At 32.5% G+C, this 246,220-nt stretch overlaps 33 protein-coding genes, 7 long non-coding RNA genes and 1 other non-coding gene across 55 annotated transcripts; 3 read left to right on the top strand and 38 right to left on the bottom strand.

Moving 5' to 3' along the window:
* The first annotated feature begins 1,846 nt into the window (after positions 1–1,846).
* On the top strand, positions 1,847–12,614 carry LOC114253960 (zinc finger protein 37-like). 2 transcript variants are annotated; one of them, XM_036289760.1, is made up of 3 exons: positions 1,847–2,369; positions 2,464–2,953; positions 5,201–12,614. In XM_036289760.1, the coding sequence occupies exon 3, from the start codon at positions 7,885–7,887 to the stop codon at positions 10,183–10,185; it is 2,301 nt and encodes a 766-aa protein (XP_036145653.1). In that variant the 5' UTR covers positions 1,847–2,369; positions 2,464–2,953; positions 5,201–7,884; the 3' UTR covers positions 10,186–12,614. The 2 variants fall into 2 exon arrangements, with proteins under 2 accessions (XP_036145653.1, XP_012526685.1); XM_012671231.3 differs by lacking the exons at positions 1,847–2,369; positions 2,464–2,953 and adding an exon at positions 2,960–3,108.
* Positions 12,615–12,723: 109 nt separating this feature from the next.
* On the bottom strand, positions 12,724–18,490 carry LOC105831235 (lysosomal alpha-glucosidase). Of its 2 annotated transcripts, none has more exons than XM_028189215.2 (18): positions 18,116–18,490; positions 17,285–17,818; positions 16,857–17,168; positions 16,627–16,784; positions 16,032–16,206; positions 15,851–15,941; positions 15,606–15,774; positions 15,460–15,529; positions 15,275–15,379; positions 14,848–15,105; positions 14,567–14,769; positions 14,381–14,488; positions 14,134–14,311; positions 13,903–14,051; positions 13,745–13,829; positions 13,394–13,664; positions 13,109–13,308; positions 12,724–13,014 (listed from the first exon to the last, which is right to left on the bottom strand). In XM_028189215.2, the coding sequence occupies exons 2-18, from the start codon at positions 17,795–17,797 to the stop codon at positions 12,922–12,924; spliced, it is 3,138 nt and encodes a 1,045-aa protein (XP_028045016.1). In that variant the 5' UTR covers positions 17,798–17,818; positions 18,116–18,490; the 3' UTR covers positions 12,724–12,921. The 2 variants fall into 2 exon arrangements, with proteins under 2 accessions (XP_028045016.1, XP_012526684.1); XM_012671230.3 differs by having other exon boundaries at positions 16,857–17,171; positions 18,116–18,489.
* A 676-nt stretch (positions 18,491–19,166) lies between these two features.
* Positions 19,167–22,002, bottom strand: LOC114253959 (cytosolic Fe-S cluster assembly factor NUBP1 homolog). The gene is made up of 7 exons (XM_028189218.2): positions 21,635–22,002; positions 20,981–21,222; positions 20,301–20,402; positions 20,113–20,203; positions 19,755–20,020; positions 19,481–19,667; positions 19,167–19,408 (listed from the first exon to the last, which is right to left on the bottom strand). The coding sequence occupies exons 1-7, from the start codon at positions 21,663–21,665 to the stop codon at positions 19,353–19,355; spliced, it is 975 nt and encodes a 324-aa protein (XP_028045019.1). The 5' UTR covers positions 21,666–22,002; the 3' UTR covers positions 19,167–19,352.
* On the top strand, positions 20,423–24,650 carry LOC105831237 (tektin-3). Of its 2 annotated transcripts, none has more exons than XM_012671233.3 (9): positions 20,423–20,715; positions 22,173–22,318; positions 22,570–22,812; positions 22,888–23,120; positions 23,207–23,316; positions 23,393–23,541; positions 23,624–23,846; positions 23,908–24,062; positions 24,137–24,650. In XM_012671233.3, the coding sequence occupies exons 1-9, from the start codon at positions 20,671–20,673 to the stop codon at positions 24,345–24,347; spliced, it is 1,515 nt and encodes a 504-aa protein (XP_012526687.1). In that variant the 5' UTR covers positions 20,423–20,670; the 3' UTR covers positions 24,348–24,650. The 2 variants fall into 2 exon arrangements, with proteins under 2 accessions (XP_012526687.1, XP_028045018.1); XM_028189217.2 differs by lacking the exon at positions 20,423–20,715 and adding an exon at positions 21,169–21,257.
* LOC105831239 (cytochrome c oxidase assembly protein COX11, mitochondrial) lies at positions 24,513–25,865 on the bottom strand. The gene is made up of 3 exons (XM_012671235.3): positions 25,409–25,865; positions 24,917–25,240; positions 24,513–24,740 (listed from the first exon to the last, which is right to left on the bottom strand). Exons 1-3 carry the CDS (start codon positions 25,634–25,636, stop codon positions 24,582–24,584), a joined length of 711 nt encoding a protein of 236 aa, XP_012526689.1. The 5' UTR covers positions 25,637–25,865; the 3' UTR covers positions 24,513–24,581.
* Positions 25,866–26,118: 253 nt separating this feature from the next.
* LOC118646574 lies at positions 26,119–40,775 on the top strand. Its single transcript, XR_004964098.1, has 3 exons — positions 26,119–27,729; positions 37,720–38,429; positions 38,726–40,775. It is a non-coding gene; the product is annotated as an uncharacterized LOC118646574 (long non-coding RNA).
* A 5,047-nt stretch (positions 40,776–45,822) lies between these two features.
* On the bottom strand, positions 45,823–48,472 carry LOC105836280 (longitudinals lacking protein, isoforms A/B/D/L). Its single transcript, XM_012680214.3, has one exon. It carries the CDS (start codon positions 47,389–47,391, stop codon positions 46,924–46,926), a length of 468 nt encoding a protein of 155 aa, XP_012535668.1. The 5' UTR covers positions 47,392–48,472; the 3' UTR covers positions 45,823–46,923.
* A 1,784-nt stretch (positions 48,473–50,256) lies between these two features.
* On the bottom strand, positions 50,257–53,516 carry LOC114254045 (zinc finger and SCAN domain-containing protein 12). The gene is made up of 3 exons (XM_036289616.1): positions 53,483–53,516; positions 52,658–52,771; positions 50,257–50,672 (listed from the first exon to the last, which is right to left on the bottom strand). The coding sequence occupies exons 1-3, from the start codon at positions 53,514–53,516 to the stop codon at positions 50,257–50,259; spliced, it is 564 nt and encodes a 187-aa protein (XP_036145509.1).
* Positions 53,517–54,400: 884 nt separating this feature from the next.
* Positions 54,401–66,096, bottom strand: LOC105839173 (zinc finger protein 2). The gene is made up of 6 exons (XM_036289614.1): positions 63,853–66,096; positions 61,253–61,433; positions 61,056–61,060; positions 60,452–60,667; positions 58,197–58,402; positions 54,401–55,695 (listed from the first exon to the last, which is right to left on the bottom strand). Exons 1-6 carry the CDS (start codon positions 63,950–63,952, stop codon positions 55,435–55,437), a joined length of 969 nt encoding a protein of 322 aa, XP_036145507.1. The 5' UTR covers positions 63,953–66,096; the 3' UTR covers positions 54,401–55,434.
* LOC114255203 (zinc finger protein 275) lies at positions 57,781–59,197 on the bottom strand. The gene has a single exon (XM_028193291.2). It carries the CDS (start codon positions 58,386–58,388, stop codon positions 58,086–58,088), a length of 303 nt encoding a protein of 100 aa, XP_028049092.1. The 5' UTR covers positions 58,389–59,197; the 3' UTR covers positions 57,781–58,085.
* Positions 66,097–69,666: 3,570 nt separating the features above from the next.
* On the bottom strand, positions 69,667–70,170 carry LOC118646535 (zinc finger protein 728-like). The gene has a single exon (XM_036289612.1). The coding sequence runs from the start codon at positions 70,168–70,170 to the stop codon at positions 69,667–69,669; it is 504 nt and encodes a 167-aa protein (XP_036145505.1).
* A 658-nt stretch (positions 70,171–70,828) lies between these two features.
* LOC118646439 lies at positions 70,829–71,979 on the bottom strand. Its single transcript, XR_004964018.1, has 2 exons — positions 71,844–71,979; positions 70,829–71,073 (listed from the first exon to the last, which is right to left on the bottom strand). It is a non-coding gene; the product is annotated as an uncharacterized LOC118646439 (long non-coding RNA).
* A 2,783-nt stretch (positions 71,980–74,762) lies between these two features.
* Positions 74,763–78,933, bottom strand: LOC114255195. Its single transcript, XR_004964017.1, has 2 exons — positions 77,922–78,933; positions 74,763–77,462 (listed from the first exon to the last, which is right to left on the bottom strand). It is a non-coding gene; the product is annotated as an uncharacterized LOC114255195 (long non-coding RNA).
* Positions 78,934–79,337: 404 nt separating this feature from the next.
* Positions 79,338–85,365, bottom strand: LOC105839174 (zinc finger protein 11-like). Its single transcript, XM_036289611.1, has 2 exons — positions 85,218–85,365; positions 79,338–79,609 (listed from the first exon to the last, which is right to left on the bottom strand). Exons 1-2 carry the CDS (start codon positions 85,363–85,365, stop codon positions 79,338–79,340), a joined length of 420 nt encoding a protein of 139 aa, XP_036145504.1.
* Positions 85,366–95,150: 9,785 nt separating this feature from the next.
* LOC105840675 lies at positions 95,151–108,302 on the bottom strand. The gene is made up of 2 exons (XR_004964044.1): positions 102,567–108,302; positions 95,151–102,428 (listed from the first exon to the last, which is right to left on the bottom strand). It is a non-coding gene; the product is annotated as an uncharacterized LOC105840675 (long non-coding RNA).
* Positions 108,303–117,029: 8,727 nt separating this feature from the next.
* On the bottom strand, positions 117,030–125,055 carry LOC118646534 (zinc finger protein 99-like). Its single transcript, XM_036289610.1, has 4 exons — positions 124,959–125,055; positions 122,270–122,463; positions 120,215–120,608; positions 117,030–117,352 (listed from the first exon to the last, which is right to left on the bottom strand). Exons 1-4 carry the CDS (start codon positions 125,053–125,055, stop codon positions 117,030–117,032), a joined length of 1,008 nt encoding a protein of 335 aa, XP_036145503.1.
* LOC118646583 (longitudinals lacking protein, isoforms F/I/K/T-like) lies at positions 124,259–134,372 on the bottom strand. 2 transcript variants are annotated; one of them, XM_036289776.1, is made up of 2 exons: positions 134,312–134,372; positions 124,259–133,041 (listed from the first exon to the last, which is right to left on the bottom strand). In XM_036289776.1, the coding sequence occupies exon 2, from the start codon at positions 130,580–130,582 to the stop codon at positions 130,046–130,048; it is 537 nt and encodes a 178-aa protein (XP_036145669.1). In that variant the 5' UTR covers positions 130,583–133,041; positions 134,312–134,372; the 3' UTR covers positions 124,259–130,045. The 2 variants fall into 2 exon arrangements, with proteins under 2 accessions (XP_036145669.1, XP_036145668.1); XM_036289775.1 differs by having other exon boundaries at positions 134,015–134,366.
* Positions 134,373–135,066: 694 nt separating this feature from the next.
* Positions 135,067–136,241, bottom strand: LOC118646584 (transcription factor grauzone-like). The gene is made up of 2 exons (XM_036289777.1): positions 136,195–136,241; positions 135,067–136,046 (listed from the first exon to the last, which is right to left on the bottom strand). The coding sequence occupies exons 1-2, from the start codon at positions 136,199–136,201 to the stop codon at positions 135,877–135,879; spliced, it is 177 nt and encodes a 58-aa protein (XP_036145670.1). The 5' UTR covers positions 136,202–136,241; the 3' UTR covers positions 135,067–135,876.
* Positions 136,242–139,067: 2,826 nt separating this feature from the next.
* LOC118646533 (longitudinals lacking protein, isoforms F/I/K/T-like) lies at positions 139,068–140,152 on the bottom strand. The gene has a single exon (XM_036289609.1). It carries the CDS (start codon positions 140,150–140,152, stop codon positions 139,799–139,801), a length of 354 nt encoding a protein of 117 aa, XP_036145502.1. The 3' UTR covers positions 139,068–139,798.
* Positions 140,153–141,135: 983 nt separating this feature from the next.
* LOC118646581 (transcriptional repressor CTCF-like) lies at positions 141,136–143,700 on the bottom strand. The gene is made up of 2 exons (XM_036289773.1): positions 143,562–143,700; positions 141,136–143,229 (listed from the first exon to the last, which is right to left on the bottom strand). The coding sequence occupies exons 1-2, from the start codon at positions 143,677–143,679 to the stop codon at positions 142,883–142,885; spliced, it is 465 nt and encodes a 154-aa protein (XP_036145666.1). The 5' UTR covers positions 143,680–143,700; the 3' UTR covers positions 141,136–142,882.
* A 124-nt stretch (positions 143,701–143,824) lies between these two features.
* Positions 143,825–149,661, bottom strand: LOC118646532 (zinc finger protein 121-like). Its single transcript, XM_036289608.1, has 3 exons — positions 149,610–149,661; positions 145,878–146,126; positions 143,825–144,369 (listed from the first exon to the last, which is right to left on the bottom strand). Exons 1-3 carry the CDS (start codon positions 149,659–149,661, stop codon positions 144,137–144,139), a joined length of 534 nt encoding a protein of 177 aa, XP_036145501.1. The 3' UTR covers positions 143,825–144,136.
* Positions 146,840–151,003, bottom strand: LOC105840700 (MDS1 and EVI1 complex locus protein EVI1-A). The gene is made up of 2 exons (XM_036289774.1): positions 150,851–151,003; positions 146,840–150,293 (listed from the first exon to the last, which is right to left on the bottom strand). Exon 2 carries the CDS (start codon positions 150,157–150,159, stop codon positions 149,713–149,715), a length of 447 nt encoding a protein of 148 aa, XP_036145667.1. The 5' UTR covers positions 150,160–150,293; positions 150,851–151,003; the 3' UTR covers positions 146,840–149,712.
* A 150-nt stretch (positions 151,004–151,153) lies between these two features.
* On the bottom strand, positions 151,154–158,242 carry LOC118646531 (zinc finger protein 260-like). The gene is made up of 5 exons (XM_036289607.1): positions 157,945–158,242; positions 156,145–156,408; positions 154,812–154,973; positions 153,376–153,712; positions 151,154–151,918 (listed from the first exon to the last, which is right to left on the bottom strand). The coding sequence occupies exons 1-5, from the start codon at positions 158,240–158,242 to the stop codon at positions 151,600–151,602; spliced, it is 1,380 nt and encodes a 459-aa protein (XP_036145500.1). The 3' UTR covers positions 151,154–151,599.
* Positions 158,243–158,741: 499 nt separating this feature from the next.
* On the bottom strand, positions 158,742–160,461 carry LOC118646530 (transcriptional activator/repressor MOT3-like). Its single transcript, XM_036289605.1, has 2 exons — positions 160,452–160,461; positions 158,742–160,188 (listed from the first exon to the last, which is right to left on the bottom strand). The coding sequence occupies exons 1-2, from the start codon at positions 160,459–160,461 to the stop codon at positions 159,749–159,751; spliced, it is 450 nt and encodes a 149-aa protein (XP_036145498.1). The 3' UTR covers positions 158,742–159,748.
* A 61-nt stretch (positions 160,462–160,522) lies between these two features.
* On the bottom strand, positions 160,523–167,247 carry LOC118646582. Its single transcript, XR_004964111.1, has 2 exons — positions 162,651–167,247; positions 160,523–162,576 (listed from the first exon to the last, which is right to left on the bottom strand). It is a non-coding gene; the product is annotated as an uncharacterized LOC118646582 (long non-coding RNA).
* Positions 167,248–167,725: 478 nt separating this feature from the next.
* On the bottom strand, positions 167,726–172,405 carry LOC118646529 (zinc finger E-box-binding homeobox 1-like). Its single transcript, XM_036289604.1, has 2 exons — positions 172,254–172,405; positions 167,726–169,126 (listed from the first exon to the last, which is right to left on the bottom strand). The coding sequence occupies exons 1-2, from the start codon at positions 172,403–172,405 to the stop codon at positions 168,829–168,831; spliced, it is 450 nt and encodes a 149-aa protein (XP_036145497.1). The 3' UTR covers positions 167,726–168,828.
* A 778-nt stretch (positions 172,406–173,183) lies between these two features.
* On the bottom strand, positions 173,184–177,122 carry LOC118646528 (zinc finger protein 782-like). The gene is made up of 3 exons (XM_036289603.1): positions 176,873–177,122; positions 175,038–175,310; positions 173,184–173,368 (listed from the first exon to the last, which is right to left on the bottom strand). Exons 1-3 carry the CDS (start codon positions 177,120–177,122, stop codon positions 173,184–173,186), a joined length of 708 nt encoding a protein of 235 aa, XP_036145496.1.
* Positions 177,123–178,751: 1,629 nt separating this feature from the next.
* LOC118646526 (zinc finger protein 775-like) lies at positions 178,752–180,745 on the bottom strand. The gene is made up of 4 exons (XM_036289602.1): positions 180,742–180,745; positions 179,698–179,948; positions 179,220–179,343; positions 178,752–179,107 (listed from the first exon to the last, which is right to left on the bottom strand). Exons 1-4 carry the CDS (start codon positions 180,743–180,745, stop codon positions 178,752–178,754), a joined length of 735 nt encoding a protein of 244 aa, XP_036145495.1.
* Positions 180,746–183,249: 2,504 nt separating this feature from the next.
* On the bottom strand, positions 183,250–187,114 carry LOC118646525 (zinc finger protein 23-like). Its single transcript, XM_036289601.1, has 2 exons — positions 187,060–187,114; positions 183,250–186,343 (listed from the first exon to the last, which is right to left on the bottom strand). Exons 1-2 carry the CDS (start codon positions 187,112–187,114, stop codon positions 185,943–185,945), a joined length of 456 nt encoding a protein of 151 aa, XP_036145494.1. The 3' UTR covers positions 183,250–185,942.
* On the bottom strand, positions 186,893–192,047 carry LOC118646579. The gene is made up of 2 exons (XM_036289772.1): positions 188,604–192,047; positions 186,893–188,071 (listed from the first exon to the last, which is right to left on the bottom strand). Exons 1-2 carry the CDS (start codon positions 188,816–188,818, stop codon positions 187,867–187,869), a joined length of 420 nt encoding a protein of 139 aa, XP_036145665.1. The 5' UTR covers positions 188,819–192,047; the 3' UTR covers positions 186,893–187,866.
* LOC118646524 (longitudinals lacking protein, isoforms N/O/W/X/Y-like) lies at positions 190,625–192,279 on the bottom strand. The gene is made up of 2 exons (XM_036289600.1): positions 192,099–192,279; positions 190,625–190,926 (listed from the first exon to the last, which is right to left on the bottom strand). Exons 1-2 carry the CDS (start codon positions 192,277–192,279, stop codon positions 190,625–190,627), a joined length of 483 nt encoding a protein of 160 aa, XP_036145493.1.
* Positions 192,280–192,528: 249 nt separating this feature from the next.
* On the bottom strand, positions 192,529–196,825 carry LOC118646580. Its single transcript, XR_004964110.1, has 2 exons — positions 193,400–196,825; positions 192,529–193,239 (listed from the first exon to the last, which is right to left on the bottom strand). It is a non-coding gene; the product is annotated as an uncharacterized LOC118646580 (long non-coding RNA).
* A 151-nt stretch (positions 196,826–196,976) lies between these two features.
* LOC118646576 (longitudinals lacking protein-like) lies at positions 196,977–199,357 on the bottom strand. Its single transcript, XM_036289769.1, has 2 exons — positions 197,812–199,357; positions 196,977–197,420 (listed from the first exon to the last, which is right to left on the bottom strand). The coding sequence occupies exons 1-2, from the start codon at positions 197,819–197,821 to the stop codon at positions 197,047–197,049; spliced, it is 384 nt and encodes a 127-aa protein (XP_036145662.1). The 5' UTR covers positions 197,822–199,357; the 3' UTR covers positions 196,977–197,046.
* Positions 197,943–200,041, bottom strand: LOC118646523 (zinc finger protein 696-like). Its single transcript, XM_036289599.1, has 2 exons — positions 199,828–200,041; positions 197,943–198,178 (listed from the first exon to the last, which is right to left on the bottom strand). The coding sequence occupies exons 1-2, from the start codon at positions 200,039–200,041 to the stop codon at positions 197,943–197,945; spliced, it is 450 nt and encodes a 149-aa protein (XP_036145492.1).
* A 549-nt stretch (positions 200,042–200,590) lies between these two features.
* On the bottom strand, positions 200,591–204,395 carry LOC118646577 (zinc finger protein 551-like). Its single transcript, XM_036289770.1, has one exon. The coding sequence runs from the start codon at positions 203,768–203,770 to the stop codon at positions 203,402–203,404; it is 369 nt and encodes a 122-aa protein (XP_036145663.1). The 5' UTR covers positions 203,771–204,395; the 3' UTR covers positions 200,591–203,401.
* A 117-nt stretch (positions 204,396–204,512) lies between these two features.
* LOC118646578 (longitudinals lacking protein, isoforms A/B/D/L-like) lies at positions 204,513–206,939 on the bottom strand. Its single transcript, XM_036289771.1, has one exon. It carries the CDS (start codon positions 205,409–205,411, stop codon positions 205,100–205,102), a length of 312 nt encoding a protein of 103 aa, XP_036145664.1. The 5' UTR covers positions 205,412–206,939; the 3' UTR covers positions 204,513–205,099.
* Positions 206,940–207,068: 129 nt separating this feature from the next.
* Positions 207,069–220,492, bottom strand: LOC105840658. 11 transcript variants are annotated; one of them, XR_004964106.1, is made up of 5 exons: positions 216,290–220,492; positions 208,833–215,697; positions 208,242–208,459; positions 207,797–207,862; positions 207,069–207,203 (listed from the first exon to the last, which is right to left on the bottom strand). It is a non-coding gene; the product is annotated as an uncharacterized LOC105840658 (transcript). The 11 variants fall into 11 exon arrangements; XR_004964105.1 differs by having other exon boundaries at positions 208,833–218,045; positions 218,720–220,491; XR_004964104.1 differs by having other exon boundaries at positions 208,833–218,967; positions 219,674–220,491.
* A 2,172-nt stretch (positions 220,493–222,664) lies between these two features.
* LOC118646592 (zinc finger protein 429-like) lies at positions 222,665–225,320 on the bottom strand. Its single transcript, XM_036289791.1, has 2 exons — positions 224,927–225,320; positions 222,665–224,071 (listed from the first exon to the last, which is right to left on the bottom strand). Exons 1-2 carry the CDS (start codon positions 225,207–225,209, stop codon positions 223,818–223,820), a joined length of 537 nt encoding a protein of 178 aa, XP_036145684.1. The 5' UTR covers positions 225,210–225,320; the 3' UTR covers positions 222,665–223,817.
* A 3,735-nt stretch (positions 225,321–229,055) lies between these two features.
* Positions 229,056–233,425, bottom strand: LOC118646607. The gene is made up of 2 exons (XR_004964120.1): positions 232,393–233,425; positions 229,056–230,556 (listed from the first exon to the last, which is right to left on the bottom strand). It is a non-coding gene; the product is annotated as an uncharacterized LOC118646607 (long non-coding RNA).
* Positions 233,426–234,466: 1,041 nt separating this feature from the next.
* On the bottom strand, positions 234,467–241,170 carry LOC118646606 (zinc finger protein 568-like). Its single transcript, XM_036289845.1, has 2 exons — positions 238,075–241,170; positions 234,467–236,528 (listed from the first exon to the last, which is right to left on the bottom strand). The coding sequence occupies exons 1-2, from the start codon at positions 238,199–238,201 to the stop codon at positions 236,224–236,226; spliced, it is 432 nt and encodes a 143-aa protein (XP_036145738.1). The 5' UTR covers positions 238,202–241,170; the 3' UTR covers positions 234,467–236,223.
* On the bottom strand, positions 240,057–245,760 carry LOC118646522 (gastrula zinc finger protein XlCGF7.1-like). Its single transcript, XM_036289598.1, has 4 exons — positions 245,721–245,760; positions 243,729–244,004; positions 242,079–242,318; positions 240,057–240,370 (listed from the first exon to the last, which is right to left on the bottom strand). The coding sequence occupies exons 1-4, from the start codon at positions 245,758–245,760 to the stop codon at positions 240,057–240,059; spliced, it is 870 nt and encodes a 289-aa protein (XP_036145491.1).
* Positions 245,761–246,220: the final 460 nt, after the last annotated feature.

Genomic DNA, 246,220 nt, shown 5'->3' with positions numbered 1-246,220 from the left:
TCGAAAGACGCTTCTCTTTTATGTTTCTTTTATGCGCCAAGAATTAGGGATCCGCCGTGCAGACTTTTGCATAACGCATAGTGCATGACACATAAGAGAATTAATCAATCAGGGTCGCCTGTTTCCCTTCCCGGGATAGAAATAAAGACCTCTGATTGGTTAATTCTCTCTTATGCATTATGCATTTTGTATTATACTGAAGTCTATATGGGGGCTTTTATTCTTGTAACGAGACTTTTAATATTCGAGAACGATGATGTATATTTAAAAGTTATACGAATTTGTATACGATGCTCGTCTCGCGCGCGAAGAGAAGTCGCGAGAGCGCTGACGAGCGGGGACAATGCTGCCATCTCGAGAGGATCGCCGTTATTAATTCGCAATGCTTCCAGCCGATACGACGAAACGTCGATACGGCGACAGATTTCTCACCTTCGACTTATGGCGAACGTTGTAAATTCGCTCAAATCCTATTAATTTTACGAATAAACTTGTCCCGCATCCCGATCTCGTAGGAAAATGCAAATTCACTTCTTCGATGCGACGTAAAAAGCGAGTCTTGTTGAAATGTCGCACCGCAGTTTTCGATGTCGTCATTTTTATTTACCCGATATCGCTGCCTTCAAAAACTTTCAAATAACCTTGCGCAACGTTCAGCCTATTTATTTGTCGCACGTGTCGGACATGTTCGTCGATAGGCGATTCTTCCTTTTAGGCGAAGCCACGTTCGGCGTTTTCCCTCGATCGTCCGATATTCGATAACGCGAACCCGCGGACGATCGGACAATGGGAACGGGAGAACCTCCCGGGTCTCGGACATTTCGACAGGCTACGAAAATATCGGGCCCCTGGGCATTGAAATCACCATGTGCGCCGACCGACTCGGTGATATCGCCGAGCGAGCTTTCGGCGTGGATTTTTGGCGTTCAAGTCACTGATCGGTCGTGATCGCACGCGAGGCTCGCTTATCGCCCGGTGTCGCAACATAACGCCTTCGAGATGCACCGTGCCACATAAGAGACGCACGCAACGATTCTCTTAAACAATCTAATCATAGAACGATCGATCGTTTAACGATTTATCACTTCGAGAATCGGCGATCGTGTGCGTGTTACAAGTACACGTGGGGAAAAGTAATAATTTCGTAAAAAATAATTGAAATAATCGCTGTACACACATCTCTCTCTCTCTCTCTCTCTCTCTCTCTCTCTCTCTCTCTCTCTCTTCCTCCCTGCCTCCCATTTCTTCTTTCCGTTTCACGTTAAATATAGACGGAGTAACAAAACGCAATTTCAAAACAGCAAATGTGATAAAGACAGAGCAACGGTAATGATAAGATAAGAAGCTGAAAGCCTCGGGATTACTGCAGATCGCTCCGATACTCCAACTTCTATCCAGGAAAGTAGGTCGGTAAACTCGGAGCAGTAAATGACGCGGGGAGCGTTATTAGCGTTGATCACGAGGGGGAATGACACGGTCCCACACACATGTCCCACACGCAATAAAACTTGCGACATTCGTTTAAAAGAGAAAGAATGAATCATCGCGGGAACCAAGCGCCGTTAATGTGTCCCTCGATCGATTCACCTAAGCTCACACATGCCATTTTCTTGATTATGAACTATCCGCTTCTCAAAAGCGCAGTAGCATATGTTTCATTACAAAATTGTAGGCTTTCTTGCACTCCCGCCGAATCATCATGAAACACCATGAGCGATTTTGGCCAAACGATTGACTTCGTCGAATAGTACTTACGGTATTTCGTTAATGTGGACAGAATTATCAATGTCTTGTCGTTTGGCAGACAGAAAGAAAGATTAGATTAGGAAGAGCTTATTATTCTTTTAGCACTCTTGGTTAAATGTTAGTAAGCAATTCTATTGACTGAATTCGATCAAACTCCGATTAACTTAATTGGCAACTAATTCGACCGTAGATAGAATTACTCGCAATAATTGTTTCAAGATGTATAATTCGTTCCTAGTTCTCCCTTCTCTTTTCATTTATCAAACAACAAAGTTATCCTGAATTAATGGCCGATTAAGTTAATTGGAGCTTCGAAATCGCTTATATTCGTGAAGAAACGAGATATCAATACTGATAGGAATCTATTGTATCCACCAATGGTGTTTGTTTTCTCTATAAAAAAAGGCTATTACGTCCTAGCATTCCGATGATTAATTTAAATCGCAGTTTTACAAGAGATATGCGACACTCTGTTCGAGAAAGAGCTTCTACCTTTTTGTCCTTAGCGTTAATAAATGCGTCTGATTCTACATCGATTCTCCAAACACCGGAAGTGCACTAATCCTCCCTTATAATTCGTTTTTATTGGACTTGGTCTCAATCGATTAATTTTTAGGTGAGAGGTAAGGAATAATTTCAGTGAGATTTATGTTGACGAGAAAGTGAGGTTATATTTCTCTCTCAAAAAATTCGACTTATATTTCTCCTCTGTCAAAGCAATTTTCAATCAATTGCCGTAATGCGAAGAAGGGCTGTGGGTTTATTTCAAAAACATCTCTAGAGAACGTAGACTTTCGAAAAACGAATAAATCGCCGATTATCAAAAAATGAAGAAGAAATGGAGAGGAAAGGGCCATCGTCGGGAAGTCTCGGCGGCTTCCCGTCGCGAAAATGCCTCGTCGCGCCATCGGACGTCACGTGGGCGTACTATCGACCGTCAGCGTCGCGCAACTTCACCCCCCTTGAGCTCCGCCGGAGCACGTCTCGGTCGCTGCACGCGTTCGACTCGTCGTGGGCTCAGCTCTCAGCTCGCTCAGCTCGGCGGAGCTTGAGGCGCATCGCATCGAAGATGGCGACCGGAGGGTAGGATCGGGCCGAAGACGCGCACCGCGAGTCCAACCTCTTCCCCCATCCCTCCCCCCATCGCTACGGTGGAGACGGCCGTGGAGCATATCGGGGCGAGCCGCTCGCACGGGTCGAGTTCGGGGTGAGTACAGGCAGCACCGCGTAAACCGCGGAATTTCGTCGTTTCGATCAGAGTATCACGTGCGCGCCTCTCGCACCTGTCGTCGGGCGGCGGGCGGCGCGCGATCGACGAAATCTCGCGCGATCGCCCCTTCGAAGCGTGGGTTCGCTCTTTCGGTAAGTTCAATGCGCACAGATCCGTGCCACGGCGAGAGAGAAACGGGAGCGATGCGCACGTGTGAGTGTTGTTGACGCGACGCGACGGTGACGTGACATGTATAATGCACACTTGCAACAACGGGCGTGCGTGCGTGCGTGCGTGCGTGCGTGCGTGCGTGCGTGCGTGTGGACGAGTGCGTCGCACACACGTCTGAAAAGCCTAATCTATACGGGAAGAGAGGAGGAAGAGATCGGAAGGAGGTCGTCGCGTTACTGAATCACGTGAGCCGCGCCGGGGGAAGCGAGGGGAGGAAAAAACGTGCCGAGGATCGAACGCAAGAATAAAAATTGAAAAGCTCTCCGACAATGTTTCGCGAGGCATTCGGGATTTATCTCTTTTTTTCCTGGTCGCACGATTATCTCGCGTTAGTTTCCTTTTTTTTTTAAATAAACAGTGAAATGAATACTTTGAGAGCGGTCTTTAAACGTTTCTCGATTGCTGAAACTCACGAGAATATATCAGTTACTTAACTATTCATTTGTGGACCAAATGGTTGTTTCACGTTTAAGAAATTGCTACAGCAATTTAAAAAAAAAGACTCGTAATTTTTTCCAGTTTCGCGAACGTACATTTTCTGAGGCTTTCGTGATTATCGTTGCAATCGATCAATTTACTTTTCCTCGTTCCCTTTATATTTTAATAGAAATAGAATGTCTAACTTTATCGATAATATTATTGTTAAACAACGCAATGTGTCCCGCAATGTTAATCGTACGTAAGTTAAATATAATTCTTTATAATTCTTAATATAAGATATTAAACATAACGTAATTAAATATAATTCTTGATAGCTCGAGCTTTCGCGAAGGGCTCTAGTGTCTCCTCGAGCGCGGCGCGAATTTTGTTAACGAAGCATCGTCGGCGCTTTATATTTCTCGCGTTGACCGCTGCCCCGCCCCCCCTCTCTCTCTCTCTCTCTCTCTCTGTCGCTCTCTGCTCCTCAGGTTGCTCCACTTTTCTTGCCCGCGAGCGTCAACGCCGCCGTCGCGTCGCGCCGTGACAGCGATGGTGACAAAAATTGATCGGCGCGGTTAGCAGATCGGGTCACGTAAACGCGCGCGAGCTTTCAATCGCCCGCGATGTAAATGCCCTCGGCGATCAATGCCTCCGCGTGTACTCCTCGTATACAAGGTGTCCCCCGTCGTCAATCGCGTGAAATTTTAATGGACCTTTAACGCGTTCGCACGCTCCGCTTCCCCACGATGGGGGAAGACTTGGCGGTTAGAGAAGTTTGCCCCTCCGGGACGTTTAAGGTCCGATGAATTTCAATTCACGAACGTGAAAGAATCGTTGAATTAACTTTAAAGATCGTGAAAAAAAAAACGTTTTTCAGAGCTCACTGCAAGATATTTCCTTGTTCAAACTTGCTTCGTGTAATATCGACGACATACACTGAAATCGAATTAGTCGACAAAGTTATTTTTTAAATGACGGTATTAATTATAATTTTGTAATGCTTATTTGACATCCTGTATATGAATATCGAGAGACATCGCCATACATTTATTTTTACCACGCTCTTTTCTTTTTATTTTTAAGAGAATTCTTGCAAAAATACTCGGTGTATTATTCTTGATTTTATAATATTTCATGGGTCAAAATAAAATGAAGAAAAAAATATATAAATAATAAAATGTTTCTTAGCCTAATGTTATACTACTGGAAGCTTAATTAATTTTTGTGTCTATGCATACTGATACTCATTATTAGAAAAATATTGCTATTGGTCATAGTTTTTGAAATAATAATAATTTTAATATTTGCAAAAATGTCTTATTTAATTTTTAAAAAATTGATATCTTTCGTTACGTGTACAGTACTAACTGTTGAAAAAATTGCTCATAATAACGATAAATGATTAATCAGATGTGCGTCTGTGTTGTAACTTTTAATGCTTACTTCGTCCTAACATTTCTTCATTTATTGCCTAACATCTGTAAATATAAATGAGATTAGTGTTATCGACGGGCTACCTCAATCTAATAATACCAAATACTGCTGATTGGAATTAGCGAAGAATTGCCTCCGGTGTCTCTAATTTCTTTTCAGATCTGGTGGCGGGTTTCTCCGGTTTTCCGCTAATTCAGGATTCCGTCGGGGCGCGCAGTGGCTAAAAACGCACTAACCCACACATAATTCTCTCTTGTTCTTCGTTCATGCCTAAGTAGCGATTAACGCGCGCGTAACATACCCGCTCGCTCGTCAACGTCTAGTCAGAGAAATAGAGAGGAAGGACCAAAAAAAAAATGCGAAAGAAGAAAGAAGAAATGAATCGACGAAAAAGAAAACCGTAACGTTCCGATCGAGATAAGGGTCGACACACATGCGAGAAACCGTAGCGTAACCAAGCCAAAGCGTGTAAATATAGAAACAAGATAACTAGGCTGATTCAGAGGGATCTCTCAACGGTCATCCTCCTCGTCGATGGTGATATCATACCAAAAAAAGAATTCGATCCCTGGTACCAAGTTCCTCTATATTCCAGTGAAGTCGAACACGTTCGAAATAACAAAATACATAGCCGAAGCGACCAATCGATTTAGATTTTTGGAAACTGAATCATAAACTTTCATCACAATATTGAATATAATTAAACAATAAGATTAAATTAAGATAAGACTCGAGAGACTTAATCGAAGAGTAATCCAAGTTCCATTCGAGTATTAAAAATTATTTTAAGTGTGACAAATTAGACGAAAGAGCGCGCAGCGCAAATTGCGCGGCTGGATGGCTTTTTGAAAAAAGATCGACGGAAGTATCACGGAAATGTGAATCCGTGGGATATCGACGACGCGACGACGGCACGAAAATTGTGACGAGCTGGTCGAGTTCTCTGGTAACATCGATGCAGTGTTGGCCGGACGAGTCAGCGTTTCCAATTCAACGACCACAGAGAAAGAGAGAAGGAGAGTGACGTACATGAGAAGACTCCCTTTCGTTGAAAAACCCTTTCGCGATTTATCATAGCCTTTGCACAAATCGATAGCGTCGAAAGGAAAGGTTCTTACTTTCTACAGACCGAGAGATTGAAAAAAATGCTGTCGCGGCCGCGGGGATGAAGCCCTCAAAGAGTTTCGCCGATCTTCGATCTTTTTCTAACGTTTGTTAAACAAATTTCGTACGACGAATATAATTAATACAAAGCAAAAGTAATATCCTATTATCGGAAAAATTAATAATCAATTGATAAAGCTAACCACTTGCCATCGATAAATTGTACATAATTATACAGAGAGAAAGCGTATGCTGTGGAGATTCAAACGCCGTTTACATTTATTAAAATTAATGAGAACCAAAGGTAGAATAAGGAACCCTCGAAACGAATTAGCATCGGGATAAAACGAGCAACGGTAAGTGCTGCGTCCTAGGCAAACGACAGGCGAGTGAAAAAGGCGAGAGGTCGCACAGACAGGAAGGAAGGAAGGAAGGAAGGAAGGAAGGAAGAAAGAAAGAAAGAAAGAAAGGGTTGGTGATAGCAGAGCTGCCGAGGACTCGTCTGGAAGAACGCGGAAAGGGCGAAGGTATCGGTGGAAGCGACGGGGGTACAGCGAGAGAGCGGAGCAGCGGAGGGAGGACGAGAGGAAGAGGAGCCCCGGTCACCCTCGTCGTCGGGAGGGGTGTGCAGGCATCGGGTGTGCTGATATCGACCGAGGATTGCGCGTGCGTGGAAAAAGGTGCAATCGCGCGCCCTCCGCGTCGGAAGAGGAAGCGCTCACCTCCCGTTCTCCCGTCAGTCGATCGTCGCGTCGTCGACGAGAGGAACCGGGGCCGGCCGTCGTCGATCGTCGACCGGGGCGAGAGACACTTCCGGTGTTCCTCTGCGCGGCGCGGAGCCGGCAGAGGCCGTGTACAGACGACGACGGTGATTCCAACGCCCGCACTGGCCCGCACTTCCGGGCGCGAGCGAGCTGCCCGGGCCGCGACAGAGAGAGACTCGGCGCGGAGAGCTCGACACCGCGTCGCGTCGCGAGGATCGTCATCGTCGCCGTCGCCGGAGGACGGGGGAAAAAACCAGCGCGCGTGGACGGTCCGAGGCGGAGGGGGAGGGGGCCACGGGCGAGGTATATCGGACGATAAGAGCGCGATAAGCGCGACCGCGCTTTATAAACGCGCCTATGCGTGCGCGTACCTCTCTTCTCCCCTTCTCGCCTCTCCGCCTCTCCTGCTCTCTCGCGCTCTCCTGCTCTCTCCGACCTCGCCGTCGTCACGCTGATAAAAGAACGAATCTGGAGTTTTCCTCGTGAAAGACCGCGTCGCTACCAGTTCGAACCCGACGATGCCCCGTGGCGGTCATTAAGGAGACCGTTCGCGGAGACGAACGGCAGGCTTAATTCCCAGATCCGGTGGATCTCTGTCAAATCTTCATCCCTCGCCCCGCGATTGATAAACGATCGAGGTCACGGTCGCGTCCTGTGCGCCGCGAATGTAAAGTGACATCGATGCCTGGCGATTTCGTTTAATTTGATTTGGAGATGTGAATCGTATGAATGAATAAATTCACAGACTGAACGGTTACAAAGAGCCACGAATTATATGTTGCACCATGTCGAATGTCGTAACCGTCAACAGCGTGAGTTTTCGGGGTAGCGACGTATGCTCACAAGCTTGACCGGAGAAGCAAGCCATGATCGATGCGAGTTATTATCTCAAGGCGGGTGATCGACACGTCGTGCGGTATGCAGAGATAATCAAAGTCGAGCGTCGAAGTCTCTCGAAGCGTTATCGAATTCCGAATGGTACCTGGACGGACGCACGACGGCGCGATGATTAGCATGCAGCATCAGCAGCAGCAGCAACAGACTGTCTTGAACAACGTAACCGGCGGGCCGGAGCAGCCGCAGGAGGAAGTTCAGCTGACCGAATTGCTACCGGTGAAGCAATCACGTATCAGAGAAAATGTCTTCAAGGACGCCGACGCGACCGATGCTTTGAGGGCGCTCAGAAGCCTCTCGGGCGACTGCGGCGATGGCGAGAGCTTCGATTCCCTGCGGGAGTTCAACTTCTGCAAGAACGTCGAACAGTCGGAACGCCAGAGCGGTAAGCATCGACGAGTGGAGAGTCGTCAACGGAAAAGGCCAGCGGAAGAGACCAAGAGCCGTACTAAAGACGTGGATCTCGAGGAGGGAAATAGCGACGTAGGGGTGGAGAAGAAAGTGCGTAACGGCAGGAAGATCACTCGCCCGAAAACGCTGAAGAGGAAGCTGATGAGATCGAGCAGGAAGAAAGACGACGAGAATAATTACGGAACGAATGAGAAATCAATTGAGAAAGATATTGACGGATGCGACGAAGAGGACGACGACGAACAACTGTATTTGGACCTAGAAAAGAAAGACTGCTTTAAGGACGAGGTCTACGTATATAGACAGGAACCGCTGGATTCATATTCGAGTTCGGAGTCGGAAGAATCAGCAGTGACCAGCGACAAGGATCGTCGCGATAATTATCTCACCACGGATGGGGAATTGTTTGATAAAAAAAGAAACTTTGCTGGCAAGAGCTTTAATATAAACAACGAGAAAGAAAAGTCTAAGGCAGGTGATCTTATCGAGAAAGAGAATCCCGAAAAGGAGCTCAGACTGAGGATCGACGCCATTATTCAAGCGAATTATTTGTTGGAACAAGAGAACAACAACGTTGTCGGTTCTGACAAAATCTCGGAGCACATTGGCACTTCCTCCGCTACCGCCTCGATAAACGCGGAGAACAGCGATGATTCCTTATGTAATTCGGCAGAACCGCAGAAGAAGACGAAGAGGAAGCGGACTGATCAGGCCAGACAGTCGAAGGACCAGCAGAATCCCCAGAAGAAGTACTGTTGCGTCGTGTGTGACGCGCGTTTCAAGGGCAGCGGCGGTCTACGGAATCACTACAAGGTGGTGCACGGCGCCGGGCCGGTGTTCAAGTGTGACGAGTGCGGCAAGGAGTTCCCGCTGAAGGAACGATTGAAGCTGCACGTGCGCACGCACACCGGCTTCAAGCCGTACAAGTGCCCGGAATGCGACAAGAGCTTCGCGCGGGGAGGCCAGCTGGTGCAGCACCGTCGTACTCACAGCCAGGTCAGGCCGTTCCACTGCAAGCTGTGCTCTAACACCTTCACGTGCGCGGCCAATCTGTCGCTACACTTGAAGCGGCACAACGGCCAGAAGGATCACAAGTGCGACCTCTGCGGACGCGCCTTCGTGCGTCGCGACGCCCTCAAGAAGCATCTCGAGTGCCTGCACCGCGACGTCAAGTCGTTCCTCTGCGCGATCTGCAACAAAACCTTCAAGGGTCACCTACCGCAGCACATGAGGACACACGCGCGCGATCGTCCGCATGGATGCGCCACGTGCGGCCAACGATTCGCCCAGAAGTCCCAGCTGACCGTGCACCAAAGGACCCATTCCGGTCAGCGGCCGTTTCGCTGTCTGGTCTGCTGGCAAGCCTTCGCCCATTCGACCGCACTGAAGCTGCACACCCGACGTCACACCGGGGAACGGCCGTTCAAGTGTTCCGAATGTAATGCCGGCTTCACTCAACTGCCACACTGGAAGAAGCACATGAAGTGTATACACGGTAGAAACGATCCATACGGCTGCAAGCGTTGCAAGAGCTTTTTCAGAATTAAAAGCGACCTGGAGAGCCACGAGAAGACCTGTCACCCAGAGATGGAGGACGACGACGATAGCGTCTCCGGTAGACCGGCCGGCGGTTCCGAGATCGTCGAGAAGAACTCTGTCACCGCGAAGTATAAGCTGATGACGGTAGAGAAGATGCGACTACTACTCGCGGTGCTGCTGAAGAGAATTAGCAAGCAGGAACGTCTGGACGAGCTCGGCTTTGGCAAACGTCTCATCGACGACGTTCTTCAGGATTCTCTGGTGTCCGCTGGTAAGGAACCGGTCACGGGGAACGGCTTGTCCGAGCTTGAGGCTCTCACTAAGAATCTAGAAATCTTTCTCGAATGGACAGTGCCGAAGGAGCACTGGGAGAATTTTCGTAAAATGAAAAAGTCGCCCGAAGATATTCTGGAAACGCTCACAGCTACGTAAACGCGTTTTTTTCATTTAAAAAATAGCTTCATTATCTTCCTCTCGGCGTGAAGATTAGAAGGGAGTGAGATCAAATCGATAGTATAAAGTCATGATATGCACGTATTTGTATGAATAATAGTTTCTTTGCACTCGGTTTTAGCTATGCCATAATTTGCATCAAAATATTTTATCCAAGTATTAAATTATTATTAAATTATTATTATTTTATTCTTTTTTCTTAATATTTCAATTTTTCATTCAACATTATACGTGACTTTTTCTATAATTTTTTTCTTTATGATTTATGATTTATTGCAAAAATTTAGGTGAGTGAAATAGAATGTCGAACATTGCAACGTAGTCATGACGTGATCTCTGCATCCATTACTCTTAGTAATGATAAAGTAACAATTTTCAAGAAAATTTCAGACGACTATTAAGCCATTTCTAATCGAAGATGAAACGGTCGGAATTTTCCGTGTGATATCTAATATCTATGATAACTAACGTTAATTTCTCTGGTGCCATGTATCATAATATTTGCCATACTAAACCAGTGAGTATACACCATATGATTTAGGGAAGCTAAGTAAATTCTTTTATTTTATCGTAGTGTAAATCGCGTTGAGAGTAGGATATAATATTGTCGAATTAAATTAATGGAAGAGTCAGGCACGTTTCTCGATAGAAGCAAACTGCCATGCTTCTTCAGCGACTGAAGTAGAGATAGGACATTTTCTTGCCATATTTGTTGAAACACGCATGCACATTAGCGAGGAACACAAGGGATTGTTTTTAGCACATACATTTTAATCGTAGGCACGACTGTACGTCAATTGTATACCAAAAAGAAAAAGAAATGAGGCTAGCACGAGTCATTCGCCATTATGTTCTTTTACGTGCAATCGTTATATATTATCCTATATATTTACAAAGATATACGTCTATATACATATCTCTATTATATATATATATACACACACACACATTTATAAATTGAATATTATGAGATTTTGTTATATATAAATGTGTTCACGGGGGCGCGTTCCAAAAAGTGGAAATTTTAACAGTTTTGCGCGACGTTCCCGTTGTAGTTGATACTATTATATTCGTTATTTATCCTCACTTGTACGTGCACTCGCGCGCAACTAGGGGCTTGATTGGCCGTGGATGAGTAAACACGTCGGCGTGGCATTGCCATTATTTTAGGTAGTCATAAGTAAATGTGAGCAGACAATAATAAACGAAGGTTGCAAGTTTAGTATACATCAGTCATTGAGAAAAGAAAGATATATCCATATACACACATATATATAAACTTATATATATATATATATATTAACATTAGACGAATGTATGCTAATGGTGCCGAGTGGAAAGGAACGCAGCATCTTTTCTTGTAGATTCTAAAGATGTAAAATCAGAAAAATGATTGCAATTTATTTCCTTCTCGATAAATGAAAATAGAATTTTAGTAATATGAATTTACCGTTAAAATACAAGTAATACAAATAATTTTTTCTATATATAAAAATGCTCTCCTTTTACAAGCATGTAAAATCAAAATTAACTTGTTGAGCTCTACCTAAAGTTGAGCAATATAAGCTGTAACGCAAAGTTCCTTTCCTCGATGTACCATAAGGATATTTTTCAATCGTGCGTTCAAATAAAAATAGTCAAAAATACTATGGTCGGAGGTGCTATTTTGTGCGTTTGCAATATTTGAAGCTGTTGTTCGAAAAGAGATTCCGAGTTTTCCGAGCTTTCTTTTCGGCACGTAAAGATAATCGAGATGTTATCGAATCCAAAGACTTTGTTACTTTCATTGCCAAATATATTATGTATGTATACCGTTACGTTTTGTATGATTTCAATTTTATTATTAGCAGGCGTTCTCGAGATATATTGTATTTTGCGCCGCGCATTTGGGAGAGGAAAGGGAGCAGCGTGTATTCATGCGTGTGACGCGCCTTAATGTATTAACATGAGTTCGAATGTATGGCGCATGCAGTGACTTAGCGTTTTCAAATTTATTCAAAAGATCGGAATAGAAGATCGGCTTCGGTTTACGCGGATGCAAATGCGGGTCGCGGGGTGCACTTTGAATATAGATCGAGGTCGAGGAGAACCGTTTCGAATGATTGACCGGAAGTGTAGCTTCCCATATTTCCTCGATGAAGCCTATTAACTCTTTGGTGATTTTGATTTACAGTGCCAAAGCAAATAAATAGCGCTCGCGAGAATGATTGACTAGTATCTTTCGCGAATTTCATTTTTTTTTCGCGTGAGATCACGAATTTTATATTCTAATCACGTTTTTTTTCTTTTCAGCATCGACGAGATGCTATTTATTATTTTTAGTGCCATAAACTAAAATAGTCATATTTGTACATTAATATATTGTATGATGTGTGGGAGAAGACGATTTGAATAAACATGTTTCTTTATTTACGCGTTTTTTTCCTTGTAAACATCACTTTCCTGATTAATTCTCATGAATAGATTAATTATGTATAAGTACTTATATAAGAATAGTTATTTTTCTTTTACACATTATTATAAAGTTTCACACGTTTTATTAATCGAGTAAGAATATCACACGTTATGTATATATATAACTAAATAATAAAAAATATATGTCTAAACAACTTAAAGTAGAATATTTATATAAAAAACATGTATAACATACATTACATATATCACATTAGTTATTAGAGATTGTGAGATTTACATACCACGATAGATAATTCGTGTTCAATTAATAATGTTATCATCGGGATCTCCAAATATCCAGGAAAATACGAACGGTTGCCTCATGTCCACTCGCAAGCCAGTGATGTCAAGGCTCTAAAGTCATTAAAAGATGTTTAAAAATTTATTTTTATTTGCACTGCTTTACATTCATTTTCATATATTTATCGTTATCCAGTGAAATACTTACCGATGTAAAAACATCATATTTAAATCCTATTTCGTTTTCATTTAAAAATACTCTAGAGATTTGTTGGCGCAATCCCAAAATCTGTACTTTTCCGAGAATTACTTCTTCACTAAAAGAGGCTTTCTCTATTTCTTCATTTAGTAAATTGGTTCGGTTTGCGATGAAAGACAGCCATAAATATTCTTTCTTTTTTATAGCATCTTGAGATTTAAAAAATTAATAGTTAAAATGTGTTTTAAGATAATTTAATGTATATATAATTGTATGATGTAAAATATGTTTTACCTAAATTATCACCATCGTCCCAATACAGTTCTCCCTCAGCATTTCCAATTTCATCTAATGCTACTACTAATTCAAAATCATTCTTTCTGCTTTCCGTCGTTGTTGCACCCGGTTCTTGTGTCGGAAGTATCGAGCCTCCACGAAGCAGTAATGGTACTCTGTCAATCGGTGCAGGTAAGGTAAAATGTTTCCCGATGGAGAAGAAGGAATTAAGGGTATAGTAATCGTACCAAAAACCACGTGGTACGTAAGCAGCTACCTCAATTTTATTCTGTAAAATATAAATCACAGGAATGAATTAAATATTAAAGTGTCTTACATTATGTAAATAACAAAATGTATTAAACGTACTTCTTCGAGAACTGGAATGATCATAAGTGCACTTCCCCAAAGAAATTGTGTGCCAATGTCATAAGTTTGCCGGTCATAGGGAAATCTTTAACATTTGATATGCATATTACGTATGTATATTACGTTTTTGACATGGATATAAAGATATCGATACGTACTCAAAGAATAATGGCCGTGCTACCGTTGCTCCAAATTTATGTGCATGGAAGAACAAGGTATACAAATACGGTAAAAATCGATAACGTATTCTGAGAGAATTTTTGGATGATTGTACAACCAAGTCGCCCATAGCAACTGGATCTTGCTCCTATGTACACATATATTAATGCATTTGCATATTATATTGGAGAATATTTTAAATTTACTAATCACTTTATATTAGCACTCACAATTGTATCATCGGAATTATGATTTCGAGAAAACGGATAGAAGGCACCGAGTTGCATCCAGCGATTACACAACGCAGCAGTTGTGTTTCCATCAAAACCACAAATATCTGCACCCACCATTGGAATTTGATAGAAATTGAATAACAAAATAGCTGGAATACTCATCTTCAATTCATGCCTAATAAAATAATTCTTTAATTATTAATTAATTCAGGAAATACGATAATGTACATTAAATTCTAATTACCATGATGAATAAATGTCACCTGTCCAATGACCTGCGTAATGACCATGTCCCACCCATGTCGAACGCGATATTATAAATGGTCTTTTTAATCTAATTTTCCTAAGAGCACTGCAAATATAATTTGATAGAATAAATTCTTAAGTTTTCTATAAAAATTAAAAGATATTAGAGTATTCTTCTACTTACTAATTCGTAGCAATTGCCTGGCTTGTTCCATAAGTATTGTGAAGGTCATAGTGAGTACCCAAATAATGTTTTGCATTCATGCAAAGTGTCTTCGTAGCGAGCAAATCGCCGACGACGTTTGGAAGATAATCGGGATAATCTAGATTATTATGCGTACAGCCGTTCTTATGACCATTGTAGAAATTGGATGGTTCGTTCATATCCTTGATGGCCGATAGAATTTAAGGAATTAGAAACTAAATCCAAAGATATTAAAGTGATATTTTTAATTCAAGACTTACGATCCATGCACCATCATATGCAAAATTGTTGTGCATATCGCCCATCATATTTGCATAGTATATCATAGTTTTAGGATTCGTGAAATCAGGCCATACCGTGGAAACGAAATTCCAGACTTTGCCAACGAAAGGTTTATTGGATATACCGTCTTTTATGAATATATCTTGTTTTATTCCCTCATCGTAAGGTAAATAAGAACCATTACCTTCGGAAGCAGATATGCCGGCATCTATTAAAGGAATATAATGCATTCCTGCCTATAATTAGAAAATAATACAAAATAATAATAACTGCTGTAATTTATGCTGATCCTTGCTGATTAATAATCTTATTTGTAATATATATAAATTTTAATACTTGAGGAGTCCATTCCAGCGCTTTATAAATAAAGATTCTATTTTATATAATTCTAGAAATATATCATACCGCATGAATTTCTTCCACAAATTCAGGCAAATCTTTGAATTTCTCTTTATTGTATGTAAAATCGTTATTTTTGTCCATATAATCCAGATCGTTCCATTGAGTATCCTACAACGCAAGATTATTTAAGTATAGTTCACATATTATTTTGAAATGTTTTATACACATTATAATATAGCAAACATTACAAATGGAATTCCAGCTGCTCTAGTTCTGTTCCATACTGCTTTAGTATTTTCCAATGATCCATATCCAAACCTAATCAAAGTAATTATTCTATAATGTTACATATAAAACGTTAATATCCACATTAAAATTAATAAATACACAATACCTGCATAAATGGAAACCAAGCGACCAATAAGGTGGCATAAATGGTTTGCCTACAATTTCCGAATATTGTCTCACTACTTCAGCTGGAGTAGGCCCCAGGAAAAAATAAATATCAAAAATACCACCAATTGTCCTAAATGTTATAGCTGGTGTAGGCTGCAATATCACATCTGAAATAAATAAGATTATTTTGAACAAAATTATATATCGTACTTATATCCATTTTAGGAAAGGAAGGAAACGTACCCATAGCATTACTGTTTAAAAATAAAACTCCATGAGCCATTCCAGACTCCTCCATAACAATATAAAATGGATGAGATCCATATAAATTTGCCTAATTAAAGAGAAAAGATATTTTAGCACAATACAGCAATAAATTATTTATTTATGACTATTAGAATGCATTTAAAATTAAGCAACGTACGTTTTCTGTTGGTGGTTGATCTTTATTAAATAGAGTAAATATTTGCCAATTAGTATTTAATTTTAAGCTCGATTGATGCTCGCCAATGCCATAAATGTTACTCGATGGTAATATTGTACTTATTTGTAAAAACTGATCGGCAAATATAAAACCTCCAAACCCAATGGAATTAAATCTGCATACAAAATGTTAAAAAAATAATTTAAATGATAACTTTCATGATTTTGTATAGCATATAAAAATTACAAAATTTAATTTTTGCAAATTAATTAAAATCTTGAAGATCAGGTCTGTCAAACACTTTATTCATGAGCTAAGTGTCTTCATTTTTCGATTATCTTGTTGAACAAAACAGAGAGAAAAGAATGAAAGCTAGAGCTCTGTCCAGTAAATCATCGCATATCAATCAATGTCCTGTGTAACAGGGAGAGTTATTACATAATTCTTTTATTGCGTATTCTTTTCCATTGTTCTGTGTTTCGCTTAACGAAGTGATAGAGATACAATAGAAATGTTTAACTTGCGAGTGAAGTGTTGGAGTTACAGTCTCCCCTGTATCATAGATAATATTCTAAATATAACATAAAATACTTACAATGTTGTACCATCACTGATTCTATCAACCTTAAAGCCTGGTTTTACAACATCGCTATTAAATCGATACTTTTTATCAGCAACTTTGTACAAAAATGGCTTTGGATCCGGTCTAATTGGCCATGGTGGTTCATATCGTGGTTTTGAGGGATCATATATCTAAAAATTATATTATTTACTTACTACACAATGACATAAAATTAAAATATTTTATAAATATTAATATTATACCTTCACACGCAGAATTGAAGTGTCCACGCTTGTGGCTTCTACTTTCACAAGAGGTACATTATTCTTGTATATAGATTTCTTCTCTAGACTGAGAAAGCCTGAGAAACTACTATCATCCTGACTGGAGTTAACATATTTATACAAATTCCATCCATCAGGATAATAACAATAAGGAATATACAATGGCACATGCTTTTTATTTCTGTTCTGATCAATTGGATTCCAGCAACATCCTCTGTTCATACAGGAAAGTTGTGACGCTCCATCTTCAGGATGGCAATCAAAGCGTAATATTTCAGGAATGTTGCTGCACTGCTTTAAAAAAAGTAAAAACATTTATATATAATACAACTATGTGATAAACACAAATGTAAAATACACAATGTTATCTGTCTCTTTTGTAATTAAGGAATTTAGATTTTACTTACTTGTGCATTATTAAAAGTGGTTTCTCCAGATAAATTACTTTCTTGGTTTAAAGGCACTATTTTGACATCATACATTTCCTCTTCAATGTATATATCCTGAGTGTCCACAAATATATGCTGATACCTCGTCTCTTCAATGCTATCGTTATTTATACCAATCATAAATTCCACTTCAGCACTGTAACTACTCTTAGTAATATATAATGAATTTATAATCATGAGTAATAGTGGAATACCAAAATAAAGTAAGAAATAAAACATGATGAGGCCAAAGAATAATATTATTATCCATTTTGTTTTGTTATCAAGAATTAACTTCCTTTCATGTTTTTTCGTTGTTGGCGGCTTGTAAATTTCATCGTCTAATGTTTTAATCACAATGGCATTAAATCCTCTTGCAATATTATTTGGATGATCTTTGATTGCACTGTGTTCCGATTTTTCAGGAACATCCTGCCCACTTGCCTTCACACTGATCATGTCTTTTAAGTTATTGGTAAAAACTGTTGCCATGCGTAGCTTTTAACGTTACGTCTGAAAACGATAAGGATATTGGAGGTGTTTTATTTATGAACGTGTATGTGTACGGGGTCATGCCAGCCGAACGAATGTTTATGAAATAAATATCTGTTTAACAAGGTCTAAATTTAAAAAGACACAAACTATTTCTTAAGCAAAACTAATTGTTCTCATTTTGTCAGTGACTTTTTTCATCGTTTTAGATATTTTACGCATTTTTAGCCTTCAAAATTACTACGAGATATATTCTGTAAAAAGAGAGTTAAACACGCATCTTAATATAGTTTTTATAGATATTTTTTAGATCATAACCTGCAAATTAACGAAATTGCGACGTATTCGTCGAATAAATGGGCACTAGGATTCTAAAATAATGTTTCGCACTACATTTGACACCGTGCACGATCTAATTTAGATTAAAATATTATTTTTAAGTAGACAATCTCTGAACCGCTCGTCGTACTCTGCCGCTGCGCATTATGCACATCTGCATTGTACGTGCTGATCTTTGCATTGTGTATATATCAGTATATATACTCCGTATCTGTGTCCTTTACTGCGATTCCAAGCCCGAGCATATTCACGCAACAGCTCCGTATGCGTCATGCATGTGTCATCTCTGTTCGAATTTATATATTACTGATAATGAATACTTTATTCTTGCATTCTTATCCCTGATGAAAAATATTCTCATATTCCAATGTTTTTAAGAAATTTTTCATATTTCCCATTTACAAAAATTTTTGAAAAAGTACACATTTTATTAAATTTTATACATTTTTAAAAGAAATTATAAAATATTTCAGAAAATCACATATAAAAAGTTATGCCATAAATTTCAAGATTATTTACGTTTCATTTACACAAATATTTTTTATGTAGACAATATAAATACATTCTTTCAAATTATATAAAAGATCTAACAAATTATACACACAAAACTTTTGAAAAACTTTAAATATTTTCATGTAGAAATTTTGAAAAATTATGTATAAATTAGAAAAAAATTGTATCAAAGACATATTAAGAGAAAGCAAAATGACAGGTATTAAAGTTGTAAGCAAACGCTTTTTTGCTGTTAATCAGTATTTGTTTGAATCGTTCAGAAAAAATTATCGAAAAATTATTATTTTGTTTGAATCGTTCAGAAAAAATCATCCAAAAATTATTAATTTGTTTGAATCGTTTAAAAAATCATCGAAAAATTATTTTGCATCAGAATTAATTAAATATATAAATCAGTGTTTTGACCTAAAATTTGTCAATTCAGTTATCAACATTCTCTTATCGTTCTTTAATCCTAAAATTTGTCAATGCGATTAATTAAAATTATTTTTATCATTATATAAGCAAACGATTAAAATTTTTGTATTATTTATTATCGAACCTATCACATTAATCGGTAGCAAAGTAGCACAGTGTAATGTTTTAAAGTAGAAAACTGCATTAAAATAAAATAAACCTGTATTACAGATTTAATCAGCAAAACACACAATATATAATTTACATATAAATTTTACAATAGATTTATACAAAACATTTTGTATAATTACTGGGAATTATTGGAACAATTTTCTTTTTCTTCTTCGCATTTTTGAACAATACCTGAAAGCAGATTTTTTTTTATAATTCAGGAATAGTTTAGATATCTTATTAGAAATTATATTCGAATCTTACGCTTGCAAATTTCATTTAAAGCGTTAACGGTTGGCGAGTCTGGCATTTCCGTCAGAAAATTTTTACCCTCGTCGCAACATCTAGCCAGTAATGGATCTAATGGTATCGAACCTAGGAATTCTACATTTAGTTCGTTCGACATCGCCTGTGCGCCACCTGTTGAAGCTGGGAATATTTCTGTTGTATTCTGTGTGTACAAAGATATTTCGTTAATTATGTTCTTTGCAGACCCATTTCTTTCATATTATCGAATCGTTCGAACCATCATCCTTACCTTACATTTGGGACATACAAAGATGCTCATGTTCTCAACTACACCCAAAATCGGAATGTTCACCTTTCTACAGAAGTCTATTTCCTTCCTAACATCTAAGAGCGCAATTTCTGGTGGTGTCGTGACGATTATGGCACCTGTAACACCGGCACCCTTGAGATACGATGTAGCTGACAGATGTTCATCCGAAGTCCCAGGTGGTGTATCCAGAATGAGATAATCCAAGGTACCCCAATCGACTTCTGACAGGAACTGCTTGATCATACCTAAACATACGCAGATAAATTTGTATACATAAAAAAATTATATAGATTAATGTAATGAGAATGATGAAAGATGGAATTTTAAAAGTACATACCATTTTTCTTTGGTCCTCTCCATATAACTGCATCACTCGAACTGCTGAGCAAAAATCCAATTGACATCAGTGACAAGTTATCCTCGATATACTGGAGCAAAATAATAATACACAATGTAATAATTAATAAAAAATGTAAAAAACTTTTTTTATTGACACAATAATTTCACTTCAAAAAGTTTACTTACTACAGGAGACCATCCTGATCCACTTTGATGAACTTGTTCACCAAGTGCTCCCAATACCCTTGGCTGCGATGGTCCACAAATGTCAATGTCCAATACTCCCACCTAAACAAGATAGACCAGATTTAAATATAAATTATCCATTTTCAATAAATATGACAAAGATATTAATTAAATTATTCCATTTTTATTTATCCTTGTATATCTTTATTTATTTCGATTTGAAACTTAAAAAGAGAATGAGAACACTAAAAGTTTGGTAATCAATAAAGGACTGGCACTGGTTGATACGACATACATAGGCCATTAGTTGACTATAGATATTCTGAGGTTATTTTCTGCAAACTAGCTGCTGGGCATTCAATATGTCAACATGTACATTGAAAATCACATGGATGTACTTGGAATGGGCAGGAGGGTAAGTTAACATTAACTTATTTTTTAATGTTGTATAAGTTCAGTAAAATAGTATAAATAAAATATATGACAGCATTTATGTTAGCATGATATAAATATAGGACAGTAAATTTGTGTTAGTAGATATAAAATACACATAGAATGTAACTATAGTATAGAAAAAATAAGATAAAGGGCAAGAGGTAAAGAGATCAAGTATTTGTTCCACATAAAATTTGCATAAAACACACAATATTTTCTGTTTACTATCATTAGTAAATGCTTACATTTTTATCAGGATTGTTTGCTGCAAGACACCTGGATAGTAACGATGTCATTGTACTCTTGCCTACCCCTCCCTTGCCTGAAAGTACTAGCAGCTTATTTCGCACTGAGGATAATCTTTCCTTCACGAGCTCAATACCAGGATCCACCTGTCTGGTAGCTCCTGATGAGCACAGCGATTGATTTGGACATCCCGCACAGGCTGATGCTTTGCCAGCACTTTCACTTTGAGTCCCGGGACAGTCTAAAAATTTTTTAAGTCCCTCGATATTCCTTTGTGTATATATATATATATATATAATAAAAATGATTGGCAGAAAAAAAGAAATTATTTATATATAACATCAGTATAATAAAAATGACAACTTATTTTATTAGTATAACTAGAAAATGTTTAGCCAGCATTTCTTAAAGTCAAGATTATATATATCCTAAATAATTTCCTAAATTTAAAGAAAAAAATCAGAATTGAAATATACATAAGGCTGTTTCTAACCTAGCTTTCTATTTTGATAATAATTATAGAATAACCACGATGTAAATTAAATGATATATTAATGATTACGTAGTCTTAATGGATGTTAAGTTTACATATCTTTAATTAATTCAATTTATAGTTGGAAATTTAATTAAAATCAGATAGCTTATATACTCACGTTCAGGAACTTCGCTCGGTACATCTGCCATGTTGAATCATTAATTTGCATTAATTCTTTTCTGATACACACCAATCACATGATTCATAAAAATATAAAAACTTTACAAATTTTTTCAGAATTCTATATTACATTCCTGCTTATACTCTACTATTGTATTTTTTGTTTCAAAGGAATTTTTTGTATTGTAATGATTACAAAGATGATTTATTTTAACAAAATTTTTCATAAATCTTAACTATTTAAAAAAATGTATATATCTTGTATCTTGATATTTTTTCTCAGATAAGTATTTAATGAATGATAAATGTCTCCTTCATTTTTTATAATAAATATATTTTCATTATTTAAAGATTTATTTATATAACAAATAATCATGATATGCAATTATATAAACTTTTCGGGATTAAAAAAAGATTACTTTTCTATTGCAAAAATAATTTTAGGAACATTACATAAAATAAATTAAAAATGTAAGATGTATAAAAAACGTAAAAATTAAAACAAAAAAATTATTTCTGTATATTTTAATTTGTAGCAATTGCAGCCATGGAGTACAGCCGGAGGTTCAATATCTTACGTGGAACCAATACTCCCAATCCGTATAGGTGACTATACTCGTACACATCATTTACTGCCATGGAGACCGAATGTTGGATTCGAGAATACAGAAGTTATCCCCTTGTAAGAAGATTTTAACATTCTCTTTTAAAACTAGCTATAATTTACTTATTTTATATTGTCACCCCTATGACAACTGTAGAGATGTCGTTTCTTGAATCTTTTGTAGAATGATATTGATTTAACAAACTGATGTTGTTCCGTTATACCGTATTTCTGCCGGTTCTCGGTAAATTCTTATTATTTTCTTTCAAGTAAATATCCAATACACAGATCTAGGATATGTGAATATGAAGTATATAATTCTTTTACAGAACTACAAAGTCAATATCGAATTACGCGTTGGACGCGAGTAACAAAATGAGTACACGGCCGTTGAAATTTCCAAATCTAATTACCGGCTATCAACGTAATCCTGTTCACGCGTCACAAGCCGCTCTTTACACGAGATACACGCCGCACGAATGGTTTCAGAAACAAGTGAAATATTACAACGAGGCAGATTCGCAGAGGCATTACTCCGAGAGGATGCGAAACGATGCTGTGAGGATTATCAGGTACAACAGAGAATAATTTTTTAGAATTACAATATGTGTATACGTATAGAATTAACGGTCAAAATATTTTCTCAGAAATGCCGAGGAAAAGATACAACATGGTCAGTACGATACCAACCGAAGGCTTGGCGAGCGGATAAATGACATCACTTTCTGGCGTAACGAAGTGGTGGCGGAACTGGAGAGAATGCTTCATGAAATCGAGAGACTCCACGACTGCCGAAGTGTCTTGGAAAAGGCAATACGAGATATCGAAGGGCCTTTACACATCGTAGAGGAATGTCTGTATCACAGAGAAGCTAGAAAAGGTATGCAGAATATTATAAAATTATTTTGAACATGTGTTTTGCTTGCGCGGATAATGTGTAAAATTATAATTTATTTTTCTTTTTAGGCACAGAATTGGTGCACGATGAATCGGAAAAATGTTTACTACGAGAAGTAGAAAATTTGCGAACAAATCAAAAGAAACTGGAAGCCTGCCTGGACAAATGCAAGGATCAGGTAAAGTATACCTTAATTCGTATATTTAATAAAATTAAACTGACAAATTAAACAATTGATACTATTTTATTTGTAGTTACGGAACTGCAGAGCTTCGCAGAATCAACTAGAAATGGATTTAAAGAATAAGGAGAGTGCTCTAGGCATAGACACTATTTGTCACCAATTAAACAATGCCACTCACGGATTACAATATTATTCTGGGATTGAAAAATACGATCCATGGTATTTGTATAATCACAATATTTCTATAACTTTTAGTTATTCTATAAGTTTTAATTATTCTATTTAACCGTTATCTTGTTAGTGTTTCAGAGCAAGAATCCTGGGCAGACGCGGTGAACAGGATAGTGCAAAAATCACAAACAGAACGGAACAAGTCTTGTCAATTACGCACCACTGCCGAAAATCTTGTTAATAAAGTTGCTCAAGAAATGTGGAATACCTGGAGCAGTACCAACAATGCTTTAACACATAGATCTTCCGAGTTACTTGAGGCTAAAAACAAGCTCCAACAGCATTTACAAAAAGTAAAATCATTACAAAAGCATAATTTTTTTCATTAAACACAATTTGTAAAATATATTACAGGTGCAACAAGAAATATTTGACGTTGAAAAAAATTTGGAGTTAATGCGCAAAGCTATCGCGGACAAGAGTTACGCGACTAAAGTCGCGCATACGAGGATGGAAGCGAGGATGCATCGTCCCGATATGGAATTATGTCGTGATTACGCTTACGCGAGGTATACCAGCTTTGTGTAATTTACCAGCGAGCACAAATAAGCTGACATTAAAAACGCTATTCATTATTTTGCAGCCTTCAGAAAGAGATCGACGAGATAAATCATCAGCTTGAGCGAATGCACAAGTCATTGAAGGAACTCGAGAATCAACATCAGAAACTGCTGCGAACTCGAGCTGCGCTCGAGCACGATCTTGCCCTTAAAATTGACGCGATATATATTGATAAGGAGAAAGTTTGCGGTCTCAGGCGCGCGTATCCTGTTAACGCATTGTTTAGATTTTAAAGATATATGTATATTCTCTGTTAATGCCGTGCTCTATGTACGAATACTGCCATTTATGGGAATGTTCAGTCGCGTGTCATTCGGAATGCACTCCTAAAGAAATTTAGGCTACGTGATATCTCCGTAATTCGAAGAGCGTTTGCAGACATTTAATATATACATATATATATATATATTAAATATTTATTTATTTGTACAATTCTAATAATTCTAATAATTAGGAACAATTACGCTTTACTTTGTTGAATGACTTTTGGCGTAGCTCGGTACGGGTAAATTAAATCCTGGTTTAGCCTCGAAAAACGTATAAGAGAGAATTATCTCGTCAACACACTCCATCTTTGGATCCTCCACGAATTCTGGATCGATGTAGAAGAATACTGGCATGTCAACCTTGATACATAAGAATAATAATTTATTCTATACTGCCTAACTTGTTAGAGATTATACAAATGTTTAGATTTTTTGCCATTAGAATAAAAACTGATACAAAAAATATAACATAACTGTTGTTGCATATAAAAAAAATAGACCGACATTATTTTGTGTAAATGTATTGACGAACTCACTTGTTCATGCGGATTGAGCATCTGTTCTTCAAAACAGAAGCACTGTATTTTATTAAAATATTGTCCTACTTCAAAAGGTAAAACATTATATGTGGATATTCCTATGATCTGATGATCGGTCGGATTTGTGGCTGTGTAAAATGCTAAGGCCGTCTCTCCAGGAATAACCGTAATCTCCCTTTGCTGTGGCTTGAAATTCCATTGCATCGACGTTGCCACATCTGCATTAAACTTAATTTTGATCTTCCTATTCTTAACAGGTGACATCGTGGATACTTTGCTAGCATCATGACCAGCCGATATCGTTCCACCGTAACTGTACGACTACATAACAAAAGGAAAATCTAATAAATAAACACATGTACCAATATTAATGTTGTTATATAAATGATATTAAATTTATTAAAGAGTTTGAGATGAGACCAAGCTCGAGTTAAAATATACAATATAGATGAAATATGTAATATAGATCATAAAGAATTACAATTGTACCTGGCAGAACATTCTGTATAAAGGCACTGCGGAGTAACTCAATCCGACTACCAGAACACCGACTCCAGCCCAGTAGAGTGCGGTGGAGCGCAATTTCTTTTGAAAAGCGCTGTTAGAATGGTTTTTCATTAAATTTCTCGATACGCTGGTGTGTATCTGCTTCACGCAGGTGCATTTCAACAGCCGATAGACGTTAAGATACATTTCTTTCGAATTTCTAAATATCATATTGTCAAAGTTCAAAGGAAAGAACCACTTAACCTAAACGCAGCTAAACTAACTAGACTTCTGTTGTATTGTATCGGTTTAAAATTAAGCTCTCTTCCCATAATGATATTAAATAGCCGGGAACTGAGAACAATTTTTCCATTGATGCATGCGTATCTGATTGATATTACAAGGTTTTGATAAAACTTTCGATGTAACATAACCAACATGTGCCACGCGAAGCTCCATATTGCCTGTGAGCCTGCGACTCTGCTGCCAATCGATAGAACTCGATTTAATTCGAGATACTATAAAATTTAATTAAGATACAAACTAAATAAAAATATTCTAAATTTTATCATAATATAAAATGTGAGTGCAGATAATAGATAAAAAAAATTATTTTGCATAACAGTGTAAGATTTTTAAAAGAAGAATTTAAACGACTTCGTCGTTTCATTCTAAAGTCGTGATACAAACACAGTTGCTATTAACCAACAAGGGATCGAGATATCTTAATTGCAGGACTTGCGTTTGCAGCGACAACTTTTAAAAAGTGAAACGAACTCCGCATGTATTAATTTATTCAGCCTTTCCGTAATTGACGTATGTTACAACATACCCTTAATCTTGCTACTTATTTTAATGATGCAGCTAACTAGATCAGGCGAACAAGAAAATCGCATAAGGTGAGAACGTTAATTATGTTGACCGGTGCCAGGGCAAATGTCGCACCATATCTACTCGGTAAGTCAAATCTGCATCGTAACTTGGGCCAAGTTCCCTGTCTTAACATTGCGCTCATGCATTTTTCACACATTGGACAATACGCATTACATGCAATATCGGAGAAAAATAATCGTCGCATTATCGATTATTCGTGTGGGCAATCGGCATGTAAGGACGCGTACCCAGCAACGTCAATATCGAATCTTTTGCACCATCGTGCTGCACGGAGAGGATGGCTGGCAGCAAGGATGCTGCAAAAAGATTCGGCGTACCTACCGGGGTGCGTTCCAAAATTAACCTTGGGTAACCCCAGAGGTTACCCCATGTAGAAGCGATATGAATTATCTGAGGTTGGGTAACCATAATAACCTCTCAATTTTATGAGGTAAAGAAAGTTACCTTCGTGGTCAACTAACTATGACGTTTTGGAACGACATTATACTCCTACCATTGGTAATCAATTCTCCATATTAGTAATTTTGGAACGCGATATAGTAACCAAGGTTGAATTTTGGAACGCACCTCCGCGCGGCGTGGCGTTGCTTTCGGCGCGTGAAGTTGACCGCGCGACGCGGCGTCACTTTTGACGCGTGAAGTTGACCGCGCGAGAGTGACGAAGCCGTTTCACTCCACCTTTTCGTGTATCGCTGTTAGAACGTAACGGACGCAAGGTGGATCGGCTCCGGAACAAGTGGCATCGCGAATCTCTTAATTGGTAAATATAACACGTATCAACCTTGCGTTGTAATTCATTCGAACGTGTATCTGTCAAACACTTGTTCAAGCGGAGATCGCGACTCGTAACGACATGTCAATCGTGATACGCGAAGTCGATCGCGCGGGAAGGAATCTCTCCGCCATCGCCATATTAATCGCATTCCTTTCTCATTTGCAGATCACGGCAAGTCTGACATGGACTGGCTCCGCGGGGCAAATGTCGCGCCATATTTACGGGGTAAGTCAAATATCATAACTTGAATCGAATTCCCAATATTACTTAATACGTTTATGCATTTTCCATATATTGGACAATACGCGTTACTCGTAATATCGGAAAAAGACAGTCGTCGCATCATTGATTATTCGTATGGGCAATCATCGACATGTAGAGACGCGTACTTAGGGATGCCAGTATCGAATCTTTTTGTAACATAGTGCCGCTAGCTATTCTCTTTGCACGATGCTGCAAAAAGACTCGGCGTACCGCGGCGTTACTTTTGGCGTATGTAATCGTGCGATGCGACGTCACTTGCTTGAAGTTGATCGAGCAAAAGAGACGAAGCCGTTTCATGCCATTTTAATTAGCGTATTACTTTCAGAACGCGACAAACGCAGAATAAATCGACTTCGAAACGAGATGGCATCGCGAATCATTTAGTAAGTAGGTACGCAAAACATTTGGTAAGTGTAACATATATCTACTTTACATTATAATTTGTTCGAATGCCTTACACAATTACGTCCAATTATAAATTATATTACATGTAACTTAGCCCGCAAAAAATGTTTTTATCAAAACAGATCAAATTATATCATTTACAAATTAATTGATAAAATTAGATCAGCTCTGACATAATTTGATCTATAATTTGATTTTTAATATAAACATTTTTTCCTGGGTTATTACATCTGTCCATTTTTCTGTATTATCGTCGTAGCAAATACTTTCGTAACCAATATTTTCAATGCATAATTAAAATATTATATCGTTTATTACATTTTTAATATTCTTATAGCAATAACAATGTAAATACAAAATATTCTTATGATATGTTTTAAAAAATCCTGCATTAGAGAATAAAAATTAATTTGAGCAAAAAAATTTTTTTTATTAAAAAATTTTTTTTATTTTAAATCATTGCTTAGCAGACAAAATATCAATTACAAATTAAAATTAATATTACATAACAATAAAATTAATTGTAAATTTAAAAAATAAGATAAAAATAATATTTTTTATTTTTATAATTTCGTTGAAGTTTTCAACATTCTATCTTTAATTACAAATCTACATGAAATTTTATTTAGAAAAATATTAATGTATTACATAGTTAACCAATTGTGAATAATTCAGATATAAGTTATATGTAACATTTTTTGTATATAAATGAACTGTAACATAAACACCAAAAACTCGTTTGCTTAAAAAAAAAAAAAAATGCAATACAGATTAAATTTGTAATGACAACTGACTCCGTTTTTCTCAAAAAATGAATTAAAAAATAATTTTATATTATTAAAACGAGTAATACAGTTGTTTTGTACAGTTTAGTATGTGTGAATCTCTTTTATCCTATACTTATTCATAAAAATTTATTAATAAAAAATGGAACTTGTCATTAGTCAAGTTTTTAACAAACCAATAGATAAAAGATTAAAAAATTTAGAATAATTTATAATTACTTATGCATGTAAAAATTGTACGTATCAAGCAAATTGCAAAATTAAAAAATATAATTAAAGAATAACGATTATTATATTATATATTACACATGCGTTTTACAAATAAGAAAAATTATAATCGCGCGTTAGTATTGTAATAGGTAATTTCAATCTATAACATATAATTTATGAGATGCATTATAAAAAACTAACTATAAATATTTCTTGTTGGCTTTATATTATTTTTTGGAACTATAACATCGTACTATATGCATAACACAAATATCGTTTTCAATAAAAAAAGTATTTCAATTTCCGCATAAAAATATTGCCTTTCTATAATCAACTAAAGTTTCTTTAAGTGATCTTTTCTTGATTATTGGTAAACTAAATCGAGGTATATTGGCCATGTAGTCACACAAAGTATATAATTTAATTATTCAAAAATATTTAATTAAAAGCTAGATAGATCTCTAGAATTATTATAAACGCGTTACACATATATCGCGTATCTCACTTATTTTATTGAAAAACTATAATTCTCGAAATCTTAAACGTAAAGAAAAAGAGCGTATATTTGGCACGAGTCAAGAGGTATTTGCAATCTCTTTCTAATGTGCAACTTTCTGCATTGATTAATCTGGCTTAGAGTACAAAATTCATGGGAAAGAGTACGATTACATGTCCTTTACATGTAACAAAATGAAAGAAAATAGGTAAAGTATTTGTCGTTAAAAAATAATGGTAAAATAAAAATGCAAAAGTAATATTTAACAGAAAAAGTAATATTTATGAAACAAGAATTCTTAAAAAATTCTTAAAAAATAAATAATGTATCAAATTATAAACTATCAAATTTTTTTTTTAGATTAAATTCAAAGTTAGTAATAAATTCTGTGGCATAAATATATATATATGTATACACACACACACACGCATTTTTTTCAATTACGCGTGCGCGCGCGCGTGTGTGTGTGTACATACACGTATATGAAAGATAAAAGCAGATCATCTTACAATCGTTTGCATGAATTTTGTTACTCTCTATAATAACTTTATAATTGGACCAATTTCTTTACATTTGTTTATTACACGGAGTTTTTCTTTCAAAAGTAGAGACGGATTTAATTATGGCCATTGGTTTTTATGTACATTCAGTAAATGTCTTTATTATATGTATAATAAAGAGCGAGGCCAAAAACAGGCCAAAAATTGCCTCTTTCGCCCATTCTTGAATTCCGATTTGAATTTGATACTAAACAATAGTTATATATAAGCACAATCTGAAACTTCTAAGAGATTATTGTCTTATACATAACTATTGTTTATCGAATTCAAGTCGGAATTCAAAGGTGGTGAAAGAGGCGATTTTTGGTTTCGCTCTTTACGGATGTATCGTGATGCAGCTCGTTGTATCGGACATTTGTTTCTAAGTGTGGCTGTTATGATGAGCATTTGCATTTAAGTATCTGGACACTGTGTCGCACTGTTACAAAACTTGCTTTATAAATTACTATAGTTCTCCTTTGGCACGAGTTGGACAATCACACGTCACGAACATTGAAACAGTAATTTCGAAGCTATTCTTCATTTACATCTGTGTTATCGTTCCGCAGTACCCATAGCGTTTTCAAAAAGTGGTTCTGTTACTATAAACTAAATAATTATTATAAAATCTAATAGTAATATTTAAGTATGCATACCGTAAAGTTCTTAATGACGCTTTCTTCTTTGCACTATTGGTGTTTGGTATCTATGGTATTTCTCAAATCGGCTTAATTATATTTCTAGTATTAGCGTGAACCTCATAATAGAATTTAGGTACTTTGAATTCATTTAACATGTTGATGATTCATAGCTTGGTCATTAACGCTTTGCAAAATAATATTTAGAGATAATACAACAAAGTAATGTTGCAATTTGTTAATACTGCAAAATCTGGATTTAACATTAATTCGTTTATACTCATTTCTTTACATATTACTATATGTATAGTAAATATACATGCCCTTCCGTGTTTAAAGAGTCAAAAGCAATGTTTCTAAAATTGCATCATTTCGTTAAACAAGCTTACAGCGCAAAAGTAAATAATTGCTTTCAGTACCTTTTGGTACTTAAAGGATTGCAGATTGTACATTACCTTAACCGACTGGTAAATAATTAACTCGATAAACGCACGTACAACCAAACAAATAATTAAAGAAACCGCGGATAAGAAGTTGTTAGGTACGAGCAGTTTTTTTAATTAGGTGATTTTAGTTACGCGTCTCTTTAATTAGCCGTTGTTTAGGGAAATGAATTCTCAGGTGGTTCCGCAGATGGTGACGGTGCTTGAATCGCTTTCTGCAGTTCCCGCACTGAAATCTGGGTACGACGCCGCATTCGAGACGTAAATGCCTCTTCAGGGTGTACTTGTTTGAGTAAGTGCGGCCACATTGCCGACAAAGAAACGGCGGCCCCGCATCCTTCAATCGCTTAGAAACTGAAACATTCGTTGGAAAGAAAACAATAAGAATACATTATATATTCAACGTGCGATGGAAGTACGCAGCATAAATTTTTGTATACATCTCGCAATCAACAAAAAAGATTTCGTTTACTAATTTTTACTTATTCTGTTATCATTTTGTAAAACAGAAACTAAATTCGGGGATTTTATCTTAATAAAAATTCCATGTAAGCACTGTAACTTGGCAGTTGAGATTGAAACTATTTAATGGCATTTTCGGGCAAAAGTTGGGTTAATCCATCTCAGGTTCTTATTTTTCAAGAACCAGCCAATCACAGTTATTCCATTCTTCAGAAAAATGGCTATGATTGGCTTTATAACGTCATTAATCATACTTCCGGAGCGATTAATCCAAAACCGGTCGAAAACGCTATAAAACTAATCTACTTAATGTTCTTTTGATACGTCATACGTATTAAAATATGTTTATCTTATGTATTTTTATACAAGTACATTCTATTTTGCATATTCTTTGGGAGGCTTGTAATTATATATCAAAGTTTCAGCTAATTGTTTGCTCATTTATGACATAACAAGTTAGGTAACTTTACTATATACAAAGAAGTATATAGTAATACATTATGCTTAGTTGATAAAATATTTAATAATTAGATAATATAATTTTCCTTCTTTAATTAATAAAAATAATTTAATTAATTAAATATCAGTTTTGTGTGTTCGATTATAAAGTGTTTATAAGTATGATGAGATATAAATAAGATATATCGATATTAGATATACGAAGATGCTATAATAAAAATAATAAATAAGTTAAAATATGATATACTATAATATGCATAAACCTTGGAAAACATGATAAAGTTTTTAAAGTGTAATCTTCGTGAAAAATATTATAAGAAGTAAAAGAATATTTTTTTATATTCATAATTTTTATTTTTATTTATTTAGACCAACTTTTAATATATAATAATTAACAATTAACATATAATATCACTAACGTATATTAAACAATGTCAAAGTACGATGAAACAATTAATTGTTTTGCAATTTTTAGAAATAGAAATTAAACAGAATCTTATATTTTATCGTAAATAATAAATTTCTTAAAATTTAAAATAAATAATTTTCAATAATTATTTATACAGATGTATTTAATTATCTATTAATGCAATAGAAAGGGCAGAGATCAGTTGTTTTCGTAACATTGATAGATAATTAATTTCTAATATTTGTTTAGTGATACCTAATTTATAAATCAAAACTATTCTCGAGAGCAAATGCCATTGTTTGAAAAATCACTATCAACTTATTGCTGATAAATTTCGATTACAAATATTTTAAGTGGCATCGCCACCAGTCACAAAGTTTTAGATCACATTCTTTTATTCCTCTTTTAATTTTCAAAACCATATCTACGGGAAAAAAATCATCCGCCGTGATGTGCGGTGATATGGTTTCGTAATTCATATCGATACTTGAATTTTCGATCACAAACGTGACAAGCGAATTGTCTCTCCTTGTTGCCGCAGTCCACTCTCTGATGCCTCTTCAAGTTGTCTAGCCATTTGTATTTCTTGCCGCAATCAGTGCAAATATAGTGGGTTTGTATCATTGACATGTATGAGTCCCCGCCGTACGCCTGAACGTTCGGATCGCTATTGGCCCCTAAAGACTTATGCATCTTCGACGGCGGGTACAATTTACTCGGAAACGGACGGGACTCCTGGTTATCCTGACCGATGCTGCAAGCCTTCCGCTCTAGCATCCATAAGGCATCGTACTCCTCTGGTTGATCCACTCCTACGGCAAGAAAACAGAGCGCCGGAGATTAGATAACGTTCGAATCCGCTTAATATAGGGTCGAAGTTACAAGAAGATCGTATCGCGTCGCTGCTATTTAATTTGAGAGCGAGGCTAAGTACGAATAAACGGCATGCAAACGATATCAGGAACGGCATGCTTTAGCAACTTGGTCTGTAAAATTAGGATTCGAAATTGTGGAACAAGTTCCATATTAATTTTCTACGGTTGTAAGAAGAATCTGTTCAGAAGTTATATGAATGATATTTTTGATTTATTCAATTTAATCAATAGCATTTCACTTTGTAATCGAGCTTTTTATAATAGTTATTTTACGCTTGAGATCGAAGCACACAAAAAAAGCGGCGTTATGTGTCGTCTTGACATTCAAATAATCATTTATCTGTTACACAGTTTTTGTCGCGATTATTTCAAAAGAAACTAAATTCTACAATCTTTGTTTTCATGTGTACATATTCGTGATTTTTAGTGTTTTTGTAAAAAGAAACTTAACTAATTATGCGTACATAGAAATATAAAAGTAGAATACATAAAATAAAATACATCAAATACAGTATGTACGTATACGTAATTCACATCTGTATATGTAACTAACATTATTTTGATCTTACATCGATTGTATACAATAAAACATATAGAATTTCTCTCTCTCTCTCTCTCTCTCTCTCTCTCTCTCTCTTTCTCTCCCACTCACTCTGTTGAATTGTTTCACGTTTTTAATGAAGCGCGATATCAATTTCGCGCAATTAATGATCCGCTATAATTCGATTATGAAAACATCAGTCATTGGTATACTAGATCAGTGTAACTGTTTAAATTACCAGACATTTGTATTTTATAATTTTAGCAAATATCAATTCAAAGTTTCGTTCGCAAAATCGCATTATTTTATCTTATTACAACAGACGTTCTATTTTTTTATTCTCTAAAGTTGACCGATATCACAATCGGTTTTATGACTTATAAGCTCGTCTTATTTATTTTTGAAGAATTGTTGCTCTCTTTGTCGCCACATACTTGTCGCTGATGCCGACGTAAAGTATCTAGCCTTCTGTAGGATTTGCTGCACTGATTACAATAATATCCCTGCTGCTGAAGCCTCTCTAGTGTCTCCTGCCGATCTTGGAACGATGCTAGAAACTCATCGCACTTCTGCTGATGACGTTTCAGACTGTCAACTCGCGTGTATGATCTACCGCAGCCGTCGCAACGAAATTGTTGGCAGGACTTGGAATTTTTCTGAATCACGTTTGCTTCCACGCTGTTCAGGATTAGCGAATCGCAGAGCAGGTAGTTAAGTTGACCGTGAAAGGGCACCTCGCAGACTTCCGGTTCCTCATCGTTGCTTTTCTCCGCGGTGCACTGTCCATTCTCGTCTGTCAAGACATCGTCAGTCTGTTAAAAAGCGAGAATATATGGTAAGACGTGCAAAGCAACTGTCAAGCGAGCAGCGTAAAGCCAGCGGCATGCATAATTTAAATTACTTCTGATTTCAGTAATTATAATGTTGAAAGTTATAGAATCATAGAAATTAAAGAAAAGAAGGAAGGATATAAAAAGATAGAAAGAGGCAGGGATGAAGGGATGAGGGAGGAAAGAAGTAATACAACCGGACTCGCGTACTCAGAAACGGATGGCTGCACGATTCCGTCTTTCAGCCACTCGTCTATTTGCGCATTTACTTCAACTCTTTCGACAACCGATAATCTCCGCGCCTTCTGATAAACTGATTCGTCGTCTTTTAGAATAAGTTTCATTTTTACATCAACTTCGTGTGTTGGATCGGGTTTATATCGGTCTACAAGATATTGCAACGTTCGCCTGTGAGCATCGTTCTGCACGTGAGACAACTCAACGCCATCGACCTCGCGACTGACACCCACGTCCACGCGACAAACCCCCGCGAAAGCCGTCGTTAGCCAATAGCTTTATGACGGTCCTTCCACGCTTCATATTTCGTTCAACTTCATTGAGGAAATCTCTACCAATCAGCAATTTTCCCCTTAGGAGGCCCGAAACGACATTAATTAAAATCTCAAACGAATTTCAATCAACTGTAAGCTTTGCCCCGAAACATCCCAACGTCGCATTCTTCTCAGTGCCGACACCGCGGAACGGTGTTGCGATGCTCTCAAACCGTGGCGCGCCGATTCTTATGTATTCGTCCGCACGCATGATCGTGATGTCGCTACCCGTATCGATAATCGCGCTAACCGAAGTATCATTAATTAGTACATCTTTAGTTTTCTTTCGCCATTTCGGTGGATCTACCGCACAACTATTCGCTGACGTAAAATTTATTTTTGCGGAACAATCTCGCGCGATATGACCGTATTCGTTACACCGAAAACATTTTTGGCCCTGAGCTTTATCTGGGCACGCTTAGTCTTTCGTTCTCACGTTTCTTTCGACCCGCAATTGTAACAACGCTTAATAATATTACGCTCTCCCTATTCGCGGCTTTTTTCAGTTTTCACGCTCGCATCCGTTCTGATATACTTGCCACCTTTACGTTTGACACTGTCCCTCTTCTCGCCGACCTTCACGTTGTCAGTTGCACCGCCTCTATCACTCAGAGTAATCTCGCTGAAGGCCTGCAGAATCTCGTCCCTCGTCGAAAATCGCTGGATTCGAGCCATATTCCGAAGATCCAGGTCCGGTACATCGACAATGCTATCATCACATGCTAATGCGATTCGCCATTATTAATTTTTCGCGTACGTAATCGTGAAATGATTCGTTTTTCTTCCATACTCGTCTTTCAAATTGATGTCACAGCGCAATCCTGTCGGGTCGATGATAAAACATACTTCTCAGCTCGGTGAGAAGTTCGTCCGCTGTCATGCAGATGTACTCCGGTTTCGAGTGAAACCACTCCATAGCTCGCCCTTTGAGTCTCGAACCGATCAAAATCCTCGTCAAGTCGTCGTCCAACCTATACGTAGCTCTGAGAAACCTCACTTGTTTCTCCCATGTTTCGAAGGTTTCGTAGTCACCGGTAAAATAGTTCAGAAGATCAGCTGCAGCGGTTATACTAATTTTTTTCGACAGTGCGGGAGGTCGAGTCATTTCTAACATAGACACGCAACAACGTTTGCGATCAACCATTCGATTTCAATATACACAACGCACGTTCTTGTTCGACTTCGAAAATTCCAAACTGTTTGTTACGCGGCAAGATTACACAGGATTTTATAACGTGCTCTAACTTTTATAATTTTATCTTCTTTGTCTTCTTTGCTGTCTTTCACATAACTGTCTTCTTCGTCGTCGTCCTCAAAATTCCGATCACCTGCCTCGTTCGTTCTTTTCTCGTCGTCACTCGTTGTCTAATTAAAAGTATTCGCACATCTCACTCACTACCCGAACATTCTCGCCAGATCCCGGCTGAGCCCCCAATTTTACGTTATAGGAATGATGAAATGATGTGGGTTCATTGGAGAGAGAACAGCGCAAATGGAGTATAAAAAATAGCTTTATTCTAAAATGAACAGATTCAGTTATAATTTAGTATAACTACCGTCGTTACTGTCGCGTGTCGATCGCTTGACGGGCTTCCGATGACTGGCTCCGATATTCGAATCGGCGTTTCACATTTCACATGGTTCGTCGCGACCGAGGACACACACGAAAATATCAAAATAAACGTTAACGCTTTGCTCGCAAATTCGCTTCCTACAATAGATTCAACACCAGAATAATTAAATCAAATAAATCTGCTTAATTAATCATTCTGAAATCTTCTATGGTTAGAAATCTGCGGAACAAATCACAGATTTATTGTTTTAGATTTAGAAACTACTACTTTTAGTAACTTTAAAAACTGACTATTATATTTTCTAAATAATAATTAATACCCCCTACCTATTTAATTTTATTAAATGGCTAAAATGCAAGCATTGATTTTTTAAATCAATATATAATAGAATGCACCTATTTTTAATTACCAATAAAGAATTAGTTAATTACAATAACATTAAAATGTCGATTTAAAATAATATAACTCATTTATATATTCTTTTTTATTCCTCAAATAATATCTTCATTATGATTATCTATAACAATTTCATTAATTATTATATTACTCACACTAATCTCTTTTATTTATTACTTATATTGAATGGTTTTTCTCGCATTTTTGAGTAATTATATACTCGATTGTAATGTTCGCGTTACCCGGTAAAATTTTTTGTCATTTTTATTAAAACATGTATAAATGTATATAATTGTATATGAATTATGTTCATGTATGATTTTATTGATTACTTCCTTTGTAAAACTTCTGTTTGATGTAAAAAAATGACCATCATACTGAAATGACAAGAATTATTAACAAGATCATTTTTTCATTGTTTCTTTTACAAAAATAAAGAAATGAAAAAATGTGTCCATGTATAATTATATATACTTATGATTTAGAGAATGTATGTTTGTTTATTCATGGACAATTTTTCCTCATTTTTTACTTAATTTTGTAAAAGAAACAATGCAAAGATTATCATTCTATTAATTTTTGTCTTTTTAGAATGACTATTATTTTTTATATTAAACAGAAATTTTAGAAAAAGAGTAATTAATATAAACATATGTGTACATAATTACATATTTTTATGTAAAAAATTGTTTATTGGATAATTTTCTGGGTACAAGGTGACATAATACGGTAGTTTATATTTTTAACGTGTAACTCATTTTTTTCTAGATAAAGAGTCAATGATGCATCATAAATCGATATAATCTCGTCCGATTTAAATGAAAATAAACGAATCGCAGCCGGTTCGTCGCGTCGCGCGTTTGTTTCGGGAGTGCCGTTCAAACAATAGGACTAAAAGGACTTTTCGACATAATTCCCATTCGAATGAACTCTTAGTTCGAGTAAACCGCTCTTTCCGGGTCGCACTTTCGAAGTATCGACAGTATAGGACGCTCATAGAAGTGATCGACGACCGATGACGCACCTAAAAAACCTGGTAATGGGACGCAAAGGCGCTGTCACGGTTGTCGGTCTAATTGAGATACACGTTCTAATCATCGGCAAACGATCGACGGCAGTAAGAATTCTTGATTACGATCTTAATACGATTGTAATTTTGTGTCTTCTGCGCGGTGCTTGACGTTTGCTCGTGTTAGTTACCGTGTGTTCTGTACTCGTCGGCTCAAGGTGTTGATTCCACGGAGCATTCTCCGAACTGGAAATCATCGTGGGGTTATAAACGTGGAGTGACGCATTAGTATGTCGCGCGAAAGACTTTTGATTAGTCAGATTAGTTAATTAGTCCTCGCGCGTTTGTAACATATGTAATCGCGAGTGTTTTCCGCGAGTGTCTCGTGACGACGGAAGGAAGGACTGCGTGTTCTGAGAGGAGGAGGAGGTCCAGGAAGGGCATCGGGCATCAGCGGAGCAACCTCGGGGTAAAATTTTTATTTATACAAACGGTTTTTATTATTTATTCGGTTTTATCGAAACAAAGTTGAAAAATATTTTAAAAAAGAAAGAAAATGTATATAACATTTTATTTATTACACATTTATTTTTGTAATGATCTTTTTCAAAAAATAATATTACTAAATATATATGCTTACATGTGTGCATATGCATATGTGTTTCAAAGTCGAATTTTAAAAGTTTAATGTGCGCGTAAAATTTTCAAAAATATTTATTATTTTAAGCACTGTTTTAATTTGAATCTTATGTTTGTGTGTTACAGTATCATCGAAGCTTCGTGGCCGCATAACTCCGCTCGTTGCGCATCGGATCGGTGAGTGACGATTTTTTTTAACACAACTAGTAAGTGTGACATATGTTGACTTTGCGTCGTAATTCGTTCAAACGCGTGTCTTAATATTCGGTCGAGCGAATTACAATGTACATCTCAGGGCATAGCGCGATCGCGCGACACGCGACATGTTGATCGTGACGCGCCAAGTTGATCGCGCGAGAAGGAATCCTTTCTCGTTATCTTAAAGTTGCATTTCTCTTCCTCATTTACAGAATTATGAAAAATATTTAATCTTGAACTTGCATTTTATTATTCAAATTTTCATTTGCATTTTATTTCCAAATTTGGTGTAGTATTGTGCTTGAGATTATGCTGGCACAGGTACGTCATACAAAGAGAGAGAGAGAGAGAGAGAGAGAGAGAGAGAGAGAGAGAGAGAGAGAGAGAGAGAGAGAGAGAGAGAGAGAGAGAATTTAATAATTACTTATATATTTAAATCAATGTGCATAAAATGTTCATCTTGAAGGTAATCAATGTTCACAAAGGTCCGTAGATAATGTATGCAATTTCTGGATCGTTTTTGTGTTACGTCTACAATTTTTTAATTTTTTTTGGTAAAGTGTTATTGCATAAAACACGATTAATATGCGTAATAGAAGCAGGACTACTGTATAAAGCAACTGAATCAAACCACTTTTGCAAAAATGTTTAAAAGTTTCGAGAAAAGTATCCCTACGAATACTTTGGAGTAATCAGAGAGTTTTCCGACCTCAAACGTCAAACAAGTAAATTTTTTCCTACTGATATTAGTTTTACATTTCGGCACAAAACGCGGGAACGCTCATTAAAAATTTTTTATTTTACATAGTGCCCGCGAATACTTTTGAGTGAACGGATCGCTCTCAGGTCTCAATTGTTAAGAAATTATTTTTCTTCCATCGTCATTGATCTTAGGGATTGTTCTCGTCTTTGTATATTTTGGCATAAATCGTAAAGGCAGTCGTTTGGAATATTTTATCTTAATTCTATGAAAGATGAAAAGTGCTTCCAAAGCATTATCGAGTTAGAAAAAGACGTATGAATATTATAAATAAAATTTATATTTATATATAAATGTATTAAAAGTACGCAAATACCAACCTTAAATGATATACTCGAAGAGATCCAACTGGTATTGTCGTGGGAGGATTGGAGAGTAGTAAATTGACAAAAGTAATTAATTGTTCATAAAAAGTCAATTTATTTCGTACATATTTTTATGAAATTGATTTGTAATTTCTTTCTCATTTTATAGTAGATAGGTTGCGCGTTTCCCTAGGCTAGTGACTTCTGGTCAATCAGCATATTTTGTTGATGTATAAGAAAAATCGACAGTGCACGGAGACAATTTTCTTTTAAAAATTAGCCTGAAAATCGTGGCAATTGTGAGGCAACGTGAACTTCGAAGTATTTTACTATACCTTTAACAAAATTTACCAAAATTTTAGTAAATTTTACTATGCTTTTAACAAAATTTACTAAAACTTTCCCAAATTTTGTTAAAAGTATAGTAAAATTCTTCAAGATTTACGTTGTCTCACAATTACCACGATTTTCAAAATAATTTTTAAGAGAAAATTCTTTCCGTGTGGTTGTGCAAGAGATAATCAGTTCATTAGTTTTAAAAGTCTTGATTTTTTATATATGTATCCATAACTTATGAAAGAAGTTTCCTCTTACACAATTACGTCCAATTATAAATTCTATTACATGTAACTTATCCGGTAAAAAATCTTCTTATCAAAACAGATCAAATTATATCATTATATTACAAATTAATTGATAAAATTAGATCGGCTCTGATATAATTTGATCTATAATTTGATTCTTGATATAAACATTTTTTCCTAGATTATTTATTACATCTGTCCATTTTTCTGTATTTTTGTCGCAGCAAATACTTTTGTAACCAATATTTTCAATGCATAATTAAAATATTATATCGTTTGTTATATTTTTAATATTCTTATAGCAATAAAAATAGTCTTATGACATGTTTTAAAAAATCCTGCATTAGAGAAGAAAAATTAATTTAAGCAAAAACATTTTTTTTGTTATTTACCTGATGTGAGAGATATGTAAATATTAACTTCAAACCATTGCTTAACAAAAAAAATATCAACAAATTTAAATTAATATTATTGCATAACAATAAAATTAATTGTAAATTTAGAAAATAAAATAAAAATATTTTCAATTTTTATAATTTCGTTGAAGAATTAAACATTCTATCTTTAATTACAAATCTACATGAAATTTTATTTAGAAAAATATTAATGTATTACATAGTTAACCAATTATGAATAATTCAGATGTAAATTATATGTAACATTTTTTTGTATATAAATGAACTGTAATATAAACACCAAAAACTCGTTTGCTTCAACTAAATTCTAAAAAAAAAAAAACATTGCAATACAGATTAAATTTGCAATGACAATTGATTTTTGAATTCTTAAATAATATAACTGCATTTCTAAAAAAATAAATTAAAAAATAATTTTACATTATTAAAACGAGTAATACAATTGTTTCGTACAGTTTAGTATGTGTGTGTGTGAATCTCATTTATCCTATATTTATTTATAAAAATTTATTAATAAAAAATGGAACTTGTCATTAGTCAGGCTTTTAACAAATCAATAGATAAAAGATTAAGAAATTTAAAATAATTTAGAATTACTTATGCATGTAAAAATTGTACGTATCGAGCAAATTGCAAAATTAAAAAATATAATTAAGGAATAACGATTATTATATTACATATTACACGTTTTACAAATAAGAAGAATTATAATCGCGCGTCAGTATTGTAAAATAGGTAATTTCAATCTATAACATATAATTTATGAGATGCATCATAAAAAATAAATATTTCTGGTTGGCTTTATATTATTTCATGAAACAATCACATCGTACTATATGCATAGCACAAATATCGTTTTCAGTAAAAAAAGTATTTCAATTTCCGCATAAAAATATTGCCTTCCTATAATCAACTAAAGTTTCTTTAAGTGATCTTTTCTTGATTATTGGTAAACTAAACATCGAGGTATGTTGGCCATGTAGTCACACAAAGTATATAATTTAATTATTCAAAAATATTTAATTAAAAGCTAGATAGATCTCTAGAATTATTTTAAACGCGTTGCATATATATATCGCGTATCTCACTTATTTTATTGAAAAACTATAATACTCGAAATCTTAAACGTAAAGACTAGAGCATATATTTGGCACGATCAAGAGGTATTTGTAATCGCTTCTAATGTGTACTTTCTGCATTGATTAATCTGGATTAGAGTACAAAATTCATGAAGAAGAGTACGATTTCTATCCTTTGTAACAAAATAAAAGAAAATAAGTAAACTATTTGTCGTTTAAAAATAATGGTAAAATAAAATGCAAAAGTAATATTTAACAGAAAAAGTAATATTTATGAAACAAGAAAAGTCTTAAAAAATAAATAATGTATCAAATTATAAACTATTAAAAAAATTTTTTTTTAGATTAAATTCAAAGTTAGTAATAAATTCTGTGGCATAAATACATATATATGTATATATATACACACACACACACACACATTTTTTTTCAATTACGCGTGCGTGTGTGTGTGCGTACATACATATATATATGAAAGATAAAAGCAGATCATCTTACAATCGTTTGCATGAATTTTGTTACTCTCTATAATAACTTTATAATTGGACCAATCTCTTTACATTTGTTTATTACACGGAGTTTTTCTTTCAAAAGTAGAGACGGATTTAATTATGGCCATTGGTTTTTATGTACATTCAGTAAATGTCTTTATTATATGTATAATAAAGAGCGAGGCCAAAAACAGGCCAAAAATTGCCTCTTTCGCCATTTTTGAATTCCGATTTGAATTTGATGCTAAACAATAGTTATATATAAGCACAATCTGAAACTTCTAGGGGATTAATGTCTTATACATAACTATTGTTTATCGAATTCAAGTCGAAATTCAAAGGTGGTGAAAGAGGCGATTTTTGGTTTCACTCTTTACGGATGTATCGTGATGCAGCTCGTTGTGTCGGACATTTGTTTCTAAGTGTGACTGTTATGATGAGCATTTGCATCCATGTATCTGGACAATATATCGCACCGTTATAAAACATGCTATAAATTACTATAGTTCTCCTTTGGCACGAGTTGGACAATCACACGTCACGAACATTGAAACAGTAATTTCGAAACTATTCTTCATTTACATCTGTGTTAAATATTCCACAGTACCCATAGCGTTTTCAAAAAGTGATGTGGTTCTGTTACTACAAACTAAATAATTATTATAAAATCTAATAGTAATATTTAAGTATACATGCCGTGAAGTTTTCAATGACGCTTTCTTCTTTGCGCTATTGGTATTTGGTATCTACGATATTTCTCAAATCGGTGCAATTATATTTCTAGTATTAGCGTGAACCTCATAATAGAATTTAGGTACTTTGAATTCATTTAACATGTTGATGATTCATAGCTTGGTCATTAACGCTTTCCAAAATAATATTTAGAGATAACACAACAAAGTACTGTTGCAATTTGTTAATACTGCAAAATCTGGATTTAACATTAATTCGTTTATACTCATTTCTTTACATATTACTATATGTATAGTAAATATACATGCCCTTCCTTGTGTTTAAAGAGTCAAAAGCAATGTTTCTAAAATTGCATCATTCCGTTAAACAAGCTTACGGCGCAAAAGTAAATAACTGCTTTCAGTACTTTTTGGTACTTAAAGGATCACAGATTGTACATTATCTTAATCAACTGATAAATAATTAACTCGACAAACGTACGTACGACCGACAACAAATAATTAACGAAACCGCGGATAAGGAGCTGTTAGGTACGAGCAGTTTTTGTAATTAGGTGGTTTTAGTTACGCGTCTCTTCAGTTAGCCGCTGTTCGTATAGAAGTGAATTCTCTGGTGGTCCCGTAGGTGGTGACGGTGCTTGAATCGCTTTTTGCAATTCCCGCACTGAAATCTGGGCCCGACGCCGCATTCGAGACGTAAATGCCTCGTCAGGTTGCACTTGTGCGAGTAAGTGCGGCCGCATTTCGGACAAAGAAATGGCGGCTCCGCATCCTTCAATCGCTTCCAAACTGAAACATTCGTCGGAAAGAATATAAGAAATACAATAAGACATACACGCAGTCTCTTTTTTTCTTCCTTCGTGCTCTCGCGTGCGAGTATAAAGGAAAAATAGAAAAGCGTTAGCTGGCTAAATGAAAACACCGAGTATACGTATAGCGAATCATGCCGCAAGTCAGGGTGATCATTACACATTTCCTTTTGACAATAATAGATCTCACTGATATTGTTCTTGCGTACGCGCGCTTGATCCTGTGTCACGGCGTCTTGCAATAGTTCTTCTACAATAGTTCCTAAACTACATGCATTAGCAAGAAGCGAGCGTTTTTTTATGAATTGCCTTTGATAAATCTCATGTGATAAACTGCATTATGCATGTGATAAACGCATTGCATGGCATTTTCACAACAAAAACGTATCTCTTCAACAGACATGACAACTTTGATATGATTTACTACTACATGCATTTATCTACGTCCCGTTTTTATAATATGCATAATAATAATATCAAAACAATATTATAGTGACATGATTGGAATCAATCGAACTGTCGTAGTTACTCCAAAAATTTTGTAAAAAAAAATGACGCATTAACGACTGATTCATGAGAAAGTTAAAAGATTGATATGTAAACATTCATATGTAATACGTAAATTATCGAATAAATTAAAAATAGCAGGAAATTAGTCTGACGGGGTCTTGTCTAAATAAAATTCTAGATTACAAAATATACGCGTTTATTTTTACTGCACTGTTACATAATGTATGTAAAGACATGTATATATTCGCAGTTTATGTATACATAAATTTTAAGTCTTAGTGTGCATATATTTAACAAAAAGAGATCGTTATATACGAAGACGCGATTGTTATAGACTCTCTTTTATGAAAATTTATAGAATATATCTCTGTCGAATTATATATTACGTATTTACATATAAGTATATATATATATATATATATATATATATATATATATATGTGTATGTATGTATGTATATGTGTTATTCAGACTATTCGTTTCGTTGGCACTGCTCTCTTATGCTCTAGAAATATAGGCTCATTCTTATCATTATATACATTCAACGTGCGATAGAAGTACGCAGCATAAATTTTTGTATATATATCTCTCGCGTTTTCAGTTAATTCTTCATTTATGTACATTGAATACATCATAATTGCGTTAATAATTTTGCACGTTCACAATCACAGTTTATTTCTGATTATAGACGATGACTTTTAATTAGTTCAAGTAAATGTTTTCATTATCAGCAAACACAGACTGGAAATATATGTAAACAAATATACAAAACGCCTCGAAGAGAAGCATTCGCGTTTTATTTGTAATTAATTAAATTATATTCAACTTCTCTTGCGAATTTTACGCAGTTTTCGTAAACGTCTTATACATAACGGATTAAATTATTTATAGTATAGAACTATAATAAACTTAGTACTACGTTTAGTGACAGAAATGCAGTTCAAGTTTGAACATATATAATTCAGTCTGCCGCTGTTAGGATAATAAAAATTACCAACAAAAATTGCTTAGGCAGAAAATCAATATGGCAGTGAATCAGTCTGTAAACGTTAATCTAAAATCTGTTTTGACATTGCTAATAACAGATTCAACAAATACAAAAAATATATAATTAATTTGATGATACAAATTAATTAAAAATTTTATATAAATCTCATCTAATATGAATTATCTACAGAATATTTATAAATATATATATATATATATATATATATATATATATATAGTTATATATATATATTTTTTTTTTAACTAAAGTTCGAACACACATTACGTACATAATAAAAAATTACTGGCTTTAACAGTAACAATGTCGATAACCTTACTGATATTAAGTTTTACATTTATAAAATTATTTGTTATATTTTTAATACTTATAATTTTTTATTTATTTATTATATTTGTCAATTATATTAGCAATTTGATTGGATATTGTACTTCCAGTCACAAAATTATAAACCCGATTAATGAAAAACAATCAACAAAAAAGATTCCGTTTACTAATTTTTACTTATTCTGTTATTATTTTGTAAAATAAAAACTAAATTTGGGGATTTTGTCTTAATAAGAATTGCATGTAAGCACTTTTTATAACTTGGCAGTTGAGATTGAAACTAATGGCGTTTTCGGGCAAAACCGAGTTGGGTTAACCCATCTCAGATTCTTATTTTTCTAGAACTGGCCAATCACAGTTATTCCATTCTTCAGAAGAATGACTGTGATTGGCTTTATCACGTCATTAATCGCTCCCGGAGCGATTAATCCAAGACCGGTCGAAAACGCTATAAAACTAATCTACTTAATGTTCTTTTGATACGTCATACGTATCAAAATACGTTTATCTTATGTATTTTTATACAAGTACATTCTATTTTGCATATTCTTTGGAAGGCTTGTAATTATGTATCAAAAAGTTTCAGCTAATTGTTTGCTCATTTATGACATAACAAATTAGGTAACTTTACTATATACAAAGAAGTATATAGTAATACATTATGCTTAGTTGATAAAATATTTAATAATTAGATAATATAATTCTCTTTCTTTAATTAATAAAAATAATTTAATTAATTAAATACCAGTTGTGTGTGTTATCAAAATTAAACATATTATATATATTTTGTATTTGAACTTTTCGAATGCTTATTGTCTATGATTAATCACAAAGTGATGTTTACGCGTAAGAGAAAGAACAGCTTTCCTTCTAAAAATACAAAGAAATTAGTTTAAAAAATTAATAATTTACTTGAGACATTAGGATTCATAAATATCTTTGTGAGCTCAACAAAAAAATCAATCTAAAAGTCCCAAGTATCTTAAGTCTTGTAACTTATATACTTTTAATTAAATTAAACTTGTGTCAGTTGATTAAGTCTGACAAACCACAATTAAAATCGTGAAATGCATGTGATTTTTCAAGTTTCACAAAAAGTTTTTTGAGTGTGTTCTCCTCGCGTAACACTCAATGGCACCAAATGATCTCAAGGTTTCTGATGAGTTCTCATATGTAACAACAAATTATGTTTGTGTTTCGACTTCTTGTGACAGATGGGACATTCGAATTGTGGTTCTACGCCACACTCGAATCTCATGTGCCTATTCAACGAGTGCGGTCTCGTATAGGAATTACCGCAACGTGGACAATAGTAATCGCGATTACCCGCGGTTACCTGATTGCTGTTAACTTCCGTCAATTGGCCGTTTTGAAGTTTCTCGTTACTAACGTTACCGGGAGAAACGCTCGATAGATTTTCAATTGCTGCCGTTCTCGTTGCTGTCTCCTTAGTTAACTGATTCTCTGCCATCAATCGCAGATACATCGTCTGGTACTGATAGTATAAATCGATGGCGTCACCTGGCGAGTACTTCCGCTCTAGAAAACACACAAGAGAATCAGTACAGCGTCGGCAGAATTGTCGCGCCCTTTTGCCATAGGGATTGGCGACCATAAATTTAGCTTTTTAGAATTATTACGGAATCATGACAAAGACACGGACATATACAGCATGAGTTGAATTACACGTAGCCATTCACCATAAAAGCGACTGTAAACAAAATGCCCTTGATATCTGGGATTTTCATAGGATTAGAGGATCTTTCTTACGCAAAAGAAAGGAGAAAATTTGTTTTCTTTTCCTTAAAACATAATTTAAATACGTTTAATATATGTAGGCAGAATTACATTTTCTATACATTAAAAATATTTTCATTTATTGCATTAGTCGTATTAGAAAATGTCAATAACAACAATTTTATTGCGTCGATTGAAAATATATATAACAGAACATATAATTAAAATATAATTAATTTGATTTTAGTTTCGATTATAAAGTGTTTATAAGTACGGTGAGATATAAATAAGATATATCGATATTAGATATACGAAGATGCTATAATAAAAATAATAAATAAGTTAAAATATGATATATTATAATATATATAAACCTTGGAGAACATCATAAAGTTTCTAAAGTATAATCTTCGTAAAAAATATTATGGGAAGTAAAAGAATATTTTTTTATATTCATAATTTTTATTTTTATTTATTTAGACCAACTTTTAATATATAATAATTAACAATTAACATATAATATCACTAACGTATATTAAACAATGTCAAAGCACGATAAAACAATTAATTGTTTTGCAATTTTTAAAAATAAAAATTAAACAGAATCTTATATTTTATTGTAAATATTAAATTTCTTAAAATTTAAAATAAATAATTTACAATAATTATTTATAAACATGTATTTAATTATCTATTTATGCAATAGAAAGGGCAGAGATCAGTTGTTTTCGTAACATTGATAAATAATTGATTTCTAATATTTGTTTAGTGATACCTAATTTATAAATCAAAACTATTCTCGAGAGCAAATGCAATTGTTTGAAAATCACTATCAACTTATTGCTGATAAATTTCGATCACAAATATTTTAAGTGGCATCGCCATCAGTCACAAAGTTTTAGATCACACATTCTTTTATTCTTCTTTTAATTTTCGAAACCATATCTACGGGAAAAAAATCATCCGCCGTGATGTGCGGTGATATGGTTTCGTAATTCATATCGATACTTGAATTTTCGATCACAAACGTGACAAGCAAATTTTTTCTCCTTGTTGCCGCAGTCCACCCTCTGATGCCTCTTCAGGCTGTCCAGCCATTTGTATTTCTTGCCGCAATCAGTGCAAATGTAGTGGGTTTGTATCATTGACATGTATGAGTCCCCGCCGTATGCCTGAACGTTCGGATCGCTATTGGCCCCTAAAGACTCATGCATCTTCGACGGCGGGTACAATTTTCTCAGAAACGGACGGGACTCCTGGTTATCTTGACCGATACTGCGAGCCTTCCGCTCTAGCATCCATAAGGCATCGTACTCCTCTGGTTGATCCACTCCTGCGGCAAGAAAACAGAGCGCCGGAGATTAGATAACGTCCGAATCCGCTTAAACAGGGTCGAAGTTACAAGAAGATCGCGTATCGCGTCGCGTCGTGGCTATTCAGTTTGAGATCGAGGCTAAGTACGAATAAACGGCATGCAACGATATCAGAAACGGCACGCTTTAGCAACTTGGTCTATAAAATTGGGATTCGAAATTATGGAACAGGTTCCATATTAATTTTCTACGGTTGTAAGAAGAATCTGTTCAGAAGTTATATGAATGATATTTTTGATTTATTCAATTTAATCAATAGCATTTCACTTTGTAATCGAGCTTTTTATAATAGTTATTTTACGCTTGAGATCGAAGCACACAAAAAAAGCGGCGTTATGTGTCGTCTTGACATTCAAATAATCATTTATCTGTTACACAGTTATTATTGTCGCGATTATTTCAAAAGAAACTAAATTCTACAATCTTTGTTTTCATGTGTACATATTCGTGATTTTTAGTGCTTTTGTAAAAAGAAGCTTAATTAATTATGCGTATATAGAAATATAGAAGTAGAATGCATAAAATAAAATACATCAAATACAGTATGTATGTGTATACATAATTTACATCTGTATATATAACTAATATTATTTTGATCTTACATTGTGCAAAACTTATAATCACTGCTTAAACGGATCAATCTTATTTGATAATTTTTAACGTGAGATATATACAATCTATGTGAAATGAATAAAATTCTAATAATTTTTGTTAATTTGTATTGGCAGTGATTGCCAAAAAGTTGGACGAAACTTACATAAATATTTATATATAAACATTTATATAAATATATAATATAAATAATAGTTATATATTTATACTACAGAAATATAATATAAAGATATAAGTATTTATATATTAGCATATTTATATAATATTTATATATAAATTTTTAATATATAATTTTTTTAATCGCGCATGAACAATAAATTTATTACACGCATTAATATTTTTGGATTTTGTACACGCTTAAATATCTAATAAAGTTCATATAGAATATGAAGCCAAATCTTTCATCGATTGTATACAATAAAACATATAGAATTTCTCTCTCTCTCTCTCTCTCTCTCTCTCTCTCTCTCTCTCTCTCTCTCTCCCACTCACTCTGTTGAATTGTTTCACGTTTTTAATGAAGCGAGATATCAATTTCGCGCAATTAATAATCCGCTATAATTCGATTATGAAAACATCAGTCATTGGTATACTATATCAGTGTAACTGTTTAAATTACCTGACATTATTATTCGATATTTTTAGCAAATATCAATTCAAAGTTTCGTTCGCAAAATCGCATTATTTTATCTTATTACAACAGACGTTCTATTTTTCTATTCTCTAAAGTTGATCGATATCACGATCGGTTTTATGACTTATAAGCTCGTCTTATCTATTTTTGAAGAATTGTTGCTCTCTTTGTCGCCACACACTTGTCGCTGATGCCGACGTAAAGTATCTAGCCTTCTGTAGGATTTGCCGCACTGATTACAATAATATTCCTGCTGCTGAAGCCTCTCTAGTGTCTCCTGCCGATCTTGGAACGATGCTAGAAACTCATCGCACTTCTGCTGATGACGTTTCAGACTGTCAACTCGCGTGTATGCTCTACCGCAGCCGTCGCAACGAAATTGTTGGCAGGACTTGGAATTTTTCTGAATCACGTTTGTTTCCACGCTGTTCAGGATTGGCGAATCGCAGAGCAGGTAGTTAAGTTGACCGTGAAAGGGCACCTCGCAGACTTCCGGTTCCTCATCGTTGCTTTTCTCCGCGGTGCACTGTCCATTCTCGTCTGTAAAGACATCGTCAGTCTGTTAAAAAGCGAGACTACATAGTAAGACGTGCAAGGCAACTGGCAAGCGAGCAGCGTAAAGCCAGCGGCATGCATAATTTAAATTACTTCTGATTTCAGTAATTATAATGTGAAAAGTTATAGAATCATAGAAATTAAAGAAAAGAAGGGAGGATATAAAAAGATAGAAAGAGGCAGGAATTGAGGGAGGAAAGAAGAGAAAGTTTTCTCAAAAACTTTAATTGTTAATCATAAAATTGTTTCTTTTGGAAGTTTTGTTAATAAGGTAATAAAAGGTTAGGTACTTTTTTTGTACACAACTTTATATAAAAGGGTGAAAGTTCAGCAAGAAACTTATTTTCTCAAAATTTATTAATATTTATTGATTAAAAAAATAATGATGGTGCATAAACATATTATACTATTATTATATCTCAATACGCAGATTGTGAATTAATTTGTTTTTTGTTATAACTACAAAATACATTTATGTACACGCATATTTGTCAAATTTTATACAAACTCCATATTTGCGGACATTTACGTTTTGTGAAATCATTATAATTCGTTTTTAGGATTCATAATATTCATATCCAATGATGAATCGTTATAATTCATCGTTGAGTACGAATATTACAATAAAATAAGAAAAAATACAGAAATAAATCTAATAGAAAAAAATACATTAAATAATATTTTCTTACTTATTCTTCATTAATTTTACTTGAGAATAAAAACTTAAAATTAACTTTCTTAAAATACATATACTTTTAGAATATTAAAATATATATACTTAGCGATTAAAAGCCCTTTCTCTCTTTTCTCATTTCATAATTTCTTATTCTCATTTCGATTTTTATTAAATTTTGAATAAAACAATTGGGATCTATGTGAAAACGATTGGTCTAAAAAAAGATTTATAAAAAATTAGAAAATTTTAAAAGTTGTAAATATAAGTATAAATTGTTATAATCTTTTCCAGAAACTAATATACATAAAAAAATTGATTATAAGTTTTAATATAAATAGTGTAATATTTTAATGAAAAAGGGTATAAATACATTGTGTAAAACGCAAAATAAGTAAATAAAAAAAAATATAATAAAAATAAAGATTTAGCGTTAAGATGGAGCGCTATATCTTTTCGATACTTTTCTATTCATTTTCGATACCAAATCAAAATAACAGTAGAAATTAACGAATATAGAACAGATCTGTCCAACATTTTAATTAAGAGTTTTCCTCTCTTTGTTGTTTTATTGAGAAAAATAGAAAGACAGTATTAGAAAATAGAACTTAAAATCAATCCAATTAGTTCATACATCAATGTTATTATAATTTACTAGCTCTATACCTTGTTATGCATAGGATAAAAAACCCTTTCGTTGGACAGACTAAAAAATTTTATATTAAACTTTTCTACAATAAATCTAGCTTATGTACTAGTTTTCCCAATCCTAAAAAGTGCAAAAGATATCTCAATATGATTCATGATAATACGTTGCTTTTAGAATTTTATCTTATGTTATTCTTTAGAATCTTATCTTAAAAGATCAATTAGCGTATTATAAATTCTTATTTTTAGATTTTTAATCTTATTCTTAAATTTATAAACTAATTAGATTTATAATATTTGATAATATGCTGTTTGAAGATTTTTTAAGTTTTCTTGAGAAAATCTCATGCACTTTTGCGAAATAGGAAAAACTTGGAGAAATTTAGATCATTTATACGATCGTACGATTCGCACATTGTTCAAGCCTTTTTAAACTAAATAAGGCGCATGAGCGTAACACGCTATTTATTGTAATTACGCGGAGACAATGATTTTTTTCAATTTTTTTCGATCTTTTGCGAATCAACGCTAGGCTTGCTTTTCGTTTTGCAGTACAGCTTTTCGTGTCTTCTGAGACTATCGATCCTTGAGAAATTCCTTCCGCATTCTTCGCAAACGAGTGGGGTGACGTTCATCTGCTTTCTCTTACGCTTCATAAATAGTGGATTATATAGAGTGGTATCCACGAATTCGAAACCCTCGTCGAGTTCCTGCTTTACGAATGGTTCTATTAACCAATCGGACAGTTCATCATCATTGCTATCTATAAAAAAAAGAGAAAAAGAAAGGTTAAGTTTATGTCTTGATTATCTTAAAATTTGCGAAAAAAGAAATTGTGAGGGAAGAATTTCATAAGCACATGCAATTCAGAAAGGCGATTGCGTATGAACACGCTGTTATCGATGAATTAAAGTACGACGGTTTCAATGACAGAATTTCGAAAAAATAATAAATGCAATGCCACACAATGTACAATGTTTATAAAAGAAAAATAGGGAAATAATAGAAACGCAGTATTATTCAATCATTATTTTTTTATAATATTGTTTTATTGATAAATTCGCGAAGAACCAAATTACATAATAATTAAATATTCACTTTGTCAATACCTTATATCTTTAAATTCAAGAATTGCTAACATTATTTGATAAAGTTTTCTTATAATACAATCTTATAATATAATAATATGCAATGGATTAAAAGAAAAAATTAACGAAGTAAACCAATAATAATCGAATAGCTTTTTTGGTTTTTAATTTATACATAAATTTGTGATTTAATGCGTAAATGAACATAAGTTGTTTCTCATTTTGATATAATATCTATGACGTTTTATTATGTAATACGATTTATAAGTAAATCGGTAATAAAATTCGACGTAAAAAAAACAAATTTTAAAATAATAAATTTAAAAAATAAATAAATTTAATATCTATTTGTTCTGGAAGATTTCAATACGATTAATATTATTTACTTTGACTTATTGCACGATCGATACAAATCGGCATATCAGTTCACTAATATACAGGGTGTCCCAGAATGAATAATTTTTATTTTATAGAATGAAAGAGAATAAAATTTTAAACTAAATGTTCCTTTAAAAATTTTGGCTTAGACTATTATTTACTAAATTATTAATAAATAAAGTTGATCAATCAAACGGCGCGCGGTCGGCATACGCAGCAGCGTAGCGTGCCATGTGGCTCCACGGGCTCTCCACGCGCTTATTACACATTCTCTTACTTAAAACTTTATTTTTATTTTTTATATTAATGAATAAATAAATAAATTTAAATTAATAAATAAATAGAGAAATAAATAACTAAGTAAACTAATAAGTAAATAGATAAAAATAAATAAAATTAGAAATTGTTTCAATAATTTATTATTTTTTATTTTTAGTTGTTAATTATTTATTTGTGTACTTGTATTTATTTAATTATTTAAAATATTTATTTGATTTAATTACTTAATTCTCATAGTTGATTTGGCAGCGATAGACAAAATTAACTACGGAGAGTGTGTTATACAAAGGTATAAAAAAAATTGTTGATAAAAAGTATTAAAATAAATTGTTAGTAAACAATTTGTTTAAACAATTTTTTAAAGAATTATTTCAGCATGTTTTTTTTAATTATTAGAATGATTTTTTTGTAGCAAAGGAGCTATCAATTTTTACTTAAAAACAGTTTTAAAAAGAATGTTTAAACAATTTCTTAAATAATTTCTTAATATCGATATGCGTTCCTTATGCAATTTTTCCCGTAGAATTCGGTGCTATTATTTTAAATTCAATTAATAAAAATAATTCGTATTCTACCATTTTTTATTTCTTTCTTATTATTTGAAAACATTTTTTAAAGAGGAGAGGAAAGAGTAAAATAAATTAAAATTTTTTTTTATTTAAAAGTAAAACATTTTTACGTAAATTGCGGCTAAGATTTGTTCCACGTTTTAGGTTTTTGTGGCCCTAAAAACACATGCTGAAATAATTCTTTAAAAAATTGTTTAAACAAATTGTTTACTAACAATTTATTTTAATACTTTTTATCAACAATTTTTTTTATACCTTTGTATAACACACTCTCTGTAGTTAATTTTGTCTATCGTTGTTAAGTCAACTATGAGAATTAAGTAATTGAATCAAATAAATATTTTAAATAATTAAATAAATACAAGTACACAAATAAATAATTAACAACTAAAAATAAAAAATAATAAGGAATTGAAATAATTTCTAATTTAATTTATTTTTATTTATTTACTTATTAGTTTACTTAGTTATTTATTTCTTTATTTATTTATTAATTTAAGTTTATTTATTTAATTATTCATTAATATAAAAAATAAAAATAAAGCTTTAAGTAACGGAATGTGTAATAAGCGCGTGGAGAGCCCGTAGAGCCACATGGCACGCTACGCTGCTGCGTATGCCGGCCGCGCGCCGTCTGATTGATCAACTTTATTTATTAATAATTCAGTAAATAATAGTCTAAGCCAAAATTTTTAAAGAAACTTTTAGTTTAAAATTTTATTTTCTTTCACTCTGTAAAATAAAAATTATTCATTCTGGGACACCCTGTATAGTTAACATATATTACAAAATTTATTTTTTAAATAAAAGTTGAACGCGTGAAACTTGGCTTAATAAGAATGTTTACTAGAAGAAAGATAAAGCTAAAACGAAGATCATATTTAAAATATAAATTATATATACATATATATATATATGTATATATATATAATTATACAAAATTATAATTTATATGTTATACACACACACATATACACACACATATGTAGATATACATGTGTGTGTATAAGATATAAAGTATAACATAATTATAATTATAAAATAATCATGAACAAGACAAAGAAACTTAATATGTATTTTATACAAAAGAATCTTCATTGTAAGAGAATTGATTATGTTATGTGATGTTTTAAATTTAAATGCTTTGTTAATTCGTATCGCCGGTAGAACATTTTCTGGCATATTTCGCAATGCCACTTAGGCAGTTTTCCGCATTCTAGTCTTTGATGTCGGCGCAGATTGTCCATCCATTTATATCCTTTGCCACACTCGCCACACATATATTGCGGCGGCATCATTTGGCCACGATTTTCGAAATATTCAGTGTTCAGTTTAAATTCGTGCATCAGGGCGCCTGGAATATGGAAAAGATTTTGTTATTGCCGCGAAATTGATAATGTATTAGTGTAATCAATAAAATCACGTAAATATAATAATAAAGTCAAATTAACAGGAGATTCAGTAAATAAATCGATCAAATGAAATTAATTAACACTCAATCAAATATATCGCTATGAGTATTAATTTTTATGGATATTTAATCGTCTAATGATTTACTTTTCTTGTGACAGAGATCAGTTGTTAAATTCTTATAATTCCTGAATTTTATATTAGAGTTTTATTAACAAAACTTTTGTTTTCATAGAGAAGAAAAGGCTCCTGTTTACATTTTGTATTATTACAGGTAGTTTGATTAGATAAATTGTATTATGTTATTTATTTGTTATTTATTTGTTAATTAGAATACGTTTAAAGAAATGAAAGAGAAATACAGATAAAACATCGTATAAAACATAATAAAAAAAAATCTACACCATAATTACACACATAAACAATTAAAGATATAATAGCTTTTTCCTTTTTTTTTTATTAAAATTGTCAAGTTTGAAAAACAGAATACTTTATTTTGTTCGACAAAATCTGCAATAGAATCAACAACAAAAATAACGACGATGTAAACTGCTTGGTAAATAGGTCATTTTATTGTATTCATTATCACTACACGTAAAAATCTGGCATATTCTTCCATATTCCTCAGAAAATCGAGTAGTTTTTCGTTTAAAATCCTGTCAACATAAAATTATTAAATAAAAAAGTTATTAAATAAAATTAATAATTATAAAAATAAAATAAAAATTATTGAATAAAAAAGTAAACTGACAGATTGTTTTATGAGGCTGACTGCAAAATTATAAGGGTTTCAGATAAAAGAAAAAAACAAGATAACGTAATTTAAATTAAGATGAAAATTTTTTTGCTAAATTATTATGTAATAAATGAATATTATTGGAACATGGAAATTAAAGTAATATTGGAAATTAATGGAATATTAAAATGTAGCAAAAATATATTGTATGTATATTTCCAACAAAGATGTGTTGGAAATTATAAAAGAAGTATTAATCAATTATCATTAAATAATCAATGTTAAATAATCTTGTTTCAGAAGTAAAGGTTGATCAAATCTCAAATTTTATTAACCGTTTATTTATTCTCATATATACAATTAATTTAAAAAAAATTATTTAATATTTAAAAGAAATTTTTTTAAATACAAAAATATATAAAATGTAAAAAAATCTGGATAATGGACTGTGCTTTCTACAATAAGAACAAAACTTATAAAAATACATTAAATGCAAACCAGAATACGATAGAAAACAGATACATAATAATTGTGCAATTTCACAGATGCAAAATTATTATTTTGTTTATCTATTTTCAATTAAAATGTTAATCACACAAAATATGTACTCGTGAATTATGTAAAATGACTACATGAGTTTAAATATATGAATTAATTATATGTTTTAACAATTTTATATATTCTCAATATACACGATACATACAGATTACGCGTTACTGAGTCACTACACATTTTTATGATAAAATAGGAAGTATGTATTTGCAGTATTTATTCATTCACGAAGTAAAAAGCATGGACGATATCGTCTGTGTCAAAATAATAATATTTGTTTGGCTTAGATTAACAGTTGACTATATATTTCATGTGACTATTTTTATGTGACTAAACTGCACAAGTAATAAAAGATAAAATACATTATGGCTGTAACGTATGCATTTCTACAAATATTTAGCAAAATATTTATTGAAATATATACAATATATACGTCACAAATTGATAAAAATTTCTTTATATAAAAACATATACATAATATATAAATATTTTATATATAAATATATATTTTTATATAAAAAATTTTTTATTGGAAAACGTTTCTCGCAAAAGGATTATTTATTTTATGAATTTATGTAAATTCATATATTCTTTCTTAATTATTTCCATTAGAGTATGTGATAAAAAAATTTCATTTAGACTAAAGAAAAACCATTTTCGTACTTATGTATAAAAATGAAAATCACGAAATACGTTTGTGAAAATTTAAAAAGCACCTTTTCTTGCATTTCTGCAATTTCGATTAAAATCTAAAATCGTATCTTTTAAAATTGTTTTACTTTTCTAAAAGTTCAGATTAACATTTGCAAGCCAATTATCTTGAAATATAACGGGCATATCATTCATATAACGTTCACATATATAATATTTATCTTACATTATTATTAAGCAAAGTATCTATTCTCCATGCACGAATTTCTTGGATTTCTAATTACAAATATTCTGGAAGTACATGGTGTCAATCAAAAATATTTCAACCAATTCCTGCTTTATATAAGTTATTTGTTGATCGTAATTTTTGCGTAATCGATCGTTCTCGTTCTTCCTTGCTGATTAATGCTGTCTTTAATCGTAATCCTTCTTCTGTATCGTCTGATTCATTCTCCTCTCGCAACCAACGATGTGGGCATTTAGGACGAATCTGTGCTTGAATCTGCGGCCACAGATAGGACATACTTCGCACGGCATAACGCCGCACTCAAGTCGCTTATGTCGGCTTAAAGATGTCGTAGCCTTGTATGTTTTCCCGCATCTGTTGCACTCGTATTTGGCATCGCCCGTGCTCGTCTTTCGGATACTCCTAGGAATCTTGTATGGTGACCCACTCGCTCCACTTTGGCTCCATTCATTGTCGTCTTGCATCAGCATCTGCGCCAGTAAACCTGAAACGAGAGGACAATGTGGTTAGACAATTTGTTTGCGACTTGTTTGACGCTACGTCACAGTGCTCCTTTAAACAGGAAATAGAGATCGAACGAAATAAATTTATTATCTAACAAGGTGGACAGACTAATCGACTTTCGATTTCTTTAGTGGATTTTTGGTAATATAAGTCAATTAAAGATACCAGATTTAAATGTTTCAGTCACCGATTTCTCTTTACAGCTTCATTAAAAATGTTTCAAAAAACAGCGCAAGTAATCTGAGAGAATATAATTTGCAGAAAGTAACTCACACACAATTATGAAAATTTTGTTTTATCATTCAAAGAAGACAAAATTGATACATAATAAAATAATTATCCTTTAAAATGAAAAAAAAAAAATAGAATAAAATTTTATAAAACATCCAAAATTAATAATAATAAATTATCAGCAATTAATTAATTATAAATGTTTAATAAATAATTAATATATCAGGGATTTCATACATTGCCAGCTGGTAAGCATTGTAGTGATTAGATTCGTGCAATTAGTGCCTCCACTTCCGATCAGAAAATAAAAAAAGTTTTAACCAAAGTATTACTAATATTTAATTTACATAAGCTGTAAAGGAATGTCATTGATGGAAGTGCGATGATGCAGAAAAGATAAATTATAAAAAAAGAGTGGAAAAGAAAAGATATTAAAAAAAGAATAAACATGCTGTTGTGGATTTTTACGCAAAATAAACATCGTCATTTATTATTCAAATTTTTAGATATTATCTAAAAATAAATGTCAAAATAATAATTAAATAATTAAATAAACTAATATCTGAAATTTTCTTAGAATATTATCAACAAATAACTTTTTGGGCAATTTATTTAATTAAATATGCATTTAACTATTGTAAGGTCCATTTTAATTTTTATACAAAAAGTAATAGCCAGTATTTTTTACACAGTTTATTATATTAAAAAACAGTTTTTCGTATATCATATTATATGTTTCTAAAGATATTATGTATAGTAAAACTATAAGTGATTTTTCTGTCTTGAAAATCTAAATATTCAAAAATAATTATACACATGTACTTAAAAAAAAAGAGTCTATCTTGAACACTTAAACATTATTTAATTCTTGATTTAACCTTAATAAACAGTCTAGTAAACTTTATCCGGTATATGCGTTGAAAATAAAGATTCGAAATTATCTAAAGAAATATGATACGTTTATAGTATATAACAATCCAAACTTATTCTCAAAATATCTAATTCTATGTTTATACAAAATAAGATGTTCGAAGAAATTAAATACATTGTATCGTAGAACAATAACTGTAACACAATTCATAATTATTTTCTATACTAATGTGATAAGAAATAATATTATTTAACAATCTAGTAAATACAAATTCTTAAAAAAAAATTAAATTATATAATTTAAAAAAATTAAAATTATATATTTTAGAAATATGTAAGTGTGTAGTATTTACTAGATTGTATTTTGTTACATTAGTTTGACACTGCAAAGAACGACAAGAAACTATCATTGTTTCAATCTTATTAACAGTACAATTACAAAAAAATACACATGATTATGATGAAATGCTTTAAAATAAATCCTTTTCTGATTGTAGGCTCAATTTCATAATTTAAATTAGTTAAACTCCAATTAAACTAAGTTGAAACTGAACCTTAATTATTGTATTTCAAAAATAACATAGGATTATTCGAATTTTGTTATATCACGCAATTCTTGAATAAATTATAATGCTGCCAAAATTGCATTGCTAACAATAATTAATTAATAATAATTTTCATAATAATATGAGTATAAACATGAATTTAGAAGGAAAAATTAATGAGTAATGTAAGATTAATTAACGTGTAGTTTGCCAATAAACAATTCTGTGTGAACATAAACATCTTTTGTATACATAGAAACAAAAAAATTCTACTTTCTTTGCAAATCGTATATAATTTTGTTGCATAATGCAGCCACATCGTATCGAAAGATTCAACTAAAATATTTTTCTCAATGCTGGAAAAAGATTCTTCCTATTCTTACAAGAGTGGCGAGTTAACATAAATTCATACATGAGCTTCTTGCCACATATCAGGCATTCGTATTTAGGTTCAACACCTTCAACACCGCACTCCAATCTCTGATGTCTTCGTAAAGATGTTTCTAATTCATAATTCTCGTTGCATCTCGTGCATTTGTAAATCATTGGCTTTTTAACGTACATTAATTCCTCTATGTTCTTCACGATCAATCTTGGAACTATCAAACAAAAAATCATAAAAAATTAAATCATTGATAACAATATAATAAAATAATAAATATTTGTAATTAATTGATAAATAATTATCGTATTATATATGTGAAATAAAAACATTTAAAACTTTTTAATTATATGACAAAAGCTTTATTTATTTATTAAGATATATTAAAATTTATTTGCTTAAAACATTACTTAAAAAGAGATATGTTATACATGTACTATATATAAATTTAAATCAATATTATAATATTTAATTTAAAGCATATAATAATGCTAATCGATATTAATATATTAGAGTAATTAGAGTATGCAAAAGTTGTTTATATAAATATATTTATTAACTGCAATATCAGAGATAATTTACAAATAATTCATGTATATTTTCACTGCCTCTGGAAGAAAAATGTAACTATTAAACAACCACAAATTTTGAATAATAAGTTTATTTTATTAGATACAAAATATAGAAAATGTATATAAATCGTTTACACAATAAAAATAATAATGTTCAGTTTTTAATCAAATTCGATTTCAAATCTTTGATTTCAGCAACGAGTTGTTAGTTCAATTTGTCAAATTAGTGCAAAGAATTCATGTGTCTTTGCAAGTCATACTTCCGTCTGAAGGCTTTACCGCATTTCGGACAGGCAAATTGACGTTCCTTTAGGCATTCTCTGTGTAGTAGATGAGTGTAACGGCAAGGTTTGTTGCAATTCGGGCAAATCACCAGATTCAACGTATATAAATTTCCGTTGTTGTCGTTCCCTGAAAGTAATAACAACTTTCGGTTAGTAAGACCTTCGAATGATAAATACTTGTAATCAATAAAAAACTAAAGATTTCAATATAATTATCAATTATTAATGAATGCATTGTGTATTTCTTGCAAATTTCTAAACTAAGAACATGATAAATATTAATACATATCAAAATAATTTTGGATATGTTCCTAAAATGTATGCTTGCAGAGAACAATCTCTACAGAATGCTGAAATATCATAAATTTATTTTAGACAATCTATCATTCACATTAGATTTTAGGATACAATTTTATTTGTGAAATTTGTAATAATATACTTTACATTTTGATGTAAATGTATAATTAAACATATATTTTGTACACTGAAAAAAAAAAAGCTAGATACAAGTAAATATTTTTTTGAATAGTGCTAACAATATATATTTTATAGAAAATCAATAATATTTATTTCAAACAAGTAATATTTTCTAAATTATGGAAAACTAGTACTTGTTTTAAATAAATATTATTGATTTTCTATAAAATATGTTCTTAGCACTATTCAAAAAAATATTTACTTGTTTCTAGTTTTTTTTTTCAGTGTATGTATGTCTTGTGAATTCTTTAAATTTTTTTTTTCATATTGTCTAAAATAAACTTTTAAAGAAAAAAATATATAATTTAATAATAAATCAAATCTTATAACATATATCCACATATGTATACACACACGCACGCGCGCGCACACATACACACACACACACACACACACATCCACAGCTATTAAATATATATATTATCTTGGTATTTTAGTACGCAGCAAGATATATAAAGGAAAACATTTTAGTACACACACGAAATATTTTTGAAATATTTTATTTACACTATTTTATGCCGCTCAAACATTACTGCTTTTTATAATTGTATAAACTGTCTCAGAAAGCAAACATAAATAATATTTGCAATCACTTTTATTATGAGCATATCCACAAAAAGAAAAATAGATTCAAACTTCTCCCAAATTTTACAAATTATTTGAGCAATAGCAGAAGACCGTTTAAATAGCATGGTTTTTATGTCGATTCATAGGGACATTACTAAATCCTGAAAATATATCAAATTAAAGAATAACCGTTACATAATTAATTTTATTTGAGATAAATAACGAGGAAATTATTGTACAAAAGTGGTATTAAAAAATGAAAAAGAGTTATAAGTTTTTTATTATTTATTAATTATAACGTCAAAAAACAAAGTATGTAAAGGATATTCAATTGCCAAAAAACTAAATACTTAAATTATTTTGAAAATTAATTACATTAGAAAATATTAATTAAAAAGTATTTAAGTTATTTTTCTAGCATTTTTCTTTAACCAATTAAACTGATAATTATATTTACGTGCATATCAATTTGTTATCTCCTATTATTTTGTATATAGTATAAATCAAATTGTATATTTTTATTCGTCGAATATTAATACATTGTAAGTAATAATAAATGAAATATTTTATCATATAATAATTTATTTTGTAAAAAAAAGATTAATAATTGTATGCATTATTAATGTCAATTTTACATAGACCACACATTTTTTCATAAACCATCCATGTTTATAACTAGAAAAAACATTCAAAATACAAACTTTTAATAATAGAAAAGATGGGAAAAATAATTGGATAATATACTTTTGTTAAATTTAGAAAACATGAAAAAAATATTAAAAAAGGCTTTTCTATAAGATAAAATAATTTACGCGCATAACAATTTAAATTTTATTACGCTAAGAAAAATTTTTTTTAATATTTTTACAAAATAAACACTTAAAAATACATAAAATGTATTTATGGATTACAATTATATTTCAGTAAAATAAATATTTAAATACGGCAAAAAAATTTTTATTTCTAGAACATAAATTAAGATTAATAAGAAAATTGAGGTATATTTCAGTATATTTTGTATATTCTATCAGGTATATTTCAGTATAAATGTATATTCTGTCAGATTTTGTTCTCAACCAATAAAAATTAAACAAAATATCATCAGTAATATTTGCTTGTGATAATTTCTACTTTTCTTTCAATGTAGCAAATATTCTGTTACAACATTAGGTGAGCCACAAGCACTAGTATTTACATACCAAAAGTTTTAACTTTAAATAATTTTCAAAATAAGTTATCTACTAAAATATTATGTGACTTCTGTATGAGACACTTGTATTTTATGATAATATTTTGTACTATAATTTTTTATGAAAACCTTTACAAAAAATAATCATACAATAAATAAAAAAAGAGAAAGAATCACGTGCAACTATTTTAACAAATGTGTAATCGTTCTCGGATTAACAGCTAGCGCATAAGAAAAAATCAAAAATATCATTTTTTGTTAGCACGTATCGATCCCTTTATAATTCATCGATTAATTCGTATTTCGATCATACGTAAATATGATGAATTAGTCTGGCGTGCGACTGCCATCGGTGCTTGTGTTTGAATTTTCTTCCGCAGATCGGGCACTCGAAGGTAGGATCTTTTCCGCATTCGACCCGCAGGTGTTTCGCCAAAGAATCCCGCCACACATATCGTTTACTGCATCGGTAACAAGACCAGGATTTCAGGGAAGAATCTGAAAAGAAAAATTGACGATCGTTAAGCTGTTCCCTCGATTTACGTTTCTCGTTTCGCAACATCAAAAGCGATTTTATGTATTTTGATGTTGAAAGAGCTAATTTTAAATCATTTATGATAAACAATCACTGCCTTTACATGTTGCTTACAGATAAATTGTTAGAATTAGGATTTTTTATCTGACATGGAATATAAGTATCCAATATAAATTTGATATTAGATACCTATCAATTATTGTCGTATGTAATATAAAAATGTGTGTTCGTGAGTTAAAAAAGAAAATATTCTGTAGAGAAAAATCGCACTATATATAAACTATCTACATATTAGAAAATCTAGAAAAAAATTCGTTTAAGAAATAAAGATATAAAATTTTATTATATTACATTACAAATAACATGAATATATTATGACAAGATTTATGGTTTTTAGTTATACAATTAATCATACAAAAATAATATATCATACTTAATACATACATAATATATTATACTTAATACCGATATCTCTTTATTTATGACTACTTTGACTTACGAATTTTTGGTACAATTGGCACGCACAATCGCGGTATTTTTGTTTTAGTCGCATTGATTTATTTTTTAAATTAAATATTAGTTTTATATAATAAAAAAGTACTAAACCAAAAACTGTTTTGTGTCATCACTTTTCAAATAAGTCTATATAATTTTAGTCAAAAATTTAGTAACAAGTTTTGTATAAATAATATGTTTCGTTTATATAAAATAATATCAATAATACATTAGTTTAAAAATACATGTATGTAACGACGGTTTTAATGTTAAATTTGATTTTCGACATAAATTCCGTAACCTCATAAATAAAGAGATATCTGTAATTAAAAATACTAATATATAATATCAAAATTACACTAGCATTTACTCAACTAAAAAATATATACTATATGTAAGCTTATACATACAGAATTATAAAAGAGTAGCACATTATATAAAAGTTCAAAATAAAAAATATTTATCAAATAGTTCTATAAATCCAAATGTACTAAGCCTAAATAAATTTAATATTAGTTTTATTGCCAAATTTATAGCACGCGGTGGTAAAATGTATAAATCTTCTCAGAAAAAAAAAGATTTAAAATATTTGCATTGGATATACATTAAATGTTTTTAATGATCGGAATACAATTTTATTTTTTCCTAGTTAATATCTTTGTAGGCTTTTCGTATTTGTAGGGCAAGTAAGAGTGATATATAAACAGGTGTTCTTTAAGTTTGTACAGCCAATAGAACTTTTGTGCGCAGAAATTGCATATAAATTGTGGTTTCTTGTTATCGCACTGTAATTGATGACAACGTAAACTATATAACCGCGAATATTTCTTGCCACATTTGCATGTAAAAACCTGGCATTTATTTAAGTCATCCGCATTTGTTGTGCACATCTCGGAGTTGTTTGAAGAGTCTGTATTTTTGAATTCTCGGGGAGATATGGTCCGTACTTCGATTATCTTGGGTCCTGCACATAAAACTGGGATGAATGGAATAAATCGTCAAACGTATTCGTTTCGAGCATTTGCTAATTTATACATTCGGCATTTCAAAGTGAAAAGAGAAAAACGCAGACTTAAATGTAAATACAGAACTTTATACTGGTTATAATCATTATATAAGTAGAGTAAATTGAAATTAACTTATAATGAATTATTTACTAAGAATCATCGACTGAACGGAGTTTTAATCAAAATTGAAACAATATTTAGGCACCCAGTAAAAGGTCTGTTATATGCATAAAGAGTTGAATTGAGAAAAAAAAAACAATTATATATTTCATAGATCTCGTAAAACGTCATCTCTAAATTACGAAGTATATGCATATACAAGCAAATTATTTAACTTATTATTTCATAATTAATTACGTCGCGTCAAGTTTATACACATCAAGAGGATGCACATACTACCTATTGTAAACACAGCACTTCAATATAAGATACACGACAGAATGTGGGGCTATCTTAAATTTTGTGTTGGATATACAATTGAATGTTTTTAACAATTGGTCTACAACTTTATTTTTTCCTAGTTAACACTTTCGCTAGGTTTCTCATATTCGGCAGGCAAATAAGAGTGATACACAAACAGATGTTGCTTAAGTCTGTCCCGCCTGTAGAACTTTTTATCGCAGAAATTGCAACTGATTTTTGCTTCCTTGTTACCGCACTGCAATTGATGGCGACGTAAACTGCATAACCACGTGTATTCGTTGCCACATAAATTACACGCAAACGTCCGTCGTTTGTTTGAATCTTTCATTAAATTATCCGAAGCAGTCATTGGAAACGTTATGACGTCATTGAATCTCCTTGCGTCCAAAGAATCATCATTCATATTTTTGAATTCGTGGGAAGATATGCTCCATATCCCGCACATCTGGGGACCTGTACATAAAACTGATGTGAGTGAAAAAATCAACAGATCGTATTCGTTTCGTAAAATTGCTGATTACATACACAATGTTCTCAGGTGAAATAAAAAAGCGCAAACTTGGATTTAGAAAAAAAAATACCAGTAACAGTCATTACATAAGTGGTTTAGGTTACATTGATACCCATTTTAATAAATTTGTTTACTGAGGATTAACTAAAAATAATCGTGTCTGAATAAAAATTGAAAGGATATTTAGATAATTAAGGAGGAATTTATTACATGCATGGAGAGTGGAATTGCATAGGAAAAAAGAACAATTGAAAGTATATTAAAGTAAGAAAGATCATCACCTTATCGCAAATATATGCGTATACATATTGTGCATATGTATGTATTAGCCTAATACGCGTCTTAAGCACGTATTAGTTTTAAATTAAATTTAGAGTTATTAATAAACAAATAAATTGGATTATTTTAATTAGTTAACTTTATTCTTTTGTTCTGTATTTTAAAATTATACAAAAAATTATTATAATTTTTTGAATTTTAGAAACTACTTGCATTAAGAGATTGACAAAAAACATACAAGTGTAAAATAAAAAATACTTTTAATTAAACAAAGCTGTAACTCTAAATATTAAACTATACATAAACTTAAATGTTAAATTTATTATTCATTTAATTGCAAAACGTTATTAACATAAGCATTACAAAATTGCTGAACTCAATAATAAAACATATTTATTTTAAAATACTCTTTTTAAGGCACTGATCATATTCTACACAAAATAATTGTACACGATCAGAATATTCTACACAAATATATTGTACACAAAAAAATTGTACGTGGAAAAACTGTGCATAAGAATTATCCATGAATTAAAAATTACATACAGATATATTGTGCGTAAAAAAACTGTATTTTCTACGCACAATATATCCGTATGCTATTTTTAATTCAAAGATAATTCTTATGCACAGTTTTTCCATGTAAAATTTTTTGTGTTATTTATGTAGAATTCTGATTGTGTACAATTATTCTGTGTAGAATATGATCAGTGCCCTTTTTAAGGACTAAATTCATATGAATTAAATAAAATTTGTTGATCCTGGCTGTACAATTTCTTTGCTCAAAATTTGTTTTTTGGTTCCTTGTTTGATTATGAAAAAAAAATAATTGGCAGTATATAAAAGTAGAAAAGATTATTCTTCTTACACGTACATCCGTGTACCTTAAGCTTGTGTATATATATTAACTTTGAAATAAATTTTATTTTTAAATAAATTATTTCTCATTCTGAATTAATTTAATTGTTTTGTAATTTTTTAAAATTTTGTTTACAAATTATAGCAAAATATATAATGCGAAAATAACAATTGTTTATGTCGTATCAGGTTTACGTATCATATCACAAGAAGATGTAGATGCTCATACTATCTTAAAAAATAAATAACTTTATATTATATGTATTATATTATATATTATATGTAACAGAATATATATTTTTGCATTAACTTTATATTATATGTAAAGCGATCGAGTTAAGTTTTTATTTTTTTCTTGTTGACAATTTTCTAAACTTTTTAAAAGCCAATGTTTTGCACACTGTTTGAAGATAATCTCGCCTGTAGAATTTTCTTGTACAGAATTTGCATTTGTATTTTGGTTCTTTGTTACCGCATTTCAATTGATGACGACGTAAACAATGTAGATACTTTTATTTGAATTTGTTATCACATAAGTCACACGTATAACTCTGTTTTTTTCTATCGTCTTTTGGATAATTTAAAGCGGTCATCAAAAACATCTTGGAGTTAGCACTTTTCGCATCTAAACAGTCGCCTGTATCTTTGAAATGAGAGTAGATATACTCCGTACATAGCTCGGGACCTGTACATAAAATTGATATAAGTGGAAGAAATTGAAAAAATCATATTTGTTTCATGCAATTTCTAATTATTTACGCGGTATTCTTGATTAAAAGTTTTAAATTCAGACTAAAAAAATTATATACTAATTATAATCTTATTAAAAAAGTGATTTCAGTTATATTGTATTCACTTTAATTAATTAATTTATATATTTATTAATATATATTAATTAATTAATTTATTTATTTATTTACTAAAAGTTATCAGCTCAAAAGAGTTTTAATCAAAGGCGAAACAATATTTACTAAGAAGTTTATTGCATGCGTAGAGAGTCATAAAAAGAAGAATTGGAAGTATATAAAAGTAAAAAAAATCGCGTATATGTACTTATACACCTGTGCCTCGTATTGGCTTTAAAAATTGAATTTATAAACAAATTGAATTTATTCATAAGTCAAATTAAATTTATTCATAAATAAATCACTCTTTCTGAATTAATTTCATTCTTCGTTTCGTACTCTAAAATTTTATTTTACAAAAAATCGATTTGATATACTTTTTTAGAATTTTAGGGATTATGGGGATTAGGAGATTAACAAATCACATACAAGTGCGAAATAAAAATATACTATGATCAAACAAATCTGTAAATCTAAATATTGATCTATAAATGAACTTAAACTTATTATAAATTTAATTGTAAAATTTATTAAATTAAGTATTACAAAATTCACTGATCTCCTTACAAAAAACAATTAATTTTAAGCTCTTTCCTATCAATCGCTAATTTCGTATGAACTAAAATCTAAATAAGGCTCGCCGATACATTTCTGTTATTTTGCTGCAAAATATTTCATAGCTCAAAACTTTATGTCAAAATAACCGGAATAATGTGGAATAACAATTTTTATTATATATAGTTGGAAATACACAGTATTATGCCCTTGCCGAGGACATGTAGCATGCATCACTTTTCAGTTTTCGCAGTTTTCTTACTGTTCTCACTCGGCTCATTTTTTTTTTCTTTTACTTTTTTCTCGCCACTCGCTCACTCACGCACGCCACTATGCTAATAGAGCGTCTATCTCACGCGGTATACACATTACCTCATACAGTATACATATTATCTCAGGCAGCATACACACTGTCGAGAATCTCTACTACTACAATATATAATATATATATACCTACGCAAATGATAAATGATAACGTCGCATCAGATTTATATGTTATCATTTTAAGAAAATATAAGTATTCATACCATCTTTAAAAACAGATAGCTTTAAAAGAATATTAGTCTACATATTAATTTTACATCGCATGTAAAGCGTTTCTAACGATCAAGCTAAGTTTTTATTGGTCTTTTAGTTTTCTCATATTCTTTTTGGAAGTTTTGTGATATATAATTAGGTGTTGCTGAAATCTATCCTGTCTGTAGAACTTCTTGGGGCAGAATTTGCATTTGTATTTTGGTTCCTTGTTACCGCATTGTAATTGATGACGACGTAAACTATATAGCCATGCATATTTGTTGCCACATAAGTCGCATTTAAAATCTTGATATATACTGTCCGTCGGACAGACCTTAAGAAGAGATTTCTGAAGTTTCTTCGGCATGTGGAACTCTTTTGCGTAGATATCGTGTTTGGATTTTGATTTCTTATCATTGCATTGCAACTGATGACGATGTAAACTAGGTAGAAACGTGTATTGTTTGTTACATAAGTTGCACGTAAAAATCTGCTGTTTTCTTTTATCATCTGTTGAACGATTCGGAGTGGTCGACGGAGGCACGGTGTCCTTGAAACTTTTCACGTATAAATGGTCGTCTCTATTTTTGAACCCATGAGTGGACATGCTCCATACTTCACATATCTTGAGACCTGTAGGTAAAAAGTAAATGATGTGAGTGCAAAAAAATCAATAAGTTGCATTTATTTCGCGAAATTTCTGATTACACGATATTTTCAATTACGAAAAAAAGTTTCAAATTTTAAAAAGTTACATACTCATAGTCATAGTCATTATATGATAAATGAGTTATATTGTTATTCACATTTTAGTAAATTTGTCCACTGAGAATCATCAGAAGGGAACCTCAATCAAAATCAAAGCGTTATTTATAATAGTAAACAGTTTACATGCATAAAAAAATTGGGGAAGAAAAATAATTGGGAGTACATAAAATTTAAAAAGATCGATTATCACCTTCTCGTATGTCCACCAACATGCGCCTTAAGGCTAGTATTGGCTTTCAAATTTAGCTTTATTTATAAATAAATCACAATTTCATCATTCTGAATTAATTTCACATATTATTTTATTTTCTGAAAGTCAATATTTTACAAAAAAAGTTATATAATATATTTTGTAAATTTAGAAATTATGTACGTTAAAGAATATTACATATAAATCACATATAAGTGCGAAAAAAAATTTTATTGAAACAAAATTTGTAAATCCAAATACTAACTAAATCTATAGATAAACCTAAACGCTAGTTAAGTAAAAGTTATTATTAATTTCATTATAAAATTTATTAATACATAAGTATTGCGATAGTACATCATTAATATCAGAAAGTCTCCCCACTGCAATAATATATCTTCCAATCCACTCATTTTTATTTTAAAGGCACTACCAAGTACGCGAAGTAGCCGTTCTAAGGAGGCAGGAGAACATGAAATGGCCAACCGCCAGAATCGGTCAGGCAACAGGCACGAACTTGCTAAAACAAATGCGACGCGACATAGTGCGACGCTGCGCATAACAGATATAATATAGCATAGTCTTGATAAAAATTATAAAATTATTTAGTAAATATTATTAAACATAATAATAATAACCATGCGTTTGGTAATAATTAATAAATATTTTTAAAAGCAAAATTAGAGTTTAGTTGTTACAACTAAACGAAATGGTACTTAAAACAAAATTATTTGTTAATATTAAACAAATAATTTGGTAATTATTATCAAACTGTATGAAGAAGCTTTATCAACAGAATTGATAACAATTTCCAAAATATTTAGTAATAGTTACCAAATATTCCGGTAATTGTTATCAAATCACTTGATAAAGCTTCTTCATAAAGTTTGATAATAATTACCAAATTATTTGTTTAATATTAACAAATAATTTTGTTTTAAGTACCATTTCGTTTAGTTGTAACAACTAAACTCTAATTTTGCTTTTAAAAATATTTATTAATTAATACCAAACGCATGGTTATTATTATTATGATTGGTAATATTTACTTAATATTGTATTAATACACTCAACAAAATACATTTAATAGCTATTACCAGGCTTTTTTTCAGTGTATACTATTTTTGAAAAGACATTTAACAAAATATGGGTTTATACATTATATACTTTATATTGCATTTAGCGATCAGGACTCTTTATTTTTTTCCCAGTTGATCAATTTTTGGGAGCAAAGATGCACGTAGACAGGTGCAGCTTATGTAGGTCTTTCCTATAGAAATTTTTTGTACATAAAACGCAATTAAATTTTGGTTTTTTGTTACCGCATTGCAATTGATGACGACGTAAACTACGTGATGATTCATATACGTTGCCACATAAGTCACATGTAAATGTCCGCTGCTTATATGAACTTTCCATCGAAGCAGTCATCGGAAATATTACGGAGTCGTTGAAGTTTCTTGCGTCCAAAGAGTCATTTTTATTTTTAAACTCATGGGATGACATACTCCATATATCGCGTACCCTGAGACCTGTACATAAAACTGATGTGAGTAAAGAATTCAGCAAATCGTATTTGTTTTATAAAATTGCTGATTGATGATGTTCTCAACATCGGGTAAAAAATGCAAACTTTAATTTAGATAATAAAAAACTTTGTACCGACTACAGGAATTATTTGATAAGTAGATTAAATTATATTAAAATTCACTTTAAATTATTTATTATTATTATATTACATTCATCTTAAATTATTCAAGAATCATTGACTGAACAGAATTTTAGTCAAAGTCGAAATAATATTTAAACATACAGTAAGAAATCTGTTGCATGCAAAGATCAAACTAGAAAAAAAAAACAATTAAAACTATAAAAATAAAAACAATTATTTTATCACGCGTATACTCGTGTTTTAGGTTTGTATAGTTTTAAATTTATTTTTAATAATATCGGGGATTTTACAACAAAAATCATTATAAAATACTTTTTATTTAATAATTATGTTTAAGGATAGTGTGCGTTAGGAGATTAACGACATACAAAAAAATACTTTTTTAAACAAGTCTGTAAATCCAAATACTGATTTATACATAAGCCTAAATATTAAAGCCTATTAATCTAACTGCAAAATTTATTGGCATAGGCATTGCAATATTGCCTAATCTCAATATTAGAAAATCGATTAATTTAAAGCTATCTTCTTTCTTAATCACTTGATGTCATACAAATTTAACAAAGTTTGCAAATACATTTTTGCATATTCTTGATGTTTCGCTAAAAAATATTGCACAGTGTTTCCTCGCAAAAATTTATCTTCAAATTAAATTGAAATATGTACATGTTAACGATCACATCTTTAAAAAAAATGGTATGGTCCTTGCAAAGTGTTCCTCGCGTTACAATTTAATGCTATGCATGCATTTTGCGTGCGACTGCCAGCGATGCTTGTGCTTGAACTTCCTGCCGCAGATGGGACACTTGAAGGCCGGCTCTTTGCCGCATTCCACCCGTATATGATTCTTTAGGGAGCCGCGCCACAGGTAACTCTTACCACATTGGAAGCAGACCCACGTCTTCCGCAAGTAGACTGAAAAAGAAGAAAAATCGTCGTAGTATGTAATACGACAAAAATCAAAAGCTGTCTTTTGCGCTACCAAATCACCCTTTTCTCCCCTTCGCCAAAGGTCGCGTTTACTTTGAATGATATTAAAAAAACCATGTATTACAATCATAATAATGTCTATTATGATTCGAATTATCTGTAAATGAAAGAGCATATTAAGCCAAAAAAGTTGCATGTGCATTACAGGCGTCTTTTTAATCGACTTTCCGTTAAAGTTCTCGTTACTGCAAATCACATATTTAATCACTCTAACGCATTTTGTAAATTTTAAAATTCATATTAAAGCAATACAAAGAAAGGCAACGCTTAAAAATTACTTTCTTCATGTGCAAATTAATTTTTTAATTTTCTATGTGAAATAGGAAAAGGAAATATGTAATTATACTCTCTGAAAGAAACGGAATATTTGTTATTTGTTTTACAATTAGTCTAGAAACTTCTTTTTAAGAATTCATAATATTAACGTAATGGGATTTAATAAAAAAAATTTACTAGCGAAATAAAACGGAATCTTTATTAGTGTTAAAAGTTTTGTTCCATTTGTACATGTTTCACCGTGCGATACAAACATTTCTAAAGAATATTATATAAAAAGGGCACTCTTCAAGTAATAATTACAGTGATGTCGTAATTCAATCGTTATGACGATCGTAAAGCGTGCACATTTGATGTAAGATGTGACTGCAGTCTGTGTTTGTACTTGAATCTTCTCCCGCAAAGAACACAAACAAATTTGGGCTCCTTGCCGCACAATCGTAGATGGGTATACATTGAAGACTTTCGGGCGTAGATCTTGCCACAAAGCCTGCACGGGAACACTACGGTCAACGGATCATCTCGATTACCTGAAAGACAGATTATAAATAGTGCGTATATGCATTCTAGAGTGCGTTCCATAATAAATCCTCGATTCGATTTCTCTCATATATTACATAACAAAAAATATCTTACATAATTCAACAATATTAGAATTGTGATTTAAGAGTTTTTCTGAAAAAGACCAAATTATTTGATAAATTAATTAGGTCCACGCAATAATTTTATCACAGTTAACAGAAAACAATTTATATTTTTCAAGACAAAATTTCTTTTTAAATATAAATGATATTGTTCAGTAATAGCAAATTAAATGTCATATGTTTGCACTCAAATAAATAAACTTTATAAGAATAATTGTACATACAAACGATAAACCCTTTGAGTACTATAGACACGTTTGAGCTCAGAGTATTTATTCCTTTTAACTCTTTAATTTACTTAAAAAATAATTCGTATTTATAAAGAAAAAATAACTAAACTTGAGGAGAGCAAATATAAATAAGAATCTTATTTTCAATTGTATAAATTAAGAAAGCAATATTTTAAGCTTGATGTAAAACAACTCTACAATGTTTAACATTATGGCGTTTTATACTCAATGAGTCAAAGACATTATTTAAAAATCCTTACTGTAAAAAATTGCAGAATTATTTTGTTTAAACAGATTTATACAATTATCATAAGATAAATAAGAGTTTAAAATTTTGTCTCTCTCTCTCTCTCTCTTTCTTTCTCTCAATTTTTCGTGTTTCAATTCATTGTTGTAATAATAAAAAGAGAAAAAATAAAAGAGCATGGATTTGGTTGCATTGTTTTATTAGAAACTTTTATGTTTATCTTTGTGTTTTTCGAGAACAATCACTAAGAAGTTATTATAAATATCTTCATAAAAATTTTTGAGAGAAATAAAAACTAAAAAATTTCAATTATTAATGTGTGATTTATATAACACAATGTTAAAAAAATCTTGACTAGATCGTTTTAAGATATATAGAGGACGTGATAGTTCTCGAATATAAATTTTAATCAATATATTTTTCATAAATATATAATCACAAGTATATTTTTATATAAATAAAATTAATTATGTATTGTAAGTTACCTATTCTTAAATATAAAAAAAGATTAATTGACTTTATTTATTATTGAACATATTTGTGAATTGAATTGTGATGTTTCATGAGATGGTGTTTGTGTTTGAACTTTCTGCCGCAGATGTTGCAGGCAAATCGTGGTTCGACACCGCACTCCATTCGTTTGTGCAGACTCAGAGATTCTCTCCATTTGTATAACTTGCCGCACGTATTGCATTGGTAGGGTGACAAGTACCTTTGTAAGTCTGAAACATATACGCAACAATTTAATTTTATTCATGTCAAATTAATGGTTGATTTCAATATTGATGGCGTGCATGCTAAAGAATCTCATTTGAGCAAAATCAGTATGTATTGATAAAATAGTTTTGATCCATTTTTTAGTCATTCGCGAAATATCAAATTCGATTTTATATTTAATGTATCCGTGTATGTACATATTTTTTATCCTTATATTATAAAAATTCTTTTTGTACCGGCAGTAAATAAATATTCACATATATAATTGAAATTTTGGTAATATTAATTACAACATCATGTAATCTGTTATATTGATATATGCATATAGCTGAAATTTTCGAAACATCGACTTATATTGATATTGTTCATCATGGGTATAAATTAATCAGAAATAACATTCACATATCTCCTTCAATTTCATATAAATAAATAAAATATGAAAGATCGCTATGAATACAAAGTCGGAAAATATGCTTAATAAATATGGCATTATTGAAAAATATGCTTGCCGCTAGATGATTATGCTGTTATTTAATTTTTATCTTTATTATTATATAAAATTTAAAAAAAAGAGTAAAAAATTAATAATATTTTAAATATTAGTTTGTCTTTGTGTAGAATAATGCTAATATGTTAATTAAAACTAAATTTGTGACAATTTGTATGACAATATGATAATGATATATGACAATATATATTAACAGATCTATAATTTTTTTGTAATAAGTGTATAAAGATAACAATAGGTATTATTAACCCTTCAATGCTTCGTCACATGCAGTAATTTTATTTTTAAATGCTGTCTTTATTAAATAACTTAAAGTAGGTACCATTCTATTTTTTATTTTCAAAACAATCTACATCTTTTAACATAAAATTAAATAGAGCATCATAATATTAATCTCAAAAACTCAAGATATCTTAGCATTAAAAGGTTAATAAAATTACAGTTTGAATATCATGATGACTTGTTAGTCTTGAGCAATTTTGTGTGAACTCTATCGATGTATTGCATGAGCTTAATAGTCTTCTTGAATTTTAGCAATAAATGCATTTTATTCTTTCGTTCAATTCCACATCCGCTTTTTTCTATATGTTGTTCTAGATGTGGTCTCCATAAAAAATTTTTCCCACAATCATGGCAAACTGGCGATATTATGTTAAATCTAGAGCTTTCAGACCTACCTAAAAAAAGTTAACAGGATAATCAATGCAACATATCTAATAATTTCTTTGAGGCAATTAGACTGCAGAGTGAATAAATTTTTATAAGATTTTAAGTAAATTTAAAATACATAATTTAGAATACATAATATAAACTGCATAGTAATCAGAACATAGTAATCAGAGCTTTTGCATAAATGTTTAAAAGTACAGATATTTAGTCTGAGTCAATAAATCTCATTAAAAATCTTTCTAATAATTAATCAAAAGTAAAAAAAATTCTTAACCCGTCACCATCATTTTATCCAAATAATATTAATTTTTGGATATAATTAATAAAAATAATTGGAAATACTTTTTCGAATAATAATTAAAATTGATATACATAGATATACGTAGATATACATAGATATACATAGATAGTAATACAAAAACAAAAATATGAAATAAAACAAACCCAAAAAAAACACAAAATTTGTTTTATTTTAATATTAAAATGTATTATTTTAAACATAACAATCATAGAGAAACGATAGATTTTATAATAATTTAATAATCTGATATTCAAATAAAGTAAACAAAAATAAAAATACAGCATACGGTTTCTTTGCTGTTTAATTGTATTTTTTGCACTTAGTTTATTGCACTATTAGAATGTATTTTAGCTTAAGGATTAACCCTTTTATAAAATATCGCTTGTATTGATGGCTATAACCGAAACTTCGGATTAACACACCAAACATGAGTAAATTCATAAAGTTAATTATTGAATTAAAAGAAATTGTTTTCCTTTTTACAAAGAATATTTTCGAAGTGCTATATACTTTTAGACGATTCATGTGTCTGAATCTCTTGTCATATACAAACTGCAGTTTCTTACCGCATTTTTTCGCGTTTGTGCTTTGTCAGAAAATATTTCCACTTGTACTATCTATCACATATGTTGCAAGTATATTTACTGTATCGTCTATCATTATGAAACTTCTTTCGCTTGGTGTTATCTGAAAAGAAATTATATCATTTAAATTCGTTTTAGAGTGCTTTTTTATTTTTTCAATAAAAAGAAACTGTTTTATTAAGTTTGTCATCTTTAATAAGTTTTGGCAATATAAGCAAATTAGTTTTTTCCAAAGGTAAATTTAAAATCAGAAAAGGGAAAGAACAAAATATCATACAATTTGTTTATGTTGCAATTTAGGCCATGGCAAAAAAATCCTTATATTTTATAATATCGAACCCAATTAATTTGAGACTTGTTTAAAATTAGAATGGATGCTTTTTATTCATTCTGCAACTTAGTGTCCATTGAAAGTAAATTTTCGGATTTGAGTAAAAGTAAAATTAAACAAGATGTAAAATTAAATGGATGAGAAACTTTCACTTGGACATCTGCAACGGGAGCATCGCCTCAAAGCTGCTACTAGACGGGAGTAAAAAATACAATGTCATTTTTATCTTACTTTTTATTATCCGCTTTATGCATGCATTGGTTTGTTGAACCAGTTGTGAACGTAAATCAAGTGTAGCTTGAGCTGACGGTTGCGCCGGAGCTTCGCATTGCACACTGGACACGGGTACTGCGGCTCCTTACCGCAATCCTCGCGTTTATGCCTCGTCAGGGATGGTTTCCATGTGTACTCCTTACCGCACGCGTCGCAGGTGTACTTGCCGCGATATCGCCTATGGTAATCTTGAGGCCTGTGAGACCTGTCGTCGTTACCTGAAAAGAAAGCGCGATATTAGCAAGTGTTCTTAGCATGTTACATACCCTCAGTTAGATCAGATTAATATTTTTCCTTAATTCTTCCTCGTGCCGTAGCAGTTCTTTAATGTCTTGCTTAATGTCTGGATTAGATTTTTATTAATATAAGTTATATGAATTAAATTCTCTCGAAGATTCTAGAGATAAAAAAATTGGTTAATTAATATATACATCAAATTCGCAATTTTGGTCCTTTGTTGGAAGGAATTTCAGGAATTTTAGTAGGAACGTAGAAAATTAGTATAGTTGATAATCTTGTGTATATTTTTATTTTATATTGTAAGTTTTTTTACTATCGCATTATCTTTATACAGAATATCTTATATTTATGCAGAAGAAAAAATTGAGTATACTCGTATTTTATATACATACAGTGTTTATTTCAATAATCAGTCTCTCAATTCTTCTAAATTATTATTCATTTTATGCAAGTTGTACACAAGAAAGTAGTATATAAGGATCTCTAAAAGAATGCTTAGCTAACAATGATTAAAATCTTAAACTTTTCACAATAAAATGTGACAATAATTATTTTCCGATTGAATGTGATATAATCATCATAAAGCTAATAATTCAAATCGTTATTCAATCATTATAAATATAAACATTATTATCACAGAAAGTAATGCGAATACAATTTTATGTTAAGTAACAATCAGATATTATAAAAATGCGCGTGTTATAAAAAGATTACATATTTAAATTTTAATTTTTTAGACTATCTTTAATAATATCTGACTCTCTGAAAAAAAAAAATAGTATTATGTGGTATATATAAAATATTATAATATAAATTACAAAAATTATGCACACAAATATAAATAAGGATATTCTTGTTCAAAATATTATTCTAATATTACGGAAACTTTCATTTTGTATAACATTAATTACTCAAGTAATAATGCATGTTAAAGATACAAAGAATATTAAGATATTAATATTCAAAAACAAAAATGTAAATAAAAATTGAAGAAATAATATTACTCTAATAATATATATATATATAAATTAAGTAAATAAATGAAACATTAACGTTCAGAAGCAAAAATATAAATAAAAAAATAAAGGCATTTATGATAAAGACATTTGTTTCATCATATGTAAGATTATGATATTATGTAGATTTTCTTAATTGTTGTTGATTGTTGTAAAAGTTCTTGCCGTTCGGAAGGGCTAAATGATGGACGTTGATCATGTGTTTTTTCAGCATCCACTTATGTCTAATTTTTGAACCGCATATAGAACAACTATATTGCGGATCTTTTCCACACTCTTCCCGTTCGTGTCTGACCAACGATTGCATCCATTTGTACTCCTTCCCACATTTCGAGCAAAAGTGTCTACCCAGTCTCTTATAATAGTCTGACATGTTGTATTGAGATGAATCTGGAAAAAAACAACAAGTGATACGTTAATTTAAACACTTATTGATGCATCCGCTAAACCATTCATGGGCTAAATGTGTGTTTAATTATTCGCTTAGATAACGTGTCTGTAACGGTTTTCACTTGTATTGTTAATTTATATGCAATGAAAATTGATGCATAATGTGTCGATCATTTTCTATTTTCTTTTAAATATAGACAAACAGTGAAATATTATTATTTTAATTTCTTGCCGTACATAATTATCTTTTGTTAAACTATACCTAGATAAAAATTTTTTTTATTAAATTAAATATATAATTTTATTTTTATAAATATATAACAAAAAAATTTAATTAACAAACTAAAATTGATAAACTGACATGTTTCTATTAAATTACGGGGAGAGTGACGTTATATAAAAAAAACGCAACTCAGAAAATGTACCAATGCTATATTTTTTACATTATGATGTTCAAGAAGTTTAAATTCTATTTAGAAAATTGTTTCATTATTTTACACGATTCTATGTGTTGTCTTATATAATAAATCATTGCCGCGTTGTCTTTTTAATAGCTGTAAAATGATTATCAAGAGATAAAATCTACTACTGCATATCGTTAAAATCTATTTTATAATATTGCTTATATCATAGACTTGTTAAAGTCTATGTTACAATGTATAAAGTTTGTACCACAGACTTATCACAGTCTATGTTATAATATTGCTTGTCCACTTTTTCAGTATGTATACTTAATATTTACGTTTTGCGTTCACATATCCTTATTTTTATATTTATATCTTATATGGATGAAAAGTAACACCGTTATTGTTACCATTATTGTTTTATAATAACGATTTGACAATTACAATCTTTCATAACAGTAATGACAGTAAAGACAGAATAGTCACTTTTGTCAAGAAACGCGTTGCCATTACTATTATAAAAAATTGACATCATTATTAAATCGTTACTAAATTATTATAGAAAAATAAAAATAACATTTATGAGTTAATCCCATCTTTGATCAATCGACGTGTCAATCTTATAAGCTAAATATTTTTCCCTGTAAAATTTGTAAAATATTTTTCATATTTCGTATTTCATCCTTACATTAATTCGTGACGTACACAAAATATTTACGCGAATATGACTTTCTCTATAAATAAATTTTCTTATCATAATACATGTATAATACTTCCGGCAATATTTTATAAAAAATGATAAGTTACAAATAATACACAGGTACAAAAAAGCGTGGCAAATATCCTAAACAATTACGTATCTAATTCTATACGTTATTGTACATACGCCGATACAAAGCTATAATTTTATATTCATTGCCTCGCGATTTTCTATTTAAGTATATTATGATTGTTTAGAAAAATGATTAGATATTAATATAAATTATTTCTTTCCAAAGCATTATTGCTCTTAAATTGAAAATCTTTTTATATGGCTCTCTTGCATATAGTTTCAATAAAATTATACTTTTGATGAAAATTCTATTACTTATATATACATATATATACATACATACATACATACATACATACATACATACATACATATATATATATATATATATATATATATATATTGTATGTCTTATATATTTTCTTAAATAAAAAATGTGTGTGTATTTGTGTTATATATGTATGTATGTATATACCGTTTATTTAAAAGTCTATATAGATATATATCGTGTCTATAGATATTAATAAAAAAATTTATAAAATCGGTAGTAAGAATGAGTTTTTTATAAGACAAAACGTTGTTAGAAAAAGTGCATATTTAATAAGATAAAAATGTTATAAAAAAGATATTGCCATTATGAACTAAAAAAGGAATATTACTAACTTCGTTGAACTATGATAAATTCTGGAGGCATTGCTATATTTTCTTACACACAATGTTCAATCGAAATGACTAATGCAAATAATTTATCAGAATACTTGTTTTTTGCACGTTATTTAAAATCACTCTTCCTAAATAGATTATTACTCATAATTTTCTTCAAAAACAATATGTATAATCATTTTTGATAAATTGACTATACATACTATTTTGATTTTTTGTTTTGATGACTATTTTGTATATTAAAATAAGAATTATCCGACAAAAGATCATTTAGAAATATTTTTTTCGAAACATGAATAACATGATACGTGTAAATCTTGAAAATATGATATGCAATAATCTCTATTTCTTTTTACTTTTTATCGCAGAAACTGATCGTGTTTTTACACCTGATTCTTATGAATAATTCGCATTCGTATATTCGAATACTCAAATAATATCAACAGTAGGACACTAAGCGTTCATATCATTCAGATCGCATCATTTTCGAGATATAAGTTTGATGATTTTCAATGATGGATTTTATTTGCAGAGAAATGAATTTTCCTATTTATGAATGTTGTTCTCGTGACGTAACAGATAATCCTTGCGCCGGAATTTTCTGCCGCAAACCGTGCAAATGTGCTTTGGCAACATGCCGCATCCTTCGCGTAGATGCCTTGTCAAAGAATCCGACCACGTGTAACGCTTGCCGCACTTGTGACACGTGAATGGCCGATCGTAGTTGACACGGCAATGTTCCCTCTTACATTCTGAAACAAACCGTAAAAGGATCGATAGTGAGATAAATTTCATCGACGGCCTCTTTTAATTTTTGCACTCGACTCACATCACAATATATAAAGTCAATTTATTCGAATCGATCATTTTGAATAGAAGGTAATTGTCGAAAGCGAATTAACAGAAAGACACTAAATTTTAACTTTACTATATATTTTTTTATAAATATTTTAAGTTTCAGATGTAATTTAAATATTGACAAGAAATTTATAATTCGATACTGCCGATAGTAACTGTGTGTAATAACAAGTTATATGTTGCAATAGTTTAAACACACATAAACCGTAAAAATTTTGATAATTACAAATTTGTCTAAAAGATAAAATTGCATAGAGATACTTCTTTTTTAAAACAAGTGTAATTTTAATTTCATTGATTCTCGCGTCTTTTCAGAAGTGATCGATTCACAATATGTTAATACATGCTGGGACGAATAGTTAAACAATAAACTAAAATAACAGGAGTAAAAAGGAAAAATTCTTAATAATGCAATAGTAATATAATTATAATTTTTTAGCGATTTTTTTCAAAACACTACACTAATCAGAAAATATTAAGTGCTTTATTAAAAAAAATAAATAAATGTTACTACTAGTACTGTATTATTTATAATAGAATTAATGCGTTTTGTTTAGATAGCTTTTAGTTTACATAGCAAAGCTTTTCTCGCTAAGTTCAAATTGTTCTTCATTTAAATAAAACTTACGTTAATCAAATTATAAATTGGCAATCCATAGTTGGTAGCACATTAATTGCATATCTTCTTAAGGATTATCTTTAGTTGATATTGCAAACTCTGCAAAGAAACTATAAAATTTAATTGAAAACAACCGCATGTATGCTATAATTTTGCTTCGTTAAAACAATTTTTCTTTTTCTTATCTTTCAACATTCTCTTATCTTTCAAATTTCTCAAAAACAGGTCCAATTGATTAGCAAATAAATAATATTAGATTAAGAATTAATAATAATAAATCCAGTAAAAAGTATTTTTATATCTTTATTTTTAATAAAAATGAAATAATTTAAAATGTTAATATCAACAAAAAAATTGCCTTTAATGTACCTTGTTAAGAATTTCACTTATCATAAGTAAAAAAAGACATAGCTTAACAATTTAATAGACGTAATACAAGATATTAATACAATATATTAAAGTATGATGTCTGTCATTGTTACATTATATTGCAAATAAAATAAATTTTCTTTTTATAAATTTATGTTTTTTTTTAATTCTTATTATATTCTCATATTTTAGAAAAATAATAAATATGCATAGATAATACTTATTGTGTACAAAAATATAAAAAATTGTTGAAAGAATTAAACATTATCGAAAAAATAACAGATCTTTTTTAACTGTGATAGTACTTTTTTCAAATTTTTTAAATTAGTTATTAATAATTTGAAGCATGCATAGTGATTAAACTCGTTCAATTATTTTTTAATGTTACTCTATGACTAATAATAAGTACATGTGATAATTAAAAATAACTTTATTTCAATATACAGTAAAATAAAAAAAAAGAATTAATAAATGAAAGATAAATAATATAAATAAAAGAATTAAAAAAAAATAAAAAGTAAAAAATCTAAATTTAAGTATAAAATATAAAAATATATCTTCATATAACACACAATACGTTAAAAAAGTTAGCGAATAAATGTTTGGTCGATATTAGAATATGTTAAATAATTTACGATGTACGATAAATATTTTATTAACGATAATGGATAAAAAATGTTTTATAATAGAAAAAGGTATTAATCATTTTAAGGGATTGAGTTAACAAATTGCTCATTATATTTGTGAAGCAATGCTCGTACCTTTATTTCTTTTATTTTGTACAAAAATAACAGTATTATATATGTATAAGCAACATGAATAGTCCATTATATTTAAAAATCACTCCTTCACTTCATTAGTAATATTAAGAACTATTACGCAGTGTCTAGACAAAAACAGTGTAATGATAAGAAAATTAAATATTCACACACTTGTGCACTATATTGATTATAAAGCTGCAGTTGAAGATGAAATAGGCTTCGAGAGCTTAACACCTATACAGATAAATTGAATGGGATATCATTACATATCATTTTACAATGACACGGAAAATTATTATTGTTATTATCATTATTACTATCGTAAGCTCTATTTATCAGCGCTCTTTGAATGAATTCGATATTACGGCCAGAAAGAACTTCAATCCTATAATTACATAAATGAATAAAGTCTCATAAAAAAATAAAGTATTTCTATCTCTGAGAAACACGTACGCGATAAAATGGTCATTCAATTATTACTCTATAACTGAATTAAATAAAAAACATATTAATTTGTTTCTAAGATTAAATTCTATATAACAATTAACATTTCTCGGTAAAATCATCTAAAACTACCGAGTATTTTGAATTTCTAATATTCGGTACATCTCTATATAAAAAGATGCAAATTACACTTTTTTTTATATACAATTCAGAATTACTTATTATTCAATTATTTTAAAAACTCTGTTATAATAAATTTATTATTTTTGAAAATTTATTATAAAAATTCTTTTATAATAAATTTTTAAAAATAAACAAAACATTTCCATATAAATTCTAATTTTTCTATATGTCGAAATATGCTTCAAAAATATTATTTTACAATAGTTAAACATTTGACTAGTTAAACAATCCAACAGCATGAAAAGAAGTATAAATTTTTTTTTAAATATTCGACCGATTTGTTGTTAAAACATAAAACTTAATAAAAAAATGTCGTATTTAAGTAATTTGGTAAATAAATAATTTAAAAGGATTCATTCATTTTGCTTAATGATTAAAATAACTTCGATCATGTAGTTGCGCGATTGATCGATCGATCGATGAAATAAGTTACATAGTGAATCGTTATCGAGATTGTAGAATCACACTATGTACGTTCCGTGAACCGTCCGTATGTGTCGTTGGAGATTGGACGATTGTTTGATTGGCTTGTTACAAAATGGACACAATTTTGGCTCCTTGCCGCATTCCTCTCGCAAATGACGGTTTAAGGTGCTCTTGTTGGTGTAAGATCTGTTGCACTTGAGACAGGGATACGGTTTGGAAAGCATGTAAGCAAGCGCATTCCGCGGCAATCGCTTCATTCTACCTGAAAGCAAAATTCGAACAGTGATTAATGAGTGCAACATACATTTAGCATTCGGAATGATCTTCGCGATGATTATTTACGTTGTTCGGATCTTCAGTTGGTCTCTCATTCAATCAAAATATTCAGATTTAAACAATTTATAAAAAAATGACACACGCATTTGACAAAACAAAGAATGTTTTAAACTCTATTTAATGGAATTCAATAAATGACTTAGATTGGTAAATATTTGCAATGTAAAATATAATATAATTTAATTTATGCCGTTCGCGATCTTCATAAAAGCTGAGGATGAATTATTCTTCTATACTTAAAAGTTCTTCGTGATTTGTCGTGACGGTTGTACATTCTTTCCATAATCGTACATATTCTTAATTATCCTCCTATATCATCGATATTTTTTTACATATTCTAATATTACAAAAATATATTTTAAACACATTTTGATTTCTTTTCAGTGATGATTATGTTTTTCTTGAGTATGATTTTTCAAGTCTTCATGGTCGAATCTTCAGGTAATGCTCTCATTCGCAAATCATCTCATTTACAAAACACTACATAGGATGGAAACTATTGGTTATTCAACTGTGCGTATTAATTTATAATACGCACGAATAATTTTATTATAATTTTATTATCACGTATACACATATAAGCAATTATAACAAAATTGTGGTAAACTACGCTAAAATGTAAACGGGGTCACATATGTAACTAAGGCCTCGATGAATGATCCTTTTAACGTTCAAATTACAAGAACTAGTTAACTTATCACAGAATTTTTTTCGATCGCAAAATTTAATTTAGCAAAAAAAAGATCTTGCAGCCATCGACCTCAAGATCGTTAGCTCATTCGTGATGATAAATTCCCATTTCAATTATTAATGTCATGCGATATAATCCACGCAGATTCTCTCTACAGTATTCTTATATGCTACATCTAATATCTTTTTACATGATAGTTTAATTCCGAAAACCCTTTACCATAGAGATTACAGTATACTTATTAAAAAATAATATATTCAATCTGTGAATAAACTAATGTCTGATGACACAGTAACGGACTTATATTTTTGATCATAATTAATTATTTAGAAAGCTGTTTTTAAAAATGTTTTTATAAATATTTGTATCTAAAACAAGTATTTTCATTATAATTAATAAAAAATAATAAAACAAAATAAATTGTTAGATTAATTTTTGCCAAAACAAATACAAAAAATTATATATAAAAAAACCCAGGGTAAAATTGGATAGCAAGGTAAAATGGGATAGTACTATTATTTTCGTTGCATGGTGCCGCAAGCGTGCGGAAAATTCGTTACAATCAACAAAATTGCCTCAGTATTGTTACGACCTGTTGAAGCAGTTTACGAAATTTCACGGCACCGTGCAATAAAAATAATAGTATTGTCCCATTTTACACCTCGCTATCCCATTCTGCCTCAAGTTTCCCTATATTTTTAATTAATATTAATTTTTATTCAATTAAATAATTGGCATTAATTTAAAAAACAAAAAAATAAAAATATTTTACACAAAAAACAATATATATATATATCACTACATCGCATATCTTGGCATTGTGAAGCATTGTAAAGTTTATCGATAGATTTACTATATTGTGTGCAAGAAAGGAAATGCTGATTATAAACTAATGGATGTAATAGTCAAATAGTAATGAATGTAATAGCATAATAGTCCGGCAAAAAGTCGTGCTATTCTTAATTATGAAAGATGATGATTAGATGATAAAGAATTAATCATTCTCTTATACTTAAAAGCTCTTCGCGAAAAGTTGTCGGTTAAAACCGTATTCTTCCTGTACAATCGCACTTACATGTTCTTATTTATTTTTCAACATGTCACCAATATTTTTCTTACATATTTGACATTATTTCGATTTGGACGAATTATATCGAGTTATGTCTTGAGCTCGCAGTCATAAATCTTTATCATAAGTCTCTTGAGCCGTTGCACCAAATCACAAAAGAAGATATCAATTACTTATCCCATAATTAAAGTAGTTTTCAATAACGATACAATCTATTAATAGTCAACCAGAAATTTTACGTCCTTTCTTTACCTATTCTTTAATTATTTAATTTCTTATTAATATTTTTTAATATTTATATATACAATTGATTGAAGTAAAGCATAAAAAGAATATCGCTTACATTTGCATCACATTTACAATTACTATAAAATATGGCTAATAATAATTCAAATCAATTATACTTTTAAAATAGCGAAATGCGTAAATTTCCTTAAAATTCTACAAAATTACTTAGATTCTAATCAGTTCGCCATTTAATGCAAGATACATCTTCCAGACAATTGTGTTTTCTTGTGGACCCTCTCTGTATATTGAACTCGTGCAAAATGATCTGTATCATCAAGCAGCAAAGACTATCTATCACTAGATGGCAAATCTTCAAGGTGTGAAATCTTCAAGGTCTGAAATCTTCAGGGTTTGAAATCTTCGAGGTCTGAAATCTTCTTGAGGAAAAATCTTTTTTTTCGCTCATGTTCAGAAGTGGCCAAAGTTCTGTCATGTCGTGTTTTAATCTGCTTTTAATCGCGGATGATGCAACGCGACTTTTGCGCCAGGTGTTAGGGATTTCAGGGAGGCCACCATGGACGTTGACAATGTGACGGTTTAGGTTGCATTGCTGTTTAGAAGCATATTGACAGATTGTGCAAGTAAAATGCGGTTCTTTGCCGCATTCTAACTTCAAGTGGCGGGTTAGACTGCTTTTAGCCTTGTAGATTTTCTTGCACTCGTTGCAAAAATACGGCTTGGATGTAAATCCTGAAATTTATAGAACGGAAGCAATTATTAGATCTAGTCTTATAATAAAGCGAAACGAAAAAGAAAGCGTGCGAAATCTTTAAAAGCACGAATAAATCTCTTCGAATCTGAAGCCCGCGAATCACAGCATATGTACACACGTACATGTAAATTAATATGTGAAAAATATAGTCGAAGATCCCTATATTCCGTTAGTACTGTTAATTCTCCAGTATGACTAAAAGTTGCATTAATAAGAAAGCAGTCGATGTTTAAAGGATAGATAATCTTCCAGATATTTTCCTGTATGAATGTTACTCTCACTGGTATTTTTGTTAATCTTCAAGTGGCAGAGGAAGTAAATAGTAAAATATCACGATTAAAACTATCCATCATGCTTTTATTTAGAAAATTTATTTATGAAATTTTTTGTTCAAATATCTTCGTTGGTGTGATCTGCTTGCAATTTTTAAAATAGACCTTGTGTAGAAAACCCTAGGAAATTCCCTAGAAATTTTATTTTTTATGCTAGACTTGTATGATTAAACGCAGAATAGAATTAATTATTTATAATATTTTTTAAAAACAGCTTCTTTGAGATTAATAAATGTAAACTGTCGTCGGCTTTGGAATCGTTTCTTCATCTGCTATTTTTTCTTCGCCTGTAAAGCATATAAAAAATTACGAATCAGTAAAAAAAACACAATGAAATTTCACTACAAAAAAAAAACGAGAAATAGTCAGGCACACGATGAAAATTGTATGAAATAGTTCTTCAACAAAATATTTAAAACTTTTTTTCTCTTCAGATTCGGAGGATAAATTTTTTCTTTATGAAAGATTGTAAACTTAAACGAAGAACGGTGATTCTTACATTTTCTAACGAAGTTTAAATGTATTCACTGTTGATTTTCCGAGTTATTTACACGTAATAAATTACACATAATAATTTACACGTAATAAAAAAATAATTGAGAAACAACATTTATTGCAGCTTTACAACTAATATATATTGTAACTGTTTAAAGATCTTATTCAATAAAGATAGAAAAGATAACAAAAATTTGATCCTAAAAAAGTTAATTCAATATAGTTCTTCTAATAACGTAAGGATACTTTTTTAACGTGTAAAAAAAAGAAAAACAAAAAAGAAAAAATCGTTACACTTCCGCCAAATTAAATAATTAAATTTAGCTGTATCAAATATAAGTAAAAAAAAGTATACTATTTAAAGTTTTTTTTAACGATTAATTTTGGATTTCCCCGCTTCTTTAGCCTTGTATGTTTTTGTATAAATCCCTATATTTATTAGTTCTTAATAAATTGCTTTTTCACGTGTCGGATGTAGGTAAAACACCCGTACAACTTTCCACAATACTTGCAGTTGTGGTGATTTACCACATTTTTTCTTCACATGTCGATTCAAAGAGCTCTTCCACGTATAGCTTTTACCACAAGTTTGGCAGATGAACAATTTCCGATCTTCCAATCTGCCAGTGATTTTACATTTATTAACTGAAAGAAACAAAGAGATTAATGACAATCAAATAAATGGATCAATCAAATATATGAGATTATATGACTGATTCAAAATAGAAGAATTTTGTTGTGAAATTCATAACGTGTGCATCATTGTGTCACAATCACTAAATATGACAATATTATTACAATAACATATTAAAATATTTAAGGAGTAAGGATTAGGTAAATACATTAAAAGAAAAGACTGTTTGATTCAAATATATATGTCATTAGTACTATGTTCAAATAACGATTTACTGTCAAACAAGTAATATTCTCTATAAAAAATATTTACATGTTCAATAAATAAGTTATTTAAATAGTACTAATAACATCCCAGCAAACACAAAGTTACATGTAACGTACTTGTTAATTGTAATTTCCCACTCAATAATATAATTGCAATATAACACACGTATTATAATTACATTGTTGAGTGGGAAATTACAACTAACAGGTACGTTACATGTAACTTGTTTGGTGGGATATTTATGTAAATCAATTTTTTTTATCAGTCCATATTCTCGATAATACAAACAGTTAAAATCCTCCACCAAGACTTTAATTACGTTAATCTTAAGAAGCAATGTTATCATCTCATCATATTTTTAACATATAATAATCATGGAATTTATTATTTTTTAAATATGTTTCTTAGTCGTGCGTATTATTTACAAAATGTTTTATTTCAACGCTGTACCAAACGTTATTATAAAGTAATAATAATTGCATGCACTTTAATAAATTTTATTTATTTAAACATGAAAAGAACATAAAGCAAAGTATTTATTAATTGCAAGTTTTAACCTTAAAATTATATACATATACAGTCAAGTATAATTTATCAAAACATAATTAAAATAACGGTATAATTTAATATTTAAAATTTTTGAATAAAAGTTACACTTAATTTTGATCGCATTGTCGTACTCATTACGTAGACTTCAAACAAATACGTTGACATAAATTCATTCTGCGCCAGATCGGTTTTCCGCTGGTATGCATCACCTGAAAAAAAGGTAATCGATCGATCAGATCAGTTACTTTATATTTTTTGTCCCACTTACCGAAGACTGCAGCGTGACGAGAAAGAGAATGATCATTTCAGCTATTATTATTATCGCGTATATATGTCACAATCTATGACCATTATATTTAATCGCATCCATATCACAATCACATAAATTAATGCTGTATAAAAAAAAGTAAAGTTTAAATTTATAAGAAACAAACATGTAAAAAATAAACGAAGAAGTACATAATTATGCTGTTTAATAACAACTATTGTTTAATCTTTAATTCTTATAAATCTGTAAATAAAGGGGTATAATCAGAATTATCAAGTTTTATTAAAAATATTGTCACATATTTCTGTAATAAATATAAAATAAGACAAATTAAATAAAATTAAATTTCGCGCAGAATCAAAAGAACAATTTTGCAATTTGATAGAAGTAAAGAAGAAATTGGAAAACTAATGGAAAAATTATGAATAAAGCGCAAAATACATCTGTGGATTTAAATTTGTGCTTTGTATTTTTATTCTTAATAATTTTTCTAAATCTTTAAAAATTAATTTGTCTAACATTTCTCATTTTATTTGTTGCAAAAATTTTTGCAATAAATAAAAAGAAATAAGGAAAATATAATATAAATGTGTTTTATTAAACAAGAAATAAAATAATAAATACATTATTATTCAAATTTTTATATTTGCATACTTTTTTTATTTTTATTATCACAATTAAAAGAAATATATCTGAACAAAATCTTTTGTTCAATATCATAACAATAAAATTAAATATATACTTTGTGACTGTCTTTAATACTACGATCTTTATTATTACATGATGACAAGTTAAATGACAAAAAATGTTTGGTATAATATGTTTACTTCATATTATGAATATTTGGTTCAATTTATTTTACAATTATCATATTATATTAATTATTAGTATTATATATTAAAATTAATCAGCTATTTCATTTTTAGTTTTTCGTAATTTTTCTTTTAACTATGATATTAATCTACTTTATAATAAAATTCAATAAATTTTCTCTATAATTTTTTTATAAGATATTTTTAGAAAATATGTCTAAGTACACAATTCAGGCTTCTAAAAATTACTTATAGACTTTTTCAAAATATCTTGTTTAAATTAGACAAACATAACAACAAATGACTTACGCATTTGTACATATTATAAGCACGCTAAAATAATGACTTAGTCATAATGCCCTTCTTTTAATTATTTAATAAAATTATCTGCAAAAGTAAAATGAGAGAGAGGAGCGGGGAGACAAAGTTGCTTTACTAAATTACTATCTTGTAACGTCAATATTAATAGATATGTGATAATAATTCATTGTAGATGTCATAATCGATATGTACATTATCACGTCAACTTAGGATAGTAACAGTGACAAGAAAAAAAATCCATATCTATTTTGAGACAATACGTTATAATATGTTATGAACGCCATATATCGTAACATTCATAAATTAGGGCTTCACAAAAATCTATATTGAATAGAAATTAAAAAATGCCTAAAATCAAAGAATCGTTGACTAACAATACAGTACATATATTTGTATGTAACTTAATTAATAACTATTAAAATCTTTGGCAAGAATGTTAAGTTTCTAGATGGTTAACTTTCACATGGAATGTACATATATTTACGAGTAATGCTCTTGTATTTTGTACATTAAATTATTTAAGCATTGTTGTTCGTAATTGTATGATATCTTCAAGGAGAAGAATTATTGTTCACATTCATGCACATGCATCTATATCTTGGAAATTAAAAAATTACATTTATATATATAATCATTATTTTATTTTTATTCTATGCAATAATATTGTGATCTAAAATATATGAAATAACATAAAATAAAAAAAAACAAAATATTAACTAATCAATATTAATTAATCACTTGATATCAAATCAAATAAACGTGAATAAAAATTATGCAAATAACAAAAAATAAAACAGTTTCTAAGCAAGTTTTAATAAAATTTGTTTAAAAAAATCTGAAATAATTAAAAATTTGAAAAAATAAATTATATTTACATGAGATAAAATTGAAATATATAATTAAAATTTTCCAAAGATTATAAAACTGGACCCATTTTCATCTTTTCGCGATCTAATTTACAACCCTATTACAATATCAGGCTGTTTACGTCCGCGTCCAGGATTTGTGTGAATTTTTTCATGGCGAATCCAATTCGATCGTATTTTCGTCCTATAATGGCAACAGTAACACTTGTACTGTGGCTCCTTGCCGCATTCGTCCCTTTGATGGCAATGTAAGGACGTCTTCCATTTGTATTTTCTGCCGCAGCGGTTGCAACTGAAGGGCTTGAGTTTATCCTGATCATGATGACGATACCGGCGGCCTACAATCAAATAGATCCAAACGTGTGAGAATCATTAGCTCTTATAAGCGTAGAATATGTGGAATGAAGAAAGATTCTATTAGAAGATTTTACTTAAAAAAAAATTAAAGGATTATACTTGGGAAAATGTTGCATTACTGAAAAAATATTAATATAAAGTAATTTAATTAATGAAATCACTTGATCTATTAAAAATATGTATGTGGAATAGCATACCGTTGATATCAATAAACATTTTTGTAAAAACATTTCGAAGTGTAGATACCCAAATACAAGCTGACATTTTATTCATTAAAATATGTTTGTCGTCAAAGTGACGAAAAATAGCATCAGCTTGTCATATGAATTATAAGAAAAAAAAATCTGCTTTTCGCTGCCTAAGTAAAATAAAAGTATCTTATTCATGCAATTGCTCTTAAATTCGAATAAATATTGCATCGCATTTTTTTGCCAATTAAAATATAATCCATTGCTATTTTTTTAGATTGAGAATATAAAATAATATATGAATCGCCAAGCTGAATTCATAATTGAAGTAACAAAAAATATGTAAGTTATGACATATATGGCACTATTTATTATGATTTAATTGTAATCGTGATCCGATAAACAATATTTTCAACATTTATTTGCTGATTAAATGTTTTGTTAAATTTTTTTATAGTAGTTGCCATAAGTGGTATATGATGCTTATTTTTTTAGACGTATCATTCCTTTTTCACGTCCTTCTGGTTGGTAGGAGAACCCAATATCGGGAGGAAATATTTTATCCTGAAAAAGAAACAAATATATCCTACTGCACTAGTCGAGCTTCATGTGACGAGCGCATTCCATGCGTTGTACTCGCTGTTGTATTAATGCAGTGTTTTGCAAAGTATGATTCATCGATTATTAAATAATTACACGAAGTCATACAATCATAACGATTTTATAATTCGCGCACAAATGTTTCACGTGTCGTGTTGTTAACGAAAAGAATCTAAGAAGTTGCAAAGAGACATCGAACGACGTTGAAACAATGTGTAATCCATATAATACTTAATTATCTGTTTCTTGTTTTACTTAAATTATTTATTTATATGATTTAAATAAAAAATAGATAAAGAAGCTTTAAAAATTTAGAGAAGCTTCCACTTAGGAAGAACATTTTCTCAAGCTATATAATTATTTTAATAAAAAAATTATATTTAACTATATAATTAATAAAAAAATATTTATTACACATAATAATTGTCTTTTTAATATTAATAATTATTATTATTAATTATTAAATGCTGGTTTTAATGAATGGAATTAAAAAATAAATTTTTGTATGTTATAAATTAAAAAAGACAGACCATTAATATTATTTTTAAGAATTTTGAAATACATATAAATTATACTAAGCATATTTTTGCTTTTTGAAATGCAACATTGTATAATTGCATAGTAAACAAATAAAAAAAAATTTCCATTAATAATAATGTAAATGATAAGAGTATCATTGATTGTGATGCATGACCAAACGTTATTTATTGTTATGTGCTTCTTTTACATGTTTGTACCACATACACAATCTTGGCGAGTTAAATGAGCAATATGCACATTGATAATTCAATCCGCATTCGTTTTGTAGATGACAGTAGAAAGAAAAATAATGCTTGAAACGACGACCACAACACTGCCATTGACCTGAAAATACAGAATGCGAAAAGCATATCAATATGTGTGATAAAAACAAGTAATTATAAAGTTAATTAAAAAATTAATTAATGTAATAAATAAATATCTTCCTAAAAAATGTCTGACGTAGACATTAATAACATATATACTATAAAAATTATACAATCAATATTAATACAAAGAAACAAACTAAAAAGATAAAATCATAATTTTAAACGTAAAATTTTTAATAATTATATCCTCCGGAATACCGTATGGATATAAAATAAAGTCAATTTAATTAAATAATCACGAATTATATTTGCGTAAAGAACGACAGATTATGTAAAACACTTATAAAACAATAGGGAAAAATAAATTTACGATAAAAATGTTTAGAACGTCACGTGGACAAAATCTATCTGACTGAATAATTAAATTTCTTTATTATTTGTCGATTATTCTCGCTAACACAACGATTATTAATTATACACTCACAATTGATGATAATTATATATGATTTAAACTGCTCCCAAAAATAAAAATTAAAACGAATATACCACATATACATATGACGCGAGTAAATAAGTTGTATTCACGTAAAGCAAAAGTCGGCGACACTTTGCAGACCGCGATCGATATGAAACAATCAAATTATAACATAAAGTATACATATTACAAACGAAAAACATAGACAAGTATTTAAAAAACACAAATCCGAGTAAATGTAAGAGTGAAAATCACTCAAACCATGATCGAAAGGGATCGTAGATATATCTTGAATATATTATATTAATGAACAATATTACGCATTTTTTCTCGGCCGTTTATTCAGTAATATCATATCGCCATTTTTTAACGTGAATTCCGCATAACACCATTTGTAGATTTGCGAACAATGAATGGAGAAAGCTATTCAAATATTTTAACGTAAACATGTGTAGTGTGCATTCTTGGAACAAAATATATATGAAAAAATTGATAATGACATTAATTATAATCATTTTACAACCCGGTCATTAATTTTCTTCATATTGTCAAAAGTGTAGCAGTGTGAAAAATTGCTGTACGTGATGTTAGATGGAATTCCCGTTTTATGTTTTGTCCACTATTCATATATGTTATGTAACCGGAAGAGCTCCAAACAAAGGAAAGGAGCCAAAACGCTTACGTGCTAATTATTATCATCGATCACCTTAACAACTAGAGGTATCTCTTTGGTTTCGCGTTGTCCCTTTGGACTTGTTTCGCCCGCGTGTCCAAAATCGTACACGTATATATATATGTATTATAATGCATATTTACATATATAGTTGCGCGTGTGCTACGTGTATTCATATACGTGTATATATATAATATATGTATATAGAATCTTTGTTTTTTTATCTCTCTGTATATATAATATATATATTTCTTTATCTTCTTATATCTATATATAAGGTGACTTCAAAATAATTCTATAGGCATCTCGTGTACAGCCATTTATCATTGGCTTGCACGATGACTCGAGTATTGCATAATAGCTGGCCTCACTTACATTGGCACAAAAATCGCAAGATCAACGCGAATGCGTGCGAATTACAAATTTGTTTCTTCGATTACGTCTCGCATGATGACAGAAATTACCGTTTATCTCATTATTTAGGTCACTATGTGATCGCCATTGTATCGCATTATCGTTATCACATGTCGGTTAAAATTACTTTTAGACTTTTATGGCGATTATATTGGATACAATCGGCCAAATTCATTTTAATGGTACTATATAATGTAACGATGAGCGTTGTCAAATTATCGAAGAGTAATTGTTAACATATATGTTCGCTATTCAGAATTTGGTTTTGAAACTCGAAGAATTAAAAATAGAAAATTTCTAGTCAACATGCAAGAGGACAGTTGTACAGATCGATGAGACAATCGCACGTTATGTTTCGCATCATTCACGCGTTAGTAACAAATGTATACCTCTCACCTCGCACTTTCCTTCCTACTTTTTTTAAATTTTCAGTCTTTCCGTCACTGTATGTCCCGTTTTCTGCTTTCGCATATCAAATCGCAAAATCGCGCGAAAAACAGAGTTTTCCTCTCTCGTGCTGTTGTACTTCGGCTCTACTCTGCTTCGATAACATGAAAAACTTGGAAGACACATTCCATTCGCTTTCACGTTTTATACGGGGTCGATGTTACATTGTTATTAATCACTGTATACATATAACAATCGCATTTTGTACATATACGTATGCGAAAAAAATTAAAGATATATGAAAAATTATAACAGATGAATGCAATTACTTATCTCTGTAATTGTTCTCAAGTTTTTTTTTTTCGCCACGTGACATGTGGAAAATATCTTGTTATTCGCGTAAATTGACAAAAAATTATACGTTGCAATTATCTATTTAAAAAAAAAAAAGTTTTAAAATGAATTAACATCATACTTTCATAATGTGCATAAAATTTGGTCTGTACGTATGACATTGTTGTATGTATTTTCTTTTGTACTAGAAAAACCATTTGTATAATTATTTTCCATTTTGTCAATTTTAACAAAATTATTATTTATAGCTCGTGTTCATGTCATATACAGACTCGTAAGATTTTTCAAAATTTAGCAAATTCGATTATATCCGTATTTATAACAGAGATTTCTGCAAAGATGAGGATAAAAAAAGCATTTTATGGACTCTATGTGAACGTGTACAATAATTTCCATTGTCCTAGTAAAAAACATTTTATGATTTTGATTTTATTGCTGGAACAGATATTATCGAATAACTTGCTGTTCGTACACTTCTTATAAATTATTCGTGCCGAATATCAGAATATTCGCTTTCTCCGAAAACGGAAGGATGATAATACGCGAGGATCGATAAATCCCTCGGGTTCAACAAGAAACTAGACGTTAAATGCGACGCTCACGCGTCGCATTTTACAACAGCGTGTTTTGATCACATTTTTAGGCACATGGAGTCGATTTGGACGACACACGAGAATCCCCTTATGAGTAATTCGTTTTGTTTTTTCGTAAGAAAGATGAGGAAAGGAAAAATACAGGACGCGACACGAGTCAACGGAAACGTAAGATCGCCCGGACATGTAAGATCCTTTCGAAATTTTCAAAGTCACGAGGAGGAGCACGTGGAAGCTGAGAGGTCCGCAGTCGCGCGTTACTTTTCACGTTGCAATCCCGATCGATATTTCGCGCGAAATTTGCTCATTGAATTTTTCATCGCGCTATGTCGCACTCGATGATTCCAAATGGTACCTTGATTTCGTATATCAGATATACCGATCGGAGAATCGTGAAATATCGGACAATCGCGTAAGTTTAGTTCAGAGATAGTCGATAGATGCGATTGCATAGATAGACTGCAGATCGATCGTCGATGTGACGTCTATATCTAAATTGAGATTATTCGAGACTTCAAGATAGTAGGAAAGAGCTTAGCTCGAGATTACGAATTTCTAGCACAAAGAGAAAAAGAGATAGGTACGGGAAGATAAATACGAGAGAAGAGAAAGATGGAGGAAGAGAGAAAGAGAGTAACATTTAGAGATTTTCTAAATCTGTAGAATAAATACGAGATCTTCAATATTCCTAGGGTTGTCCAACAATGTTCGCTTTGTTCTTGGTCGGGACTTGACTAGGATAAAGAAAGAGTTCTTTATCGATTCTTTGGTCCTTGATCCTATGTATTCTCGAATTCGTTGGATCTCATAGGTTAGGCTTGTTGACAATTCTTGAAATTGCAATATTTGCGTCATCTCGTTGTATTGGTATTTATTATGTTAGTTGTAATTAACCGACATTTTTATTCTTAACAAATCGTTTTTTAATGTTACCAATAATATGCAAAGTGTAATAAAGGACTAATATTATTAATTATTAAAGCCATATATAATAAAAACTGCAATTTATAAAAGGTACGTAAATTTCATATTATGTAAAATTTCGTACTTATTAAACTTCCTGTACCTCTGACAAAATGTTATATTATGTTCTTTGTAGTAATTTAATTTAATCTAATTTGTATTCAAGTAATTTTCATTGGATAGTTGTTAAATAAAATTACTTGTACTTCACTGCAACTTTATTGGAGTGCTTTACAAGTTTATGAAACCTTAAATCTTTTCTATTGAAATGGATCAGAAACGTGTTTAATGAATTATTTGTCCCGACCAAGAAAGACCCTTGCTTCAATTGCAGAGTAAATGGTTTTATAATTTACATCGTAATATCATTGGAAATTATTATGTCATATGTATATATATACGATATATATAATACATACGGTATATATACTTTTTTGATTTAAATATATTCTCTATTTTGAATATGTAGTAATATGTTAGTTTTGTATGTATGCGACCTGTTTAGGCCGTTTTTTTAGACTAGAATCTAAGTCAGATAGAAAGACGCGAACAAACACGAATAATGAACTTCCCACGTATTAAATATAACTTCTGATATCAATTCGTCTTTACGTTATCAAACGTCGAATTGGCAACAGTTACATTTTTGGGCTACGGGGAAATCTTTTTGATGAATCTATTACACACAGTTCTACGATAGACGAGGATCATTTAATCTTGTCTCGGGCGGTAATGATGAATATACTTTCGATATTCAAATATTATAGAAATCTTGGTGATCCGTAGAAAAAAAAATATCGGCGGAAAGATAAAATGTTTAGGTCATTTATTGCAGGTATTGTAGATTGTATCACACACATTTCACGATTTCTACTTATTTTTCACTGTGCGTAATTATTGCAATTATTTCCGAGGATTAAGACTTTATTAGGCGATTTATAAAATTAGTAACCAATAAATAGTAATATTTATTAGCCAATTTTTATTTATATCAGAAAGAGAGAAATTTACTTACTCATCAAATGTATGTGTGTGTGTGTATATATATATATACATACACATATACAGATACTACCAAGATCTCTTTTTATCGTTTACAGATCATCGCCCAAAGACAATGAGAAAACGCAGACCGATCTGACTAGACTTGATTAACAATCCTTAAACTACATATAGGCTGAACTAGATAGCTAGAATCGGTAATCTACGTGTGTCGGGGCTATTTCGTTGCGCCGAGAATTTCGCTCAGTTTGACCGATGGTTAAAGTGAAACCACCATATATTCAGATCTCACTAGCGACTCTCGTATCATTTGTTATTAGTACAAAAATAATTGGGCAATTTAGCAATCTGCAGAAGACTCGAAGATGTCCCAAAAAAGTGTCTTCTTTTTAATTGCTTTTAATTTATATCCTCGGACTGATATTTAAAAAAAAGTATGGAGTGCATAAGACACTCGAAAAATAAAGATCTGTCTCGCAATGTTTAGCATATATTTATCCTGTGTTTGCGACAGTCCAGAGTTAATTGTTTAAAAATGCAACAGATAAGAGGACACAATTTTTTTCACACTTTCTTGGTACATACTTCAATGAATATTCTGCAATATTCAACAATGTTCTTATTCGACTTTTTATCCATTTATATATCATTAAACGGGAACCAACAAGTACTAGCTTCGCGCCACATTGGCGGGTCACTATTATTTTTTTTTTTTTAACATTTACTTTATCATTTTCTTAATTAAAATGCTCGTCTCTTATCTTTTTATTCTATAATATCGTACGGGTGGCAAAGCCTTCCGTAATCTTATATTCCGAAAAATAAACATTGAACAAGGGACCTTTAAAATCCTAATATTTAGCGGTTGAAATACATATTGTCTTATGTAATGCACATCGCTAATGTTTCAGTGCCAGACAAAAACGCATTCTTGGTATAGATTTCTCAAATGTTCATCTTATTTTTAAATTACGTCACGCGATACATGCAGAACAAAATCTCCATTACATAAGCACGAATAAAATAAAACGTAATAAAATAAAAAGAGAACTAAACGCTAAAAGCAAGATGAAAAAATAGAGAACAATTTAAAAGGCTTGATTAAAATAACTCTTTGGCACTCACTTTGGTGGTAAGAATAATAATTCATTTTAAAGTTAACTTAACAAGAACTTAATCAGCATGCTTACGGAAACTCAGATCACCATACAACTTTGAACGATTATGCGATATTAATTAGTAATAACGCGTTGAGAATTATCTATATGTATGGCTCTTTATCATTTGTTACGCAAATAATTAAAAAAATAAATCAATCAAAAGTCTGAATAAAAAAAAAATCTTTCCAATTTCTTGCAAGCATTCTTCTCAGGGTGCACAAATAAAAGTTGCAAATTATATTTTCTTACCTTTTGCACACCTTCGAAAAATAGTAAAAAAGCTGATATTTCTGAATCCATTAGGGATCCACTCAATATCTAAAACATAAGAGTATCGTCCAAATATTCATATTCATACGAGAAATTTGTTATTTTCTTCATCTTTAAACAACTTCTCGCGGCTGTGAATATCTGAACGATAGTCGCCGTTACAAATTCGACTGAAATTTGACACTCTGATTTGGCATGCCTCAGCCGCAACAAATCGCGAATTACGGCCGATCGGATTTCAGGATCGTCGCTTTACACCCGTTTTTACATCGCGACCTCGCAGACTCTGACGAGTCACTCCCTGCCGTGCTGATGACGCGTCTCCCGCTGACCGACGACGATACTGGGCAACGCCGGCTGTACATCGACGTGCCGGTGATTGATGTGCGCCTTGAGATTACGCTCGTACTTGGAGCTGAAGGCGCAGTGCGGGCAGCTGAAGGACGGCGCCTTACCGCACTCGTACAGCAAGTGCCGCTTCAGGATGTACGCGTTCTTGTAGCTCTTACCGCATCTCGAACAATTGTGCCGGCGATCGTGATGCATCAGGCCGCCGCCACCACCGCTGCCGCCGCCGCTGCCGCTGCTGTTACTACTGCTGCTGATGCTGGGGTGGTTGTTATTGCGACTGGCCGCGTGCCGCGATGGACAGTGCAACCGGGGACGACGCTGCGGCGTCAGCGGCGCCGGCACGTCGCTCGCAGCCGTCGACGACGACGTCGTCGTCGCGGAGTTCGCGCTCCTCGAGACGCGCCGCGAACCGCCGTCGCCGGTCCAACCAAGGCCGGCGAAGAAACCTGCAAAAGACGCAAGCAGACGTGTCGACGGTACGATTAGTATTGCGATCTGTTGGCTGTAACATGCTGCGTGATGCCCACCGTTCAGACGGGGGTCACGCGTGGTTACTTGTACTCTTTACAACGGCGCGGGCCATGCCAACAAAAAAAAAAAAAGACATTCAAGATTCTCAAGCTTAGCAACAACGAGCATGTGGCGTCTGGAGCGGGATCAAAGGGGTAGGAGTGACTTTCGACGGTGAATGATGTCTACTCATTGGGGAACTTTCTCTCTAGTCAAGAAAGCCCCTTGGTTGAATGTGTGTGAAATGTGAATTCGATCGATGTCGCGATCTTTTCTGAACATCGTCGGGATATAACTCTAAAATGTGAACAGGTTTAAATAGTAACTTGACATCAGAATGAAAATAAGAACAGTATATTGGGTTATTCTCTCTAATCTACATTCTAAAATATTCCTTCTTAACGAGACGCAAAGTTAAAATTCCGTTACTACTATCTTGTCACGCCATGGCGGACAGATTCTACATTGATGATAAATCGTAGGGTTGCTTTCGTGTACTTCTGCTCCGCTTTCTTCGACGGATCACGTGTGTTCCCTGAAACTCATAATTAATTTTGTCTGTTATAAATAAAATATAATTAACATCAGCAACAATGTCAGAAGAAAATTAATTAAAGGTATTAATGCTTGTAAATTGATAGTTTTCTTGCAGCCCTTTATTTTTAATAATTACATTTCTTTAAAGTGTGTTCTACGATGCTTCTTGTCGCCTTCGTCGATTTCACGCTTTCGTCCGAGTAACAAGACTTTTCGAATCTTCTTCCGCGAAAATTTACACCAACGGGTACTGCACCTGCAAAAAATTGAACTAGTTAGTATGCGGAAACAGTAACTAAATACTCCCCCGAGGATTCTCGATGCTTATTTTTAGAGAATACTTTGAATTTCAGCTTCTGCTTTTCACGTAGACATCCTGCAAAGATATTTTTGTTATCATTTGCTATTATAGTTTCCACTTTAAAGTAAAATATAGAAATTTTGGAAATTAACGAATACATATATCTATAAATTATTAACTGCAATACCTACGAATTAAAGAGATAAGGAAAAAAATTATGCATCCGAAATTCAAGGAGTTACAAAATAAAATATTTTTTACGAATGATAGTTACGAATGATAGAAATTTTTTGATATTCTTAAAAGTACAAGATCACAAACTTTGTTCATTAAAATTTTAATTACTCGAATATACTTCTATTTAATTAAGCAAGTTTATCGAATAACAAATATAATGTTTGAAATTGATGCAAAATTTTAAATCTTAAAAAGAAAATTCGTTAAAGTCCTCAACAATCCGAATAGAACAATTTGCGGCTTGAGAAATGAGAATTACGAGGGGTGTAGAAAACGCGGTTGGAATATTGCCTTTCTAGACTTTATTTTGCTCTAAATTGAATACAAGGCGCTCTACAAATTGACAAAAAAAAGAGGGAAACAAGCGTTTTGGAATGTTCGAAAGGTCCAAAAGATGATATGTGTATACAGAAAAAAAAAAACGGAAAGGAAGCACTGTAATAGAAGGCCAGGGCTTGAACGTTCGGTCTGTCGCGATCAACGCGGGATCTCGCGAGTCCCTCCCCGCGATACGGATTTCTTCCGATTTCTTTACAATTCATGCGAACGAGGGATGAACGAGCTCCAACGCGATTTCGAGACCGACCCAGCGTTCCCTGCGAGTTCCTTAAGCAAGCGACTCTTCTTACGTGATACAAACGAACGCCAATAAACGGCGACGCGACGATCAAGTACGCATTCCGCTAAATCACGTTATCTTACCGCAAATGAATGATCTTCGTATATGTGTTTACAGGTATTCATTGTCACATATTGTCGATTGCATGTATATGTGTACGTATTTCTGTGGGTGTATGTGTGTGTGTGTGTGTGTGTGTGTGTCGCTAAATTTGTCGCAAGAGAACAAGCAAAAAAGTATCTAGAAAGATTATCGTTATCATCATAGCGTAATCGTTATTAATTGTTGCTCTCTAAATAATATTAATATAAAATGAAGGCAAAAGGAAGAAATAATAATTAATAAATCATCGTTCGTTGGCAAATACATGGCGACAAAGAAGTTACGATTACAAGTAGTATAGGTTTTGCGTTTGAGGCGCTGAGCGGAAGTTGTAATTGTGTTTATTTTTATGTGTTTTTCTTTCTCTCTCTCTCTCTCACACACACACACACACACACATTCTCTCTCTCTCCCGCTTTTACACTCTTGCTCATTCGTTCTTTCTTTCGTTTTCTTCATTTTTTCGCTCTTTCACTCTATCTATTTCTGTACAGTTGAGTACTGTGCTTGTACTAAAGAGTATCGTACTTAAATTCGAGTGCGGCACGTCGTCCGAGGGTCCTCTTAAAAGGTAAAAAAGACGTTTATGATATTGCGGATGTGTGATCTGTGGTATGTTGCACATGTGTAATAAATCAGTATATTGCAGATATTGATCGATTCGTCTTCGATCATATCGAGGCGAAAATGAGAAACGAAGTTTCGGACGCAGGATCGAAGCGACGTTCCGCACTCGATGCTCAAATCGCGCGCTCGTGACGTGATTTGGACTTCACTATTATTTATTACAAATAATTGTACTGTCAATTAAAGACGAACGAAAAAAAAAGTCAAAGTGCAAAGGAAGTGTTGCATACTCGTGTCTTGTGGAAAGTAACGTTACAAGAACAACAAAGATGCGTAAGAAACATGATCTAGGTAGGAATAAATACGGAACTGAAACGTAAATTACTTAGAATACGAGGCATTCTACGAGGGATATAACATACATGTGTATTGCGTGGCTGTCGTGGAAGTCGGGAAGGAAAAATGTCACGCGGAGGGCATGTCTGATCATGTGAAAAGTGCTCGAACGAAGGTTGAAGGTACGTTCTAAGCAGATATTGGCAGTATAAAGGCTAGTGATTGAGATTAAATTCCGCTTCCTTCGGCATAAATAAATAATTTCTAAAAAAATATCACTGGTCTCGAGATGTACGCGGGACGTCGCCGGAAGATTTCGACCGACGGAGCTATTTGTCGCACAAATCCTCTCTTGTAAAACTTTTTTTTTTAATATTATTATTGATATTTTAAAACATATCTTCTTCGACGGGAGAGTTTATGGCGATAAAAAAGCCAAAAAAAACTTTATACCGTTTTTTTTTTCTCTCTTTCTTTAAGATACATACCGAGCAACTTCGTCGTCTATCGAAATCTTGTACACAAATTGGCGACGTCCGGCTGAATAATACCGTAAAAATCCGTTCACAGCTGGACGCGCCCAGCGCCTCTGTTTGTTTCGTTTCTTCTACAGCCTAAAATCTAAGTCGTTTTGAAGGCACTTAACACAAGGCTCTCTCGGTTGAAACCTACTTGTCTCGACATTCTCGTCTCTCCCTCGTACGCGCTATTTGCTCTTGTTTCGCTATTTCCTACAGCTATTCGCTTATTTTCCCGCGATCATTCCATTCTCTTCTTTCGTGTTCTCGCGAAACGTCGAAAAATCGTTTAAGGGGGAATTCTGCGATGGGTGGTCGAACTACCGTCACAATCGTTTCTTGGGTCATTCACCTTCCATCACCGTTTGTACCCCTGCATGTTTCCCTCTCGTTCACACAATACCGTCTCTCTTTTTCTTTTTTACACATAGATGTAACAGACCTTCGGGCTGATTAACAATCTAATTGCAACACATTATTCTCTTTTCAATGCAATAGTACGCTCGTTACAGCGAATTCGTTGCCCTGCGAAGACAAGTCCGAAATAATGGCCGAAAGAAATCATTAAAAAGCTCGTTAAAATATCATACAATATTTTAGTCAGTGTTTTCTTTTAATATGTTTCTCGCGAAGACCGGATAGACTTCTTTTTATTTAAATTGCATATCTAACACATTTTTCAGTTGCTCCAAAGACAATATGGACGTGTATATTCCTAAAAATATAGTAATGCGCTCGAACAATGATTGAAAGTGAAAAGTGAGAAAATCGTTTACCGTCCATTTTGCCGCGTCAACATTGATTCATTAATTTCGACTAGATTGGATATAATCGCCGCAGCGACTTGCACGCTCGACAGGATTCCTGCTTCTATCCAGTCTTCGAATTCGCGACTCGATCGTTCTTCTGCGCGCGGGATATTCCACCAGCGGCTGACATTATAAATATGGCTATAATAGATTGCGAAAAAAAAAAACATATAATAGAAACGAAAGCTCTTTTTTTTAAATAAGAGAGAGCCCGCAAAGTCATCGTCTCGCCTCCTGTCGCGCGGAAAAATGGCGGGCGGGAAACGTTGCGGACTCGCTCTCCACAGCATTGCGCGTCGACGCAAGTTTTAGACATGCTTGTCTCTAATTTTCTTAAATAAATTTCTTTTTATGTCTATACATAACGCCTTAAAATCTAAAAACGCCGAACCCGCTCGCCGAAGAACGTCAATTCTCGATCGCAGGGCCACGAAATTCGCGCTTCTCCAATCTCTCGCCGACAATCTCTCGCCATTCGAGCCACGTAGTTCCCGATTGATGTCCAAGTCCCAACGGTGGCAATTTTCATCTAGCACATTAGCAAGCCCGTGTTCAACTTATTTTGCAATTACAATATTGTTTGCGCTAACGGCATAAAACCTGTACTCCTATATTCATTAAGCTTCTACTCGAAAGCTTCAGTCGTTAGAAGATTCAATTTTTTTCCATCATTCGGGAACTAACTTGGCTCGCTTTACATGCTTTCCTCTGCCATCGCAAAAGCTCTTAGTAAATACATCTGCATTTCTTCCCGATATATATAATGTATATTTATCATATATAGATTTTTAGAATAGAACCTTATGCTTGCTATTTCTTCTTTCGCTTTCTTTCTTATTTCATATATCTCTTTCTATATCTCTCTCATTTATTCAGTGTCACTCATTCTCGTCCTCAAAAATGTAACAATAGACTTCTCATAAGTAGTACGGCCAAAAAAATGCGATAAAGCTATACCTACGATCGTCTTTATCAAAATAACCAAAAATGTACCGCACGTATTTCTTAACCCTAGAACGACAAACAAATGGCTTTATAAATTAGCTGCCTCATTACTTGCGATTATTTTAATATTGTCTTTTTAATAATATTGAGTTATTTGAGATATTAACAAGTAAAAGAGAATTCGACAATTTAATTCGTCAATAAATTCTACAGTGCTAATATAATATCCAGTTGCTAAAAACTAAGTATTGAAAATAAATATACAAATATTAAGAGGTCCAATAAATCCCAACGTGTGATTGAGAATTTTATCATACATTTGCCATTCTAAGGGTTGAAATTTTTCGTTTACTACCTACTTTCGTGAGAAATGTCCAATCGTGCCCATTTTACGACACAAAGAGGCATCTGTCTCACGTATTTTGAGAAACGTGAATGCGTGACGCTTATAAATTTTCTCTTTCCCGCCCGCAAATAGAATTAATATACTTCTCTATCTCTTTCTTTTTCAAAAAAATAAAGCACTGTACTTTTTAAATACCTGGATGGCATGCGTGTAACACGTCTTGCGTTTCCGTATTATATACTTCACCACTTATATAAATCTCTTTTTTTCTCACATCCTTCGCTTCATCCCTTCCCCCTCCCACCCTCACTTATCGTTCCAAAGAAAATTTTTATTCGCTCTGCAAAACACAAAAAAGACCGGCCGATCGTCTGCTACCAGGCACTATCAAATCGGAAATATTATTCTTACGTCCTAGATACTCTTATAATATTCTACGTAACTTTCGATAAACGTATTGTTAAATAAATTTTTAACGATAAACGCGCCGCGTTTAATACCAGAAAAAATAAATCTTTTGTCACCTATACAACGCCAAATCTTATTTTTATCCTAAAATCGCGAGCTTTTGTGCCCTACGGACGACCAACCTGGAAAGAAATTTAGCATCTAAATATCACACGTAGCGCATCTCATAAATTGTTACAAGTAGCATAAAATTTCACGCGGTCAAATAGCATGATAACTAATAACGGTCTGATGTATGATCGAGTAATTCAAATTGAAAACAAAATCAATTTATGCCGGGACAAACTGGAACAACCAATGTCAGTTCTGTAGCTTGAAATCGAGCGACTAATGTAATAGAATATATAATATCTATTCCAAGACAGAGAATTATACAAGTTGTTCTAGTTCCAAGCTGTAAATATATGTATATTGTCGAATAATCACGTATATTAAGAAAACAAGTCACTGTAAATGTTCTTGACGCGATTACGTATGATTATTACCGCTTCAATCTATCGAAGACAAGCATTTACTTTTTATATTTAAAATAACACAATCACCAAAATAACAAAAATTTTGCAATTAAGATATTCAGTATGTAAAATAATTCTAAAAATATAATATAGAATTTAGTATAATTTTAATTATAAAATTAGAACATTTTTTAAATATAATATATATATATATTCAATATATATTTAATAATATATATAATACAAATTATATATATATTAGATCATATTATACACACACACATATATATATATTGTTTAAATACGTTTTAGTGAAATATAATAATATACCAAATATATACGACTGAACATAAAACGTCTTTTGTAAAATAACTTTAGAAAATCTATTTTTTTTAATTTGTTTTTATTTCACGCAATAAAAATTATGTGAGACTAACATTTAAAAAATGATCAAAATTACTACTTTTATTTTTGTTTTATTTTAATGACTTCACGTTAAATTATATCACGTTCAAAACGCTGTTTTATATATTAAAAAGCCCATAATTATATATATATTTCTCTCGTAGAAGCGATAATAATCAAAAGCTGTAATTTTTCTTGATAATCGCGTAAAAAACAGATTCAATAACATGCCTTTGGAGGGCAGAAAAAGATATGTCAAAGTAAAAAAAAAGCTGTGATTGCGTTTTGCCTCGCTTTCTCTCGAGCTTCACCACGATATCCTAGATCGATTTTTGCAAATGTTCCTTCGTTTCGGTTAGAGTTTTCCCAATCTCCCAAACCGACACCATAAAAAAAAAAGAAAAAAAATTCGTACGTATCTAAACGCAAGGAATTCCTCGCTTCGCGTGGCGCGTCGCCGCGCATAAATCGCAATATATAAAACCTAATTAGAAAAAGATTAATAAGCCCAATTATTACGCGCAAGACTCGAGTTAGACCTGATTAAAAGCTGTGTAAGTAAACACAAAGACCGATTCGTAAAAAAGCATTTAAGACGCTTCACCTACATACTTTTGTGTATATATATATATCTATATATACTATATGTATACATATATAATATTTTTTTGCTTACTTATATTTCAAATCTACGAAATTTTATCTCTCTTATCCTCACGCTCGTTCTCTCTCGTATATGGTCACGTTTTCAATTATTCTTTTCGTCTTTTTATCTTCTTTTTTATTTTTTTCCTTTTCCTCAAATTTTTCCGCATCGACACGTTTCACGCGACAGTTTCGTGGTCGGTCTCTCATTTCTTTTCGAATCAATTTTCCTTTCGTTCAACTATCCATTACATTTTGACATATCCCTATCTGTGTGACTCGCTGTGATCTATAATCGTTGCAGCCAGCCGAATGATTTCGCGTAGACGCACTGCGTCGCCTTCGTTACTGTTGCCGCGGATATCGCGACGGCGAATCACTCGGACGATTATAAAGAGTCAATCATCCCTCTTCCATCTTCCCTCTCTGTTCTTTCTCCGTTTTTGTGTTTCACGCATTTTGAATCGTTTCAAAGGCACATGTATAGTGAATTACAAATATCATCAACGCGACACGGTCGCGCCGTCTTTACGCCTCTTCTTTCATCACATTGTCGTCGTCGTTGCCGTCGCTTCTTTTTTTGTCCTCTTACTTCCCCCCCCCCATTTTGCTTAAATTTTGAACAGAGCTAAGCGAGAGTGTGCAAGTCGCCGTAAGTGCGTGCAGACGAACGAAGAGAAAACGAGTCGATTATCTTGAAAGAGTACAACGAAGGAAGAAATATCCACGGTTCGATTAACATCCATCACACATTTCCTATCTCTAACGTTTTTCTTTTATTCTACTGATTAATGTATTAATTATATCCATTTAAGCCCAATTAAATCCAATTAACGAGGGAAAAACCTAACGAGCCTGTAACGTAATCAGTATTTTTTTTTTCGATACTCTGATCACACGATGTAGCGTTTTCTTAAATGAATTTCTTTATTATAAAAAAATGTTATCTAATAATAAAAGCTCGTACAATTGATAATGCATGATATCATTTCATGATTTAAAGACATTTATTTACGAGTTGTTTCGATTTAAATATTAATTGCACACATATGAAGAAATTAATTTAATTAGCTAATTATTCGTATAAAAAAATCATCGTTGGTAAATTTAATACTTTTACTTTTGAATAAATACAATAATGCTATCAATAATTTTAGATTGCTTTTAGAAAAAAATATACTTCTCTGTCACAGAAGTTATAAAAAAACTAGTAAACATTTTTATTTAATTATAAAGTAAAAAAATGTACAACGCTATTCGTGGATCGATGTATCCTCAAGCAACAAGAAACAAGCTCGGCTCTCAAAAGCAACTTACAGAAACTTGGCACAGCAATTATAATAACAGACAATTTATCAATAGAATATAATGAAAATGTAGTATTTTCGTCTTATAATTTTTAATAAATCTAATTTTAATTATTTTCATATAAATTCATGACTTTCGGCAAATCGGCGGAATCGTAGTATCTTGTGTACAAGACAATATATTTGACTAAAAATCTTAAATAGAAATGTTAGAAGTGTGTTGCACACTTAATGTATAAATTTTATTTTCTATTTTTATTTTATCCAATATTGAATCTTGAATTTAAAACAAAATTGTATATTTAATTATATACAAAATTTAATTTGTTAAGATTAAAAACAATCTTTTTTTAATAATTTCTTAAATTTTGTATTTAAAAGAATGATTTGTTTATCTTTATTCGACTTCACAAATTTTCATAAAAACATATGACTCTTGGAGTATTATTTAAATTTAAATTAAGTAAAATATGTCTTCTGACAAATTTAAGTTTGTGCAAATAAAATATTCAATAAAAATTTTAATTTTTCTTTGTCATTTGACATGCATGTATTTCTAAATTTAGAAATACTATTGACTAACAAAAATTTTAACGTAAGTATATATTTAAAAAAAAAATGTATTTAACAATTCAAAATTGGATAAAAATTGGAGTAAATGTCAGTATGTTTGCCGTAAAGTTTAGTTGTAAGTTTAGTTGTAATAATAAGGCACACGAGGTTTTCTTATGAAAATAAAGTTTCGATGCATGATTCATGATTTTATCAAAAATCCGCCGATTTAATCGTTTCCCCTTTTTTTCAAAAAAATTCCTCAAACAATAAAAATAACAGCGATTTTGCACAGAACTAATTACCGCGTTACTATCTGCAAGTTTTTTATTCCCTCGGGTTTTTTTTTTGTTTTAAACCAAATGATATCTCCCTATACTCTCCCCGATTTTATCACTATAATTATCACTTTCGTTGTTGCCCACACGATAATTCTTTTCGCTGGCACTCTCATTCTTGCCTTCGATCTATCTTCTCTAATTATATCCTTTACATTCTCTACACATCTCTTCGGATCGGCGTGACCACAAATTCTCGCGGGAAAAGAAAAACGCCCTAGGCGCGCGCTCCCTTCCTTTCCTCTTAGAAAAAACATAGAAAAAAGAGTCGTTAAGAGCTAGGACCTACTTAATAGTACTCTTATATTCCTAATAATCTAGTAATCTCCGTCGATGACGGCGGTCCGTTGGCATTACCCTCACGAGACACGTCTCGAGCACTGTGCCGCTTTATAGCCAGTCCCATCCACTTCTTAATCATATTTCTCTCGACCGCCGCCATTTCATCAAGGCCTCGTGAGGCAGTAGTATTATCAATTATCATTCAATAACTATGTATCATCGATCCATATTTATCGATTAACTTTATCGTCTACCATGTCGCCGCTCTCTTTAACTGCTAACGTAACGTCATCATCGTCATCATCGTCGACCACATAACTTTCTCTTCTTCAACGTTATCGTCAACATTGTACTCGTTCCTGTATAATGTGCTTCGCGTCTATCGATTTATCGGATCTTAAAATTCTCTTTCCTCACTCAATACCCGGCGAACGAGTGAATGTTGACACCATCAAACGAAATTGTTTCACTTTCTCACATCCTTTCTCTTTCTCACACTGAGATCTCCTCTTACTATTTCTCTTTCTCTCTCTTTCTATTTTTCTTTTCTGATGCCTTAATCTTTTGTTCGCTTACTATATGATACGCATCAGCGTGCGGCCACTATCGATCGACCGAACGAAGTCTGGGGAGCGAAACATTACCGCCGATGATTTGCAAAACCCACGCGGATACGCGTCGGTTCTAGTAACGTCGGACCGAAAGGATAGATTATTAATAGTTATTGCACTTGGACGGAAGACGAGTCCTTCTGGCCTACGATCTAGCTCCAAATCATGGAGCTGATATCATCCAGGAAGTCAAGTCAAAGTTCTTCTTCCGCTTTTATGCGACATCGTCAAAAAGAAATACACGATATCGTCAAAGAATTATTTAAAATATTCTCTCCTATCGAAATATCGAAATCGTGAAATAGAATTGCAAATTATTCTAATTTGTTGTCATCAATCGCGAAAATCGTATTATGTTTAATTAAAAATGTTTTTATATCAATTGATTAATTAATTCCGAATTTAATTCCGATTATATCAGATTCAGAAATTAGATAATTAGTTTCATGATACGCAATAGCGTTTCTTATGCTCGAAATATTTTATCCCTCTCACAAAAAAAATTCCGAAAGATTCTATACATCCATTAATTTGCACATATTAAAAAAAAAAAATGTCTCATTCCTCTTTCATAATTTATACTAAAAATCGATTATTAAAGAACTTTGTTGAAAATTTAAAACACATTTCCTGGATGCGTATTATTGTCTATAAGGATTCCTCCGTTTGAAATAGAGAGTGCAAGAACTGTAACTTATATTGTCTGTAAAATAAAAAAAAATTCAATACATAAGATATTACGCAACATGGAACATGTAATTTAATGGATTTTATAAATCCAAATTATAAATTCTCTTTAAAAGATCCGGAACGCATCTAGTTTCATTAATTTCAAACAGAATTGCATGCTTTTGAAAAACAAAAAATCTATCAAAAACAGGAAATTTCTCAACTATAATTAAACATTCTTATTAATGTTCAAATGACTTATTTAAATCAAAAATGTATGTATAGTTATTTTAAAAATACTTACATAGGTTTGTTTAAACTCTCGTCTAAAATTATTAATGTTATGTACACTCTGTATTGTGTGTGTGTGAAGTTCATACAAATAATATAAGTTACAGTTCATTTCTATGCGGGGATGTTCTCACACTCTCATGTAATCCGGGAAATTTCGAGGGACGGGGCTTCCCTCGGTGGGGAAGTAAAGCTCCGTCGCTTGATTTGTATGAAGACTTCGTCGTGATTTTTTTTTTTTTTTCAGGATCGATCTCGAGCGCCGTCCGCCGAGAAGCGCGCGATCGCTCGCGCGCCCAACAAGAAAAGGAAAACTAAATCTATCGCTTCGCTCGCGTTCAGCCGTCGCGCATACTTAACTGTATACATGAGTTACGAGTAATAGTAGTAGTAGTAATAATAGTAGTAGTAGTAGCATAGTTTAGCTTGTCTCATAAATATTGTCTACAGTATGGAAAGTCGGGCGGCCGTGGCGCGCGCATTTGGCGTGGCGTAGGAATACGGGACTTGGTGCCAGATAGCGTCCGAGTACGGATACTTGAGTCCGTTCGAATACCCAATATTTGATTATTGTTGTAGATTTCAACGAGCAAAAAAGTCCGTAGCTTTTCCACTATATTGATCACAATGCATCTTCGATTCAGATTAAAGTCAATTTGATAGACTGCCGATTAATTGGTCATACACACAGATGATATAAAGATCAATATAAAAAATCAGTTAATTTAATTTTTTATTAAATAATCAAGTAAGAAATCAAATTTTGACGAAAATTGCTAAGAAATTGATAAGGATACAACTTAAAAAGCTCAATTTTCATTAATTAATAATAAATTCTTTCACAAAACGTCACAAATTAACGTCAATTTTTAATAAATCATTTTAGTCAACAAGGCTTAATGTTATCTATAATCTGCAATTAAGAAAAGATAGACTATATTATCACATGTGTAAAATTTAAAAAAATTAAAAAAAAAATTATTTTTAAATTTATAATTTAATTGAAATATTGTTGACTCTTGAACAAAAAAAAAAAATTACAGTCACCGTTAAAAAAAATTAACGATGCAAATGATTATGCTTTTATCGAACATAACGTAGAATTATTTATTATTAACAGTCATTATGCTGATTTAAGATCGGTACCGTACTCGGTACACGGCCATTTGTCATGCCCGTCGACCCGATCGTGCGCGACCAAAATGTGAGAGAGGAGAAAATAAAGATTCGTGTGTGTGAAAGAATACGCGAGGGGCCTTAACGAGGAGACGCTTAATTAAAAGGAGTTAATCGTACGCTTTACATAATATAAATATATATACTCTTAAATGCATCATATAGGAATCTACGTTTGTGTATCTGGCAGTCTGGCGATCACAATGCTGTAGGAATACCTCGCGGTAGTGTGGGCAAATATATCTATATGTCTGTATATAAATATATATATATATATGTGTGTGTGTAATGTATGTGTATGTGCATGTACGGATGCGTGTGTACATACGCGTATTCGCACCCACGCGCGAGCTGCGTGTAGACATATACGTGTCAAGTATATGGGGGATGCGCTTCTCTGTCTCTCTATCTCTCCTTACTAGGGTATGCGGGTATGTTCGAGTATGTATGTAGGAAGCATAACGAAATGCGGGAGACAATCCGCGCGAATCCGTGCTTAATACTGTGTTTGCTTGTGGTTGCATCGCTGCGAGGAATACAGTGTAAATGGCTGTCTTGCCTGGGCAAGACTATGGAAACTTTCTTCACCGCTTTCAGGCCGTCCGTTTAGACGCGGCGTTCGTTTTCTCTGCAATTTTTAGAATATATTTCCTAGATCTAAAATTAGTAGTATGAGTGACTAATATTATATTAGTAATAATATAAATAAGTTGACTTAATTTATATTATAATATAACATGTAATATATCCGTATATTTTAAAATTTCGACGATATAATTTCATCACGTGGAAATATTCTCCGGAACATAACGAAATGATTAAAGACAAAGAAATCCAATGAATAAATTATTAATAACACTTTCGCGAGAATTTTTTTAAATAACTTATGAAATATATATCTCTGCAATAAATATTTTACACGTATACTCTCTCTATATACCAAAAAATAATTTCGCAATAAGTTTTGTAGTAATTTTACCGTTTCTCCTAATTAAACATAAAATAAACATAAAAATTTAGAATAGATTTTTACTCTAGATATGCCAATAAACTCAATAAAATTATATAAATACCTGCCTGCAAGTTTCATAAATAATAATAAATTTTTAATAGAAAAAAATTTAATCTATCTTTTTAGATATTTTCTATATATATTAAAGAGAATCTCTAATAAATCTCTCTCACTGGGTTAAACGTGTATGTACAGTAACGATGAATGAGCAGATCTGAACGATGAATGAAAAATATAGAAAAGCATTTTACAAGAATTTAATTTTAAATTTCGATGATTTTCAAGACAAGATTTTCAATTTTCGCTCGTTTTTGACCTCAAAAGTCATTTGTATTCACGGTTACTGCACAACACGAAATTTACAGCACAACCGCTAGTCTGGCCTGAAAGAGGTGAAGTTCTGGCTAGTCCTCGAAGACCAGCCTTCGAGGATTCAGGGATGTCTTCTGAGCGACTCTATCGTCGTTGGTACTGACGTGACTCCGTGGCTTGCAGTCATACATTATCCATGTATCGCGCGAGTACTGTACGTATGTATCGGGTCGACGGACATTTGCTGACGTGGCCGCGTTTTCAATCTCTTCGGAATATTCGCTTTCTCTCACCCACTCTCGCATCTCCCTCCATCTCTCTTTCTCTCACTCTCTCTCTCTCTCTCTTTTTTTTTTTATGTCCCCAGTGAGCCACACGCGCACGGCTGCGCCCGTTTAAAAATATGGAACCAGTGTGACCAGAATGGTTGCTATGGAAGAGCTCCGGTTTACCGGACGGTCTCAGTCCGGCCCGGGGTGGGCCTTGGAGAGAAGAAGAAATACGCTGAAGAAAAGTTCTCCCTAAACAATCGCGCCTCGAGCCCGCGTTTGTCACGAGATCGCTTCACTGTCGGATGTCGGATCGAGAATGAAGTGCACCTGAAGAATGGGTGTTCGATCGTTCGTGTTTCATTCCCGTGATTTCGCACATCGAGATCGCGGTTCGAACATTTAAAAAAAAAAAAAAAAAAAAAGAGGGATGTGTGTGAGCGAGCGATCTATCGGGCGCAAACCCGGATGGAGAAATCGTCATAAATGTCGACGGGCTCGGGGAAGTTCCTTGGCCGTACGAAGTGCACCCCGGGCGGGAAATCGACGCGTTTCTCTTGTTTACACGCGGCATATATCTCGTTACGTAAAAATAATAATTAATTAATTAATTAATCAATTATGTTCACATAATAATAAACCTTAAAAAAGGATAAAAAAAATATGAAATCCAAGATCGAGATGAGGAGGTGGGCGACCCCCCTCTCCCGAGAAGCAGAAGTCATCGCCATCAGCTCTAATCAATTATCGTTTCTCATCTCAACGTCATTGTGTACACCAACTTGAAATCCTTCCCGAGTTCCTTCTTCTCGATCCCTCCCACTTTTACTCTCTTCGAAGTCGCGCATGCCGGACGTCGGTCGTGCGCGAGAGAGACGCACTTCTTCCGATCTTCACGTCCTCTTTTCTATCGTTTCTTCCTCTTCGTCTTCCGTCTTGGTCTCCCCCGCGCGCGATCGCGCCCATAAACGACACCGACGACGAGCACTGGACGTCCCACCCTCCCTCCCCCCTCCCCCTCGTAACCTTACACAAGTTCCTGTTTGTAAATCTTCTCTTTGTGCATTCGCTCCATATGCCGCGCGATATGCATCTTCTGCTTCGCTTTGTAGACGCAATGGGGACACTGAAACTGAGGCTCCTTGCCGCACTCCCACTTCTGATGGTTTCTCAGGCTACTCTTCAGCTTGTAGACCCTGCCGCAGGCCGGGCAGTTGAAGCCCTCCGGGTTAGACGAGCCGGAGCCCAGGCCCTTGCCCAAGCCCGCTCCGGATCGCCACATGATCGACGGCACGCTCCATCGCTGCCAGGCCGCTGCCCACTTGAGGCCGGTGATGCTCAGGTCTTCGGCTGGAACACAAGATCCCCGGCTTTATTAGAATGTGTCCCACGCGAACGCACGATCGATTGAGGCGAAATCTTTTATTTGCGTTGCCAAGCGCTCGATTGGGAAACGCAGCCGACAGTACCCGACCGTCGTTCCCCGTTTTCGACTTAAGAATTAGAGCTTAGCGGCTAGGGGTCGGGGCTTTTTGGCTTTAGATGGGTGCCGATGACTCGTTGACTCGGTACCTCGACGTGTCTCTTCAGATCTCTTCACTTCTCTCTCGTGCTCTCTCTCTCTCTCTCGAATCCGCGGGTGGACTCTCGTTCGTGTATATTAAAAAAATAGTTCGGAGAAGACTGGATAGAGATCGAGATTGTGTCATCGGGGAGCGGCGAGGCGTCTCCTCGGCAAGTCCTAGAAAGAAAGCCATTTCGAAGGGAAGCTGCGCTCGAGGATCGCTGGATCCTTGCGAGCCTTGCGGCTCGTCCTCGATTGCAGGTGCATCGATGCAACCGATCACTCGTCAAGGGGATAGAGGAAAGAAATGCGTGTCCTTCGTGTCCCTACTTTCGAGCCCCAAGCAGCTAGTTATGAGCTTCGCATACGAGGAAGGAGCGGTAACTGCATGTTACGAAAGTAACATTCACAGATCCAAGGCAGCTTTTTATAACATTTCAGTTAGAACTTTGAACGGTGCCAGCCGAACGGTGAATGTTTCCTTTCGATGCACAAGCGATGAAAGTTCGATACGTAAGTGGCATTTCTATATACAAGACTCGAGAAGGGTTAGTGCGCATGCTACTCCCCTGATATCGTACAGGTGGAGAAGGCAGGAGAAAAAGATAAGAGATGCCAAGGATATACTCAATTGCTTAAGTAGCTCTCGCAATGATGCTTGAACCAACCGAAGAGATATACTAGCTATAAGATCGATTATTTACAGGAGAGAAATGCTCGTAACTTAGCGACTATAACTATTGGGATTTATCTAATTTTTTCATAATTTGTTCATTCATTTGCTTGAATTCTAATTATTAATATACTTATTTATTCATGATTATTTTAGTGCAAATGCTAATTGTAGCTCTCAATTCAATCGCCATCATAAGATAATCGATTATTATTTCAACTACTTCGCTTGTAACTGAAAATTTACATAAAATAAAAGTTACTTGCGGGAATTATTGTAAATTGCGTTTTCTTGTAAAAATGTTATAATAGATGGTTAAATTTTCATGTCGTCAATTAAGCTAAGGTAAATATTATAAAATACGATATATTGGCGCATTGACTGAAAGCTGCAAGGATAAAATAAGATCATCGAAAACGCATCTATCGATTTTGTAAATGTTACAATTACGAATTAGTTGCTAATAGAATATTGTAGAGCATAACGTTTTTCTATTAATTGCATAAATTTATTATTTGTGAAAATGCTGCCGGTTGACGATAAGATGGATCACGGGTTAATTCGATATGCTCATATAAATTTATTTCCTTCAAACACAGCAAACGTAATAATAGACAGACTTCGAATACGATATTATTTTTCATTTCAAGTTACATAATCAATCAAGTTAATAATAGGCATATTGGTATCAGTCTTAATAATCACTCGTTACAAACCTTAGATTAATGTAAAAAAATACTTATAAACTAACAACTTAAAACTAGTTCCCTATGATAAACTTTATTTTTCGTCTTTTATCTTTTAATTCTTCATTATCTTTCTTTCTTATTCGTTCTTTGTCAAAGAGAAAAACATAGCTTTTTTCGGTGATGCAAGGGAAATCTTTGTTTTAACTGGCACTTGTTACTTTAATCAGTAATTATTTTACGTTAAAGGCACTTTCTTTATAAAGACTTAAAATTAAAAAAAATCACTCCAGATTAATAAATTGATCTATCAAATTGTCAATCAAATCTTATGAGCTAAGAAATAAAACACAGACACACTAAATGCTGAAAAATCATTAGCGACTAAATAATCAATCAAGTACCTTCAAGTATAAAATCATAATATATCTATCAAAATATATTTCCTATACATAAAACTCATTTTAATTTTAATTGCTAACGAGTATATGTGTGTAATAGTAAATCTTCAATGAGTTTATGTATAAGTAAAAAAAATATATAAAGAAATATAGAATATGTATTTCATATGTGTTATACATACATATATATTATCTTGAAAATAAGGCAAGTACCATTATATAATATGTATATATGTATAAGATATTTGTATATAATATGAAATATATCATTCTTATATGTGAGTATATAAATAGATATATGTATACTGATAATGATGTATAAATCTCGGTTTTCGAAAAAGTTTAATACTTAATACTTAATAATATTAATAACGTTAATTGTAAAAAAAACTTATAACTTTGAAAAAAAAAAGAACTATTTACTGTAATACTTAAAGAAAGTGTCCACAAGATTTATTATTTGAGATGAATATAAATTCAACTTCCAACGCTATTGTATATAGAATTATATTATTATATGTAAAATTAGTTTTAATAAAGTTTTTCATTTTTCATCTCAAATGTATGAACAATGTTCATAAAATATGACAATATTTGATTAAATTTTTCGTTTCAAAAATATCTACGTACTGTATTTATTATTAAAGAATTATCTAAAAAATTATCACGGATGTATTAAGCATTTCGTCAAATCTTTCTTTACTGAGAGAACAATTTTTGGATTCTTGTCACGCGATTTTACATTAGAGAGAAATCATCCTTTGCTTCAGTATCAAATCGGCCGAAATCAATCAATCTCTATTTTCGGCAAGTAAGAATCTAGATATTTCTCTACATTCACTTCATCCTGATGCTTGCGACTTATGTGACGTTGCCAGTGTGCTTTACGTTTGCAACGTTGCGGGCAATATGGACATTTAAACTGCGGTTCCTTGCCGCACTCCCAATGCTTGTGGCGTTGTAATGAATCCTTCCTCCTGTACGAACGGCCGCATTTGGCGCAGGCAAATCGACCGAGCGGATTTTTTATGTAGTTCCAAGCTTTCGGTATTTTCAGTTCAGCGAACGGCATCACTGTTTTCTCCTGCATTTGCGCTGGTAGATCCAGGGCTTCTTCCTCTGATAGATCGATCATGCTCCCGTACTCCTTCGTGTTACCTGCAAATGGGAGAAGACATAGCTTTAGATCAGTTCCACTGTCCCACATGAGGCTCCGTGCCACCGAAATCAAACGTGCGACTCGTGCTTGTCCTTGGATAAACCATGAAATATCATTAGAAATCTGTGGGACATATTGTTAGATTAATCGAAAGATAAATCAAATTCGAAGTGTATCTTAAACTAATTACAACTTCGAAAAAATTTTTATAGCCCTACGATATTTTGCAATTGCAGAAAATTTTGAATCTTGTTAATCTTTAGAAGGCCGGGAAATCACTATAGTAGTTTCAACAACGAAAAAGGAACAAAAATTAAAAAAACAAGGAGCTACAAAGACTTTCTACGTCCACGTCATTAGAGGGATTTAAAACAAGGATAAAAATGAACAGGAAATAAATCTTAAATTAATTATAAATATTTCATTAATTTCAATAATTCAAAAATAATGTAATGTAGTATTTTATCAAAAGAAGGATAAAAAAAACTTGTGATTTATACAAAACAAATATACAAAATAAATATACAAACAAAAGGATTTTTGTTTTTAGCATAATAATAATAAAAAATCGTAGAAATTTTGTACATTTTTTTCGTGATAACCACACAAAACCAATTCACTTTTATTTAATTACTTACATAACCAAGATATAACAGTAATTAATGTTCGCTTTAATTCGTCAAGTTTTATGTTATTATAAATGCTTAAGAAAAGGAGATTAGGAGAATTATTATCGCAAATATATTTACATCTCAAATATAAACTTCATCAGAGTGTCTAAAAATTTGTTATATCTTCAAAACACAAAAATAATACAGTAATTAATAAAAAATAACATATAGTTAGAAATATAGATTAGTGAGAGATTTAAACCATTAATCTCGTGCTTCAAAATTCACTTCAGAACCGTTTATTTCTTGTTACATATTTCCGGATGTGATTTATCGATGTGTCGAAAAATATTCCGTTTACGATGAGCACGATAGCTGCACAAAGAGTATTGAAACACCTTCGTCTTGCCGTATTTCACGATGATCATCTTGCGACCAAGCTGCTCACCTAAAAAAAACAAACATAGATGAACTACTGTTCGATATTGTTATGTTTTTTTTTAAGGATAAATAATCCTTTTTTAAAAAGTGCATGTAACATCGATACTCACATATATCGAATATTGAAGTTTATTGTTGCCTCTTTTCCGCGATACCGATTGGTTCTCTCGCTGCGCTTACTTCTTGTTGCAAGAGTAGCTGTCATTGCAATTGAATTTTGACAACTGTCAAAATTGTATAGATATTATCTATACAATTATCGTTGTAATTTATTTTTAAAAGGTAAAAAGTTAAGTAGTGCGCACGAAGCGCGCATCTGTGTGATGTCTAGTATTATAAAAATTAAAACAAATAGATTACTACGAGAAGTTTACTTGCCTTCATATACTCTCCGTGAATGACTAAAATGACATGGTTCTGAACTGAAAGTTTCGATGAAGAAGTGACACAAAATAAATAATATAAGCAATAATAAAATTTCATAAATAAAAGATGACGTTTGTTCATAAAAAATTTCGTTTGAATTTAGATTTTTTCTTGTTATATCTTTGCGGAAACAGGTCAGAATGGAAAGAGAAAATAAAGTAAGAAATTACGAAAACAAGACCTAGTCTTTATTTCGAACATACAATAGGATAGATAGAATTGTACACGAGAAAGCGTATGCGATCATGTGTGAAGTGTGTCATATGTTTTGTGTACGAATCCTCAGTTGACGTATCGATAATGCACCTGCATGTGTCTACGAAGATTGCTTTTCCTGCGAGACCTGTAGTTGCAGAAAGTGCAGAGGAAGTTAGGTTCTTTTCTACATTCCATATGCCGATGAAACCTTAATGAAGCCCAACTCCTGTAAATCTTGCCGCAGGCCTCGCAATTGTACTTTGCGAATGAGGAAGGACCCAAGTTGCCTCTGCGATAATAATCTGCGGAAATACACGAAAAACAAAATATTATGTTAATAAATGGATAACGGTGTGCTGATCGTATCATTTATAAAGAATTGCTTTTACTCGCAAATTTCATGCTTATATCAATTCTTTATTTCGCTAAGTAATCATAATATTACAAAAATTACAGTTATTTAATCTATTATAAATGACATATAGTTATGAGATATATTCAGATCGTGTACTCTCAAAATATATAATACTTATGTAGAAAAACCCAAAGTTTGCAAGAAATTAATATAATTAAAATTAAACTTTACATACGCGTATTATTAAGGTATCAAAATAATTTTATTATCACATTAAGTTCGTTAATATAATAACAGATTAAAGATAACAAAAAAAAAATTGCAAATTAATTCAGAAAATTATATTAATCTCCAGTTAACGGTTATTATATATAATACATTGTTGTACTCAAATTAGCTCAATTATTATCCATACATTTATTCAATTCTTATTTTTAACATAAAAAAAGACCGCCACCTTATAATCCAGCTTTTCACTAAAATAAAAATTATAAAATGCAATAAAAAAACAGAGCCGTTAGAAATAAAAACAAATGACAAAAAAACAAGATATAATGGAAATGGAAATCTGTTATTCCTGTTCTCATATGACAGATAAATGCGGTTGTAATTTCATAAAAGTTTCAATTGCTTCTAATGCTAATTCTTCTTTCACTTTCTGATCTTTTCGCTTCCATAAATACCAATTGGATGCGAAACTTCTGAATGTAGCTTTAATTATGTTTTCTTCTGCTTCACACTTGTTCTTAAGTGCCAGCGTAAGAAGTGTCTCCACAGCTCGTTCTTCCTTGTGGTCCTATAGTAACATTTATTATAGCTGCATTCATACACACGTATTATTGCGTCTTCTACTTCATGTCCAGCACATTTCGTTTTAATCGCCACGTCCGATGTAGTGTAACTCAAGTAATAATGCACTGAAAAAAACGTGAAGATTGTTACGAACTGACAAATTAACTGCTAACAACATCAGCAATGTGAACAGCACAAAAATCAAACAGACATTTCACAAAAATAAGATCATAAAATTACAATAAACAATTAATAGTAATTACACATTTCTAACTTTTTTATTTGATTTCTTGCATATTTTCAGCGTTTATAATTAAAGATTTAATTATATAAATTTCGTAAACATATTGGCTTGTTTAAAATTATTTTAGTACATGTCAGTAGTACTACATATTGTACAAAAAAATTTTCAATAAAAATCAAATAAAATGCACAAAAAAACTCTTTAATGATAAATACAATTTATGTTAAAAAAATGCTTAAAAAAATTTAAAAAATTTGTTTACATATAATAATACATTTTTTACATACAATAATTCAACGAGAAATATAGATATTTTGTTAAAAAACAAAGACTTTTTGTTCATTATACATTAAAAATTTGCACAAACTCCTTTTTAACATTTTTCTATTCATATAAGAGCACAGAAATTAACGCATCAAAATCAGATACCAAAAAAAAAAAAATTAAAAAACATTTATTGCGTTGAAATTAATTACAACTAAATTATCATCTTACATTGATTCGGATTGATACGTGTGCTATATTTGAAATTGGATTTTGTAGTAAACATTCCATAATTCTGCATCGCGCTTGCTTCAAATATATCCTAAGTAATTTTGGGGGTAAATTATTAAAAATTGCAATTTATTAAAAAAGAATTATATTTGGAGGAAAAAGAGGATACTTGACTAATCTAGCCTTTGTGTGCGTAGCATATTATTTTTGAAGACTGGTCTACTACAAAATTCCATAAGTGCAGAAAAACAGAATAGAATTCCAATTCTCGATTTATTTGGCATTCAAAATATCGCCAATAAATACAATTAATTAACATTATTTTACAATTAACAAAGCAAGTATTAACTTTTCTAGGAACCATTTTATGTACTATTATTTGGTATTCACTGTAATAATTTGTATCACTATCTCATTATTTATATAAGGAAAGAAGCATTAAAATTAATATTTCTAAGTTAATACACTTATATTCTAGATTTATATTCTAAATTTAAAAGAGACTGTAAATATTATCAATACAGAAATAAAAAGAGAAAATTCAAGAGATCCGAGTAACTACTTTGAAATGGCGCATCCAGAGATAATTTATAACTATTATTTAGCATAACATTTTCTAATTTTCTAGAAAAATGAAATTTAAAAGTTATTATATTGATTGTTTATATCTCGAATTATTTACATGTAATAATTAACGTGTTAATTTTATATCTCTGCTATGTTTTGAATTCGATACTGTTTAGCGATACTAAGATTTCTGCCATCTCGCCGCGACTGCTTTTTTGCAAGCCTCCATCGTTTTTGTCAAGCGGAGTTCTCCTGGTTCTCTGTGAACGAGATGTCAAACACGTGAACGTTGTAATGCCTCAGTAGACTGTGTTTGTGCTTGAACTTGGCATGGCATATCATACATCCGAATTGCGCCTCCTTGCCACACTCGAATTTCTTGTGACGCTGCAAGGAGATGATCCTTCGGTACTGCCTGTCGCAGGTGTCGCACGGATACATCTGGACGGCGGTGCAGTGCTGGATTGCTGAAAGCATAAATATTCATTGGTTAGATCGATGTCGATTAAAACGCTGATTGCCACTTGAAAAAGGTAGTCATACGCAGAGACAACGTTTACTTGGAGACAAAGTTTACTTGGTGCTTAACATTTTGTGACGACAAAGTGTTTCCTATATCTTTTAATATTGAGTAATGTGAAATATTTTGATGGTACTTGTAAGAAAATATTTTATTTAGCAATATAAGATAGAACGAATAATAAGATTTGCATAAAGAATCTTTTTATTAGAAACTTATTTTTAACAGTTAATTTTAATTTTTATAAATTCTATAAAATTTTCATACGCTTTAACAACAAAATCGGAAAAGTTTTTAACATTTTGATTTCTAACGTAATTGAAAAACTTTGTTTCAAATCGTATAATAAAGTTACAATATCAAAGATCTTGCTAACAAGTAATATATAAAATGTATAAAGAATGAGAGGTATGGCTCGGGTGAAAGAAATAAACAACTTGATTTTAAAAAATAACCCGGAATAAAGAATATTTTTTTATTAATAATATTAATAATAATAATAGTTATAATAATTAATATAAAAGATACCATTATAATAGACATTCTTCCGCTTAATAAACCTTCCAAATAAAAAGAGAAGAGAAAAAGAGAAAATAAAACTAAAAATATGGAATTAAATATTAGAAATACCGAGGTGCAACGAAGGGGGAAGGCATTGCGATATTGGTTTAAATCGCCCCCTTTCTGCCCGATACACTTAAAAACCTTAAAAGAGAGACGGAAAAGTTGGCGAGAAAACGTATAAAACGTGTACTTAAATATTAAGCGATAAAGATTCGGTAACAAGAGTCTCGGAAATAACGAGGTCGATCTCGGCCGATCGACTCCGCGGTGACGGACAAAACTCCGCCGAAATCGGATCGGCAAATCCATGATGAAGATCATGGTTAAGAGCTATGGGTAGAGATGTACAACGAGTATACCCCGCATCATCTCGCAGGCAGGCAGGTAAGGACGCGAGCGAGTTCGCAAATACTGATATCAAAAATACTGACGTGCAACCCGTGGCCGGACGCGCGTCGACTCTCGACGTTACTTTCGTTCTCTTTCTTAGCATCTCTCTTTCTCTCAAAGTATCTGTTTACATGTACCCGAAAATTATTGCCATTTCTCTCGACATCTGCGGATTGTCCCGGGATTAATCCGGAAGAAATCCTCACTTGATGAAGATTTGCTTTGGACAATTTTCGTCCCCGGTGAACATTCGTGTTCCGAATTGTGTCTCGATATTATTAAATTAAAAGGTAAATCACCTGAAGGAAGCATTAGATTTTATTTGCCGGATCTAAAAACTGAATCACGTAGGAAACAATAGACTTTAGTTCTCGAAGTGGCTCGATAAAAAAATTAACAAATATTTCGAGACGAGAAACTTTGATTTTGAAGCACGTCGAAGAACTCGCAGATGAAAGAAATCGCAATAGTGAACATCCTATATACATATTTCTATATATTTATAAGTGTATAAACGTGTATAAAAATGGAAGAGACATTTATATGTATAAATCTATGAGTATGATCCCGCGTGGCGCGACTGGCAGGTTGATCCCGTCGATCCCGGACTGGAAAGTTGTGTGAATTAAATATTACGTTAAATAAGTAAAAATACTAAGGAAAGTAGTGCAAGTGATACGTAAACATTGGAAATCATTGTCGAGTATAGAGAATGTATATTAAATAAGAGGCACACGGACAACAATCCTTAGGATCGCAAAAAAACCAACCCGTTCGCGCGATCGAGCTCTTTGCAAGCTGCGCCTGTAAATTCGCATAAACAGTACAAGAGTGATCTCTAACATTATTGAAATGCGTCGATCATATTGTCCGATATCGAAGTCGATTGTGATTAGCTGATTACTAATCCTTTCTTTACGCTGTCCACAGTTGGAAGGCGAACAAACGCGACTAAACAAATCGCTTCGACATCGCGAACATTCCCAATTTTTCGCGCATTCGTCGAAGCTGTTCGTTCAGTGTTCATTCGCGCTTGTCTGCTTAGCCTGGACACGCGCGAAGCGATTGCGAGATGCGAATCTTTGTACTTTATCGGATACGTAACGTAAAAATCTTTCTGTCGCGTTTACTGAATTATTACTCCTTTAAATTATACAAATATATTATGTAAAGATGTTTTGGTAGAATATTGAATCTATCTTTCTAATCTATCGCCAACACGCCATCCTACTAAAAATGTTAACAATATGGTCAACGAATTAACAGTAGTTCCTCTGCTATGTAAGATACATGTGCGAAAAATTGAATCCCACGTCCAGGTATTCGCGGTCATGGACGAATTGTCTGGAAATTACAGATAGTTATTGTCCATCATAAGCGCCTAAATCCTCTCAGGTAACCGATGTTCTGAAGATAGTTTCGCAAACACCACCATGCAGTAAACGAATGCGCGAGTTTGGTTTGCATCTCTATTTGTCGATTTCTCGTCGAAGGCACTTCAGAAAGTCTCTATTTATCTTTAAAAACAAAAAAGTATGTATAACATTAACCATAAAATTAAGAATGTGCGACAGATGAGAAACAAGGCAAAAGTCTTAAATTTTTTTTCGGTGCTTAACACGAAAGAGACATTATCGAGTAAAATCCTAAAGTTATCATTTAGGCGGTAATATGAGCTGCATGTCCCGTAGTATGCAAAAGTACTAACAAGACGCGTTATATTTGATCGGTAATCTTAAAGATCTAAGCTTCACCGAGATTATCGGATCGTTTTTGGTTATATGTACTCTCTAAATTACAATCAGTGAAAAATCAATGAAATCGGTGAAGATGCACCGATTTTCAGTAATATACTTATAACTTGTCAATCGATGAAATAAATACACTGATCTTTCAGTGATTATACACTACTTCTAAAGTGAAAGTCACTAAAAGACAGGACATTATTACAGTTATAAGTATCACTGTTAATCATTGATAATACATTGAATCCAATTTAGAGAGTATACCTTTAATATTACATGATTTTTTATGATTTTATTTTTTCAAGTTTCATCGTATTCCATACATTTTATGTGGAATGCGTTAAATAAAATAGCGAAAGACTGTTGAAATTCATATTTAAAAAAGCTTCCGATTTATAAAAATATTCTTTGTACTTTCTTGTGTATGTAAAAGAAAAAATAAAAAGGTAAATTTTAAAAAATTAAGACTAAAGTCTGAATTTGAGCTATATGTAAATTCGCTAATATTATTGGAATGTACTCGCGGTCTTTGAGAAACATATCTCGGAATGCCTTAATCGTGCGATTTCTTTGGTGGCATTAGTCATACCGTGCAAAATGATAATATATAAACCTGATATCCTTACTTAATTTTTAAGATTAGCGCAAAGAAATATGCAGTCTGTATAATATAATAAGTTTTCTTAAGAATAAATAGTGTACATATAATTATATATATAAAATTTTATAATACAAAAAAAAAACAAATAAATCTATTATTCTTTAAGAAAAAACTAAGAGCTGATTTAGTTTTTTCTATTTTTAGTTCTATTATATAACTTTTTAAAAATTTAAGAATAATTTTTTTACAAGCAGGTACAATTATTCTTAAGAAAACATATATGATACATAGTGTATACTACATCTTCGCACGAATCTTAGTAAATAGGTGAGAATATTAATACTTTTTTCCCTCGCACTGTAAGTCTTATACAAATCAACTGCGACAATACTATAGACGTAGCGATAGATTCTAGATGACAAATTATTTACGTCGTGCACAATAAAAGTGTGATCACGTGAACTTACAAATTAAAGCAGCAGAGTTACGCGAGCTATTAACTACAATTTACCACCAATCCCCAACAAGTAAAATTAAACCAATAATGCTCTTCTAAGTTCCTTAAGTAACCCAATATCTTACAAATAAATTGAACCGCTTTGGCCCGTAATCTCGCAACGCATATCTCTGAGTACAACTGTCCATTTCTTATCTTATAAAAAAGTTTACAAAAGTTAAGATTCAAAATTGGACGGTCATTTTACCGCAGCATTAAATAATAATGAGATTACGGGTATTTATAAACATAAAATGTAAGTAAATTTCGAATCCACGTAAAAGACGAATGCGAGGTATATAAATAAAAAACCGTTAAGCCTTCTGATAATTTGAGGTGTGATTTTAAAAACGTGTAATATTAAAAAAAAATTAATATTTCAAAAAATACATTTCTTTGAGTTTTGCAAAATTTTTCAGTTTTTCCACGAGGCTTATTAATTGATTTGTACCTATTTGTGCAAATATTAGAAAACACATGTATGTCTCAATCTCTCATTTTATACTATCTTTAAATATTAGCAGATCTATAATACAACCCAGTATTTTATAATATTCTGTAAAAGAAAAAAAGTGAACATTTTTACATTGAATTGGAGTTAATATGTAATGTAAGCTTTTAAACTTTAACCATTTAAACGCGTGGCTGATATCACACGATTAAGAGTCCAATCGTTGGATATTAAAATAAAAATAAAAAGAAAGGAAACATTAAAAATCATTAATTAAACTATATATTACTTCAAAATAAGTCACAAAAAAGTGACTGGAATGTGCCGAATGCGATATTCATTTCATTACACAGAGTAATTAAAAACGTTCCAGTATCATGTCCTTTCTCAAAATCAAAAGGCAAAATAAATATGTAAATTAAATACAGAATTAACCTCAGAATTAATTACAGTCAGAAGTTTAATTTTGCAACCCATTCAGTTGATAATCTTTAAATCGCAATATCATCTATCATATCGGAATTAGAATCAACTCAAAGAGAGTCAAAGAGAAAAGTTCGAAGAAGTTCTCAAGATCCCCCGAAGCTTAGACCTCGCACATTTGTTCAACGCTCAGGAAATCCTTCCCTCTTACTCCCCTCCCCCTCCCCAGCGACAAGGGCTCTTAAGCCGAGGAGCCCTCGTCGTAACCCATCTTTTGATGATGCCGTTTAAAGTGCACGGTCAGATTTCCGCGCTGCCGCGCTTTGTACGGGCACTCCGGGCACTGGAAGGCCGGCGGTTTGCCGCCGCACTCGACCATCTCGTGGCGGCGCATCGTGCTCTTCCAGCGGTAGCCCTTGCCGCAGAAACGGCAGCGGAACTTCCGCTGCTGCTCGTGCGACACGCCGGACATAAGGACGACGCTGAGATCGTGCGGCTGCGGCAGCACCTCGAACGAATCAGGGAATACGACCTCGCGGGCGGACCGCGCGGTACGACCGCTGCTGTTGTCGCCACCGCCACCACTGCTGTCGTCGTAGTTGTCGTTGCCGCCGGGAAAGTTGCTGTTGCTGGCACGTCGGTTCGCCATGGCGATGTTGGCACGCGTCATCATCGTCGGCGCGGACGCACCGCGGCATCCCTTCTTCGTCGACGACTGTTGCGGCGGCTGCTGCTGCTGCTTTAGGTCGGAACGTAGCAGGGACAGTAGTGCGCCCATGCCTGCAACAGGGACACCCAGCGCCGGCGGGGGCGCGAAGGTGGTAAGGATATTAAATTTTTGTGAAAAGATACAGGTAGCTTGCTGGCACGCTCGCTCGCTTGAGGTCTCGCACACGGTCACACGGCGGTATCGGGAGAAATGTGGCTTCGCCCGACGCTTCCGTGGACTTCCGCCGATTCCGCGTGTTGAGTTCGCCGTTATTATCGTCGTTCGTATTTCCGTTCGAGATCATGCTTGTAACGATGTAGCAAAGTTATTTCGCTATCCCGTCAAGATTATTAGATTTCTTTTGTTAAATGGACTTGGAAAAAATGCACATTTGCATGGCATGGGCAAAAACACTTCTTTTCGACAGTTAATTTTGAACTGTTAGTTTCTCCTAGTAAAATAGCTTTGCCACGAGGTAAACATGATCTAACTCGAAAACCGTAAAAATGAATAGTGATCATGAATAACAATTTCACTGGACGACGACAAAAACGCACGAAAGGGATTGGAAAGGACAAAGGAAGAAGACAGGAATGGAAAGAGGGAAAGTAAAGATGTTTCTTCATGAGATGTGTTTGTTGTATGCGATTGGCAGAAATCAGTGAGATTAAACCCGTAACCAACCCAACACACAATGTATCAGCCAATAGCCCGAAGATAAGTGCGCCCAGGATCAAATTTCGCCAAGGATACGTGGCTGTGTGAAGAGGCGTGAGATAAACTGCGTGAGGTGGGAACGATGGATAAGAGGGGGCTACAAAGTTACAATTCAATTTATGAAGGCTGTTCTTTTACGACACGGAAACATATGTATATGTAATTTACAAGCCATTCACGAGACGGACGTGATATTTATCAAATTAATAATAGATTTCTTTCGGATATACTTTCGTGAATTACGTATAGCCCCTTCTTATGTTCCAACCTTTCCACCTCGAATGAGAAGACACCAGATTCCAACCCTCCAAACAAGATACCCAAAAACAAGATGCGACGACGTAGAACGATCTCGCGTCAAACCACCAAGTCCAGATCGAAAGAAGAAACGATTGCTTTTTTGATATATATACTCGAAGATTTATACAATACAATGCGGTTTATAGTGTGTTCATACACGTATATATACATGCATATTTATAAGAAAAATATATGTCGGCAACTCTATGTACATATTTATTTTATTTTGGAGTATCCATGAAGGCGAAACGTGAAATGACAAATTGATGAAAATATAATTATTTATTTAATTTGGTTGCATCGACCAAGCAAACGCAACTGAATCCCGATCTGTCAACGCTTGACAAACGGATATTAGAAAAAGAAGAACTAGTAATATCACATATCTCTCTCTCTCTCGCCCTTTCTCTCTCTCTCTCTCTTTCTCTCTAGCTCGTTCAAATCCCGTAAACAAAGAGCATAATGCTTGAGCAGGTTTCTCTTCGTTAACAGTCACACTTTACATATCAGGAATATTAACTGATTATTCCTGCTGTAGTCGTATTGCATGTGGCAAGTCAGCTTTTAGCCTGGTAACTGCGTGCTTCGCTGTGCATGCGAGGAAAGAGCTTCTTGAAAATAATGGACCCGGCAGCTTGATCTGAAACAGAGAGTCACAGATGGCATTTTAGTGTTTGTTCTGGTAATCTGCGAATGACGGTCGTGGGTAAAGTGTAGTAGTCTTCAGTTAGTCGAGTTTCCAACGGTTGACTCCTGCTGAATCCAAAAATTTAAGGTAGATCGTAGAAGAGGAGATCTACATGTAACTATTACGTCGTACTATAATTTGTCAATCATTAGGATCCAGGCTATGCCTGGATTAATATAAAACTATTGTATCGCAATGATAACGTTTTATCAGACGAAGAATAGGGCAAAGAATAGAAGAATTAAACAACATATAATAAGTAGCACACTTTCGAATTAACATCATTAAAATTAAATAATAAATATAAATTAGCAATTAATAAAAATTAAGAACATTCTTTTTATACATGTAGAATATATTCTAAACATGAATATACTCTATATCCACGAACATAATTCTTAATATATTTTTATTAAAAAATTATTTCTTCGTGATATGTTAATAAAACCTGCGGAGAAAAAATTAAAACAATAATAAAAATATCGTTTCAATGCATTTATCTTATCCGCTCATATATACCATAGACGAAAAATAAGGTGCAACAGCAATATAATTGTACGACAATAAAATAAGATTTATTTTTATAAAAAATATTCCAAATACAACAATATATTTGTGCCATCAGAAGTTGATGGCGATTGTAAACTCAGTCAGTCTATTCAATTCTTGGTGTTATACAACATCTTGTACTGGATCTGCCGAATAAATTCACCGTTACCAGAATTGAGAAGAATCGGCCAGCATTCTGGGCTCTCGCGTACATGCCTGTGTAGCGACTTCTTCCATTTGTATGTCTTCGAGCAGGCCAGACAGGTATTGAACTCTGCAAAAGAAAGCAATACGTAGGTTCGTCAGTGACTTCGATCAGAACACGTGAGGAACATCAATGTCTTTCGGATAAACGTGAATGGAACAAATCTCGGCTCGGTTCCTGATTTTCATCGCACCGTGCCTCTCGTGTACATAACTTGATCTCTTTTGTTCGACCAACAAATTGATAATTTTACATCGTAGAGCTAGGAAACACAAACACAAATAATCAAATGAACACAAATGAATACAGATTTGGAATGTCGTTTGAATATTTAAAACTTCAGTTTTAGTAACACACACCGCGGAATTATACAAATTTAATTAAATCTTTTTTTACAGCCGTCATTCTGCAAGGAAATAAATTAATCTTTTTTCTATATTAAAAGTATATTGGATTATATTAGGCATGATGAACAGCTCAACTCATAGAAACAAGATAATAACAAATCTATGATCAATAGGTTCATAATAATACTAAGTAATTTGTTACAATTATGTATAATTCCGCTCTTAGTGTTGTTAAAAATATTCTAATAGAAAAACTTACTCTCTTATGTTCAACTTTTTAATTTGGCAATTAATACAACATGTATGCTTGACATTTCTCCACAATGAAATACAACAATATAAGAAAGGCATTGTCTCTCGCAAAAATAACAGTTAGCTTTTGGTTTCTTTCTCAAAAAAATAAAGATTTCGTAAATCAAAACTACAGTTAAAGAGTTCATTTCTTTTTACAAACCATTTGGCACTTGAGTTAAAAGTGTGAAACAAAATTAAATATTTCAAAACTTAAAAATAATGGTGCGTATCGGTTTTGTACATGTTTTAGAGTCTATTTATTTACAAAGGCATTCGTGATATCGTTGCAATATGTGCGCAATCACGTAGAAATTTACACTATTTTACAACCCGTGTCTTACGAGAGCTAAAGGGTCGATATAAAATACGCTCGAAATACACACGTAACTTTGTAAAATTACCAGTGTTTTAAATTGTATAACGGTTGGCAGAATTACTGATCATAAAAAAATGTTATCAATCTCATATATTTAGAATGCAGTTTTGTCCCCGCTTTGTCGTCGTCCCATTGTATCACCATCACCCCCAACGACCATTTTCAGTGCTCTCAGACCTGCTCAAAGCCGTGCTTCGTTCGCATATGTTTTAACAGGTTGCAATGTAACTTCGATCTCTTTGGACAATATAGACATTGATATTTCGGCGCTTTCCCGCATTCTTCCCTCATGTGTCTCGTCAATGAACTGTAATACACGTACATATTTCCGCATTTCTTGCAGGTGTGCATGTTGGTCTGATCGCCAGGAAGATAGTCTGCAAAGAAAAATTACACGTCCGGATTAATACAAATCGTTAGGTTGACTGTTCATTTCGATGGTCGCTGATATTCGCCAGGATACTACTCTTTCCTCAGTTATCTTTACGAATTTATAAAAGAATAAATTAATTGCATTTTTCACGATCATATTCTTATCACAATTTATTATTAAAAATAAATACTCTTTGTAAAATATTGCGTAAAAAACAAAGTTTAAGCACTTAAATTTTCACCAACGCTAGTTGCAAGTATAAATGCAAAAATTATAATTAAATTATAAACAAAAAACATATACTACCTTGATATTCTTATTCTAATCTATTTTAGAATTTACCCGTTTCAATTTTGTTCAAAATTACTACAAATAACATGATGTTAAAGTTTCACGTAACTAAAAATCGAATATTAACGACCAATCCTCTGAATGTTATCAGAGTATGTTAATATTTCATGTCTCGTAAAAACACACTAGGGAAGTAGAGCGCACACACCGCAAACGTAGATCTACGCACCTTCTGTATTTTTATGTGTACTTTCTTTATAGTCTGACCGGGTTATGTAATTGTTAAAGACGAAGACAGAATAAGCACGAAACAAATGACAAAGCAAAATATAAACTTGCGATAAACATAATCAAACTCTCTCATGCACTCATTAGTATTCCCTCATTATTAATCTTAACGTTCACACAATTACTACATCTTCAAACATATTTATTACTATTATCCATTTAACTAACAAATTTCTTGTACTTTTATCGTATGTAAAGGAGTTTTTCTTACGATTTTGTTTAATGAAAAAACTAAACTTGTTGTTTCGTTTATTGGTGAATCTTCAGCTATCCAAAATTCCTCTCAAATATCGATTACTTTTGCCTAATGTGAATAATGTTTAAAATTCAAAAAAATTATTAAATTTTACAGTGTAGTAAAAACAATATATATATCGTACCGGTTGAATAAACATCGATAATCACACGCGAAGTTTTATTAGTTTATAAAAATAAAAGCGAGTCTGCCAATAAAAATTACTCTTATAATAGTTACAAAATTTAATGGAAAAGACAAAAAGAACATAAAATCTATCATCTCTGTCACAAAATCTATTGTGAATTATAAGTAACATTAACATAGTTTAAAAAGATGTGTATAATAACTTCTACAATATTCTATCATCAGAAAAGATATGGCTTAGAGATATTTTTGACTTAGACAATTATTTAACAATATAATCTATCAACATTGCATATTTATGTTAATATTAATGAACTTGTTTTACATAGCAAAAGGTGCCACACCATATAAAATTTCATTAATTTCTCGCGGCACATAAAGCACCAAATATCTCTCAAATTATTTTTAATTATAATTGTAAAACGCATAAGGTTGAACCGTCGAGTTTCCAAGAAAGTTTCGTCTGTTTTCGTAGAGAAGCAGTATTAACATCAATCGATCGCGAAGCGGATAAGAGAATTGATTCTTCGACAATCAGTCGACGAGTTAAATCTTAGCAACCATGCTCCTTCTTCAGGTGGTTCAATAAATTGAACTTCATTGGCATGATGTTGCGACAATATGGACAGGTATACAAGATTCTGCCGCATTCCTCTCGCACATGCCGGTTGAGGGCCATCCGAGACTTGTATGTTTTCTGGCATTCGCAACACGTGTGGAAACCTGAAACGGAAGGAAGAACGCAGTCTTGAGTAACCATCTCGACGCACGTAACGACAATCAACAATGCTCTCGCCCCCACAAAAGCATTAGCATCGACATTAGCATTCTGCGTGCGCGGTATATATTGGATTTTTTTTCAGTGTCGTACCGGGCATTTCGTTGAGGTCTTGAGATCCTGCCGAATCCTTGGGACGATCTGAAACAAAGAGCGCATTCCATCATCTGTCAGCAGTGCCCTAAAAAAATGTACTTAGACAAGAATAAAGACGACGTTGATCGAGTCTGAAAGAAACAACAACAATAAACAAAATATTTCCATCGACAGAAATCAACAATTACAAGACTCTGCAAAAAACATAATTCAAAGTATTTTTTAAATAGAAAAAAGGTTTGTGTCGTGTCAAAAAATAAGGTTTATGATATTATTTAGGTAAAAATTAGATTCGCTTTCGTTAAGTGATTTAAAGAAAAAAAAGAAAAAAAAAGGTTTGCTATACTGTAGCAAAATATGATATACTGAATAAATATCACGTTGGCTGAGAATGAGACTGTCATTTTCCTTTTGATGCTTTTCTGAGACTTTATTGTTGGTATTACGAAAATACATGTATTTATAAATACTACGGATTATACGGTATCTTTAGGATCGTGTGTTTGCGTAAGCCGCCGGCACTTTGTGCCGGAATAAAATTTTGAGATTGATGTATGCAGCGAGAAAGAAAGAGAGAGAGAGAGAGAAAGAGAGAAAATCAATAGTTTATAGTGGCAGCAATATCTATCATCAGATCTCTACTGATCCTCGGTGGACAAAATATTCATTTATAGTATACTTTGTTCTTTCCAATCGTCTTCGATGCAGCGGAGGTGAATATTTTCTATTTCATCAAAGCGATATGGTGTGCCTTACGAAAGAAAAAAATAGCATTTATAGCATTTAAAATCCATAATATTTTAAAGCACGATGAGAAATAATCTCGCATATCCTAAGCCTTATTATTGTCATTCAGTCTTCTTTCCTTCACCTCGTAGACTAAACTATGCTATTCGTTACACTGGAATACGAACTATCGTAATATATTTCTGCATACATCGGGGTCGCATTACTATAATTATATAGTAAAATATTAGGGAGAAGAAAGATATACTACAAATGACGATTTTTATTTCTATTTTTCATTTATAAAGTGTGCACCGTCTATCTGTGAGATCTGATTTCTTTTACAAAATCCGCTGATCGCTGATTATTAATGTATTATGTCGAACTATACTATGATGATGATGATTCAGAAAAAATATATTTTTCGGAGAGAATGCTTTCTTTAAAGATTTCTAATCGGGACTACGTAGAAAACGGTCGTCGACGTTTCAAAATAAGTCGTTCATAAGTCCTTGTATTTGCGGGCCCGCAAAAATTCTTCGAGAACGGTTTGGCAGTCACGGCAGTTATGGCACACGTGCCACGAAGAATCGTAACGACGACTAAGGCAATTTGACAATTTCTCCCCGATCTGGATCGCTGTAGGTTGCTTAAGTGTTCGGCGAGGTGACTTTAAAGTGCTGCTCTGCCTGATGTGCGTGTAAGATGAAGGCTTTGAAGGCAGCAAACGGGCACAGCGGACACTTGAATTGCGGCGGTTCGCACTTGTGCTTTAGGTAGTTGCTCCACATCTTGTAGAACTTGCTGCACATAGTGCAAGTGTAGCCGAGAACCTGATCGCCCATGTACATCTTCCGGTAAGCTGGAAACAGAGGGACCAAGTTAGTTAGTTGAGAGTTCAACAGTGCTGTGTTCAAGAGCCTCGCAAAAGAAAAAGATTCAACAAAAACAGCAGTATCGAAATAGAACGATGAAAGCACTCGCGGGCAACAATTAATCTGATTTATGAGATGTAATCATTTCACGTTTGCAAATATAAAAATCCGACTAATCTTCAGATGAAGATATAATAAAAAAGAAATAATTTAAATAATCGAAATGTTCATATTAGCAAAAATAGAAACAATTTATCTACATCAAAAAGTATACTTTGCTTGTTTGCAAAAGGCATGAAAAGTATTGAGATTGAATTTAAATATAACGTAAGATCAAATTTACAATCGATCATAAAATCTCATAAATCAAACTAAGATTTCTATCTATAGATTATCTCAAATGGCTATTTTTCGCCACAAAAAGATCGGAAATGTGTTCTTTCCGAAAGCTTGATGCGTCCCTTAGAATTTAAAAGCCATCCTAAAAATCAATAAAAGCTCAGAAAACTTTGCAAATAATTAACACAGGACAACTACTCTATAAGTTCTAGAAGGAATCTGATTCGAGATCAGAAGGATTAGAAATCAATTTACCAAGCTGCCAAATATGTTTCTATTAAAGCACTCATTGCTGAAATAATATATACAAACATCAGATCCTTTTGATAATCTAAGATCACAAATTACCATGTAACTTAGCAATCCAAACTTAGCCAAAGTCCAAAAATTAAACTAGAAAAAAAAACTGTTGTATTATATCTATAAATTTTTAAATAACTAATTTAAACATTATACTGTTTTTTTTTTAAACTTCCCCATTGAAGAATCTATAATTATATTTTATTTTAAAAAAAATCTCAAAGAATTTTAAGAGAATTTGCGAAAACGCAGACTTTTTAAGAAACGACTAAAAAAATAAAAATACCAAAGTTGACAATGAATATCACATCTTCTATTTTATTTGCTATCATCAAAATTTTATGTAAAAGTATATTCTATTTTCTTTTTCTTCCGCTTTTTTCTCTCTCTTCTTCTCTGCATTGTTGCTATTTTTCAACAATTTTTATTTCCAATCTAAATTTTATCTTAAGATATCTTTGTTCACTATTGAAGAAATATATATTTCAAAAATTAAAATAATTAATTGTTATAGTTACATATATTTCGTAATGCATATATCTTAATAAAAAAAAATATATATATATATATCTTAACATATATGTGCTCAAAGTGTCAAAATCCCTAAAAAGAAAATTCAGCAAAATAATGGTCATTGTGCCTGACAACAAGAACTTTCAGTTTATTTCACGTTTAATATATTACATATCATATTATTTATATACACAGTCATACAACACAATTTACATAAGTCATGTATAAAAGCATAAATACGAAAATTTCGACGAAATATTTTAAAAAATTTCACTATATAATACATAAATACTCTAATATAAATAGAAAAATTTTTCAACAATTTAAATTTCATAAATATATTGCAGTCATTCAATAATTAATATTAAAATGCTTACTTTTACTTCAATAAAATGGAATATTTTAAACTATCAACTTTAATATAAAAAACCTGTAATAATAGTATATTGCATCAATCAAATTGACTACTAATTATTATATTTGAATGTATTTACATATCGATTATATGTTATTTATTTAGAAAGTACGAGTTTTTTATCGATATAATCATGTAAAAAGTTATAGTGGCATGTTCAATAATTGAAAAACTAGAGGTAATGTTGAGCCAAAAAAAAACATAAAAATCGTTTACCTCATTTATATAATTCCAAATAGAATATCCTTTCGTGCATAAAAATTTTTATTTCAAATTTAATCCACGACAAAGTGAATTAAAAAGTCATCCGAAGGATATTTGCGGTCAAGCGGAATTTATTTTCACGTGCCATAAGTCACGTCAAATTTTTCATTTATGTGAGTAAAATAAACGAATTGTTTCCTCACAAGAACAACGTTCAATGTTACGAGCTCTAATTGGAAAAGTGATTGTAGAAGATCTCGTGATGCTTCTTCCTGTGTTTGTTGATGCACCACTTGTGAGGACTCTTGTACGAGCATATGTCACAGCTGAATCTCGGTTTTGCATTCACGCACTCGAACTTCCGATGCCTCCAGAGGGATCTTTTTACCGCGTAACTTTTGCCGCAATCCGCACACACGTAAGTCCTCTCACGCGTGTCGACATTTCCTTGTTGCTGATGTTGCGCATCATCGATGTATCCGTGTATCCTTTTGCAAGACCATAATGCTGAAACACCAATGTCAGATCGGTTAATAAAAGCAATTGATGACATATCACGCACAAGTGTACCCGACTTGTACATTAATTCCGAGAGGACCTCATAGACAATATCGATATTTCGATACCATTAATGTCATCGGTATCGGAAAGAAGTCGACGAGGTTGAAAGAATATTAAAAATGTTGTTGAGACAATTTGACGGAAATCACCAGGAGTTAATTACAAGAATTACGAGAATTAATTACAGTTAAAAAATTATTTTAGAAAATGTAGTTCACTGCTTCTTCTTGTACCTATCGACACAGCACTTTTACGGACAAACCTCGTAGCTAAACCTTGGCTTCATATTTTCATACATTCGTACTTCCGATGTTTCCAGAGTTTTATTCTTAAAGTGTAACCCTTGCCGCAATCAGTGCATATATAAATGCGCTTGCGTATAATAACAGCATGTCTATATTGTTTGTGTAACATTTTGTCTCTGCCGGTATTGAGCTGGCTAATTTTCTTGTGACGAGAAAAGTACGTGTGCCACAACAAGGCTGAAACAACAACGTCAATAATCGAATTAATGAAAATAATGTTAACACATAATTACAATCAGTTCACATCAGTAAATATTTAAAAACAATAATTTAAAAAATACATAATAACAATATTATATATATAAATATTGATTGTAACGACATTTTTCTTGAATACAACACGATATTACATATATAAATATATTAAAAAATTAAAATATGTATACAAATAAATATCAATTTAATTTAATTATAATAAAATATTTTTTATAAATATTAATTTAAATCTTAAATTTAATTTAAATCTTAAAAATTAGAATTTTAATATATATATTACGAGAGATAAGCAAGGAACACGAAAAGAGTATTATAATATACATATAAAACACATTTCTCTAATTAAGTTGAATACAAAACATAAATATTTTTTTGCATGCAATTTAAAAATCTATTCGTAAGAATTAATTATAATATTAATAAAGACATGTATTATATTAATTTCATCAATAATGATATTTAAATAATTAGATACACCACAAACTTCTTATATAAAATTTCTATTTTCCGTTACATTTACATTTCTGTGTATATTACAAATAATTAAGTATCATTTAATAATCAATAAAATAAACCAAATATAATTTTTAATGTATTTAAGCTACTTCTAATCCAGTATTATAAGAAGTCTCTATACTCAAAAGAAAACTTCTAGCAATATATTCAAATCAATATTAAAATTAGAAAGCTGAAGTACAAGTAGATCCATACATTGAATATGTATGTGCTATAAAGCAAAACATTATTTATTATAAATAAAAAGTTAGATATATCTAAAAAGTTAGAGAAAAGTTAGATTTTTATATATAATATAAAAAAATAGTTAACACATGGGTATCGTTTGTATTTAATATAATTGGTATTCAATGTATCGCAATTATGCACGCGCAATAAACATACCAGTATAAACAATCTCGACACGCAATTATTGTTAAAATTTATATTCGTTTCTAAATTTTAAGTATTTATTATGTATAATTTAACAAAAGCAATAACCAAACACACATTTTTATGTAGATTTAATTACCAATGCCATAACAATTCTAAGCTTAATTATTGACTTTCTAATTGTTGTTTTACGTTTTATTTAATAGAAAAAATTGTTTTAAACTTCTCAGAAAAAGATAAATCTCCAGTATTTTCCTCATTTTATCATAAAAATAGATTTGTATCTATATTAGAAATATAAAATTTTGTTGAAAAACAACGTAACGTGACATCAATCAGAAAAATAATTTGAATAATGCTAAAATTCGAAATATATGATAAATAATTTAATAACTTCAGTCAAGCTTGCAAAACATCATTCTTTGCTTATACAATTTTACATGTTTTTCTTTCAAATATAAATTAATAAAATCTAGATTAAATTTAAGGTTTATTTTTATAACAATCATCATTGCACTCATACATCAATTTAGAATGTATTATATCCTTCTGAGTTGCAAAAGTATATTTATATTGTCTAAATCTGATGAATTTTGGGCGTTTGTTTTCATAAAACTTAACTATATCAACATGATCACATAAGATTATAATAATTTCTCTGTCGTGTATAGAGATGCTCAATTGATAGAAATTCTAGTTTAGTTAGTGATTTATGACAGATCAAGTTTTTAATCGCAAAATATTCCAAATAGACGCTCAAGTATTACATTACTATTTACACTGTCTACTATGTATTTGTCTTCATATACTTTGACTGATTTAATGAATTAATGAATGAATTGTTCAGATTCATGATGTTCATGATTTTCTAAAATATAAAACTAAGATTGTTAAATCTGATTTAAACAAATTGATTAATTATTATCATTAATTTATCATTAATTATTATCTACGTTTTTGGCTTATCACACAGAATTTTGATGCGTAAAAAAAGACAATATCACTATTAATTCATATATCTTTTTGGTTGTGATTTGTTTACTGGTCCAATATTTTTAAATACGACCCAGAAAAGCATTCTAATACAAACAGATACATGTAATATCAAGTCACATTAATTTTAATTTTACGTTTTAAACATATGAAGAAATTTGATCGTCGAGATACCATTTTCCATTCCTTTTTTATCCATTTATTCGAAAACTGAAGAGAAGTACTGATGATGGTAACGCATTATCAATCATTATTAGAAAGAGAATCATTACACGTCGATAAGGATAAAATCAGAATCTAGTAAAGAATGAAACCTAGTAAAGAAAGAACCTAGTAAAGAAAGAAATCGTTTATTTCTGAGTCTCGTCCGTGCGATGGAAGGTCTTTACGTGTCTGCGAACGCAGAAGGAGTAATTGCTGCGGAAGTTACAGAGCTCGCAGCGGAACTTGAGGGCGCCGGTGTTGTGAACGTTTCTCACGTGTCTCTCCATGTTCGCCTTGTATATGCTCTTATACGGGCAGAAGGTGCAGGAGAACGAGGTCGTGTTGCGCGTATTCGATTTGCAACAGTATTGCATGTGCCTCTTTAGCAGGCTCTTTGGCATGTAGACTCTCTTGCAGTAGGAACACGTGTATCGCTTGTAATACGTGGAATCATAGTTATTCGCATCGCCGCGTAAGTTCCAATTGCTGCTGCCTGAAACAGACGAAGGAAGCTACGATGTAGCCATGTGTTCATCTCATGGGAACAATCGCAAGCAATCGTCCGTATAAAAGAACCCTAAGATCTGTCTGATCGCCGTGAACTGTAGTACATATCTCGATCGAAGCAATTATACATTACACGCCAATTGAGAGATTAAGCTAAATAGTTTTGAATTGCAAACATTAAACATTTGAGAACCTTTGATTTAAACAGCCTCAGCTATTTTATAAGGTAAATATATTAAAAAATGATTAAAACATGTAAATGTGATATCGCCATAATATAATGAACACATCGCTGCTAAGCTCAGAATCCTTACCCACCTAACATTATTTCTTCTTTTTGTAGGCTACGAAATATGAGATTTAAAGTTCGCCAGTACGACTCAACTTCGAAGCAAAGATTCAAGCAGATAGCAGAAATATCCCTAAAAATTGTCATCTTTAAAACAATCAATCTTATTATATTAATTTATTATTTAATTATCACAGCGCCATATTAATATATGTACTACGATATTAAGAATACTAGGTAGCCAGGAAACAATTAAAATCATTTGAGGGAGGATTCGAGAAAACTATCTATGTAACTCACTAAAAAATCACTCATTATTCATTCTTTATAATACTGCATTAATACTGCGTTATAATTCTGTATAATATACTTAATTGCACTTGCAATCTGTTACAAAATGCATTAATGTCTAATGGATCGTAACGTCTAATACACGCTTCGGTTGCGAATGTATTATTTGCATCAACTGCAAAACATCGAAATTTGCATTGTTCACATGGTGCACGGAAGTTCCGTTTGAACGTGCTTCAGGATTAACGTGGACCACCTCCGGAAACTGCGTTTCGTTCGGCGCGAAACTCGCGTTTCACTTCCCGTTGTTGCGCTACTGCGATCTCGGATGCACATGCCGCATATGCCTGAAGAGAACGTCCTTGCGGCTGGTCTTGTATCCGCAGATATTGCAGAAAAGCATGGGCGGCGTGCCGCATACGGTGCTCAGGTGACGCTGGAGGCTCGCCTTCCACGCATAGCCCTTTCCGCACTTCGGGCACACGAAGTTAGGCTTGCCCACGTACTCCCCAAGGTCCTCGGATTGCAGGGTGGCCGGGCCGATTCCTACAAATTAGACGCAGGCATGTTAGAATGGTCAGAGGAGCCACTTTCGTGAGAGGAGAGTTCTTACGTTCTCCGATAAAAGTCGGCGAAACGCGCGGGGAACACAACGAGACACAACGGCAATATCACGGCGTTGTACACATGTACGTCGAACCGACCGTGGTAAGTGCACATATATTGCGTATATACTCGTTACGAAATCTGAAATTGAAAAATAAGATTTTTACCTTCGTACCTTTTGTTTTCTTAATGCGGCTAAAATTCAATTTAAATTCGGAAGATAGGAAATGGAAATGGGAGATATTTTTATTAATACAATTTATATCAGAATAGGGAATGTTTATTTCATAATGTTTTAATGGTTTGTGTATCGTCAAGTAACTTTCTTTTTAAGTGACATCAAATTGTCTATGACGTTATTTGACAAAATACGAAATCTGTAATGATTTTGGTTAAACATAACATAATCCGTGCATATATTATACATTTATAAAGTAACGAATAAAATAACGATAAAATTCGTTACCATTACTGTAAAAGTTGCTGTAACAATGTTAAAAGTTAAAGTTTCAAACAAAAAAAAGTAACACCTTACTTCCCAATCCTGCAATTTATTGATGAGGTAAAGACAAGATAACCAAGATAAAGATAATCAAGATTATATCATAAAAAACTCTTGTTGAAAGAGCGCATCAATTTATTGTGTTAATACATATTCTGTATTCAATTTTATCGAACATTATAATGAAGACAATATGTTCAATATCCATTAGAAATAAAATCTTAAATCACAAATTTTTGAATTTTACAAAAAAAATTTTACTTACTAATTGTGTTCAGAGAAACGCGAATTAATTTATTTATATAATAAATAGCAAAACTAAAATATTAATAATATAATTTTGTACAAACATGTCATAGCGGATGTAAGTCATATTTGAATCATATGACTTGAATTAAATGTAATTTTAAAATGTTGATATTTAATTGCACTTTTATGAATCGCAATCGCATTAATACAATTTTATCGTATAAATAAAGTACAATAATTATAATTGCAACATACATAAAAATATTTCTCTCGTGTAACAGAATAAAATATTAAAATAAAATTTTTATATAATTTTTAAAATACAATAATTCAATATAATATTATATATAAATTTAACTAATCAATATAATTTATATTAAATTTTTAATATAAATATACAGTGGAAGGATTAACAAAACGTTTCTTGCAATCTTTATTTCTTAGAAAATTAATGCAAAGTTATGCAAAAATCTTACGTTTTATCAGTCTCATATAATCTTTCATTTAATAAAAAAATTTTTTAATTAAAATTCATTTTGTTTTTCTAAAAAAAACCGGGATTATGCAAAATATTCCAACATTTCACTTAATCTTATAATAAAATGGACGTATTTTTGCGAAGTTTGTTTACGATTTATCGGAAATATGTTCTTACACGCTGTGTCGTTTGCGCTTATTACATAATTGAGATTTCAACGCGTTTCCTCGCTTGAAGTGAGAGCTGCATGCTCGCGAACAATGTGGTACTTCAACAGAGTGGGTATCCTGGCTCTGTGATAGCAGTACGGGCAGGGATAGAGCGGTTCCATCTGGCAGAAGAAGTTCATGTGCTTCCGCAGACTGCGCCAGTCGCTATACCGTTTTGTGCATTTGAGGCAACGCAGCTCTTCCTTGCATCGATTCCAAATGTCACGCGGCAATCCGTCGCAGAAGAATCGCAGCTTAGCTGAAACACGATCAGAATCTCATGTAAGCATAATGACAAATATTCGCGGAACGGAAGAGAATAAGATTGAATGAAATATGATCGTGCTGCGTCTGCTGTATCATCGACTGAACTTGATGGATCCTTCCGAATCACGAATATCGACTTGTTACCTCGTTTATTCGTATTCCCCAACTGACAAAATATAATTACTAAAAACAATGCCGAATACGGTGTCTCAAAAACTCTAGAAAGACAAAGAAAAAGATACAAACTGAATAAATATTAATTTGGAAAAACCAATTTAAATTCGTCACTTTCAAAACCCCAACGCTTCTCTTTAGCCAATCTTGTCTCCAATATCTCAAAACATGATGTGAAACACTCTGTACACAGCGGACAACGATGCAAATGGATACAAATCGAGCATAGCTCATGGACAGGATTTTCGAATTCAAAGAAAGAGAGAAAATTGCAAAATTCGGAGAGACATATTTTCTTGCACTCCCATGATCACAGGAAGAGTATCCACAACAGATTTACCACCAGCGAAGGGACCTCTCTTGTATCTGCGCACGAATCCTTCGACGAACTTAAGCTGGATATGAGAAACAAGTTACACTCCGAAAAGTAGGTGAGGCCGAACATCTTTCCCCGAAGAGTTAACAGAATTGCGTAGAAGTAGAAACTGTATCCTGTCGCGAGATATCTGGAGACACAATGAAACAGCAGGGCATGTGTAAACCGTATGATTTTATTATGCATAAGTAACATTTTACAGAACAACAAAATTTCGTCATAAGTTGTACTCCCTTTGTATTGCAAGATATACAGATATATTTGTAACATATATATGTGTAAACGTATCGATCAATGCAAACGAACGTTCCGTAAATTCAAATTCATATGGTAGATTGTCTCACAAATGTTTCCCTATTTATCTGTTCTTACTTTCGCCTAATTTTTATCGCCTATTTTAATATCGCGACGCGTCGCATAAAATTCCTTCAAATTCCACTTTATATAGAAATTAAAAAAGATCAACAATTTTCGAATTAACTTCACAGCCGAAATGCACAATATGTCAAAAATTTCCGATTCATCGCAGACGTACGAAATTTAACAGTCTCTCAAATGAGGTAAATGCGCGGTCCTACCTGTTTTTGGTAATTTCGTCACTCGACACCGCGCGAAAACTCTTCGATCGAGTTTAACTCAAGTCGCAACGCTCGTATGTCACTGAAAAACTGTCATAAGTGCACCATTGTGTATTATATCTTAGCCTAAAATCCTTTCCGTTGTGCCAGTATAGTAAAATAAGTAATAATAAAAACTGCATCGAGCATGATTAAAGCATGACGTTAAAGGTACAGAGATACTCAAATTAGAGACATGAGAAAAATTATATCCTACTTTCACGCAAAACCTATAGAAATATGTACGACGAAGAAGCTATTAATTCGTCGTTGTTACAGATTGAGATTCGCGCTTCGCACCTCAAAGGTACTCAAAGCGTACTTCCGCGTTAAACGCATAAAAACGGAAAGTTGACAAAACATAACGTTAAATATCTACACTACGTACTGACAGATACCGACAAACACGTGACATTTTCGTGCAAACAACATTCTGAAAAATCAATAACAAAGCATACTTAAGCGCTATGCTGCAATATACTATTAAGGTGTACGTTACAAACTATAAGACACTTTTCAAGAGAAGAGCACATAAAATCATTCCCAGATAACACGACACTGTTCCCTCGTTTTTTTTTTTCTGACGTGTCGACAATGTCTTCTTCCATTGGTTCTTTCCAAAATACCATTACAGCGTAACACTCAAAGATGGTTGCAAACAGTCTTAAACATTACCTTACGTAAGCGTAACGTATATAATTTGTGTAACTTAACATGATCCAAGGATCCAAGAGTTCAGATTTCTATAATTTCACGGCTCTTTAAAGAATTTCATTATTTATAATAATCGCTCGCATGATTATTAAGTTGCCTATATCAAGTTATTCAAGTCTATCGAAATTTTTAGAAATCGAAATTTAAACTGTTTATATAAATAATTATGTGACTCACTAGTGATGTGAATCATAAATTCATAATGTCAAAAATATAGTAACTAATAATTGTCATATGTATGTGGCAATTTAGAATTTAAACAAATATCTATAAGTAATTTCTTTAACATTTTATCTAAAAATAAGTATTAATTAAACATTTATATTTCTGTTAAATCATAGATCATTACTATAGCTTAAAATGTAAAATAGATCAAACAGTAAAAGTTAAAAAACACATTAAATAGAATTTAGAAAATAAAATAAGAAAATAAAAATATTATTTATAAAATAAAAACACATTTTTTATTTTTAATTAATTGTTATTTTCCGCTCAATTATATGTAATAAATTATATAATCTAAACAATTGTGACAACTAAATTATTTATCATGTATATATTATTACAATCAAAAATTTCGTTGACTGTAGTAATGATTACTTTAAAAGTGTATTTATAATAAACCAAATATGTCATTTATGTGTACGTAAAGGAAAGTCATGTCATTATTATAATTTAAATATAATTTTATATATATTTACATACACATACATACAGTTAAAATTTCTATGCTTAAAAAGTATAACATAATATGGAAATTATAATATAATATAATTTTGATTTTATATGTTATTTTTGATTTTTTGATATATATTAAGATAATTTATTATCTTGTGTATCTAATGATAAAATATCTGTAAAATAATGTACATAAGAAAATGTACATGACACAATCCATATTATTGGATTATTCATTAACAATAATCCATGATAAACAGAAATATATCGATATCTATTCAGAGAATTGTATTATCAATATAAGAAACAAAAGCTAACGTGTGCATAAAGATAACGTAAGCACTTTGTATTAAAATTGAGCAGCAGTGCATACGTATGTTCTTCATAATATTAAGAATAATTTTTTAATTAAAAACATTTTTTAAATAATTCCTTTTCCTTATCTGAACTCTTGTTCTCAACAGAAAGGATATTCCTAGAAATTTAAAAGCGTATCTTATCGACTTTTCTTAAAAACTAATACGCTCGCGAGATCATCTGAACACGCGATAATTTCCAAAAATCTTATTAATAACGACGTTTATTGTAACTAATTTTTTTCACGAGGAACCTTGTCATATCCTAAAATCGTCCGACATATCACTTTCTTCTCAAACAGCGAAAAAATTTAATTCCTAATCGATTGTAAAGCTCATCTTGTTTTTTTATTCTCAAGGAACTATTATTTATTGTGAAGTAGCACTTTCTCACGATCTTTTCACCTAATATATTTTTTGATCGGTGATTGATCTTTCACTTTCATTCCTCTCGAGAATAGTTTAAAGAAAAAATGTTTTTTATAAAAGCGACAGTTTTATAACACTCATCATCACTTTGTCTCTGATTATTTACTGTATTCTATAATTCGTTATCTCACGTTCTCCCAATTGACCTGTAGATCTCTTGACAAGAATAAACAGTAGTGGCATCACTTCCGGCGCTCGCACCACATTATCTTCTCGAATGATCTGGATTACGATTTAGTCCGAAACTTTGTTGTTGATCTGCTTCGATGAGCTATTCGATTTCAACTGGACAGATTCGCTGATATTTCCCTCGGAGTGTTTATTCTTCAGATGCCTACTTAGGCTGCATTGTTGGGTGAACTTTCTTCCGCAAAAGATGCAGTGAAACTGAGGTTCCACACGGCATTCGAATCTCTTATGACGCGTTAGACTTCCTATGGTTTCGTATCTCCTTCCGCAAACGCATATCCACTTGCCGTTGACATTGCGAACTTTGCCGCAGACAGTCTCGAGATGACGCTTCAGGGAGGACTGACAGGCCAAACCCTTGCCGCAATTGGGACACATCTTGCCTTGCCTGATTATGGAGGCCTGCGCTTCATCTCCCTTCAAGGATGGGATGTACAAGCTCTGCGCTACGGGCGCTACAGGTGCTACAGGCACGGACGCGGACGCGGGCATCGATAGCGAGGTTGAGCTGGCAAGGTAGTTGGTGTTGAAGTAAACTGGATTGGCGATGGTAAGATCAATGGCGACCGCGGGTGATATCGGTGATTTTAGGAAAATCCGAGAATCCGAGAATTTGAATTTGTCACCTGAAAATCAAAATGGCGATATTAAGGGAAGCCGTGATGGGATCGGATTTAGGCAGAAAAGGAAAAAAAAAGAAAACAAAAACTTCATTATGCTTTAGAAGGAAATATTTGAAGATGGACAGCGGAATGTAGGGAAACCTCGAAAGGTTCAGAAAATCGTGGATTTTGAAAAAGATTAATATTGTGATTAAACAAGCAGCTGTTAGTTTGTTGCGATAAATAAATAAATTCTAAGTACACTGAGTCTCGAATGATGAAAATTTTATCAAATTGATAATAGGAAGGAAAATTGAAAAAATTGAAAGGAAAATGCGTATACTGGAACGCGTGCGAACTGGTCTGCAAAAAGAAAATGATCGTTTCACGAATTGTTTTAGAATGTTTAAAGGAAATTCAATAACAGAGATTAAACGCATAAGTTAAAAGAACGACGCGATTTTGCAACTAAATTCATAGACGGGATTATCGCAAACCTTATGGAAAGCGGAGTAGAAAAAAGGGGGGGGGGAAGAAAGACTGATTTATTAGTGAAATTTTAAGAATTTGTAAATACATACGTGATAGCGATACGAAGTTCCCGGCGTAGGATGGCGCCGAGAAGAAAATTAGAATATATGCGCCGCAATAATAATAATAATAATAATAATAATAAAGATATTAAATGCATAAAAAAATACTGCGCAAGTTTCGACAAGCTATTTACAGATTTTAAAAATTATTTTTGTAATAGAAATTACAAAAGATCGTTACAAATGATCTTAAAGTTTCGTTAAAAAAATTAATCTTCATGGAAGACAGTGTGCACCCGCACCGAGCGAAGATTGTCAGGAAGCATGGAGGCAACAAACGATCATGGCGTCTCGTTGTCGACTGATTTATTGTTAAGTTTGCTACTATGAATAGTATATATTCTGTATTCTTTGTGAATCTAGGCACGAAATGTTATCAGCATCTACAACTTTATTATTTGCGCGGATCATGTGTAAGACATACTATTACAATTATTTTCTTCGTGTGATGGATCTTCATATGTGTACGTAGGTTCACTGCGTGGATTGGGATGTACATGTGTGTTACAAGTTTCACTTAATCTTCTACGGAGCGCTATAATCTTCGGAGGTAAACTACGTAACAATCTTCGCAAGAAGACACGGGAAGTCGTACGGTTCATTAAAGTCCACTTGAGTCATTTCTTCACGGGGACGTCGTCTTCCAAGATTTCCGTTCCCGTAAGCAAATGAATTTCTACCCGAGGCCTGCACGTTTCAAGAATGGATGATCTTCAGATAACAAGATGGCGAATTCTTCACTTGACGATCTTCCGGACACACTGTGTTCTCGGCGGCTGATAAAAGTTGTGGTTCTGCATCAGGTGACGGCGCAGACTGGCGTTCTGCGTAAAACTGCGCCCGCATAGCTCGCAGAAGAAGTTCTTGCGACCGCCGCACTCGTACCTCAAATGCTTCGACAGGCTGGGCTTGACCTTGTAACCCCGGCCGCACCGCGGGCACTTAAGGGCGAGATCCTCGTCCTTCAGGTAATTTGCGTGCCGCGACTTCCGGGGCGGTCCCGACTGAACGGCCGTCCAGGACGCATCTGGAAGAAGACGAAGATGATAGTCGTGTTAGTCGTAAAGCTCACCTTGCTGACCGAGATCACAAGACGCGAGTCTTAACGATCAAGACTTGATCCGCGCTAGCCCGCTAGACCGCTAGACCACGTTTCGAAATCTCTCGACTTTTCGAAAAAGTAGTTTGCCGCATTTTTCGTCAAAAATACGCGGCTCGTAGAATCTCGTCCGATCGAACAAACAATCGGCTGAATAATTGAACATTTGATTGCACATTTAAAGGCTCGATCTGCCTTCAATTATTGACATGTCTGTCAAGGATGGGGGGGGGGGAAAGAGAAGGAACTACTAAACAAAAGGTTTTAAGTAGAGGAACGAGACTGAGAAAACTGAGATTTCTCACATCTCCAATTTCTTAAGGATCATGACAATAATCCAGGATGGATATACAACGATAAACGGTCTAGATTAGGTCTAGACTAGGTTCTAGCCCGTTGACAACGTCGACATTATGGAGCCCCGTCAAGTGCCGTTGCAAGCTCGTTTTCTGGGTGAAACTTCTGCTGCAGTAGAAGCACAGGAAAGAGCGTTTCCCGCCGCACTCGTATTTCATGTGCCTGCGTAAATTGCAGAGCATCGTGTAGCTGCGTCCGCACTCGCAGGGGAAGCGAGACTTCGAGAAACCTGCTGAACGAAAGAAAATGTTACTCTGAGGATGCATCCGTGGGCGTGCAAGACATCGACGAACGAGCGAGCTTTTCGCGAGATGAAATTCTACATTGTTCTGATGACAATGCGAGGGAGATCAATGATGAAATTGTGTGTTCTTCGTAAAACATCTTAAGCATCGACAAGACAGAGATAAATTAAAGCGCGATATCAACTGAATCTCGTCGCAATGTTTTTGCATAAAAGAAAAAACTAAATAAAATAAAAATAACGTTAACATGCAAAATCTTACAGCAAAAATATTTTATCGACAAGAAGCGCTCAAGATTGTTTTACGATAAACAAGTCTCAAGATACCGACTCGTTCACCATAGAAACAATGCCAGAAATATCGTTCCATTTTCTGCGAGCATTAATCTTGGATAAAACTCTGCTGAAAGAATTCATACCTCTCTGTATGTAAATAATAAAATAAATTCTAGAAAAGTAATACGATGCATTGGAAAATGTATTGCTATAATGTATTATTAACTTGCTATTGTCAAGCCAAAACGTGACTATAGTATATTATCAGTATAGCATTTATTATTGTAGCTCTTATAAAGTTCATGGCTTTATTATCTATGCAAAACTACAGAGGCTAGCAATGCCCGAAAGGTTTATTCGATATAAAATATTCTTCATGTTGTTCATCACACGTGAGTTTCATGACTTAATCTATCTTCAACTCGATGATATTCAGATCTTTGGGATTTGTTTTTGGCACAGATTCTTCCAACTCTCAATTCATCCTTGATATCTTTCCGCGAAGCTTTCTTTCATTGATAGACAATACGATCGTACATCTTCCTCGTGTTGCTATGTCTTTTCTTCACGGGCACCACAACGTTATGATGATGGGTCAGGTGCCTACGCAGACTGACGTTCTGCGTGTATTTGTTCGGGCAGAGGTGGCAGGAAAATCTTCGTTGACCGCCGCACTCGAAGCGCACGTGTCTTGCCAAGTTGTGCTTTAGCGAGTACCTCTTCCCGCAGGCGACACACTGGATAGGCTGGTGATTTTCACCGCTGCGATTTCTCGCATTCATTTCAACACTGGCAATCTTCGTGGATGCAGCATCACGAGCTTTTCGGTCGTAGACAATGGGATTTTCAGGTGTGTGAAAGCTCTCGTAAAGATCTGAAAAAAACAATGTTCATACTCGGATTAGTACGTAGAATCGCGAAACGAAGATCGCACTGATCTTTCCCTCGATTTACGTGACTTATGGTGCCCAATGGATGACCCAGTGGAACAATCTGGTAAATTGTCCTCGAGTACAGATATTTTACCTTGAAAAAAATATATATCTCGCCCTACTCAGGATTGATATATCATACTTACACAATTGTGACATTTTATTCTAAAAACGTGATCATAAAATTTCCAATTACATATAATTATTTTAGAAAGAGACATAATCAATAGCACAAATTAAATTCTGAAAATAATTTAGATCTTATTTTCCCACAAAAGAAGTAACAATTTATGTATTGAAATACAAAATAAAAGAGAGTGTTAAATTATACTTCTTTTTCGGAAAAAACTGCTTTAAATTCTTTCAAGAAGATAATTGTGCTATTTTTGACAAACAAGTTTTTATGATGTTCGATTTGGAAAACAAAACAAGAAATTGAAAAAAACAAGCAAGAAAAAATCTAAAATTTTATATTTATTGAGAATATTTTCAAGGTTTCGCAAACCAATAGTCACAAATTTTTCACATTTAATTTTCCAGATTAAACAATTAAATAATTTTTATTTGTCAAAACTCAAAGTTCTACAATTAAAAAATCGATGCAGTAGCCTAAACTAGAAAATACAAATCAAAGAGTTTTTTGAAAAAATTAATCATGCTGCGTCAACCTGTTACAAAAATAAAGTCTATTAATAGCCGTTTATCAATGATAATATTCTACAACTATGCTTCTGTTTCACACCATGCGCCGAGCTTCATGAACAAATTTGTCGCATACTTTATTAATTTTCAACCAGATAATTGTATTCAACCGCGATAAATTTTTATTTGAGGATAAAGGAAAAAAGTAAGGATTGGTAAGCTTCTTTTGTACTGGGCAACGCGCCCGTTTATTGTTAAATCGAGACGGCTAATTATTCGCCGACATATAATCGTGCCTCCTCATCCGGTACGCAAGTGGAGGTACGAAAACGTTGTGGACGTTCAACATGTGCTGTCGCAATTTGCCGTTTTGAGTGTATCTAGAAGGGCACAACGAACATGCAAAAGGTTTCTGCCCGCCACATTCGAACCTCAGATGTTTCACTAGATTGTATTTCATTTGATACGTTCTGCCGCACTGATGACAATTGAAGATTGTTTTGACATTATTCTTGGGGATTTCATCTACCAAGCTTTCCGTGGCAAGTACCGACAGCAGCTCTGCAAAAGAGGAATGATCGGTTAGTATCAAATGCCTCAGTTATAAAAATGTTTCTCAAACCAATATCGATAACGCGTATTTTCGACTGCGAACTTGGTGCCAGTTTTCTTTCCTTCAAGATGGGAAGGGAAGAATTAATCGTACACAATCGTCTATCAAAAATTTATTATAAGTTAGGTATATATTGCATTTCTTCAAGCGAATTTTTCAGACAAATCAATTAATCAAGGTTTTGTTACGCATATGCTAGTAGTTTTTAAAATTCGCATGAACTATTTAACTCTTAACTTTGGCAATTTATATATCGATAAACTCATGATACATTATATATTACAAGTTAGACATCTTGCAATACGTTAACAGTCTACTGATGAGCATTTTATCAACATTATCTTTGGTTATCTACAGAAAACACGCGTCTCTTTTATAAATACGAGTTATAAATTGTAAAAATAAACATGTAATACAAAGTACAAAATTATAAAATATAAAATGCATTTTTACGAAAGAATTTATAAAGCATACGTTCCCTAATATATTCTCAACTATTCAATACAATATATATTTCTCATTCAACCATATATGTCAGAGATGAGAAATAACGCGTTACAAGTAATGAATCAGCGTTACTTTTACCTTTTTATAATAATGATTTAATAATGACGTTACAATTATTCATTATATGATGCCAAGATTGGAAGTCATTTTTCGAGTAAAGTTAGGAATTAGTTTCTTTCTTAGGGGAGTAACGCGTAATGAATCTCTTGTTAAAAATAACGATTTCAATCCTGGTCTTAGCATTACCGTTATAAAAAATTGTGACATCGCTATCAAATCATTATTATAAAAAAGTAATAATTACAACTCAATTAACGTATAACAGCATTACTTTCCATTCCTGTCTTCTACTTTATAACTACATATCAAATTGTACTTTTTTTTTTCCAAAAGTCCATATCCTCAACTCACTTCTATCGTTAAAAGTAAATTAAGAATATGGATGAAAATATTTTTATCGTCAAATGACAATTCGCTTATAATTAATCAGGAAACATATTTCGTCCAAAGGAACTATAAATAGATTAGCAGTCATTGCAATCCGTCCATCAGAAACATCAGTCCTATATTATAAATTATTTATTTTTTATTTATTTTATTTATGAAAAATACGCTTAGGGGCCGAGTACTTCGGCGGCAGGTAAATGTTATGCCTCTGTAAAAGATGACGACGCAGACTGATATTTTGCGTGTACTTAGACGGGCACAAGTGACACAAGAAGTTCCTCTGGCCGCCGCACTCGAACTTCATGTGGGTCTTCAGGTTGCGTTTCATCTTGTACGTTCGCCCGCACTGCGGGCACGTCAGTAGTGTCAACGGTGTCAACGTACAATTCGTTGCGTCTTGCGGCTTCTGACATCCATACAACACGAACCCTAGAAATAAGAAAGGAAGAATGTTAGAGTATTTCTCCACGTCTGAGATTCTGGGACACGACTGACGTAACTGAAGTCTCGACTCTTGGCCGTGAGGCTGGACAGGATAGACACGTCGAAGAACGATGGGACAGGATCGATTGCATGCATCCGATCCGACGTTCGATTACTTTTCGCACACGTGAACACTTTACTACGTTTCTTCGATCGCACAAATGTTATGCACATTACAAAATACGAATGTTACAACATATCATGAGTATAATAAAGAATGTGTAAAACGCACCAACATACATGTTGCAGATCTGTCAGAGTAAAAAGACGCACTTTTCCTGCGCGTAGCGAGAACTAGACAGTCTGTTGTGCATAAAGGATCCTCTTTTCTCCTTTGTTAGTTACATCAGAATTTATTTGATTATTATACCTTATACACACATTTAATACTATGTACATATAATCGGCAATCAAAAAATCGACAATCGTAATGATCAAGTGGCTTTTCTTTGGTTTGAAACAAAACTGCGTCGCACTAATTTGCGAAAATGATAACTTCCATTAAACTTATTTTATATTTTAAGCGCTGTTCAGGATTTGCAGTTTCAAACCTAAAACTACAAATTTTGGACAGCATTATTTGTCGCTTGGTTTACCCTATAATATTATTATCAATATTTTATTGTATCATACATTTAACTGGTTATAGTATTATATTTATTACTATTAGTTTTGACACGCGTAATCATCAAAACTACTTATATTTCTTTTTTCGTGTACTTGTCAGAAAATTCAGAGTAAAATTTGTATTAAAAATCAAGTTGTAAATAAGTACTATAAATTACAATTAACGTTAACATCTCTAAATCTTGTAGAATAAACAATTACTCTCAAAAATTGCATGAGCTCATTTTTTATTCTATAAATAATAATTTTCATTCTGCAAAAATAAATTTTGGCTTATTAGAATAGCAAATCACTCGAAAAATTGTCCAAGCTCAATTTTAAAGTGACATTTCATTCTACGAAATTTAAAGAAGTTATACTTCATAATATTATTATGATTGACTGCAAAAAACGGGAAGTATAGTTATTTATGATAACGTCATTCGGAATTTTTTAATAATATCGCGATGTGTTCAAATAACACTAAAATTAACTAATAACAGTAGAATTATAAACAAATTATATATACATTTTATCCATTACCTACATGATTTATAAAGTCATCTGAGAAAATAAAATAAGTCTTAATTAGTATCGTCCAACACTTAAGATATAAACTTAAGATCTATATTATTAAACTCTTACAAACTAAGTTCTCTTTAAAGTTTAGGGCAGAAAAAAGTAATGTAACATAAGTGCATGATGTCTAGGCTACACCGATCGCGATGATCGATGCACATTGATCATCAATAGCTAATGTACATACAGCGAACGCTAAAATCATTAGAATACAAGGTAACGAGGTATTTATGATAGTTTAATGTTTCGATCGAACGTGACGATCCAGATTGCTCTTCTGAGCGAATCGACCCTTACAAATAGGACAGACGAATTTTGGCTCCACGCCGCACTCGTATTTCTGGTGTCGCCATAGCGATGTAAAAAACGCATAAACGCGATTGCATTTGACACATACGTGCTTCTTCTTCGACTTCCTCCTGTCATATTCGTCCTGGACGACTTGTCGCTCGTACGGTTGTCGACCTTTGTTGCACTCAAACGCCTTATGTCGCAGCAGTGAAGCTTTCAACGCGAACGTTCGACTGCAATCGTTGCAGAGATACTTACGGGGACCTGATCCACCGGCAATTATGTTACCCTGATTCGAAGACATCGAACGGAGGCGCCTAGTGTACATTGCAATTCGTGACGTCGATGGCAGAGTGGGTATCGTCCAATTAGCCGAACTGTACGTTGCACCTGTAAATCAAGAAGAGAAGGATGAAATTTAACTTCGATGATATTAGCTCGAAATTTAAATTTCGTACAAGCGGCATTGGTTTAATGAATGCCTTAGAAAAGCATACGTTGATATGCATGACTTAAAATCTAAAAAAAATCTCAGACGTGACGTATATAACCACAATTTTTTATCGTAAATACATAGATACATATGTCTTTTTTTTAAGATATCCGATATTTATTTTAAAATGTGTGGTCGCGGGAGACAGGAAGAGAAATTTATTTTAGATTAATTCTTTAATAATACGAAATTTTATTTGACGTGAATATTGTATCTTTTATGTCAAATATTAATATACATATCAGAATTAAAAATAACAATATTATACAAGATTATTATAAAATTATTTAAATTGTAGCTAACAATGTAATTTTTTTTAGTTATTTTATAATGAATAAACTTTGGTGTGATCTTGGTCAATCTTATAAAATTAATCTTTGCATCATATAAAAAAATTCTGACAAGTAAATAAAAAGAAGTAAATAAGGTATAACATATTTTTAAGCAAATGTGTCGTTATGAAAAATTAATGATGTGTATGTATTTAATTATTAATAATTTTAATCACAACAGATTTGATCTTTTACTTTCAAATAGTAATTTTTTTGATATGATGTATTCCAGCTTCATATAAGGATTGTGCTTTAAGGCGGACGAAATTGTGACGCGGAGTTTGTATGAGCTGGATATTGTAAAAATTCACACAAAATTATTATAAGCATCAAAATTCGCTGGAGATTGATATAGACGATCTTCATGATTAAAACTCTTAATTTTGCTTGCAGTTTTTCGGAGAAGGGGAGGAATCTTATAGATGCTTGTTAATATTATTAAATTGTTTAATTTCTAATATTATATATTCAGGCTTCAACTTATTATTAAAATTAATACAATATATTAATATAATATTAAAAATATTATATTTGAAAAATTTATAAATTAGTTTTATTTCAAGATTCCCCCTTCGCTCTAGGCTTGTACCTTTGTTGCCCTTACCTAGATACTCTGCTGCTTATATCGTGGCTATTAACTTTTCATATACTTTTTATATTTGTTTAACCACATCATCGACATAAAGACCGAGCATCTGAATAGACAGACGGGCGCTCGTTATAGAGCGATACTACATATGAGGCTTATATTTGTTGTTGTTTTTTAGCATCTCATTAGTTATTTTGATCCCCTTCGACACAAGAAGAACAAAATAATCAATGAAATGCTAGAAAAAAAAGACAAATATAGACCTCATATGTAATACCTTTTTATATAACGAGCGCCCGTCTATCACAATGGTTAGTCCATTCTTTATGTCGATGAACCATACCCAGCCACGTAACAATAATATATAATCCACGAAACAATTACAGATAAAACAAATTATAGATTTTGCGTAAAATCATTAGGATAAACATTGAACGCATTGGTTTCCTGTGCATGAAAATTCATTTCGGTATCGTTATGCGCCTCGAAGATCTGTTGATGACCATATTGCAAATTCTGTTCCAAGAAATGCTGATGGCGCGCCAGTATGTGCTTCATCAGACTGTCCTTGTATCTGGTCTTGTGTGGACAAAAGGCGCACTTGAACTTCGGATCGACCCCGCACTCGAAATCATGATGCCGTTTCAGATGGTGTTTGTGCTTGTAAGTTTTGCCGCAGGTGACGCAGGTATGCTTGAATATCGAAACGTATTTCGAATCAACTGGAACAGAAAAAAAAGTTTGCAAGCGGTTAGCACGCGTTGCTTTCCCAACGAGTAATGGTGTGATACTTCGTGACTCCGCTTCTTGGATGATAAAGGTAATTGCTCTCCGTTCTCATCGCGATATGCCGTCTCGCAGCGCTTTGAATCACCGTCCACTAAATATGCTTAGCGTCAACACCAAAAGGCAAACACAAATGTTATTTGTCTTATGAAATCTGTGTAATATAAATTATCCACACATCTAACGGTTAAGATGTATATCCCTATAGGAGTGTCCCTTTCATTAACCCTACTTACCTCTTGATATCCGATCGCTAATTATTGTCTTGTGTTCTCAAAAAACTTGAAAATTTGTTTGCTTCAAAAATTTTTGCTGCAGAACATAATTAACGAATGAGGAATAAGGAAAACAAAGGAGTTCAACTTGCAAAGAATTTTAAAGCTATTTGTCTCGGAGTGAGATGTCGATTTTATTAAATTCCTTAGATATTTACCTTAGGTCTAAGATAATTGTCAAATGGCCATTCTACATTAGCATAGCGATATAAATATGGAATGCTTTACAATTCAACCAAATTAATAAAAAAAAAAGTACACATATCAAAAAATCATGTGTAGAGAAAATTTCTTTAGACGACACTGAAGACTGTCGACATACAGAAATTTTTAAGTAAAATTTCTCGTTCATTCTCAGTGCCTTCTCAGTACTCAGTATTACTCGGCTCGTCAATACTTTTCCACGAAAGTCTCGCGATCTTCCGATCCTGGTAAGTAACTTCGTCACTCGAGCGAAAAGTCAAGTTTACCTAGCAGACAAGTGTCGAAAAGGCTTTCATGAATCATGATGTTTAATGCGAGGTACGAAACCGTGCTTGGTGTGTTTCATCATATGCACTTGAAGATACGACTTATAAGTCGCTCTATATGGACAGAAGGAGCACTGATGCATCGGCTGCTTGCCGCACTCATTCGTCACGTGCCTCCTCAGGTTCTTCATCTGGTGATAACGGCGGTCGCAGTTATCGCAGGCGAAACGACCTTGGCCACGACACCGTCGCCGATCCTTCATTTGAGACATGTAATAGGTCACCTTCACAAAACCTGCAAACACGAAGAATAATTTATTAATACCGGAAGTAGCACTCGTCTTCATCATCCTCGCAGTTGGATGGCAAAAAAAAGCATTTCATTAATTTTCTGCGATTTGTTTCTTTAAGCCAGATATAAACGCGGCAACTTCGCTAACGAACCTCACTCAAGTCCCTGTGTAATCGGATAGAGGAAATACATAATTGGAAACGAGATAATAACCCGCGTTCGAATCGGCTGGATCGTAGAGTCTTAATGCGACCGAAAAATAACAATATGAGAAAAGAATGTACAGAGCTGTATGCGAGAGGAAATCCGCTGCGTATCTGAAAAGTAATACATAATATCACGACCATGCACGAACACAGTTACACAATCTCAATGTAAATCTCGTTAAAACATCCTTAAAATGAATCTTTTTCGGTGAATCTGTTCCACTCACGCTTTGTAAGTCAATCTTCTATCTCTTACTCGCAAATTTTCTTACCATCATTTTTCTGAGTGCACCGCAAAAAACGATGACATATTTAATGTACCTTCTAAAAATGTAAAATGCTAGAGACGAGGAAATAATAACATGCGTCAACATTTGTCTCAATATGTATTGCGAAGATTAAGATTAGAGAACATTTTTACAAGCGCTATTTATGTACAATAATCAATTGTTCGAACATTCGAAACGTTTATTTCTCATTTTGACATGTTCTAACTAACTTAGGAGATATCAGTTTTATTTATAATTGCATAAGATATATTCTTTCACATAACTGGCGTTGTATAGAAAAATTTCCATACAATTAATAACAAAATATGTTAAAAGTCAATTAATTATGCATCTCATACGTCTCTCTTACACATTAACAACTTCATAAACGTAATAAAATAGTAAAATAAATCTTTACTGACGATTTAAATGCCAATATGTATTAACAATGTAAAAATTAATAATTTATCATAAGAGACAATGAATTTTTCAAAAACTGGTATTGACTTGCATTTTGCAATAACAAAGAGAAAAATTTATTTAAAAAACATTAAAATATAATCTGATAATTCATAACAAAAAATAAGAAAATAAATAAAATCGTTTGACGAATTAATCGGTACCAAGTAACGGGTACGGCATACTCGGGTGTACATGTGCGACGTGCTTCGTTATGCTGGCCTTATACTTGCTCTGATGCTGGCAGTAAGGGCACTTGTGCTTCGGCGCCTTGCCGCATTCAACCACGATATGTCGACGCAGCGATCTCTTCACCTTGTAGCATCGCCCGCAACGAGGACACGAAAAGCTCTTCGTCGGATCGACTTGCGCCGTTATTTGATCTTCGATTGTCCGATAATACGACTTGTTTCGTTGCACAGGTAATGTCAAAGGATCGAGCTCCTCCATAGCGTTGAAGCACCATTCTGAAAGGGTTCGTGCGATTGTTAGACAGAAATTCATTTATAATATTTTACTATATATATATATATATATATACATATGTATAAATCGCAAACTTGTTACAATCAAGCGTCCACATAGGTATTCTTCTGATAGCAATGTCGATCCAATATTCGAAGATCTACTGAATGAATAAATTAATTGATTTCGAAGACCTATTGAGTGAACAAAATAACAAAGATTTATTAGAAAAAAATTTTGATTCATTGCCTGTCGCTAATAAAATAAAACAGATTAATAAAAATAAAGTTTGACATTAGTAGATATGAATTTTTAGAATCATTAAAATAATTAATATAAAATTCCAACACACACAATTACATATAGTATATTAAATGTACTATTACATATTTTATTAACGTATTTTTTTATTAATTAATCTCTTCAAAGTTTCGATATACGATATACACAATCAAAAATTAAAATAATTAATTAAACTAAAAAATTAGATATTTTATAAAATAATATACATAATAATAATAAGTTATTTACAATTATTCTCGTTGTCAATTTTATTAGATACACTTTATAATTCCGAACATGTTATCAAAAGAACAATGTTACAGTCTGTTTTACGATTATAAATTAGATATATCTTCATTCTATATTTTTGTAGTGTTGTGTTTCTCATGATATAGCATTATTTCCGATATTAAGAGCTGTTAAAGAAAGATATTTTCAATATTTTTAAACGAAATTACTGCAATTGCTAAAAAAATTTTATTCCAACACTTTGAAAATTAAATCAAAGTAAATAATTTGTTTAAGAAAGTTATAATTGTATCGTAATTACGTAACACGACGTAAACCAAACGCCAAAGGAGGACATCTGAAACAGAATATTAAACAAAACTGGTTATGGGCTATTACAAAAACAAAAGCGATTTATCGTAATTTTTATTGAAGTATCTATATAAATAGGTATTTATAGTAATACTTTGCGTTCCGCATGAGATGTTCACGCACATATATTAGTTGTCACATTTTATAATAAACGTACAACAAAGCGTATTACTACCCACATAAGCGTGTATAGTTTCTATGCCTCTCTTATTGTCGATTGTGCGTGAATGTTAATAAGTTCATTTATATTTTTCATATTTTGGCGTCATTTATCGGATATTTACTAATATTTCAAAACATACTTGTTACATTCAATTCTGTTAACGATAAACTTAATCGTATTAGTGTAAATATCATTTAATAATAACTTTGAAAGATTAAACTATTAAATGATCTTCTTTAATATAAAAATTATTGCGTATATTGAGTTGATGCTTATCTGTTTCGCAATTAACACTTATTAAACTTTGGTATCGAAATCTTCGGTGTTTGCTTTCGCACTGAATCGGTAATGCTGCTTTCTCAAATAATTTTAACAAGCGACGTAACCCATTCTTAAATACATCTTTGCAAATACAAAACTAAAGCTCTTATTTCAAAGATTTATAATGCGTAAGAAAGTAGAGAAATAAACATTTAAGTTTACATATACTCGTTAAGACAGTCGAAGTTAAGAAAACAAAATCTCTTCTTTACCTAAACTCCTAGAAAAATAATTTATACAGTTTAGGAGTTTAGGCACAATGTCAAATTCAATCTAATTGTAAGTTAATTCTCGACTTAAAAAAGCTTGCCAAGGCTTTTAAATAAAAAAAAAATAAATTAAATTGCAAAATAATATACACACAAACAAAAACAAATCTGCTTTTATAATTATAAATCTGCCTTTAACAATAAATTTGTTATAATTATTATTACTAAATATATCAGGTTTCGTAACTATAATCATAGTTAACCATAATCATAATTATAATTACGTGCTATATATCAAAATAATATAAAATACAGTAGATTGCAATCTCTTTCCTTCAAAAAATACAAAATGGTCGCGACAAAATTCCAGAAAGGAATTGTATATTTTTATTATACGTATACATAGTACGTCTCATGCCTATCCGATTATCTCACTGGTAATGACGCATGAAAGGATGACTGTTTATAAAAATATAGATATAAATATTGTATCATTGAAAAATAAACGCTCGTTGGCGATATTCTGTCGGAACATTCTCTGCTTGCAGACGGAAGAACAGAATAAGATACTAAAAAACATAGTAATTATATGTACATGCACAGTTATAGAGTTAATTAATAAAGGAAGAAATATATAACATTAGGAGACCAAGGCTCAAACCATTTGAGTACAAGATAATTCAGAACCATAAGAAAATATTTATAATCAAAATTATTATTATAACTTCTTCACAACTTTGCTAGTTCGTTGTAATATTTACAGTTTTAGAGAATATTCAATATTTCTAAGTTTTAGAGTATATTGAATATTACTCATTAGAGTATATTCAACAATATTGCACTGAAAAACCCTTAATTATTTTGTAAACGTAATAAATTTACATAATATATTTATTAAATTTTATTAAATATAATTTTATATGTCCTTAATACTGTAAGTCATATTATGTAATTATAAGTCAAATTTACTAGTCAACCAATAAATAGTATAAATTCTGAATTATCTAGTACAAAAAACATCGCACATATAGCATCTAATACATCATGTATTATATCTTCGAATGCAGATACGACTTAATTTCTGGCATCCGATGAAGACGACTTATTGCCATTGGGCAAGGTATAAAGCTCGCTTAATAGTTTCATATGCCTGCCGTTCAAATGAGTATTCAGACTCGACTTATGCTTCGTCCTGTAAGGACACAAGGGACAGAGGAACTTGGGCTCCACGCCGCACTCGTGCTTCAGATGCCTCGCCAGACTGGAGTAATAGTTATAAGCCTTGCCACAATTCTTGCAGGGATATGTCACCCTCTGGCAATTCAGATATCTTGATGAGCGTGCATCTGGAAAACAAAAGAACACGAAACATCCGGTTAGAAAGCATTGTACATAGACACAGCTGCGTCTCTTCCTCGCGAATTCGTGCATAGCGTGCGGATAGAGAAGAGTAGACTCTTCGACGATGTCTAGGATCTAGCTGGGGATCTACTCATCTATCTCTCGTCGCTTAAACTGTCCCAAGAGAGATACGTGTTGCATTAAACAAAAAAAAATCACCCTATTTGCACATATTTTCGCAAGCGTATTTGGTTGGAGATGCATTTCATGCCAAGATACAAATCGTGATTTTTGCACGAACGTTTCTCAATTACATCACAGTTAGTTTTGTCGGCTAGTATATTTATATATACAGTGAAGGAAAATGAAAAACGGTAAACGTAAAGTCTTGCAGAAGAACGATGTATTTAGCGCCATATAAAACCTTAATAATTAATATGCCATAAGTAAAAATTTACTTCAATATTTAAATCACATTTATAATAACCGTCCTGAATAAAAAAAATGACAGATTTAAAACATATCAAATCATTCTGTTATTCTGACAGAAATCTAAAGTGATTCTAAATGTTATTCGAAACTTGTTGAAAAATATTTGAAAATCTTGAATGTAAAGTCATGAATATCTTGAAAAACATATTGATTAAGATATAACAGAAAATATATTTATGTATATTACATTACACATGTATGTATACATATGTTATGTAAAAAAATTATAATATATTTTTACTTTAAAAAAAAATGTTAGATTAATTTTACGTTATCTTATAATCTTACTCAGATACAGAAAATAATTTTATTTTTAGAATTTTTTAAAAATATTTTTTTATTTCTTTAAATGTTTTTTTAGTATTTAAATATTTCTCAAGTTTTTCTAGACACTCAAAACATTCTAGATTTTTCAAAGGCAATCAAAAATTTCTAGTTTTAAATAATATTTCTCAAAATAATTTGAATATTTACGCAATAAAATTGTATAAAATCTTGTAAAACAAAGATTTATAATATCCATTATTAGTTCCGTGAATATCGATTAAAGACAAAAAAATACAACTTATTATATCATATTTCATATATCATATTTCAAAAAAATACACTTATTATATTATATTTCAGATGTTGAATAGTTCTGTCAAACTATCAAGCAGTTCCGTCTATCATTTTATAATTGGTGAATATTACGTAAACATCGTCATTAAGTAGTCTTATCGACTTCGAAGAATATGAATTGTCATAGTAGTTATTATGATTAAAAATATTAATCAAATACAAATTAAATTAAAATTAATCAAAATTATTAATCAAAATCAGAAGATGAGAACCGGAATTTTAAACGATAAAACTGCAAAGATAGAGGAATATGGTGTCTATAACTAATATGTTTAAGAAGTTTGCTCTTCACTCCTGTTTGATAAAGGCCACATCCGCACATGAATTCAGGTGGTATCGGCAAATTACCCTCTTTGCATCTCTTTATGTGTTGATATAAAATCTGTCGATTTTTAATCCTTTTATTGCAAAATGGACAATGCCGTTGGATTTTTCTGCAACAAATATATCCAGAATAATTAATTAAATATTCTTATTAATCAATTCAAATTCTCGTATAATTGGTAAAATTAAGCTTTTTGTTGATGAATCAGTAGGGTTAAGAAATCTATTTAAACGAATAAAAAACCTATATAAATATATATTATGTCAATTTTTACTTAGACTAAATTGCAATTATTAAAATGTAATGTACAAAAATAAGAAGAGATTGCTTTGAAATTGATAAAACATTAATCATCAAGAAGTCAAAAAAATAAAATAAACTAATTTTTTAATAAAACAACTTTTTCTGTATATTTTTTATACATAGTTATCTTCCATTTAGATAATATATTTACCTAATTTTATTATTTTATTTTATATTAATTTTTTTTATTATATAAAGAAATTATTATATACTTTTATTGCAATTTTTATTTTTCATCAATCTCCTCAATGTTAATAACGTGATAATTTTATAAAAATAAACAATAAAACAGAAGTATATTATACTTCTGTAATTATACACAAGGATAAAACAGTAGACAACAACATATGAACAAAATATTGAAACCAATCTTGGTTAATCCATATAATTTTTGTTTTTTCATATTAAGAGGTAGTATAATTCTATTCGCTTCTCCATTAACAATCCTATCAATAATATCATAATATAAAAAGTATAACTATTACAAAATTATATTAATATTTTTAAGTATTTACAAGTCTTTATTCCCCAAAATTTCTTTGTCAATTATTATTTGTTATATAATATTAAACAATAGAATTATAATATTAAATAATTGTAAGTAATTGTAGAATTATGATATTTTTTTATGTATATTAATGATAAAATAATATTTATAAAATAATTATAATTAAAAATGTCCTGTAATGTCCTGTACACCCTTCAATTATGTTATCGATACTTATCATTTACAAAAATCATTAACATTTAACAAACATCATATAATTCATACAGTAATATAAATTTAATATACAACACAATTCCACTGTATAAGAGGTAGAAATATAATTAATAATAATAATAATGTTGTCAATAAAAAAAAAACTTCTTGATATTTTTTAATTAAACAACTCTTTAAAGAATTTTCTAATGACACTTAGAGAATCACAATATCCTTTGAGCATTAATAATTCGTAAATGTTTCGTATTTCTTCGTGTAAATCGATCGCAGTGGAATGCCCAGTTTGTAGTATCGATGTAGAACTGATTTGGATATAGAGTAGATTTTCGCGGCCTTCCTCAAAGACATCCCACTGGCGACAGCGTCAATGGCTCTCATCACCTGTTCCGAATTGCGTACAAACATTTGCGACTTCGGCATACTTTGATAACAAGTCTCGTAAATGAATGGTCCTGAAACATGAAAGAGACACAAATAAAATATACAGATTCAGCACTTGGATGAAACAAGTTCGATAGAGCTTCCTTTCTACTTCCTTTTTGTATTTCCGTCCACAAAGAAAAATTATAAATAAAATTGTAAAATAGAATAATCGAAAGATATTGAAGGTAAATGAAAACAAAATTGAGATGATTAAACAGAGCATACGAATCTTCTGGAAGAACTGTACATCTTTCGTCTTCGAGGACTTGATTTTTCAGGAATAGCGTTAAAAATACAAATTATAGATTTGACTAATTCCAGGCTACAAATGATAATCGAGAGATTTGAGAAAACAAACAATTTTATTGAAGAACATCAAGGAGACATGTATTGTAAATCACCGTAAGTCAATAATATATTTTAAAATTTTTCACAATAATATGATTTCGTTTCTTATACACTCGCATGGATCCTCTTCATATGCGACTTCAGATTCCACTTGCGGTTGCTCTTGTAGCTGCAGAACGGACAGCACTCTGCCTTCTTCTGGCCGCAGAAGCCTTTGACATGTTCCACAAGGTGATGCTTCCATCGGTACGACTTCGCGCACTTGGAGCACTTATACCTACCTTGCAAAGCGAATTGGTCAACATTCTTAAACCTGAACTTGCGGTCAGTACAGTTGCTGGATCTGGTAGCCTGATAGTCCTCCCAGACAACAAACGAACCTGAAACACAAAAGCCAGCTCGTCATGTATGCGTTGAAGGCAACCAAATTGTTAACAACGACCGTGTTTGTACGTTCCTAGATGTTTTCGCGATCTTTTACTTAAAACATTTACATCTAAGCGGCATGCGATGAATAAAGATTCAGAATACATCTCATACCTATGGACGAAACTGGAACTACTGTGCCATATGTTCATCTTAATATCCGTTATCGGTCCAAATTATTTTACCGCCCATAAGTGATAAAAAGGAAAACATGTAACAATCCGCGCATTTTATATAATAAAAAAACACAGAGTAATATGAAAAATATAAGAGCTATGATAAAACCAATAAAGAAAAATCGAATAGATAACTTTAAAATTTTTTGTTTAATTTAATTTTCAACTATAATGATTGGTTAATAATTAAGAGCATTGAGCAAAATAATAAAGTTTAGATTGTGATAAATTCCCATTAAAGCTTACAATAATCATAATAATCGCAAGCGAGAATTTTTTAATGAAAAGATTCTCGAAGAAAAATAAAATCATTAAAAAACGATTTAGAAAAGAAGGGGAAAAATTGTTTTAAAATAAGATAAGTGCAATCTCTATGAAATTCCATCGAAATTGAGGCATTTCATGGCGTGAAAAATAATTTATAGAATGTGTAAAATGAAAAGACGATGTAAAATAAAAAGAGGATGCAGTTCGAAGAATGTTCTCGTGACTGCGAATATGTACACAGGTATTTATTTAGAAAGCAAACGGATGCGAAACATCATTACACAAACACTTAATCGCTGCGTAGCGCAGCCAATGTGGCTTCACCGATCTATCGATCTACTGATCTATCGACTGGATAAAGTACATTAGCGGTGCGTCTCGTAGACAGGTGGTTCACATCGTTATCGTCTCTATAACGTCGATATATCTGCCGAATCACTTACGTACGCAATAAGAAATTTCGCGGTAATAATAAATTTTTTGTAACGAGCATCGATACGAGTCCCCTAACTAGGACGTTCAGGCGAATCCCGATTTTGTTGGCATGCATTTTTCACGATATGCAACTCCTGCAATTCCTCTTAAATTTCTAAACTTGTACCCTCTTCTGTTTACGAGGCTTCCGTGTAGGCTTCGTTACATGTAATCGGCTCAGACATTTTTTTTACGTCGGAATATTATTTCGTTCCTATGTTATGAAATGTCGAAGTTAGCGTTTTCAATTTGGATAAATGACTAATGCGTTTTTAAGGTGATTAATGGGACGATACAGTGCTTCGAGTATCTGATAATAATTCACCTACGATCTACATAATATCCTTCGTTCTCGTTTCACCGTTGCACGCTGTAAAAACATGTTCGTAAACGAAAACAGGATGGCGTTACAAAAGCCCTAAAAAAGAAAAGTTGACGTTCGTGTTAATTAAAAGTCTGTGTATGCTGTAAAAGAGGCCGCGGATGCATGCTTATCCCTAATCGTGGTTACATTGTCGTAAATGAAATCACTGGCTGCCGTGGGATACGCTTAATTGCCGGTATGTCGATAAATGTAAGTAACTGTTGTCTAAAACCCGCTACGCCACATGGCTAAGTGTAGTTGGAGCTAGCGTAATTTACAGTCAAATTGCACTATACTCGAGCAGTCTCTATAATGCACGATAATTCGACGGTACAAGGGCATTATTACTAATCGCGTTAAAAAATGACTCCATCGACATCTTCTTAAGTTTATCGCTTATCCTATAGGTTTTTGACTTTTTAAGATCATTACGTAGTCTTCGATGATTCGCCGTCTCCTCCGACATCTTCCGGCGGCTTCTATACTTATAGTTACGTGATCATTAGTGTCTCATTAGGTGGTAATCAGACTTTCCTGCCACACCTTGCACACATACACACACACGCGCGCGCGCATACATACGTAGTGTTATCGTAGTTACGAATTGTGAGTGACACAATTTCGGATATTGATCGCACCAATAGTGAACAGAAGACGTTCTCTTCGACAGAAAAAAATACGCGTAGGTAGAAAAGTCTGGTGAGGCTTGGAAAATATTTACTACGAAAATTCCTATCTGTAAAAAAGATCCTTCACTAAAACTCGAGATTATTGGATTCCCTAGACCGGGAAGATATGATTAACGCGACAAAGTTCTTCCAAAGAATTTTGATCACTCTTGATGCGAGTATATACCTTTGTAAATTAAAAATCAGATTGCAATTAGCATGTAATTATAATTGCACACTTTACTTATATTAAGCGAAGTACTTAAAGAGATGTATCACTCTGTACTAAAGCACATAAAAGCAACATTCATATTGATCTCCGAACCGCAGTTCGGAGCGAATTTGTCTGAAATCTTACGGAAAAAAAAAAAAACAGCCTTTAGACTAGATTTTGTTCACTCAATTAACTGTAGTTACGTCTACAAAGTGACTTTAGTAGTCACGTTCTGCAAATGAAAGAAGCTAGCTTCCATGTTAGGGCCTCTAAGATAATCTGAAATAAAATAATTTCTCCGAGAGCCAAGTCGACGGACGTCGCACGAGCAGAACTTATAATATGTATAAGCTAAAAAACAGTCGAAGATCGCTTTCGCGGAGTCTCGAACGTCAATCGACGACATCACACAGAGTCTATAGTACGACACTAATTGTTAGACCATACAGATCATTGATATGACGTGTCATATTACAACTACATACGACGTCTTACGTTTTCGAGGGTCGACGCTCCGATAAGCTTCAAAGCAATCGGACATAAACGCTGTGCGCGCCAGCTCGCTACCTCATGCCACATCATGCGCGCTAATATTTTTTAGACCCTCGCCGAAAATAATCGTAACGCATCAATTTTCGCTCGAATAGTCCTATCATAGAGCATAGAGTGTGGAAAGCTACGGGTGGACAGTTCCGCAGGACGCGTATGATATTATCCGACTAGCAAATTATTATCTCATGGAGACCGTGGGCAAAGCTCTTCTTCCCGCGAGAGAATCCCTCGAGATCGAGTCTCTCCGATTCCGATCGCGAGAAGAGTCCTTGGACATTTTGAATTCTCTGCGGAGACGTCGCGATTACGGAAAAATCGAAGACGTCGTCGGCGAGATACACGGGGGGTGGGGGATGGAGTAAGAGATGTCACCCTAGCGCGACGTCTACTTGATGTTGTGCACCGAGAGAAGGTGCTTGAGAAAGCTCGCCTCGATCCTCGACCTATAGGGGCAGTACTGGCAGGAGAAGTGCGTCTCGAAGGTGACCATGCCGCAACCCATCTTCAGATGCTTCCGCAGGTTCGACGCCCACGAGTACATCTGGCCGCAGCGGGGGCACACGTGCAGCCGCGGCCTCACGATCGGAAAGAGGGGTGCATCTGAAAAAGAGAGGCGTCCGTTAGTGACCGCGATCACGGTGGCCGCGGAGAGAATCGGGGTCTCATCCCCGACGGGGTGGGACCAAGTCCCGCGTGAGACCCCGTGTTCGATGGCCCAGAGTCGAGCGGTAACAAATGTCGAAACGCTACCAAGATAGTCTCTATACATCGAAGCGCATGCCTTGAGCAAGTCGGGAATGGATCCTCCGCGAAGACGTAGACTCGGGATGATCCATCTGGCGAGACGGAACGCTTTCCGAGCGTCGAGAGAGCGGAACATCCTCTCCCCGGATTCAAAAATTGATCCGAAATGCGAAACAGTTACGAGAGCGAGGTAACAACTCGAGGAGACGTCCGCACGGTCGATCGTCTCGAAAAGCGCTTCTTCGATCTCCAGGGGGAAAAGAAATACTAACACACGTGCGATTGCCTCTCTGTACGTACGTACTTACTACTTCCTCCGTTTTCGCAAAATCGATTTTTCGCTACTTATAATCTGAAACAGAAGTAATCTGCGAGAAAACCAATATATTCAACTGCATAGTGTACGACTGCGACCAGAAAAAAAATTAAAGGATCAAAAGGAATATTATCAATAGGACGTGTTGCAGCAAGTGTATTTTATTGCACACACAATCTTCTTTTCCTTCTTTTGCAGGAGAAAAGGGAATCAATTTTTTTTAAAAAAAACCCCGCATAGTCGTCTAGTCGCGCGTGTATCAATACAAATCTATATTGTGCTTGCAAAACAGGTGCCTCTTGAGGTTGCCTTTGAAGTTCGACTTGTAATCGCAGACGGTGCAGTGGAAATTGGGCGGTTTACCGCACGCCATTTTCTGGTGTAGCCGTAGGCTCGACGGCCACGAGAAGCTTCGTCCGCACCATTGGCACGCGTACTTGAGACCTGCAACAGAAATACTAGTCAGCGAAAAAAATCAGATTCACAATCGCGCGGGACGACCCGCGGAGAATTCCACGATTTCCCCCACGATGCGAACGAGAATGCTTTCCAACGAGTGTCTTTTCTATCCGCAGGGTGCTTTGAAGACTCACAATTAGTAACAGCATGTGACAAAACATGTTTCTGAAGCACTCTTTCACAAGAAATATTATAACATCATTACAAATTTATATGTATTTGACTTTCTTTTTGTTCAAAATCAGATTTTCCCTAAAATGTTGAATAATCCATGGATTTCGTATGTATATTCCGTCATTCTCAGCTGCAAAAAAATGTTTCTAAACAGCAGCTCTAAGAATAATATATATACGAGACTCATGGAGTTTACTGATCATCAGTCCACAAATTTTTCCATCTCCTTTTCCAATATCTTTGTTTATAGAGAACACAAAATATATGCTTGGTATGATTTCCAGCAGATGTGTCGCGATGAAGTTGTGTGCAAAGTGCTTAATAGCATGAGAAGGCAAATATGATAAATTAAAAAGTTAAAACGAATACGTTTAAGTGACATAATACATTATTATTAATGAAATTGTGCAAATCTTCAAAAGCTGTCAGTTCTGTGAATTAATTCCGCCGACAAACCAAAGGTTTTCACATAAATCTGCAATAAATAAGTTAAACTTCCAAAGTTGCATTAATAATTTATTTTATCAAAATATGACATTTTTGGCAGAGAATTGAAATAAAATCTTTTTAACTTTAATTTCTCTGTATTACATGGATTTGTTAGACCTGCGTTAAACATGCGCGTATTAATTGTATAACTTGCTTAATTTTTTGGCAAATTAATAAATTAATCATAAACTAAGTATACATTTACAATAAATATATACTTATAGGAAAACAATTAAACAAATAAAATAAAATCTATTTGATAAAATTTCTCTCAAAAATGTGTTTTTTATTATTATAGATTTATATTATGTATAGGAGAAATATGTCATGCATATAGGGCAAAGAAAATTTAGGTTTTATTTATGAAAGCAAATACTTCTTCTTGATGTAGAACATCCTCTTTTGTTTCGATTTATGCCAACTATACGAGCATTCTTGACTCCATGATAGAACACTCAACCTGTATATGCTTTCTCAAATTCTTCAACTAGGTAAAATCTCCAGATTTTACAGCATCAACAAATCGATCCTGAAACTATCATTATCAAATATCTGTTAATATAGGAAAAGATAATTCCATAATTGTTCGTAGTTTGCAGGAGTTTGCAGGGAACATTGAAACACAAAAAACTCTTGATGAAGTCTATCAGCGACTCATTTAATATAATTTTCATTTTAACTGACTAGATTTACAGTAACTTATGATTTGTAATTATTATGAACAATATTCGAGTTGTGACGAACGACTTCATGCATAACAACCAGTTCATTTAATAAATAATTTTTTTTTTTTATCTTGATAGATAATTTTCTTCGTTTCTACCTCATCAAATGTATATGTGCAGTTTATAACTAGTGCATAGAACGTCTTTGATAATTAAAAATTATTTGTACAACAATAGTAAACAAAAAAAAAAAAAGAAAAAATAGTTTTCGTAAAATTATGCAAAATTATTCTCTGGATGCATTCTCTGGATGTGTTTATGCAGACTGCTCTTGTACTTGGTGCGATGCGGGCAGAATGGGCAACACTCCTTCGGATCCTTGCCGCATTCAATCTTCAAGTGACTTCTCATGTTCCTCAGCCAGCGGTAATACTTGCCGCAATTCGGGCACTCAAAAAAACCCGGTTTCTTATCAAGATAACTGGGAAATTTTAACTGGGAAATCTTCGGATTTGCGTAATTAGAATTGTGTAGAATTTTGTGTTGACTAGTCATCTGATTCTGGTGATATTGATGGATACTTTGCCAAGCTATCATCCCTGAAAGAAGATAAAATGTGACGGTTAGTAAGTGGTCACAGAAGTTTTGAGGCAAATAACATTTAATGTCAATTCATGAATTCAACTCATGAAAACTTTCGAACATTTTGTCCTCGCAAGGATAAAAATGCAAGATACTGTCGCATAAAATGTCATACTTCTTTTAAGCTTAACAAATTGTAGCTAATTTATTTTTTCATAAAATTTACGCAACTTACATCTACGAAAAACATGTACTTTAAATTTAAGATATAAATTATATATAAAATTTTTATATTAATTTTAATTAAGCACTTTTGTCTTGTAAAAAAACATTATTAACAAATGAAAAGCTGCTAGCAATTTTTATCAAGCGACGTAAAGTATGTTTATATAAATGAACACCTATGGTTTCACATGTTATATAATGATTGGACTCATGCAGGATTATTCATATAAGTATGTAGAAAAAAATGATCTAATTCATTTATTGTGTAAAATTTGGCAAGTACTTACAGGTTCAATAATGTCGGACAATGATATCAAGTATAAGAAAAAAAGGAAGATAACATACGGGATGATTTTGCATTCCTTATTGAAATCCCAATCGGCTCAAAAACAAAAGTATGTGACTCTAGTCAAAATCTTTCCGTTTACCTTCCGTTTTAGATAACACTACAAAACCAGTTGGTTAGTAAGGCTAGATCTATAATAGATGTAATAAATTTTAACTAAGAAATTAACCAATTATATTCGATTATTTTTCCCACATTCAACTGTGATTGGTCAATTTCTTATGGCTTAGGACTTACTACATCTATTTTAGATCCGGGCAAATGCATCTACGCTTACATCTATCACTAATATAGATAATATAAACACCCGTAGAGAAATGACACCAAACGCAAATTTTAAAGTTAATTAATCAGCAATTATAAACACAATTATGCAATTGCATTTGATATCCTTTTACTATAGAGATGTACAAATTGAACTTATTTAGCTCCAAGTCGAATCGAATCAAATTTCTTTGTTTGAACCCAAAAATCAAACCAAAACTTTACCTGAATCGAATCGAATTAAATCAAAACGAATCGTTAAAGCATAACTATTAATTAACAACTTATTGTTACGTTAAATTTTAATTTCTTTTTATAGTTCATAAAAAATAATACTGATTATATTATGTAAAGTAATATTAAATATAATTAAATGTTATAAAATTATTAATATAATATATATAATTTGTTATTCGAGATTTTCGAATAGTTCGAATTTGGATCATTCAAATCTAAATTAAATCGAATCTTATTCGATTCGATTCAATTTGTATTTAAATAATTCGAACATCTCTACATATTATATAATACAAATTTATTCACTCAGTATTTGCAATATAAATTAATCTTAATGGTAACTGCAAATATATATCCTCTAGACATAGTTAATTCGCGTGTATACAAAATCGCCAGGTAAAAAATAGAAATCGAATAATTAGGAAAATCGTGGAAGTAAATGTGCGATGTTTTATGAGCACTGCTGGATGGTGCTGGAAAAGACATTCTTCCCAGGATGATTGGTACGAATATGTTGATACAGATTGCCACGTTGTTTCGTCTTGTGAGGGCAATAGGGACACTTGAATTTCGGTTCCTTGCCACACTCGTGTCGCGTGTGTCTCAGCAAGGTGCCGCGATGCTGGTAACCCTTGCCGCATCTCTCACAGCGATACGGAAATACGATGTTTCCACTGCTCTGCTTGGCCATCCAGAGCGTCAGGTCTTTCATCGACATCACTGGTAAATAGAACCGTTGCTGCATATTCCTGGGCATACTTATCGTCGGCACTGCAAGCGAGAGGAAGAAGAAAACAGGGGGTGTTAGTTACGACAAAAGATGCGCTGGCTGCGTTTATGAAGATATAAGTAATAATTAAAGTAGAAAGAGAGAGAAAGAGAGAGAGAGAGAGAAAGAGAGAGAGGAAAATGCGTTTCTCATTTTATTGTTTGCATTATTGTTTGCATATTATTTAAATGTGTACAAATAAACAATAAATATGATTAAATGCAAATAATAGACAAAAGAATTTTCGTAGGCAATATTATGACGCGGATTTCTAATTAATAAAATTATTTTTAAAAATAATAATTTTCTAAATTTTGAACATTTATTTTCAATAATAGAAGCAATTCGTTTTACAATTTCCCAAATATTTTTCTTATCGTTCTATCTTGCAGAACTTATTATTACGAATTTAATCGAATTTGATTAAAAGAATTTTTCTTCATAAAATAGAATCAGAGAACTGTAAATTATATTCGACGAAAAAGACACACGATTGAATTATACAAATATTTATTTACACTAATCATTAATTTAGTAAAGGCGCAAGTATGTGTTTGTAGTACGAAAATATATAATAAAAATACTAGAATGTGTACATTTTTTGTTCTCTATTAGACTCTTTGTATGTGTATGTGTAACTTTCTTATAAATCTCATAAATCATGTACATTAAACATATCGCGCCATAATAATGTGAGCACATTTTCTTTGGTTTACACCCACATACGCGCACTATATAAAATTGGAATCGCTCAGATTAACAAAATAATTATTTAGTATCGTTAAATGGATGACAAAGTATCGTTGCAACGCCAGGTCGCTAATTTTATTGATCCTCTGTTCAAAATATAACAGTCCAGAAAAGTTTGACCTAGAGAATCGAATAAATACACTTAATAATAATCCAAACAATGGTGCTAAAATATCGCGAATCATCCAGACTGCAATAATTAAGCGTTCTTAAGAAAGTAACAAATGGTAACAATGCGGACTTGTTTTATTCGATTCGTAATTTATAATACGGACAATGGTAAATAATTTATAAAGGATATTATTTTATTTGGATTAAGTAAGAAAATATCGTATTTTATTCGTCTTCTTTTTTTTTATAACGAGGTAAGATACAATAGATAGAAAATACAGATAAAATCAACTTTATCGTTCCTCTGTCATTCGTCATTTCTCTCTATCGCGTTTAAATTCTGATCATGATGACTAGATACATCAGCAACCGTACTATAATAATCATATTATGGTAGATACCAAATCGCCTCATCTTTTCATTTCCTCATCTTAAACGTAGAGACTCTCTACTCGAGACTTCTTCATGGTATATGCGTCATTCGGACGCAATACGAATATTCATTCGGGATCACGCAGCTTACGAAGGAGCTCTCGCTTCAACGGATGCATTAAAAATCGATATAAGTAAAATTCACAACAAAAAAAGAATTTAAAAAGTCGCAATATAAAACATTTTAAAACAATTACATAGATTAGCAAAATTTTTGTTCAATAAGTGCGACGAGAATTGACGAATCAGCGTCAGTATTGGAGATTCGTAACACCGGTGCTGGTTCGCCGTACTGAGATTTATCGGTATCGTCTCCATGGGTTCTCAGTTAAGATCGATCACGTAGACATTCTGACCCCGATGGCACTGGCGGATGTGCCTGTAAACATGACCGCGTTGCTTCATCTTGGCGGAGCAGTAAGGACACTGGACTCTCGGCTCCTGACCGCACTCGAACTTCGTGTGCCTCTTTAGGTGCCACGCGTGTATATAGCTCTTCGAACATCGCGAGCACGTGTGCCTTTCGATGTCACCTTCCACGTGTTCGCCGCGACGTCTCCTCGTCGAGTTGAGCGGCTTGCTATCCTCGTAGCTGAAGGGATTCTGGGACTCCTCCATCACCACCGAACAAATGCTCTGCAAACTGGACTCCAGACTAGCCTCCAGTTTAATCTTCACGTCTAAAAAAAAATCAACAGGGCGCAAAATTAGTTCGATGATCAAGATACGCGTCTACCGTAAAGAAGAAAGAGATAAAAATGAGAAGATTGTGGAAACGCTTGCGAGTGTTACCGCGAATTAATCCCGTCACCTGACCCTGAGAGAAGTTCAAGCTCGCGCAAAGATCTCCGTTTACCTGCTCGGCTTGCGCGTCAGCAAACCACGGCGGAGTGCGTCCAGAGACTGTCCCGAGGAGCTATCAATATATAAGCATTTGAAGTACATAAGGTGAGTGGAAACAAAAAGGCTATTTCGAAGATCGGCAAAATATCATGGTCAATGCTTTATTCTATCAAGTCACAATTAACAAAATTACAATTACATAATGTCGGTTTATTGCTCGGCAAGAGTAACGATAGGTCGAACATGCCGAAACAGATATAAGACCAAGAACAATAGAACATTGTCGGACTATACGTCGGCACTGTTAGCGTGCATCACCAAAGGAAACGAAACGTTAGGACAGATGTGCTGTGGTGCAGCCCCATCAGGGCGAGTCGATGACGTAAATGCGTTGACCGGAGTGTTTTCTGCGTATGTGCTGGCTCACGTGGGCGCGTTGCTTGCTGCGAGTACCGCAATAAGGGCACCTGAACCTCGGGGTCAGACCGCACTCGTACCGCAAGTGCCGTCTAAGGCTCTTGATTACGGTATAACCGTTACCGCACTTTGGGCACACGTGAGAACGACGGCCGCTGCCTCGTCGTCGACGAGTTGGAGGCGCCAGGGGATTGATGTTTTGGCTCGCGTCGGGCTTCGTTGAGTCGTATGGACCAATCCCATAACTTACGAATAAATAATCTGAAAGCAAACAACAAAACAATTAGAAAGAGACTGCGGATAATTGTGGATGAGCTATCGACAGGCCAATGAACATTATCAATTATCGATAAATATAAAGTTCGTTTTAAAAAGCGAGTGTCTGGTGCGATGTGTACTTGTAATACGTTCCAACTGATTAAAATAAAACTACATTGCAAGCTGATATTGTGTAGAAAAATAATCTAAACTAAAATACACATTTTTATATCAATTTTCCTTATTTTCAAAACCAATTAGATAACATAATTTTTGGGTAATTAATTCAGAGGTCTTTTTAATTTTCAATAATATTATCATTTGCCAATGCCCTTTCATATCAAAAAATAATACTTGTATTGAAGCAGCTTTTACGATTTTATCTCTCTTGCATACATATCATTAAAATATGTATATAATGGCTGCGTTCCATTTGACGCTCACAGCGCTGTAAGCATAATTTCATTCTTATTGTTCATCATGATTAAACAAGGACAAATGATGCTTACAAACGCTGTCAACGTCAAAGGGAACGCAGCCAATGATTTGTACAAACAAAAGATAATATCGTGCGTGAATTTAATCCATAAACGATATTATCCAGCTTCAATCCAGTTAATATGTAGATCATTATCATACATAACTTTTATGATACCACGTGACGCATACAAAATATCACAAATACAAACATCAAATATCTCAAAGAAGCTCGAAATAAAAAAAAATTTGATTAAGAAATCCTACAAGCTCATCTGTTACATTCGTACCTGATAATGTAGTTAATAAACAGACTTGCCCATAACGTTGGCAATCTGTTCCTGAAAGTGAAACTCCGAAAAGATGAATACGCAACTAGAGACGAATAAAAAAGACAAAATAGAAAAATCTTCTATATTGCTGCAAGTAATAATTGGTAAAAATAAACATTCCTTTTAGTTACCAAATTGGATAACTTATTTATTAAATTAATAAACTACAATGTTTCGATCTTAACTTTAAGTTCTTTTCAAGTAACATAAAATAAAAAATTAAGGATTGAGATAGTTATTGCTGAGACATTATAAGTCCATAAGTTAATATCAGAACATGATTTGGTATCTAAAAACAAAAAACTATGATATAAATTTAAATTAAAAAAAAAAGAAAGAAGTGTTAAATCAGCTCGGAACTTATATGTCTCTTGTATTAAAAAATATTAAAAACATTGCGATGCTCATCTTGTCAACTTATTAAAATATTAAAAAACAATATTTTATTTACATATAAAATTTAAATTATTCATATTCTTTTGTAAATTTATTCTTTTTATATTAAAAAAACAGATCAACTATCTTACTGTCTAAATGACAATGTATTATCACTGATTTACAGAGGTATAACGTGATGATACCATATACCTTATAACTGCAATAATCAGTGAGTATACACTGTCCTTTAATGATTTCGAATAAATAAATTAATGTATTATCACTAAAAATTCAGTGTGTTTATTTCACTAACTGATAAGTTATAAATATACAACTAAAAGTTAGTATATTTTTACTGATTTCATTGTTGACCAATAAAAATCATGGTCTTTTGTTAAACAATGTTTACTACCAGCAGAATGAAAACTTTCATATTTTTCAACATTGTTATTATGCCTTTTAATACATATTTTTAAATAACGTTTAATTTGACCAGTGTTAAACGCATCATAATTATTACAATCAACACACAATACACCACTTCAGTCTTTTTGTCGTGGTCCAATTCATCTTTCCCTCTCTTAATTATTACATCAAGCTTTTTTGGCAAAAATCGAATTTAAATCAAGCTCATTCAACTAACCTAAGACTAATATTTTCACTGATTGCCATCACAATCATCAAGACGGGAAGTAATACGGGCAAGGTAACGTTTATTATGCTTCAAATAATAATACACAGTATTGCTCGTGGTCAAAACTGTGATTCGCACGTTTCGTTAGGACTTCAGATGGACGACCCAGACTCTCTCGGCGGGATGCTTTTTTCTGATGTGACTATAGATCTGCGATGTTTGCTTGCTGCGCAGCTCGCAGTAAGGACACTTGAACCTGGGCTCGTGACCGCATTCGTATCTGAAGTGGCGATTACGATTACTCTTCAGGGTGAAACCGCGCAGGCACTTAGGGCAATAGTAGAGAGGTTTTTGAGATTGTTGTAGACGAGTCTCGTCGAGACCTACGAATTGCGCCAAGGAGTCCACCATAAGAAGATCTGAAAACAAAAATCAAATTGTGAGACTTTGGGGTACGAACACAAAGAAAGCAATCTTTCTGCTTTCCGATAACCAGCGTCGATCGACGCGGGTTGTCGGCATTTTAGAAGGAAAACACAGTAGACGCGTGTTAAAGTAGCAAATTCACCAGTTTCTGAGTTAATATATCTTGCAATAAAGATATCTAACCAGATAACACAGAGAGTTCAAAAAGAACTCAATTGTATGTCACCAATTATGAATTCTTTTTGAATATTTTTTTATAAAAATAAATCTTTTTGCATCTCAAAAAGAATTCATAATTGGTGACATAAAATTGAATTCTTTTTGAATCTCTGTGCTATCTGGGCAGTTCACTCGGTAAAATTATTTTTTATTGGATAATACTAAAAATAAAAAGGAAAATTCGAATATATAACATTTACTTCTTTACTTATTTCTCTCCAAAGTTTTTCTACTGCATTTCTATTAAAAAAATTTTACTCTTTTTGTCAATATAAAAAGTATTATAAAAATTGTTGAAATTAAATAAAATAACAATGTGCACAATTTTACAATATTTTTAGGATACACAGGTATTTATCGGTACTTATAATCGGCAAGAGAAAATAAAATTTCATTCTGGCAAATTCGCCCGCGTCGATGTGACACGCGTGGAAAGTTATAAAAGATACTTATCATTGGTCCTAGGAAAAAGAATGACTCGTTAGACAGGTGTAAGGATCATTGATGCAAAGCACATAAATGCAGGTAAAAAGGTTACTGGATTATTGCTGAAAGTTATTAGTCTCATGGCACGCGGATGAAATAATCGGGGACGTTGGTTGATGGATGGCCAAGCACGTTCCTCACAGTCATGAAAGATAGACATCCGTCACACATTAGTTTCGGCCGCAAACAAACATCACGCACGTGTTGATCTACTGTGCAGCTATGACAGATTCGTCGGATGAGGTCCTACGTCTCCGTTTTAGTTGAACGTGGTGTCCGATTTAAGGGGGAGTGACTGAAGAGACTCGGGAGAACATCGGGAGGGAAAAAATACTGACGCACATTCGGCAAGTAGGGTGTCCGAACATCAAATTTATTTTTATATTACATTTCCACAGCGACGATATAGGATCATAAAACGTACCGCGGGAAATCGCTATTGATATACGGTGAAAACATGTTGCGTTCCTAATCGGCCAGGAACCGTAGGGTATCTTGACGTACGCGTTTTACGAAGCTCGAACGCGGGCCTCGCAGCCCTGGAAATTGTTTGCATTCGTCAAAATACCCCGTGCGAATAAGATCCCTTGCTCGCGAAAACTTGCTCGATATCCTAAAAGTACGCAAACAACTTAATCCGTAAGAAGACCTAACGGAACGTATTGAAGAACAGTTCCCAGGTAGCATGTCTCCGTTTCAAAAACAAACAAACAATTTACAAACGTTTCTTTGAAACGTTTCATAATTAGCTCTTAAAAACATTTCTGATTAGTTAAAATAGATACGGGAAAAAAAACGTTTCTTTTCTGATCAAAGAAAAAACATTTTAAAAAGCGATCAAAATACCGTTTATATTTTTATTCGTGAAAAGTATGCTTTTTCACGGAATTAATAAAATAATATACATATATTATACATATGTATAATTTTTTATAATTTATTCAATTTTAATAAAAACATATATATGCGTAAATATATATAGATGTGTACACGCACGCAAGACAAAAAAGCAATGATCATATCTAATAAAAATCTTAAATCTGCTTCTAATTATAATTCTTTTTATAATTGATAATACTCTATAATTTAGTTTATTAATAAGCATTTATTATATTTTAATTATACTGTTATTCAACAACAATATAATTAACATATAATTAATGTGTTTTTGAAAAGGAGCATTTGTATATTTGAAAATAGATATTAACATCTGTAGTGACGGTAATAATAATTATATATATATGTATATAAAATTTTGAATTAAAACATTAATTTTTGTTACATCTGTTAAAACATGAAAAATACAAACTATGGTTTTAAAACGTTTCTTATCGATGTTTATTAATCCCGTTAAAAAATACGTTTACGAAACGTACATGAAACGAACGCGTGCTACCTGGGAACGTTTCTACGACGCGCGACGATGGACAACGTTCGTTCAATATGCTATCGTCTCGCGTATGCACTTAGTCAAATATATTCGAATACACTTATATCGCTACACGAATAATTATATCACAGCAACAAAAACAGTCGGCCACTAACGTGTTTCGTGTCTCCAGGGAGAGACCCTTCCATTCGCGCGGATGCGATACGGATGCAAAAAAAAAAATAATAATAGCAGGCACGTGCCGCGACAATTAAATCGCGAAAGAACCAAAAACGTGTGACAAACTTGCGTTCCCGCACACATGAAGAGCAACTTCCACTTCAATTCTATTCTCGCGATGCTGATAGGTGAGATACATTCTATTATTACCGATTGCTATTTAGGTGTCCCAGAGGTGTACCGATGCGTCTTCATGTTTAAAAAAAACGAAACGTCACGGCAATGCGCGTGACTCTACCATCGTGACTAAACAGAAGGCTTAACTACGTTTGTTCCGACCGCTTAAAACCCTGTTCTCTCAGACTTTCTGGCTCCCCGTTAGTAACAATTCAGTCTTCGTGACGCACGGGCGCGACGAATGATCGCTCGCCGCGCCGCTCGTCGTCAATAACAATTTCGGCTTGTCGACTACAAGATCGACGATTCCTCGCTAACATGATAACATGCACGCCGGCGTCTCTCATCTAGCAGTCTGATCGATCCTGGTACATTTAGACGCACGCAAATGTTTCCTCGTGTCAACCCCCCCCCATCGTCACAACCTCACAACCTGAATCTTCGAAGGTATACATCTACGTTTTAAAAAACATACGATTCTCTTAAAGCCCCTAATAATCGAAAGATTGCTTATTGGATAGCGCGCGAATGCTGCTGAAATTCGGAATGTGCTCGCGCTGTAGCGACCTCCTTCCTTCCCTCGCGTAGAAGACTCTCGGAAGCGTCACGTCGCCTCACGAGGCCGCACTGACAACTAACAGGTGTCGGTTCCTCCGAACTGTCGTAATTCCACGTAGCACATCGACAAGTTCCGCGCGCCGGCTCATTAACTGCTAAGCATGGAGATATTTCGTAACGTGTAAAGACGGAGAGAATATCTGACGATAATACTGAGTCCCACTATTCCAGCCGCTACAAATCTTTTACACGGTTTTGCTGTTTCGCGCTTCATCAGCAGCAGATCTCTACGACGACGGATTCGTCACGTTGCGTCTTATCATATCGATTAAGTGATTGCTAACGAATATCCGCGCTGCTGTTGCATCTGATATTGCAATCGGTATTTGATTAAACATCATGCGACGTAGGAACCGCACCGTGCTCGTGAAATTATTAATAGCTAAGGACGTTCGTGAGGACAATCTCGTCACGTAGAATCACGAGTAGTAATTATATGTTTGATTTAACTCAACTAATATCGATCGCTACGTGATCGTAATTTTTTAAAATGATTTTTCGATCAATATTGCACGACGCGATTCAATGACGCGAGAAACGTCATCAAGTAAAACCTGTTTGGTGAAAATTAAAAATTTCCAAACGACTCGTTCCATTCGCACGAGTGCGGTTCCCCGCTCGTTCCTCGAGTCGTGAAAATTATTATTATTATTATTATTATTGCGCAAGATTGCAACGTCCCATACGGCCGTTCTTCAGCTCTATTTGTCCTCGCATTTGAGATGCACTACATAAACCTTTTGACCGGCATGCCTGGTTCTGATGTGTGACATCACGTTGGACGTCTGCTTGCTTCGAAACTCGCAATAAGGACACTGGAAGCGCGGCTCCTGACCGCACTCGTACTTGTAATGCCTGGTCATATTGCCCTTGACAGTGAAGCACCGGCCGCATTTTGGACAACTGAAGGGCTTGCTCTCGGTGTACGCGCCCTTCGGATAATAGGTATTTCTCACGCGGCTATGAGGGAAGTAATTCGTTCTCGAAGACGAGCAGTCGCTATTGTTGCCAAATCCGCTGCTGCTTTCGGTATCGAAGCCCTTGCAGGATTGCAATACGAAGTTCAAATCCAGCTGCGGAGTCGATGCGTAAAAACCTGAAACTTCAAAGTCGGCCAGTTAATAAGACGCGACAGCTCACCGTGTTCGGGGAGCGAAAGATAGAAAAATTTCAGGGAACCAGTACGAAAGTCGTGAGAGGCTTTCGAGCTGCCTTCAATGTAGAAGGAACATGTTGGAAGGTTTTGCCGGATTGATATTTATGCATTGCTGTTATTGCATTAATGGAAAGAATACCTTTGTAAGAATCGCGGAATATCTTCCTGCATGGCGAGCCTGTTATTCGGCAACGCTCTCGTCGCGCGGGCTACGGTGACGCAGAAGCACGGTATGTGACTTTACGAAAATGCTGTCTAAAATTGGAATATAAAACCGCTACGTGTGATTCTTACTACTTACAAGAATCTACGTAACTAGAGATCTATTAGAAAAATCGAAATTGTAAACGCCGGAGTGTGCAGTCTTCGGGTGATGAGAGATCCGTGCTGCCTATGGCTGATCGTATACTTTAAAAAGGTACGTGAACAAGAGTGGCGTTAATAGCCTAACCGCTTTGTTAAAATCCATGAGCTTTTCAGCAGTAGACGTGATAAAATTGCGATAAATCTTTATTTTACAAAACAACGTACAAGCGAATTACGATTCTTTTATAAAGTAGAAGCAACTCTCTTTCTCTTCGAAATCTTAAAGTACGGCGTCGACTATCCCAAAGTTAGAATCTCTTGATGATCTTCCGATGAATGGCTTCGGTCGTCGTCACTTGGCAAAGTCTGAGTGGCGTAAGATAGTTTCTCAATACGCGTGATACCAGCCATTCGCAAATACCTTTCTCGGTCAAATTCAAAACTTCTCCTAATTGAAAAAGATTCAGAGCTCTAATTAATTTAAAATACGAAAATTTGGAAAATTTTGTGTTCAAAAATGTTAACAATATCTAATATTTGACAATATAGAATTCTATGTACAGAAAAGTGTTCATATAGAAGAGAAAAAATCATCCTCAGATTTATTTTCTCAGATCACAGCCTCTTCGCATTAACGTTTCATTTAATTTAAATGTAATGTTACTGAGTTAAATAGTATAATATTAACGTAATAAATTAAATTAAATATTGAAATAAATTAATTTATTTAACTTCATATTACATTAAATAAATTAATTTCAGTAAACTTTAAAGAAAAATAAATAAAAATTAATTATTCACGATTTAATTACGATTCATATTTATCATAATTCAAATAAAACATTTATATAAGATCACAACACGCTTCTGTTGCGAAAAAGGAAATGGCAGTAACAAGCGAAATTGAGAAACATTTTTTTCTTCAGTGGTGTGCGAAGATCGCGGTAGAAAGCGAGCCCAGTGGAAAGATAAAATTCACTTGAGTTGCTCGAGATCAGGTGTGGTTAGAGACATCGCGATCTTCTTGTCGTGCTCAGAGCTTCATATCGAAGATAAAGACCTCCTCTTCCGGATGTTTCTTTCTGATATGGGCGTAAACCGGTGACGTTTGCTTGCTGCGAAGTCCGCAGTACGGGCACTGAAACCTCGGCTCGTGTCCACATTCATAGTTTACATGGCGGTCCTTGTTCCTCTTCAGGGTGAAGCCACGACCGCATTTTTGGCACTGGAACGGCTTCATGTTGTCGGCGCTGACCTTGCGCGTACGTATCCTCGATTTCCTGCACGCCTCGGAATTGAGCTTGCCGTCCGCTCCCGGTTGATACTTGCAGATCATGTTCGGCCCGAACGGCGACACCACGTGGAGCCCTGAAACACGGAGACGAAGATGCTGAAGGACATGCTCGAGTGCGCGCGAGAAAGAAAAGTTTTTACGGTGATCGCTGGTCGTTTGGCTTAGGCTACATCATCAGATTCTCCACAGCAGGCAACGCATAATGAAAATTGATTAAATCTGAAACACCCTCCTTGCACGTACTCAGCATTTCCGTCTTCGTCTACACGTATCGTAAATAAATCATTTATCTCAACTACGTGTTCTAGCACAATGCTGATATTACGACGTGTCGACTGATAGATACATCTTGGTTTTAGAATAACAACAGATATATCGCTAATATTATTTTATTTATCATTATGAGCGTATCCATACCTGCAAGTAAAAATGGGGGCAAACTGATTAAGAATCTAGTAAACATAAATTTACATTTCTTGATGAAACGAAAAAGTATGTGGGACGGAGGATTTGTTGGGGCTTCACAAATTAGTCACTCAATTGGAGATCCACAGCTGTTTAATTTATTGGACATAACAATCATAATACGCGAAGACGAGCGCATACTTAATCAGAGCTGGAACATGGTGTTGTACTTCCGGTCCAAGTACAGCTGCGACAGATGCGGATGATGCACGCGCAGGTGACGTATAATATGGCCCTTCTGATAATTTCTTATCGGGCAATACGTGCACTCGAATCTCGGCGGCTGTTTGCACTGATGACGTAGATGCGCGAGCATCGATTTCTTCCACTTGTACCGATTGCCGCAACGCGGACATTCGTACAGGTCGTTTCGTTTATTGATATCGTCCGGTTCCGAATAAACTTCTTTTCTCCTCCACTTGGAGGAATCATCTGAAACCCATGAAAAAGCGAGAGCGTTTTAGTAATGAGTCCGATCTTCGGCTTTCCTCGGTAATGGACGCGTCCTGCAAAATGGTGTTAAAGCACTCCTCCGTCGATACATCATAAAAATCACGAGATTACACGTTAAGTATTATCATTACAAAGTTAAAAAAGTCAATTTCACAATTCACAGAATTAAAAAAAAATAAGGAAAGAGAAAGATATCACTCGAATAATAATAATCTTTATTGGTGCACGCAAAATTGCAAGGTCGCAAGAGCAACAAACTTTTTTATTACATCTCTAATAAAAAAGAATTGTTATATAAAATATTTAGTGCGTAATTTGTGGGCTTGTATTACGATAATCTTCAATTCAAAGATACTCAAATTCATTGTTCAAAGTGGGTAGTAGCCATGGATACATTTCTTGACAGCGCAACATAGATTTGTTTTGTTCGACAAATAGAACGTGACTTGTTGTGAAATGTAATGCATATTTCGTATTGATCTACGACCTAAATGTGAGAAAACACACGATTAAAGGATTGTCATAAAAATAAATCTACCACGATTATAATGCTTAAACAGCGAAAACTTTCATGGTAGAAGATATTCGTGGTGAAAAATAATATTTATTAAAGTTGAAATATAAAAATTGTTGAAACAATTCTCTTGGAGATACTTCTCAGAAATCCTCGAAACACAATATCCAACAAGAAAATTTATTTTTCTGAAGAAAGTAGAAAATAAACATTCTTGTGATATTGGATATGTTTCGAAAATCACTGAAAAAAAGATAATTCAATCTTTTTGGCTATACGATCGTTCCTGTAAATTCTAGAGCAGCAGTTTGAGCTCACATTAACATAGATACTGAAAATTTAATATTTTATACATATAAATAATTTAATAAGACTATAATGTTGTCCATTTATAATTCAAACGTTTTTCAAGAGACTATTTTTTTTTTAATTTTTATTGTTCAATTTTTTTCAAATAACTAGTATAGTTTATAAAATATTCTAAGCACTAATTATTATAAATAATTGCTAATATATCTAAGATGTTGACAGTCATGGTTCTCATATCACATTACATTCTATAATGCAATTTCCGTAACACATATTAATTAAAATTTTATATACCTACTTAAACATTTTTTAATTAATATGTGCAATATGCATTACGAAAGTTACGTTATGACGTACAGGATACGGAGATTTTACTCGCATCCTATATAGAGCGTAAATTTTAAAAATATATTTTAAAAAAATAAAAACTAATTCAAACAAGTATAAATTCTCTTTTTGAAATATGTCAACCAATATTCATGATAAGTTGATATTATTTATCCTCATTTGCACATCAAAGTGATGCCTCTATATTTTGACATTAGAATAACAACAAAACGCTGGTAACCTGAATAACGATTTCTCCAAAATTTATCCAGAGTTGAGTAAGAATAAGAATAAGAGAAACTTATATATTTAACTTAATTAAATAATTAACTTTTAATTTAACTTCAGTTAATTTTTAGCAACGTACATAGTACGCTCCAGTGCAATTGGATTGCTAAATAAAAAAGTAAAATAAAAAACCTAAGCAACAGTTTCAGTTACAAGTTACACAGTACATGACTGCGTATTCTTACTTACTCAACCCTGGGTATTTCATTTTAGATACAATTAAATACATTTGACGTTCTAAATGACTGAAGGCGATCTGTGACGATTTGTATTAGTCACTACGGATTTCCTGCCAAGAGAGCCTCGTATTGGTGACGATATCGATGCAATAGAGTTCACAATCCGGATGAAACGTGCGTATGTGCGTCCACACGTGCGTACGCTGCCGCAAGTGATGCTTGCAATACGGGCATTCAAATCGCTGCGTACCACCGCACTCGTATTTGTAATGCCGCATCATGTGGCTGCGGTGTTTGTAGCTGCGATTGCAATTCGGGCATTGATGGCGCGGCAAGAGATTCTCGATGTAGTCGATGTTACGAGGACCCTGCATGGACCACTTCAGGAACGGATCTGAAAAAAGAGAGTTCGCAACCGGTTAGCGAGGTAGAAATGCGTCAACACACACGGCGAGTAACCGCGCGCGAACTTCTTCACGTCTTGACCCTCGAGGATAACTCGCCGGTCGGCAGAAGTGAGGCTCTCGTTCGCGACACTTCTCGTTAATGCATTACACCTCGCAGCATCTGTAAAGAACTCTCCCCCTGCAAATCTCTCGCTATGCTATCGGATAAACGTGTCGAAGAAGGGATTTGTATCGTCGAGAAAGTAACGTTTATAGGATCGTCACATCAATGTTGGTGAACACCATCAAGTAAACAGCACGACAGTAAAAAGACACAAGATAAGAACGTAAAGAGAAGATGGAGGAGTCACAAGTCAGCAGATAGAGGAAACACATTTGATAGGACAGTTGCGTTTCTGAGGGTAAAGATATTTCTGTAATTTTTTTTTTTTTTTAAGACAATATTGTGCAAAATTTATAAACAATGCATAATTTAAAACTATATACAATATTCATCGGTATTAAATGATCTTATTTATTACCGAAGTTTCAATTAGTTATAATTTCGATACCTCGAAGAAAGTTACAGGTGTGTGTGTGTGTGTGTTTGTGTGTGTACACCTTGATGTACATAAAATAATACATAAATTATCAATCAATAACAGATAAAATTATAACAATCAATTTACAATTAAAATAAATGTATTAATTTTAATAAATAAATATAATTTATTAATATTAATGCCAATAAATAGAATACCATAAAATCATCATTGAAAAAAGATTCTAACAATGGGTTGTTACGCTCAAAACATAATTACCATTATCGTTACGTTAGCGCATTGGCTTGAGATCAGGTATTAACTAATTGAAAAAATCATCAAAACGTCTACAATGCTCGAAGACATATTAAATAATATTAAATAATAAGTACCTTTTACTTACATACTCGTCCATTTCACGTTTTTCATGTTGTATTAAAAAAAAAAAAAGGAATTATATACACATTACATTATAGAAATCACATATGGAGTTTTATTAAGTTCTACTTTTTCGTGCGCTGAAACGAAAGTAATGCGTGAATCGAGAACGTCGCATTAGATTTGATTCCATCCCGTGAGAATTCATTCGTTATTATACAGACTATCAATGGCGTAAATGGGCTGATTATAGTGATTACTCTTGATGTGCGAGTAGACGTGCGACCGATGCTTGCCGATGTAAGTACAGTGCGGGCACTTGAAGCGCGGCATCTTCCCGCACTCGTATTCGAGATGTCTGTGCAACCCGCGGTACCATTTGTAGATCTTGCGGCACTGGTGGCATTCGTAGGTACCGGGTGCAGAGATGCCGACCCCCATCGGCCCTAATTTACGGAATCGGCGCCGATGATCGGGACGACGTTCATCAGCGGCGATGGGCGCGACGTTGACGAAGCAGGGACGACAGAGAGCTGTAAAAAAACACAGGTTGATCATCAGTCGGAGATGGTGATTCACTGGCGGGAAACGGAAACATTAAAGAACGACACACGTATCCCTGTCGCGTTATCCGCTTTTGAGACGCTCTATTCGATTTCAGTGTGGTCGCCTGTGTTAATTTTTTTTTTATCCTGAAAAATAAACAAGCAAGGAAATGGAGACGGTAAACGTTACGTGAACCCAAGTACACTTCGACCAGGAGAAGACGAGTATGGGAGTACAAGAGAAATACAGTAATACAACATTCATTGCGAAATGAAGACATCCTCGATACGAGAGATACATGGTAGGTTTTTATTCGTTATTTTTTTATTCATTTTCGAAATTATAAAAGTTGATAAAAAATGATGTCGCATGCTCACCGATCACAAAGTTGACAAGATACAAGGTGTTATCGTCGCTCGATTCGAGCGTGCGTTTCTCTTCTCACTGCAAAGTAGACAATGGTGAGGGGGGGGGAGAAGGCAGATTGTTCCATATAAACATTTAGTGATGTATTAGAAAACAACAGATTTACGTAGTTCAACAACTCCGATAGATCTCCCCCACTGTCAGTGAACTTAATCGTTTCGCGCGCAAAAAAATAATAAGTCCGGATTTTTTACGCGAAATAAATATCATAGCCAAGGTCTACTGTCGACACGTCCATCTCGGGATGTATTGCTCGCACGTGATTGTAAATGGTCGAGCGATACTTAGCCCGCTGGCCGCAGTACGGGCACTTGAAACGCGGTGATCTGCCGCAGTCGTACATCTGATGCCTCGTCAGGTCCCTGTTGTAGACGTATCGTTTGTCGCAGCGCTTGCAAGTGAACCGCTTGTGTCGGGGGCTGGCAGCACCTGAAATCGAGAACGACCGTCACGGTTAGAAGAAGCGGAAGCGAGACGCGAAGTACGAGGACTCGTTTGATCCGGCTGTAACACTCTCCGGATCGCCGATTTCCTGCTTCAACGCGTCAACTTTGTAGAATAGAAGGAAACAGTTTTTCTCTGGATTTACTTCGATCGTAGAAGCGGGATCAGAGATTGGACGTGAGTAACGCTCGACTCGCAGGAATTTTATTTGACTTTTCCTTTCTTTCACAAAGGCTTTTTTTTTTTTCAGTGTTAGCCGGATAACAAAGGAACGATCCGAACGAAAGCGAACGAAGAGGTGAATGGGACGATCGATCCGGCCGTCCCACACGCTCTATGACACTGCTCAGTACAACCGCCTGAAGCACAAGGCCTGACCGGGATGATACTTTCGGATGTGCGAGTAAATGTTCTGCGTGAATTTGGAGGGCTTGTCGCAGTACGGGCACTGATACTTTGGCGCCATGCCGCATTCGTGGCGCAGATGCCGCATCATGTTCTTCTTCAGGGTAAAGCCGCGGTTGCAGCGCGGGCAGTAGTGACTCTTGTTCAAGGAGTACACTTTGTGACGCTTCCGGGCGGCGTTCACCTGGCGGGCACCTGAAAAATTCGAAGGGTCGAGTTAGCGGTGGCCGACAACGCGCGGGGTTCGCTCCTCGGATTACTTTCCGTTCTCACCCCGAGATCGTGAATGTGCGCGAATCCGTGGTGTCGAGAGAAGTAAGATTAACATAAGAGAACGAACGCACGCTTCAGCTGGATCGATGGAGTGTATCCTGCGAGGATGCTCACGGGATGGGGGATTGTGTCAGCTGTTCGGAATCGAAAACGATCGATGCCAATTTCTTTTCTCTCAACTGGAAAGAAGCTTTATTCCTGCTGTATAGATGTATAGGCATAATTGCTCGTCTACAAAATATAACATGGATCGTTCTCGTTCCCTACGGGTCGTTATATACGCAACAAACAAATGCGGCATAAGAGACAAGTCAGGTCGGGAAACAACAGAAATAAAGCCATATGATTAATTTTGCACGTAACTCGAAGCTCGAGTTATAATCACACAATCGCAATGTAGGACACATCAAGCTGCACTCTGTTGCAAACGTGTCATCGCTCCCTATCCGTCCATTTGTATGTATATCATTTAGCATTAGGGTAAACCATGTAACTTTGTGTCTGCGATAACTGCATTACATGCGGGCTTTTATATTATTAAAATTAAACAATTAAATTAGATGATTCGGATTATAATAATCGTGTTTAGTGTAAAGGCTTGAAATTTGCAACTATGATTCCCGAGATATTTTCTATCACGTTAATATTGTAATATCGTTATTTTATCGAAATATAAAAAATAAAAATATTATCAGATAAAAAATAGAAATATTTATATAAAAAGTTGGAGAAAATCCCAATTGCGCTGCGTGACAAACAGCAAAATTATAAAAGATTGGAAATATAAGGTAAATTAAGGTGCTGCATGTTAGATTTATGGGGGAGAGGAATTACATAGAAAACTATATTCAAAGTTTGCGTCGAGACATCTAAAGAGAAATTTATTCTTACGTTAAGTAGGAATATATTTTCAGTCAGTAGTTAGTATTTCTGCTAACAACAGGACATCTTTCAGAACAATTTATTCTCGTATATGTAATATAAATAGCCAGTAAGAATATATTATCAGTCGGTTTTCGATCGGTATCCCGTTATACGGTACCGTTCAGAACATTCTGTTTACATTAACGGGCTGATTCGGATGCCACCGCCTGATGTGCCTGTAAACGTTCGAGGACGAATTGTCCTTTTTGTGACAATACGGACACGCGTATCGCAGCGTCTGGCCACATTTATGCCTAATCAGGTCCCACGTCCTCCGGAAGCCCGCGTTGCATTTCGGGCAGATATAGCTGGTCACCGGTCTTACGTTACGCCACTCTGACAGTCGCATATCTGAAAGCAAGCCAAGGATATTAATACAATTTTTACCGGTTTTGCGATCCACGAAAGCACACTTCCCAAGACTGAAACGACATCGTAACGCAGCCAAGCGATACGATTCTAATGCCATAGCCTGCGTATTGAATCATACGTCCAGAGAATCTTGTTTTTACTTTACGTAACACCGTGGTGCGTACATCGCGTGAAGATTGAAAATCGGCATCGCTCACCACGCTCCGAGGCGTTTGGGATCTTATTTCGCTGTACAAAGAAAGATAACAAAAATCATTACATCGCATATACATGACTGCAAAATGCGCAACACCGATGTGCATCTTGAGGGAAAGTGAAGCACGACTATCTTTATTTTCATTCATATTGTCTCCGAGTAACCAAGCGACGTGCAATAAATACGAATTTTATTCGCTACATATACACGTGACGTTTCTCTTTAGCGTTACACTCTTGTGAAAATTACGAATCCACAAAAACTCATATATTAAATTTGCATAATATAAAACAAAAACTATCTGTTTTTCACATGAAATAAATTCACAACAAAGTTAATTGACAATAAAGTTGTCTATAATTTTATTTAAATTTTTTTTAACTTTCAGATCATGAATCACACGAATGTAATCATAAAAATTTATATAAAAAAATGCACAGAAATTAATGCGAGAATAATCATGCAATATCACAACTACTTGATGGAGGTTAACACGTACTTTCTTAGACGAGTCAATCGTCGCAATTATGTTGATTTTTTTTAATACTATTTTATTGAGGTAAACGATACATTCGAGCATCGTAAATGAGTCAGATTGTCGACTGCATATAGGTTCGCAAATGGCACGCATTACAATGCAATCATTGTTTCCAAAAAAGCTCGGTCCATTTTTCTTCAGATGCAAGCAGAAATCATTTTTTAATTATCATGTGTATTATTTTAAAAAAGTAATTTTACTAAGAGTAGACTTAAACTCTTTTGAAAACGTACACTTCTCACTCATTCTATTGCAGTCGCAGACTTCGCAATTCATACACAATAAAAACTCACAAATTAAGAAAAGGAGATCGAAACATATTTTTACATTTACAAAGTTATATAACGCACATTTATGGCTATTTGCAGAATTTTTGTTCGAATCTATTAATTTATAAATGTACCGACAAAAGTCGTAGATTTTTCTTGCACGCGGAAATAAAATACAGATAGATCATGAAAAAATAACTCTCCTCAAAATATATTTTTAGTTTTAAATTACAATATTAACTTTATAAACATTAATGAAAAAATAAATTAAAAATAAATAATTTTTAGAAAAAAATAAATAACTTTTTCATGATCTAGACACAATATTTTTCTATTAGACTGTTTACAATGTATTTCACTTTTTCGTTTATAATTATACACATTATCAAGATGGACAAACTGTTACTTCTCAAAATTTAAGAAAACAAAAAGATCAATCACAAAGATCAATCACTTTTTCCATTCGCGCTAAAAAAATTTGTTTAATAGTTATAGCAAAATGTTACATCAATAATCAAAATAGACTAAAATCACACATAATAAAAAACAGTATAAAAAATTAAAAATTCATATTGCAAGATATAAATAAAACAGTCAAATGCATGTACAAAATATGTATTTAGTAATTTTATACATGCATTTTACATATATTTATATATTTTATAATAATAATAAGTTGCTATATTATTATAAAATATACACAATATATAAAATATATATTATAAATTAAAATCTCTCTTCTTTCTTCTTTTCTCTTTTTACAGCCACTTGCATCATCTTGTATCACAAAACTGTCTTAATTTAGTCCACACAAGTTAAGATAACTGCCCGACGACAGACGACGAATCTCGGAAGGAAGAGGTAGAAGAACGAGATGACTCTAATCTGTCCACGTATACCGGTTTTCCGTTATGTCGCATTCTGATGTGCTTGTAAATATTCGACGAGCACTTGTCCCTCTTGCTGCAGTAAGGGCACTTGAATCTCGGCTCTTTCCCGCAGTCATACTTCATGTGGGTCTTCAACGTCTTCTTGTAAGTGTAACCGGCATTACACCTGGGACAATGATACGCCATCTTTCCGGACTGCCAGAAGGGTCCGTTTTCGTGCTTGACTTCATTCTGGCTGCCACCGTAGTTCACCCTCAGGATATCCATAATACGGGCGTCGTAGGGCTGCAGGAATCGTCCTACGAACAGGAGAAGGAAAGCCACGGTTAGTGGATCACAAACACTAGACGAGCGTGACGTAACTGTGTCCAAAACAGAAAAAGAACAGGCGACATGACAGAAGGTAAACGAATGAGCAATAGATGTAAACGAAGAGATCTCTCTAGATCGCGTCTGTGCCATCACAATCGGAGTGACAGTAAAGGTAGACTAAGGACTAAGGAGAACGAGAAGAATATTCGCTAACTCATCATGTGATAGGGTACAACGAAGGATGTCTTGAGGTAGAAAGGAGACAATGTCGAAGTGTTAGAGATCTTATTATCGAGACCGAGCGCTACACCCGCCAAATGACTCTTGAATAGCGAAATACGAAGAAAATAGGCTCTTCACTGTCGATTCTTTAGGTACCATATTCCATCGCGGCATCACTTGTTGATCCGTCGAATAATGACGCGATGATTTCTTGTTAAGAAACCGACGTCTCGACAAAATGTCATCTCTGTGGGAGATGTCAGTTTGGATGTTAAAGCATTTTTGGTTCAGTATAGTCGATATGCTTGAATGTTGTTGCCTTTATGATGCATCCTGATGTGCCTATAAGTGTTGGAGGATTTTCTATCTTTTTTTCCGCAGTAAGGACACTGGAACCTCGGCTCTTTCCCGCATTCATGCCTATAATGTGTCAGCATGTTGCTCTTCTTGCTGAACGAGCTGCTGCACCGTGGACAGAAGTATCTCTCCTTATGTTCAATTACTCGGCGACTCCTATGGAATACTGGAAAAAAAAAACAGATCGAAATCGAGGTTAGTAAAAGCATTTAAAAATGCGAATCTTTTGTTTTCCGCAAAAAAAAAAAAACTCGAAGAGAAAACTAATTTTATTATTAGATTCAAGAAAGAATAATCCTTCGCTATTAATACTTACATACTGCAGTGGTAATGTATTTGACGATGATTAAATGTTAATATTTTTTATATTCTGCAAAATTTTCTTATTATTGAATCAAATAGAAATCTTATTGTACTAGATTAAGAATATTAAGTAATAATATATTATATAAAAAATGTAATATTTAATTAATACTGTTATTCAAAAAATTAAAAATATTTAAACAAGATCTGTAATATAGTATTACGTAATTATAGTTATATATGGCAAAGTATAATTATAAATTACAATTTGCTAAATTGAATATTTAGACATTTAAAAATACACTCGAAATTAAATCTCAAACATAAACAATTAAGCAAAAAAAAAACAATTAAAAAATGTAAGACTTAAAAATTAACTGTTATTTAATCTTAAGTTTAATTCTTTAAGAAAATTCTGTTGTTAATAATGAAAATTTGACAGTGAAAAGAATTGTTAGCTGACAAATATATTTTTTCGTTGATTCGATTTTGCTTAGAACAATCCAACTATTGAACCTGAAAAAGAAAAATAGATTTTCCAATCGCGAAAAATTATCATCTACGAAAACTTTTTTCATTATCGATGTTATAAGGAATGTGCGAAAGGATAATGGTATGTCGGAATCGATCAATATAAACAACAATATTTTATTGCTCAATGATTAAGAAGGTAATTACAAATCCACAGCGCAACATTTTGTAGTATAAATTTTGTCAAAAACGCGTAGTTAGTAATTAATTACTTATAACATTATATTCTTTAATATTTTAAGATTATAATTATTAGATTTTAAAAAAAGATAAATAACTTATAGTCATACATAAACAAATAAATAATTAACTTCTTTAATAGCGTCTTTAAGGCCCATTTGACTAAACGATAAAAATATCGCAAACGCAGATAATGGAAAGTCGCTCAAATAAAAAATCCTTTATAATTTATAATTTTAAAAAATTTAAATGTCCTTTTCTAAAAGTAAAAATTTTAACAAAATAAACTATTCAAGTCTAAAATCAATACAAATATAAATCAATACAAACAGATAAATATACATATATTAGAAAAAAACGGCACGCATATGTATAAAAATAAATTGAAAAACGGTATTTTTTAATTAATTGCGGTTGATTATTAGTAAATTATTAGTTAATTAATTAAGTTGTTCGGTGAGACTAGTCAGCAAAGTAATTTAACTTGACTAGTTAGCGAAATAGTCTAACTCGCTAGTTCTGGTTTTTAATAAACTTATAAGTGTACATTTAATTTGTCGATTATAAAAAATTATTAAAATCCACTACAAATCAATCGTTAAATTTTGCGCCATCAACAACGTGAAGTTTGTTCAAAACACCTTCAACCAAACACTATAAAGTAATATATGGAAAATAAATTCATTTCTAATATTTCGTTATTAAAAATAAAAGTAATAATTATTCACAAATTTTCAAGACAAAACCGGCTATAGGCAATGTTTTCGCATCCCTCGCCCTTCTACATTCGATCTGGCTTACAGAAGGGCATGTGTTTGTGAATCCTTCGCATATGTTTGTACACGTTCGAGCTATATTTCGACTGGTACTCGCAGTAGATGCATCGGAAGTAGCGTTTTTCGCGATGGTCGCCGCGGGATCGTGGATACCGCATTATGGAATCCTTCGATGAGAAACTAGGTATGACCGAGCCGGAACAATGGGGAAAGCTGGACCAACTATCGCTGTAGGGCATGGTTCTACCTGGAAGAATTGTCATAAGATCAGAAGAATTAAGCAAGCAGCAGATTTAAGCTCTCGTTGGAGCTTACAACGCTCTCATAAATCAACGCCTTGATATTTCAAAAATACACACATGTGATTCAGACTTGATCCTGGCCACTGACCTGGAAGATATACTTATCACCGTTACAAGAGAACATACGCAACTTATGTGATATCAAGCGGAAACATAAAAAGCAAATCTACATTCGAACACGCGAACATCGTCGGCATACTTTCAAGAATGATATTCATTTTTAAGGATGACAGTGATTGAAATGCGATCTAAAATGGAAAAAAAAAAACGAATTTGTCACGTCACTAAATGGGCTATAATCTTTCTCACACCCCGTATTGTCGACCTGTGACAATCCATTTAAATCAGTTTAATCTACTTACTTGGATGAAAAAAACACATTAAATGGACGATGTAAGTTAACCATAAAAATACAACATAAAATATCATGCGTTTTATAATGTAGTGCTTATAATTAATATTCAAGGAAATAATTAGTTGACAAGATTCTTCTTGTCATCATTTTACTGATGTAGCTCATTATTTATAAAATATGCTAAATACATACATATACATATTTTTTACATTTATATATTAAGACATTGATATAAAACATTATAACATTATAACGCATGCCAGTTACAAATTTTCAAGTTAATTTTTAAATTTATCTTTAAAATTGTCCATTTTTGTGTCAACTAGTTCATAAAGAATAAAGAAATTATTTAATTTAATATAAATTATTCGGATATAATAAATTACGTAATGTATATTGCAAATTATATGTTAAAAGGATAAATGTTATTCATATAAATTAAAAGATACGCGAGTCGTCTCCTGCTCTTCTAACAAAATAAATATTAATACTTAATAAATCTTAAATAAACAATAAAAATTAAAATATGCAAATAAAGAATAAAATACAGAAATAAAAAAAATATTAAAAACTTTTTTTTTTATCTGTTTGATGGTAATTTTTACAAGTCATATACATCAAATAAAATGCAGCATGTAATTTTTAAATAAAAAAAGATCCAAATTATATAAGAAATTCATGCATAAGAACTCTAAATTATTCTCCATGATCTAATTTTTATATACATAATTACATTAATTTCCCAAAAATAAATCAAATTAAATCAAAATAAATTAAAACAAAATTATACTTTTGAAAAATATAATAAAAATTAAAAACAAAATCTATTATTATATTTTATTTATTATATATTCTATTCTTAATCTTTGGATAAATATTTTCAATAAAAAATTTTTTTAATAATTTAAAAAAAAATTAATTCGCTAGAAAAATTTAAACAAAAGTTAGGTAATAACGATACTGTTCGCAATTGAAAATTATAACTTTGTTACAATGTGTAAAAATCTCATACATTTCTTGTACAAACAAATATATATTATACAATTATGTAAAACTTATTTATGTTAATTTTAAATTTAATTCTTAATGAGATACGTTTGATTTCTCAGATTTCAGAGCAAAAGTTAAGCTTTTAATTTATTGCTTGTATAAAAAATAAATTTCTCTTTCTTATTTTTGGATATGTATGCCTTAAATCATCAACAAAAATAAATATACCGCAGTGCGATATTTCTAATTCGATTGTTCTCTTCGAAAAGGTAACGTAAAAATAAAAAAAAAGATATCTGAGAAATCTCTCATCGTCTCATCATCCATCGATGTACTTTTTATGAGAAATAATCGCAAATAACACTTGAGAATCATTCTTTTAATTAACTTACGCTTACTTTTAACGTGATTGAAAGACATATAAGAGAATAAAAATGGTTGTATTTATAGACGAAATATATACAATTTCTTAAACATATTCATATTTTTCAGTATAATATACAGAGAACTTCAAATCGCAATCTGCTAATCTCGTCAATTCTTAACAGTAACAATTACTGTTTCGTCTATGCATATAGTTAACGTAAATTAAATATAGTAACTATATTCTGTAACGCAACGCGTTAAACAAACTTTCACAGTTTTATCACAGAAACTTGTCATTTGCGCATAACTATAATTTTTTATTGTTTGATTATATTTCAATTAATCACGATGATAATTTGTTAATCATAATTAATTTGTTAAAATGCCTTGCTTATTACAAATCATATCTCCAAAAAATTCTAAAATTAATCAAGAATAGTTAGATAGTCAATTTTTATTAAAAGTAGTAGATTATATTATTTACACATGAAATTAAAGCTCTTTATAAATTGTACGCAAATACATGCGCTTAATTAAAACACGACGTTTGTATTTGGGGCACAAGTTTTCTCTTTAAAACAACCTTTAAAAAAGGCGAGGGGAAAAGAAGAAAGGAAAGGTACCTTTTTTACTACCTAGGAGGAATAGATTTAAGTCTATCTCGATTTAAGTCTACGCGTATATATAAATTAAGTTACATCAGTCTCCAAACTCGCCTTTTTAATACAGCTTAACGAATCGCAGCTCCATATTGCGATGCTTCGCTCGGATGTGCCTGTACACAGCTTGCGTGTACTTGCTACGCATGTCGCAGTGCGGACACTTGAAGCGTGGCATGTCGACGCACTCTAGGCGATAGTGTCGGCTCATGCCGCCGGTAGTGCGGAAGACACGGGCGCATCTGGGACAGGGAAAGCCGCGCCGATTTACGGGGGCTTGAAGTCTGGGCATGTGACGGGAATTCCGCACGACGCCGTGGTACTTCTGCAGGACGATCGGTCTGAAGTCTGCAAGCACAAATAGAAACGGAGGTCTACATTAGAGCGGCGATTCGCAACCGGTGGTCTCTTAATAGCGGGAGAAGATTCGAGGAGCAGCGAAAAGGAGAAAATGGAAATGTACAGGAATTTTGGGATGTCTTCTGCTTTTCCTTCTCCTTTTTCTCGGGAGCGGTTGAAAGTTGGCTCGATCTCATCTGAATCTCAAAATGGTCAAGAACCTAAATCATATATCAATGCTTGAGCTTCCTTGATGCTACATTGCGGGATTAAAGTTTGTGCTACATTAAAAATTACAAATTATTCTAATTTTATTTTCGCAATAGAACAGTCGTGATATACAGAAATCAATACTGAACATGTCGATGGATGTAATTCACGTTAAATCGTTCCTCCGAGCGTTCCATCTTTCGGTCTATAGATACAGATGACCGATCAACCTTTTGAGAGAACAGATAGAAAAGCAAAAAACGCCAAGAACGACCATCACTTTCGAGGAACGCGCAAGCGAAACGATTTCGATTTTATCAATGATCACGTGTATCATGCCTTATTGGTAACATTGCACAGCGTTCTTCCCACCATGGACTAGTAGAGCTTGTTCAGCGTGACCTTCGCTCCTGGATGAATTTTCCTGATATGATTATAGATCGAGTGGGACCATTTGCTGACGTGGCCGCAATACGGGCATTGATAACGCGGTAGTGAATCGCACTCGTATCTGTAATGCCGGTACATCGAGTAGCTCTGCGAGAAGGACTTTTCACATTTCGGACAGTGATACCTCCGGCCGTGCAAACCGCTGGCCGCGATCGCGTTTTCCATTGTCTTGCGCAACTGCTGCCGTTGATGCTGCTGCTCCTGCAGTCGTTGTTGATGCGATTGTTGCAGCAATGTCTGAGACAATTCTGTCTTGTCCGCCAGCCCGTCGCTCCATGATTCTGAAACCGATGTCATCTCGTGTTAATGATTACTCACATGGAATACTATTGACACTATTCATACGCGACTACGGCCGCAAAGCGGTTAAAAGAAACAAAAAAAGTCTTCTTCGTGAAAAATATTTGAATTGTGTAACATAAACACAAACCGTAATGCGACGATGCTACGCAACAGTAAGTTGCGTCCTCTCGAACCGTTTCTCAAGAATTTGTAACAGCAGACTACTCTATAGCTTATAACTGTATCCCTAACATATTCATTTTAATTACCATGCAGTAGATTGTAATTATCATACGCTGCTGGTTTCTTCGTTCATTTACGATTCTGAGGAATTCTGTAATCATAAATTACCTAGAAATGAGTCTGTGTAATAAGACATATCTATAATCGATTATTTTCAGAACGCATTCATCATGGTTCCGATTTTTATAAATTGTAAAACATACACGGTTCACACGACACTGTCAAGTTAAGTCGGAAATATATAGAAAGGATAAAGTTTCGTGGGAGCAGAAAGTATACATAAAATTTTTAAAATAAAAAAATATTAGGGTCCATACTTCAGTGATTAAGAGCAAGTGTTCAAATTCATTTTGATTTCGTACACGAAGTTCACACACGAAATTTATCAAGTTCAGCACAACAGCGACAAAAGAGACACCATTTAGGTCTTTCGTAAAAATCTATTGCCATAATACGTGTAGTAGTATTATAAAAAAGTATCGTTTAAATGAAAAGGATTGGAGTTTTCTTTGAGTTTTTTTTTATTTTTTTACAAATCAATCTAATCAACATAAAAGGCCAAGAACAAACAAATGCAAAATAGCTATTACAATAATTAATATATTAGCAATTTATATAAACCTAGTATATACTGCGGAATAATTATGTTTTCACATTTTAAAACGCTATGTACAGTACAGTCTTGAATTACTTAGATTTCAATCGTCGAGAATAAATAAAAACCAAAACAGCCTGTAATTATTGTACAAATAAATTAACATAAAAGTTAACAAAAACATTTCAGACACTCACAAAATATAATACTGAAAAAAATACTTTAGTGAATGATAATGTCTTTAACATGGTTCACTCGCCGATAAACGTTTTTCAAAACTTTCAATATTCTACACCATACGTGCATATGAATCTATTTTGCCGATTTGTCAACTTGGTTTCAAGAAACAAAATCTTCCACGTTTAAGTTATATACAAATGTAAGTGTAAATGGCAAGAATTGAAGAAACAAAAAGTTCCTTCGTCCATTTCAGCGAATGTAGAACCGGAGGTTTCTTCACATACATTTTGCTGGTCCACGGCTCAGTGGCGAAAGCATTCGCGAGCTCAATAAAGCCTCACGAGACTCACGCGCTCTTTCGGATGCATACACCTCACGTGCTGATAAACATTCGAGGTCTTCTTGCTGCAGAGGTTGCAGTACGGGCACTTATACCTGGGCGCTTTGCCGCACTCGTACCTGAAATGACCGAGCATCGTGTCCCGCCTGCCGTAACCGTTGTTGCAATTGGGACAGTGGAACTTGCCGGTGTCCGAATTGTACCCTGTGTCTCGTTTCTTGATGTACTTCTTCCGGCGTGTGTCGTGAAGCTCCATGGATCTGCCACCTACAAAAGATCGTGTCACGGTCAACATCATCGGGTATGCTCGGGGACGTGTCTCGATAACACCCTGTTCGAGGATAAACGCACCAAGATTCCATGCAGAAAGAATATTCGCGTGAAATAAACAGGTGACAATACATAGAGAAAAAGAGAGAGAAAGAATGAGAGAGCAAAGGTGAACCAGAGAAGAAAACGTACGACGCAAAAGAACATAAAAGTGAGAGTACGTAAAACGTAATTCTTAAAAGCAGGTCACTTTTCTCGTAAAAGATTTTTATTAAAACTTGAAAACAGGCGCATGTCCGGTGTTGTCTTACATGACTAAATACATTGTCAGGTAAGTTATAATAATTTATCCTCTCGATATCACTCAGTTTATCGCAGATTTTTCCGTGAAACAAATACATCTAGAGAAAAATGTTAATCTACTTCAACTTAACATAAATCTTTATGGCTCGCGCCGCCATTGAAAATTGACGGCAAATTCACGTTCTCCGATGAAAAAATTCATTTTCACTAATTTTGTCTAACCAATTTAAATCTCACTAAAATTCATTTAACGTTGCCAACATGTGATTTGAGCTTGCACAAAAACATCTCGTGCGTTTATCCAAGTCTAAAATCACGTGTAATCCGAAACACGTTAAGAGATAAAAATTTTAGCTCTTGTGCTATCAACTTAAGTACCGTGTTAAGGGGATGCTAAACTGCTCGTCAAACTTGATCGAGGTCGATAATGTAGTCATTTAGACACGTCATTAACAAAATTTTGTATGTATTTCGGAACAAATTGAAGGATTTTGAAACAAATTGTACAATTTTGTCGATAAAACAGATAGGATCCCCTTAAACATGAAAAACTTTTTTTCTAAGGTTTCTAGGCTTATTCTAAAAGCACAGTACTGTTCTTTGCTAAAATGCCAAGTGCGCCTTATTTTATACGTACAAAGTCTAAAACTTTTATACGCAGTAAATGTTTTCACGAGTCGACTACAAAAGTCGATAACAAAACTATAATTTTCTAACTTTCTTTCGTTTTTCGTGTGAAATTGATCGCACCGCGTTACTATCTGTACTTTAATTTTGGAGAAGGATTTCAATTCCATGCAATCAATAAAAAGATTTCGGTGTCCAAAAAATTAGTGATAAAACAGAGCAGTTTAGTATCCCCTTAAGAGAGTAAATGTTCATATGTAGTATTAATATATAAAAACTCCTTTTACGAAACTAGACAAGTAAAGGAACAAAGAAAAATCGTGATGCGATTTGATAATGAAAGAGGGAGAGTCTAGAACTTAGAATCAATCTCCCCGAATATGTTTGAACACTAGGGAGAAAAGTACAAGTATTTCCGTCCTGCAGCGCGCGCGCGCTGCACTCGACGTATTGGATGAAACGAAAGTAACATTTAACAATCGCTAACAGGTACAAAAAGACAATATTCTTCCAGGAACGAGGCCCCCGTAAAAATAGACACTTGTAAACGCGTAGTCACGCGGGACAAATCGCGTTAGCACAGAGGTTTGCCTTTAATCGGTCGCGCACGGCACGCGCGCGACCACTGTCCTAGAAGAGCGTGTTGCAGGTGACCAGCTTCGACGGGTGCTTGTGCCTGATATGGTCTTGCACATTAAACTTCTTTTTGCTAAGCATGCCGCAGTAAGGACACTCGAAACGCGGCGGCTTGCCGCAGTCGTATTTGAAGTGGGCCGTGACGGCACTCTTCGTGGAGTAGCTCTTGCGGCAGCGCGGACACTGGAAACGGATCCGCATCTTCCTCAGGCCCCTGCCGATCCCCTCCGGCCACGGTAACATTTGTAGAAACGCTGAAAAAGACATGGAAGTGCGCGGTTAGCTCGCTCGGTTCGTATACCCGGGGCCTCTTCGAGGTCGCGGGGGATGAATCTTGGAGTAAGCAACGTACTTTCTTTTCTTTTTCCCTTTCACTCTTTCTCTTTCTCAAACACTCCGAAGCAGCAACACGCAGCGCACTCGCGTGAAAGAAATGAATCTATCGTAAAACTCTTCGAGAGCTCGGAGCAGCCTCGAACAGAACTGCGAACTACTTTATGCATGTGCCAACGAATACTTAAAGGACTGGCTCAACCTGATACGATGAACTACTTTAATCAACTCAACGAAAAGAATGCTTCCGTAAAGCGATTATTTTTAACTATAATTAATAAGATTATCTCACTTCCATCCTCACGTACATAAGGACAGAGCGAATCGGTATGTTTAGTAAGAAACGAACAAGTAAAGCAGTTAAAGGTATTTTAGGAAGCTGTGCACGAATGGACTACGCGGTAATCGATTGATTAAATGCCAAATGATGACGGAGAACCAAATGAAATGTGTTCTGCGAAGATAGAGTGTTAGTCCGAAAGACAATGTGCGTTTTGACTACTTCAGAACTCACGGTACAAGTTGCGATCCGCCAGTTATTGTCCAAATGACCCACAATCTAAAGATGTCTTATTGTGTTCTGCACAGAAATAGATATTAATACAAATATGACACAATCGGCTTACATAAAATGTCTCAAGAAGCAATATATATATATATAATATTTACAATAATTAAACTTGTTAATCGATGTTATCAGACTTCCCATACAAAGAAAAATTGAAGATAATTTCTGCGTTTTGTTAAAAGAATAATATTAGGTATAAAAAATAAAAAAATCAAGGTAAATATATTCAATAAATTTCTTTATTTATTTTTTTAAATTTCAATTCAAGTCAATTCTTTAACTTTAGTTTAATTCTTTATTTAATAATATTTATTAAAAATAGATTACGTCAATAATTTCTCTTAAAATATTAATAAATTATGTCACATTAATTTTAAAGTATATCTGCTACCTATTACAATTTATTCTTGAATGTAAGAAAGTCTGACAATTTCAAGCTTCGATCCGGGATGTTTGACGCGTATATGCTTGTAGACATTGTTGGACTGCTTGCTCTTCATGCCGCAGTAAGGACACTGAAATCTCGGTGGACAGCCACACTCAAATCTAGAATGTCGCAACATATGATGCACGTGTCGATAGCTCTTATGGCACTTCGGACATGCGTACCTAATAACAAATTCATTTCTCTATATCATTAATAAGAAATTAAAGAACAAAAATTAATTAATAAATAATTAACAAACTAATAAGATGTCATTTTATTAGTGCGTATGCAATATACCAAGGATTACAACAAATTACGTGACAAAAATATAAAAAAAATTTAATCGTAATAAAATTTAACTACACTCTTGCAGTTTGTTAATCTATTTTAAAAAATAATTGCAATATATCACCGTAATTATATGAAACAAACTAAAAATTATCAAGAATATTTTTTAAAAATTCTACTAAATAAAAAAATAAATTAAGTAGTCCTACAATTAGCAATTTTACAATAGACAAAGTCAGTGTTTTAAATCGGTACTTTCAATCTTACCTTATGTTACTGTCCGACGAATACTTTTGTTGTCGTTTCGAATTCCATAATTGTTGTTGATGTTGTCGATAATGTGCATTCGTCAATAACGTTAACGATCCTGAAAGCAAAAAACGAAAATTTACAGTGAAAAGACAGCGCTCGTGTAGATGGTGAAGCACTGACATTCTAAGATTGATTAGAAAAAGAAACATTATAAGATATAAAAATACTTTTGAGATTGATTAGAAAGAGAAGCATTATAAAATACACAAAGATGATTCTTTATTAACCTTAATTGTATATTTTCATTATCATGCATTTATTATGAAAACGACCAGCACGTATTCTCAAAGCAAATTAACCCAGTTAACATATTACGAAAGTGTAACTCTCAACGCCACAAAAATATCAAAGATGCGTCTTGTTCTTTTAGAATTCTTGTTCAATATTAACATTCGTCTTTACTATATTTTTATATATGTATAAATGTCTATTTAAATAAATTTACAAATTGCATTAATTGCTTCAATAATAATTTTCTCATAGAAAAACTGTCCTTACAAGAAATTCACATTACTCGCCTTAAAACTTTGAGAAAAACTTCCAACGTGCCTTCTACTTCTTCATGCAATTAAAACTGTGTCATCCACCTCATGCATCATTTTGCAGTTTCGCAGCAAAAAAAACCACGTAAATGTGAGTTACACCTACATATAAAAATTCACAATTTTTAATTGTAATTACGAGTCGAAAAAATCTACCTATAGCACTCACTTTTATAATATCCTGATTTCTGTATGAAAAAAGAAGTCAAAATTAAAGTAACAAAGTTTTTATCGATATAACCTTACACAGCGATTCACTGAAAATTTAATTTACATGTAAGTTTGAGATGCAATAAAAAATTAAACAATATAAAAAAAATTTCGGTAAGAATATTATTGTACTTTCTTCGGCTGGATGTAATAGCTTTTGGAAAAATAAATAAAGGACACAAATAACAATAAAAAACAATGATTGACGTGTGACGAAGGAAATGCAATTTTTAATGTCACTTATGTGTTACAAGAAAAATGAAGAACATTGTGCTAAACAGAAAAATTTCCTAACGATAAATTTTATGACAACGGTGAAATATTCTTGCAACTATTCGTCTAATTTGGGCTACGAACTCCTCAGGATACAGTTATCCCGCATCAAGGGATCCTTGAAGTAAGAGTTGTTCGTGGGCAACACGTCGATGGCGAAAACATCCTGATTCTCGTGCAGGCGTTTCACGTGCTTGTAAGTGTCCGAAGGATACCGCGATATGTATGTGCAATAAGGACATTTGTAACGTGGCTCCTTGCCGTTGCATGCGCTTATCACGTGACGCTTCAGGTGGCACTTCTTCGCGTAATTGTTGGGACAGTTCAAACACTGATACGGTCTTACGTTCCAGGGACAGTAAGAATACCACAAGCCTGAAACACACAAACAACGGCCCCATGTCCGATTTGTCAGCGTGAAAGCGTAACAGCACAAGATAATCTTAATTATTTATAATAAAAATTGCAGAAAAATTTCGATGTAGAAATATTTCGTTTTATGGAAAACATAATACATTTTTATTTAAAAAAATGAAGATGCTCATAAGTTCGAGCTATGTTAAAATTATGTAAGGATGAAAGATCAGTTCTTGAATATGTTTTTCCACAACCACGACATTAATCCATGCGATAATTTATAACATCTCATGTAAGATGAAGATGAAAAAAGTCCAATTTTGCAATTTTTAGTAGAATAATCATTATAGACATACATACTTGTTATGATAAGAGTATATGAATTGCATAGACAGCTGAGAAATGTCAAATGAAAGACTTTCTATCATATCAATTTTTTATAAGGTTACAGTGGGTGTTGAAAATTTGACACGCGTGCATTCATGAGCGCGCGTGCATAGGTCATGTGCTACTATGCTACTACGATCAGCTGATTAATTGATCGCGGTAGCAACGTGTTTCGTCATAAGCAAAATGTGAGTGACCTCGCATGCATGTTTGCTTTGTTGCTACGAGATAGAAGATCGATATAATCTTCGATGTATCTTTGTAAAGAAAAATTATAGAGAATTGCTTCAAACTCTAAACTTTGAAATCTAAAATTATGGAACTTCTAATGAATGTAAAATCATTTATCTGTGATTAATATTTCATTGGGATTTGATCGTCGCTTGATTCCAAAAATTAAATTAAATTTCTCCTGAAAATCGTCGCTCATTGTAAATCGCCGTTTAAATTACAAAATCTCAACTTACATAGATTGCAATTTTGTGCGCACATATACACATAAAAATTATTATATTACACAGCACTTTACGCAAAGATGCAATTATATTTCGTAATTTTATATAAACTATAAATACTGTGTATATAGATTTATAAAAATATGTACATGTCAGGAAATAATTAACAAATTAATGTCAATTACCTCTAACAAATGCTAAAGTAATAAACAAAAAATACAAAATACACATACAAATTATATATAAAAAATACAAAAATACAAATAAAGAAAATTAAAATATTGCAATTTTTGTACTTTCTTTTTATATGCTAATATATATTTGATGTCCATTTACTGCAAAAGAAATGTCTAAAAATGACTATATATATATATAAGTAAAATAAAGAAACAAATAATAAGTACAAAAAAATTAAATTTACTTGTCTCAATATTCAAAATTACTTGCATTCGTTTAATTTCACGTAACAATAAAAATCTTGAATACAAAGAAAAACATTTTATGTATGCACGAATTACCGCATAATTAATATAATTAATAGATATTTATTATAATATCATTAAAACATTTTATTAAATCACAATTTTACAATAATTTGCAGAAAAGATTATTTTAAACTTTGTTCTTAATAACTTCTAATTTTTAATACATAATATGTACAAGAATATTTACATGGATTTATTCATATTCAGATTTTCCTCGCATTTTAAAAGTCTTTAAAGCAACTATGTTTTTTAAAAAAATGTTTTTAAGAAAAATTAATTATTATATGTAAGATATAGATTATATTTTTGTGAGAAAAATGCAAATAGCTTTTATGTATCTTAAATATAGCAAATAAGAATAAATTAAATATAATATATGCCAAGTATATTAAGATTTTAAATTAGCACAGAAAGAAAAGAAAATTTTAAACTACAAAAACTTATATTTTAATTCTACTCTCATTATTTAAAAAAATTATTTTCGTAACTTGAAAAATAAAACATCTTTTTATATTCCAGCAAATTATATTCCTATAATTGTACTACTAAATTCTCTACAACACGTCCGCATTTTATATAAATATTTACTAAATGATAACTGTTGTTTAATAATTGTTGTTGAACATCCGATATTGTCTTTATTTCATAAAATCAAAAAAAATTCACTGGAAGACTTTCCACTGTTGAAAAATATCGATGACATAGACAGCATGATTTTGATGCTTGACCCGAATGTGCTTCCGTATGTCAGCCTTAACCTTGCACACATAATCGCAGTAGGGACACTTGAATCTGGGCTGCTGACCACACTGGTAACGAAGGTGACTCGTCAGATTCCTTTTCCACGTGAAAACGCTCCGGCAATTTGGATTAGGACACGGAAAGTTGGACCTCACGCACCTCAGTTTCGTACTGCGAGGATAGGCTGTCCAGCACGTGGATTCATTATTATCTGAAAAAGTAACAACTCGTTCGCGATAAAATGTTCCAGAGATGCTTGTCGAAACGCGTGCGAAAAGGTAGGGTGCGTGCCACTATTCGTTCTTCGCTAAAAACTTCGGAACACGAAAAAAACGCCATTATATATGCGTAAGATCGCAAATAATTAACTCAAACGAGACCAGCTTTTCCATGCGAATTGTCCTCTTCCCTTGCGAAAATGAAATCGCAATTTCTCATCTCTCTAAACATTCTTGTTCCTGTGAGATACATATTTAAATCAGAAGCTGCAAAACGCTCATATTTTATTTCTAATTTCATTGTTTCCAAAAATTATTTTCTTAACTTGAAAAGTAAAACATCTTTTTGTATTCCAGCAGATTATATTCCTCTCAAAGTGATATTAAATTCTCTTCAATACAACCGCATTTTATACAAATATGTACCAAATAATAACTATTGTTTAATAACTATTGTTGAACATCCAATATTGTTTTTATTTCGTAAAATCAGAAAAAATTCACTCGTCTTTATATTGCTCAAAAATATCGATGACATAGACAGCGTGTTTTCGATGCATGAATTGCATGTGCTTCTTTACGTCCCACTTGACCGTGCTCACATATTTGCAGTAGGGACACTCGAATCTGGGCTTCTGCCCGCACTTGTAACGAAGGTGATACGTCAGACTTCTTTGGAACTTAAAAGCGCTCGAGCAATTTGGATTAGGACACGGGTAAGTATCCCTCAAGCTCCTCACGTTTGTAATAAGAAGAGGATAGGTTGTTCTGCACGTGGATTCTTGGATATCTGAAAAAATAACGATTCGTTGGCGATAAATGTTCCAAAAATGCTCGTCGAGACGCGTGCAAAAAAGTAGAGTACGTATTGCTAATTATTCTTGAAAACCTCGAAACAAGAAAAACCACTATTATTTGTACACAAAATCAAAAATAATTAACTCAAACAAAATCCGCCTTTCCTGCAGAATTTCTTCTTCCCTTACGAAATAGAAATCACAATTTCTCGGATCTCTAAACATTCTTGTTCATGTGAGATACATATTATTTAAATCAAAAACTGCCAAAACTACTATCTTATTTCTAATTTTATTGTTTCCAAAAATAATTTGCTTAACTTAAAAAAAACGTCTTTTCGTATTCTAGCAATATTCCTCTCAATGTGCTATTAAATTCTCTACAATATAACTGCACTTTATACAAATATTTACTATATAATAACTGTTGTTTAATAACTGTTGTTGAATATCTGGTATTGTCTTTATTCCGTGAAATCAAAGAAGATTTATTCGTCCTTATATCTACTGCTGAAAATCAATGACATAAACGGCGTCGTTTCGATGCTTGACTCGAATGTGCCTCTTTACATCGCCCTTGAGCTTGCTCACGTATTCGCAGTAGGGACACTTGAATCTGGGCTTCTGCCCGCACTGGTAACGAAGGTGGTACATCAGATTCCTTTTCCACTTGAAAGCGCTCGAGCAATTTGGATTAGGACACGGGAAGGTAGGCCTCAAGCTCCTCACTTTTGTAATGAAAAGAGGATAGGTTGGCCCGCACGTGGGTTCTTGGATATCTGAAAAAATAACGATTCGTTGGCGATTAATGTTCCAAAAATGCTCATCAAGACGCGTGCGAAGAAGTAGAGTACGTGACGCTATTCTTGAAAACCTCGAGACAAGAAAAAACGCTATTATTTGTACTCAAAATCACAAAACTAACACAAAAAAAACCTGCTTTTTCTGCGGATCTTCTTCTTCCCTTGCGAAATAGAAATCACAATTTCTTGGACCTCTAAACATTCTTGTTCATGTGAAGTACGTATTATTTAAATCAAAAACTGTCAAAAGCTCATTTTTTATTTCTAATTTTATTGTTTCTAAAAATTACTTTCCTAACTTAAGAAAAAAATCATCTTTTCGTATTCCAACAAAATATAAACCTTACAATGTGCTTTAAATTCTCTACAACACGATTGCATTTTATACCAATATTTACTAAATAATAACTGTTGTTTACTAACTGTCAGATCCGGTATTGTCTTTATTTGATGAAATCACAGAAAATTCATTCGTCTTTATATCTACTGCTGACAATTAATGACACAAATGGCGTTGTTTCGATGCTTGACATGAATGTGTCTCTGTACGTTGCACTTGTGCTTGCTCACATATTCGCAGTAGGGACACTTGAATCTGGGCTTCTGACCACACTGGTAACGAAGGTGATATGCTAGATTCCTTTTCAACTTAAAAGCGCTCGAGCAATTTAAATTAGGACACGGGTAGGTTTTCTTCAAGCTCCTCACTTTTGTAATGCGAAGAGAATATGTTGTCCTGCACGTGGGTTTTTGAATATCTGAAAAAATAACGATTTGTTGGCGATAAATGTTCCAAAAATGTTTGTCGAGACGCGTGCGAAGAAGTAGAGTACGTGTCGCTAATTATTCTTGAAAACCTCGAAACAAGAAAAAAAGCCATTATTTTTAATATGCAAAGTCACAAATAATTAATACAAACAAGACCTGCTTTTCCTGAGGATTTTCTTCTTCCCTTGCAAAATACAAATCACAATTTCTCGGACCTCTAAACATTCTTGTTCATGCGAGATACGTATTATTTAAATTAAAAATTGTCAAAAGCTCATATTTTATTTCTAATTTTATTGCTTCTAAAAATTATTTTCTTAACTTAATAAATAAAACATCTTTTCGTATTCCAGCAAAATATATTCCTCTCAATGTGTTATTAAATTATCTACAATACGACCGCATTTTACAAAAAATTTACTAAATAATAACTTGTTTAATAACTGTTGTTAAATATCCGGTATTGTCTTTATTTCGTGAAATCAAAGAAAATTCATTCGTCTTTATATCTATTGCTGACAATTGATGACATAAACGGCGTTGCTTCGATGCTTTATTTGAATGTGCCTCTTTACATTGGCCTTGCACTTGCTCACATATTCGCAGTAGGGACACTTGAATCTGGGCTTCTGCCCGCAATAGTGACGAAGGTGATACGTCAGACTTCTTTTGAACTTAAAAGCGCTCGAGCAATTTGGATTAGGACACAGGTAGGTATTCCTCAAGCTCCTCACTTTTGTAATAAAAAGAGGATAGGTTGTCCTGCACGTGGATGCTTGGATATCTGAAAAAATAACGATTCGTTGGCAATAAATGTTCCAAAAATGCTCGTCGAGACGCGTGCGAAGAAGTGGAGTACGTGACGCTAAATATTCTTGAAAACCTCGAGACAAGAAAAAACGCTATTATTTGTACGCAAAATCACAAAACTAACACAAAAAAGACCTGCTTTTTCTGCGGATCTTCTTCTTCCCTTGAGAAACAGAAATCGCAATTTCTCGGATCTCTAAACATTTTTGTTCATGTGAGGTACGTATTATTTAAATCAAAAACTGTCAAAAACTCATATTTTATTTCTAATTTTAATGTTTCCAAAAATAACTTTCTTAACTTAAAAAAAAAATCATCTTTTCGTATTTCAGCAAAATATATTCCTCTCAATGTGCTTTTAATTCTCTACAACACGACTGCATTTTATATTAATATTTACTAAATAATAACTGTTGTTTAATAACATCTGGTATTGTCTTTATTTCGTGAAATCAAAGAAAATTTATTCGTCCTTATATGTACTGCTGAAAATCAATGACACAAACGGCCTTGTTTCGATGCTTGACATGAATGTGTCTCTGTACGTTGCACTTGTGCTTGCTCACATATTCGCAGTAGGGACATTTGAATCTGGGCTTCTGACCACACTGGTGACGAAGATGATACTTCAGTTTCTTTTCTGTCTTGTAACCGCTCGAGCAATTTAGATTGGGACACGGGTAGGTTTTCTTCAAGCTCTTCACTTTTGTAATGCGAAGAGAATATGTTGTCCTGCACGTGGGTTTTTGAATATCTGAAAAAATAACGATTCGTTGGCGATAAATGTTCCAAAAATGTTTGTCGAGACGCGTGCGAAAAAGTAGAGCACGTGTCGCTAATTATTCTTGAAAACCTCGAAACAAGAAAAAACACCATTATTTGTACACAAAGTCACAAATAATTAACACATACAAGATCTGCTTTTCCTGAGGATTTTCTTCTTCCCTTGCAAAATAGAAATCACAATTTCTCGGATCTCTAAACATTCTTGTTCATATGAGGTACATATTATTTAAATCAAAAACTGCCAAAAACTCATATTTTATTTCTAATTTTATTGTTTCCAAAAGTAATTTTCTTAGCTTAACAAAAAAAAAATCTTTTCGTATTTCGGCATAATACATTCCTTTTAATGTGCTATTTAAATTCTCTACAATACGACTGTATTTTATACCAATATTTACTAAATAATAACTATTGTTGAACATACAGTATCGTCCTTATTTCAAATTAAAAAAAATTTATTCGTCTTTATATCTACTGTTGAAGATCAATGACATAAATAGCGTCGTTTCGATGCTTAAGTCGAATGTGCCTCTTTACATGGCTCTTGAACTTGCTCACATATTCGCAGTAGGGACACTTGAATCTGGGCTTCTGGCCGCATTGGTAACGAATGTGGTTCATCAGATTGCTTTTCAACTTGAAAGCGCTCAAGCAATTTGGATTAGGACACGGGAAGGTAGGCCTCAAGCTCCTCACTTTTGTAATGAGAAGAGGATAGGTTGTCCTGCACGTGGATTCTTTGATATCTGAAAAAAATAACGATTGTTGATGATAAATGTTCCAAAAATGCTCGTCGAGACGTGTGCAAAAAAGTAGATTACGTGTCGCTAATTATTCTTGAAAACCTCGAAACAAGAAAAAATGCTATTATTTGTGCGCAAAATTACAATTAATTATTAATTCAAACAAGATTCGCTTTTTCTGCGGATTTTCTTCTTCCCTTGCGAAATAAAAATCGAAATTTCTCGGATCTCTAAACATTCTTGTTCATATGAGATACATATTATTTAAATCAAAAACTGCCAAAAGCTCATTTTTTATTTTTAATTTTATTGTTTCCAAAAATTATTTTCTTAACTTAAAAAAAAAACGTCTTTTCGTATTCCAACAATATTCCTCTCCATGTGCTATTAAATTATCTACAACATGAATGCATTTTATACCAATATTTACTAAATAATAATTGCTGTTTAATAATTGTTGTTGAACATCCAGTATTATCTTTATTTCGTGAAAATCAGAGAAAATTCACTCAGCTTTATATCGCCAGAAAATCAATAACATAAACGGCGTTGTTTCGATGCTTCATTCGAATGTGCGTCGTTACACTCTCCTTGCGCTTGGTCACATATTCGCAGTAGGGACACTTGAATCTGGGCTTCTGTCCGCAATGGTGACGAAGGTGATACGTCAGATTTGCTTTGAACTTAAAAGCGCTCGAGCAATTTGGATTAGGACACGGGTAGGCTTTCTTCAAGCTCGTCACTTTTGTAATAAGAAGAGGATAGGTTGTTCTGCACGTGGGTTTTTGAATATCTGAAAAAATAACGATTTGTTAGCGATAAATGTTTCAAAAATGCTTGTCGAGACGCATGCAAAGAATTAGAGTACGTGTCGCTAATTGTTCTTGAAAACCTCGAAACAAGAAAAACCGCTATTATTAGTACGTAAAATCGCAAATAATTAACTCGAACGAGACTCTTTTTTCCTGCGGATTTTCCTCTTCACTTGCGAAATAGATATCACAATTTCTCGGATCTCTAAACATTATTGTTCGTGTGAGATACATATTATTTAAATCAGATCTTCACCATTTACACATGCATTTACTCACTGTGTGCAAAAATAAATAATATAAAGTGCATTTGTTCTTATATATTTATTCATAATAGTTTCATAATAGTTGTGATATTGTTGCGAATTTCTAGGTACAATTTTGACCGAGTACTCGAAGCACATACAACTTCTAACAGACAAACAGTTGGCATTGCAATCGATAACATTACTTTGCACGATTTAGATAAATGAAAATATACAATTAAGAATAAATACAGAAATACAAATACAGATCAATGCCGAAGACGCGATTCATGAATCAGAATGGGCAGATTTCTTGACTTCTCGATAAACGAAAGATACGCAGCTAGATAAAACGTTCATTGGTCGTGTCGCATTCATGATGTCCCTTGGAACAAATCGACGACATAAACCTTCCGTTTGTTGTGCTGGTGGAGAATATGCTGGTTGATGTTGCCCTTGAACTTGCTCACATATTCGCAGTAGGGACACTTGAACCTGGGCTTCTGCCCGCAATGGTGACGAAGGTGATACGTCAGACTTTTTTCCAACTTGTAAACACTCGAGCAATTTAGATTAGGACACGGGAAGATATTCCTCAAGCTCCACACTTTTGTGATGAGAAGAGGACAGGTTGTCGAGCATGTAGATCCTTTGATAACTGAAAAAATAACGATTCATTAGCGATAAATGTTTCAAAAGTGCTCGTCGAGACGTGTGCGAAGAGGTAAAGTGCCGCTAATTGTTCTTGACAACCTCAAAACAAGAAAAACCACTATTATTTGTACGTAAAATCGCAAATAATTAACTCAAACAAAACCCTCTTTTCCTGCGGATTTTCCTCTTCACTTGCAAAATAGAAATCACAATTTCTCGAATCTCTAAACATTATTGTTCGTGTGAGATACATATTATTTAAATCAGATCTTCAGCATTCACACATGCATTTACTCACTGTGTGCAAAAATGAATAATATAAAGTGCATTTGTTCTTATATATTTATTCATAATAGTTTCATAATAGTTCTAATATTTTTGCGCATTTCTAGGTACAATTTTGACCGAATACTCGAAAGCACATACAACTTCTAACAAACAAACAGTTAGCATTGCAATCGATAACATTACCTTGCACGATTTAGATAGATGAAAATGAACAATTAAGAATAAATACAGAAATATAAATACAGATCAATGCCGAAAACACGATTCATGAATCAGAATGGGCAGATTTCTTGACTTCTCGATAAACGAAAGATACGCAGCTAGATAAAACGTTCATTGGTCGTGTCGCATTCATGATGTCCCTTGGGACAAATCGACGACATAAATCTTTCGGTTGTTGTGCCTGCGGAGAAGATGCTTACTGACGTTGCCTTTGAGCTTGCCATAGTAATCACAGTAGGGGCATTTGAAGCGCGGCTGAAGACCACATTCGTATTTCAAATGTCGCGTTAAGTTTCTCTTCCAATTGAAGGCGCGACCGCAGTTGTAATTCGGACAAGGAAATCTGACATTGTTGTCGGCATCGCCGGAGAATGATCTGCCGAAGACTTTAAAAGACCCATTAACGCCTAGAAGCAAAAGAACAAACAAAGCGTCCAGTCAGTCCTGACGCAAAGTCATGCGTCCTTCGGGATAACATGCTGAAGAAACCGATTGTTTCATCTCGTGAAGGTTTTTTCTTCCAAAAATGAGATGTGTATAATAAATACATGAAATAAGAATGCTAAAAAATAAAGATAAGCAACATAAAACTAAAATATTTGGTATTTATGAGCATCACACTTAATACATGACAATTATCCTTAAAATTATCCATAAAAGTATCTTGACGGTCAAAATGCAATACATCAGAACATTACATTAATAATTAAACATTACTGGGTCACGTTTCTCGTTAAATCGTAACGAGATCAACCCGTAAATAAAAAAGCCGTAATGTATATTTACCTGTAAAATCAACTTATCTGAAAAAGAAAATTATTATTAATTTGCCAATTGTACAATTATTTATAATATAAAAGCAATATAATTAAAAAGATAATCTTATTGATATATATTATCCTTTTAAGAAAAGGGTAAAAGCTTGTGAAAATTAATTAACGAGGAAATCACGAAGGCTAAAGATAGTAATTTTTATTTCTTTTATTTTAATATAGAAAATTCCAATACTTTTTAAATAAAAAAAAAACGGATTAAAAGTGCAAAAAAATTAATACATTATTAATAAATATCGGAATATTATATACATTTTTCTTCATTATAAACTTTAATTACTTAATATCACTTGTAATATTTAAAAAATTAAACTTAAATTTAATTAAAATTATCTTTTTTTTAATTTATATTTGACTTCCCATCTTAATCAATATGGAATCTCAATCGTGCTAAAACAATTAACGTAACAAGGCATGGGGTAATAGCAAGAAACGAAAAAAGTTATAATTAACTCCAAGAATATTCGTTTAAACAAAAATCCTTGAAGATGTTCACTACTTAAAGCGTTCTTCTACTTCCTGATGATGTATTTGCTGTTGATTTTTGTTTAATAATATTTGTAATAAAAATATCTGAAACATAGAACTTATGTTTAAAATGCCCACTCACAATTTTCTTCCATTTAAAGGATTTGATGCAATAAAAATTAGAGTAAATATAAAATTCTTCTAGTCTTTTAATTTTAAGCCCATCTCATGTGGCAACGATTTGATAAAAGAATATCGTACACATAAGATAAATAACAATAACGATTTAGGGTAAATTCCTCTAAATATTGTTCTATATCATGCTGCAAACATATATATCTAAACAGATATACATATGTATTTTTCTAAGAGTAACCGTATTTTATTGGCATTCTTACATTTCGAATTATAATACATGTATAATTTTTAGCGTAAGATATAAACGTCGCATCAAATGTAATACAAAATCTCCAAAAAAGAAAATATATGTAATACAAAACATTCTCATGATTCACATTTCGAAATTTACTCAAAAAATTAATAAAAATATATTAATTAAAATACTTAATTCAACTTGTGTTTCATAAATTAAATTATTTTGTTGAATAAGAAAATGCTAAATAATAAAATTAAAATTAAAATTTACATAAATTTAAAAACTGAATAAATAATTATCTGTACTTATATCTTGCAGTAGATATACCTTTGGTTTCCTAAAATATTAAGCCTTTAATTTTAATAAATACGATTGTAAAATATTAATAACTTTAATAATAGATATCTTTTCATTTTTTGAAATTTTTTTATTATAGACAAACATTTTTTAAGAAAATATTAAATTATTATATTTATTTCATTCTTTTCCGTCATTTTTCGTTCGACTATTGAAATAATTTTATTGAATAGTAAAGTAAAAAACCTTTATCTATTCTCAAAAACTCATCTTTGTATTCAATATCTTTAAATTATATCCAACACATTTTAGAAGAAACTTTTAATAATACAATTATAATTTCAAAATAAAAGATTTTTAAATACAATTTTTAATACAATTTTTATTCTTAGAAAATTATTCTCTCACTCTAATATATAATTATTACATTGCTCATTGATTGATTAAAAGAAAAAGTTACCAAAAGATCTAAAGTGCAATTTATAATGACACACATCAAAAAAGGAATTAAGTTAATCTTAATTAGTAATTAATACATAGTTGCAGCAATTCTTGTGCACTCTTTTAATGTGTCTAGTGATATTGGCCTTCCATTTGCCACAATAATCGCAATAGGGACACTTAAAACGCGGTTCCTTGCCACATTCATTGCGCAGATGCCTTTTCAGAGTGCATTTCCACACGAAGATGCAGGGACAGTTGGGACATTGATATTTCGCGTAACGATTACTGGTGTAATTCTTCATTTTTCTCCTGTAGAAATTCGTGTAATAGACACCTGTGAACACAAAGATAATTCCACTTGGTTATTAAATGCTTTAAAATAATCGCGTGGAAACACGCGTTGGCTTTAATATTGGATTTTACGAGCATCCGGATTCACAAGAAGATAAAGCTTGTGCATATGTGCAAAATTAGATAAATGACACTTAACAGAGAAGAGTGAATGTCCGGGATGTTATAACATCGGCCAGTGAAGTATTAAAGTAAGATCCTCTTAATAATTTATATTCTTTTACAATCGCTGTAAATGGCAAAAACATATATGTATATATGTATATATATGGAATAAAACTCTTAACATACTAGAAAATAATAAAGTCTAGAATATTTCAGCAATATTACAATTCCTAATTAAAAAAACATAATAATTTATTTATTCTAAAAAATAATAAGTTTGTAATGCGCAAAAGAGACAAATGATTAGGACAATGTTATAAATGTAAAAACAAAGTATTTTATTTCAAAAAATAATACTTGCAGTAAAAGACAGGCGTACAATTGTGATATATAATCAAATTTTAAAATAAAAAAAATTTAATAATTTTATAATGCAGTATTTTTGAAGTATTTGCGTTCTAAAAACACTTTCCATAAAGTGTATATTTAGCGTCATCATCACGACCTACTATCAGGTACATAAAAACGTAAAATATTTCCAGTCTTGTTTATAACTCAGAGTTGTAGAGAGATCTATTAATGAGTCGTTGATAAACAATAATTAAACATAAAACAATCAGTGCGGCTTCATGACACAATTCCTGACGATGTCCATCGTAAACACCTCGTTCCTCTTGTGACTGTTGCGTACGTGTCTGTAGACATTACTACGTAAGTTGCAACAATATCCACAATAGGGGCATTTGAATCGCGGTTTCTTGCCGCAGGCATACAACAAATGTCTATTCAAACTGCCCTTCTTCTCAAAGATACGATCACATTTCGGGCACGGATACTTTTCCTTATTGGAGATAAAGTTGTAAGGCTGCAATTTCGCCACTAGATACATCTGGTTTCCTGAAAAAAAATGCAAACAAAAAACGTATGTCAGTAAGATATTTGCTTTGATGTGTTCACATTTAATCATACAGCAACAAGAAATAACAAATAACCATTAAAAAAAAATACTTAGCTCAAAGATGATTTATTTATCAAATTTATTCACAAGTGACAAAATATTAGAAGTATATTTTTTATACACAAATGTATAATATACTAAATAGTAAAATGTAGCATTGTCTTGATGTAACTAAAACAAGAGAAATTATTAGTAATATAATCGAATTCTAAGCTCTGTTTATACTAAAAAAAGTAATTCATTAATACAAAAAATTATTGTTCATATGTTAATACAATTGATAATTTCCTCTTTCTCTCCAAGAAAAAAATTCTAGATACGCCCATGTTTAACAACAAAGGAAACCTTTTTTTTAAGGCATAATACATAGCGTGATAAGACAGGTGAGTATTTCGCTGCAAATTTTTTACTAAATTGACAATAATTAAATATTGTACACGATGTAATCTTCTATGTGATAGACGCAAGAGCATTTATGGTTAGAAAAACTTTTTCTGAGAAAGTTCGTGTCTTCAATTTCTGCTGATGTCAATACAACGTACGGCGGTGTCTTGATGTTTCCTACGCACGTGCTTGTAGACATCAAAGGACCATTTTGAGCGGAAATCGCAATATGGGCACTGGAATCGCGGTTCTATTCCGCAGGCGTACAATAGATGACTACTCAGGCTGCCCTTCTTTTCGAAGATACGATTGCACTTCGGACACGGGTACTTTTCCGTAATGGCGACACAGTCGTAGGACTGCATTAGACACACCTCATTATCTGAAAAAGACGCAAACAAGAAATGCATGGTCAATAAAGTACGAAAACTTCGACTTTGATATTTGCGCTGATTTTTTCATCGTATTTAATTGTGTAACAACAGAAAGTAGTAAATAACAGTTTTTAAAAGATATTTAGAAATAATTTTTTATTTATCTAATTTAATCAGAAATATAAAAACATTACATGTAAGTTTGCATGTACAAATACATATATAAAAAAGTAAAATTTTGTGTTCTCTAAATCTCGTAAAATAAAAAAACATGAAAATTTAGCTTAGACAATGTTTTGAATTATTAAGTTTGTGCAATTTTGGAATAATTATTCACTTTAAGAGATTTAGAGAGAGTAACATTGTTTTGATATAACTAAAAGAAAAGAAATTATTAGCTTCAGTAATATTTCAGAAAATTTGTCATATTAAAACTATATGTAACTTTTCGTTATAAATTGAGAAAATATACAAAAAACTCTAGTAAAAAAGACATCTATAAAATAAAGCGCATTAAAACACATGATTATTCTTATGACTTAAAAATATAATATTACAATAAAATATAATAAGAAATTACAGCAGACATAATAGCAAAACATCATTCAATCATTGTTTAGATACAAATTTATTTTAATTATACTAAAACATTACGCATCATTAAACGATTTCAAAATTTAAAAATACAATTTATTGAAATATTCTTAAAATTAAATGTTCTTAACTCTTAATTATTATTAGATTTATTCCTAATTTGCTTAAAATCTCTTATGCGTAATTTTCTACGTGCGATACACAAAAACTCTAAGATTGAGGAAAGATTCGTTGCTTTTTGCAGATATCGATAGAACATACGGGGCTACCTCGGTGCTTCACGCGTATATGCTTGTAGATATCGGAGCACCGTTTTGAGAGCAAATTGCAGTTTGGACACTTGAACCGTGGACTCCGTTGACACTCATAACGCAAATGTCTCGTCAGGGAACCGCGATGTGTGAAGGAACTCCCGCAGTTGTTGGAACAGCGGAATTTTTTGCGGAAATTTGATGCTTGATCATAGAATCGATTGCTTGGCAGCAAAAGTTTAACGAAGCAAGGTTTTAACCTAATATCTGTAACAAAAAACCAATTATTCATGATTATCATCAGCCAATACGCATAATGTAATAAATGGCATTACAAAAAAACAAAATTAAAAATCTAATATAAATATAAAATATTAGAATTAAAAAACCAGTTTACTTCTTAAAGATAATTAATTCATCTAACTTGGTGATAAATATTATTATTATATTTATTCCTAATTTAGTTAGACTTTTTTTAATATTACAAAAAGACATTAGAATTGTAATAAAAAAAAAGAAGAGCCGATGATAAAATAATATTATAAATTAATATTAATTTAAAAAATTTATTATTCCAAAAATATATTAAATATATTAAAAACATGCAAAGTGTATGAATACGATCAAGTGTATGAATACAATCAAATCATGATCACATATCATACAATTAATGTTAAACTCACAATAATATTAATTAATAATATTAACTATATTATTATATTATTACGCATGTGAGCTTTGCGCATGTTGCGTACGCGAGCTAAAACCAACTGTTTTGAAGAAAATTAATATTATTGATCGTTTTTGTCAGTTGAGACAAAAAAATCATCGCTAAAAGAAATTTGAACATAGCTCGAAAATGACTGAAGATCTCTGGATGTCATCCGAAATCCGCAGACGTGCAAAAAATCCTTTAAGTTTGTTCGCGAGTTATCAATAAAACTGTTTACAAACAAAATAAGTTATTATTTCGCACGGACAGTATCAAGGCTTAATGTCCGTAACTGAACACCAATTATCGACGATATATTGTTTATCGACTTATAAACTAGCCAAAAAACGCAATAGCGTCATTGCAATTAATACAGACATTTTAACAAAATTGTACACATGATCTTTAAATATCAATAAAAAAAAACTTAAAATAGAAAAATATTGTAGAAATAACCATCACTTGAAATTTATTCGGTTACATCAAATAGTTTACATTATCGCAAACTTTATTATTAATCTATTATAAAAAATTTATTATAGAAAATTTATTATAAAAAATACAAAAAATATTCTTCGCATAAGCAATCCTTCCTTGTAAGTATTTAACTTGTATAGTACCATTATAATAACTGAAAGTCGCTTTTCAACGATATATCATTATCCAATAAATTGTAAACAAACTTGATAAGCAAACGAAACAAAAATTCAATTTCCATGTAATTTTTTTTAAATATAATTGTATTACACTATTTTCACTGTTACACAGACATGATAACGCATTTAATAACATTATAAATAAACAAAATAAAATAATAAAATACATAAAATAATGGAAAATTAGAATTAAAAAAAAAACCTTTTTTACTTCTTAGCTCAGAGATGGTAATTCATTTATCTAATTTAGACACAAATATTAAAATATTACTACACAAGTATATTTATGTATATTAAATAGTGAGATATTGCACTAGCTTGAAATAACTGAAACAAAAAAATTCATTTCAGTAATATTTCAGAAAGTTTGTCATATCGAAATTATGCGTTTTCGTTACAAATTAAAAAAATATATACGTGTACTAAAAAAAACATCTACCATTAATTGCATTAGAAAATATTGATATTTTCATAATTCAAAAATATAATTAGAGTAAAAAATAACGAAAATTACAGCAGATACAATAACAGAATATCATTTTACGTACAAATTCGTTTGAACATCAAAACAACATTACGCAAGATAAATTGATTTAAAAATTTTATTACACAGTCCCCGCAATTATTATTAGATTTTCCATAATTTACTTAAAAGATCTTAAATATTGTAAAAAAAAATTAGAATTATAATCGAGAAAAAAACCAATTAAAATAATGTTGTAAAATAATATTAATTTTAAAAATCTATTATTGTAAAAATATATTAAAAAGTAAAAAATATAATGCATATTAGCATACTAGAAATGTGCAAACTATTCGAATACAAAGCAAATGATTTTATATCATGTAAGATTACTTCATATTAATTAATATTACTTTACATAGTAATTTGTTCATTATCTTTGTTAAAAAATTGGACATTAGTATATTAGTTTAATAACAATGATTACTATGCAAATTAGGTTAAGTATAATTAAAAGTTGTGGTTTAATAATTCGATTCGATTAAATTCGGTTCCAAAAAACCTTGATTCTAATATATACATAACATAAAAACTTTTTTGGAAAAAAATAATGTAATAGGACGATGAAGCAGGATAAACATTTCGCTGTTTTGCAAAATATTTATTTAACTGGCAATAATTGAATATGCACAAAATGCAATTCCTTACACGCGGTATATAAAAACTGAAAAGATTCGTCCCTTTAATTTCTGCCAGTATCGATACAACGCACAGCGCTACCTTGGTGCTTTTTGCGTACATGGCTATAGACATTAAAACACAATTTTGAGCGAAAATCGCAGACCGGACACTTGAAACGCGGTTCCTGTTGGCACTCGTAACGCAAATGCCTCGTCAGGGAACCTCGATGTGTAAAGCAGCTCCCGCAGTTGTTGGGACAGCGAAATTTTTTGCGGAAATTTAGTCCATTTTGATTTCGAAGTTGAACGTTTGCCGGTGAAACCGCAGGAAGCCAAACGCAGAAAGAATTATTACCTGTAACAGAATACCAATTACTGACGGGGTGTCCATTATTAGCTAAAGTACGCAATAGCATTATTGCTTTTAATGAAGACATTAACAAAATTATACAAAAAATTTTAAACTACAATTCCAGAAAAGGACACTCTAAAACTAAAAAACAATGTAAGAATAACTTGAAATTTATTTAGTTACGCTGAATTCATTGCATTTTAAAAGTTCTATTATTTTATTACAAAAAATTCATTATAAAAATACAAAAAAATTCTTTACATAAACAGTCCTTTCTTGTAGATACTTAACTTGATTAATGTCATTACATTAATTGGAAGTTAATATCCTAATGATATATTGTTACCTGTTCACGAAACGTAAAACAAATCTGATGTGCAAGTAAAACAAATCCAGTTTCTGTAAATTATTTAAAAAATATAAAAGTTATATTACACCAATTTCATTGTCAGGTCTAATTGGTAATTAATATTGTTTAGTATACTTATATATACGCCTACGTCGTATTTAAGTATAATGCAACAAATGCAAAAACAAATTAAAAAACATAAAATAAAAAAGTAACATAAACTTAATAGTAAAAAAACAATTTTCTTCTTTGGTAATAATCTATTATTAAAATATTGATGCAAGATATTGCATGAGAAAATGTGCTCGAGCAAAATTTTGCAGACAGAAACAACTTGTTATTAAATATGCGCGTCTTTTTTATATGTCGTTTAAACAATTGCTAATAAATACTGGAAATCGGTCTCGAACGATAATCATTATAGAATGAACACATTAGAAATGGCAGAAAATGGCATTCATAGCGCAGATGCTTGATCATGGAATTTAAAGTACCGAATAAACGCCTACAATTTCGTGAACAAACAAATTTTTTACGCATAGCTAAATGGATACAGTGCTTAAATTGGCAACAGTATTCCTGCGAGAACTGTGAAAGTCAAACATAGCAAAACTTAACTAAACACTAATTATTGACGGCATGTCGTTTATCGGCTTATGAACTAGCCAAGAAACGCAACAGCATCATTGCAATTAGGGCAGACATTTTAACAAAATTATACAAATGATGTTTAACTATTATTTAAAAAAAAACAACCTAAATTAAAAAACAATGTAGAAATAACTATCATTTAAAATTTATTCGATTACATCAAATTCTTTACATTTTCACAAAACTTTATTATTCTATTATAAAGAATATAAAAACATATTATTCGCATAAACAATCCTTTCTTATAAATATTTACTTGTATAGTTATAATAGCTAAAAATAGATTTTCAACGATATATCATTATTCGTTCAATTTTAAACAAACCTGACATGCAAACAAAACAAAAATGTAAATTCTATGCAAATTTTTTACAATTTAACTGTGTTACACTAGTTTCACTGTTACATAGATACGATAACGCATTTAATAACACATTATGCAAAAAATATAATAATATATAAAATACATAAAATAATAAAAAAATTAGAACTCAGAAAAAAACCTTTTTTACTTCTTAGCTCAGAAGTGGTAATTCATTTACCTAGATTGGACACAAATATTAAAATATTAGTATACAAGTATATCTACAAATATATTTATGTATATTGAATAGTGAAATCTCGCATTACCTTCGAATAACTGAAACAAGAATTATTAATTTCAGTAATACTTCGAAAAATTTGTCATATCAGAACTGTGATTTCTCGTTACAAATTAAGAAAATGTATAAAGTGTACAAAAAAATCTATCGTTAATCACATTACAAAATATTGATATTTTCATAGTTCAAATATATAATTAGAGTAAAAAATAACGAAAATTAAAGCAGATACAATAGCGGAATATCATTTTACGTACAAATTCGTTTGAATTACCTCAAGACGACATTACGCAAAATTAACTAATTTGAAAACTTTTATACACAGTAGTCGTAATTATCATTAGATTTTCCATAACTTGCTTAAAAGCTCTTAAATATTGTAAAAGAAAATTAAAATTATAATAAAAAAAAAGATCCGATTAAAATAATATTGCAAATTAATATTAATTTTAAAAATCTATTATTGCAGAAAAATATTAAAAGATAAAAAATATAATATACATTAGGATATTAGAAATGTGCAAACTATTCAAATACGAATCAAATTTTATATTATATAAAATTACTTCATATTAATTAATATATATATTACTTTACATAATTTGTTCATTACCTTTGTTTCAAAATTAAACAATAATTAGTATTTTAGTTGAATAACAATAATTGTTCAAATTAGGACAAGTTTAATCCAAAGTTGTGGTTTAATAATTCAATTCAATTAAATTTAATTCCCTAAAAAATTTGATTCACACACATCTAATATGTACATAACATAAAAATTTATTTGCAAAAGAATAATGTAACAGGACGATGAAGCATGATGAACATTTCGCTGTTTTGAAAAATTCAATAATTCAATACAACAATATATGGCATTGCAATATAAATACATAATCCAATCAACGTTATTGCACTTGCAATAACAGCAAATATTATTGTATTAAGTATATCTTTTGTTGACAGTCCGTTTTGTTGAATCAATTATTATTTTTCTCAGTGTAGAAACACGGAGGCTGGCACAGGCTGCGACGCAAATGTCTCATCAGGGAACGGCGACGTGGATAGACACTCCCGCAATTGTTGGGACAGGGGAACATGTGGGTAAATCTTGATTTGCGATTACGACGGGGCAATGGAGCATTTACCAGTGAAACCGGAGGAAACCAAACAAGGGAAGAATAATCTGTAACAGAATACCAATTACTGATAGCGTGTTCATCATTAGCTAAAATGCGCAATAGCGTTTGCTATTAATGAAGACGTTAACAAAATTATACAAAAAATCTTAAACTATCATTCCAGGAAAGAGCACTATAAAACTAAAAAACAATGCAAGAGTAACTGTGACTTGATATTTATTTAGTTACACTGAATTCATTACATTATCAAAAGTTTTATTACTTTATTATAAAAAATTTATTATAAAAAATACAAAAAAATTCTTAATATACACAGTCCTTCCTTGTAGGTACTTAACTTGATTAATGTTATTATATTAATTAATTGGAAGTTAATATCCTAATGATATATTGTTACCCGTTCAGGAAACCTAATACAAATCTGATGTGCAAGCAAAACAAATGCAGTTTCTATAAATTATTTAAAAAATAAAAATTATATCACATCATTTTCACTGTCACGTCTAATTTGTAATTAATATTCATTGGTTTATAAACCTAAATCTGTAAGTATACTTATATATACGCCTAAGTTCGTATTTAAGTATAATACAATAAATGGAATTACAAAAAACAAAATAAAAATACAAAAGTAATATAAAGTTAATAGTAAAAAACAATTTACTTCTTTGGTAATAATCTATTACTACACGAAGACAATTTTCTCTTAAAAGTTATTCTGAACATTGTGGTAATTGTGAGACAACGTAAACCTTGAAAAATTTTACTATACTTTTAGCAAAATTTACTAAAATTTTAATAAAATTTGGCAAAATTTTGTAAATTTTACTATACTTCTAACAAATTTTACTAAAACTTTATCAAATTTTATTAAAATTTTAGTACATTTTAGTAAATTTTAGTATATTTTCTCAAAAGTATATTAAAATTCCTCAAAGTTTACATTGTCTCACAATTACCACGATTTTCAGGGTAATTTTTAAGAGAAAATTCTCTCCGTGTAAAATATTAATGCAAAATATTGCATGAGAGAATGTGTCCGAGTAAAGTTTCGTAAACAGAAACAAAACAACTTCATAAAATATGCGCGTCTTTTTTTATATACCGTTTAAGCACGTGCTAACAAATACTGGAAAGAGAATGATAATCATTACAGATTAAACACATTAGAAATGGGAGATAATGACATTCATAGCACAGATAGCTTCATCGTGAATTTAAAGTTCCGATCCGAAGGGACGCTCCCAATTGTTTGAACAAAGAAGTTTTTTACGCAAAGCTAAATGGATACGGTACTTAAACTGGCGACAGTATTCTTGCGAGAGCCGTAAAAATCGGATGTAGCAAGGCTTAACTAAACACCAATTATTAACGGCATGTCATTTATTGGGTTATAACCTAACCAATAAACGCCACTAGCGTTACTACAATTAGCTACAATTAGCCAGACACTTTTATAAAATTATACACATGATCTATAACTATCATTCCAAAAAAGAACAACCTAAAATAAAAAAAAACATTGTAGAAATAATCATCACTTGAAATTTATTTAGTTACATCAAATTTTTTACATTATCACAAAATTTGATAATTCATTATAAAAATTTTAAGAATACAAAAAAAATATTTTTTGCATAAACAATCCTTCTTTGTAAGTATTTAACTTTTATACCATTATAATAGTTAAAAGTTGATTTTCAACAATATATCACTAACTGTTCAGCAGTTGCAAACAGACCTGATATGCAAGCAAAACAAAAATGCAATTTCTATGCAAATTTTTTCAAACATAATTGTATTACGTTATTTTCAATGTTACATAGATACAATAACGCATTTAATAACACATTATACAAAAAATATATAAATGTATAAACCTTTTTTACTTCTTAGCTCAGAGGTGGTAATTCATTTACCTAGATTAGACACAAATATTAAAATATTAGTATACAAGTATATTTACAAGTATATTTATGTATATTGAAGAGTGAAATCTTGTATTACCTTGGAATAACTGAAACAAGAAGAATCATTAATATTTCAGAAAGCTTGTCATACTAAAACTGTTTTTTCGTTACAAATTAAAAAAATATACATAAATGTACTAAAAAAAATATCTGTCATTAATCGCATTACAAAATATTGATATTTTCATATACAATTTTCATAGTACAAAAATATAATTAGAGCAAAAATAATGAAAATTACAGCAGGTACAATAGCGGAATACCATTTTACGTACAAATTTGTTTCAATTATGTCACGATACTACAAATGATTAATTGATTTGAAAATTTTAATACATGGTACTCGCAATTATTATTATATTTTTCCCTAATTTGCTTAAAAACTCTTAAATATTGTGGAAGAAAATTGAAATTATAACCGAAAAAAAAGAGCCAAATAAAATAATGTTGCAAATTAATATTATTTTAAAAATCTATTATTGCAGAAATATATTAAAAAGTAAAAAATATGACATATGTTAGCATATTAGAAATGTGCAAACTATTCGATTACGAATCAAATAATTTTATATTATATAAGATTATTTCATATTAATTAATATTACTTTACATAGTAATTTGATTAGCTTTGTTTTAAAATTGAACAATAATTAGTATATTAGTTTAATAACAATAATTATTGTTCAAATTAGGTTAAGTTTAATCAAAAGTTGTGGTTTAATAATTCGATTCAATTAAATTCGGCCCCAAAAAAACCTCGATTCATACATTTCTAATATGTACATACATGAAACTTTTTGTAAAAAAATAATATAATAACACGATAAAGCAGGATAAACATTTCGCTGTTTTGCAAAATATTTATTTAATTGGCAATCATTGAACATGCACAGAATGCAATTTCTTACACGCAATACATAAGGACTGGAGAGATTCGTTCCTTCAATTTCCGCCGACATCGATACAACGCACAGCACTACCTTGGTGCTTCTTGCGTACATGCTTGTAAACATCGGATGACCATTTTGAACGAAAATCGCAGACCGGACACTTAAAACGCGGTTCCTGTTGGCACTCGTAACGCAAATGTCTCGTCAGGGAACCGCGGTGTGTGAAGCAACTACCGCAGTTGTTGGGACAGCGGAATTTTTTGCGGAAACTTGATCCGTGATTACGAAGTCGGGACCACCGAGCGTTTGCCAGTGAAACCGCAGGAAGCCAAACGCAGGAAGAATTATTATCTGTAACAAAATACCAATTACTGACAGCGTGTCCTTCATCATTAGCTAAAATACGCAATAGCGTTATTGCTATTAGTGAAGACGTTAACAAAATTATACAAATAATCTTAAACTACCATTCCAGAAAAGGGCACTCTAAAACTAAAAAACAATGTAAGAGTAACTGTGACTTGAAATTTATTTAGTTGTACTAAATTCATTACATTATTAAAAGTTCTATTATTTTATTATAAAAAAATTATTATAAAAAATACATTATTATAAAAAATTCTTTACATACACAGTCCTTTCTTGTAAGTACTTAACTGCACTAATGTCATTATATTAATTGGAAGTTAATATCCTAATAATATATTGTTACCTGTTCAGGAAACGTAAAACAAATCTGATGTGCAAGCAAAACAAATGCAGTTTCTGTAAATTATTTAAAAAATTAAAAATTATATCACACCATTTTCACTGTCACGTCTAATTTGTAATTAATATTCTTTGGTTTATAAACCTAAATCTGTAAGTACACTTATATATACGCCTAGGTCCGTATTTAAGTATAATGCAATAAATGGAATTACAAAAAACAAAATAAAAAACAAAAAATAAAAGAATGATATAAAGTTAATGGTACAAAAACAATTTACTTCTTTGGTAATAATCTATTTCTAAAATATTAATGCAAGATATCGCATTAAAGAATGTGCTTAAGTAAATCTTCGCAAACAGAAACAAAAGAATCTTATAAAATATTTTTTTTTATATGTCGTTTAAGCACGTGTTGATAAATACTGGTAATCGATCTCGAACGATAATTATTACAGAATGAACACATTAGAGATGGCGGATAATGGCATTCATAATGCAGATGCTTCAACATGGAATTTAAAGTTCCGAAGGAACGCCCGCAATTGTTTGAACAAAAAAGTTTTTTACGCAAAGCTAAATGGATACGGTGTTTAGTTTGGCGACAGCCTTCCTGCGAGAGCCGTGAAAGTCGAACGTAGCAAGGTTTAATATCTGTAACAAAAAAATTCTTATTGATTACACATCAGTTTATCAGTATGTTGTATGTTAATCAACATACGCATTAATTTCATTATCTTAAGCTAAGTTATTATCCTTAATTTTTGTTTCTAAAAGACCTAAAATTTTAATTGTTTATATTTCATGCAAACATATATTATCCCTCTTATTTTTAGTCGAAACATCAAAAATTGGTTAAGCAAATTATGTACAATTTATTTTGAAACCACAATAAGGAAAAGTTATAAAAGCTTAAAAATAAGGAAAAGTTATAGAAGCTTAAAGTAAAACAAAATTTTTATTATTAACTAAATTAGTATATTTCAAAGACAAAGCATAAGACAAGTATATACATAATAATAATAAAAAAAGCTGAATTGCTAAAAGTGCATCTTTCACGAGTCGAGCTTCATATACCTATAGATATATCGCACAATCTGCATCTAACACTTTTATGTAATTTATAATCTATAAAATTACATATGTCATTCAATTTTTTTTCTATTCCAATAACGCTTTTTAGTTGTATCCGTAATTGACGTAAAATTAGAAGTACCGAGATCACAAGTTATAAATGCGAATGTCTTTTTATAAATAATATAAGCAAACTTATAGCTACCATGCTCGTACTTGTGCCTCTTGAAGCGTATTCCTATTTCTAACTATAGACGTATACATTATTATTTAAATGTAATAAAAATATAAAGTTACACTGACAAAATATTGCAGTTTTAGCGTATACTTACCTCGAAAAGATCGACATGGTTACCTACTATTAAGTCTGTGAGACTTACTAACATTTTGGATGCTTTCACTTTCACAGTCACGATCGAACTTCTGCAGCTGCCATTTTAGGAGGACATTTCAGGAGAGTTGAAACTTGTTTGTCTCCTTCCCACCGCAAGGCAAAGAAACCGTTACACCCCAAACATACTAAAAATTTCTATATCTCTTATATCTAGGTAGTAATATCTGTCTAGGGTTTAGAGAGAGATAAACAGGAGATCATTTAAGAAAGTACAAGTTATAATAGCAATTTTAAGAAATCAAAAAGAGTGATAGATCGACATAGACAGCTAAACACTAAAAATTTATTCAATTACATCGAATTCAGTGTATTAATAATTTAACAATATACCACCAAACATATTTCAAAAATAAAATGTTCCAAATATAAGATGCATTTTATAAATAAATATATTTTTCAAACATTCTGCAGCAAGGAAACATCAAATGTGATCTTTAAATTCAGACTATATCAATGATATCGATTATACTAAACAAACATATAATAATGAATTGATTAACACGACAATATGTATGGCAGAAACGATTACATAAAATAAATAAAATATACTGATAAAGTAACTAATAAACCATTCAATTAATTGATATCACAACTGCTCCGAAATATATTTTGCGGCTTTGCTTGTAGACGAAAGCTTGTAAAAAAAAAACAAAAACAAAAAAAACTTTGCATCGTTCATTTCGACTGATAGTTCTGCTTGCTGCTAATGTCGAGAACATAGACACTTTCATTGGGGTGTATCCTGCGTATATGAGACCTCACGTTCGACGAGTGTTTCGTACGGTACGAGCAATATGGACAGTTGAACCTCGGCAATTGACCACATTGAAACTTGAGATGATTATACAAATTGTTCTTGCGTGTAAACGCGCTGCCGCACTTGTGACAAGGGTAACTCCTGCATTGTTGCGCTCCGTCGGGGTTGTAGACACATTGATTGGAATGCGCATGAAATCGTTGCACGCCGTCCGATTGAATCTCTGGGAACAGAAAATTTCACAAACGTAACTTAGAGCGGCAAGTGGAAATTAAACAACTTGAAACTTCTTTGAAACTTCCCCGCATCGGAAACAAATACACAGCAAAGTATGTTCAGTGGAAATGCACGTTTTGCGATCCATTTCTTCTTATGTCATTCTTAAGATATATCAAATAATCTCTTAATTAACAGATCTACATACAAAGATTATCTATGCGTTGCAAAATCGATGAAATAAAAAAGTATAAGTTTTAGTCATTAAATTATTAATTTTTCGATAAACTCTAGATCGATTAGGCCACACGTATTATGCCATACGTAAAAAACATAGCAAGATTCTGTATGTATAAAAGCGTTATTTATTAGTATATTACAGTACTTTGATGAAATTTACACGTACAAAAAAACATAAAATATTCGAAGTGCCAGGATTAAACATTAAAATTCAATTTTCTCGTTATGACATAAAATTCAATATTTTCTTGAAATAAATTTTTCTGTGTGTGTATATATATTCTCATGCTACACTTAATATATTCTCTTCATATTAAGATTTTTTCTTTAATATTAAGAATTTTGCATTTCTTACCTGATTTAGTTCTATGAATTAAGATTTTGATAAATTTTATCTTAAAAAAAAAATAAAATAAAATAAAACTAATACAAATTGGTCCTATCATAAAATACTATAGTTATAAATATTCAGTTCACTTAATTATCAACAGAAAAAGAAATAAATTTTTCATCATGCGCAAACAAAGCTTCTCTGACACGAAACTTGTACTCTTTTTTGTTATAATAAAAAATTATAAATTAAATTACGCAAATAGTATGTATATAATATAATTTTTAGTACAGTTTTAATAAAATAATAATAATAATAAAGAATATAATAAAAAATAATACAAGGTAATGCAGTAAATTGTAAGCAATCTATGCAGATACGTATAACATCAAAAAATCGTATTTTTTCACGTTTGTGTAATACATTTATGCGTTTTATATTTCTAGAATAAAATTCTAACGCTTTATTCTAATCGCACAGAAAAATGCAACAAACATAACGAAAAGGAAACAAATAATTTGCGCAGTGTAAAGAGGGAAAACAACAACACGATCGTTTGGGAATAAAAATTGTATTTTATAAGAGCCACGCTGTGACGACTATTAGACGTCGCTACATAGCTAACCCGAATAAATAACAAATACGTCGACAATAAACGGAGCTATTCTCTAAATGACAATCAGTGTATAATAATTTGCAAGTGATACTTATAACTCTGATGATTAGCGAGAATTCACGGTCTTTTAGTGATTTTGGCTTCTTGTTTGGCGTATTATCACTAAAAGATCAGTGTATTTATTTCACTGGTTGACAAGTTATAAGTTTACCACTAAAAATCATTTTCACTGACTGATTTTTCACTGATTGTACTTTAGAGAGTATGGTTAAAAAATATTCAAAAGAACTGCGGAATATCAGTCTTGCGTATGTCCACCACGTAGACCTTGTTGCCAGGATGTATACGACGTACGTGAGCGCGCACGTTTGACGGATGTTTCGTCCTGTAGACGCAATATGGACAATTGTATCTCGGCGGTTGACCGCACTCGATCCTCCAGTGATACTGAAGATTGTGCTTCATGCTGAACACGCTGCTGCAATTGCCACATGGAAACGATTTAGCGTTTTGATCGCGCGACGAGATGACGAGGTCCCTGTTCGCAACCGACCGATTATAGTCTTTCCGCCACGTGCGCGTCGACGTCGACTCGGAGACTGCAAAAAAAGCACAGAACGTCTTCGTCATCCATAAAGCCCGTGACAAACATCTAAATCTCTATTTTGACTTTATATCCATTTCAGTTACCGGGAGAAAAAGAAAGATAGTGAAAGAGGGAGGGAGACATGAGAACAGTCTTCTCGAGTGTTCAAGTAAGCGATCAGTAAAATAAACATTAGATCTCTTGTTAGATGTCGAGAATCGTGCGATCAGTAGCCACTCATTTCGCCACGACACAAAAACGGCGTGGATCTTCCGCGGGAAGGAAAGATATGTCACACGTGAGGGGAGTAATGTTTCTCAGGACTACCGTAGTTCAATTGAGGACGACGTCTTTTATTGTGGAGGAAGTCCATGTCGCTGTAGAGTCGTAGGTTCACGACGCGACAGACGTCGATTCGCCGCGTTGCTGCCAGCTGAGGATATCGACGACGTAGACCTCGCGGCCAGGATGCTTCCTGCGCACGTGGGCCCGCACGTTCGACGTATGTTTCGTACGGAAGGAACAGTATGGGCAGTTGAACCGTGGCGACTGACCGCACGCGAACTTGAGATGATGCTGGAGATTGTAGCGCCAATTGAAGGATCCGTTACATCTCGGGCAGTAGTACACCTGTTTGCATGCCTGCCGTGGGTGCTGGGCCTTATGAACAGATTGATTTGCATATCTGCGTCGCGTGCTCCTCGATGAATGCTTTCCTTCTGAAAAATGCACATGTCCTATTGATTAGCCGGGTTAATTGCCAGTTGACTTGGAACGCGAAAGAACGACGAATCATTACAAAAGAAACAATTCGGCGAGGGCGTGAAGATGTGAGAATTTACTAGGTAAACAACGACATGAGAGAGAAAGCATTCGACGCTTATTAAAAATAGCTTAGATTATATTGCCTAAAAGTTAATTTAATATCGAGCATTAATTTAACTACGAAGTAAAATTAATATTAACTACCAATTAGACGAGCGTATAATCACCTATAATTTATTGTAGTACAATAAATAATAAAAAGTACAAAAAGATGGTATAAAATAACACAGTAGATTATAAACAATTTATATGCAATGTTGAGAAACAAGTTTCGTATCAAATCATCTACAATTCTCTTATATATAAATATAATCAGATTATTATTAATGTTATATTATACATAAATACATAAATGCGCTTGTGTGTATACAGTAATCGATTGAAATGTTGCTTCTGTTCATCAGTATTTTATAAAACATCGAATTATCGTCGCAATTTCATTACATGGAAGACAACGAAGAGTAAGACTCACCTTGTCATAACGTTATATACAATTTATGTTGATTAAAATATTGATCATATACTACAAAAGAAAATAACGTGACTTATCGTATCTCACAAATATATGTAATACATACATTCGACTAGAAAAAAAATTGTAACTTTTGCATTCTTTGCTTAAAATTATAAAAATAGATTGTTTTGTATTGTAACTCAGAACACAGAAAATGAGATCGCGTTTCTATAGAATCGTACGCGCAAAAATAAAGAGTCTTTCCACGCCCTTTTCTACCAACGTGGATTTAAACGTAACTTTAATCGTGTTTAACTTACTTTGTTATCTTATTCTAGTTCCAAAAATTAGAAAAAGATAAAGAATAAGTTAAACCCAGCTTAAAGTTAATCTCCGTTAGTAGAAACAGGCTAAAAAAAAAAAAATTTTTTTTTAATTATACCATTTGAATACCTGGGTTATTTTACGAGTCTTGACGTTATTTTACGAGTCTAGTTTGCACACGTCGATAGCATATACATCATTGCCAGGATGTTTCCTACGCACGTGAGCACGCACGTTCGACACGTGCTTCGTGCGATAGGTGCAGTAAGGACATTTAAATCGCGGCAACTGGCCGCACTCGAATTTCGAATGATAATAAAGATTGTTCTTGTGACTGAAGACACTTGGACACGTAGGACAGGGAAACTTCGGCTTCGTGGCGAGTAAATTGGTGTCGACGTCGACTCGATGGTACATCGGTTGTTTCTTTCTCGCGATGGGCACCAATTCATAGAGCAATGGCAAACTATGGTCTGAAACAGACGCAAAAGAAACGTCAAATCAGAAATCATCGTTCGTTTCGTAAAAATCTCGTTACGATTCGGTAATCTGTGCTGGTAACTCTGCGAAATCGCCAAGGTGTCGAGGCCAAGCTTGAGATCGGAAAGTTTTCAACGCTCAGTGTTTCGCGTAAAAGATTTTATAAACCACTTCAACTCTATGGAACAATTCTTTTTTCCTAAACGTATTATTATTATAATAATGTTAAATTATTATCGTTAACAATTTATTCTATTTTTAAAGCTACATATATTCGACGCTTTCCAATCTCATTTGTTCACACATGAAAATAAATATGTATATGCAAAATTAAAAAGTAATGCAGAATTTTGGATAGCATAATCGATGTTAAAATTTAATAATGATATTTTAGTTGGTACCTGCACAATATGTATAATCTAAACAAATAGACCGCATTCTGCGTAGAATAAAAAGTTTCATTAAACGAAATAGTCAGTGTCTTCACAAATGTACAATAAAGTGCAAGTAACAGTTTTAATTCAACTCTTACATCGATTCGCGCATAACTATGCCGCGCGATCCTCAAAGAGAACTTATTTTGTGATTAGTCATATTAATCGCCATTTAACACTTAGAATATGCAAATAATTATTACAGAAAAATTCGCTGCAGAAACATTTGTTAAGTAGACAGCGACGCGAAACGATCAATAAGTCGAGGTTTAAAAATAACGATTGAAAATATTGCTTAAAAGATAATTTGATATCACAAGCATTAATTTTCAATAAAATAAAATCGACATAAATTATAAATTTTATGAACACATGAGCAATTAAATTTATTGTAATGTAAATGAAGAAGTATAAAAAAATGATACAAAATAACACAGTAGATTATAAATAATTTATATTTAACAAAATTAAAAACCCATTAATTGATATATTGGATATTCCAAAAATTTCTTTATAGATATAATGAGATATAAACATATAGATATACAGTATATAAACAATTATACAAATATGATGGCATAGAATATCGCTTTTTTTTTAGATAAAAATAATGAAATATAGTATTCTCTCTGTTATATAAAAGATAATAAAGTACAAGTCTAGTCAGATTAATTATTTATATTATTCAAATAGACATTGATCAAAACATATAGATACAGAATATGATAGAATTGCGTATCTAAAAAATACATATATTCGACTAAAATTGTTAATTCTGCCACGAATTCTTATCTTAAAATTAACGAAAATAGAATCTTTCTCAAATTAAAAAAAATAGTGTTTTCGGTCTCTTTGCACATTAATTTTATAATTTTTATTAATTTTTTTTAACAAAGGTGACATAATTCTCAATATAATTTCAAAAAGTAATTTTATATGTTTAAATAAAATACCTAATATAATTACATAACTCATAAAACTCTATATATAAAACTCATAAAACTAAAAATCATTTGGCTTCAATAATTGCTTTTATGTAGAAGTAATGTGTAATAATTCTAGTATTTTGTATTATAATTTAAAATACAAAAGATAAAATCGCGTACATTTAGAATCGTGCGGGGAAAAATAAAGTTTTTCCTCGCCTAAAAAATAAAAAAAAATATAATAATTTTACAAAACTTGGATTAAACAGCCTTGATGTTATTTTACAAATCTACTTTGCACGCGTCGATAACATATATATCATTGCCAGGATGTTTCTTACGCACATGGGCACGCACGTTCGAGCCCCAACTCGTGCGATAGCCACAATAAGGACATACAAATCGCGGTGACTGGCCGCACACGAATTTCAAATGATAATAAAGATGGTTCTTGTTACTAAAGACACTTGGACACTTAGGACAGGGAAACTTCGATTTCTTGATGTCGTGAATTCGACGGTACGTTGGTTGTTTCTTTCTCACCATTGGCACCAATCCATGGGTCAATGGCAAACTACAGTCTGAAACAGACGCAAAAGAAACGTCACATCAGAAATCATCGTCAATGTTCAAAAATCTCATTACCATTCGGTAATCTGTGCCGGACTCTGCGAAATCGTCAAGGTGTCGAGGCTAAGCTTGAGATCAGAAAGTTTTCAACGCTCAGTGTTTTGCGTAAAAGTTTTTATGAACCACTTCAATTCTGTGGAACAGTCCTTTTTTCCCAACCATATTATTACTATAAATAATGTTGAATCATCATCGTTAACAATTTATTTTATTTCGGAGGCTACATACATTCATTGTTTTTCAATCTCATTTGTTTATACATAAAAATAAGTATGTACATATGTAAAATTAGAAAATAATGCAGAATTTTGGATAGAACACAAATGTTAAAACTTAATGACATTTTATTTGGCACTTGCACAACACGTATCTACACAAATATATTATATTCTGCGTAGAATAAAAAATTTTATTAAATAAAACAGTCCTGGTCTTCACTAGCGTACAATAAAGTGCAAGTAATAGTTTTAATTCAACTTGGATTAATTCGCGCATAACTATGTCGTGCAATTCTCAAAGAATACTTACCCTCTGATTACTCATATTAATCACCAGTTAATATTTAGAACGCAAATGAACGATTAATTATTATAGAAAAATAATTCGTTGGAGAAAAATTTGCCAAGAAGAAGCACAACAATTGTTGAGTCAAGGTTTAAGAATAACGGTTGAAAATATTGCCTAAAAGATAATTTGATATCACAAGCATTAATTTAACTACAAAGTAAAACTATTATACATTAATAATTTTATTAACATATAAGCACCTAAGTTTATTGTAATATAAATAACAAAATGTAAAAATATGATACAAAATAACGCAGTAGATTATAAATAATCTATATTTAACAAGATTAAAGAATCATATCGTTGGTATATCGGATTCTAAAAATCTCTTTATACATAGATATAGTAAGATATAAACGTATAGAGATATTGTACACGAACAAATATATAAATGTGCTTAACAATTGTGCACAGGAATACAGCTTTTTTATATAAAAATGATGAAATACAGAATTGTCTTTGTAATTTTGTTATATGGAAGACAACTAGTTTCGTCATGTTAACTATTAATATTATACAAATGGATGTATGCTTATCAAATTGTATTGAATATGACCCAATTGCACACATATTCGACTAGAATCATTAATTCTGCCACGAATTCTTAAAATTAACGAAAATAGAACACCTTTCTCAAATAAAAAAAATTACAGTGTTTTCGGTTTCTCTGTACTTTGCATATTAATTTTATAATTTCTCATCGTCTAAAAAAACAGCTTTACAAAGCTTTTAAACATCATTGATCTTATATTACGAGTTTACTTTGCACACGTCGATGGCATATACATCATTGCCAGGATGTTTCCTACGCACGTGAGCACGCACGTTCGACACGTGTTTCGTGCGATAAGCACAGTAAGGGCAATTAAATCGCGGCGACTGGCCGCATTCAAATTTCGTATGGTAGCAAAGGCTGGTCTTGTGACTGAAGACACTCGGACACCTAGGACAGGGAAACTTCGGCCTTACGACGAGAACATTGCCGTCGCTATCGGCTGAGCGATACGTCGGCTGTTCCTTTGTCACAACGGGTACAAATTCGTGCCTGTAGATCACTGGTGAAACGTGATCTGAAACAGAAGCGAGGGATACGTCAGAAATTGTCGTCGTCGATTTGTAAGACCTCGTTGCAATTTGGTAATCTGCGCTGAATTTCTGCGAAATCGTCGAGACGTCAAGGCCGAGCTTGAGATCAGAAAGCTTTCAGCGCTCAATATTTCATATAAAAGACGTTAAGAACGAATTCCGTTCCGAGCTATTCTTTCAACAAAATCACTTTTTTTTAATGATGATTTATTATTACTTATATACACATATACATATATACATACATACACAAAATTAAGAAATAACAAGAATTTTTTGGATAAGAAGCAATACGAATAGGAAAATTAAATAATATTTTATTTGCTTTACACAGAACAAGTATAGTCTTCACAATTGCTAAAATAAGAATAAAATTTTATTTTAAAAAATAATTGTTAAGTTTAATAATATAGTTATCTAAATGTAAAGCGTAAATGAATTATTATTATATTATAGGAAAGACAGGGGCAACGCGGCGCACCTTTATTGTAACAAGATGCATTGTCAGACACTTCGATTATTAATGCTATTTGATGCAGCTGTATTTAAGATATATATAAGATATACACAAAATTTCATAACAATCCATTTTTTGTTTGAATTTCTATCGACTAAAAATAATTTAAAAATATACTTTTCCTCTAAAATTTACACCGCAAATAAATCTATACAGTTTTGTTTCTTCAAAATTATTTCATGATAATAAGCTGTTATTGAAAAAAACCGAATTCTTAATTTTTCAAATCCTATATTTGATTATATTTATAACAGTTTATTTAATTACAATAATTAATAATTTTGTCAAAAAAGTGCGTCTGGATAACGCGATGCAAACGCTACACACACACACACACACACATATACACACACAAATATATGTACATATCTAAATCTATTATATTTTTATAGACATTATTGATTTCTAACTCTATTTTGATAATCTGTAGAAAATTCTACAACTTTTATTTTGTTATGCTTCATCCATTATTTAATAATAATTAAAAAAAAACACTTTCTGTTTTAATTTTTTTAATTACAATTTAATATAAAATCAGAAAATAGTATCAATTTTAATAATATTTTAATGTAGAAACCAGTGCGCCGCATTACACAATGTGCTAGATAATAAGCGCAAATAACTGTTTTCCAAATTGCAATATTTTCATATATTATAAAAATTTTATTATTAATCACATACTAATAGGTAAGATATTCAATGTTAATTTTATCCTTTATTTTATTACGTTTAAAACATTTTTCGTTGAAAGTATTTCACATTTTCTTAAGTGCGCCACATTTCCACCATCTCCCCTATTATCACATTTCTTATTAAACTATTTATAATTCTTTCTTTTTATATTTTTATAAAATTATAAAAACATAAAAAATATAGAAAATAGCAATTTATTTCAAAAATATAAAACTAAAGAATGAATTCTCAAGGATTGCGTTAAAACTTGTACGGGTCGATCGTACACACCTCCCGATCGGGATGGCATTTCCGCACGTGTCGACGAGCATTTGAGATGTGCCGAGCGCGGTAGTCGCAATACGGACAATTGAATCGCGGCGACTGACCGCACTGAAATTTCAAATGATAAAAAAGATTGTGCTTATAACTAAAAAAACTCGGACACTTGGGACAAAGAAATTTCAGCTTTTTAAGGGGAAATTTGCCATCGACTACTTCTAGGCGGTACGACAGTGGCTGTTCGTTTGTTGCGGCGGGCACAACGTCATGCCTGTTGATCACTCCCGTAGGCAGAATAGAATCTGAAACAAAAGTAAGAGGAATGTCGTGTCAAAAATTATCGCCGATTTGCAACGACCTAACAATTACGATGCGGTAATCTGCGCTGGACTTTACAGAATCGCTGTGACGCCAAAACCGAATTCAAATTTGGAAAATGTTCAGCACTGAGTTTCGCATAAAAAAACTTAAAAAGTCACTTTAATTCCATGAATCCATTGTTTCACTAAATGTATTATTAATACAAATAATAATGATCGATAAAAAGAAAAATTATTTAAATTATTTTAGAAGCTGCAGCTATATTCAATGCTTTCTAATTTCTTGTTCACACATAAATTATAGAGATAGATGCATAAAGTAAAATAAATAATATGGAATTCGTTTTCAAATTAACATTATTCTGATATAAATGTAAGACTTAATTTGTACAAAACGCTTGATGTGTTA

Source organism: Monomorium pharaonis, chromosome 7 (genome assembly GCF_013373865.1).
Source record: "Monomorium pharaonis isolate MP-MQ-018 chromosome 7, ASM1337386v2, whole genome shotgun sequence".
Lineage (NCBI taxonomy): Eukaryota > Metazoa > Arthropoda > Insecta > Hymenoptera > Formicidae > Monomorium > Monomorium pharaonis.
Note: the sequence above shows the minus strand (reverse complement) of the source record. Positions and strands in the feature narration are given on the sequence as shown.

Excerpts from the sequence above, each read along its gene's own strand:
- LOC118646606 (XM_036289845.1), bottom strand. The coding sequence starts at position 238,201 with ATGTGGCAATTGCAGCAGCGTGTTCAGCATGAAGCACAATCTTCAGTA. Across the intron at positions 236,529-238,074 it reads GGACGAAACATCCGTCAAAC|AGATTCAATCGGACGGCGTG; the intron begins GTGCGCGCTCAC and ends TTCTGTTCCCAG.
- LOC114255203 (XM_028193291.2), bottom strand. The coding sequence starts at position 58,388 with ATGCTGATGCAAGACGACAATGAATGGAGCCAAAGTGGAGCGAGTGGG.
- LOC114254045 (XM_036289616.1), bottom strand. The coding sequence starts at position 53,516 with ATGCCGATTTGTATCGATCGTGCAATAAGTCAAA. Across the intron at positions 52,772-53,482 it reads CGATCGTGCAATAAGTCAAA|ATAGCAATGATGATGAACTG; the intron begins GTAAATAATATT and ends TTTTTTTTATAG. Across the intron at positions 50,673-52,657 it reads TAATCCACTATTTATGAAGC|ACGAGAATGGACAGTGCACC; the intron begins GTAAGAGAAAGC and ends ATGTCTTTACAG.
- LOC118646523 (XM_036289599.1), bottom strand. The coding sequence starts at position 200,041 with ATGCCCTACAGCGATAGTTGGTCCAGCTTTCCCCATTGTTCCGGCTCG. Across the intron at positions 198,179-199,827 it reads TCACAAACACATGCCCTTCT|TATTCCATAGGAGTCGCCGA; the intron begins GTAAGCCAGATC and ends TTTTTTTTCCAG.
- LOC118646578 (XM_036289771.1), bottom strand. The coding sequence starts at position 205,411 with ATGATGTTGACCGTGACACGATCTTTTGTAGGTGGCAGATCCATGGAG.
- LOC118646522 (XM_036289598.1), bottom strand. The coding sequence starts at position 245,760 with ATGACGTTGTGCCCGCCGCAACAAACGAACAGCCACTGTC. Across the intron at positions 244,005-245,720 it reads ACAAACGAACAGCCACTGTC|ATCACGTTTCACCAGTGATC; the intron begins GTACCGCCTAGA and ends CTTCTGTTTCAG. Across the intron at positions 240,371-242,078 it reads GAACGTGCGTGCCCATGTGC|ACCATAGTTTGCCATTGCTC; the intron begins GTAAGAAACATC and ends CGTCTGTTTCAG.
- LOC118646532 (XM_036289608.1), bottom strand. The coding sequence starts at position 149,661 with ATGCCACTACTGTTTATTCTTGTCAAGAGATCTACAGGTCAATTGGGA. Across the intron at positions 146,127-149,609 it reads TACAGGTCAATTGGGAGAAC|CTAAGCTGCGATTCTTCTGC; the intron begins GTGAGATAACGA and ends ATCGTGTTTCAG. Across the intron at positions 144,370-145,877 it reads CACTTCAAGCGAGGAAACGC|GAATCGGCCCGGCCACCCTG; the intron begins GTTGAAATCTCA and ends TCTAATTTGTAG.
- LOC118646577 (XM_036289770.1), bottom strand. The coding sequence starts at position 203,770 with ATGACATCGGTTTCAGAATCATGGAGCGACGGGCTGGCGGACAAGACA.
- LOC118646581 (XM_036289773.1), bottom strand. The coding sequence starts at position 143,679 with ATGACAATTTTTAGGGATATTTCTGCTATCTGCTTGAATCTTTGCTTC. Across the intron at positions 143,230-143,561 it reads AAAAGAAGAAATAATGTTAG|GCAGCAGCAATTGGAACTTA; the intron begins GTGGGTAAGGAT and ends CGTCTGTTTCAG.
- LOC118646525 (XM_036289601.1), bottom strand. The coding sequence starts at position 187,114 with ATGGCTGGTATCACGCGTATTGAGAAACTATCTTACGCCACTCAGACT. Across the intron at positions 186,344-187,059 it reads CGCCACTCAGACTTTGCCAA|TTTCAGGTTTTTACGCATCG; the intron begins GTGACGACGACC and ends CCGACTTTGAAG.
- LOC105836280 (XM_012680214.3), bottom strand. The coding sequence starts at position 47,391 with ATGGTCGCCAATCCCTATGGCAAAAGGGCGCGACAATTCTGCCGACGC.
- LOC105831235 (XM_012671230.3), bottom strand. The coding sequence starts at position 17,797 with ATGGCAACAGTTTTTACCAATAACTTAAAAGACATGATCAGTGTGAAG. Across the intron at positions 15,942-16,031 it reads ATCAACCACCAACAGAAAAC|GCAAATTTATATGGATCTCA; the intron begins GTACGTTGCTTA and ends CTCTTTAATTAG. Across the intron at positions 14,312-14,380 it reads GGTGACATTTATTCATCATG|GCATGAATTGAAGATGAGTA; the intron begins GTAATTAGAATT and ends TTATTTTATTAG.
- LOC114253960 (XM_036289760.1), top strand. The coding sequence starts at position 7,885 with ATGGTACCTGGACGGACGCACGACGGCGCGATGATTAGCATGCAGCAT.
- LOC105831239 (XM_012671235.3), bottom strand. The coding sequence starts at position 25,636 with ATGATATTTAGAAATTCGAAAGAAATGTATCTTAACGTCTATCGGCTG. Across the intron at positions 25,241-25,408 it reads TATACAGAATGTTCTGCCAG|TCGTACAGTTACGGTGGAAC; the intron begins GTACAATTGTAA and ends TTTGTTATGTAG. Across the intron at positions 24,741-24,916 it reads TGCTCAATCCGCATGAACAA|GTTGACATGCCAGTATTCTT; the intron begins GTGAGTTCGTCA and ends TTATGTATCAAG.
- LOC118646529 (XM_036289604.1), bottom strand. The coding sequence starts at position 172,405 with ATGTACTCGTGGGCGTCGAACCTGCGGAAGCATCTGAAGATGGGTTGC. Across the intron at positions 169,127-172,253 it reads CTCTCGGTGCACAACATCAA|ACGAGCTGGCTTTTGTGTTT; the intron begins GTAGACGTCGCG and ends AACGCATACATG.
- LOC118646524 (XM_036289600.1), bottom strand. The coding sequence starts at position 192,279 with ATGGGGGTCGGCATCTCTGCACCCGGTACCTACGAATGCCACCAGTGC. Across the intron at positions 190,927-192,098 it reads CGTCTACTCGCACATCAAGA|ATCCGTTCCTGAAGTGGTCC; the intron begins GTAATCACTATA and ends CTCTTTTTTCAG.
- LOC118646531 (XM_036289607.1), bottom strand. The coding sequence starts at position 158,242 with ATGTCTTCGAATCAGGGTAACATAATTGCCGGTGGATCAGGTCCCCGT. Across the intron at positions 156,409-157,944 it reads AAAATTCGTCTGTCCTATTT|GGTTCGTGTTGTATGGATGT; the intron begins GTAAGGGTCGAT and ends TCTTATTTCTAG. Across the intron at positions 154,974-156,144 it reads GAAGTACTCGGCCCCTAAGC|AGCTGCTGTCGGTACTTGCC; the intron begins GTATTTTTCATA and ends CCTCTTTTGCAG.
- LOC118646533 (XM_036289609.1), bottom strand. The coding sequence starts at position 140,152 with ATGTACAAGTCGGGTACACTTGTGCGTGATATGTCATCAATTGCTTTT.
- LOC118646534 (XM_036289610.1), bottom strand. The coding sequence starts at position 125,055 with ATGTATCCGTGCGACACCTGCGACAGGCAGTACCGAAGGATCATCTCC. Across the intron at positions 120,609-122,269 it reads ATCTTCGTAGACACATGCAG|ATTTCTAATGATATTTCATG; the intron begins GTGCATTATCGA and ends TATGTCCCACAG. Across the intron at positions 117,353-120,214 it reads TTGCCCGCAACGTTGCAAAC|CCGAAGACCTGAGCATCACC; the intron begins GTAAAGCACACT and ends CTTGTGTTCCAG.
- LOC118646579 (XM_036289772.1), bottom strand. The coding sequence starts at position 188,818 with ATGTCCGCGTTGCGGCAATCGGTACAAGTGGAAGAAATCGATGCTCGC. Across the intron at positions 188,072-188,603 it reads CATGTTCCAGCTCTGATTAA|GGCTCCACGTGGTGTCGCCG; the intron begins GTATGCGCTCGT and ends TCCGTGTTTCAG.
- LOC114253959 (XM_028189218.2), bottom strand. The coding sequence starts at position 21,665 with ATGGCAGATGTACCGAGCGAAGTTCCTGAAC. Across the intron at positions 20,021-20,112 it reads GAGAGGACCAAAGAAAAATG|GTATGATCAAGCAGTTCCTG; the intron begins GTATGTACTTTT and ends GCGTATGTTTAG. Across the intron at positions 19,409-19,480 it reads TTTAAATGAAATTTGCAAGC|GTATTGTTCAAAAATGCGAA; the intron begins GTAAGATTCGAA and ends ATCTGCTTTCAG.
- LOC118646526 (XM_036289602.1), bottom strand. Across the intron at positions 179,344-179,697 it reads GCAGCAAGCAACGCGCCCAC|CTCCTCGGGACAGTCTCTGG; the intron begins GTGAGCCAGCAC and ends ATATATTGATAG. Across the intron at positions 179,108-179,219 it reads GGTGACGGGATTAATTCGCG|ACGTGAAGATTAAACTGGAG; the intron begins GTAACACTCGCA and ends ATTTTTTTTTAG.
- LOC118646528 (XM_036289603.1), bottom strand. The coding sequence starts at position 177,122 with ATGCCCAGGAATATGCAGCAACGGTTCTATTTACCAGTGATGTCGATG. Across the intron at positions 175,311-176,872 it reads CAATCTGTATCAACATATTC|GGATGATAGCTTGGCAAAGT; the intron begins GTACCAATCATC and ends ATCTTCTTTCAG. Across the intron at positions 173,369-175,037 it reads TCGCACCAAGTACAAGAGCA|GTCTCAAGTACGCGTGCCAA; the intron begins GTCTGCATAAAC and ends TTTCTGTTGCAG.
- LOC118646592 (XM_036289791.1), bottom strand. The coding sequence starts at position 225,209 with ATGATAATCATGAATAATTGGTTTTTTGTTACAGATATTAGGTTAAAA. Across the intron at positions 224,072-224,926 it reads TATACGCGTGAAGCACCGAG|ATAATGAGGTGTGTCTAATG; the intron begins GTAGCCCCGTAT and ends CGTCTTTTTCAG.
- LOC105831237 (XM_012671233.3), top strand. The coding sequence starts at position 20,671 with ATGTACATTGAAAATCACATGGATGTACTTGGAATGGGCAGGAGG. Across the intron at positions 22,319-22,569 it reads AATACAGAAGTTATCCCCTT|AACTACAAAGTCAATATCGA; the intron begins GTAAGAAGATTT and ends ATTCTTTTACAG. Across the intron at positions 23,542-23,623 it reads ATTGAAAAATACGATCCATG|TGTTTCAGAGCAAGAATCCT; the intron begins GTATTTGTATAA and ends TTATCTTGTTAG.
- LOC118646535 (XM_036289612.1), bottom strand. The coding sequence starts at position 70,170 with ATGTCCACTCATGGGTTCAAAAATAGAGACGACCATTTATACGTGAAA.
- LOC105840700 (XM_036289774.1), bottom strand. The coding sequence starts at position 150,159 with ATGCCCGCGTCCGCGTCCGTGCCTGTAGCACCTGTAGCGCCCGTAGCG.
- LOC105839174 (XM_036289611.1), bottom strand. The coding sequence starts at position 85,365 with ATGAAGCGATTGCCGCGGAATGCGCTTGCTTACATGCTTTCCAAACCG. Across the intron at positions 79,610-85,217 it reads GCCAAAATTGTGTCCATTTT|ATTCATCTCAATACAACATG; the intron begins GTAACAAGCCAA and ends GTTTTTTTCCAG.
- LOC105839173 (XM_036289614.1), bottom strand. The coding sequence starts at position 63,952 with ATGCGGAAAAGATCCTACCTTCGAGTGCCCGATCTGCGGAAGAAAATT. Across the intron at positions 61,434-63,852 it reads GACTAATTCATCATATTTAC|GGAACGACAACAACGGAAAT; the intron begins GTATGATCGAAA and ends TATTACTTTCAG. Across the intron at positions 55,696-58,196 it reads GCGGCGTTATGCCGTGCGAA|AATCTTTTCCATATTCCAGG; the intron begins GTATGTCCTATC and ends CGGCAATAACAA.
- LOC118646583 (XM_036289776.1), bottom strand. The coding sequence starts at position 130,582 with ATGGGCGCACTACTGTCCCTGCTACGTTCCGACCTAAAGCAGCAGCAG.